Below are 286,400 nucleotides of genomic sequence, written 5' to 3'. Positions count from 1 at the left end.
GAGTGTTGGTAAGTATTAATGCTTTCTTGTCTCTGTTGTAAATACTCTGGTACCTTTAGGGTTGGTAGCCATTTCTGTGAGCTTGTTGACACATCCTACAAAACTTCTCTCTCCCTGATATTTTTCCTTCCTTTTACATTTATAACTGGTAAGCTTTGAGCAGGCAGGGATTAATCAGAGCTTCTGCCAGGTTTAAGCTTTGGTCCTTCATCTCTGGTTTCTGTATGCTCTTTGTACTTTTTACTACATCTTATGCTTCATACTGATTTGCAATTACAGATTTCCTGAGGACAGTTATATTAGTTTTTTGTCGAGATTGTTGATGGAAGTATTAGAAGGCAAATCTTGTGACCAGACTTCTTTAGGAATGCTACTAGAAACTCCCCTGTGGGCTTCGTTTCCTTTCAGTGTGTCACACAGCTTGTTTGTTTCCTTGTTTTTAGCTTATCATCAACTTGCTGCTTGTTTAATCACTCTCATCCTTGTCTGGACTAATAATTTCCCATGTGACACTTTTCTCTGCTGCGTTTGCTTTAAGTTTATTGGAGAAAAATAACAGAAGGCTGAAATATCACAGTTGTTAGTTTTTCTCTGAAGAAACAGTTTTGATTGTCGTGTGCTCTACAGACATAAGGTGCTGCTGCTCCCACCTTTGGCTGGTTGAGACATGTTGGCATCAGTTTGGTTTCTTGAGGATCAGATGAGAAATTCCAACACTCATTTCACTTTGGTTGAGGCTTTATGGTTTTAAGATCTTCCCATAAGTGAGACATCTTTATGAAACTGGTAGATAAACAAAAACTGCTGGCAGCTGTATTCAGTCACAGAGGTGGATGCATTGGGCTGAGCTCAGCGCCTGCCACCAAGCAGTCACAGCAGATGCAGGTTGGATTCTAGACTGAGACTGGCCTGCAGCTGTCACAGGACCTGTCCATAGTGTCCATCCTTCTGTGGTGTGTGGTAAACCTTTCCTAGGAGCTGAGTCATGGTTAGCTGCTTCTTACCATTCTTACTACCACCATCGCCTCTTAAAAACTCGTGATTTTTCCGTTTTAGCCAGGTTTATCAAGTCATTCTTTTTCTTTCTTAAGAGTATGTGACATGAACACATCAAGTATTTAAAGATTTCAAGTGTTTGTTTTGGGGGTATATAATACTCAGGGTGGTGAGACAGATTTGTAGGTAGTTTGAACACCTAAAGATCTGACTCTCTTTAAAAGAGATTCTTCTCGTGTTCAAACAAGTTCTCAGTGCTAAAGAAGACCTTCCTACAATCAAAAAGTAAGGTTGCACTTCAGTTGAAGCATAAACTGCACTAAATTTTCTAAGTCTTAAATGGGCTTCCCAAAGTAGCGTGAGAGGAGAGGTGAATTAAGGCTTTCTCTTTTGGGGCATCTGAGGTGAGTGTGCTTGTAGACAACTTTGTGGCTGAAACTTTTTTTATGATCTCAGGTACATTTTCTCTCATCTGTTCATTGTGCATCGGTTAGAGGCCCCAGGTACTGACAGTGTTCAGGAGGATGACTTCAGACTCCATGATCATTTCAGGTGTATAAAGGCCTTGTGATCCATTCAACTGTTGCATCTTAACAGCTTCAGAGGTAGACAGAACTATGTTTGAAGCTGTACAGTCCAGCTGTAGGGAGAAGGATTAGAATTGTTCATCAGTGTAAGTATGTGTGAGTTGTCAAAAGTTAAATAGGAATGCTGGAAAAGAGTTCTCTTAACTTGTGTTACTTACAGCTGTGTTCTACCTGGCACTGGGGGAGATTGATAGGTGAGAATACTGACGCCAGAACAGTTTCTCTCTCTAGACCCTTCCCTGTCCGTGTGAGAAATAATTTGTTTAGTGTAATATTAGTGTTTGTCGTCTTTTGGTCCATGCATTTGCAGAGGGGTTAATGGAAATGTTTTGGTTAGAGTTTGTGTACTCATTACGTCTTGGAGGTAGATCAAATCCAGTGTTCAAGTTGGCATTCTAGACATCCTTTCCACTTGATCAGCTTTTCAGAAAACTCTTCTGTTCTTTGCACTTTATACTCTGGTACATTTATTTCTTCAGTGACCTCTGTCAGTGAGTATTTTTAAAGGTGATTCGATAGGCCATCCTACAAAAACAGGTTGTACTCAAGGTTTAACAGAGTTAACAGTCAATTGATTAAGATCCTTTTCCCTCAGTCAAACTATTTTGAGCTCTTTTAAAAAGTTATTTCCCAGTTGTTGGGTATGACATTTTTCACTTGAGACTGAGACTATGCAGCTTCCAGGTTGCTCCCTGCTAGTGGTTTTCAGTCAAATAAATGGAAAGACTTCTTAAGTAGAGCAAGAGAAGATTGGTGGAAATGTATCTGGGTAATAAACCTTTCTAGCTTTGAGTATTTGCGCAGGGCAGTTTTGTTCTTCTCTCCATTCTTCCCCTTTTTTTCCCTCCTTTCCGTCCAGTCTGCAGATCACTTTTAAGTTATTTTTAGCTCAGTAAACTTCAGTCCTCATTCAAAGCAAACTATCCTTCAGAAATTGGTAGACCTTTAATAAAAAGTCCATCTTAATAATTCTTGCATTTAAGTATAATGTCAAAGGCTATTTCATAAATCTGATGCAAATAATTCTGGAAGTTTCTAGCTATAAGTAATATATTTTCCTGGATTTTCTTCTCAGCAACCCGATAGCAGAAGGGTCAACTCTTCTGTTGGATTTTCTGTTTTGCAGCATACAAGCAATGACCCTTATTGCTTTGTGGAATTTTATGAACACAGAGATGCAGCTGCTGCATTAGCTGCTATGAATGGGAGAAAAATTTTGGGAAAGGTAAGTTGCTCACATGGTAATCTTAGATTTAAAGAATACAGATTTGTGTGAAAATATTAATAAAACTTTTGAAGGTGTTTTACCAAGATTAAATATTGATAGAATAATCTTTTAAAAATATTGATACAAAAAAAGTAAGTCTTGTTTAGGAAATGTATTATTTGTGATGTTCTAGTTATGATGGTGTTTTATATTGAATGATGATTTGTAAACATTGACAGTTTTAACCCACCCTTGAATGAACTTATAAAATGTAAGAATTGTATGAATTTTTACTAAATCTTATACTTGTTTTCAGGAGGTCAAAGTAAACTGGGCAACAACACCAAGTAGCCAGAAAAAAGATACATCCAGTAAGTAATGTAAAGCCACAGTATCACTTGTACACAAATACTTCACAAAGTGGTAATAATTTATCATAAATGCATTTAAACATAACTTCTCTCCTTCCCATCTAGTGTTTAATAGAATTTTGCAAACTAATTCTTCTGTTTCTGCTTTACAACTGGGGAAACCGGAGTGGACAGATTAAATTGCTGCTGCTCTTCACATGGAATCCTGAGCGTTCCTGTTCCCAGTGCTGTGTGCAGAGCATCACTTTCTCAGGAGTTGAAACTTTAGATAGCAGTTAAATATTTGATTAGTAAATTATTTATTTTCAGATCACTTCCATGTGTTCGTTGGGGATTTAAGTCCAGAAATAACAACAGAAGACATCAAGTCAGCATTTGCTCCTTTTGGTAAAATATCGTAAGTATCATCATAAACATTTCCATTATCAGTTAGAAAATATGATAGTGAAGATGTGTTTTTAAGTTGAAATGTTATTTTCTATCTATTGAGATAATTTTTCTGCTGTTCATTTCCTTGTGGTGGGTGGGTGGGTAGTAAAGAGGGGTTGTATCTCAGTGTGTCTCATGGTGTAAATACAGTGATGTAATTGTGCTCTGGTTTGCTGAAAGCATTGTGCTTTAAACCTAATCTTTATGCTAATGTCCTTCATCTTTTTATTAAAATTTAATTACTGCTCTAAGTGTGACTTTTTGGTGTTGAGAATGTATACAGAGTAGTGACTTGACAACTGGTATATGTTGTATCCTGGGTGTGGTTTATGTGCATTTTTGCTGCATTTCATAGGCAGTATGGAAAACTGGGAAAATTGGAATATAATTCTATAAAGCAGCTAGTTAATAACTTGGGAATATTTTGAAAAAAGCCAATACTGATAAGAATGAAATCTGGTTTTTTGGATGATAATGGGATGAATTACAATTATAATATTGTAAATGAAAGAATAGTGGCTTTACATTATGTGCACATTTCTGCCAGTTAAGAGAATGTTTCTTTAAACTTCTCTTGGACAATTCAGGTGATAATAAATGACCTGGTGTTCTAATTGAACATATTTAACATTACAAAATCCTTGAGAGTGCTAAAGTATGCTAAAGTATATATGTCCTAAAGAGTACTGCTACAAAATAAGTCTGTTAATCTTCTATCAGTTTATCTTTATAAAAATCAAAGTTGCACATGAACATTTTTGTACTACTTTGCAGGAATATATTTCTAAGAACAAAATTCTTATTTTTCTCTTGTTCTGTACGCATAGTTTTAAATGAATCATAAATCTTATTTCTTACCTCTGCTGTTTTGTTTACTTTGCTTTTTGTCTCTTAATGTGGTAAGTAGTACTGTTTTAAAAATCAATTTAAAAAGAATAATTCAGGTTTCTGTTTCTCAATCTATATTTATACCTGAGACCTGCAGTTTTTCTAAAGTCCAAGTCACAATTAAAAGTAATAGCATTCTGGTTATTTTGCAGAATTGCTCATAAGAATGGACAGGATCTTGAAGGCTAACTGCAAGGAACTGTGCACACTGGAACTCAGTTGTAGATTTTTTCTCATTTCTATTTATTCTTATTATACATTATTTATATATACATATTTTAGTATTTACATTTTAACATTCTATATTCAGTGCAGTTCTATATTTCCAATCATTTTAACTTACTCACTAAAATTTCTGTGTAAATTTGTTGTTTTCGTACTGGTGTGCTTAGCATTGTTGTTAGTTTTATTCTCCTTTCTTAAATTTCTGAAAATGTCAATTTTTCAAAATTTACAGCTACCCAAACTCCAAAATGATGGTAGAGAATTGACCAAGAAAAATAAAGAAATCTGTTAACAGGCCATGTATGCCTTTTAATTCCTATTTTTTCCTCTTTTTCGATTTTTTTAATATTTCATATATTTTGTATCACTAGGCAGAAGACATTTAACTATTTAGAAAATGCATGGTAAATTAGATAGAATTGTTACAGTAATTTATAGAACAGTAAACCTTAGAGGACCCTAGCCAATAGAATATTAGAAAAGGAAACTTTGTTTCTCTTATACTTCAAATTTGAACATTCTAGTTATAGCCAGTATAGGTTATGTGCATAGGTTGCATGTTTATTACATGTTATTTTTTTTGTCCTACTGCTTTTTTCTAACAGGTAAAGGAGCAATAGGGAGAGTTCAGGAATGACTGTAGTTTTAGGGCTAACTGAATTTATAAGAAAAAATTATGCTCACAATACAGTGTGTGTGGTTCCTTTTAGTTTTTATTTTGCAGGTTATCAATACTACCCTCATATAGCTGTGCTTCTTTTCACAGGGATGCACGGGTAGTTAAAGATATGGCAACTGGAAAGTCAAAAGGCTATGGTTTTGTATCTTTTTATAACAAACTGGTGAGTAATCACAATGCAGGTTTAAAATAGTTCCTGTCTTCCATTTTTAGTTTTGCCTGTTTATGTCTTCGCTGTTTATTAGACTTCACCCAGGGAAACAAATTCACCTTTACAGGAGCTGTATGTGTGTTTAGGACAACGTGGGGGAACTGTCAATCATTTTCCTTAAGTATTTTGCATAGGGAAAACACACAGTTTCAGAATTTTAGGCATATAAAGCCTGTTTGTGTGGTCAGGAGTCCAACATGTCAGATCTCTTTTGGTCATCTGTAACAGTTACCTGGAGCTGTCATAATCAGAAAAAAGTTTTAATTTCTTTGGATTTGCCAATGCCATAAGATACTGCAATTGAATGCCTTGGTTTAGTGTATTTTTCCAGTTACACTTTGTAACTGCATTACAGCTGAAATGGGCAAGGAGTAGCTGTCTTATTTCCTTGTAATCCCTCTTCCCAGTCATGGAATGAAAGTTACTGGATTCTTTTCAGACTGAGCCATAAAAACTCCAGTTTGAAATTTGTATTCATTCTACAAAATCAATGGATGAATTCTAAACATAGTACTAAAAAGTACTCTCAATTTTAAGTCCTGATTGCTGTTCATTCTTACAGCAGCTGCACCTGTGGGGTTATGGCATGACTGTTCTGAGCTGGTATTTTAAGGCCTGTTTTTCAGAACATATCATTCTGCTAGGTTTGGGGCAGTGGGATATGCTCCCAGACTTCAGGTACTCCAGCCTGAGCTCCTAATGCATACCACAGTTAAGAGAAAATGGAACTCCTGCATTGGACTGGATCAGTTATGGCTTAGGCTCTGTTCCATTTTTGTCATAGCTATGATCCTCAAGCAGAATAGGAGCAAGATTCAGCAGAGAGTTTTTCCTTTCCTAATCAGTTCATTATGTTGTATTCACCACATTTTGGGAGCCAAGGGTGCTTGAATAAATTGGGGTGTTCTATTGTGTGGTGGTTTGGTTTTGTCTTTTAGGTTGGGTTTTTCTTTTCTTACTGGTCATCTTCCGTAATTTCATTTTTGTATTTATGTGTTTTCAAAATGAGTACTCAATGTAATTAAAACCTGGAATGATCAAGGTCCTGAGTTTGAGAAGAAAATTCCAGCTGGGAGCAGCTCACCTTTAACTTGTCCACATTTTCTTTGTCCCTTGCGCTTGGCAGGTTTTTTCTTAAGCTTTGTGCCCTTGGAAAAGCATTTCAAACATGTACTAACTATTTGCTTTGCCTGTCTTCTTCCAAAGCAGTTGGGAGACAAATTGCTCCTTGCAGCTGTTAGCAAACTTACCCTTGCTTACCAGATGTTTCTGCTTACAATGTGAACTCAAAGATTGTCTTCTGTTTCATGTTCAAGATAAAAATTACTCTGTGTGGGCCATGGACTCTCATGTGTGTTCATACAATGGCTTTAACACACAGAGCTTACAAAGCATCTGTTGCGTGTCTCCAGGGAGCAGAAGAAGCATTTAATGATAGTTGTTTTATTTCAGTAATTGGTCCTGGCATCTGTATGACTTTCTTGCTTTTTTGGGCAGCTTTTGAACATTCTAATGCAGATGCTTGTATAGTGTATATATATATATGGTATAAATATGTGTGTGTACATGTCTGCATATGGCATATATACAGGTAGTATATGTAGGATTGCAGTTGGCTTCTAGCCTGTGTAGAAAATGTGTGTGAGGAAGTTTTTACCAAATGACTTCTCTGTAACCAGTTGCCTTCATGTTAATTAATGTTTGCTTGCTATGATTATTTAGAATTTCATACTCTTAGTACTGTTACTGGTTTTCTCAATAAAATTAACTGATGACCAAGTCTTGGGAGTAGATTTGCACATGCTTCTTGTTTGGAAGTGCTACAATCTCTGTTTTAATCTCTTCAGGATGCAGAAAATGCTATTGTACACATGGGAGGCCAGTGGTTGGGAGGCCGCCAGATCAGAACTAACTGGGCAACAAGGAAACCACCAGCCCCCAAAAGTACACAAGAAAGTAAGAGCTTCATGTCCTGCTGTGTTGTGTTTGCTGTCTTGTCACTGTTCAATGGGGGAATAAAACATAAGCCAATCATGTCACTTAAATCACATATTAGCTTGCCTTCCAGATCTTGAATAGAGTTTTTGGTATGTTGTATCAACATAGTGGTGGCACTACTGGTCTGTCATAAAGTATTGAATGTGTTTGTTGAATGCAAAATTCATGCTTGTGTACGAGGTAAGTGTCTGGGTTACTGTCAGCCCACTGCTGAAAACCAGCCTTCTCTCTTTATAGATAATACAAAACAGTTGAGATTTGAAGACGTAGTAAATCAATCAAGTCCAAAAAATTGTACTGTGTACTGTGGAGGAATTGCCTCAGGGCTAACAGGTATGAAGTGTTCTATTGTTTTTTATTATTGAAACTTTTTGGACATCAGGATGATTATTAATTCAAAAACATCTTGTATTGTAGATCAACTTATGAGACAGACTTTTTCACCGTTTGGACAGATTATGGAAATAAGGGTGTTTCCAGAAAAAGGTTACTCATTTGTCAGGTATGGACAGAGAAAGCAAAATCTCTGGGTCTGTGCATGTAGTAATGCTTCATTTCTGTGTAATTTCTCTTGATTGAACTTGTCCTGATACAATGAAAGCTGTCACCATATATTCATAGAATCATTTGGAACTTGTAAAAAGGGCCACCAACATTTTTACCTGAGAAGATGAATGTTTGTGAAAGCAGATGTTTTTCTCTGGATTTCCTGTATGTATGGAGTCTGTTTTTTAGGTAATCAGGAGGAAGTACTGTAAAGCATAACATTAGTTTGTTTTTACATTCTTTAGGTTTTCAACCCATGAAAGTGCAGCACATGCTATTGTTTCAGTTAATGGAACCACAATTGAAGGACATGTTGTTAAATGTTATTGGGGTAAAGAATCCCCTGATATGACTAAAAACTTCCAACAGGTAACTGTACTTAACCTTTTCTTTGTATTACAAAAGCAATTGTGTTTATACCTGTAATGACTTCCCAGTTATAATGGCTAAATTTTGTGGTGGAGTTCTTATGAAATTCCATGTTCTGTCTCAGTTATGTTCCAGTTCATCAAATTGGGCTAGTGATTTTGATGGAATATCTGTTACTGTCTTCTGGATATGATCCAAAATAGGGAGAAACTTTGAGGTAATTCTAATTCTTGCTGTTTTGCTAACTGCAGATTAGGTGGCTGTCCAACCAAATAGTCTTTGGGGTTTCAAGCACACACAAATATATTTTTCAGTACAAGGACCTAGTTAAGTCAGAGTGACATCTTATTTTTCAGATCTTGTTATTGCTTGTTTTTGCTCTCTGATCGATATAGCCAAAACTTTGCCTTCAGCAGCACAAATGTAACATAAACCATCTCTAGAACCTGAAGTACAATGGATTATTCTCTCTGCAGGTGGATTACAGTCAGTGGGGGCAATGGAGCCAAGTATATGGAAATCCACAGCAGTATGGGCAATATATGGCTAACGGGTGGCAAGTACCATCATATGGAATGTATGGCCAAGCATGGAATCAACAGGGTTTTGGAGTAGAGTGAGTAATTCTATTTAATTTTTTTAGAATATTCCAAGAATGCTGTATCTTAAGTTTCAGGCTCATTTGGGTCAAGGATTGCACAAGGTTTAAAACCTTAGGGGAACTCCTGTGTGCTTAAAGCTTATGTTCAGTGCTTGCCATGGAGCTGATACTGGGGTGAGTTGCTCTGACTTGTACTCGATGGCACATTTCGTGTGTGGTGGAGGCACAAAGACCACCCAGTGTGGTAAAATTTTGGGTGGTGGTCGGTCTTGTCTGATATCTAAATATATTCTGGATTCTTACTTGAGGTGGTGAGTCTGAGACAGGAGCCTGGGTATTTGCCTACAGAGAGAGAAGGAACTACACACAGACACTTGAACTGGTGCAGTTTCAGAATTTGGGTGGGCTTTTAATTATGGATCTCTAGAAGACTGAAGTCTTCATGAGAACTCTTTGTTTTAACATAATTTTGAAATAACTTGTTTGCCTAGTTCTTCATTATCTGGTGCCAATTAAACGTATTGAGCCCTGTTAAACCTATCATTGGCATTCATGCCCATGAGGTATTGGGTGTATTTTGCCTTTCTGCATCACTGATGTTGAGTTCCAGCCACCTGTGTGTGTTCGTGCCTTTGGAGGCAGGTGCTGTATCCAACTGGTACCCAAGGTTTGTGGGGCTTTTTCTCCTTTGTTCTTAAAAAGCTCATGATATTTTCAGGAATCACACGTTGTAGTGCTTAACCTGAATTACTCATTAAAAAGAAGAATAAACTGTTCTATTTTGATACAAGTAGTTGAGTAGGAAGTATGTTTTTATGTTTTTGGGGTTTTTTTTTTAAGTTGCTTTTCCCTACTTTTTTTTAATCATCCTGTTTCTTTTTAAGCCAATCTCCATCTGCTGCCTGGATGGGTGGATTTGGTGCTCAACCTGCCCAGGGACAAGGTGCTCCTGTAATACCTAACCAAGCTGGATATGGTATGGCAAGCTACCAAACGCAGTGAGCTGGGACTCTGTTTAAAAGTGTGTATTTCATGATAGGCTGCAGTTTCCAGTGACATTCTGAAGACTGGAATGTAGACAATGAAAAAAAAAGAAAATATTTATTTTAAAAATGGAAATGTTTGGAACCTTTAGCACAGCTTTGCTTTGGTGAAGGACACAAATGTCTTCTAGTTCTGCCTTTTTAAGTTTTTGTTCATGATGGATATGAACATGTTTTTCTTTGTGTACAAAAATTAAAAATAAAGTCAATAAAGACAATTCTGACTACAAATTTTGATATAGTAGGAGAAATGGCTAATGAATTTGATATTTAGGTTACCATTCCATTTTTTTTTTTGGTTTGTCTTCAGTGTTTTATATCATTGTGCTTTTAAGAGAAATGACATTGAAAAACAGCGAGTTGCTTTTAGTTGAACACACATCCTGAAATAAACTGTGGACCAATCACCACAACCTGCGAGACAGTATTGAGTTTTCAAGAAACCTACGGACATAGCTCTAAGTATACGGAGGTCTTGGAATAATTTTTTTAAAAAATATTTAATTTTTCTACATGCTTACAGAAAACAGTTGATATGATGAATAGTTGAGTCTGAAATGAAAAACAGTACTGTCTGAGAAATTTCACATAACTTTTACTGTCCACATTCAGGCACACGTTGAAACTTTTCAGAGCTGGTTTGCTTGTTAAAGCTGTAGTGGTTTACATTTAATTTTGAGAAGTAAAAACGTTTTTACAAGTATGTTGTTTGTATTCAAATCAGACAGTCATACTTGGGCTTTTACATAAAGTTTGAAGGCTACACATTGTAAATATTTCATAATTACAGTGTTTCAAAAGCATGCTCAAACATAGAAGTAGCAATGTAATTATTCAAAGTAATACTTAATATACTCTACTGCTTTAAATGCAGTAGATTGACAAGAATGTGCAAGACTGACATTTCCAAAGTTGGCTATTATGTAAAGTTACATAAAGAACTATAACAAAGAGCCTTAATTTTAATTTCATAAATCTTTAATGCATCACCTTTTTGTCATTAGAAATACAAATTTTTTGCTTTACATTATTTGGTATGTAAATACCTTGGTTAACAACCTTGTAAACCTATTTCAAGGTTATTATAAGTTGTATAGTATCTTGAGTGTTTTGAAAAATCTTGATGTTTTTTAAGTCTAGAAATATTTTGCCCAAGAATTTTTTAACAAGATTGTTAAAAACATCTTATTTTAGAGAATATTCAATGTGCCATTTGGTAAATGGAGATGCAGTTGAAACAGTACACTGAGTTGTGACTTATTTTTAATTAAAGTTTTTGTCTTTATGGGTGGTTTGCATGTGATGAACCTGTACAGAGGCTGGGTTGTATGTGTACTGAGTGTGTAAATGGATAAATCATGAAGATGTTTAAATGGTATACTTGGGTTATTTCTGAATTATTTTATGGATACATTGATATAAACTGCCTCAATAAATTTGAAGTTGAAAATGAATGTAAGTTAGATATAAGTAATGTGTCCTCCCTGTGACAGCTAGAGGGTGCAAATGCCTCAGCTGTAATCTGGAATGCTGAGGCAGGCACGGTTGGAAGGGAAAGAGTAGGATTTGCAGTGGTAGTTCAGTGAAGCAAACTTGCATTTTAAAAGAAACAGAAAGTTTGATTTTTAGAGATGATAGTTCCAAGTGAGTGTCTGAGAAGCTGTATATTTTCTCTTTTCTGTTTCTGACCATGCAGGTGTTGCGAGGTAGAATAGTCTGTTTTGAAATGGAGATTTGCAGGTGTGTTAAACCCAGCCAGGTTGTGCAAATAACTACATTTATTGCTGTAGCGAATCACATGAGGGTTTTCTTTCTCCTCTTTTATTGATGTGTGGAGTAGTACCTTGACTTTCAGATTGGGCTGAAAGTGAGATGTAGTGGAAGAGCAGTTTAGTCAGTTGGCTCAGCTGCACCAGAGGTACCTGTGACTCTGGGCATCTAATGCATGCAATAATGACTGAAGGTAGTGTGGAACCACGAGTGCTCGTGATGGCAGAATTGGCCCTTTATCTCCATTTCTCCTTTATGGTATATGTAGTGTCTTTCCACTCAAGATAGGAATCTTGTCTACAGGACTCTTGTTTTTCTATAAATTTTGTACATATGTGTATATCTACGCGAGGATCGGCCTATACATTGTAGTTTGGAAAAACCTCACAAGTAAGTCTGTGTTTTTGGTACACTCAGCTGGTTTAAAAAGTCACGAATCAGTAGAGATACAAATTGTGAGTTCCTTTAGGATTTCTTAGGCTTCACTTGAAATCTGGGGTTTCTACATCCTTCTAGGTGTTTGCCGTACGGCTGTTCTGGGTGCATGCTGGTGTGGAGGCAGTTTGTTCTTTAGGCGCTACTGAAGATTTAGATGATGCAAGTACATTGCCACATAAATGCCCATATAAATGGGTGTGAGATTAAGGCAGTGATCTTTCAGGTCTCAATGTGTAGATCACTTTAAATCTGATTATTTAATATGCCTGCTGTAGAGCTGGGCCGTACCTGACCTGTATTTCAGGATGAAAGATAGGTTATACCTTCTGATTTAAGTCTTTTGTCATTGATTTTTATACAGCTTTTCTGTAATGGTGATATTTCTTCGCAGACTGCTCAAGGTGTGGGAGTCTCCAGTGTCCTTTAATGTTTCTCTAGCACTGCGAGGAAGAGTTGTAAATTAGATTGCTTTTTACTCAGTAGCATTCATAAATGCATCACTGACAATTTTTTGGCACCAAAGAGCCTCTTGCACCATACTGCTTTTATGAGTGACACTTACACTGTTGTAATTTCTCTAACTACAGAAATCGACCACTACCTAACCTTTACCACTAGGATTTGGATTTCAAAAATACTGATTTATTATGGCTTAAATTGATGCGTGCAACCTAAAGTAAGGTTGTAATCTGCATTTGCAGAAAATGTTCAATAAAAGTGAAACATGATAAAGGGCTTATCCTGTATTTGTCATCTGTCAAAGCATTGTCCCTCTTTGCTGTAAAACTGACAACAGGCAGACAAGGCTGAACTTGTAAACTATGCACTTGCAATCGTGTAAAAGATGTTTTATTTAAAAATTTTTCATACAAAATAATTTTGTATTTTGCAGAGTTGCAGTAGTAAGGCTGTAAATCTAAGGTAGCTTCTCATCAGTCCTGCCTCCTTGTGTATATTTGCTAACAGTTTTTAGACATACTCTTCCTGCAGAACCTTCTTCTTACTAAGATAACTTCATGAGAAGCGATTCACTGTACCAGAGCCATTGCCTTCATTTCACTCAAAAAAGTCTCACAGTGAATAAGGCTTAGTTTTGCAGAAAAATAGTGATTTGTTTTTCTTGTGTTTGTACACAAGGAAGCAGACTTAAACTGTATGGACATGATTAGTGTCTGATACTTCTTAATTATCTGACTGTTTTTGAACAAGGGCACAAGTGTTTGTTTTAATCACGTGAAACTGTTTCCTGGTCAGCAATAAAAGATTTTGTTGCACTGTTCTTACATTGCAAGATACAGGCAATCTTTTGTTCAGTATACTTCCAAAAAATGGATGGGGTTTGTGAAGAACTGCCTTGTTCCAGCTCAAATCTTCATATATAGATGTAATCTGGGATCTGGATTGCAGCTGTAATAGCAAAAGGAAGTTCTTTTCTTGAAAGTAAGTGAGAATTCATATGTTCTGATCACATGTGGTGTCTGTCCCACAGTGATAAATTTAAAGGTTTCACTATTAACGAAGTTTCTGTTCATATAAAGGCAACTGCAAGGCAGTAGCTTCTAGGAAGATCTTTGTCGTGTTTCATTTCAGCTGACTTCTATGAATCCAGTTGATTGTTTAAAAAAACCTCTAAAAGTTGTTGTGCTTTTCAGTATCACATGGATAAAATCCCACTCCACTGTACTATAATTTCAAATCAAAGAAAATCCTGAAGTGTTTACTGAATGTTCTACTTGAAAAAGGAACAGGACTTCATGTTGACAAGTGAACACTGATTGTGTTGTCCATCTGAGGCTGTGTGCTGATGTAGATCATGGATGTGTGAATGACATGCTCTGCCCACTGACATTTAAAGGGTAATGACTCAGAACGTTAATTTGACATCAGTAACGATTATTTGAATACAAGTTATTCTTGCTTAAATACACAGCTCCTTATGCTTTGATTAAAGCTGATCTGAATCTTAACTGGTTGTTAAAGTATTCTTGATATGCTGTGGAAGGATACGGGCTTTGCCTTCTGTCTTAGTGTTGAAGCTGTCAATAAGGCATCAGGGTTGCGCAGTGTTTTTTGTTTAGAAGAAAAACACCTAATGGAGTTGTGTCAGGGAATTCAGTGTAAACTGACTTTTCTGTACTGATGGGTGATGCTGTTTGAATGTTTCCCTTCTAAAACAAGGGCTCAGTCACCATTCCTTGCATGAACCTGGCTCTCGCAGATCCCAAATTCTCAGTAGCTGCCTTTCCCAGCTGCTGACATGGGAGGGAGGAGGAAGGGGAAAGATGGTGAGAAAAGGTGGTACAGCCCAGTGTGCCTGGTGCAGTAGCAGTAGTGCCAAGGCAGATTGTCAAACACGTTTAAGATCACAACAGGTTTACACAGATAATGCAGCAGTACCCTGAGGGTTGTGACCATTCAGACACAAACTTGCTTTATCTGCTTGCTTAAAATAATGTGGCTTTAAAATTACAGAAGTAGAAACCACATAACCTCTTTGCTTCCTCAGAAAATAGGTGCATATTAGATAGCCACGCCAGAACACTGGAGGTGACTAAACAAAGGAGCAAATTGCATTAAGCATCTGAATTTGTAGACTTCTGCTTAGTGTAGACCTCTTAGCTTGGCATTTTGTTGTGTGTCTATATTGACCTTTTTGTTTGTATAACTGAAGTAGTTTCAGATACGCAGAGCTGCTTGTTGAACGTCTTCCCGTTCTTGACAGCTTCTGGAACAGAGATGGATGAGAGTTGAATAAGAACTGTAGGTCTACCACATGAAACACTGGATAATGCTCACATTTCCTGGATTGAAACTGACTTACTAGAGCCAACTCTGTAGAAGTATAAATATCACAGGGGATGATGAAAAGCTGCTGTCCTCCATTTGAGTAGCTAGTTCTTTGACCTTAATAAATGGGGAATTATTACTGGGCTGCTGTTCCATGAAAAATGCTCTTCATGGGTTTTTTGTTCCTTTCAATGGGGCAGATCTTTTTCACTCCACAAATGATTTGTTTCCTTTAATGCTTCGTTGTCAAGTGTGGTGGGAAAGACCAATTGGTACAATTTATTGCTTGTTCAGAATCTTCCAAGTCAGGTACTGACTGGGGGGAAAATCACCCTCTTAGTTATTAAAAAGACTTTAATTTTGCAACAGACCTTTGTAGCACCATTTCTACTTGAGTTTTACTTGCACCTGAAAGCACAAGGAGTCTGCACAAATACACCTTGGACTCATCTGCTTCGAGCTGCTGTTCCATCCTACAGCTGCTGTACCAGATCCCTGTTGTACAGTCAAAGGCTGGAAACATTTATGCCTTCCTCCTTGCTTTGGTAAATTGCAAACCTTGTGTTCTGTACAGAATAAATCTGTTCTGTATATTTGCAAATGTTCAGGGAAAGCTGAGGTGAAATATTTTCTGAACTCTTGCTATCTTGGTGTGAATTGGGGCTTCTGTCATTTACAGGTACATGCTGTGGTTTTGTAGGAGGAGTTCGTGTTTGTGACATTATCTAGAAACGTGGCTGATTTCAGACTTAAGAAAAATAAAATGTGAATGTTTCTAGGATACTATTCCTAGGTGAATCTTGCCTCCTACTTGGGTTTATGTACTCTATGGAACAAGGGTACGAAGGTCCAGAAACATCTCTCTAATCACTTATAATGGACATTTTCATAAGGGAACAAATCAATATAAACTTGCAGTATGCATATAACAAGACCTTGTTCCAGAAATGTAACAGCTGCTCATGTGTATTGCTGATACATTTTGAAATGGTCAATACCCGAGGTCGGAGGATGAACAGATACTGCTGAACATATGCTGCATTTTGAAGACTTAAGGCTGATACACAAGGTGATGCTGTGTTCACGTTGACTTCCAAAACAGCTCCTTGCAGCACCTTTTTGTTCTGTGGGTTTTTATGGAAGAACACAGAAACTGTCCTACAAGATGTATGCGTAGAAATTTGCCAAGGTATGTGACATAATGCTTTGAATTCATGTTCCAAGGTCACAGTGTCTAATGCCAAGTGTCTGATAATCTGCATGACTGAGAAATTGATACTTCCTTGAAATGCTTCTACAGCAGTGTTACTGAAATGTATTTCTGGAGTCTCTCCTGTCTGTGACTTGTGAGTAGAGGAAGACAAGTTGCAAGATACTTGTTACAGGGATCCAGGTAAGTCTGAGTTTACTGAGGCTGTAGAAACAGGCATTCCTTCATAATTATTTTTACTGTAGAAAGTGCATATGGATGCTAGAATTGTGAGTTCTGATTCAGTTATTGTTAGGGCCGTGCATTGCTCATTTTCCATACCCCATTTTGCTGTGTTTCTCACTTTAATGATGTTTCTAGTCAACAGAGCTGTACTTGCTTTTCATGCACCAGGAGACAAGTCTATTGTATTTGTATCTGGTTCTTAGCAGAAACACACTGACCTCAGGTATCATTTTTAATATTCCCCTGTATTGCAAAAATCTTTGATTTCTGTTGTCTATACCTGTTTTAGTATTTACAGGTGGGTGTTGAAAGCATGTGTTAAGTATCTTTTTTTTTTTTTTTATCTTCAGGTTCATACCAGACTGAGCATTGCACAAAAGCTGCGTTTTCTTTACTGCACCCCCAGTCAGTCCAACCTATGTGTAGTCCAGAAGGGCTTAGAATGCTTTTAAGATTCTGGTGATGATTTCTTATTTCATTTCTAGCTGAATATATGAATATTTTACTCAGGATGTTTATTGCTGTGAAATTACTCGTTGAAAACCGTATTTCTTCACCTCAAGACTTAATTGATGGTACTGCTTTGTTTTCTGAAAGCTGGGTTTAAATCCTGTAGGTTAAAAAAAATGACATTTGCCTTTGAAATTTAAAGGCAGTATAAAAGGAAAAAAGTAACACTGGTTTAGCAGTAAGGTTATTATCAAACTTAAAATGCACGTTTAATACTAATCTAAAGAAACGTTTTCTTCCCTGTCAGATGCAAAGAGCATAGAACTGTAAAAAAATCACAATCACACTTAAAATTTCAAGTTTTGAAATACTTGGTCTTGTTTTTTTTTTTTCTGGGTGCAATTTATGAAGAGATATAGGTGTAAGTAATGTGAGGTAGGAGCACTACTGGAGTTACTCAGCCTGTAATTCAGTTTCTGCATGTTTAAGTTTACTGCCAGAGTTTTGCAGTCTGCCTTTTGGCACACATAAAGCTGCTGGAGTTGGAGGTACTGAGGAATGTTCCACAAGATCAGGGATAAAAGTTGACCCTGTGAACCTCCTTATACTAGAAAGTATTACAAAGGAGTGAGTCAGAGCTTTCTGTGAGTTCAAAGTGAGGAGCGCTGCACAAATTCCCCTGATTTATTTAGGCAAGCCTGAAATAGAATACAGTTTTCTACAAGAATTCTCTTCAAGGCTGTTTTATGCTATGTGTACCTTGCAGGAAGGTTGTGTTTAGATTTGCTCTGTTTGTATCTTATTAAAAGATTAAAACCTTGTTTTATTATCAGCTCTTTCACTCTGTATCTGTGAATCTTCAGTAACTGCATTTAGCTAAGACTTACAAACCTCGGTTTGAAACTAAAATTGCCTTGTTGGTTTAAGGTTAATTTAACTCAAAAGTGATTCTTGGCTTTGAACTGTGAAAAAACACCCCAGATCTTAACAGCATCCAGTCCCATTGCTTCCTGTGAAAGGACCAAGGTTAACCACGCTGTGGTGTGTTCTAGCAGCCGGTCACTCATTGCTTTGTAGTTAAACTGAAAATACCTGTGCTAAAGCTTTTAGGCAAAAACCCCATAAATCTGAGTCCCTGCAGGTTCATGATACTCTGTGCGTTGCAGCACTGGCTGATTTGGAAGGAAAAGCTTTGAAGCTGTGTTTGCCAGCCCATCACAAGCATTGAGATGTTAAGAAGAACATTGATGAAGTTTGAAACCTGCTTTTTTTGAACCTGTGATAGTCTGAACAGTCTTATGATTTTTGTTGAAAATGCCTCATTTTCTGGCCAGAATTTAGTTTGCAGTGCAATATCTAGTCTTATTTTCTGCTCTTAATAACCTTTTTAAGTCTAAAATCAGATTTTAAAGGGCTGGGATTTTTTGCAGAGAAACAAGAGTTTCTTACTTTGAAGGCCTACTTTCTTCATTGTTAACATTTCTGATTTTAAGTTCTTACAATCATGTAAATAAGTTCCACCTCTACTGAAATCAGTTGTGTTATGTTGGTGTAAATGAAATAAGGTTTAAATCATGAGTTGGGGTTCTCATAGTCTGTTGATTAATTTCCAGTCTTTCAACTGCAATTTGGCGTTGAACTGTGCATTTTACGAATTTTCTGTGGTGTTATTCATAGCTCAGCATGTTCCAGAATAGATTTTTGCAATGGCAACAGCTAAGCACAACTCCTTCCATTTCTTTTCAAATCCAGCTATTTAAATTTAAGTAAAATTACTCTTCAGAATACAAGTCAAATTTTAAAATAGTATCTTTGTCTGAAATCACATTATCAAGCGTGTGTCTGCCTTTTTGGGTGTCTTGCACATTCTCTTTCCCCCTACACACTCTCACACCTGTTCCTGCCAGTGCAAAATTTGCTGAACTTTATCCAAATTGTCAAAGCTGCCCTCGTTTGGGATGGTGAGCAGCCCAAGGCTTGCTGCCACGCCGTGTGCTAACAAGTCATGGATGTGCAGAATGGAGCAGGAGACGGGAAGCTCACAAAAGATTTCATGGTCACTTTTAAGGGCACTTGACTATTTGAACATAGATTTCAGTTTTACAGTACCCAGTTCTTCAGGTGTGAGTGCAGTGACGTGGTAAGTACTCACAGTACATCATCCTCTCTATATTGCCAAGCCTGCAGCCAGAGGTTATGAAACACATGGGTTCATTTTTAAGGGAAATTTTACTGTGTGAAATTAAGGACAAGCTGGTAAAAAAGTGATGCAAGGTCTAAAAATCAATGTAAAAATGTCAAGATACGGCATACGGACACTGGCACAGTTTGAATTAAGTTGTAATTGCTATATATTTGCTATATATGGGTATTGCAGCTTATTTGTGGAAAAAGATGAAAAAACCACCAGCAAATGAACCATGCCTGAAAATCTCCACTGAATTCACCTGGAAGGAAAATTTTCAGAAGTCGTTTTGTCTGATGGAGCACTGGGTCTTGAACATGAGAGCAGAACACACAGAGCGTCGTTGGGAACATGGCACTGACAGGGCAGGCACTGGTGTGCCCACCTGGGATTCTGCCTCTGCAGGAGTATTTTCAAGGAAAAGGGGCAGAAACAAATCTTGGAAACATTTGTATCAAGGGGAGTAACGGAACCGAAAATGTCTTGGCTTCGAGAGGTCAATTTGTGGCAGATCTGTAGGTTGGGTTTCCTGTTATATGAATGTACAAGAAGCTGGGCTCCGGGGGGTTTGGTGGAGACACCAGTGCAGGCACCATGAGTACAATCTGACCTCCAAACATTCTCACAGTTCTTATGTACTCCCTCATCCCCAAATCCTTGACATTAAGCCTTAAAACTAACCAGTAACCCATTGTCAGTACCCTGTCTCGAAGATGATGTGGTTGACCTAGGAGTATGAGTTCCTAAGACTTAAAATAGAAACTTTGGGCTTTGTGACCTGATTCTGAAAGAAAAATAAAATCTGGTGATGTCTGTACTGCTTCAGTGTTAATGTTCTGCCTGGAATACCTGGCAGTAGTGGATATGACTAAAAAAAGCTTTGGGAGTGCATGTCCAAGCTGTGTTCTCCCACCCTGCCCCTGCTCCTTCCACATGTGCTCTCCACGTGCTTTACCTCTCCCAGCTGTGCCACCTGGGCCCTGCTGCTGCCGGGGTGTTACCCCCTGCTCTTCTGATGCTTGCACGGCATTTCCAGTTGAGTTCCAAATGTTGTGCCTGTCTCACACATCTGCCTGGAAATGTCACGTGCAGCTGCTGAGCAGTTCCCTCAGCAAAGCAGCAAACTTTTATATTTTTTAATCCACCCCAAAAGCCAAGAAATCTTTACCAGCTAACACAGCTTTTGGCCACAGTGCCGAAGGCAGAGGTCCAGGGGGTGCAGGCCAAATCCCTTCAGCTGGAAGGTATTGTGCTGTTGTTTATTTTGGAAGCACAGATGCAATTGATTCTTGTGTTCAGTCTTCTGGTGTCACCAGTTCCCAGGAATGAGATCTTGGCCTTGTGCGTGTAAGTGGAAAATATCCATAATTTTCAGTGAGATGGGGAGCCCATCCAAGTTCCTTCTGCGAATGGAGCTTCTCAGCAATGTGTTACTGTGCATCCAGGATGGGATTTGGCTGAGGTGGAAATAAAACAACTGTTGACTTGTCTGCTAGCAGTGGTTTCTGTGACTTTTTGTGTATTGGTGATATTTCCAGTGGGATTTAAGCGCTCCCATTGCCTCCCACTACTGTTTTGCTGAGGTAATTGTCCGATGGCTTGCAGCTTTGTCAGAATTACACAAACTTCTCACATGCTGGATTTTTGAACAAATATATTGGTAAAAACATTATTTCTGAAAGTGAAAGTACCTTTGTTAAAATTGTAATCATGCTTTTCTGATCAGAAATAATTGTCCTTCGAAATGTTGGAAGAGCAAAGGAGTCACCCCAACACAAAAAGCTTGGCGTGTCTGTTTTGTTAAGACAGGACACAGTCTCATGAAGGTGATCGTCTTGGGGAAGTGTTTTTGCTTCTTGCACCTGCTCAAAGGTGGCTAAAGCAAAGCCAGGAGGGTGGCTGGTGGCTAATGCCGGGTGGGGATAGCTGCTGTCCCGTGTCCAAGAGCGCGATGACAGGAGCAGACTGAGGAGCAGGACGCTTGAGCTGGGAAGAGTTAGAAGAGGGATGGATGAGAAGGGTCTGGGCTCGCGGAGAGAACAGGGCTGTGAAAGCGGGGACGGCGTGGCTCAGGCTGAGGAGGGGAAGGGTGCGAGGGGGTGAAGCCCCGCCAGTGCCACGTTGCATGGGAGGTCCCTGCGCCCCAGGCTCGCGTGGGCTCTGCGCTGCCCGGGCGCGGCGGGGCCGGGCAGGTGCGGGGCTGGCGCTGCTCCCCCGGCGGGGCGGGGCGGGGCGGGGCGGGGCAGCGCGGCCGCCCTCGGGCTCGGCAGCGGGGCCGAGCGGCGCCCGGGATGTTCAACCGGGCCGTGAGCCGGCTCAGCAGGAAGCGGCCGCCCTCAGGTAACGGGGACGGGGGCGGCGACCCCCGGGCGAGCCCGCGGCTGCCCCCGCCGGGGAAGCGCCGGGCCGGGCTGCGCTGCGCTCCGGGCCGGGCTGCGCTGCCCGCGGCCCCGCCGGGGAAAGCGCGGAGCTCACGGCGGTCCCTGGGCCCCGCCGGCGCTCGGGGCCGGGGCCGAGGCTGCTCGGGGCCCCTCCGCCCCGCAGCGAGTCCGCGGGTTCGCGGGGGATGCGGCTCTGGGAGCGCCGGGGAAGGAGCGCGGCGCTTCCCGCTGAGCGCGGAAGAGGGAACTGGGTCCTGCTCGGGCTTGTGCCTCGGCAGCCAAGTTTCAGTCGGAGCTGCTGCTGGTACCAGCGGCGAGGCGATAGCCCAGGACATCAGAGCGTGGTTGTTCGAACTGCAAATTGACTTTGAGGAGTTTGCTTTTGGAGGGAGCCTTTTAGGCTGGAATGGGGGTTTCTAAGGAGTAATAATGTAGGACATCACGGTTCTCTCTGTAGACAGGCGGTGTGGCGTGGCTGTGTGTTTTGTATCCCCGATGCTGCCAGCCTGTCGGTTCCAAGGGGCTGATGTCTGATATCTGTCACTGCTGAGACATTTGGGGCAACAGTTGCAATCTCCAAATCCTAGAAAATAACACTGTGCAGGAAGAAGTTGCAGTCTTTCTAAGAAAAGCCAGATGAGATCTTTGTCTAGAGTTGTTTGGGTTTTCTGGGGTTTTTTTTGGGTTGGGGTTTTCGGGGGGGGGGGGGGGGGGGGAGGCGGGAAGGGGGTGTTTTAAAGGATATATGTCTGGTGAACGCTTCCAGAGATGCTACAAAAGAGGAACGTCCCTTCAGTTTCCTTCCTTATAGTTAAAAGTGGAATCCAGTAGCCATCTGTTGCTAGAGACGGTCGAAAGAGGATGTTGAACCTCATGCTCTGAACAACCAATGAGTGTGAAGGACAGCTCTGCTGCAGCAAAAAGGTCTAAAATTCAGCTGCTACTAGGAAAAAATTTGTGTGAGGATTCATCCGCTGATGCTTGGATACATGGAAAGTAAGGGAATTTTCCCTTTCCAGCTGCTTGCTTATGAAGTTTCCCACTGCTTCATACCTTGGATTTATTAATTCCAGACTGGTGATTGTTGCTGGGTAGGCATTCTGGTGACTGTAGGACAAGACAAGGTATTCAGAGTGCTTTTAAAGTAATAATAAAGGCTCATGGCTTGCAGCTTTATGATCTAGGTGGATAAGGGGAGGTGTGATCAGAAGTTCTTCAAAAAGAAATGGAAGCTGCTTTTCTTGTTGTACCTTAATGCTTAGCTACAGAATAAGGAATATGCTGTTTGCATGGTGCTTTTGTCATTGTGAGTGTTTGTGGGGCAGTTGTTGTTTTACAAGGGCTGTGCAGAAGGTGTGTGTGGGAAGGGGACGGGCAGAACAGGCGTTGAGGAAGGGATGTGTTCAGCGGGATTCTGCGAAGGGTGTGAGTCTGTGCTGCTTGATATGGTGCCACAAAGGCCACGGTATCAACAGCTGGAGAGTGGCAGCAGCTTGGGAAACCATTGCAATGTGCAGTGCTTCTGGAAGGCAGAGTGAGCAGCATGTCTAACTCAATTAGCTGCGTCTGAATCACTCAGTTTGATGGGTTCCCACAGGTTTTTGTTTTTCGTGCTTGTCAAAAACAAGGGCAAGGACTGTGAGTTCTGACCTGCAAAGTTGTATGTATTGAGGGTATCGACACTTCCTGGGATTTCAGTCCACGTTCCTGTGTGGGGGATGCAAATATTTGGCATTTTTGATAGCACTCTTCAGCTGATAATTACGGCGTTATTAGTGCTGCACTTACCGTTCTGCCGCGCACAAAGAGCCTTTATCCGCAGCCTGCTGCTGCAGTGCTATTGTGTGGTGGGAAAGCAGCTTCTGCGAGGTTTACCTCTAAAATAATGCTCCAGATAATGCAACTGCCTGTTTGCTGGCTTAGCGTGGAGTGCTCTGAAGAGTGGTGCAGTTAAAAGAAGCACTCAATCATTTGCTGCGTTGGTAGGAGCAGCTGGCTGCTCTCTGCACATCGTGCGAGCGGCTGCGTCTCTGAAGCAGATTTCCAACTCAGTGGAAAGTTTGCTTCAGCAGCAACTCTCACAACTGTGCTCTGTTGTGTGTGCCTTGCTGCCTTTCTCTGCCTCTCGGTTCCTAACCCGTGTAAAAGACGGCAAGCCCTGCTCTGAAATTTAATTAGTGTATCATAATGTAATAAATGTACTGTAGTGTAAGAAATGTAGTTAGCTCATTTATCATCTGATGCATATTTTGGGTGTTACTCTTACAGAAATACCAGTGGGAGAACTGCCATTTTGTAATGCCCTTTTTGATGCACAAAATTATCTCCCGTTTTTCAGTAACAGCAAATGTCTGCCTTCCTCATTTAAATGATCATACAAATGTATGTACATTTTGGTTGTTGTTAAACAATGGTATCAGGCTTGTTGTTTCCAAGGGTATGTTACCTAACTTTGTCAGTAGATTATTTTAACAGGAAAAAGTTATCTTTTTACAAATATCGGAGAGAAATAGGTGTCAGGAGGATCATTCATGTAACTACACTTACTTCTATATTGCCTCCTCAAATAAATTGTTTCAGACTCATTAATTTGCACTTCACTGAAAGTATCATTTTTACGGTAATTTAGTAATAGAGATGGATTTGGGAATCAGCTTCTGGAGTCATTTCTGGGGAAAGCCTCTTTCCTGTCTTTTAAACTCTTTTAAAAATTCTGGGAGTCACATATCAAATCTGCTATGTGAAACCAGCCTGTGGAGTGGGAAGTTATGATCCTGACTGGGGGGATATCGGGTCACTTTTGTGTTAGAATAAATGTTGGAGATGGCATTTTTAATGGGATATAATAAAAATACCCAGCAGTTTTAATATCCTCATAACATTTCAGGGTGTTTCCTACTGTCATGTGCAGCCTATTTATGTTTGTGCTGAGGGGAAATGTTGATGTTTCACGGTGGTTGCAGAGGAACACTGGACATGGGGATTAATGGTGCTCAGCCTGGTGTCCCCAGCCTTGGGTTGGGCAGTGCTGGGAGCTGTAGCCTGAGCTGAGCCGGGATTGCACCTTTGGAGGCACCTGAGACATCCCACAGCCCCTGCCCTGGGGACATCCTGGCTTGAATAAGTGGGGCAAGGGGTAAATGGAAGGACTGCAGTGGGCAGACAACCTTTGTCTCTGTACCACAGTATTTTTGGGGTTGTGGGGAGCTGGTTAAGTGAGGAAACAAACCATCCTGTACAAGGCTCAACAGAATGGACGCTAGGAAGAAGTTGTGTAGGTCCTCCCTTCAAAACCAAATTTTGTTCTATTAAGGCTGTAGGAGGAGAATGCAGGGAAAAGGGGAGCAGGGTCATAGGAGAGAGCAGGGTTTGGAGGCTGACAGGGAGGAGTGGAGGGAGAACATAAATGGAGGGGTAGATTTGGGCTGTGCTGGGTAGGCTGGAAGGGAGAGGAAGCTGGGGAAAATGATGAATCAGGGAGGATAGAGAATGGCCAGCAGTAAAATGGGAGATCAGTCAAAACAGCAGAAGAGAAGCAAATTGATGTATCCTGGGTTTGTGGAAGGAGTTATTCCATCCTTTGCTCACCAGAATTTTTTTTTAGGTTCTCAAGGGCCTGGGTCCGCATTGGCTCATTGAAACACATGCTTTTCAATTCAGATTTGGCTGGAGAAGAAACACTGGAAATCAAATGTTCCCCCCTTGTGTTGTGTGCTAACTCCTGTGTTCAGTGAGGGAATGGCCTGTTTCTGCAGGCCACGAGCAGCTGCACCCACAGAGCTGCCATTCCCCTCCAAGGCGAGCGGGATCGTAACAACGCATTCAAGCTCCTCGGGGGTTTTGGTGTTCTGCTGCAATATACTTGGCCATTCCCACTCCAGTCTCACGGATTTTGCTGAGATTAGATGCTCAAATACTTTGAGTCAGGTTTCTAAAATAAATTTTTTCATGTGCTAATCAAGAACCACATCCTTTTGCACAAAGGGGGGCAAACTGAGGCGGTGTTAACTCGCTGTGCTCGTGTCACATGTGAAGGCTGCAGTTGTGGTTTGGAGACAATCCTTGGGGTCTGGCTGCTGAGCTTTAAGCTAGCAGAGTGTTTTTCATACAAAACCCCCTCTCCTATCAAGGCAGCAGAGATGTTCATTCATTTAGAACAGTTGGTAAAACACACAGACTCCACGGGTCCCTACCAACCAAAGCTCAGGAGGCTTTGCTGTCATGCCAATATTCTGTAGGGCTTTAACCTTTGCATTATTTCCAGTTACCACCTGGAAAGGACATCTGGTAGTGTGTATTTGTATGTATAATATATATAGTATTTCTGCATAGTTTGTTTTTTGAGATACTTAGTGAGGATTAGTTTCATGGTGAAAGAAGAGTTTTTGAAAGCAGAGCTTAAGCAGAAGTTAGTCAGATCCAGATTTCCAGTAAGATGGTAGGGAGAAATTGAGGAGTTATAAATAGAAGCTCTGCTGGTTACAGTAAGAGTTCTGTGCATCTCTCCAGTGCGTAGTGACCTGAAGTGCAGCTCTTATCCTTCTGACTTCACTCCTCTCTTCCCAGGGCATTTTGTGAGAGGAGAGGAGGCTGAGCACTTTACATCTGTGCTAAGAGTTTTTCAGATGAGCAGTAGCATTCCTGGAGTTTTTCCAAGTAATAGGTTTTCTGAAGGGTAGCCAGCAAACAGGGCTTTTTTTGCCATCACCAGCCTCAAATGAAATGCACTTGTCCCTGGGATAGAGAAAATAGAAATTGTATTCCATCTTTCCTATCTGTGAGAAGGCTGGCTGGCAGATCAGATGTGGGCACAGTCCAGTACACCTTAAAAAGGAGAATTTCAGTGGACTTGGAAACAAACAGTGACATCACCCTCTTGCCCAAAACCAGGTTGACTGAGCTGGAGTGAGGCTCTTCTGCTGGGTGTCTTTCCTCCCATTAGACTGGGTTAACATCTTGGACTGATTCTCCTGCTGAACAAACCATTATTTTTCTTTCTCTCTCTGCTTTTACCCAACCTCCAGCCTCCAGTGAGGATTCTTTTCTTAAAAATAAATTTCACATGTGTGACTGACCAGGAGTTGCTTTAGAGCACCCAGTGTTGTTGACGGTGCCAGAACAAAATATGGACTGTGGTCGTTGTATTCCCCAGGCAGAAGGGGCTTGAACTGCTATAAAACAGTGTCAGTGCCTCCTTACATGCTCCTGAATTGTATGGCTGTAAGGAGTTTTTCCCTCCTTCCAGGCAAAGCAGGATTCAAGTGTCTGTGTGTGTGTGTGTTTATTTTCAGTTTCATGGTGTTTCCTTTAAAGAGAGCAGCTGAAATCAAGGGTGCAGGGGAAAATGGGGGAGACATCCGTGTGACTGATATTTGTAATTTCTAAAGAAGATGCTGGTGTTTTCAACTTTTTTTTTTTTCCCCAGAGATAAATGACATCGAGGGCCACCCAAGCAGCAGCCACCAAACCTTGAAAGGCACCTCGAAATGGGCCACGTCCCTGGAGAGCCTCCTCGAAGACCCGGAAGGAGTGAAACGGTTTAGGGTCACTATATTAAATATGGATATTTCCATAAAACAAAGTCAGGTGTTGAAGCAGAATGAGCCTCAGCACGAAGGGTGCAGCTGTGGCAGTGCTGTGAACAGAGGCACACATCCCTCTAGATGTGTGCCCTGAGCAGAGCTGGAGCTGTGCCGCTGGCTGAGCTGCTGAGGCAGCACCTCCTGCCCCCTGCCACTGCAGCCTGTGCTCCAAAGGCACGTGCAAGACTTTTGGCTGCATCTTTCTAATGGGACCTATCTGCTCTTGCAAGGATTAACAAGTTCCTGTTGGATAAACTGCAGTCCCTGAGCCACTGATCCCTCCCTGCCAAGCATTCTGTATCACTGAGATCCCGGGCTCTCGATTCTCACACCTTGTCCTTAAGCAATGAGTTACCAGGAGCAATCTGATGACTCTGTGGCTCTTGCTCTGTGTTTAGCAGCTCTACTGAAAATATTCCCTTTCAGTTTACTACAAAGTGTGGGCTGGTGCAGCTCAAAATGGCTTGAAGTTTAATTAGGTGAGGGTGGTGAGTTGGTGTTTGAAGGCCTTCTTGCCATTTAGGATGTAAGAATGGGAACTGCCTACTTGAAAGTGCTTTTGCCATACCATACTGATAAAATGCACTGGGATAAAATGGTTTCCTACCAGACTGGTTCGGAAAATGAGGTAAACAAGAATTACAAAACACTGATTTTGAATTCTTAAAAAAAAAAAAAAAGGAAAAGTAATCTTGGTGCTATTCAACTCCTGGCATTACTTAGTCTCTGTTTTCTAACACTTGAAAGAGAACACTGATGATCTCAGAGCTATAAAAGTTTCAGTCATTATATTTCATAAATAAATTTAATGTACATTTTTCCCCTTTTAAAGCATGCCTCACTTTTGGAGGAATGTGCTGTGTTTAAACACCATAGAGAACACAGCTACATCTTCTGCTTCAGTGGATTTATTGCCACTGATGATCACGTTTAGAAACACTTTCATTTGTAGAGATTTTACTCATTACAAAAGTCAGAAAGGTACTACATGAGAATCCCAAGTGATCTGTGACTCTCATTAAAATAGTTCATTTTACTCACCTGGTAATGAATGAATATATTTTTTGGATTTCCCTTTGAGCAGTGGCTGTAAAAGTGCTCGAGCTATTTAAGGGAGACTGAGGAGATCATTCCTGTGAGTTACTGATATGGTCTGAGATTAGATGTAGCTCATCATCCTCCTGGAATGTGCTTTCAAAGTGCAGAATATCAGAGTGTTCAGTATTAGTTGTGCAGATGCAGTGGTTCTGTTGCACTGGGTTGGGTAAACTCACGGTTAAGTTAATTTTAGGCAGCTCCTAGTTCTAATAGCTGTAGTAGGAAGAGGGAAAACCAACTGAGAAATTGCATCCTAATGTTTGTGTGTTTGTTTTTTGCTTTCCTAGGAGTTTTTAAAGAAAGAATTTAGTGAAGAAAACGTTTTGTTCTGGTTAGCATGTGAAGAATTTAAGAAAACACAGGGAAAAAAGCAGGTATGTTTCCTAAATAAATTCTGCTTGTCAACGAAGTTTACTTAGCAGAGCTGGAGCTAAAACATCTCTGTTGCATAATGTGCTTTGTGTGAATGCAGATAAATATATTTGAAGAAATTGCACTAAAATCATCCTGGTGGAATTGTTTGGAAACAAAGCCAGTTCTACTTCAAATCAAAACCAACTGCTGAAATTGTCAAGTTTCCCATGTTTTGAAAACTGAACTTTTTGTAGTTTCTAGGGAGTAGCAAAACTTTTGTTAATTCAGTGATGTTGCATCGTCTTGTTTGCAAATATAAAGATATTTCATTCAGAACTTTTTTAGAGCATAGCAGCTAATACATGGAAATTTACACCACTGTGATGTCTCAGTGGAACATAAAAATAACAAATGGCACAAACAAAAATATTTTACAGCACCAAAAGAAAATATTTTGCCTTATGAAATTACAAGTTACAAAACAAAAGGGGTCTGTTTAAACTTTTTTGCTTAAATATTTATCCAAATTGATGTATACCTGCAGAGCCTTTTCATTTTGATGACAACTCTCTCTTTCTAGTAGGAAATATTCTATTGGAAAATTTTTCAACCATCCACCTCCTGTAAGATTTTTTCGTTTGGTTTTTTTTCCACTATGTAGATCTTGTTTTACATTTAGATCCACCAGGAACAAAGGATCTACTTTCACATTTAGACCTTGAAGCCCACAGAGCCAGGCCTAAACTATGAACCATGTTTAGTCTGCTTGTTTCTGAAAAAGGTTTTGTGTGGTTTTTTTTGTTGTTTATTTCATTGTTTTCTTGAGAAAATTTAAATTTATCTGCTCTTTAAGAGAAAGATTCTGTGAGCTTGAAATTAAGTAGTTTCAAAACTCCAAGTGAGCATCACTGTCCTTGAGAGTCAGACTCCTAAAGCTTTTTTTTTTTTTTAAATCCCCCTTTTATGTTTTTTACCTTAGTGCACCTCTTGTTGCCATGGCACATTTTAGCACCATGAGGAGGTGAAAGTGGGGAAAATGCCCCTTAAACCTCTTCCAAGTGGGATTATATGTGCTTGGAGAAACATCAGAAATGCCAAGGAATAGGAATCAGGTGGGAGAGCTGGGTTAGGAGAGGTGTTATGAAGTGCAGGTGTAAGAGGTGTCCACACTGCAGGATTCCTCTCAGTCAAATATTGTCAGCTGAAACAGTTTCCCAGAACATTTTCAGCAATAGCAATTTCCCTGTTTTTCCAAACAATGTATTTTGGGGAGGGAGTCTACTTTTTGTAAATATCCTGTGTTTTGCACTGAAAAAAACGTTCCCCTCAAAACAGTGTGCTGGGTTTAGTTGTATTTTTTTGGTATTGATAAATCCATAAAAATACAACAATACTATTTTTTGCAAGAAGAGGGAAATGTTCCATTTGACTGTGAACCCTGTAGCATTTAGTAGTTTCAGCTTTGTGTATTCAGCTGCTTCCCTCCCTCATTAAGGTCCACGAATGCAGAAAGTCTTGAGGAAAGCACAACCAGTCAGTCGACTTTTCTGTAAAGTCCCACGCCTTCAGTGGGATAATAATCATATTTTCCCTTGCTAAATGATTTCCATATTTTCAGCTGATTTAGGATTGCTAATTTAGGATGCCAGTACAGAAAGTGGTGAAGTGATGTGCAGGGATAGGAGCTTAGTGAATCCTTCAATGAATTGCCAAATGAATGGACAGAGGCTTAACTAGGTTCTATTTAGGTTCATTATTCAGTACCAGTCATTCCACAGCATGGTCATCTTGGAGTCTGGTGCTGCCCAAATTATTATAACTTGCTGAATAAATGTGCTTTAGAATGACACAGACTTACAGTAAGTTTTTGTAGCTACTGCTTATGGGTGGCTTTGTTTAGATAATTTACAAAGCTAGGAAAAGCACTAAAAATAGAAATCTTTCCAGTGTTTATGGTAACATGAAGTGTGGATTTTTCTTCTGAAAGTGACTCTTGCAGAAATCCCTTTGCATCTCTCTATTGTGAGCACAGTAGTCTAAAACCAGTCTTTTACTTGTTTTGTAATTTGCTTCTCCTTAAAACTGGCTTCCCACACAGATTAGCTCATAGACCCAGAGACTCTTGGTCAGATGAAGCTGATATCAATTTAACCCAGATTGGAGCGAGTCCAGAGATGCTGCAAGGGCTGAAGCAGCTCTGCTCTGGAGCCAGGCTGGGAGAGCTGGGGGTGTTCAGCCTGGGGAAGAGAAAGCTCCAGAGAGACCTTCCAGGGCCTAAAGGGGCTCCAAGAGAGCTGGAGAGGGACTTTGGACACGGGATGGAGGGACAGGACAAAGGGGAATGGCTTCAAACTGACATTGGGCAAGTTTAGATTAGGTATAAAGAAGAAATTCTTTACTGTGGGGATGGTGACACACTGGAACAGGTTTCCCAGAGAGGTGGTCAATGTCCCATCCTTGAAAACATTCAAAGCTAGACTGGATGGGACTCTGAGCAATCTGATCTAGTCAAAGATGTCCCCTGTCCCTGCAGGGGGTTGGAAGTAGCTGACATTTAAAGTAATTTCAAACCCAAACCATTCCATGACTCTATGAATGGGATTCTTTTCCCCCAATTTTTAAAGGATGAGATAAACTTTTCATTACTTGATGTGAGAATGCTGGCATGGGGCTCTACTTGGTCAGTTTAAACTTGCCCAAAGGTCACCACATGAGCAGTGGGTTAAGCACCCATTGTGCCAGGGATATTTATTATTATCCTTCCTGTGTCAGCCTGGGGCAGTGTTTGGTTTTGCACAGGCTGCTGTTCCATCAGGGTGGATGATTCAGGGGAGCAGGGGAGATTTTTGGCAGCTGCAGAGCGAGGCAGCAGGCAGACTGCATTGCTGGTCTGGCCAGGTTTTAGATGAACTGGGTTCAGCCCATCTTCTTGCAGCAGGAAGGTACAGACTTTTCCCCTCAGCTCAAGACACATCTCTGTAGTTTAGAAACAACAACAACAAAAAGGATAATCCTTTAGAATTGTATTTAAAATAGAAATTTAACATTTAGTGAAGATTGAGAAAGCAATTAGGTGAAGTCCACTCGTAGCAGTGAGCTCTGCTGCCACCCACGTGGCCCTTGTGTTAGGGCACGTATTTAATTATTGAAATGGGAGTGGTGGGGATAAGGGAATAAAATTCAACTTTAAATATTTTGTTGGGGTTTGTCATGTGTTGTTGCATTTGTGACTGTTAATGAAATAAACAACATGTCAGTCATACTGCTTCCCAGGGTTTAAATGTTTCTCCTCTTGAAGCTGAGCTTCAAAAATAAATTACAGATTGTAATAAATGCTTACGGGAAATATTTTCAGCTATTGCTAAAACCCACCAGAATATCCATGTTGGAGTTTTGTAGTGAATGATTCCAGGACAAATTCAGGAGTTTCTTCTGTTGCTGCCCATGTGGAATGTAACAAGGGTTTAGCAGGGCTGGGTAATGCTGCACAGCTGCTGACTGCTGGGAGCCTGGTCTGATGAGCATCTGGGGCTCCCATTCACCTCATTTGGGAAAGACACATGCTTGGGAGCTGAGTTTGACCTTAGGAAAGGAAGTGGGAAAGAATCTTGTATCCACTTGAAACAGCGAGGGGGGTTGCTGCAGACAGAACTTTGTGCTCCAAATGGGAATCTGGCACGGACGCTGGGGCGAGCACACAGATGGAACTGAGGACTGCCAGAAATCCTTTAATAACCACCTGCGAACAAGATCCCAGTTTAGGAGCTCTTTTAGTTCCAGAGCAGAGTTCCCTGTGCTGAGGCTTTAGTTTCAGGCAGATGCAGAGCAGAGAATGCCACTGACTGAACAGGGACAATCTCTGCCTCCTCCACCTGAACCTGGCTCTGCCTGAGTGACACTTGGGGGGTGTATGAGCACACTGGCAGCTTTGACTGTTCTTTCTTTTTAAAGCAAATTATAAGCTGTAGTTAATCAGCTGCTGTACCACTGAAGCACAGACATGGCAGAGCAGTTCTATTTGCAGCAGAATCTGTAATGTTCAGCTGTGTATTTCCATATTTCCCCACTGCTATAAAGCCAGGTCCCCTGTGTCTCTCCAATGGCCTCCTCTCCCTACCACAGCTCTTTCACTTCCTTTCTTTGTTATTCTTCCTCACAAAATCCAAAGAGCCTCCGTGTTTCACCAGCCTCCCACACAGTCCTGTTGTTCCCCTCCATGCTCTTTAAAGTTCCTCACAGTTACTTCCAGTTTTGTATTTCCTCTCAAGCCTCCCTTTGCTCTTTCTCTGCAGTGCCCAGCTTGCTTCTGTGGCCTTGGGCAAGCAGCACCTTGTGCTGGGGCTGGTGAGGAGCTATTCCTGCCTTGACTAGCCAGCAGCAAAGGACACCCTGGCAGTTCAAGTAGAGCAGATAACTTTTGAGCATATACTGCAGCTTTTCCCTGGGTGCATGTGCTGCTTTTCCTCTCCCTTTCTTTTCTCCTGATGATTTTCCATTGACTCAGCAGGAGGGTAATTTTTTTTCTCGGTCCTTTGCCCCTCTCTCAAGTATGGTTGAAACTGGACAGCAGGTTCTAAAGTTGTTTAGGTGGGACTGGCAATGCAATTGCTCATGCAATAATAGCTAAAGGCCCCTTCCCTGTGCCTGCCTTAGGACATTAACTTTGCCACTTGTAGCAGTCACACCTCTGATCTCTTGGATTAATTGCTCATTTAGAACAGAAGGGGCTGACCCAGTCCTCCCTGAGAGGTGAAACAAGTTGGAAATTGTTAAAAACAGTTCATTTGTGGCCTAATGTACCTGGCACATAATGTTCTACCTACCAGATGAATAAGTTTTAAATAGGAATACTAGAGAATGGGTATCCCCTTCAGCAGTGAGAGTGAGCTCTTTAAGCCCCCTGAATGCTCAAACACATGCAGCTTTTCTTCTAATTATCCCCAAGTGTAAATGTACCTCAGCTGTAAAACATGGAAGTAATTCTGAGACTCCTTCATGGGCTGGGTTTAAATGCTTCCTTCTTCAAGCCCTATCCCCATCAAAGGCACAGCCCTTTACCTGGTGCTGGTCTGGAGCTGTGATTGCTCATTAGAGGTACCCAGGGATGACCCAGAGCAGCTGCTGCTGGGTTGCTTTCAGATTGCAGAATTCAGATTGCAGCAGCGGGGCTTGGATCTTGCCTGGCTTGTGGCTCTTTCTCCTCTCTGGCTTCCTCTTATCCAACTGTCTGGTTAAAGAGGTCTTTCACTGAATTTCAGGGAATTGTGGCCCCTCACTTTGAAGCTTAAAGATGCTGGTGGGGTCGAGATGTTATCACTGTTACTGGTTTGACAAGGGAAGAGCTCTGAAATCAGGGCAAATACCAACAAACAGCTTTATGCAGGTCACACCCTTATTTATCAATTCTCAGAGGCTATTGAGAGTCTTATCTTTACCAGTTAGCCAATCATGTAGTCGGTGTTGTAGGTGAGCTGCTCTGAGGTCATGGTTAAGACAAAGTGTGTGGTGTGACAAGGTTGCCTTACAGTGGTGTGAGTTAGACACTAACTTCACTTAGTTTTCCCTTGTAGTAAGCTCCCAGGTTTTTTTCCTCTGGGTTTCTTGCCCATACTGATGATCTGTTAGGAAAAAGAGTCTTCTCAGAACTGAACACAAGGTCTAGTTGATGATGCTGAGCAGTCTCACACTGGCTACTGAGATTCAGACATCACAACCTGCTGAACACTGGTAGCTTTTGCTAATATCAGTGTAGGCTTGGCCTGTAGAGGTGTTTCTCTTCCAGTACAAATGAATATACACAAGTAGGCTAATCTATATGTATTTGTTACTTTTTTTGAAATTCAGAATATATTTTGGGTTTAGGAGATGAACCTCAAGAAGTGACCTACAGAAGTGTCCAACAAAACGTTACCCAATCAGAGACCATTTCCACAGGAAATAATTCTTTTAATAAATTCCATTTTAAATAATTCTTTTAAATACATGTCCTTTTGCAGATGCAAGAAAAAGCTAAAGAAATTTACATGACTTTCCTGTCCAGTAAAGCTTCCTCCCAAGTCAATGTTGAAGGGCAGTCCCGTTTGAGTGAGACCATCCTGGAGACACCTCACCCTCTCATGTTTCAGAAGCTCCAGGACCAGGTAAAGTTATTTACTTCAATAACACAGTTTTGTCTGGTTATAATGAACTCTGCTTTCTAGCCACAGCATGGATTGAACAGGTAGGCATAGAACTGGGTTGATTCCATGTTGGGATATTAATGCAGCTGCTCTGAGGTATTCCAGGTTCTTGGCCCCATCTCACTACGACCAATTAATTAAGAGATTCATTACAATCATCCTAATTCCAGCTCAGGGCTTTCCTGGAAAACTGGATGGAGTTTTCTCCTGGGTTCCTGTGTGGGTGGCTTGAGAATCGCCCTGACTAACTCAGTGCCTTCATTTTCCTGTGTATTCACTTGTTCTGAGTCATTGCTGATGTTTGTTTTGTAGTTGCCACTGGTTTCCTTGAGAGCTTAAGGTTCTTTATTTTACTTTGCTTTGGTATTTATATTGATATGAATATAACACAATTTTCTGAAAACCCTCCTCTTCTGTAACATGCAAGACTTAGAGGAGTTGGTCTCTGCTTTGCCTTTTCCTAAAGAACTTGGGAGGTCTGGTAGAAATTAGAAATTTTGCAGGCATGTCTTTGGGTGGTAAATTTTCTTGATATTCAGCTGATTTCAAAGCATAAGTTATGAAGTGAGTCATTCTTATCTGCAGCTTTCCAGCACTTGCAGTACTATTTTTAATTCCTGTACCATCCTCAGGACTACCTGTATTTTCCATTTGGCTCTTTCCTTTTGTGGAGAAACAGCACAGCAATTTAAACAGTGTTTTCAGCCCATTTCAATCAGGTATTGAATACATTGTTTGGGCACTGGCTGGGTCAGTTGGAGGGGTCTGAGGGGCAAAGGCTCTGCTGTTTTTCAGGCAGATTCCAAGACATTAGCAGTGGAAATACCTGAAATCAAATTTCCATGTGAAGAAACAGAGTTTTTCATGGGAAAACTTCTGACTTGGGGGAAGGGAGAGAAATGTTCTGGTAGAGCTCAGCACTGCAGTTCAGGGTGAGTGACTGTAAGAGTGAAGCTGGAGAAAATACTGGAGTTAAAGTATTTGCTATTTCACAAATGACATGCACGTGGAGAGCCAAGGATTATTAATACCTGAACTGGAAACATACTGGACTAGTGGTAGAGGAATCCCACTAGTGTGGGAAGAAATTCTGTGAGCTTTTAAAAACAAATGCAGAGCATTTGTGGGTCATTGCAAGATTCCAGTGCTTGAAGCTACTGTTTATTGCTGTTAGATAATGGCTCAGAAGAGTTATGGTCTTCTCTAGTTTTCAATCCTTATAAAGTTATGAAGAGTGGTGTAATTTGCTCTGTGAAGAGCAGTGTTAACCACTGCTGGCTCAGTGGGTCTGGAGTAGAAAAAGGCAGAGCTGGAAAGCCACACTCTGCTCTACAGCAGTGCTGGTAACAACAGCTTCAGGTCTCCAGAGAGCTCCTGATTTAACTGGGGATCTGGTGGGGTGTGGGCTGGGGCCATGGGGTGGCCTTAACTGCCCCCAAGCCATTTGTTTGTGCTGAATGGAGTGGTGTTAGAGTAGTTCATATTTCGTGTGCTTCAAAATACTTGTGGGGTAAATGTTCCTGCTCCACAAAGGCAGTGAGAGGAGGGAGGGAGGGAGGGAGGGAGGGGGAAAGAGGGTTCTGCTTTGGCACGTGGTTATGAACTCTGCTCTCTCTGTATTTGGCTGACCAGACTGCAGAAGATCTTGGTCTTCAATGCTCTTTCTCTCTGGGAGATGCTTTAAGTGATACCAGGAGCAAGAGGGGTCTAAGTTCTTCACACAGATGTGACGTTTTAACAGCAAACATCTTCCTTACAATTTTTTTTTCCCCTGAGCTGGTTGGATGAATTTAATTGTGTTGTAGTTAGCCAGTGCCAGGAGGTAAAATTTGACTTTGCTTAACTCAGGAAGAGTTAAGATCCTGAAGATCAGAGTCTATACAGAGTGGGTATTTGGGGATTTTTTTTTTCATATTCCAAAATGTATCTTAAAAAATAATATTTCCACAGTTTTAGACATGAATTTAAATATTTAAATATGTAAAGAAATAGTGATTAGTAAAATCCACCATGTAATTTACTTATAAGGGAGCTACTTTAGCAAATGCACAGACAAGAACAGTCAAGTTTTGGGTGTTTGCCTGTATTTGTCCAGGTTCCTCAAGGATGTGAAATGAAAAAGCAGTTTGAGATTGTTTTTTTTTTTCCTCCTGCCAAACAGGTAATGGTTGTAGTGTCAGTTAGAAGTGAGGCCTGTAAAGGTAAAGATGAGTTATCCACACATGGAGTAGCCACATCTGCAGGTCAGAATTTAGAAATTTGTCTTGGAAATTCAGTTACTCTGAGTATCATAAAAAATGATCAGTCCTGAAACATGACTCAGAGAGGCTCCACCAGTGAAATAATAGACTGAGGGTGATGCTGGCTTTGGTTTTGCCTCAATTATAGTTTTGAAGTTTACTTTTTTCCTGTCCCCTCTGTTTCAAGACCAAGCAAAATATAGTCCTGACCTTGACACCTGAACAGATTCCAAGCTCCTCTCCCAGCCCCTTTGTTTTCAGAAAACTCAAAAAAAGAGTTGTAGCTTTTTTTTTGTCCACAGAGGGTATAAATAGAAGAGCAGCAGTCATGCTGAGGGATGAGCCTGAACTCAAGCCCTGGGAGAGAAAAGCTGTACTTGGGGCTGACTTCATGTTTCCATGCTGGCTGTGAGAAGCTCTTGGCCTAGTGAAAAGTGTATTTACACAAATTTAATCCACCAGCAATTTAAACCCACGTTTTAACTGGCAAAATACATCTGTATCAGGTCAGCTCTTTGTGGCAGGTTCCTGCAATTGGCCTGAGACCAGTCTTGCCATTTGGTCCAAAAAGAATGGGAAGATTGGCATAGGTTTAAGAAACATTGGCTAAACCAGTTGTTTCAGTATTTGTGTAAATTATTTAGAGGCTTTCCTTAGTTATCCAGTGCTCTGCTTGAGTTACTCTGCAATGTTCAGGAGTCACTGCAGTCAGCAAGGTGCATAAAAGGTGCCTCTCTTTCTTCAAAGCTCTGCTTTGTCCCTCAGAGGGATGTTCAGAGGGACAAACACGGGAGGATCTGGTCATCCCACTCAGTGACCATGGCCTGGGACCTTTCACCTTCAGTATTAGGTGTGCAAAGCTGGCTACTGTGAAAACTATAATCTGATTTTTAAACTAATGTGGACGTTATTGCCAGGAACCTACAGCATTGTTTGCTACATGCAGCCCCCATGGAGAGCTGGAAGTGTATTTTTTTTCTTCATGCCCTGCTCTGTAGTAATGCTCTAGTACAAACAGAAGGAAAGTACATTGGAATTAATGTGTCCTTCTCATTTAAAATCTCATTTCACTTAGGTACTTTGCTTTGTGTTCTTTTCCCCCCTCTTCCCAGATATTCAATCTCATGAAGTATGACAGCTACAGCCGCTTCCTGAAGTCAGACATATTCCTAAACCATAAGAAGAGCGAGGAGCAAGAGGAGAACTCACCAGAGGCTCAGACTGCAGCTAAAAGAGCATCAAGAATTTACAACACATGAGACACAATGGGTCTCTTCAGGAGAGGCAATACAATAAGGAAATTACACTCAGGAACAGTCTAGGTTTATAGCAGTTGCATTTAGGGCTTGGAAAGCTCAAAACCTTTTTAGGAGATACTTACCTTCTTAATTGCTTGAATGATTAATTGTTTTTGCATGATAGCTATTAACCAAGCACCCATGGAAGGACTGTTTCCCAGCTAAGAGGCTGAGGTATTCCTCCATAGCATGAGTTGCCTTTCATATTTCACAAGTTAAAATGCTTTCAATTCTTGTATTTTCTTTTGTGAGGCATCTTGGTGATGCAAAATGAGAGACTGCGTGGTTGGGTTTTTATTTTTGCCTTGTAATTTTTATTTGGGACTAGCTTTTACATCCTGATCTGCTAGGAGAAGCTGTTGAGGAGTACATTTCACATTAGTTTGTGGGTGAGTCATTCATAGCAAATTTAATCATAAAGGGACAGCATCTTTCAGGGTTAAGCTCTGTAGAATCCAATCCCTTCCTGTGTGACTTTGTTCTTTCAGGGTGATGTCTGTTTTGCTTTGCCTTTATTGCTGAATGAAAACACTTCCCTAGTCATGATTTTCATTTTTGTATCTCCTAAATTTCCCCCCACTTTCTTTTTTTTTTTTTTTTTTTTTTTTTTTTGCAGTAGACAATCACTTTCTTCAGAGGATGGGATAACCTCTGTTCCCTTGGGAACAAAAGCTCTAAAAGAGACAGGATCTCTGAAGAACTAACTGCCATTAGGAAATGTGACAGTAAATATCCCTCTCAGGGCACACTGATTCCAGCAAAGCTTGGCTGGGGCATGTCCCTCTTATCAGTGTGACATCAGATGCTGCTATCAGAAAGCATCTGGTCTCTCCCAGGTCTTCTGAACAATCCCTCTCTGTGCAGCAGCAGTGCTTTGGCAAAGGACCAGCAAACCAAATCTGGTTTCGTTTTACTCCATTTTTTCTGCTCAAATCACCCTGCCGAGTTTTGTTTGCCCCACAGAAGTATTTCAGGGTTTTCCTAATTGTGATTTTGGAGAGCTGCAGTGGAACAGGGAGTTGGCTTTGGGGTTCAGCCACTCTCACATGAAGCTTGAGAGCAAGGGGAATTTATTTCTGCCCTGTGCAATCCAAGGTTGGTAGAGGAAGACGCTCCCAATGAGCATTCCATGTTGTCCTGGGAATGTGTCAGCACTGCAAAGCACATTTTAGCATACAGTTTTTCATGTGTTCATTATACTTTTTGATTAATTCACTGCAGTGTTACTAAATTGCAGTTTAAGCTGGGAAAGTGTATTAGCTACTTGCTCTATTTACAAGCTTTGCAGCTGTAGTCTGGCTGTTTCCCACTCTCTCATTATTTACTCTTTCATATTTTGCACTGCTTGTCTTGAACTTTTGTTTATGTGCTGGCTAATCTAAAGGCACAGTTAGCTTTTGAACATTTTGTACTTATTTTTTTTTTGTCAGAAAGGCCAGATATGTTTCATACATTGCTGTCACTATCAATGTTTAAAATCTAAGTCTAGTTTGTCATTTTTGAGAATGCAAACTCACTAGGTAGACTTGATCATTTCTTTTAACTCTGAGCCACTCTTGCAGGTATTGTGTAAAGAAAATTGTTTCCATGGGCTTTTCCCTAGTTAGATGTAAAAGTGGGGATGGAAGTTCTGATTCTTCCCCTAGAGCTACATGCCCTGCTCATTTTTAGGAAATCAAAGAAGAGGTCAGTGCCTCTATATGCATGATGTAAGGTGTAATTCTTATGCACTGAGTTAATGTTCTTTTTATGCTCTCGAAAGATTTAATGGTGAAATCATATTACTTCAGGCACTTTCAGTGGTATTTGACCTCCTGCTTAAGCTGTATTTCAATGTTTTACTGAATGAGAATGAACTAAACATGTGCATGAATTTTTTTTTCTTTTTCTGATGGGGCCTAGGAAATGGGACCATCCAGTTCTGGACTTGCCAACTCTTTGTAATCTCAGGATTACCTCTTTTGAAAATCCACTGTAATAACAAACTCTTAATGCCTGCCACAGCAGAGGACAGAACTTCTGATAGCATTGAAGCCCTTGGGAGTGGGCAGCTTAACCAGTTTAGGACTTGGGATTTGTTTTTTTTCCCAGTGTTTGCTGCATTACTCTTAGTGATATTAAAAAATTCAGCATGGGGACATTCATGGGAAAAATGCAGAATGAGCTCTTACCACATTCATCACATGGATGCGCAGTAGATTCATTTTTAATCATATTGATTTTAAAAATGCATTAGCAAGGGAGAAAAGAGTCTTTGACTATCATGTTTTAAAATGGTAATAATAGGAGATGAAACCAGGAGCCGTATGAGCAAAGGTAGGGCGTTAAAGAGAGAAAATAAGTTTGTAGCTGCTTGTGAACACTTTCCTTGGCAATATGTTCCCTGTCAGGTACTGCCTTTGCTTGCTAAGAGCAAACACCCTACATGAGTAGACACAAAGGTGCTTTACACGACCACGAGGCAAAAGTTACTCAAAAGGAAATGTATTTTCTAGCAGCATCTCTGTGCCTATGTTTATTTCAATACCTGTTATGTTTTTAATCTAATGTAACTTGATCCACAGAATCCTTAATCTTTGAGTTGCTCTTTTACCTCAGAGGTAAAAAGTTGATTGGATCATTGTCTTTGTGCTGTCTGGGTTGGTTTGAGGGGGTTTTTTTAGAACACCAACAAGTAGACTTCAACGTGCAGAAAGCAAGGATGTTTTTCCTATTCATCAGATTATTGGTATTTTTCAGTAAAAGGGCAATCAGATTAAAACCATGCAAGCAGATGCCTGTAATTGCAATTTGTGTATATGTAGGGAAAGTTGGTGTTATTACAAACTTCTGGAAGTAGGTGACACTTGCTCCACGTGGCACAGAACAAATCACACAGACAGATGAAGAACTGTTTCCCTAGAAATAAATCCTGCATTCCAGGAACAACTGTAAACATTGCATCCAACCTCAGGCTGTAAGTGGGTGCTCAAAGTTGCTTTATGTAGAGATTAAAGATAGGATCTACTCCTCTTCATAGAACTTACACGGAAGTGATGAGCACACAAAACAAGCAAGAGAAGTTTCATGCCTGTTTGCATGCCTTAAACTCTACCCTATTTTGTGTTTCTCAGCTAAAAAATAAAAATATTCTACAAATACACCAAATCTGTGTGCTGACAGCTCTTTTATGAACACAGTTTGGGTTGAGATTGTTTCATGTCCCATAGTTAACCCCTTTCTGCTCTCAGTCCTTGCTAACACAGTTCACAGTCTGTCCTAGGATGCTGGGTTTTGCCTTGGAAGAAGGGATGGCACAGTGGGGCTCACTTCTGACTGGGCTGTGGTCTGAATGAATTGCAAATTCACTTAACAGGGGAAGATGCCCCTTGTACCTGCTCCATCTCCCATTTCTTTTGTTCCTGTTGCATTTCTTTCACTGCACTTGCCAGGCCATTGGCGTGGAGAAGGAGGGTTTGAAAAATCAGTGGGAGGGAGAGAAAAAGATTTTAATGTTTGTGTTTGAATAACAGTTTGGAATGTGCTGGTTTTTTACTGAAGATTCAGACATTTTAAGTGGGTAGCACCTGCATCTGGGCTAAAAACTAATTAGGTCAGAGAGGTCCCATACCATTCTGTGACTGGTTCAAAGCTGAAAAGTGGTATATTCTCCCTTTTATAAATTGTTTATAACTCTTTTCATCCTAAAACAGGGCAGCAAGCCTTATGCAGTCGCCCAGTTTTGCCAAATGTCTGCCCCTGACAAACCAGAAGCAATGTTTACATGACAGTGATCCTTTCCCTGTGCCAGAGGCAGTTCCTCTTGTTTTGTATCCAACACGGCTCATGTCCCAGGGCTTTTGGCAAAGCCACAGTTCAAAGCGAGCTGTGGGGCATCCTTTATCCCGAGGATCTGTGTGACTTTGCTGTGCTGCCATACAAGTGCTCAGCAGCTGCAGCCGGAATTCTGATCGCTCCAGTTCGGCAGCTTGGCTGTAATTAAGCGAAAGATGCTTCTCATCATCAGGGCTATTATATCCTGACTGATCAGTGTGCAAATCCATCGCAGCCAGGGGTTAAAAAGCGCCCCATTCCAAGGGGATGGCGGGGGAAGAAAGAGGGAAAGGCGGCATGTGGCTCCCCGCGGGAGGAAGGGGATGATGGCCAAATTTAGCAGCACCCTCTCCTGGCTCTCGGCTGAATAACGTGTAGGGATTTGGGGCTTGGAGGGAGACTCCGAGCAGGGAAAGGTCGCAGCTGCTGGTTCCTCAAACGCAACGCACTCGGCGACCTTTCTGTCAGCAAGAAGTGCTAAAATGCTGAGGCGGCTCTGTCTGTCAGTAAAGGCAGCTGATGTCGCTCTGATCAAAACTTGGGGGGATCCCCGGGCATAAGGAAGCTGGAATGGCTTTAAAGCTGGCATTACAGAGCAGATAACGCCCTGAGCTCCTGAACGTGCTGCGTGATCCGAAACTGCAGGACAGGGCCAGCATCTGTCCCTTCCCCCGCTGCTGTTCCTGCCTTGTGCCCATCTGAATCACCCAAAGACAGGGCATTTCCCACGGGAGGCAGTGCCCAGCATGCTGAATGCTGCAGCCTGGGGTCTGGGCACTCCTACCCGTGTTCCTGCCACACTGTCCTATTGCTCCAGCCTTTCCAGAGGTCGTGTGCCCAAAATTCAGCCCAGTGCCTGCCTGCACCTCCGTGTTACTCTTGGGCTCTTGTTTCACTTTGCACAGAGCTCTGCAAGCCAGCAGGAAAGGCTGGCTGAGAAAAGCAGGGCTGTGGGGTCAGGGCTGGGAAGGGGGGTTATCCACTGCTCCGTGCCTTGGGCGAGCACCAAAACTGCTGTCAGTGGGATGTCCTGACACGGGGGCTTTTTCTTTTGTTTGCCATATAAATTCCAAGCAGAATCTGTCGGTTTGTGCCCTTACTGGAGCATGGCAGCCCCTCAGTGCACATTTCCCCCAAGGAATCCCAGGGGGAATCGTGGTGGTCAGTGGGTCTTGGACAGGGTGATGTGCCAGGCTGCACTTCAGCTGGCAGGAGCTGAGCTCGAGCTGTATCAGCGTTAACAAATGTGGTTTTCATCAGGCCTATCTCAGCTGGTGAACCACTTGATTAGATTGATTTCAAGTGTTTTCCCATGTCGTGACTAAGACAAGGTAGGAAATTGAAATATTTGAACAAGTGATGCTAACAGTTGCAGCACTGAAACTCTCCCAGAGTTACCAAAAAATACATTGACTTGGAGGTAAATTGAAACCTTTCAGGTTCTTTTTCAAGCTGCAGTCCAGAGGAACAGCTGAACATATTTTTTTCTTAGTTCCTGTTCTGTGTTTTCTGTACTTATGATTTCATAATTTTTCCACAGTTTAAATACTAGGTTTAGACATTTTTTATGCATCTGCACTACACACAACCGAAACCTGTCCTTTTTGCATTCCTGAAGTGCCACAGAGGTGGATCTGACAGCAAAGAGCATAGAGGAGAAGCTCATGCCCCTCTTAGTCTGCAAAGAGATACCAAACAATATGAAACTCCAAAACATGAAGGACAAAAGGCAACCCTGCTACAGATTTCACTGAGACTGAGAACCCCTGGACCTCAGGGGCAGAGTTTTGGTGCAAGTCACTCCCTGAGTGAATGGGAAACCCATCTCTTACTTTTCTTGCAGTGTTTAATCAGCCACTGTTAAAAGTTGTTCTCAACATCCTGACCAGGCTGCTTGGAAAATCCCCAGGCCTAGGGAAGACCAGTGGGATTAAAATTACAATCTACCACATAATGAAGGTGATTTGGCTCACAGAACTCTGCCTCTGACTGCTGCTCACTCCACATCTTGGACACCATTTCTCATTAAGGAAGTATGAAATTACCAGGGGTTTTTTAGAGCAAATCTTTTATCCTGAAGCCAGGAGGGCATGAGCTGTGTGTTTCATCCTTTCATTCCTTTTCCCCACCCACTTCCTTTTCTACTGTAGAGAAATAAGTGAACTCGTTGTGATCTTTGCTTTCAGGAGGTTTCATCACCCAAGCTGCTCCGTGGATTATCAGTGACTTCCCAGCTAACAGATGGCTGGAAGTGACAGCAGTGCTGCAAGGAATTAAGGAAATTATTTCCATCTCGGGATTGGTCTCATTCACTCTGTTATGCAGCTTTTAAGCATTTTCCATCCACTCAGACCAATATTTGTGTATCATTTACGGAACGCGAACAAAATCTCTCTGAAGCAAAATTTCCAACCTCAAGGCGACTTGTTGTTTTTGGAGTCATTATCAGGCCTTGGGCAAAGGCTTGAGGGAAATCCTATCCTCTGTAGTCGGGCCAATAGCACTGTAAACTTCAAGATGATCTGTCTTTTTCTGAGCTCAAGATTAGGCAACGAACCAGCCTCTCACTGAGCCAGTAGCAGCAGTCAGAAAAACTATTGAGTGTGGCAATTTTTGGGGGGTAATTTTTTGTGTTTGTTATTTTGACTCTTTGCTCTGGTTGGCTAAAAATTCCCTTTCATGTGCAAGCGTGGAATATTCTTCTGTGAGAGGAGAGCTGCCAAAACCTGAATCAGTCTTTTTTTCTTCTTCTTTCATTTTTGCCCCATGCTTCAGAGGAGAGGCTGCAAGTTAGGAAAAGAGAACTGAGAGGTGCTGAGCCTTTTCAGGGCTCAGCATTTTCAAACAGGGATGCCCAAGGATGTGACTGACCCTCAGAGGGGTGGGAGTGGATGGAAAGGGAAAGCTGCAGGGCTGGGAGCTGCCAAAGGTAGACTCTGATCAAGATTACAGGGCTAAGGGTGAGCTGTCCTTGTGTACATAACTGATGTCCCAACAGAGCTCTGATACTGCATAGAGAAAGAAGGGGGAAAATCAGTTTGTATACCAAAAGGTCTTCATGGTGTGCTAAATAAAATTGTGAAAGGCATTGTCGTGACCATAATGACATAGACAAAGAAAAAGTCTGCATTCAGCCAAGTTCTGGTTTTGGTCCTGTGTGAAATGACTGATGGGACCGAGACTGGGAGAGCAAGGGAGCTGTGGCTGTACCCTGAAAACCATTATTTACCTCACTGTCGTTCCTGAATTTGCCTCTGAGTGAGTTCAGCTGGGAACTAAGATCTCCAGAATCATGATATGGGTATGTCCTGACAACTTTAATTTTATTTATGTGGCAGCAATCTTCTATCAAGCAGCATTTTGCCTCAAGACACATCTTGCCTCACGAGGATGGGAGATTTGTGAGCATCTGGACTACAGCAGAACGAAGCACCCACTTCCCAGAGGATGTGCAGACATTACACCCACCCTCTCTTTGCTCTTTGTGGTCTCCACCCTGCTCCTTCACCCTTCTATTTTGCACAGGCATAACCCACACCAGGATTATTACTTTTCCGCCCCCTTCATATTCTCCTTTAAAGCTTATAAATACAGGGGGCAGGGGTGGTTGTACCTCTGGACCACAAACCCTCCTAAACACCTTATAAAAACCACCAATTTTCAACAGGGGAAAAAAGACAGTGACAGGAAAGAGAAGTAATTTTTACTGAGCTGAAGAAAGGAAAATCACAGCTCACAGTGTGGTGAGCACCACTGTTTTCCATGTGACCTGTTCCATGATTATTTTTTCCCCCTAACACCGGGATGTATTACACAGTTCTGGTGCACCTCTGTGTTAAAAATAAAAAGAAGGGTTTTCTTGGGGGTATTTTTTGGTTTTATTTTTTGCCAACGAGCTAAGGTTTCTCTTTGCTGCTGTTGCAGCTGTGCTGATATAGATGGAGCTGTGGCAGAAGCACATCTGGCTGTACCTTGCACTGAATCCTTTCTGGGAGCCTGGAGATGCCACAGGTTGGCACTGCCCCAGATCGTTTGGCTAGGGAGGATTTGCAAACACGTGTTCCACCAAGGCTGCAACCCCATTTTTTATTTCTACAGATAACAGCACTAATTTAAACGTGATTTAATCAGGTGACAGCTTTTGCATCTGCTGCAGGTTCATTGAATTAGCACCATTAATAGATTTGCTTTTTGGGGACCTGTCTCAGGTGCCTGTTTGAACTGACAGAAGCCAGAGATACAACCTCCACCATTACATTAATGCTGGGATTTTCAGAGGCTCAAACAGCACCTAAAATTGCAGCTGGAGCCAGAGGCAGCATTTTGCTAAATGTCCTCCTTGCCCTGCTGCAGGATGGGGCTCTGGTGTCCTCAGCACAGGGTGGACACAGAGCTGGTGGTGTGGGGCCAGAGGAGGCTGAGAAGATGGTCAGGGGCTGGATCATCTCTGCTGTGGGGAAAGGCTGGGAGAATTGGGGGTGTTAGTCCAGAAGAGGAGACTCCAGGGGGACCTTAGAGCCTCTTTCAGCACCTAAAGGGGCTCCAGGAGAGCTGGAGAGGGACTTTGAACAAGGGATGGAGGGACAGAACAACGGCAAAAGGCTTCCCACTGCCAGAGGGCAGGAACAGATGGAATATTGGGAAGGAATTCTTCCCTGTGAAGGTGGGGAGGCTCCGCTGCCGGTGAGCTCCGTGCGAGGGGGACACGGCAGAGCTGGGCCCCCCAAATTCCCATGGCAGCCCCGGCATCCCCAAATTCCCATGTCAGCCCCGGGACCCCCAAATCCCCATAGCGACCCCGGGCCCCCAACCCCCCCTGGCAGCCCCGGGACCCCCAAATCCCCATGGCGACCCCGGGACCCCCAAATCCCCATGGCAGCCCCGGCATCCCCAAATTCCCATGGCAGCCCCGGGATCCCCAAACCCCCCTTGCAGCCCCGGGACCCCCAAATCCCCATGGCGACCCCGGACCCCCAAATCCCCATGGCAGCCCCGGGATCCCCAAATTCCCATGGCAGCCCCGGGACCCCCAAATCCCCATGGCGACCCCGGGACCCCCAAATCCCCATAGCGACCCCGGACCCCCAAATCCCCATGGCGACCCCGGGACCCCCAAATCCCCATGGCGACCCCGGGACCCCCAAATCCCCATAGCGACCCCGGACCCCCAAACCCCCCTGGCAGCCCCGGGACCCCCGGCCCGTACGGCCCCGAAGCACCGGCAGAGGGCGCGCTGGGGCCGCGCGGAGCGGCGGCCGTTTTTGGGGGCGTTATTTGGGGTTTGGGGGTGTCTGTGTGTTATTTGGGGTTTGGGGGTGCCTGTGTTTTATTTAGGGTTTAGGGGCGTCTATGTGTTATTTGGGGATTAGGGATCTCTATGTATTATTTGGGATTTAGGGCCCCTGTGTTTTATTTGGAGTTTAGGGACACCTTCCACTATCCGAGGTTGCTCCAAACACCGTGCAGCCTGGCCTTGGACACTTGTAGGGATAAGGCAGCCACAGCTTCCCTGGGCAACCTGTGCCAGAGCCTCATGACTCTCAGGGAAAGGAGACAAAACCCATTCCTTGCTTCCCCAGCACGAAGCAGTTGTGGTGGCACAGACCCAGACCGCCAAGGGGGTAGTCCCTGGGAAAATTACCTGGAGTTTCTAATCGTGCTCATGTCCCTCATTCTCTGCCTGTAACATTTTTTGGTAGCACTGAGAAGAGCTGATCTCATGGATGGGCCATGGGATGAAGGTAGATGAGGCACTTTTGTCTTCTGGAATAACCACATTGGCTTCATGTGTCTGAAACACCAGGCAGTGTCAGCACTATGATTAAATGTTCCCCTTTAGTTTCCAGAATTAAGAGGGAAGAGGCTGCTTTCGTACCTTACAGAGAACTTTTCTTGGAGATGTGCAATGTTGTAAAAGTGCCACAAAACTGCCACGGGGCTCAACAGGTCCAGCTGGATTTGTTCCTGACACAGCCCAGCTGCAAGCAGGGACGAGGACACCCCATGCTGAACACTGCTCTCCCAGAGGGAGCAGCGCGTTCCCTGCGCTTTCAGCCACCCCGCCGGGAAGCTCAGAAACCTGCACTCAAAAACAGGAAAAGAAACCAAGAAACAAAAGCCCCGGGAGCCGTACTCTTGGCAAAATCCACAACTTAACAGCTGCTTTGTTCTGTGACACGAAGGGTCACACCTGCCTGCTCCACTGCTCAGGGGGGATGTTTGCATGGAAGGACAGCAGAGTGTAAACCAGAGTGTTCATCACAAACACCCGCAGCATTGCTCCCAAGTCAGCTTCACACATCCTGAGAAATGTGGGTCCCCTCCTTCTGTAGCTCTGCCCTTTCCCTCCCAGGAGTGCAGCAGTTGCATTTTTTTATTCTTTTTCCATCTCTTCTTGAGCACCCACTTCCAATATTTTTCTTCCTGCACTCCGAGCATTTAATCCCTTTCCTGTATTCCAATCCACAAATGATTTAAAAGAGAATCAGAAGCAGTGAGTGACCCTAGTCAGTGAGTGTTTGCTTCACGTTTCAAGCTGGTGATTACGACTAAAATCTCACTATCTGGGCCACGAGCCTCTGGTGAAAATCCAATAGTAAACATGCCACGTGAGGCAAGCATTTGACATCTGCAAACGGGTGCCATCTGTTTCTTCCTTTAAGAGTATTACCCGTCTAAGAAAGGAAAAGAGACGCATGAAACTTGGTCTGAGGTCAAAAGAGTGTGAGTGAGATCAGGGGTTTTGATTGCAAAGTAAAGTGGGGGATAGATTCAGCCCTACCCACACACACACGCAGCTCTTCTTGGCAAGTGGAGGTGAGATAATTCCAAGTGATACGAAGTCACACCTCCAGGTTTGGGGGAATTTGGGATGCAGAGGCAATGCTATAGCCCAGACTTCTTCTTAGGGCCAGACCAAGGCCTTTTCTAAATGGGGAACTGAGTAACATCAGAAGACAAAATTTTGACTCAGCTTTTTGCAATTCTACTTCTGCTCCCACCCCCAACTCCTGGAACAGGGACCAGGGCCCTGTTCTGTGCCAGGAACAGCTCACTGCTTCTCTTTTCATGACACACTTTGCTCCTGTGGTCAGCAGCAATGGAGTTGGTGTGTTCACTCTCATCTTTTCCACTTCTGGGCATTGTTTCAGACACCTGGGCTGTCAGAGGAACTTCAGCTCTGCTTGGCTCCCCTGCAACCCCACATGGCTCTGGCTTATCAGGGATTTGGGACTGACTTCTCTGTCTCTGCTCTTATGTGTTACAAGCCAGCACTTATCCCAATTTCACAGAAACTCTTCATGGTTTAAAAGATTTATGGCACATTTGGTCCAGGATGGCTGGCTGGAGGAAAGCACCTACCTGCTTTGTAGGCACTAAGGCAGGTCAGAGAGGATTTCCTGAGCTCTGGGTGTTGTAGCAGGACTGTTGCTGGTCCCCTGGCAGACTCTGGACTGTTTCTAGTTCAGGACAGCATGCTGGAGCAGTGGCATCCCTTCAACAGCACTGAGGAAGAGATTTACTGTGCATTTCACTTTGCTCTTGTTTCCTTATGCTCTCAGTCTTACAGGCGAGCATCCTTCTGGGTTTTGATGCAGGTTGTGCACATCCTGAGCACCTGATCTGACACGAGGAGTGTGACTGTCCCCTGAAATATCCAAAAAATTATTTAAAAAATAATCTAAATGTTGGTAGATAAGGTGGATAACTACTGAAGCCTACACACTTCTGAAAGTCGTGTTTCTTTTCACGGGAGGATCAAAGGGTAATGCAAAGCTGTGTATTAAACAGGATGGAGAGTTTTGCTGAAGAGGGAACTGCCTTGGCCCCACTGTACGCAGTAATGACACGGCACAAGAAGGAACAGGAGGTTATAAAAGAGCAAACTCCATGAACTCCAGTTTCAGACGGCGGGAGTAGAATCAGAACCTGCCATTAAAGCAGGCAGGTGGGACTGTTTTTTCCCAGCTCCATGGAAGTCACCCATTGTGTGCAGCGCTCGCACATTCATTAAGCACAACGCGCAATTACAAGCGGAAAGCTGCTGGTGTCTCACTTGAACCAGGGAAACGATTTCAGGGGAGAACAGGGTTTTGATAATAACAGGTTTTAGGCTGCAGGTTTAGAAGGAAAGAGGGAACTCTTTACGTGTGGCCAGCCGTGTCAGCGGCAGCTGTCACACAGCTCTCATCTGTCTGAGCCGGGCGACAAGGGTGGGCTGCACCACGGGTACCTTGGTCTGAGAAACAATACAGCTCTCCCTCGCCAGTGAAATGAGTTGGGCTCCTGCTGTTGCTGTTTTCTCTCCCCCTTGGCAGGGTAAGGCACTTCTGCAATGCAGATTGCTCTGTCTCTACACGCCCGAAGGCATTTAGACCTGGAGGCAGTGACCTGGTCTGAAGACCCACAGACAAAACGACTTCCCGATCCAGGTTTGCTGGAACACATCCCCAAAACAACTGTGGCTCAGGGAGTGTCTGAAAAATCTTTGAAGGATGAGTAATAAAAAAAATTAATATTTTTTTTCCTGCCAAATGGGACAAGGAAAGCCTTTTAGGGGAAAACTCTTCGCCAGGAAATCTTTTTAGTGCTTTTTGAAATTTTTTTCTCAGGTACTCCTAGCAAGGCTACATTGGGTTTCTATATGAAGGCACCATTATGTATACAACAGCACTGCAAACAATCAGGGCTGCAGCAGGGATGACTCACAGTTCCATTACTTTGTGAGCATCGTGACATCTCTACATGCAAATTGTTACTGTCAGCCCCAAATCTGAATTTGTGTGTGGCTCATACAAAGCTGTGGGCACAGACCCTGACCCCTGAGGGCTGGTGGGGGTGTAGCTGCAGTAGCCACTCACACCGAGTTTTGTTCTCTGCCTGAGAATTGTTTTACCCTCAAATGAAAAAATGCTGGAGCTGATAAGGAAAGGAGTGTTGCACCTTTGCAGCTGGATAGAGAAGGACTGGGTGGAAGTGTTTCTGTGGGCTCCCATCTCACTCCTCTCTCACTCCTGACCTGCTGGTCCAGCAGCCAGGGGGGTGTTGCTGCTGAGGGTCCTGCCCTGAGCCATCTGCCAGACAGCCTAGAGCACTGACCTGCATCCAGCTGATGGTCTCATGGATCACATCCAAAGCTCTTTAGTGCACTGTCAGGGCTCTGAATATGTGCATGCAAATGTTTATGGTTGCCCTGGATTGAGAGGGATCTGTAGTTCATCCAGGACACCCACAAATATTTGCATGAATGTATTCAGAGTGGGCAAACATTTATGAATACCTCGAATAAGCTAGAAGCCCTGGAGGGCGAGGGGATTGTGAATCCCCTCTGTATTCCTTCCACAAGCACAGTGAGCACAGTGATGGCTCCACAGCATGTGATGGAGAAGAGTCAATTCATCCCTCAGGGCCAAAGCTCTGCATGCAAACTGGCCCCAGTGGGGCAGGGAAGGGAGGTGCTGCCCTCCCAGTGACAGGAGGTGTCCCCTGTCCCTGGGGACAGTAAGGAGCCCTGTGCTGCCAGAGCTCATGATATGCCAACTGTTGCAACTACACACATTTCTCTGTTTCCAGCAGATGATACCACCAATGTATCTCCAAACCAAAACTCTGAAGCTGCTTCCCTGGCTGCCCTTCCTCTGCACTACGTGGGTTGTAAGCTGTTCAGGGCAGCTATGGCTTCTTGCTGGGAACATTTGCTCATCTTTGGCTGAAAGGAGTCCTGCTGTTTTCATGGTCTCTTGCCAAACTTGCACTGGTGCTGGGCTGCTCGAAGGCAGAGCATCCCTCTCCTGACACAAACAACGAGGCAGTCTGGATCTCCTCAGATCTCCAGGGCTGTAGCCCATCTCCAACCACACGGAGGAAGACAAGTGGCATAGGACTTCTTGGGAGGAATTTTTTATTGCAGCTTCCTACACTGTCTTTCCTGAACTGTTGGTTCAGTGTGTTGACTTAATTCACCTTTCACCCCGCTGAGCTAAAGCCCTGAGTGTTTTGGTGTCAGGGATCCCTGGTCAGTCACAAGGGCAGTGATCTGCCTGCTCCAAATAGGCTGAGTGACGACTCCTGCGTGTGGTTGTTGATCTTCTCTAATTGCTGCCACGTCAGCAGCCACATCAGGCTGTCTGAGATGACGGTGGGAGACTCTGTAATCCCTGCAAATTCCCCCCTCACCTGAGCCCTTTGCGTTGTTGGTTCAGATTTGCTGGCCTTCTGTGAAGAGCTCTCAGAGGATAAAAGCAGCATTAATGGTTTGAGGGTTTCAGACCTCAGCAAAGGCATCCCCTGCTTGTGATTCTGCTGGGAGCTGTTTGTGCTGTGTCTGCTGGCACCGGGCACTGCAGGTTGTCGAGGGACTCCCTGGTACCAGATTATGCATTAGAGGAAAACTGGGAGAGAGAGTTATTCTGGAATACACACTGCTTCCGAACTCCTCTGGATCCTGCTGACATGGAAAGGCCTGCCTCAATGCTGTGCCTGAGAACTTGCTACATAAAACACTTCAAGCCACTCGGTGTTGCTGAAAATCCACCTGAGCTGGGGCAATCCCCTCTCTCCAGGAGCGGCCTTTGCTGTCCTAGGATGGTGAAACGAGAGTGGTCAAACACTGTCAGCAAGTGTGCCTTGCCCATCATCCCAGAATATCCAGGCTTCCAGGATGTTAAGGTTTGTGTGCCAAAACTCTCTTTGCAATATATGGTGACTGCTACCTATTATTCTGCAGGATGAATAATTCCCTTATGCTCTGGAAAGCTGATGTTTGATATGATAATAAAGTCTGAGCTGTGATTGGGTATAGAAAAATTTGTCTTGAAAGAGTTTTATTCTGCTACATTTTAAAGCTGATTATTATTTTTAGGTTGATTTTGTTTTTTAAACCATTTTTAAAAGTTTGAGTTAGGAAGAGTGCTTCAGTCAGGTTTTAGTGTTCTTCAATTACCTAACTTATTCCAAAAGTACAACCACTCTAGGCAGGGACATCACATTTGCTGGGTCCCTTCCAGAATGAAGTGTGATGGAATAGTGGGAGATCAAAAACTTGATTGCTTTTCAGTTTACATGGCATGTCCAACCCACTACTACTCATTTGAGCTCAATGTTTTTCATTCATTACGAGCAGGCAGCATGCCAGGGGCTGATGATGGAGTGCCCTACTGAGACACTGCCAGGCTCTCCAACCAGATTTGTGGCTGGACCCTGAGCAAGTATCTAGACTTAATTAGAGATTGTCAAAAACTGCATGAGTGATGGCTTTTTTTTTTAATACCAAAGGCATTGTCAGGCATAATAAATGATTGCAAAATGTTCCACGACCTCGCTGTGGCTGTCATCTACAAACAGTATAGTCTTTCTTTTTATTGATTAGAAACAGTAATATAATATAAAACAGTTCTTCTCTCAAGCCAAACTGCTAAAGTTTTCAGAGAAAAAGCCATGCTCTGCCTTAACTTGCTGTACAGAAAGCAGCTGTTGCTCCTGGTAGCTGAGACAGGCCAGGGTGTCTTGGAATACCTGTGAGAAAGGTGCAAATGGCAGAGCAGGGACTTTGAAAATCTAGGGGACATTAAACTCTGGAAAGGCAACCTTTTACGTGCTGAGTTTCTACCAAAATTTTATCTCCCAGTCAATAAAAGGACTCACAGCATGGATGTTCCCCTGAAATCAACCTAAAGACACCCAAGTGTATCAATGGGGGCTGGACCAGGTCTTCCTTTACTATTTAAATAACTTGAGTATTAATTTGGCTGGCTAGAAAGGAGAGAGGCATCCTGTAATGGGAAAGGAGGAGAAAAAATTATGTCTATCAATAATAATAATATCATCATCATCATCATCATCATCATCTTCACTGTTTTAAGATGTAGAAATATATTATATGTGAAAACTGCAATTCTTGTAAAAATACACTACAGTTCAGCAGTTACCTGGGATTAAAGAAAGGGGGAAAAAAAGAATCTCTTAGAAGTGGGATCAAGTTTTGCCTTGGGAAATAGCAGCTACAAGCTAATGGAATTTGAAAAGGATAAACCTAAAGTTCTGTTAAGACAGACAAGTGAGAAATTATTTCAAAAAGTTAGATTTTCACAGAGGCAACACAAAATTGTGGCAGTAAGTCACAGTCAGCTGGAGGTAAAAGTGCTCAGCATTAACCTCAACCCAATGGACTTCTGTTCCAGAGAGGGATTGTTTGGTCTTCAGGGAACTTGGATTAAGAATCTCAAACACTGTCTAACAGCTGTTTACTGTACGGAACCTTAATCCTTAGATCCTTTTTCTATTTAAGCCAGCATACTTTAATTCAGATTTCCTTCTTCCTTCTGCCCCCAATCCTGCCTCTCCCTCCCCCTCTATTTAAAACAGTTATCAAGAAATTATTCGGGAAATCCAGCCTCCAACCAAATTTTCCAGGATCTGGAAAGAGGGAAGAGCTCCTCACCACAACTCAATAATTTCCCAAGGAGAGCCTCGTTAGTCCATTGCCTGGGGAGCTCCTCAGGAGGCTGCTTGAAAGGCCACCAGACCACCAGCCCTGGCTTCCAGGACAAACCTTTGCAGGAATACTTCAACGAGAGGCTGATGGAGCTGGGGAACTACGAAAGCAAGAGGTCCAAAAGGAAAACAAAGGCAGATCAGAACCAGCCCCCGTTCCTGGCCCAGGGAGGGTTTCAGCGCAGGAGCAGCTGCAGCGCTCTGCTGGTGCTGGGCCATGGCAAGGAGGATGAGGAGTCCTGCAGCTCAGCAAACCAGCACAGCAAGGGAGTGACCGAGTGTCAGGATCAAAAGGAAACCCAGAACGTCCTAAAGCTCAACACAGGTGACTTCTTGGATCTTTTGACAATGCACATCAGTGCTCCTCTAGAAGCATTTGTACAAAAGAAGTGATACTGGAGCTGGTTACAGATTTTTGTGCAGTCCTAGAACCCAGGAAGGGTTGTTCCTGCTCAGCACCATTCTGATTCTAGCTCATGTATATCAGTCCCCTCTGATGCAGAAAGGTGCTTGTTATGGGATTGTTGTTGATTAACATTGCATATATTTGTTTTCAATTATTTTCTGCAAAGAATCAGCATGATTGAGCCATAGGTGCAGCTTATAGCAGTGTTCTAAATACATGCATGTATTACTAGAATGCTTAAGTTGCCTTCAAAAAAGGTGATTAGTGTCAGAGGAGCAGCTTGTTTCCTGCTGTGCAGTTTGTGTTAGTTAATCTGAAGAAAGAATGTTGTATTCTGCCTCGTTGTTTTGCTTGTTTTAAGCCTCTTGTTTTTATCATGTCACTGTGGCCCAACTCATTGATGTTCTTACTGTGACTTGTTGCTGACACAGAAATAGTTGATGAGAAATTACTGATTTTCACTCATTGCCACATCAGGTGGATCACTGCAAGGGTTTGATGCATGAAGAAGCAAACACAGACATAAGATCTACTTTTAAATATGATCAGCTATTATGGTTTCATTTGCAGACTCAAAAACCTTTGACTCAAAAACCACTGCAAGAGCAAAGAGGAAAAAATGCAAGATTTAAGTTAGTATGATGGAATTAAGTATGAAAGAAGGCTCCTTCCCTCTTTCCTACCGTAAATCCAAGAACCACATAGTGAATTCCTAATGTAATCTGAACTTCAAATTGTTTATTGTATTTTAATGTTTATCGTGGTCCTGTAAGTATAAAATGTCAGCTGCAGCTGGATCTTTTTACTATGGGAAATGTCAATGTTTAATTCCACAGTGAATATCAGACCCAAAATGAGGCAATGATTTTAAGCTTCCAGAAAGATCTATTACTGCCTGTGGTATCATCAGCAATAAATTCCTCATTACAGTTGTGGTTTGAATTGATGTTTCTCTCTTTGCTTTCAGACTTATTTTAATGTGAGTTAACAAGTAAGCCATGCCCCTGGCTACACATAATCCCTTCCAGTGCTGACTGGAATCCCTTCCATCACTTTTCCCTCCTTGTTCCTCTCATCTCTTCAGCCCTAGTGAAACCTGCCTCAAGGTGTGTCTCGTCCCTTCTGCAGTTCATATTTTCCTTCTTCCCAACACCTATTTGCACAGATATTTCTTCTGCTTTGCCTCCTCAGCTCTTGGGCCTCATATTTGTGTCTTTCAGACTCTGAAGATATGTGGAAATGGGAGGGCAGATTAAGGAATTTCTCACATCCCTCTGCCAGCTCTCTCAGGAAATAACCAGGAGTTTCCCCCCACCAAAAAAAGGGGAGGGAAACATATAAGACTCATTCCACAACCTCTTCCCCATCCTGGAATCAAGATAATCTAAGGGAACTGAGATGGGATACTGAGAGCTCTCAGTCCTTTGTGTGTGGGAGAAAGCACTAAATACTTAGGCCAAATGAATTTTTCAGAATTCCCAGTTGCCTTCCTGCTGCAAATGGAGGGAGCAGCCAATTAGGTGAGATTTTCCCTGCAGGAAAAAAAAAAGATAGATAGATGTATATAATTTTTTTTTTTTTTTAAGATTTAAAAGAAAGTCTGAAACCCATAATGCATTAGCAGATGCCATTGAAGGGATGCATCTGGTTTTCATTTTGAGTTTGCCAGAGGTTAGTTTCTCCTCTAGGAGTGAATGCATAATAGTAACATGGTATTATGTGAGGGCATAATAATAACAGTGCATGAGGGGAAAGGAACAGTATTAATGGGACACAGGCAACCTTAATTCTTTCATTTCTTAAAACATGTGGCTTTGCACACTTGAATGTGTCCTTTTGAAGTCTGGCTTTGCAAGTCATTTCCGATCTACAAGCTTTTCAGAAAAGGCAAACTGCCTGCCTTTTTGCTCCTGATATTTTAATGTCTGTCACACTGCAATAACTGCAGATTAGCAGGTCTGGAGCATCCTGAGCCTCTCTGCAGACCTCTGCCATTTAAGTTAACAGAGGTATGTGGAGAGGTGCACTATTAGGGTGTGACTGACATTTGCTGACAGCAAAGGACAACAAAGTTTCCTTAAGAAAAGAATTAGCAATAAAGTAAAGAAAAACCCAGAAAACCAGGTATTTTCTTCACTGAAAGAGTGGTCAGGCATTGGAACGGGTTGCCTAGGGAGGGTGGTGGAATCATCATCCCTGGAAGTGTTCCAGAAATGACTCAGTGCTATGGTTTAGTGGACAAGGTGGTGTTTGGTCAAAGGTTGGACCTGATGATCTTGGAAGTCTTTTCCAGCCTTCTATGGTTCTGTGATTTACTCAAGCATCTGTAAACGGGCTATTCAAGCTGTTCAGCCTCTGGGCAGTTCCTCTTCTCCACTCAAGACAATTCAGAGCACCATTTTTTAGCAGGCTGTATTTTATTTTTTACTTTTACTGAATACCAAATGTGAAACAGAATTTCAAAACCCCAAAAACTAGACTGACTTGGCAGAAACTTGTAGTGTTTCCTCCCCCAGAAGAACCCAATAGACCTGAAATTGCACAGTCAGGCCCATTTATGGTATTTTTCATCTGTAAAGCACCCTGAGGAATTAAAAAAAGTTGACATGGTTTTTAAATTGGATTTCCTTCAAAACAGTGTCACGACTTTCCTCTGAGAAGCTGCACATCCCATGTCAGAGACAGTGGAAAAGTCTTAAGAAGATTAGATCTCCCAAGGGGGAACATTATCTAGATGTTGCTGCATAGAAAAGACATGAAGTTACAGAGAGAAAAAAAAAACACCAAGAGCTGTTAAGAGAAGAAATAAAATTTCATCTCACAGCCTCTCAGATTGTTAAAACCTTGTGAAAAAATGGCTTGGGTTTGTTTGGAAAGTGATAATATGCATGACCTGAATTTATATAGTCTATTACTTTAGGTTTTACTGAGTTTAGCTGTTGGATGTAGCTGCTGCTTTCATGCAGATAATCTGTTTTCTCAGTGTTCTTTCATGAAACTTGATGCAGACACTGCTTGCCATTAGGAGTCTCATAAAAATATTCTTTATGCCTCTTCGAAAAATTCTTCTTTCTCCTCTTAAAGAAAAAGCAGTGCATCATCACTCTCCTGCTGGTGATTTTGCAGCCACTCTTTATCTCTGTGTTAGATCTTTCTGTATGGAACATGAACAGCACCCTTGGTAGGCTGTTGTTTTCCTTCTGTAAATACATTCTCTCTGTCTGACTGGAGCTTAGGCAAAGTCCTCTGTAGGGCCTCATAAATCAGGCAGTGCTCACTTCACTTAAAAGCACAGTCCAAGCCTTCTGAAGCCCGTGTCCCTGCTGTGATTTTGTCACCCTCTCCCTGACCTTACCTCTGAGGCTGCAAAAATTGTGTTGGCTGATGGTGCAGAGGGAGGCTGGGGAGGTGAGGGCGGGAGGCAGGGGAGGGAAATCTGCTTTCAGATGAGAACCTGAACCTGCACAAAGTGAGGTACAACCTCAGGCTGGTTTTTGGTTCCCTCAGCCTCTGTGAAGATGTGGTGGGACAGAAAATACAAAACACATGAAGCCACAAAAGCACCCAGGAAGAGATGGGCTGTACCCCACTCTCACTGTAACCCTCTTCAGGATCCCAAGGACCTGAGGAATCTCTGATTTTGTGCCTCATTAAAGCAAAACATAGAGTTTTCATTTATTTAAATTAAGGAATTTATTAAAAAAAAAAAAGCCAAAAAACCCAATCAAAACAGTGGTTTGATCTAAATACAGCAGCACTGTGACATTACTAGGACATTATGTACGAAGAATCCAAGCAGCCATAGAACACAGAAGCCTTTATCTTCAGTAACAATCTCAAAATGAAACTAGCTTCATCAAACAATGTTAAAGATCTCCCTGGAAAGAGAAACAAAACCAAACAGACCCTCCCCACCCCTAACCCTTTGGATATTAGAATGATTTTTTTTTTGTACAATACCAACAGCCACTAGCTCTTCTAATTGAGAACACTTGCTTTAATTTATTACAAAAATGATCTGTTGACTCAGTTATGAAAGACAACTTTTAACATTGCTTTAGAAGTGTCTGCTCCTCTTATAGACTACAGTATTAGAAGTGCTTAAAAACATTTACTCCTGGATATGCTCTTGAAATTCAATCAGAAGGATATTCTGTGTGTGTTTATATACCAAATATGATTTTCAGTTTTTAAAGCAGGTGAAAAGACTAACCCTAATATGAAATTGCAATTTTACAATTTAATTATTAGTCAGATATGGGCAACCACATGATCATGAAATCTTTAGGTCTATCTACATTTCTCAGAAACACAAAATAAAGTTTTTACAGCTTTCAGCTTCAAAAGGCTAAAATGTTCAGTCTTTTAGAAGAGTGTCCAGTGTTTAAAAGAAATGCAATTAAGGGAGACCGCATTCAATACACATGAAACAACTCGTTTGAGCTTGCTAATTAACTTATCTAACAGCTGCATGTGGGGTGATGAGAAAGGAAAACACATTTGCCATCCAGCCACTATCTGAGATGTTTCTTCTCCCGGAGTGAATCTTCTCTACAGGACCACTCCAGAAAACCTGGAGTTCCCCTTCAGAGCCCACTGACCCCAGGCATGTTGCCTCTTTTGTTTCCAGACCCAGTGTGCCACAGATCCATCTCTGGGACTTCACACAGCACCTCACTCAATTGGTACCTAGGGAATCCTTTGCAGGCTTGGCCAAAATTTTTGAACCAATGAATGTTATTTTGTTCCCTTCCTCATAATTATTTATCTGCAATCTAAAAACAGAGGAAGTGTTTTCATGTGAATGCCACAATTACTGGCCAGCTCTTCAGCAAGAAATGAATACTTAAGCATTTGCACTGTCACCTCTTTGTCTGCTGGAGATGTCTTACAGAAGTGCAGCACGTTCTGTTTCAGCATCTCCAAGGAACTAAGACAAAGCAATAACAAAACCAGTCCTAATTTAGGAGAGTCATCTCACTAGTCATGTAAATAAGAGCAGCTATACTAAGCCTATTTCATTTAAATAATAAAACAAAGAGTTGATATTGATCTGGTTTATGCACAGACTCCAAAGTCCTTCCCATTGACAGACAGAGAGCATCCCTCCATGTTTGAGAATGGGAAAACAAAATTGCACAGAGGTTTGCTCAGGGCAGTGAAGAAAACCAGTCAGAATAGGAATACAAACCATCACTCCTGGCTCCAGTAACACAAACCAAGGAGAATACATATGTGCCAGCAGTGATATTCATGTTAATGAATAGGCAGCAATCTGTTTATAATTGTTTCTTTCATAAAGCCCATTTGTCAGTACACCAGCTTAGCTGATCCAACTGCAGCAGATTGTATTCTTATTAGAGACATTTGGAGGAGGTCAGCATATAATACTGTAGCATATTGTTGGCTTTCACCTTCTTTGATGAAATTTTTTATTTTCCCTAAAAGAAATAATTTACAAATTCTTGGAACCAATGCCTTTATCTTTTCAGCTTTTGCATTTAAGGAGAGACCATTATTACCAGCCAGCACTCTGATATTATTTATCAACAAAGTGGGTCCTGCCCAGCACACAAAAGAGAAGAGTTGTTTTAAACTGATGCAGACTTTATCTTAACTTTATCATGAGGGTGTTAGCAATTATTCTCCGTACTCTAAATCATTAGTAGTATTTTAAGTTAAAGGTCATATTTGGGAAAGGCTTGATAGACAACTCTGGAATCTCCTGTTTTCCATGGAGCCACTGAACAGACTGATTCTTCCAAAATCCACTGCCAAATGTACCTGCCTGCAGCCTGAGACACACTGGGACCATCCTTGGGCAGGAGAGCCTTTAAGTATGGACTTCTACAGCTCCTGCAGGCTTCCATGTGATGGAGGACAGTCCACATGCCAAGAGACAGAAAGGATGTTCTTCCAAAGAAAATTCCAATCTTTCCAAAGATTGTACGGGAAATGCCTGACAAATGATCTCCTCTGCACTGAGCAACTTGAGTGAGTATTACAGATATGAACTGAACAAAATAATGATCACAACTAATTGTGGAGCAGAGGTGAAAACTCCCACATCTTTTCCACAACAGAGCCAGTTCCTGTTCCATGGATGTTGGTGAGCAGCAGCAGCTGTGCTGTAGGGATGTCCATTTATTGCTCTTTCAGAAAAGCCTTGGCAGGGAGCTCCTGACTGAGGCTGGGATACACAGACCTGGCTGATGCTGTCCATGCAGGCTGGGGGGATTCCTAATTGCTTCATCCAGCTGTTCCCTCTGACCCTCAGAGCGACAACGTTGTCTTTGAGCCATGTGTCAGACCCTCTGTGCAACATGGCCTTGTGTGTGCAGTTCTCAGGTCACTGAAGACACTCTGACCAACACAGGATGACCCAAGGAAGGACGTGCAGCAGTGTGGTACCACACACAAGGGTGCCACTGCACCCTTGCTGAAGATTCAGCGAAGTGGGACTTACACACAGTCCTCCAGAGCTCAGAGCTTGGGTGTCTTCCCCATCCTGCCCAGGGTTTTACCACTATTACAGGTCAGTTTCCTGTTGGTTTTTTTTAAGTTTGAGGCATGGCCACTGAAAAAGATCCAATGGATTTGAAACATGATCAAAGAACTCAGGCTGGATTCCGAGGTCTGGGTGAATGACCTTAAGAATCAGTGTCTTTACTGGGTCAGCCAAGTTTGATTCCTACTGCTGATGGCACTCTCAGCCATAGTTTCTGGGGTGACTGCAAATTGAGGTGGTATCAAGCTGTTTTTATAGAGAGCTGTTATGTCCCTGAACTGGCAGGAACGAGGAGTCCCTAATCAGCACGAACGCTGCGATATTGAATCCTGCAGCTCCCTAACACTCAGTTTGATCTCCAGTACCTGCTTAGTTTGATTATCTTCACACCTTTCTGAGCTTCACAAGCAGGTTTTTGTTCAGAAACAACATCTGAGTCACGGCCATTCTTGTGAAAAATCTCTTTTTAGATAATCCAGGTCAAGAGTGCACACCTAAGAGCTTGTTATTTTTTTCCTTCATTATTCCTTTGTTTAAAAAAAGCCTCTCACCCAACAGTGGGAAAAGTGAACTTTGAGACACTGTAGAAAATGAATAGCAAACACCTGACTCATGAAAGTCTGCAACTAATTAGTGTTCATCAGATTACACAACAAAGATTTAAAAATAAAAGACACGCTTGCATAATTCAGGATCAGATTGCAAAAGATTTCTGATTCTTAAAAAGAGCTAAGTTTGCTCATCTGCCTATTGAAAACAAGCAACCAGATCTGAGCATATACATTTTTTTGGAAAGAATTTGGATGGTAACTAATAGGGAGATAGAGAAAATGAATCAGTCTGGAAAGCTATTACAGAACTACTCCTTTCTACTCCTTTGTTATGTGCAAACCCATCTCAAAATTCACCTGGAATCAAAATACTAAAAATCTCATTGCACATGCTCTCCAAGGTTGTATGATGAAGCTGTTAAGTTTTTTCTCAGAGTTCCCAGTGGTTTTTAAATTTGACTCCACAGAGCCAATGGCCAAATGCCTGTGGAAGCCTGGCTGTGCAGGGCACTGCCTTGACAGGGCTTCAGACCCAAATTCTGGGCCCAAGTTGCACCTGGTCACACAATGGAAGTGTGAGAACTGTGCTCCTACTCCAGCTTTGAGTGCAAAGTAAGCTGAAAAAATTAAAAAAAAAAAAAAATCCCAACAGAAATAAGAAGCAATAAAAAAGAAATCTTGCAGGTTTTGTTGTTGTCGGCAAAATGTGACAAGAAGATCCCTAGGAATGTTCATTAGCACTTCTGATGGATTTTAAGTCTTCCAGGGCTGGGTGGTGAAAGGTTCTGCTGCCCCAGCATGGTAACACTGTTTGCAGTTTGTCAGACAGGACAGAGACACTCAAGGGATGTGGCATGAGATCTCCCTCAACTGGCGTCGTTTTCTGTCTCTCCCCTTCCTCTCTCACTGCTCCAAGGAGGTGGGATACAGAGGACTCCATCCCAGACTTGATGCTTTCAGGTGCATCCTTCTTCCAGGCCATCTCGAGGATTCAGGATATCCAACCCCAGCATAATGTCCTCCAGGCATCCAGAGGGAATGAATGCTCTCATCCTTCCTTTGGACTGTCCCTAAGTCCCAGTGCCAGAGTCCTAGAGCTGCTGAGCGAGGACTGGCCTGGCTGAAAGGAGAGCAGGACTACAAACTCATTCACTGCTGTTGCTAAAACCTCATCCACCATTAGCTAAGGCTGGTGGCATCTGAAAGGTACAAGGCCAGCTGCAATCAGTATGTGCAATTTGTCCACCACCTTTCAGTAAGGGGTTTGCTGTTATTTCTCAATACTGGGAGATGGTGAAGAATGAAAATTTTAGTCCTCACATGCCAAATTAGCAACATCTCTAAAATCTTGCATCTTCTATACAATCTGCAATGCCACCATCTAACATGGGAGACTGGCGGAAGCCTCATGTTCTTTCCCTGACTTTTCTCTGTCAGCTGCTCTATGTAAGTCCATGTTCTGTCTCTCTCTTATGACTTCAAGCTGCTTTACTGTGTCACTCCTGTGTGTTTCTCACTCAGGGATTTGCCACTACTAACCTCCATCTTTTTCCCCCCCAGCACCGGCCACATAGAACACACACCTGGCAGTCCAATGAATTTTGGCTATTAAGACTCCCACTGGAACGTCGCTTCCTTGGACCCTGGGATAGCTGCACTACTGTTTAACAGGATTTCTGACACACCAGGGTGGCCTTCAGATGTTCCTGATGACCCAAAGGTGTAAAATCCTCAGGACAGTCCAGCCAACATTGTAAAGAGCACAGGGATCCAACATGCTTTACAGAACACTTTGGGCTGTAGAGATCCTGCCTGCAGCTGGGGGTACAAAGGTTTTCCAATTCCTGTGGAAGGGAAGTAACCATATTTTTGATCTGGAGTTCTGAACAAAAATAGTGAAATACTTGAGAAGAGCACGATTTTGATGCCTGAGGTACTGCTACTGATCCTGCCTGATCCTGTTTATCCTAGTGCAGACAGAGTTTTTGTCAATGGCTAAAGGATCCTGGACAAAGAATGATGGAGCTGGAAGTGGGAGTTATTATTTCATACTGGCATTTTATTCAGTTGAGGATCTAATTGAGGGCATGTGTCAGGGGGTGTTTGCATGACACATGGAAGTATTTTAAGTGCAGCCACAGCCTGTAGGTTCTGCTACTGCCCAAAAGCAGCTCAGATCCCACTCTAAACCTCCACAGCTCAGCTCTACAAAGCTGTCACAAATCTCATGGTTGGCACAAGCCAGACTGCTGAACTTCTCTCCTGCTACCTCTCTGATATGGGCAGCTGTGGAAAGGCCTTGGGCTTTTGACTGCAGCATGGAGAACACTGAGTTTTGCTCTCATTTCAGCAGGTGCAGGTTTGAAGTCCTAGAAAAATAAATGGACATTTGCTTTCCTGGTCACCTCTCCCTCAGCTTTGTTCTATGTGTCGTTAGAAACAGCATAAAAACTAATGAAGGAAAAGAGCTTAAAACAGGGCTCCCTTTCTAACTAAAAAGCCTTTGATGGAATAACAACATAAGTAAGTGCAAATCTCAGCTGTGCTGGTCCCAAGTCATCACAAACCTTCAGCATAGCAAGTAGCATTCTTGAATGCATCAAAATGTTGTCTTTTAGCATTTAATGCGAGACATTACAAACTAATGCAGAGGAGAAATGTATGCAGTGTTGCTGTAAACCAAATATACAGATGTAAAATAATTAAGAATAAACTGTTCCATAAAAATGCATGTCAATAAACCCCCGTCTGATAAAGTGATTTATGAAGAATTTTCTAGAATTACTAAAAAGAATGATTTCTCGTTTGAGGCTCTGGAAGTCTTGAGTCACATTTTGTTTCTTTTAAAAAAATGTCTTAAAACACATGGCTTTACAGCTGCTGCTTGGAAAATATACACCTCCAAAGTCTGACTTTCATTTAAATACAAATGTACAAAATGTAAACTGAGACAATAGAGAAATTTACAAAACTTTTCTTTAAAAATAATAAAGACAAAATTCAGTTCTAGTATGATGCTATTTAAATACGTGCAAGTAGTCATGTTCATTGAATTTCTATTGCAATGTTCTAAAGAGACAAATTTGATTCACACAGTCTTGAGTGCCACCTCCAAAAACAGACCTGAGTGGAAATTTCTTCTTAAAATGTGAGGCTCCACTGGAAGGAATGGATAGAAAATCTCCATTTTGGGAGATCCATATTTTCATTTTTCACTCAACGGTGGAGGTTCTCTCATCCACAGAAGCTCCAGAGATTATAGTGGAAGGATGCAACATGTTGTTTCATAGGACTGAGTTGGAACTAGCTGCTTCCAGTGGAGTTTGAACTTACGTGATTTGAATTTATGTGGTGATTTAAACTGGCCTTTGAATTTGGAGAACTCTTTGAATTGTTCTGATGCTGTAGGAAGAGGAAGACAATGGCAATTAGATTTCCAAAATACGCCTTTTTTTTTTTTTTTATCCAACATTGTTCATTTTATGGTACTGACTGGACTGCAAGATTTTTTTTTAAGATCTTCAGATGCAAAATATTCTTCATTTTCTTACCTGAAGTCTCTCTAGGTCAGCAGAACCATGGCAGTTCTTGAGGAATGAAGCAAAGAAGACTCACTCGAGCTCCAGGAGCCAAATCAATTCACTGCAAAATGTCAGTATCTGCTAAATCTGACTAATACAGAGGATACCTGCCAATGCTCAGGCACACTTTTAACCCTACAGAAATAGACCAGTCTAAGAATGTTATTGACATTTGCAAGTGGTGCCACGGTGCCTCGTGAAAGCTGCACATCACATTTTATCTGGGCTGCTCTCTTCTCTAATGGCTTGGTTTCCTGCCATGACTTTCTCCCTCAAAATGTGAATTTTCTTTTTTTTTTAAACACATAAATCTAGGATTTCCACAACGAACTTCTCAAAACCATAGAACAGTTTCAAAAGGCATTTCAGCATACCACTGAAAAATAGGTCGGGTAAGAAGTTTTCAACTGCTGGAAATAAAAACTCATGAGCAACACTGGAACTGCTGGTAGCAAAAAAAAAAATCACACAAGGTAGATGAAAAACCTGGGATATGCAGGTAACTGTGAGAGCCAGCCCTCTCTAAGATGCACTGCCTTTCTTCTAGCAAAAATACCACCAGAATAGGGCTGTGAAACCAGGCATCTACAGGAGTTTCTTGGTCTTAGTCATAAAAGATCTCACCTGTCGCTTAAATATTCTCTGTAGCAATCCTTTCTTGGGTGGCTCTGGGGGGTAGCTTTTGTTTAGGTCTGGTGAAATAGTACCATTTGGTCCAAATACATTCAGCTCCTTGAAGCACTCTGTTTCTATCATCTAGTGGAACACAGTGAGAGAGGAAAAAAGGAATTATTCATCTGCACTAAATAAATTCCTGTAGTGCTAGGTTGTTCAAAGTCAGCAGTGTGTGAGGAGAGTTAACAGTTGGATTCCTGCTGGTCTCTGTAGAGGGCAAATAGAGTGTATGAAAAACAGAGGCTGAGTCTGCTCTGCGTGTTTGCACATCAGACTTGTCAGAAGCTGCCCCACAAAACTTTCTGTTCTTTACCATTGTGGAGAATATCAGGCAAAGACAGGCACACCTACAAAATCCCAGTTATCAGCACCCCTCTGCCCAAGCGGATCTGCTGTTTGATGCAGAGTTGGATTCTGAAATCCACTGTTGGCTGTGTTTTGATATCAAACAGAAATAAAGACCCAGATATGGAAATGCTGGAGGAGTTCAGGGTCCAGAGTTAACTGCTGCAGCTGTGGGTGAGAGCAGGGTCACCAGTGGAGAATCCTTCTGTTGGGATTTCCACCTGTACCACAGCAGGTCCTGAGAGCTGTCGAAACACCTCTGCAGAAACCCAGGAGGAGGAAGTACAGTAGGATCCTTGCCAACTTACACAAATACACAGAGCCAACAGATACAGTCACCTGAACCTGACATCTGTGGTACATTACAGATCTTGAAAGAGGCCATTTGTAACTCATGAAAGCATTAGAGTCTGGCAAGTTATCCAGTAGCTATATATTACTGGAAACATAAAACTCCTCTTAAACCATCTGTGTTATGGGGTTTATTGCAGTAATTTTGCTATGATACATCCTTACCTCATTTTGCCATGGAATAGACACTGATCCTGTGGAAAACTTGGAATAGAAATCGTCATCTGTTTGGTCCAGGTTAACTCCTTTCACTGTGGAGAACTGCTCGATGTCTAACACATCCTTGCAGTACACTGCTCTGGGCTATGTTAGTAGAAAAAAATGGAGAAATGACAAGAGGGAAAATATTTCTGAGTTGGACCATGTGCTTTCATTCACAGACTCGGTCAAGTGAGAATGTCTAACAAGTGTGTGTCTGCATCCTCCTTCTCCAAACTTGCTCTGCCCGCATGTTTATCATCAAAGGCTGACTTCACTTTAAGCACATTAAGCTGCCTATTCTGAAGTCCTTAAAACATCAGTCAAAGTGGGTTTTAGTCATCCCTGTACCATCTGGTTAAGAGGTGAGAGGAAAAGGACAGAAGAGCCAGAAAAGAAAAATGGAACCCTTCAGTAGTCTTTTCATTTAGAGAGGGGACAACAGAAAACCAGAATGTCAACAAGTGGCACACTGGAGAGAGCTCTGAAAAGAGGCCTCAGATAGAAGTGCCCTCCTGCCCAGACATCTATGGAGTTGGCTGCTTAAAAGTTTAGAGGAATGTATCCTAATTTCTAAAGAAAACAGAGAAGGCTTGGCATTTTTCCCGTTGTTTTTATTAATAGCTCAGCTGCTGGAAGCTGCCCAGAATTACCTCTATTAACTCTTTTAACTTGGCTGCATTTCTTCAAAGAAACAGTCAAATGGCTTTCCCTTTTTGAACTACTTAATTTTCTGAGATGACAGAGACAAAACTCTTTGCAGTGACGCAACTTTCAGCTCATATTCCGGCAGTCAGCCCCAGGGAAGAAGAAAGAGCCATCACTGGCTCCCTGTCACAGGCAGTGTGTGTGCCCAGAGACTTCCCATCAATGGCACAGCCACCTTTTGATGTGCAGGGATAATTGAGGGGTGGCTTGTGGGACCAGCCTGACCTGCTGAACCCCAGCATGTGTTGAATCCTACTGTCTCTACGTGGTACCAGGACTGCACAGCCCAGGGTCCAACTGTGCAGTACTTTGTCTAGTTCTGAGCACTGTGACCAAACAAATCGAGCTGACTCCTGACAGAAATCCTGCTTGCTGAAGGCTGTATCCCCCTCCATTCCTGACAGCTGCAATCCACAACGTTTTTATGGAGATGCAGTAACGTAGAAGAGGATGGAGGGACATGGTTTGGGTAACAACCTCTGCCATTGTCTATGTAGCTTTGGGTGATTCAGCTGACTTCAGTGAAGACTGGGAAATCTATGGATGAAGTGCCAAATAAATTAAATTAGGGGAGCTCTTGAGTTCCCAATAAATAGCCATAAAAATTTATGTGCCTTTGCTTTTGAAAATACATCTCTAAGAGATGCCTTCTAGGCCTTACGTGCCACAGTTTTTACACACTCTGGCAGATCCCAAATTTCAGCCCAGGATTTTATAATTTTCTACACCAGAAAGAAATAGTAGCTTGTCTCTTATTTTTTCCCACTAAAGCAGGTCGTAACACCACGGGCTAATTGGCAGGAATAACTAGGCCACACAGTAAAATGTAAAGCAAAACCAGAGCAACTAAAGTAAACTTTTGTAGCGTTCAAACCACTTTGGTTTGGTGGAGCTTGCAGCAACGGGAATGGGAGCTGCCAAGATGTTACTTTCCTTAATATGTTAAAATGGCAGTGTTTACTTAGAACCATATGGGGACTTTAAGGATAGAAGCTCCAGCCAGAAGGAGAGCCCTGCAGGAGGGAAATAATCAGATAGCTCTGTACACTGGGCTAGAAACTGATACCACAAAAGGGTGGAAAAAGTTTTGTTGTTGCCAATGCAACAAAGACTTTCAGTATGTGTAAGCCCAGTGTGTAAATCTGAGTAAGGACTCAGTGTTGGGTTCCGTGCCCCATGAACACAAAAAAGCTCCAAATGCTCTCTCAGGTCCAAGTCACCTTCTCTGCTTTAGGTGACACTTGATAGCTGAGCCTGGCTCAGACTCTATGTAACAAACTACTGCTCTCATGATGATCCATAGAGCTCTGGACTTTGTAACTCTGGTTTCACCTCTGTAAGCCTGTATGCACACGTATGGCCTTCACTGCTGATTGTTCCAAACACTACCTGGTCCTGAGAACACTGATTTTCACAGTAGTACCGTGGATAAGGGAATTCAAAGGCTCCCAGTGCCTCCAGTGTCATACAGGCAGGCTGTGGTAAAAGGAGTGGGAATCAATCAAGCCCCAGATTACCAGCCTGGATGGAGTTCCACCCACCCTGCATCCACATGCCCACAGAGCCCTCTCTCCTCTTCCTCCTAGCCTCCCCACTCCAGCCCTGTCAGTTATCACCCCTTCCTAGGGTAGCTACCCATGCAGGGAGCGATGACAGCCCTGAGAGAGAGGAGCTATTTTAGAAACAAACCTCTTGAAAGAGGCCACTGGGGGTTCTTGCTGTCGTACTTACATCAGGCACAAAGGGAGGATCCAGCATTCCTGCTTCTAACCGCTTGAAATTCATGCTCTTGAAGAAGGGGTGTCTCTTCACTTCTGCTGCACCTTCCCCTTGACATCCCAGCCGCTGCTTCACGTCTTTGGTGAGGAGCTGAAATGTGCCGAGAGGAATGGTGAGGGTGTTGGAAAAGCAAGAGCTCCACCAAGATATTTTTATCTCCACTTGTTTTTGCATGTGCCCAGAGGGAAGTACAGAGGGGAGTTGCAACTGCTGTTACTTAAAAGCTGAAGTTAAATGGATTAGGACTGCACTGTTCTACATGCTGGTGAAATCCTCTGAAAATCACCTGCTGTAAAGTAGTTACAGTCAAAATAGAGACCATTTCTTTGGCCTACTTTCAGTGAACACTTTCAAGGGGAGGTCTGACATACCCTAGTATAAAGATATACTATACCTTTAATATATATAAAGATGCACATTCATAAGTTCCATGTGCTTTGTCTCAGTTCTTTTGGTTTTGTTTGTTACACTGGTGAGAATAGTTTTCCCTCAGAAGAACAGGTGCTTAGGAAAAAACAAAAATACAAAAAATGTATTTCCTTCACCCACTGCACTACATTCTAGGGCATCACACGACACACTGAACCTCGTGGGCTTATTTCTGCTGAGCTCAAGGGGTGTTCCATCCACAGAGCCAGTGCCCAGTAACTATCCTCAGTTCTGCCTTGCTTGCTTTCAGAGAAGGGCATTGTACAACCTCTACCTGCTGCAGCAAGTCCTGCCTGTTTCCTGGGTACCAATGGACACCAACTGAACTCAGCATCTTTGGTCTGTCAGATAAGCAACTCAATGAACAGAAGCACTGTGATATTTATAGGGGAGACTCTGCGGCACCTTCCAGTGCAAGAGAGCTGGAGAGGGGCCTTGGATAAGGGCATGCCACAACGTGGGCAAGGGGGAATGGCTTTAAACTGGAGGAGGGCAGGTTTAGATTGGATATAAGGAAGAAATTCTTCCCTGTGAGGGTGATGAGGTCCTGGCACAGGTTGCCCAGAGAAACTGTGGCTGCCCCATCCCTGGAGGTGCCCATCTCCAGGCTTGGACAGGGCTTGGAGCAGCGTGGTCCGGTAGACCAGGCCCACGGCAGAGGGTTAGACCGGCTGGTGTTTAAGATCCCTTCAACACAAACCTTCCTGCGATTCCATCAGTGCTCCTGAGCCGCTCGGGCGGTGCCGCCGGGAGGCAGCAGAGGAAAGGGCAGCGCGGCGGGGCCGGGCGGCGATCGCTGCTCCGGGGAGCGGCCCCGGGGACTTTTCCCGGGGCACAGGGGACGGGAAAGCTCCCGTCGCTCCTCCGCCTCTGTCCCCGGCTTTGCTGCCCCGCAGTCGGGCCGAGAAGCAGCGCTCGCCCCTCGCCCCTGCCCATTACCGGGCTGTGCACGGGAATGGCACCGAAAGCATCAGCGAAGCCCCCGGGGGGCTCGGCACCAGGCGGGGCAGGGGCTGGGCTGGGTTCTCTGACCCCGGGCAGGCACCGAGCCCGCGGGAGCATCCCCGGGAGAGTTCCCGGGACCACCCCAGCTGCGGATGGCAGGATGCAAACACCTTTGGGAAGGCTGGGGACGAGTCCCGCGCTCCCGGCGCAGCCCTGCAGGAGCAGGACCGGGAGCCAGGCACGCTCCCCACTGGGGCAAGGCTGCCTGGAGATGCTGCTTGTGGGCTCAGCTCAGGGCTTGTGGGCTCAGCTCAGGGCTTGTGTGCCCCAGCAGCTTCTGCCTGGGCTGCTGCCTCAGCCACATCGTCTCACCGAGGGGGAACTCGGAAATAATTGTTTGTTGCTAATGTCATGTTGTGATCTTTCCTCTGGTGCCTGGCTAGAGCTGAGGTTTCTCGTCCTTATCAGGGGTTTACAGTGTCACAGATCTTCAGGCTTCTCTGAATGCTCTGCTGCCACTGGGCATGGCTACCAAGGGGGCATTTGTGATTTTCTTATCTGACTTCCAACAGCCACCTCAGTTCTGCTTCTGTGTTGCTGGGGGCCTCATTTCCAGCCTGAGATGGCAAATGGCTTTGGCAATCTGTGCGTCCCACGTGTTCAGAGGCCACCCTTCAGCCGGTCCTGAGCAAGCTGCAGTGGCAGCAGCCAAGCCAGAAATGGGGGTGAAGGGGTTTGTGGACAGAAGAGTTTTCTGCTCAGGTCTTTCTGCCTCAGCAGCAGCAGCAGCAGCAGCAGCAATAGCAGGAGACTGAACAGTCAGATGAACGAGTTTAAAGCCACTGGTGCTGGCTACAATAGCAACTTTCTGCTTCCAAATAGCAACATCCCTTTCTTCCCCACACTTTGCCTCTGATGCTGTTGTCTAGGTGGTGACATCTGGGCTGACAGATCACCACAAGTGGCTGATCCATAAATGTAAAAAGACTTGAGGAAACATCCCTGTGCCTTGCCATTCTCTGAGCACACAGATTCACATGATACTGTACCACATCCATCTGGCTCACTGCAAAAGATCTTTCTCAGAGCACTTTTCTCGACTTTGCTTTCCCTGGCTAGAAGAAAGAGGGATACTTTGCTTTCAAATAATTGCATTAGACTTTGAGTTCTCATGGTCCTGAGACTAGGATTTTTGCTGTGAGGGTTTTTTGGGTCTTATTAGTCCCAACATTTATATGCTCTAGCCTGTGTGAAGAAGGTCACTTTGGAATTCCCAGTCAGAATTGGGCTTGCTCTAGTCTGGTTGGGCAAAGAAATCAAAAGTTCTTTTAATATTTTATTCTCATGTCAATAGGACTTTCCTGACAGTTGGAAAGAAGAATCTGAAGGCAGAAAGGCCATTTTTAGTACCCATGGCTCTGATATGCTTTTGGAAATGATACCTTGGACCTCTCAGGAACAGCTGAGGAGCAAGTGGTGGTAGGAAGAGACAGATTTGGACTTGCCTAGAGAAGATACAGGAGACCTCTGCAGCATCTGCTCTCAAGTCAGCTCTGAAGGGATGAAAAGGGGGGTTACTTCCCATCTCTGCAATGTGGATTCTGGACTAGCTGGGGAGACCAAGCTGATCTGTGAATTTACCCTTGTCAGGCTGTCAGATGTTTGGAGTGGTCAGAGAAGAGGGTAGCTGAGGATAGAAAAAGGCTGCCTGGGGATTCCTGGGCTCCTCCATGACAAACAAGGGAGTATTCAGTAACTTCAGATGCAAGAAGGAAGTTTCTGGAGCATGAATGCAGTTGGTTGTGGGTGGCTGGCCACTGCTGGCTGAAAGACACAAAAGGGAATGGGCCACTGGGAATAGGCTGGGACTGAAAGACCACAGAAAGGAGAGGATTCTCCTGCAAAACCCCCCTGCAGGGGAGCAGCTGCCAGTCTCTTGAGAGTTCCAGAAGAGTCACAATGGAGAAAAATGTAATAAATGAATGGAATTTGAAAAGCTGTAGATGCAGCCAGCTCTAGAGATGGCAACAGGTGAAACCAGACATTCTTCCTGGCTTCTGTTGTGGGTATAAAGACATAGCATGGACTAGAATATTTTCCAGAAGAGAAAATCCTTCCTTTCTCCTAGGAATAATGAGTCTTTTACCTTTTCCTGCAGCCCCAGAAGCTTTCTGCAATAGTAAACCCGTGCAAGAGCCTGAAATATGCATCCCATTTGGGAATCTGACATGGAAAAGAAAATGGAGGTAACAACAGTATGTTTTGAGTCATCTCCACACTTTTGTTTAATTCAGCTTCAAAGGGTTTATTTAATATGAATAGAGAGCAGAACAAAAGCAACTCCATCAGGCTGATGACAAGTCCTCCTGGGACAGCAGTGCAAGGGACCCCATGGAACATAATTTAAACGTAATTCTACAGTAGAGCCTGCAGATAATTCAGAGAGTTTCAAATCTGGAGATGGCCTGGGCCACCCAATCATGCATGAAGTTGATGCCAAACAGCAGAGCTTTGTGTTCTGGTAACGATGGCTCCAGATGACACCGGACAGTTAGGGTTTAATCTACAGAGTTCATGGGCAGAGCATGACTAGAACAGGACTTTCAAAGAGAGAGTCTTGATCAGCAGCAGTGAAGTTACATCAAGAACTTGATATAAAGAGCTCTCTGATACTTTCATGTCACTCATTTGATCCCCCCTGGGGATTCAAACTGTGCAGTGTCTGAGACTTTTTTCCATTACTTTGTTTTGCTTCCTTTACTAAAAGAAACAACTGTTGTGAGGATTGCTAAAAAAAGCCCAAAGTCCCCAAAGCGCTACTTTATCTTCGTGTGATCTGTCAGTTCATATCCAGATCATACCATGTAATAAATAATTCCAAGTCCTAAGATGTTAGTCCTAAAATTATACGAGTAAGGGAAGCAAAAACTTGTTGCTCATGAAAGGAGACAAGGGGAATGCTAAAACCATTTCCATTGACCCAGCTGATCAAGCAGTTTAGGGAATCACCTAGATAAAGTTCAGCCCTGACACTGAAGTAAACATATTATTTAAAGCAATTTTTAGAGAGTGGAAAAGCAATATTATGGTCAATTCCTAAATGAGAGAAGAGATGAAAGAGCAGTTATCCTTGGGCACTGATAAACTGATAAACTCATAATGTTGATTTCCATGGGATGACAGCAGAAAGGAGGGATGGCAGCAGCAGGAGTAGCTGTATGATGACAGAATTCCTGATGGTGAGTGAGGAACAGGAAGAAATTGCTTTTAAGGAAAACAGAAACCATTATCTTTTAGTTGGTTGGGGATGCACTTTGAAAAGGGAATGGAGATGAGAAACATGGAACAGCTGAAGCTGGAAGCCACATTTGGACATTGTCTAGTCCAATCCCCCTGCTCAAAGCAGAGTCTCCTAGAGCAGATTGTTCCAGACCTTGTCCAGTTGGGCTTTGTGTATCTTGAAGTGTGGAGACTACACAGCCTTTCTAGGTAACCTGTTCCACTATTTGGCTACCTTCACCATGGAAAAAATGTTTCCCAGTGTTCAGAGGGAACTGAACACTCCTGTGTCTCTGTTTCCGTTGCTTCCTGTCCTGTTACAGGACACCAAACCAAGAGTTTGGCTCTGTCTTCTTTACACCCTCCCATCACAGATCCCTTGGGTAGAGTAAAATGGGAGCTTCAGGCATGAAAGGCATCAGGGAAGACAAATTTGTGGGAAATTCAGACAAGCAGGACACTGAGAGAGTGACAGAGCAGCACAGCAATGTGGGCCCATCCAACACTGCTGACTTGAATGCACTTCAAGTCACATCTTTGGATGCATGACTGCACTTGTCAGGGCAAACACACATGTACATCAGTGAAGGACAGGGCACAGCAACAACAAACATGGAGCATTTCCTAGAAAGACTGGATATTTTTCAGAGAAAAAACACACCAGGAACAGCTATGTTATATGGGAACTATGGGTTGGGGAGCTTCCCAGAAAGCCAGCTGCCCCTGTTCCTAATTATTTGTTATTCATCTCCATTTCAGTCCAAAAGGAGGTCTGATTTATGGGAAATTACTTACAAAATGAAATATGGATGGCTGATGATTAATGGGAGCTATGATATGTGCCTGCAAAAATGCAAAAGGACACAAACATCCAGGAGGGGAAGGTTGACGTGGGGTGACACTAGAGGGTTTGCATATGAGTAAATGAATAAAGACAATGTCTTTCCTGGTGGTGATGCTATTAGCTCATGGAGTAAGCTCTGAAGAGAAGAAGGTTGGGCAACATGGTGGGGAACATTTCCTCACTCCTGCTCTCAAGAGTCCACTATGGGAAAGCCTTTTGTGTTGGATCTTGGTGAAGGCTCAGGTTTCATTTATGTATTGCAACTTTTTTCTTCATTTTGCAGATATGATGGGTACTTTATTACTCTTTTGTTTCCTTGTTAAGATGCTGATGCAAAGCAACAAAAGTTATGGCTTTCAATATAAAAAAGCAAAAAGAATTGAAGAAAATATGTTTGAATAATGGATTTTTTAAAAGACATCACTTGATAAAATAAATTACTTTTGGATGGGAAACCACAAATGTCATCCCACTCAGCATCAGGACTAAGACTCTTCCTGTCTTAAGATATTAATGCTCAGAAAGGAAAAGGTTATCTTTGGATCTATTAATAGTTTGCACAAACCACCTCAATAAACATGCCACGTGGTTGGACAGGGAAGCAGCAGTGATCTAGTTTTGAGGAATAATTTATATATAGTCCATGCTTCCCTGAGGAAGAGAATTAACTAGATGATCTGCTGAGGTCCTGACTCCCTGAAACCATAGTCTCCATGGCTGGAAGATGAAAATGACCACTACAGTGTGATGACTGTCTGCTCCCCTGGGAGTGTGGTAGGTCAACTACAGTGCTATCCCATCAATACTACATTCAATTCTTCTCAGCTTTAAGTTCTCATGGTTATTTTCAAAGTATATATTCTTTCTGTTATGCAAGGGACATAAAGAATAAAAAGAAGGGTTTCTACAGGTATGTCAGCCAGAAAAGGGGGCTTGGACTAGGTGATCTTTAAAGGTCCCCAAACTATTCTGATTCTGTGCCTCAAGCAGCAAGATATAATTTTTGCCTCACATCTCCATTTCAGATTAACAGCAGGACCCACACAAATTCTCTGCCACTCCAGCAGATGCTGCTCCCCACCTGGTGGGAGCTGAGATGCTACCTGAGGAGAGAAGGCAGCCTGTTGGGGCACATGGGACGGTCTGTGAGAGCCCACGGCTGCCCCAGATCCTCCCATGCTGGCTTCACTGGGGGCTCTGCATCACCAATTAAGGGCAGCAAATGGTTTGGAGCATCTATCAACAGTGATGTCAGTTAATTACCACCCCGAGGATTTGGGAATGACTTGGTGCACTGTGAGTTAATGACTTCCAGGCATGATACTTGGCAGTGCTACCATTAATATTTTGCAAGGAGACTTCAGTGTCTCTTCATGCAGCCAGCCAACAAGAGTGCTGTGGATCTGCTCTTTGCTTGCCTGTTGCACAAGACATTGGTGAAACTCTCCCTACCTATTTGTTGACCTTTCCTCCCCTTCGTTCTCCCTCTACCAGCAAACACAGATATGTCATTGTGTCCAAAGGAGACTTCACCCGTTAGCAAACAGCATCCAGAAAAAGGCCACATCCTTTTCCAAATTACAATTCAGCCTTCTAAAGATGGATGTCAACAAGACATTGATGAATTCAGACACAGCTTTGAGATTTCTCAGAGGGATTGAGGATTTCCATTGTCAGACATGGCTATTGTGCTACAAAAATGACTACCAGCTGAAAGAGTGAGAAAACATCTTAAAGAACAGCTCAACAGTATTAAGAAAAGCTGGATACCCTGGCACCCCGGGGGAAAAGCTGCTAATAAAGTTAGTGAGATGGGCTGGGACAACATTTGAGTGTCACAATAATTTCATTGCATAATCTTTGTCCTGCTTACCCCCAGCTCTCACCAAAGACAATGGAAGCGTGGGGTTTGCAGTTCCTTGCAGGAGACAATCAGATTCTTGCATCATCAAGTCCTTTTTATTTTTTTCTACAAGGTTATAAAAGACAGAAATGCATTCTTGACTGCAAACTAACATTCAAAGTCTCCTGAGAATAGATACTGCTCCCTTGGCCATAAAACCTTGGAAAGGGCTCAGGATGACCATGATGAATCTCATGGAGAAGCAAGCCCAAATAAACACAGTTTGAAGGAATAGAGAATGCAGTCATCCCATCCACAGATGAGCTTGGTAGTCCTTGTTTCTGCAGCCTCTCTGTGGTACCCTGTTACTGCTCAGACTGTGTCAGACACAGCTCCCACACTGGGCCTTCCAGCACCTTACCATTTTACAGATGGACTTGGCCTCCTCGGAGAACTTATGGGAGTACACCTCTTCTGTCTCCAGCACTCTTCTGTCCACTTCTTCCCTCTTCACTTTCTCTTTCCTTCCACGGAATGGTGATTGCCCAGCAATCATTTCATAAATGAGACAGCCTAGCCCCCAGTAGTCAGGGCTCAGTGTGTATCTCTGGTTGTTCAACACCTCTGGAGCTGTGGAGGAGAGTGAGATGCCTTGTGGAAATGCTTGGTGTCTACACAGGCAAAACACTTAAATGCCTAGAAGTTTCATTTTGGTGACTGAATACACATGCACAGAGAATGGTGGGTAAAATACAAAAATACCTCCTGATTTCAGTTGATGGCATTACAGGAAATGCAGCATGCTACATGCTATGGTGTTCTCTCTACATGCTACATGCCTTGTGCATGCTGTCTTCTGACTTCTCTACTAACTCAGTCCAATTAAAAAAAAAAAAGTTGGATCTAAATATTAAGCAGAGACCTAATCTTAAGAGTTCCTCCAGATTTAGAGAAGAAATGAAATGCAACACATCCTGTAAACAGCCGTGACATTTCTTCAAAAGCAAATTCTGTCTCTTTGGTCACTTTATAGCTTTTCTTTTTCCCCTTTAAAGAAACCCCAATCCATTAATTTTGTGTTGCAACCCCACACAATGCTTTTGGGAAGATAGTCCCTGTCTTGCAGGCACCCTCACCTCCATGCATGGGTACAAACACACATCCGCACGTGCTCACAAGCACAGAGCCTTAGTGTGCACGCAAACTTACACTGAGATAACAAAATTTAGACATGACAACTGATTTGCTTGCTTTCATTAAAGTCTCCATATGGTGTAACAGTGGCTCACATCAGCTAGTTTCTATTCAGTCAAATAAGCATAAGCAATTTTTACTCCAAGAAATATGCCCACCCAGAGAATGCATGAAAATAATTACATTGAATTTCGAAAACAGATCTAGCTAAATAAGGGAGGGATTTTTTTTTTAAACCCATGTACAAATCTTTACTTGTCTTTTGTGCAGCCTCCCCTGCACACAGAGGAAAACTCAAGATGACCCTGGTCAAGATGACCAAAGGTGTGGATTTACCCATTTTATCATAACCATACAAATACATTCTAACTCTTACACAAAGCAGCAACTAGAAAGAAACCTTTATTTTGGCACATAACCCTCCTAAGATAAATCTACACTAAAATCACTAGAATCCCAGTTGTCTCCCCTTTTAACTTTCTTTGCTGATTTAAGATTATAGACCAGCCTCACTGAGAGCTGTAGAGGTCCATCTTTTCACCCTCTTCTGATTTCCACTATCAGGATTTCTGTGGGAGTTGCTGCATGGAACTGGACACAGCTGAATGTGAATGTTTTTTATTCTTTTTCTTAAGCTTACTTGGCAGAAATATCTCTAAAACTCAAGTAATCTCACCAAATTTTTAAAAAGATGAGCTGTGGAAGACTTACCCATATACCCTACTGTTCCTACTCTTCCACGGATTGATTCACCCTCGGGGATTTTAACAGCTAGACCCAAATCAGATATTCTAATATGGCCTGGAAGGGAAAAAGAAACAAAACAACACAAAGCAGATATAAAACCTGACCCAAATTAGTCCAAAACCCACAACTGTGGTCATTGCTAAAATACTCCTGCAATTTACTGCTTGGGCATTTTAAGAAAAGAGTGTTCTGAATCACTGAATTGGAGCAGTTTCATTGATATGGAAAAGAGGAATCATTAAGGGCACTACAACGCAGTGAAATAAATGTTAACAGTGAGGCTGTGGACTGGAGTGGATTGTATTAGGTATTTTAAAACCAATGAAAAAAGGCAGAGAGAAGCATGCTGTGGGGAAGTATCTTGAACTGATCACAGTGGATGGATGGGCTGACACAATTCTGTAACTCTGTGATGGCTGAAGAGGCTACATCTGGTCTGCAAGGCAGCACCAGATTTGATTATTGCTGCCTTCAGCAATGAATGGGTACCTGGGTTTGCATAAAACCCGACTTGGCTCAGCAGAGGATGAAAGTACTTTCAAAAACAGAGAGGGAAGCACAGATTTAGAAATTAGAACTCCCTTTGTGTTGCATCAGCCGTGCAACAAGGATGGAAAAACAACGACGAAAGGCAGAGAGCCCCAGCAATGCTGAGCTCTCAGGAACAGCCCCTGCTGAGGGCACGGCTGCTTCCTTCCATCTGTGCACCGAGCTCCAGCAGCTCTCCCACCCCAAGACAGGAATATTAGTGTATGCTGAGCCTCTTAATCACTTCAGAGCATTATTTGTCTTTGTGCAATATATATTCTAAAACTAACGTAATCTACTTTACTGTGAAAGCATCTCTGTAAACCTCCGAGACTTACCATAATCATCCAGCAGGATATTTTCTGGCTTCAGATCTCTGAAAATGAAAGATAGCAGTTATGGGTATGAAGCTGGTTTTGATAACACAACCCTACAACTGTGTGAGTGCATTTATTACTCGTAATAAACCAATTGAGTGTCAACTCAAACAGCAAGGAACTCCTGAAACCAATACAACCTTTTACAACTCACTTCATAGATAGACTGAAGCCATATGTCTTTTTCTAAACTGGAGTTACAATTTTTCACTAAGCCAAGCTTTTAGTTCCTAATCTACCCTATAATGGACTCATCCATCTAGTCCTGTAAGCCCTGTAAATGAACCCCTATAGTCCTGTATGTTGCTAGATCTCTGTAACATTTTTTGTTATAAAATCTTACCTAAAAAAAAAATATTTTAGGCTTTAAAATACTTATTTACATGTGAAAATGGATATAGTGACCTGTTCGGCTCAAATTTTCTATGTCTGGCATCTGACTCAGACCAAGTACGTGAATGTGTGCCCATGCACTTGAACACATGTGCAATAATTTTGTTGAGTTTGGAAAATGTGGGGCAGAGGGGGGAATGCTGGGCCCAGATTAAGATTCTTCTTACAAACATTTGTGAAACTCTAGTGCTTATGTGGTTTGGAGCAATGCCATGAAAATCGGCAAGGTGGTCAATCTGATGTCAAAGATGTGCCTTTTACTGTTCCTGAAAAAAAAAAAGAAGAAAAAGTCCCAAATCTGGGAGAGGTATAAACTTCTGAAGTAAATAATCTCAGTTTTCATATATTTAGCAGAGCCTTGGCAGATCCTTCTTCTGAAAGGTTTGTCTGCACAAAACCTGCTCCACCAGCTGCTGCTTTGAGGTGCTGCCCAGGCCAGCCATGCTGTCCCCTCCTTGACCAAGGCTGTTTTCCAAACCTTTCCAAAGCCCAGCAGCACAACTTTGCAGCTGCTGCTATTCTTGGGCTGCTCTTGAGGTGGGAGCCTGAAGGGCTCCTTCCCATCCTGCTCGTGCAGAGTGGGAATGAAACCAGCATGGGAGACAGGAACAGAGGTGTCAGAGGGGATATAGGGACATGCTGGGCAGGGAGTGTCCCAGAAGGGCCATGCCCCAGGACTGGGCTGTGCTGGCTCAGGAGCCTGAATGAGGCACCAGTGGCTGGGTGAGGCAGGGAAAACAGGATTGCTTCAGTTCACCACATGATACCCTGGCTTTTATCTTAAGACAGTGTTCAGCCTGGTGCAAATCCAAGCAGTGCTTGGCTCTTCTTTTTGTAAGACCTCCTTGTATCTGTGAACCAGCTTGGTGCTGTTAACTTCCCAGCAAGAGGAACTGCTGTGCACAGAGCAAAGAGAGGGCGTGGACTCTTTCACCAGGGAACAGGGCAGAGCACAGAGCCTGGGCAGGAGCCCACCCCACCTCCCAAGCTGTACCATTCCAGCATCAGGAATTTTCCTGTGAATGGAGAGGGGAATTTTATGGTTTTAACAATGCCAAGCTTGGAACTTTGAAACTTGCCCTGTTTATATTTATTATTTCAAGCAAGAACACAGAGCACTGTGAGTAATCGCCTCTTCTTGCTTGCTTCAGACCTTCCTGACCTCCAAGACAAACCTCACTCAGTGCCCAGTGGTACCAAGCCTACTTTTCAAATAAACAATGCTGAAATATGTGAAGGGCAGCTGAATGCTGAGGAGAAGCTGTGATTTTGTTTAACATACCACTGTGGGCTTTCCCTGCCTATCAGCAGAAGGTTTCCAATGCTGGACCAGCATGGTCACGGGCATCTCCTATTTATTTTTATAAATAAATTTAAAAAATAAAAATATATTCCAAATCCTGTAAGAACTATTTCCTTGAAGAACTCCTTGAAGCCTTCATCAGTTACTTCCTCATCAGCTCAGCAGTTATTAGTCCCACCTAAAACTGTAACTGGGGGCCAATGACAAGAACCTTGTGTGCACACTGGGAAATGTTGTCTTTGAATGAGGAAAAGTCCATGAGGACTCTGAGAACACCAGTTCAGTCGTTACAGTCTTCTGCAATTTAGGGCAATTAGAGGAAGCCTTCCTCCCCTCCTAGACGTAAGCTGTTGTTCCTGTTTTCAGACTTCTGGTTCCTCAGGATCAAGGCTGGCTTCCTTTGCAAGGCCAGCACTTCCAAGGGTTCATGACTGAAATGTCCAGGAGGAATAAAACTGCCTGGTGGACACACAGACACGTAAGGCGACTTCCCAAAGGCCCAGCTTCCCATTTGTAAAGCAGCCTTGCCCAAACATACTGAAACATAAACTGCTGGCACTGTGCCCATGCTCAAAAGGCAGTTGTTTGGCTGTGCAGGACAGCCTAAACAACTCAATTAATCACTGTGGACAAGGCTTTACCATGTATTTGCACAATGCCTGGGACAATGTGGACTTGATGCTGACTGGAGCTTCCAGGCATGGCTATAGAATAAATTTAAAAACATTACATATATAAAAAATATTCAAATAACCAAATAGAAAGAAAAAAAATGTTACATTATATACATTATATACATTATATATATATATATACACATATATATGTATTTCATTTATATAAAATATGAAACAAACATATAAATACATATTATAAATAATATAACAGAAATATATATATATATATATATATATATAAATAATTTGAGAAGAACCAGCAGCTTTTTACATTTGCTTTCCATAAACAACCAACCCGTTGACCTTTACTAACATGATGCAGTTGAGAAATGTAACAGGAGTGCCATGTTTGACAAGGGAATTCTGAATGAGATAAATCTGACTCTGAGCCTGGTTGTTCTCCCGGGTCACGTCTGCAGCGTGCGTCAGCAGCGGCCCAGGAGATGGGGATGCATTTTCCAACGCTGTGATTTACTCAGGAGCATTTTGTTTAGAGAAAATGAAATTAAGTCTGAGGAATAAGTGTTTTGTGATGAATTATTCGCCTTGAGAAAGTGGTAGCATTTAGCTGCTATATTTTATTGACCTATATAGCACTTCTCACAGGTCCCACAACACGCTGTGCTATTACAAATGAGGGGTCTCTGCAGATGCTCCTGAAATACTGCTAGAAAATGTCACCTACAAGGATCTAGTATCATTCATCACCAAAATGAATGTGCCATCTGAGGTGTAAAGTAGCAGCTCTTTTAAGAGTAGCATGAAAACTACTGCTTAAGGAAGTAGGTGCCATTTCTCTCAGAGCCATGCACTAGTTTAGGTGGCCAGATCTGATTTGCTCTGTTAGAAAATGGCATTAGCATGGCATTTTACCAGCCATGTTACGAATGCACCAGTCTTTTATTTTCTTTCAATAAAATGTGATTGTGAAACACTGTATTACCTCCTAAAACGTTTTAAAATGTGGTAGGCAGTTTTTTAAAGGAAAAGGAAGCCAGACATTTCACTCATGATTTGATTTTTCAATTGACATTAAACACTTAGTACCATTTTGCTCCTTGGGGAAAGAAAAAACCTCCTCCTTGGGCGAGCACCAGCTAAATCAGCATGTTATCTGTCTGCCCTCTGTGTGCCAGCTAGCAAGATCTAAGGCAACCAAGTGGCAGTTTGTTAGAGATCTCCTCCAAGGAACAACAATATTGCAATTTCTATGCATACAAGCATACGCATCATACATATTACACACAGGCACACCAAATGATTTAAAGCATGGTTTGGCTTTTAAAAATAGCATCTTATTGTCTATTAATCATTGTCCTTGTAAGTTCTTTCATCAATTCACAGGCCCTCTTCGGCTGTGAATGCCAGCAACGATGATTTCACAAGCTGGGATGATGAAGACAAACATTAACTGTTGTTTACAACTACAGTGGCTGTTGATTAAAGAAAAAAACTCCTCGAGGAGTCACAAGAACTCTGTCTGCAATCTGCCTGCTTATCCAGCCTGCCCTGGAAAAGTGCTTGTATAGAGCTGTAAGCCAAACTGGAATCTGAGAACTTGGGATCTGCCCTCCTGGAAGCGGCAGCGGCGGCGCCGGGCAGTGCTGTGCCCGCTGGCTGCACCCATGGATGGTGGGATGCTGCCAGCAGGATGCCTCTGTTGTGTGGCTGGGAATGGGCCCCCTTCCATGGCTGGCACGCCAGGATCACCATGATCCCATCTAGCTAATCACACTAGTGTAAATCCATGCCCTGTGTCTCAGACACCCTCTTGGGATTGCACTCCCTCTGCAACAGAAGTTTTGCCACATCTGACGTGCTACAGCCCCTCATGCAATATAATCTAACTAATTAAAATAGAGGCTTGGATGGAATGATCTCCATTTCATCCCAACTCAGAAATAGATTCCTTAATGAAATCCCTTTAAAGGAACTTCCATCACTTTCTTATGTTGCCCAGTGCATGCTGAGGTAGGGTTTGGAGAGCTTTGTGCTTGTTCTGTACCATTTAGACAGGATGTATTTAGGGAAGCAACTGCTTCCTTCCATGATTACTGTATCATGCTGTATTTATACCGGGCTCTGCGAAATTTCAGCCAAAGCACTCAGGCATCTCAGATGTACAGCACCACAGTGAGAAGGGAGGATGCAGACAATTCTTTCCTACCCAGAAAAGACATCCTAAGACTCTAGAGAGTGCTTACCTGTACACAGTATTTTCTCTGTGTAGGTCTTCCAAGCCACAAAGAATCTCTGCTGCATAAAACAAAGCTCTTTCCTCCTCGAAGCCTGGGTTTCCCATGTTGTAGATATGAAACTTCAGGTCACCTCCGTTCATTATGGTCAGAACTAAACACAGTGCGTCCTTTGTTTCATAGGCATAGGCTAAATTGACCTAGAAGAACATTTGTAGCACAGTCGTGACAGTTCAGATGGCTGCTAAGAAGGAAGTGCTAGCGTTGCATTAAAGATTTTCTCCAGAAAATGAAAAAATTACATTGACTGAATTTGGTCAATGGGCTTCCTTACAACAGCAAATATGCATTAAAAAAGTACAGAAAAATCAGATGTTAGGATTTTACAGATTGATTTGTGGAATCCAGCCTATTTATCACCAGAAGCCCTCAAGGCTCAGATGGCTTCAGAGACTGGACAAACATACTAATTCCAGGCATATTTTCCCATATACAAGAAATCTTAGTAATCAAGGGAATCTACACCTCCTGCTGCATCATTTTGCATCTCAGTGAATTCCCTGGAAGGTCAGATATCCCAGTCCTGGGGTGATCAAATGGACCACCACGGAGACATGAAGGTCATCATCAGCCCTGAGAGGCTCTGGTGGGCACCCAAGGAAAAATCAGACCGGCCAAAATATACCCATCACTTTTAAGTATGTGCTATCCTCTTGGCTTCTGCCAGAGGTAAGTAAACATCTTGCATCTGTTTTATACACAGAAATAAGTATAAAGAATATGACACATGCTGAGATAACACCTCTCTCTTTTTATTATTTTTTTTAATCTAAGGCAAGTTTTAAAGGAGGCATAAGAGCTGGTGTGACTCAGGAGAGTCCTGCATCAGGGAGACCAGCTCCACTTCACTGCTTAGATGCTTCTACAAGCCAATCTCATCTGATCTATTTGGGTTGAATCTCCTTCAGTCTCCTCCAAGCACCTCTCTCCCAGACCCTGGGAATACAGGTAATCACGCTGGATAAGAATAGCTCAGCCTGGTGCAGCTGTGATGCAAGCCAAGGCTGCAAAACACATCGTGTTCCCATGGCAGGCACAGGCCCCTTGACTGCTGCATTTCTCATGGACCAGAGACTAAAATGAGACTTGGCAAAGGCACATGGAGCAGGCCTAAGGTGCAGAGCAAAGGCATTCAGCTTCCAGCACCTTTCCAGGAGCAGGAGATGGAGGAGGCACTGGATTCAAACCAGAACAGTGCTCAGCAGGTGAGCAGGGAGCCGAGCGCCACGGAGCTCAATACTCACTACAAACTGACTATTGACTTTTTCTAAAATCTGCTTCTCATTGAGTGCCATGGATTCGCCTTTCCTCTTCTTTATCCTCTTCTTCTCTAATCTCTTGCAGGCGTACATCTTCCCCGTGGCTCGCACTTGGCAGGCGCAGACCTGCGAATTGAGCAGAACAATTGCCGGGTAATTCGAAGCAAACGCTGTGTCTGGGCTGCACTTTACTCCTCACCATCTCCTCTGATTTAGTCCTTTTAAGGCGAGAGACGGCGGCTTAGCGAGCCAGGCCTAGGCGGGGGCAGCTGGGGGACTGACTACTGTTTCCAAACCTGCTGTGGAATATTGGTTTAATTATTTCACTTTCCTCCGCCTGCTTCCTCTCCCACCTCCCTTTGTCTGGGCAGATTGTAATCTCTCAGTCTGCACCTCCTCTGCTGCCACCTCCAGACACCAGGAAAATACAAATAAGGGTGCGACCCTAAATCCACTGTGAATGCAACAGATGAACACAAAGTGACTCTCAAAAGTGTCCTTTTGAGATTACAGTGTCATGAGGGGTTAAGTAGAACTGTCAGCAATTAATGAAACATCACAGGCTCCTGTACCTGCAGCGCCTAAAAAGTAAGAAACACTCTGAACAGAAAGTTTCAGAATTACTCACCTCCCCAAAGCCGCCTTTCCCCAGTACCCTGTACTGCCGAAATGTGTTTTTCGTTACTGGTTGCCTGGAGGAAAATAAAATAAATAAATACCCCCCCCACCACCACGCTATGTTTAATTCACTCTCTGTGATTTATTTATTTCAGAGCATACTTTTGAAAAGCAAAATAGATAAATATTATATAATCCCATTATTTCAAGGTAATCGTATTATATAATATAATATATAATTACGTAATTACATTACTTCAATACTATGTATGGCTTGAACTTTTCAATTCCAACATATTAAGCTGTAATAAAATACAACACATTAGTGAGTCATCAGTATAATTTCTGCTAGCATCTTAGGACCAAGGAGGGTTCTGAATCTCCATTATACAGCCTTGGCCTTTGTTAAGCAAAGAGGAAGCTTGAGATCTTCCAGTAAGATATTAATACCCATGACATATATAGGATGGGCTAACACATTGCTTTGCTTGGCCTGCAAGATGAGAAAAAGTGATCCGAAATTCAATCCACCAGAAAATACTTCTGGCATCTTAAACAAAACATGGAACTTATAGGAGTCAAAGGCAGAAACAATGCTGGGAGCAGGAGAGGTGGATTTATGTGTCATTTGCAGGCTGGGAGAGCGGGAAGACAAGGTCCAAGCCAGTCCATTCCCTCTGGTCTACTTGCTTCCTGGGGGAGCATCACAGGCAAGAAGGCCGTGATGGCAAGAGCCAAATTAAGGTTAAATAAGTCTGTCCCTGAGGACAGAGCGCTCCACAAAAATCACTTGACATGATCCCTATACAATCTCCCAGGCTTCCCACAAAATCTGCTCTTCCAGAATGGCTCCAACTCTACAGCCAGCTTTTACTTTGCTACTGTAAAAGTTTTATAACATGACAGAAGAAGAATTCTAGATTCAGCGAGCTCCCATTTTGTATCCACCACTCCATCACCAAGGTTTTACAAGGATCCTAGCAGTGGATATGAATATTCCTGTCATCCTTGTTCCCCTCTGGCAGGCAGCCAGCCGGCAGAGGGAGCACAGTAACGTGGCTGTTCCCACCACAGGGATGATGAGGTTGATGACAATGAGGAATAAATGCCAAAGTGAATCCTTTCATTAATGCCCATTATTGTTTTCCTAAGTGGGGGAAGAATAGTATGCAGAAACTCAAAACTAGAAGAGGAGAAGATGTTATTTTCAGTTTTCCATGAGGCTGCTGCAAATGCTTTTGGGGTTAAAAGCAACAATTAGTCGTGATAACTACATGTTCAGCAATGTCCCTGGAATAAATGGACTGTGTCACTGCTTGTCTGGAGCCAGCAGGCTGTCAGGAGGTGCTGATCACTCCATGCTACTAACATCCCTTTGCTAATCCTAAAAACAATTCTCCCAGCTTCTTAAGCCAGGCATATCCAATAGCTTGTCACACATGTTGCGGGAATGGAAAAAAAAAATCCTCAAAGCGTTTCAGAAAATTCCTTATCCCGAATGTGAAAATAGATAGGAAATAGCCTGGCTAGGGATGAATCACCCAATGTTTTTTTAATTGAAATGGAAGAGTAAATGCTGGGCTCAGGAAAGATGGCATGTGGAGCATGTCTTGGCATGAAATGGCTCTTCCCTCTGCCCACCCCTCTTGAGCAGCAGCTTTGTAGCTTTCCAGGGAGAGGAACTGGCAGCTCCTTTGATCTGGAGGCGTCCTGCTGACACTCACCGCTCATGGATCCGGCCCTAACTCATCCGCCGTAATTAATTCCATTTGTGGAAAATGGGGCTTCTCTCAGCTCAAGGTCACTGTCACCCAGCAGTGACCGTCTGCTACAGCACTCCCTGACAAGGGAAAGGCACAAGCCCCTTTCCTTGCAAATTAATACCCACTAAGGCTGCCTGCTTATTGAATGTGCTCAGGAATGTCCAGCCAATAAACACAGTGAGAGGACCTATCTGCCACATTTTTCTCTGTTTAGAGTGATTTAATAACAGTGACAACTGGTCCAGACAAAATGTCACCACGTTCAGAGGGTAGCTAAACAGAAAGACAGCTGAAGTTGCTGAATGCACATTAATCATACCTAATATGTTTAATGTACCTAAGACCATTAAATGGTCGAACACTGGAGCTGTAGAAGCAAACATTATCTCAACTGTCAGAATTCGAGCATATTCTACAGACTTTTCATGGAAAGTAAAAATTAACTTTTTATTTATTTTTATTTTTAAAAAAAACCTCGTGACACTTACCTTTCCAACCACTTCCACTGGAGAAACCTGTCGAAGTACATGCTGTTCAGGTACTCTTGGAATGGCTCCCCACTGAGGTGGTCAAGGACAGATCTATCTCAGATGAAAAGGATATATAAGCATTTTATAATCCTGAACTTGGAGCAAAAGAGAAACAAGAGGAAAAAAATCCAGACTTCTTGTATGGTAGGATTACGTTAATTTTACTTTATTTTGTACTTTATTTTACTCACTGTTTCAATCTAGAAACAAAGTGATGTGCTTGATGCATTTCATAACAGGAGGCCTCATACAAGCTGAATACTGGTGATGCTTGCTGAAAATTAATAGGGCAACTCCCACTGGCTTTAATGGACTTTTACAGAGGTTGTTAGCCACCAGACACCGAATGTCTTTGCTTCTATGTGTAAATTGAAACAACACCCTCAGGAACTGAGCTCCTAAACTTTGAGGAACATTTACATCTGGATAGAAAATTTCTGGCTGAAGCCCATTTCTGTCAAAGAGGGACAATCAGAGGCATCATTTTGAGTAAAAAGATCAATTTCAATTCCTGCTGTAGAGAAGCATTAGTACTTGTGACTAAAGTCAAAGGGGATCTCCTAACAGCTATGTGCTTCATAGGAAAAAAAAGAGGAAAGAAAAGTCTGAACAGGAATGTGGATTTGCTTCTGGATCGAGAAAAGAATTTTGGGGCTCACGCAGTGGATGTACTGTTTTGCATAATGGAAGGAACAAATGAATTAAAAGGTCAGTCTGCAAATGTGAGAACTAAGTCTGTTGCTCGTGACAGGCAGCAAAGAGCCAGAGAGCATCAGGCACCCCATCAGAAAGGCCAGAGGTTTGGAACTAAGAAAACATGGGCTGAGCTGGGTGTTGCCTAAAATGAAGGTGGTTGTGTTGTTTAACAACTGCTGGTGTTGGTTCCTGCCTTGCTTACTGGGGCTCCTGCATCCACCTCTACTGGCAGCCCTGGCAGGACAGAAGCTGGGTTTGGATAAAAAATGCTCAAAGAAATGAGCATCTCTGTCTGGGTGTATACAGACACATTTGTGTCAGTGTCTAAGGGCATACAGACTCATTTCCAGATCTTGCTGGAAGGAGGAAATCCTCTCTGAACAACTACTCTTGTTTGGGAATGGATAGTCTATGCCTTACCCTGGGGCAGTTCTCTGAGCAAACAAGTCACCATGAGTAATGTGTCTCCTCAGTTTAGTTCCTCCCTGTTCATGAGCTAGTATTTTCGGAATTTCTCAGCTGTTGCAATATTTTTTTTTTTTTTTAATTCTTGCACCATCAATTTGGAGAAGGCAGGTGCACATGTTCAGTATGCACAAGTCAAATTGTTGCTGTCTTCATTAGCTTGGACTGGACATAGATCATAACAGTTTCCCCTCATGGATTAAAGATTACAAAATAAAATAAAAAGTAAGTCTTAATCTGCCTTAACAAATGTCCAAATTCAACATCAGAATTCTAGGTGAAGTTGGAGGAGGGCAGGAGCAGACAGTCAAAATATTAAGTGTAGAAGCAGAAGTTGTTATACACACATTTTTTTTGCAGACTGATTTTTATCTGTGAAGATGTGAATGAAACTCATCCCATCCCTGCTCCTACAGGACAGCAGGGTTCATATTTGTATGTATGCCTCCCTTTTCTGGTCTGACTGTGAGACCTTCCAAAATTAACATCATTCACTACCAGTAAACACCAACAGCAAGTTTTAAAAACTTCCTTTTGACCTCATTTTAGTCCGTGTGAAATGATCAGCATATTTATTAACAAGGTCCCAAATCTGGCTCATTCCTGTGCTTCAGCTGGGATGAAGGAAGGAGCCTGCATTAAGTGGTGTCCAATGCTTGCCCCTTTCCATTCAGTTAATTAAAAGCTGCACGTATTTTAAAAGAACAATAGCCGCCTTTCAGCAGTTGTTTGCTTTTTAGCTCCCCTCTTTGGCAACAACAAAGTGCATTTTAGAGGGAACTGTCAGCTTTCAAACCGATTGGAGAACTGGAAACAGGCACCGGGGGCTTTGTGTTGAGCACAGCTCTGCCTTTGTCGCTGGGACTGGCACCCACAAGTGGTGAGAGCTACAGAGCATCTCTACAGGACACCAGGCCAGTGCAAGGAGACTGCCTGTGCTATAAGGGAAGGCCAGAAATAACCCACAGCTCCTACCAACGCAGAGAATAACTGAAACCAGAAAAGGTCAATGAAATGAGTCAAAACAATGAATGACAGCGGAGCAAATTTTACAAATCCCCATTACATCACCCAGGGAAAACAAACCGCGCTCAGCCAGAAACCACATGGGCCCGCGTGCGATGATCCCTCCTTTTCATATTTTTATTGGTTTATGATCTCCTGGCGTGGACGCGCTCGGGGCAGGGTTTGCAAATGCAGATTGCATACCTGGAGCTTTAGCACATAATGGTACAAATCGCTGCAGAAACTGATAAGCCTTTTCCCAGACAAAGGGTGAAATAATGCACGTTCGTTTGAACGCCACAGACAGACAGAAAGCATTAAAAAAGCCCCGTTCTCCTGGTGAAGATTTTCTGGAAAAGCCATGCGGAGCAAGTTTGCACATTCCTCTGTCTAAATGGACTGTATAGCCACTTAATTTTTATTCACTTTGAAACAGAGATGTTTTCTTTGGATACATTATCTTTGTAGCTCTTTTCACACAGCATGAAACCCACGGCTGGTTTACTTGGCTAGAACACTCTGTCAAATACCTGAAACAGTAAGTGCCTGTGTGTAGTGTATATAATGGCATGGAAATATTTATTAGATTTTGTTCAGATGAAATGACTTCACCGCTTGTCAGCTCTGCCTCTAGGATTGTGAGCAGGAGCCAAGGATACCTGCCTCAGGTTCAGACTGAAATGTCTCTGTCTGACACATTCCTTACAAGCTGCTGGCTGCAACCCTGTGATGTTGGGGTGTCGTGTTATACTTACTTTGTACAGGGAGAGAACAGCTCTTTGCAGGGGCTGTTTTCGAGCTTCTCCTCTGTCTGTTGGATAAGTTCTCGACTGACTTCGGGCACATAGGCTGGAGACTGGGGAGAAAAGAGAGGGGCACATTAACTCTGCGACGAGGTGCAGATTCTCCTCTCTTAACATGTGAGAGGCACATTCATTATTTATGCCCCGAGCTGCTGCCATTCAATTCCAGCGGTTGTGTAAAAGCAAAGGAGCTTTACGTAAAAGAGCAGTAAAATAGGATACCGTGGCAACTCGCTCCACATTCCACTCTATCCTCACATTGCTTTTCTGCCTTCTCCTGTACCTTCACCTCCTTGCCCAGCCTCATGAATATGCAGGACCCACTCCTTGCCAATTCTTTGAACTGCTCCCTTGCATCCCATGAAAAATGTGCTGGCCTGAACTGTGTACAGGCCATTCTATTAAACAAAAGAGAATTTGCCCAGTGTTTTCACTTCATGGGTGATTCATTGCGCAGTCTGAAAAATCCATCTTTCTTTTTTTTTTTTTTTTTTTTTTTTGTTAACCAGCAAAGCAAAACAAGAGCAGAGCATTGGTACTTACTGATATAGATCTACATCTATCATAATACAAAACATAAAAAGATGTTCACAAAAGTATCTGGACACTTTAGTTCATCCTTAGAATGACAAAAATAATTCAGCAGCTTCAAAATAATAATTTCAAAAAGAAACTTTGCCAAGCAAGCATATAAACTCTTTTCATCCTCTCCTCCCTTTGGAGAGAATGTATATTCAGCCCTTCAAAAGGCCCTTACCAAAGAGAGGTCTCTTGCAATATGCCTTGATGGTTAACCAGTTTAGGACTTTTGGGACTAATTATCTAAAAAGACAGTTTTTTAGGCAGTCCACATTTTTACACATCGCCTGTATACTGTAATTATATTACAAAGTGTATATTTGTGTGTGTGTGCACCTATTTATAGGCATTTCTCCCAAGTACATGAAAGTCCCTTTATATAACCAATTGGATTTGGGTATTTTCAATAAACCCAGCCATAGATGATAAAATCCTCTTTCCTTGCAGAAGCTTTAATGCTCTGTAAGGTCCCCCATCCATGCCCACAACCACCAGATGTGCTGAGTGGGTGGGTCACAGAGCATCATCCCTCATTCCTGGCCAGATGTTCTCATTAACTCACCCCTAGTTAGAGATGTCTTGGCAAGCACTGAAATGCATTGCAGGCAGAGTTCAAAAACACTGGGAATGAGGACAGAGGAAGGGGCAGAGGTGGAGCCAGAGAAAATCTCCAGCATGTTGAAAACTGAATTAAGTCTTTTATCTTTTCCTTCCCACTGCTGAAATGTGAATATGATCCTGGTTGTGACATGAAAAAGTAAGTTTGTTCCACTTGAATGTTTTTAAATAGGAACATGGTTTACAGAACTGTCTGTGCATGCTGTGTAATGCACTCTCACTGCTCAGCCTTGACAGACAATCTGCAGAAGGTGCTATGGATACCTCTGACCTTGCTGAAACGTTTCTTCACTTCCTCAATATATTCCTCCATTTCCTCAGCAAAACATATCTAGGGGACACCCACTTTTTATCACAGGCAGAGTAGATTACTAATAATTAAAAAGTCTCATGGTTTCTTGAGAGGTAGGTAAGCCCTTCACGTTATCATCTAAAAGATAGAGAGACTAAGACAAAGCCAGATTTTCTCAGCTTGCTTGACCACTGAGGTAAATATACATGCCCACAATGAAATTAAGTCCCTGTTTTAGTTCAAGAAAGTAACTAGAAGCAAGAGGAAAGCAATGAAAGAACTAGGAAAAAACCTCAAAAGTCCTGTTTTCCAGTCCTACAGCACTGAAACTACTGGGGGAAAAGACAGGGAAACAGATTAAAACAAAGGCTTTAAAGGAATATTCAGATATGAACAAAAGCCTAATGATTAGCAGTATTTCAGTTGATTTTGGCTAGAAACCAGATGAATGAATACCTGTACAATTTATGTACTCAGTGGATACACATTTGCACACAAATGCTCACTGGTAGCCCAGAGCTGGTACGTGGCTGTATGAATCCACTGGTCTGAGCCCCAGTCCAAGATGATCATCTCTCTGACTTACAGGGTACAGAAACACCCATGAACTCCACAGTCTTGGTACTGCTGTGGACCAGGAGTGTCTTCTGATGTGAATGGAGCAGCACTTCTGTAAAATCCATACCGGGGCCTCCAACTGAAGTTACTATTGATTACATCTGGAACTTGTTGTACATTTAGAGGTCAAAACTAGAATCCAAAAGCTAAGTACTAAACTGCATAATTAGTCATTTAGACTAGTGACCTGATTCTTACTCATGCCAGGAGACTCCCATTTCCCACTGGAAATTAATTTCCCAGTGGAAGGTAAGCTGCCTTGAGGTTAGTGTTGAGGATCATGCCTATGACACACTACTAGGGTGCTAGTTCCATCAAACTTTGTCTGAGATCAAAGGACATTTAAAAAAAATTATAAGCATCAGCTAACTCTTATTCATAAAGAGGAAATTAAATTCTTGTAGTGAAAGGGGGGTAGAATGAGCAAAAGAAATGGTGAGACAATGTGGGAAGTATTTAAAAATGACACAGACTGTGATTCCTCTTTCCAAGTTTGTGGGAGAGACAGTCACCACTTGGGTTTTCAAAACCACTCATTGCTGACCTCTGAGTCTTTAGCTCCTCTGAACAAACTGGGAGCAAGGTAACAATATCAAGGTAGGCAAAGACATGAACACACTGAAATCCTGTGCCTGGACTAAAGCCTTACAGAGCAGTGCAAACACTTCCCTAGACCACTCCATTTTCTATTACAAGAAAAAGAGCTGGTTTTTTTTTCCACAGGCTGATAATTTCCAAAGCTTCTGTAGGCTCAGCAAAGCATTTTGTGTCGTTCTACAGTCCCTCACAGAGTTCAGGGCACCTTATGCCTGGGAGAAACAAACCCAACCCTTTCCAACTCTGCCTACAGTTCTAGGGAGCCTTTGTACAATCCTTCCTGAGATTTTCCTTGAGACTTCACAGTTCCCACTGCTCCCATTAAATAGCCACGGCTGCCATTTTCCGTGTGTGAATACAGGGCATACCCACAGCCTTCAGAAGTTCAAACAAAGCCAGAAACAATTACAAACCAAAACCCAACCCACCAACCTACTTTTGCTCCCCTGGAGAACAATTAGGTAGCACAGGTTATGCGTGCAAGGAAGCATTTGGATCCCAAGAGTGAAATCTTCCAAAGGTAACACTTTGGCCATTTACAGATGAAAAAGTTGCTTCTTCCCTGGAGGGGTGCAGAAGATTTCTGCAGCCACAATGAAATGGTTATTAACACCATTCTCCTGCTGCATTATGGGCAATGGCTGTAAAAGCAAATTTGGCTTTTACAAGGGAACAGAGACACCTTTTCCAACATATTAAATGTCCTGTGGCAGCTAGGAGAGCCATACACTATGATTAAAACCATTACATCTGAGCTTGTGACAAAGAATATTCTGCTAACTCTTCAAAAACACCTGCAGAAACCAGTTACACCTTCTTGCATTCAAAACAAAACTCTGGGGAGCTATAACAAGTATAGTCCCATATTTCCCCTAATGGCTATTCTGTTTCCTGAAGGCAAAGAAAGTCATCGTTGATCTCGTGTACGATAATGTAAATCAGAAATTATGCCAGGCAAATCAAGTGATTAACACTAGGGTAAAGCTGATGGAACTGAAACCAGATTCATGGCAGCACAAGATGTGCTTAAATTGATCCTACAACAAAATTTTCTCTCATCACATTATCCTTTTTGACCAGACATTTTAATAATAGTCCAAAAGTTCACACTACTTTTACCAGGTTTTAACCAAAATCTCCTACCTCCTATACCTTCTCCTTTATGGCCAGAAACTGAAAACCTTTGTACAAATATTTTGCTGGCAAAGCAATATCTCAGTTTTATGATACTCTCCCATTTAATTTTTAAGAAAAGAATGCCACTAGGAATCATGTTAGTGGTTATTTGAGAAACAAGAAATGGATATTCAGTTACTTCTGAGTGCCATTAGCGCACCCTGAGAAAAATCTCCACTTCTAAATTTTATTTTTTCTGTATTTATAAGACAAAAGAGTTCCTCTCAGCTGCTCTTCCCTTTCTGTAAATGTCATGAGAACAGCTGATATGTCTCACACATGCTCAGGGTTAGTTGTGTTCATGCCTACAAAAAGTCTGGATGCCAGCAGAGTCCTGTCCAGCAGCAGTGCCTGGTGCTGCCCATGTCCTGGCACCCCAGTGAAGTACTGAAAAGTAGAAAAATCTGATTCAGATCAGATGAAAGCTTCCAGGCTGTGTGACTTCCCATTATCTGTTACTTTGAATGTCATGCTCCATCGCTACACTTCAAAACGTGGCCTCTCCTTTTCTGACAGCTCTGTAACTTTTGCTACAGGCTATTTCTCTCAGACCTCCAAGACCCAGCCCTTGCTGAGTTCACTGAACAGGACAGCCAGCAAATAAACCTTCTCCTAAAGTCATCTCTGTGTGTTTGCCATGGGACTCACAACATCTCTCAGACAGTGTTTCCCCTGTGACTGTGTGGGGGACATCCGACCTTCTGCTGATCTATCAGCAAATCAAATTCTTTATCAAACAAGCTGAAGTGCTGGCAGTACCAGGGGAGGCATTCAGAAGACCTTCTCTCTTACTTTTTAATGAAAATCTGTTATTTGTTCTACCTTTTCTCATGAGAGAACTTCCAAATGTTTACAGCGCAAGGTGTGGTGCGCTACAGGTGTTGCCTCCAAGACTGTGGAGGTGAAAGCAGGCAGCCAGCAAGCAGAGATTGGCACTTTCAAGGAGCAGAAGCATTTTCCTGGCAGCCCAGAAGCCGGGGTTCACAATTCTGGAATGGGGGTGAGGTGAGAAGCAGGTGTCCCCAGGTATTCCCTGGAACTGCACAGAGCCCAGAATAGATGAACGCACAACACGAACCTGCACGGGCCGAGCTGGCTCACTGTGTTTAACACTGCTGTTTCCACAGGAAAAGTGCCCAAGTGACAAAGTGGACTGAGAGGGATGTGTTGAGACTCCAGCTAAAGACATATCCAGCTGGGGTCACCACCATTTGAGAAACCTATAGAGCACCAAGTGCCTGGAGAGTTAAGAAACATGCCTAGGAAAAAGAGCCCAGAGGAAAGCACCGAGGAACTAGATCTGTTTAGTCTGGAAAAGCAAGGGTGAAACTTGATAAAGGTCTTATAATATAGAAATGTTTTTAATAAAGAGGGCAGGGATCAATTATTCTGCTCTGCACTGGGGGAATGATGTGAAGAAATCTACTTAATTGGATATGAAGGCTTCTTATTCTAATTTTTCACACAGGGAAGCAGAAGAACAGGCCTATGAATATTGTGGAATCTGTTCTCAGAGGTCTGAAAGACCTCCAAGGGCACTCAGACATCTGTTGATCATCTAAGTGCATTTGATCTCTGTTCAATGCAAGAGGCTCTTGAGCCCTTTCCCAGTCCTTTGTACCAACGATTTTGCAAAACACTGGGCTTCATAAAACACAGGCACATGGCATGGCCCTGAGAACAGATGAGGAAGGGAGTTTGTATGCTGAGTGCTCACCAAAGGAAACCTGTAGCTCTGAGTAAAGGAATAAGAATCCTCTTTGCAAATGAACAGTCCCGCTTCAAAGACCTGTCTCAATCATCACTGTCTCCCAAAAAAATAAATGACATGGATTGCAGAACCCTGAACTTCAGACCAGAAAAAGGGAGAGCATTGAGTTTGGCCAGACTGACTTCTCAAGAAACAGAGCAGGTCCATAGCTCAGAGGTAATTCTTCATCCTTACACAGTGACTTCCATCTAAGGACCTCAAAATATTAAAGCTTCATTGCAGGAATAAATCTTTACGAGCTAGGTGGCAATCTCACAATATTTTACAGAACAGTGAGCAGAAGGTTAAGAGATGTGTTTTGCAGAAGATCTGATCATCACCTGTGACTGAAATCAAAGAAGTCTCACTGAGATAAACGAAAGCTAGATATGCTCAGATTCCTCAAATCAGTCTAATTGTAGCTTGCAATTAGTGAATAAAGAATAGAAACCTAGAAGTACAGGCTTTCATTTCATAGCAGCTCCTGCCAGTGAATGTGAGTCATCAGGGTGCCTTAAAGCATGACTGTTCATCACTACAGAAACTATATGAACCAGAAAGATGCCACACTCTTTAGATTGAATAGACCTCATGCAAACTTCTGTCACAAACACAATTGCTTTCCTGGCAAGTTTCAGGCATGCAGCTGATACTGAAACATAATGAGTTATTTTAAAAGTCACTTGCGTAAAATAAATAACGTGCAGCATATGTTATGTTTCAGGTTATGAAAACATTCCACAACAAACTAGCTTAAAACAATTAAAAACGTTTCAGTCAATGGACAAAAGTTCAAGCTGTAACTTTCCTTGAGCTGTCTCTGCTTCCAAGCATTTGTCTTCATGATATGTGTATTTTCAGATGTTGACAGCAATGTTCCACATATAATCTGTTTGAAAATCTCCACACAGATTTGCTACTAGTAGAGACCTCAAAACGATGACAGAAACAGGCTAAAATGAACTTTTTGTGTGAGATGATGCATGATGGGACGAGAAGAGTTCATACACAAAAACCTGGAAATTCTGGCTTTATCCAGTAGTCCAAGCTACAGCTGGGGAAGTTCCGACCATGCAGCCAGGGACTGACTGCAGGAAAGTGTGAAGGCACTGACAGGGAGAATCCAAAATCCTTGAGGTTGGGAAAGACCTTTAAGATCACTGAGTCCTATCATGAAATTCAGAGGAGAGCAGCAGATGAGGAGATGGAATGTCTGGGCTGTATTTTGATTTTGGGAAATCAAAGTTGGGCATTCCCTTGGTGAGGGAAAGGATCCCAGCACCGTCACAGCACACGCAGTCTCCTGACGCCCTTTGGTGCTACGCACAAAAATGTTGGAACATTCTTTTGCCTTTCCCTGTGTCTGATCTTATCTGTTCAGTTTTAGCTGTAAGTGTAGTAAACAGCCAATTCTACATCAGGAGCAGCTTTAACTAATCAACTTCTCCATTTTCTTTTTTACTATTTTTTTTTCCCTGCCACAGTCATTTGGGTCTGTATGAGGCGAACCAGTGAAGCAAAAGGCTTCATAATTCCAGGATATTTGCTTTGAGATGACAGATGTAGGAATTGGCAGTGAGGTGGATGGGGAGTATGGAAGGCCCCGTGTTATTAGTAGCAATTTATCTATTACAACAGTGTGCAGACATGACACCTAAGGATGGGGGCCCGTAGTGCCAGGCCCTACAGACACGTCATGAGAGCCAGAGCTTCCAAAGCAAACCAATCTCATCAGCCCTGGGAGTGGGAGCAGGGGCCAAAGATATGAAATACCTCATCCAAGATTACAGAGAGGGTCAACAGCAGAGAAAATATTGAGCCTGATCCTCTTCCCTGGCCAAATGGCATTTTCAGTACTGAGGGCAGGATCACTCGCTGGTATCTGAGGGAAGCAAATCAGCAGCGCCTGTCAGCTGTGGGGTTTGTTTTGTAGCTGCAAGCTGAGCTGGTGGAGTCATGACAAATCTGTTTTCCCTCATATGCTACTAAGCTATCAAAACACATGTTGACACACAGAAAAATACAATGACTGGAGACAACAGAGCCCTCAGCAAGCAGCTGAGCATGCTCTTGCCTGGAGGGGTTGTACCAGTGCTAAACAAAGGGTCATGCTACCACCTCAGTTCTTGCAGTGGATCTGATGTAGCTTCAGGCTCTCTCACTTGCCCTGGACTCCTTGCCTCAGCAAGCCCAGCAGCAGAAAAAGGACAAGTTTCCTCCCTGGGTTTCCAGCATTCTTCCTCTTTGGTGCTGGGATACAAGCTGTAGTCTAGAACTATGCCCTTCCTTGGAAAAACACCAGCCTCTGAGGTTTCCTTTCTGACAAGTGCATAGGAAGTATATGAATTATTTTTTGGCTCTCCTGTTAGTCACCAACAGGGCCTGCTATCTGGCTATACCTTGTTTTTCCTCTTGTCAGTAGACATTTTTGTAGCCACTCCTTTCTAGAAACCACATTTCGGCTCCCGATAGTGGCAAACAAGCAACTGCCATGCGCATGGTGTGAGTCAACGTGTTTCCTACATAAAGCTCTTCAGTCCAAAGTGTGGTTTCCTTGGAATGTTGGCTTATTTGATTCAGAGAAATTTGGGGGCATAACCACAACATGAGTTTTGGAGCAACAAAGGAAGAGAAAAGGCTGCCTAGGCTCAAGAAGGAGAAAACTCTTCCTGGCTCCTATAGGTGACCAGAGGTTAAACAGCCAAAGCCTCATAGAAAGTAATTTTGAAATAACAAATTGTCCCATGAGACAAAATTTAGTTGCTTCATCATCTTCTTTTGCAAGTCCAGTGAATCAGCTGCAGACTTTATACTCTTCAATTAAACAGAAACACTCACCGCAATTCCAACCAGCTATGGGGTTTTTGGTACAGCTTATTTTAAGGATCTAAACTGGTCAGCACAGAAGATATGCTTTTGACTTCAATTAGTGAGAAATTTGGCCTCATAAGAAGTGCTTGGCAGGGTATTTTTCTGGATCTTCAAACCCTAGTCCTTTCCTACCCATACTTTTAAAATAATTCTTTAGAAGCATGCTCATAGAGGTTTCTTCACCAAAGAAACACATTTTTCCTCCTTTCTGCAGACAATAGGTTTATTGGTGGAGGGGTGCTCATAAACCAGCCAGCTGAAATTGTTTTAAATAAACTCGCTTTAAAGCAGGGGAAGGGAAAGTTTTGGTTTACTTGCTGTTGCTCTTTTTCTGCCTTAAAAGCATTTTGCACCCAGATTAAAGGATGAAAAGAGATTAAACAACCTGTACCTGTTTTCAGGATGAGGGGGGCAGCTTAAGGAACAGAGTAGAAGAGAAGGTGGACATCAAGCAGGATATTCTATCCACCCCACAGCGAGGCTGCTCAAAATCCTTTGGAGAGTCACAGAACCACTTTTGTAAGCAACCCAATGGATCCATGGCTACAGAGAACTGCTACGAGCAGCCAGATGTTTGATAAAGCTTTTTGGGAGAAGAATGGTATTTCCACTATTACTAGCAGAAAACATGACAGGACAATTCTGAAAGCTTCTCTTCTCAAGAAGTTTTTTTTCTCTTGTCACATGTACTTAATAGGTTTGGATAACATCCAGTGTCCAGCCTTTTATCAGGACCTTCCTACCTTTCAACATTCCCCTGCACTGATGGATGGCCTAAACATTAGCAAGCAACCTTATGTTGCAATAGTCATAGCTTGGCTTCCTCTGGTAAACCAAATGTCATTTGTTCCATAAAAAAAAAAATAAAATTTTCCTAAACATATAAACACTCATTTACAACCTCAACGTTACTGAATGGCTTTCTTGCAGGAAAAAACAGATCCCTGCTTGAATTCACTCCTGAGACACAAGGCTGTAAACAGCAGTAACCCTTCCCTTGCAAGCCGAAGCCTGATCCCCCCCTGAGCTCCACTCCATGGCTGCTTTGCCATCACTTTCCAGGGGGGATTCTATGGAATTTGCCTTCATCTTTTTCCATTAGCAGGTCAAAATCCTGAGGAAACAGTTGAATGAAGAAATGAAAATCCAAAAGAGAGTCCAGGAAGGTCTTGAAAAGAATTAGGAAAGGAATTAAACAACCATCAGGCAGGAACCACTCACAGAAAGACTGGAAACACCCAGGAAGGCAAACAAAATCACTGCTAGCACTGCTGGAAACAGGGCATTCCCATATCACCTGGATCACACGATCCATTAGCAGTCATATGGGAGCAGCCATCTGCAAAGAACAGAAAGGGAAGACATTTATTGTAGGGAATGACATGCTGTTTGCAGTGGCATATTCCACTCTTCCTCACTTTGGCTAGTTGGACAAACAACATCACTGCGAGGATAATAAACTTGCTATATGCTTGATTTTGGACTCAGGTCAGAGTCTGACTTGGTTAAAAAATAATAAATTAGCATACTAGCTGAGGCTTGGCAAGCAGGTTAAGTGACTTTTTAAAGTGCTGTTGCATTATTGGGAAAAAATATTAAACACGAATAGCTTGAAGTGTCACATATCCACAACTTAAATATGCCGATGATTTCTAAATCAATTTGTAAAAAAAAGACTTTTTAAATAAATCTCACTTTTTACACTTATCTAGCAATATTTTAAGGAAATGAAATATATTTTTTTTCTGTGAAATTTAAAACCCTCCTTATGGTAATCCTGTGATTCCTGGTTCCAAGTTAAAATAGCACAATCTAACTTTATCAGCTTACTGATTCTTCTAGTTGTGTCATCCCAGACAAAGGTGTCAGCCTCAGGCATCTCATCTGAATTTGCCCTGGCCCATTCTTGTGAGGCTACTCACAAGATGCTGAAGTCTCCAGATGTTTTTCCAGAATCCTAACTTCCTATTACAAGGCAATCAGTTGAGAAATAAGGTATGATTAATTTCCATTATCACCATGTGCCTCTTCATTCTCTTCTTTGTTGGGATTAAACATAGGGTTGCCTGTTACTGCTTCTGAGTTTAGCACAAGGAATCCTGAGCTCAGGGAGACATTATTTGACCCATTATGCTTTTAGCTTCAGAAATCTGAAACTGAACCAATCAGTAGAGTTGCAGCAAGTGAGGGGATGGAAGGGCTGTGGAGGTCAGGTCTTCAAAGGACTCCTGAACTATTGAGAAATTGTGCAGAGAAACCTGTGTGGATATGCCATGGAAGGTAATTTAATGTATTCTGCATTACACCTAGCAAGGAATTCACCTCATCAATCTTTAAACATCTAAAAGCTGAGACACTCAGGGTCTCCCCGGGCTCCCCGTAGCCAGTGGGAAGAAAGAGCCATCTCATCTCTCCAATCCAGATGCCTCCAAGGCTGAGTGCTGGGAATGCAAGAGGCTGGACTCACCGGAGGTCTATTTTAATGTCATTCTGTGCAAACACACAAAAGCCATCTCCTGCAGATTTCTGGAAGTTTTGCAAGTCAGTGTTCCAGACAGCTGGAAAAGGCTGATTCCTTTTTTCCCATGTGGGCAAAATTTTCAGGCAGAAGAGGCTGTTTCTGGGAAAGCTGAATGGACCTGAAAGCTTTTTAGAATTAACTTCCCTGGCCACTGGATAATCCAAACCGAATATAAGTCATGAGGGGCATGCAGAGAGGATAGGGAAAAGATGACCCTTGAAACAGAGAGGAGGAAACTATAATTAGCATATTCATTAGCCAAGGGCAGGCAAGTACAGCCTTCCCGTTGCCAGATAACCCAGAGCAGATCTGCTCTTTGTTTGCAGAGTCCTCTCGGATGGTCTGGCTGCTCTCCGGGAGGAGCTGGAGCAGGCTGGGGGGCCTGCCCTGCCTCACAGACAGATGTAAGCCAGGTTTATATGTGTGGCTGACATCCATTAGTGGAAACGAGTTTCCATTTTCTAAAGGGTCAAGTCAGAGTAATTCCAGCAAACACAGGGAAGCCAGAAGGCTTTTGCCCAATGACCACGGCATCCCAATGCTTTTCCTGACCACAAATGACAAACAGTTACGAGGCATGTACACTAGGGAGTGTAACCTCTCCAGAACAGGGAAGGACAAACAGAGCTTCAATAGCACTGATTAGCACAAAACCAGTGGATGACTCCAGCCCAGACCTTCTACCACCGTGAGCAAAGGCATTGCAAATGCAGCCCCCTCCCTAAGTCTAAAGGACAGGACACGGGACCACCCAAGGACCTAATCTGGGACAGCAGCATCAGGACAGGGCAGGCTCCATGTTGTTTCCATAGACTCTCCTGCAGTCTGGCACCACTGCAAGAGACAGAAGCCCTCAGTAAGTGTTTAGTTAACTAACATTTGTACTATAAACAGTGGGTAAAGCATGAGGAAATAGGACTCGAGCAAACCGTGAGAAAAAAGCCTTTTTGCCTGAGACCACAGCAAAGGGACTCCTAATCAAGGCAACACTGTGATTTTTCAGCTTCCCCACCACACTACATTACGGCCCGGCCCCAGTGACAGACAAATGCTTATTAAAATAAATTCTGACTAGAAAGCATTAATTTGAGTAACACGGTTGCCGTTCTGCCTCTCAGATATTTTCCCAGAACTGAACTTTGGAAAGATGAGCTTTTTCAGAATGCCCACTGAGAAGGTACTTTCCTGGACTCAGACAGTGATCAGCAGAGATATTGATTGTGCTGTCTCTGAAACAACAACAGGAGTTATACATTGATTTCTCTGGGGACTGGATTATGTATCGATTAAGCGAGCTGCAAAGCAGAGCCCTAAGTAATGCTATCATGTCTGGCTAAAATGGTACTCGTAGAGTAGTGAAGTCAATAGAAAGGGGAGATGAGAAATCCATTGAGGCAAAGGGCAAAGTCCCAGGGTAATTAATTAAATAGCAAAATTCTCCTGGCTCAAGCGATGCCAGGATTTCTACTTAAGCATTTAGCATCCTGAAAAGTCTCCTAATAGGAACCCAAAGGATGCAGTGAATAAGGCTTTGAGCAAGTAAATAATTCTAGCCCATCCCGAGTCCATGTAACACCCTGTGGATAGACAGGCACCTCATTCATTGCTTACTTCAACTGGGTCATTAATGAAATGCATAGGGTTTAGAAAAATTTGAAAACTAGCTGTAGAGATAAGTCTTGGACCAAGTCTTAAGGGGCCATCCACTGCAGCCAGTGAAAAGAGATACTGTGCTGGCCTTTTATCAGCAAGATAATAAGCTTACAGGGGGACAGTGATGACTTGCTGGATATAAGTGATATAAGCTGAATTTGTAGGAGAAAGATAACAATGTAGAAAACAGTCCCTGAAGGCTCACCTTTCAAAACACAGAGCCTCTGTCTCGCATTAAACTCTGCAGATTGCTTTACAGAAGCCTAATGTTTCTATCTTCTACTGCTTCCCTTAGAGTGGCATTCAGTTTTTGTTTTGGCCATCCCAAAAACTAATTATAACATGTTCCCCAGGAGGCATGTAGTAAAACTAAACACTTAGAGAAAGAGGTCTCAGGACTTGAATCCAATTCTTGGTGTGGTGTGACCTGCAGGATTCAGCCAGAATCATCAAGAAGTGATAGATGAAACTTCCCTTCTGGGAGATGGAAGGGCTTCACTGATCAGCAAAGATGACTCACTCAGAAGCACAAGTGCTGAAGTTTGCATTTATTTTGGTGGTGAAAATAAGAAGGAGGGAAGAAGTCTCAAGGAGAGAGGCCAAGATCCTTGTTTTCAGGATTAAAGCAATGGCCAAAAGGAAACTACTTTGATGGTGCACAGAGCTGGGAGAGGTGTCTGTGAGCAGGAGCCTGACTCAGCTGCATGGCCTGGCCCAGCAGAAGGGGTCATGTGTCATTTTAATTTCATCTAACCCATCTTACAGAGAAGTTTTCTTCTCCATAAACAACTGATTTGAGAGAAGGGCACATTTTAGCCAGTAGACAAGTGGAAGGTCAGGCATTGCTGATCAGCCAGAGCCCCTTTCAAGGGACTTTTCCCTCCCTTCCTTATCCTATAATTGTTCATAAAAACAAAGACATCGTTTTGTTTACCAAAATCCCCACTGCTAGCCGTAGACTGGAGTAAGGAGGTTATTGCTGTGCCCAGCTAACCTCTTGCAGCAAAGAAAGTGCAAACATGGCCTTTATTCTGTTCATTTCCTGGAGGAAAGGAGACTGGACAGGAATTCAGATAAGAAAATTAATGCTGTTGCCGTTCTTCATATTCTGTGAAGTATTTTAATGGGGATAACAATACACATTAGACATCCTGTTCAGTAACATTTTTAGTACCCAGCTGAGTCCAAATATAAACTATAATGGCATATGGAGACTGTCTTAAGAGCCATTTCAAATCAATTTAGTTTTATATAGCGTCTCTCAAGGTGATTTACAGTGAAAAAGCAAATAGTGGGATAGTGATTTAGTAGAGTAAGGCATGGCAGCTGTCAGGCAGGAAGGCAAAAATGCTGCATGGAGATGTAAAACTCCAATTGAAAAGCAGTACAAAGGTAAATATATCTCTTTCCTCTTCCAGTACAAGAAGCAGTCAGGTAATGAAGCCAGGTTGGGTTCCATTTAACTCAACAGTTCAATGGAGCCATTTACAGACGGAACTGGACCTAAAACTGAACCTTTTCCACTTGACTGCTGAGATTAGGAAAAAAAACAGGGAAGAAATATTTGTGACCAATTCATTTTAGCAGTTTTACCATCATATTTCACAACCTCAGAAATTTTAGACTTCCTGTGGGTTGGACTTTTGCCCTAGGGGCTTATGAAGTCAAGCAGGCAGCTTTAACTGCCTTTTTCATGGAAATTGTTAAAGCCTTTTTTAAAGAAGCAAGATTCTAGTTAAGAAACCTGGGCCTGGCTGGTGTGACAACCATTGTGCTGCTCCTGTGCAGGGAGAAGGAATAATTCTTCAGAGAATGTTTCCCTCAGCTACAGGACACCTCTCTTGTGGGTTTTCACCCTCCTGCTCACCCCTCAAGTGAAGCTACTACAGAAGCCATGAAAACACTCATATTTTGGCATTCTTAGTGTGAAGATCACATGTGCTCCTTACATTTCCCTCCCACCAAACAGTTCAGAATGGGCTGCTGGATGTGGCTGTTTCAGTGAACTTGAGGCAAGAGAGAGGGAATACTAATGTCTTCCTAGGACCTGAGTACACAGAATCCTGGAACAGCTCAGTGTGGAAGGGACCTTTGAAGACCATCTGGTCCAGCCTTTCATGGGAAAGGGAGCCTAGATGAGATGATCTAGTGCCCAACAGCACCTTGAAAACCTCCAGTGATGAGGATTCCATCACATCCTTAGGGAGGTTGTTCCTATGTATGCCTTCTTTGAGAGGCCTTAACCACTCATGTTCCCCTCCAGGTGCCGGTGTTTGTCTGTATTTGCCACTGCTGTCACCTGTAGGTCAGGGAGACGGCGGAAGCCTGAGCTGCTTGTCCACCAGGCCAAAGGTTTCAATTCCCCAACAAGCACATAGGGGCAGTTCAGGATGGCAAAGCTGTGGAGAGCCTGAATTGTGATCACTTGCAAAAGCACCTCCCTGCTCTACCATCCTGGCGAGTGCTGGGTTGGTTTAGTGGCCTCGGGGCGGATGCTGAGCGCTCTCACACGGAGCTCTCCCAGCGGGAATGCGCTGCTCCCACACGTGGAGCCCGGCACCTGCACGGTGGCACCGTCTCGCCAGCCGTGGCTGCGTGAGTCACACGGGGCTGGGAGTCCTGCTGTGATGTCTGTTCATCTGGGAAAGTGCCTCCTCTTCCTTTCTGCTGCGCAAGAAGTGTATGTTTTATTGAATAAAGTGCATGTTCCCTATGCAAATGAACGCCCTTTGGAATGGTGATATACTGACACGCTGTATGTTAAATATGTATGCCCTTTAAAAACCTAAGCAAGAACTAAAAATCATTTATAAATATTAAAGAGCACAAAGTCTACTTTTTGTTTTCACTGTGCTTCTGATCCTGCACTCTGGGAAAAATACTCCTCACATTATAAGACTGAATTATCTGTCCAAGAACTAAACCTATAATTTTATTCTATCAGTCAAGCTGTATGTCACACTATTTTTGTATCAAGACAATCAGGTTCTTTGAAGCACAGACACACACCTACTTAAAAGAAGCTTTCAGCTGAAAGCAGAAGACTCCAGAATCAGCAGCAATTTGTACCTTTCAAGGGACTGATAATTAAATGGAGAAATGCAGATTCCAATGAAAAGAAAGTTTCTTTGCAGGCCAGGGTGGTGTTCCATTAGGACATCTGGGTCCAGAGTCATCTGTTTGGACTGCAGACATCTAACCTGGCTTTGAATCATTGACTTCTGATGGCTTTTATTGTGTCCTTTGGAGATACTTATTTCTCTTTCTTGACAAGAAAGGACAGTAGGGCCATCTGCTCTCCTAATCTGACTAGCTTAGTTAGGCATCTGAAAAGAAATTAAATCAATCCAGGCCTTGCTCTATTTTTTTAAGTATTTGTTGTATGGGACACCTATTAGAAAATCCAGTATTTGACCCATTGTTACAGCACAGTCAGCCTCACCTCTAGGAAGTATTTTCTGCTACACAGGGTTTCCACATCCCTCTGGGAAGAAGCAGAAGCTTCTCATTAAGGAAAAAAGTGCAACAAGACCAATGCAGACATTAAAGCACCAGCACCAGGGAGTCAGGTTTAGATTACAACTGAAGGAGAACATCTCTGTGTTTCACAGGATCACGAAATGGGTGATGTTAGAAGGGACCACTGGAGGTCATCCAGTTTCCTTGTGCTCAGAGTTGTTAAATTAACTTGCAAATACCAGAAAAGTCTCAGGACAGACTGTAAATATGCTGTGCCAGTTTTACATTCTGAGAAACCAGGTACACAGGTCAAATAAGAAGCATGAGGCACAGCAGAGAATGGAAACTCCAGCTCTGGAGTCCCAGTATTTTTCCTTCCTGTAACACCACCATTCTTTGTTGATCAAGAAGCAGTGGTTTTCAGCTTGGTCTTCACTGCACATTCACTAAATTATTCCATGTGCTTCTGGCTGCACTATGGATGGCAGGAGAGCCAATGGACAGCAGTGAAGGGCTTTTGGAAACCTGCAGCAAGACTGGTTGAAGTGAAGCAATGCTATCCTTCCCTCACTTTACTAGCTCTGCTATCAGCAAAATGCCTTTTTGCATTTCCAGATGGGAACTGGAGCAGTGGGAAGTATTTTCCCCCAGTGTTGGTCGCTTGTTCCTCTGTTGACAGGAATTTTAAGACAAAAGGTCATTTTGGTGGATTTAAAAAGCAATGGAACTTCATGCCCCTAATGAATGGGCAGCAGGAACTCATACTGGCAGTGCTCAATGGCTGCACATGAAACTAGCCAGGCTCAGTAAATGAAACCAGATCCCAAAATGCAGCCTGAGATAACTGAAAGTATGCATCAAAGTTTATTGTAGGAAAATGACTGACTGGAAAAAGAGTGGTCTGCTCTGCCCCTGCACCTCCAAAACATATTGTACCATTTAAACCCTCCAGAAAGACATCTGCCAAAAATGTGATTAATTCTCCTGAAGGTCAAATGTATTTCTCTTGTAAAACAGTTGAAGCAGCAATTGTACGTCTTTGATTACTCTTACGAAAGCAACTTAGGAAAAATCCTAGGATTGCTCTTGTGTTTCAAGTTGGATGTTTACTGCTTACTGGCAGTGACTTCTGTAGCAAAGGTGAAATGTGGTCAGGAAATGATTGTAACCCCCCCCCAAAAGGGTTAGTCCCAGAGCAGCCTGTCCCAAATTCCAGCAGCACATCCGTGTCTCTGTTTGGAGTGCCACCCTGTGGACACGGCGGCTCCCACGAGCTCCTCTCCTTCCCACAGCCCCGAGAGGCAACTCTCAGGACCCACCGTGGTGGACACAAGCACGGGTGACAGCACCTCTGAGCTCCAAACCCCACTGTCCCCTGTCAGTCCTGAGTGTCCCTGCCCACCCTGGGGAAAACGGTGCTGGGGGAGGAGTGGGGATTTCTGTACCAAAATGCAGTGTCTGTTATGAAAGGCCATTCTTGCCCGTGCTTTCTGCACAACAGAATATGAAATGGCACCACCACTTCTGAGCTGCATAGGAAATAATTGGGGTATCTGGTGGTAACAGCTGAGGTCTCTTGCATTACACCCCCAATGCACAGCTTTGCACACTGAGAAGAGACCAGAGAAGCTCTCTCCTCACTCACAGATGAATTAAGCCCCTGGTAAGTCAAGTTCATCCTTAGAAGTCAATTTCTGGATTGCATTATAATTTTTTTTCTGTCTGTTTGTGTAAGACTTGCAGGTTTATTCACTGGAGAGTGCCACCATAAATTTTAGGAGTCTGGCTTACAAAGCCTGTAACAACCTTGTTTAGTAAAGGTGTGCCTTGCAGAATTCCTTCAGTAATGCCACTTTGGCTGCCCCTTACCTCTGGGGTGAGGTATTTCATCATGATTTCTTTTCCTTTCTCTCCCAGCTTTTCATCTGGAGCAATTTCATATTCTGCCTGGAACAGACATATAAACAATAAAAGTCAATATTTGCACTCATATTTCACCATTATAACTTCATTTTGGATGTGGCCTTAACAGAACACTCTGTATGAAAAATCCAAAGGACAAATATCATTTTCTGGTGGAAGTTAAAACCTGTACACACAATCTCATTAAAAACCTTCCACTATATTTTGACCAGACCCTAGTGATGCATCTTCTGGGGCTCTGTCTCTTAATTAACACCAATACAATTTAATTAAATTATATTTTATAACCTTGCCAAGCCAGCTTTCAGAAAGCATTCAGTGACAAGAGACGTCAGCTTCATTTGGTTTTGCTCAAAAGGAAGGTGGACACAGAAGGTAAAATCATTTCTCTGAATAGTAGAGAAAGTGAATGTTTGTTAACTCCTGCCACAGTGGTATTTCAAGTACCAGGTGAAAATAAGTATATATTCTTCAATATGTTGTCTTTTTTTGTTTAATGTGTCTTTTCTATGTATTTATGCCTTGACCTTGGTCTAACAATACCTGTGCAAAGCAGAGAGACCTGCCCATCACTTTTAGTGATCCTTGGCTCAGTCCCCCCAGAAGGCTGATTTCTTAGGCAGATTTCTTAGGACCAAGAAGAGACAAGACAGGGAAGGAACAGACACTATAAGCAAAATTCTCTTTGGCTTCCCTAGTGCATTAAAAAGGGGAGCACCCCATCCTCACACACAAAGTCTACCTACATTTTAAAATTCTGACTGTGCTAGGTATTCAAGCATTACTGACTTTTGATGAGCTTCAGGAAAATGTTTCCATTAGAAACAAAAGCAGCATTACATGTGTACCACGAAGATATTAATCGCTTCAGTTCAAGTTTTGGATCCATGGCAGGCATTCGAGGGAAACACATGCTGCAGGGGACCCCAGTGGCTAAATGACAACAAGTTCTTAGAGACATTCCTGCTTGGCACTGCCTGGGATATGAAGCTTTAGCCTTCGGATCAAAATATTTTCCAGAAGAAGAAGAAAAAAAAAAAGAAGACAGCCTAACAGCTTTCATGACTGTATTAAAGAAAAGATCCCAGAAAATCCTGCCAAACCAATTAAATAACCTGGTCCAATACAAGCTGTCTGTGATGATAAATGAGGAGGAAGCAAAAAAAAAAAAAAAGAAGAGAAGGTAAATCAGACTGAACTGGCAAACACTTGGAAGAACAAATTTCAGAACTACTGCCCACTGGAAGATGTATGTACTGCTCCAGGCTGGATGCAATAAATCTGCAGGCTGGCTGTAATGGATACCCCTGCTAAGCAAGCCTAGGAATGACATGGAAACCACAATGTAGTAATAATGCTATTCCCCTTCTATCTGGCCAGTGCTCATTTAGCTATTGCAGCTCAAGTCTGAAGCTGCATATTTACACACAGGCATAGCAGGTTGCTCGAACAATCTGGAATTATGATCTGATTTGGTTTGGGAAATGATAATGGCACAAATAAAAGTGATGGAAAAAAACACCAAAAACTAAAATCCACAAGTGCAGTACTTCTTTTTGAGTGAACATTTCGGGGATGAAACTGATTATGCTCTCATAAAACTTAATACAAGGGTTTAAAAAAATCTTTTATCCAATTTCCCGTCCTTTTAGATGGTATCTAAATTTCAGCTCTTAAAGTACAGGACCTCTGAAATGCTTACAGCATCTTAGCAGCCTTTTTCTCCATGATTTCTCTCTCCTTCATTTGCTTTCAAACTCTGATAATACACTGACTCCCTAGCAAATAAAACCTGATTATAAGCCATCATCTGCTATTTGAAGTGCACCAGGGAACTGTCAAAAAATTTGATGTCCTTTTTGCCACAAATAACCTATAACATTTACATCCCATCAGAACTGTACAACAGGACAGACCACAAGACAGAAATTCAACAAGAACTGGATGTCTTGAAACCCAATTCCTGATGGGATCCAACATATGCAGAGGTAAATGCACACCTATACAGATACAGAGTATCTCATTCTGTCTCAAGACAGACAGCAAAGAATAAAAGGAAAGTATAATTATACTTGCATTTGACATTCCCAGGAAATGTGACATGGTGGTGGCGAAGGTGGGAAGTGACAGACAAGTGAGGATGTGAGAAGGAACCATAAGCTCCAACTGTGCACAGTGTTGATTTCACTGTGGATCTGCACTAGAAGCCTGTTCCATTTTGTTCCCAAGTTCATTATTATTTCTCCCTTCAGTGCCATTTTTGAGCTATTCAGCAACAGACCCTGGTACATTTTCAGCTGTGACCTGTTATTACAGGAGATAGACAGGGATGTCCCCATGCTCCCTCTGCCACCTGCCTGGGAAGCCATCAAGGTCCTCAACTCCTGGTCTTATGCTTAAATCACAAGATATCTCCCCTTCTTTCCCAATACTCAAAAGCATGCCTACATTAGGGATGCAAATCCCTAATTGCTAGAAATAACATCACTACTTAAAATCCATGTGGAACAAAATATTTTCCATTATTCCTTTGATGAATCCAGGCATGTGTTTCAAGGCTCCTGCTCTGAAGTCTAATAGCTTCTCCATGCCCTAGTTAGGTCAGACAGGGCCCTATTCATAGCCCATAAATGAGGGGAGGATTTATGATCACCCTGACTCCATGGGACAAGCTGCAGGGAAGGCTCTTTCTGTGGGCAGGCACAGATCCTTCAGTCCAAATGGCGAGAGGATGTGGGCTGGCCACTGCTTGCTGCTAACTTTTCTTCTGGCTGCTGTTTTGGAGGTAGTAGTTACTTTGGTGGCTCCTTCTTCCATAGAAGGAGTCCTGGCTGGATGGAGGAATGGGGGGGCCAAGCATCCTTCCCTTTGGAGCAGCTGCCCTCAGGATGGGCTGAGAGAGATCAGATGGAAAAATGCTCTTCAGCTGGGAAAGGGAGCAACATCTAGCCTGTGACTGGCTGTGGGATGGGGCCACGGGCTCAGGGACAGCTCAGGTTTGGGGGCTGGAAGCTGCCTGTGATGGATGGAGAACTACCAGGGCAATGACACAGAGACCCCATAGCAGGCTCACATTAATTCTGACACACCAATGTATCTAGTATTTGATTTTCATCTTAAATATTATTTGAGCTTCTGAAACTGCATGGCTTAAAAATATGTGCAAATGGAAAAACACATCCAAGGAGATCTCTCTGCAGATCTGGGAGGACGCTCTCCCACAGCAGGTAGCTGATGGTTGCCTGTGGCAGCGCGGCATGGCCACAGGAATCATCATCCCTTGTACCCACCAGGAGATGGAGATGGGAACAGACACTCCCACCAGAGCAGTTTGGGCTTCTTGGTAAAAGTCAGGAACAGTGGAATCACCTTTTGAGCATCTGCAGGAGGTTATTGGCATTTCAGTCCCAATTTTACACCTCCACTTTCTCAGCTCCATCCTCTGTTATCCCCAGAATCTCTCTCTGCTCACTCCTTTCTCAGACTCCAGGCTCTGCCCTGGTATTGCTCTGTCCTCAGTGGCTGTCCCTGCACTTGCCTCTGCTGGAGATTTAAAATCTGTGACTGAAAATTGGAAGGCAAACCCCAAACAGCTGGGATTCATAATAACTCACATTTCTAAATGAAAAGTGAACTTGAAACCACATTTTTCATACTTAAAAGCAGGGCAAAAGGAGTCCTTTTGACTGTTTAAAAACACATTTTGAGTTAATGAGTTTGTTGATATCAACAAACTGGCATTTCTGATGGAAAAAGCCTGAACAGCTTTAAGACACACATACACAGATGGTTTATATACCACAAAAGGGACTTAACCAAACGAAATCTCCCTAACAGCAAGACAGGGTTTTTACAAATGGCATTAAATGGATGCTCACTCATCCTTTCACCCCAGATAAGTGCAATGTCTAGTGAGGCGTTCAGCTGAAAAGTCCACCCAAGGAGATTGTGCCTCTCACCCCAGCCCCTGAGCCCAGATATCACAAGCAGAAAGAGGCAAAAGAGGCAGCAAGGCTATTTTCCACCAGAGGATGTATTTTTGTGGGACTTCAGTGCAAAAAAAGGTAACATTGTTCACATTAGAGAGAAAATAATGACCAAAATTGTCCACATTCTCCTCCAGTCAACCTAAATCTGGTCCACGTTAAAATGCTAAAAGTTCTCCCCTGGAAAAAAAACCATTATGAATGTGAGTAGATGAAGCAGGAAGGGGAGTCCTGAATTTGAAGTCTTCATTATAATGGCATATAAAATCACAGGAGAGGAGAAGGAAACGTCAGGAGCTGGCACCCTGGGAATGTGCTGCTGAGAAGGGGAGAGGAGCAAGAGGTCCCTGCTGAACTGAATTGCCACCTTCTTGTGCTGGAGGCACTGGCTCTGGAGAAGGAAACACCTCTTGCTAGCACCTTCCCTGCTCACTGATCTGCCTTTCAGCACAGGAAACACAGCCCGTCACACTTCATTTTAATGGCTGTCTTTCAACAGCTCCAAAGTTGAATGATGTTGCTAAAATATTTGTAAGCAGAGCAAAGTGTGCTTCAGGGCTGTGCGTGATTCCTTGGGTAAGGGCTTCTAGAGGAGCTGATTTAATCATAAACCATCTCCATCTAACGATAATAGTTTATGTTCACATAGTTCCTCCATCTGAATGGCTACATCAGGGTTTGGTGAGCTATTCAAGGGAGATCTCTGTGGTTCCATGCACCCAGATAAGCACGCGATGCCTTCAGAGCCACATGGGTGCTGGGTGGATATTTTATCTCGGCAATCAGGACCTCTGTCATGAGTTTTTTGCACAATATCCGCAGCAAGAGATGGCTGTCTGTCCTTACAGCCCTTTGTGCCAGCTGGGAGAAGGGGCTGCTGTTGCTCCATTTCCCAGACAGACAGACAGACACACTGACAAGCACTCACTGGTCCCACAGCAGCAGTGGGAACCAAACAGCCACAGCTCCACCAGTGCTGTGATGCAAAGCTCTGCATCTCTTTGTTCCCATTGCTGTTATCATCTAATGTTGGGGCCTACTGCTTACAAACCACATGCCGGTGTTAGTCTGGCCTACAACTGATTGTGACTAATTACCCAAACACTGCTCTCAGAAAACATGTAAAGACTTTATGCCTCTGAGCACTTTCATCTCAATTACTGGTTGAAATTGGCCAAAGTATTCACAGGTTTCAGAGGGAGCTGACAGCTACACACCTACATGCATGCAGAATTTAGTGATACAAATCCTTTTCCTTCAGAAAGCAGCTTAACAACTGTTTAACAGACAAAAATCCCCAAATCCTGCCATAATCAGATTTGCAGAAGACTACATCAGACCAGGTTAGTTATTTCACACAACAGCTGACATAAATGTCCAGTCAAGAGGGGATTTTTTAGTCTCTTTACATATTCTGGTCTGCAAGGTCTGGATGATTCTACCAGCCTTTGGAAGCAAAGGTGTGAGAGAGCTTAGTCTCTCACAAGGATGTTGGTAGGTTGTTTAATGTCTGACTCAGCTTCTGGTTTTCACCCAGAAGCCCCCATCACTTCTTTCCTTGCAGACAGTGGAGTGTGTGAGTTAAAAAACTGTATAAAAAATTGAGAGGCATCAAGGACTGGCTCCTGCCAGTGACTCTGTGACCTGGTAAAGTCACTTAGATGGGCTCTGAAAAAGAGAGGTGGTCCTCCCTTTCATTGTGCAGAAAGCTCTGTGAGTCTCTCATGAACTAAATACTACCCCTTTTATCTTTTCCCTTTATTTGACATAACACAAAAGCTAATTTTTGCATTTCATATTAGAAAAATAACTAAGACAAAAGAAAATGAAGGCTCTTGGCTTTTCCTGCTTGTTACAGCAGGTGGTCTTGAAAAGGTTTCACATTCCTGGTGGTCTCAGATTGGGGCTGTAAAGTCAGACTCCTGGTCTCATTATAGGGCTTTTTTTGCCTAACATAGGGCTTGGCTTGAATCCCACTACTCACTAAACAAGAGTGTGACCCCGCTGGGCAAATTTCAGTAGCAATCATCCAATTTAATGGCTACGGGCTGTGTTGCTTGACCTTAATATTGCCTAATCCAGGGATTTTCAAGGGCTGGGAGCAAGTTTATACAGAATTTGAAATCAATAGACAAAGGAGACTGCTGTTAATTAGTGTTAAAAAGAAGAGAGAAAGATAAGGATTCAAACCTCCACCCAGCCAGGCATTTTTTTTATCAAATCCTCATAGTGCCAGTCTGAGCCTAACTGGGAACAGACCACTGGCCCAGTAAAGGTACACAGGGCAGCTCCAGTCTGCAAAAGCAACTTGGGGTGGGTGCAAAGCACACCTTTGCAAAAGGATTTGGGAATATCAGTTCGGGACTGCTCGGAGACAGACCTTTAAAACAAACCCAGTGCCAATACAAGCTTTTGCAGGAGGAGTGCAGCCTGTGCTGCACGGATGAGAGGAGGACACTGAGTCCCAGTGCTTGTCACGGCTGCACAGGGCTTGGGAGGATGAAATGACACAGTGCCCTCAATTCCCAGAGCCGGAGGCGGGCCGGGCAGCCGGCGTGACGGAGAGGCTCTGGCAGCACGGCAGCCAAGGCTGTCACACAGTGCCCTGGGGCCGGTGGCACTGGGGGAAACAGATGTTTTCCTTGTGCCCAGATGTTGTTCCCACTGTCACTGGCATGCCCTGAGTGCATGCAGGGCTTGCACAGTGGGGGCTTCTCCTCCACAGCCCCTGGGCACTGCTGGAACCAGCCTGCAGCTGCGGGGAGGCAAAAGAATGGAGCAGAGCCCCGCTAACCCCCTCCAAACTGAGCATGGCTCTGCCACTTCTGCCTGAATTTAAAACCACTTCCAAGCAGTCTTTTGTGGCTGTATTCCAAGGGATTTCTGCAGGTGCCATTGCCCATCTCCTTGGGGCTGCAGGTGGTACAGCTGATGAGGAATTTCTGCGGGGATGCCTCCCCCCAGATGGGTGTGTGGTGTTTCATCAGTGGCGTCTGCAAAGGTGTGAGAGAGCTTAGTCTCTCAAAAGGATGTTGGTAGGTTGTTACTAGATTGTCTCACTAGAGAATGCTGGTTCAGTGCAGGACAAACACATTCAGGGTACCCAAAGTGTCCTGCTGCCTGCTGGCCTTGAGCACAGCTGCACAGAGTGTTTGCCACATGTTTTGTGTTCCTTGATGGCTACACATTTCACCAGAGAAAATCCCAAGCCGTGCTGGGAACAACAGGTGGAAGTCATGACCAGCTTCATGATTCAAATAGGACTTTGTCCAACACTTTCTGTGATGCTGTAGATTTGCTGTAGTTACTGCAGGAGTAACATAAACCTTAAAGAGACCACATGTCCTCTCCAGACTGTTACTTCTACAGCTTCAGTGCAATCCTCACATTTCCCTGTACTTCAGAATAGCTTCACCATGGTGCAAACAAAACAATTTTATTCCTGTTGGTGTGCATTGTTTTGCTTCTGACTGTCAGTGTTAGCCAGGGAGTGAGACCCCATGGGCACTCACAAGGGACAAGTTCACCTTCCTCTCTGGTACCATTTCACCTACTGGCTGATCAATACCCTCCACTTCCAAAGGTTCCCAGCAAAAAAAGTCACGAGAGACTTTTCCACTGTGAACAGCTGGCAGTACACATGGCCAAGTGCTGCCAGACTGGGAAATGGTGTCAGGTCCCCCAGGGCTTGGGGGTGATGCTCAGTGGCTGGGTTAAATGATGGCTCACTGGGGTGAAAAATGGAGCAGATTTGTTTCTCAGTGACCTCAATCAAATTATTTCTGTACCTTGTGCCTCTGTCCTCCTATTTGAAAAAATAGGGTGATTATCAGGATATCCTTTGTAAATCATCCTGAACTCTAGGGATGAAAAGGCTTGGTAAGAGATATTGGGGTTATTACACTCCGCATCCTCTCTTGTCAGTCCGTTCTCAACTTTCCCCTTCCTCCCAGTGCCTCCCAGAACTGCAGGCTTCACCCCCATCAGAAGACATTACTCACAGCAGCTCAAGTGCTTGGGTGCTGACATGAAGGGAGGCCACAGCAGCACTGTGGGGGGTGACTGTCCTACCCCTCTCTGGTGGCTCCCGTCCCGCAAGGCTGGCACCATCCCCGTGTGTCCCTGTACCGCCAGTGGTGCCAGGCTGCTGCTAGGGCCAGCCCTCTCCACTGCCTGCTCCAGCACTTTAGACACAAAATCCCATGAAACAGTGATTTCTCGGGATCAGAGGAGTCTGCTCTGTCAGGGGAACACTGCAAAGCACCCCAAAATACCACAAGAATTGACTTACCACCGAGTCGAGGAACCTAATGCAGCACTCGAGCTCTGGCCGAGTTTCACAGAACTGCCGAAAGAGAAGCCTTCCGATGGGCTGCTTTTCACATATGCTGTAGTAATCTCTCTCTGGAGACAATAAAGAGAAGAAGAGAAGCATGAATATGAGAAGAGGTCTGCCTTCTGGGTTGCTCATGAGTTTAAAGCATTGCAAGTGAGTGCAGGACTACAACCCCAGAACAAAACAAACTCCTTCTCCCTGCCACCACGTTTCAGGTATCCAAATACAAATGTAATTAATGGCTTTAAGACTCAATTAGGAGAGGTTCAATTTAGTAGGGCTGATGTTGGTAAAGGTCAAGCAAAAGCCACTCAGCTATTATGAAAAAATAATTTCATATTTTTCTGTGGTGGAAATGTATGCAAAGGTACAGCTCAGGCTGGTGGCATTGGTGGGAATGTGGGGAGCAAATTACAAGTCCTTAAAATATGAGTCATGCATTAAAGGGTAGAAAAAGCTGGAATTTGTGGAGACTTTCCTGGATGCTTCCTAGATATGCACTGAAGTGCCCCATATCTCTGGAAGTGCTTAGCCCGCTTTCTATTAAACAATTATAGTAAACTATGCATTTTCAAAGGTTTCAAAATTTCTGCTATTTAATTGCTGGGCATTAAGGAATGGATGGAGCATATGGCATCTGGCTCATTTCAGTTTCACACAGCACTCCTTACAGAACTGTATTTCCCCTTAAAAGCCATGTTTAAATGCCACTCCCCTGTGCTGGTGCATCCAGAACCATCACTCACAGCAAAGCAAAAGGTTCTTTGCCCATCACAAGGACTATCAGCAGGAGAATATGGATGAAGGGCAGGTGTCATTAACTGGCATTGCACCAGCACAAATGCCAAGGGCTTTGGATATTTTTCTGGTGAGAGCAGAAAATCCCCCAGCCTGCTTGGAGCAGCAATACTTGCTTGAGACACGTTATTCCTCTACAAGCACACACATGTCAAACAACATACTGTGTTTCCTTAGGCATTCTTCTCACCACCCTCCTCGCTGCCATATGGCACTTGCTGTTATTATGGAAACAACCAGCTTCTAAACACATAACACAGCACTACAAACAGACATACGAAACCCACACAAGTTGCCAGTGCCTTGGTTACTTCTCTCTTGGGCCTGGAGTCTCTCCTGCAACGTCTTTGAGTCCCCCTTTGCTCTGGCCCCCTCACGTCCTTCAGCTCCTCCCACTCCGTGGATGCAGGCACACGTCTGTGATGGAGCTCACCTTTGCCATGAAGGCACCCAGCTCATCTCAGCTTGTGCCCTGGGGACCATGTTCTGCAAAACCTGGACTTCACAGAATCATCATAGAATCACAGGATGGTTTGGGTTGGAAGGGATCCTAAAGATCACCTAATCACACACCCCCTGCCATGGACAGAGGCACCTTCCACTATCCCAGGGTGCTCCAAGCCTCATCCAACCTGGTCCTGAACACTTTCAGGGATGAGGAATCCACAGCTTCTCTGGGAAACCTGTGCCAGAGCCTCACCACCCTGTGGGTACATTTGTCCTGAACAGAAAATGCTCTATGAGGTGTTGGACTGCTGCCCTGTAGCTGGGTGACATGGGTGACAGTGGGCAGGAGCACCCAAGGCTGCCTTTTATAAGGGGAAAGAGGGAGCCTGCCCACTGCTGCACCTGGCTGTACTGCAGGAACTGATTCCTGAAGCACTTCCAGGGTGGTCACTGGAGACACAGGTTGGAGATAGCCAAAATGTGCTTTTAATTCAGTGTGGTCCTGCTTGGGTCTGGTCTTCTGAAGCAGCTGGGAACAATGTACCAGCAGCATTTTTTGCTGGCATTGCCATTCCATTTTGGATCAGGGTATCACTCAATCTATCGAGAAGACTGCAATGTTTTGATACTCTCTCACAAGTAAAACTGGATCAAAATCACTGTGTAAATCCTATCTTGACCTCCAGTCTATCTAATTATCAGCAGCCTTCCCCCGGCACTGGTTTGTTTGCCTGAGCTGAAGCCTTCAGCACAGAACATCACGGCACTGATACGTGTGGTGGGAAAACCAGTGGGATCACTGGGACACAGAGCAGCCTTGGGGTCTCCTTGTGGGGGGTACCAGCTTGTGCTGCTTGACCAAGTGGCATTTTTAGGGAGTAACTGCTGAAGGGATGTGCAGACACATACAGCGCTAAGGGAAGTGAAGGAGTCAGGAGAGTGGATCAAAACAGCCACTCACAACATCTCAGAGGCTGGCATGAAGCCAGAGGCTCAGCAGCTCAGGTGAGCTCTCCTGGGAGGTGTGAAGGTTTAACTACATCTACCTGATGCTGTTTTCTGCTGCCTTGAGGCAGAGGCACATACTAACTCTTGTGAGGGTATGCATAAAATGTACACCCCGAATACCAGTGGCACACAGCCTGCCTGGTGGCAGGACTCAATCCCCAAAGAAGCCCAGACCCACAGCAAGCTTCCCCATACCAAACCAGCCCTGCAAAAAATGAGACTGTCTGCATTCATAACAGAGTAAAACAGAATGGAACAAACACAATAATCAGCTGGTTTGGCCCCTATTTTCTCTTGTACAGCACTATTTGATGCACAGTGACAATGCTGGCTGTACAAAATGCAGTTTATCAAAGTTGTTATGATGTGGTGACACCCAAGGTAGCAGAGGATGATCTTCTACTCAAAGGGCCAGTGATACCAGCTAAATTCGTGTGCAAATTGCACATCCATACCTGTACTTCATAGCACAGCAGGGAAAGAAAACAAGCAGCTAAATACCATGACATACATGGATAAGCACAACATAAAAAAGAGATGAGCACAGGCTTCCTCCTACTCTACAGAACTTGGCCAACACGTGAGAAGGGTGGCCCATTCATAACGAGGAAAAAGGAAATACCACAAATGAAATACCACTCTGAAAACACAACAGGCAGAGCAGTGCCCTGGAGCCACCCACTCCTCTGTCATGTGCATTTAACTGCTGGATGTACCAACATGGACAATAAGCACATGATGAAAATGCTTTCATTCCTTGTAGGTGACACAAACTATTTTCTTAGGACCTGATCTCGCCGCTGGCCTCACTAAGTCAGCTAAAGGAGTCTGCACTCAACTAATTCCTGGGATGCATGGGCCCGGAATGGACTAAGAAAGAAAAACACGTCTCTCAGCTAAAGCTGAAAAAGGAGTGGATGGTTTTATTACAGCAAGGAAGGCAGAAGTGTTTTAACAGAGTGCTGCACCCCAGAGACGCGGCTGGAGCACCCCGAGCCGTGCTGAGGAGCTGCTGCAGGAGGGAAGGGACGGCGAGGCAGGCGGGGACTGCAGCCAGGGGCTCTCCTGGGCTGGGGCTGAGCCTTGTGTCGCTCTCGCTCTGCCTGCCAGCAAAAATATCCATCCAGTTTCAAAAGTTTAAAAAATAGAAGGAATGATTTCCTGAGGAAATGGAAATGTTAAACACTTGGAAGTGAAACCATATGCTTATGATGATGAAGTGTAACTAAAACAGCTCTAAGAGTGATATCTTTGGTAGTCAAACCCTCCTGCCTCAGCGCCATCCTGTTTAACACCTGCAAAGTCACCCAAAATGGGGGTGAAAAGCTGGGTGGGTCAAAGTCCTGGGAAAGCAGACACTTCTCACTGACGCCAAACTCTTTATTTAGAAAATATCGCTGGCAAACAACGCACACATGCAAGTGAATTCTCCATCTTCCTAACAGAGCAACAACACAGATTAATATAGAAAAGGTATTATATAAAACGCCATAATTAACATTCATAAGATAAATAAAGATAAATGATGTTTATTCATAATTTGACTGACTCATTTTTCCCTTTACTTCATAGCTTATGTATTGAAATACCAATTTCAAGAGCACCCACCACAAGGAACACACCAAAATAGTTGCACCTGCACATATAATGCTGTCACCATTCAAAGTCTATGGCCAAATTTGTTCCCTAACAGATATTCTGGTAAGGTTCTGAAAAATATCTGAGCCCATGCCGAAGAAAAAGAGTCCTATTAACAAAATTTCATACCAGTCAAAACATACCATCGATGAAGTGAAAAACTCAACACAAGGTAATAGAGTTGCTGATGTTGAAATCCCCAACTTTCAATTAAAAGGGGGGAAAAATCTAATATTTTAATTAGACAAAATCCTCCCTGTACCTTCTGAAGATTTTTGTCTTCATTTTTCACTGAAATACCTTGCATTTTTTTGGCTGGCTAAAATATCACCTCAGCCATGTTGGAGAGAAAACACAGAGACCAGATCCCCCCTCCTCTGTCACATTTGCAATATGCCTGTGGGTTTTGATGGGTTAGTGCTGAACTACAAAACTGGGTGAAAACCCTTGATATTCAGTGTAACATGCAGGTGTCTAAGTGAGACTGCTATAAAAGTTGCACTTCTGCAACTTGTTCTGAAGAGCTGCAAATCCAAATCCAACCCCTGCTATCAGCTGATGAGGCTTCCTCCTGTAGATGTCTGTGGGGAGGGATAAGCTCAGTTTAATTCTCACTTTTAAAGTCTACAAAAGCCAGGAACATCTTTTCAGCTTTTTGACCATTTATTGGTGTGGCCAAGGACTGTATTTATGTACTATCTATTAAGTACATAATACAATGTTTTATTTTCCAGCATACGGAATCCCAAGAGCAGATTTTCCAAAGAAATGCATGGAGAATCGCCAAGAAGACATGCACCACGCTGCTGCATGGGAACATTTGGACTTGACCTCTGGATCCCTGCTATCCTTGGCATTAAATCAGATGAAAACTGAGTAAGATCCAAATGCAAAGTAATTATGCTGCCTTAAAAAGCCCACACGAAACAACAATAACAACAGAACCCCACAAACAAACAAACCAACCAATCAACACCTGGAACCCCCAAAGAGGATGCAGGAAGACTTAATCGTTCATTTCCTGCTCATGCTCAATGATTTAAGATTAGAATTCATCTTCCCTTCCTTATTTTTTTTCTTTAAGGTGATCCAAAAGCATTCAGATGTTCCAAGTCTATTACTTGCCTGCTGCTCTCTTCCTCTCACGTGCTTTGTTCCAGAACAACAAAAAGCACCCCAAATTAATGGAAGAAAGCATTTGAATGCCTCAGTCCCTACATTCCAGCTGGGCAATAGGAGCAGCATTGGAGCCCAAGGGAGTAGCAGTCAGCTCCGAAGACTGTTGGCACACCAAAAGTAAAACTTTATTTTTCCAAAGGGTTGAGGCCTGTCAAAGTGATGCCCAACATCCCTGAGATCGATGGAAATTTCAGCTAGAGAAGTCCCAAAATTGCACACCTCCCTCCTCAATCAAACTCAGAGAGATGTTGCTAAAAGAAATCCTACCCAGAGCAGCCCAAATCTAAAACCACTTCTGTTTTTTTCGCCTGTCTTTGCTTTCTTCATGTAAGTTTCCTTACAGAGACACAATGAAAAGGAGGACAAAGGCAGGAACTAAGAGCAAGATTAAAAAATATGCAGCACAACTGAACTAAACAGACTTTCACAGCTCATCATACACTGTGCACTTGCAGCAATTTCCTTCTTTTTGTCAAAAAAAAAAGACCAAAGCCTTTAAGGTCTACAGAATTATTTTGTGTCCATTCAGAGTACTAATGGAAAACAAATTGCATCTTTAAGCACTGAATAACCCCATTTAGAGCTATATTAATATAAATACATTTTTCATTTAAAACCAGCAAGTCTAACACTGGTGCTTATAAAGATGTCTTATAATTTACTGCTGCTCTTCTCCAGCCAAAAGTGGAATTACCACTGTCTATGTATAAACTTAATAAACAGCACACACTAAACTGCCTAGTCTTTCAGGCTGATGAAAGTTGCTTCTTATCAAAGGACCCTTTGTGGATGCTTTAAAAGGATTTAAATTGCTTTGATTGCATTATTAACAGTGTCTGTGTTGCTCTTGTATTTCAGAATAATCTGGAAAGCTGGAACATTAGCTCTTGCATTCTACAAAAGACGGTTTTCTATCTCTAATAAAAATGCTTCAATACAAAAGATAATCCTTCTGTTCAAAAGCAAAACCCCAAGATGGGCCATGTTAACACATCTGAAGACCCTCTTATTACCTTCTTATTCTTACTCTTATTTTTTAATGGTCTTTAGTCCGGGAGATGTCATGGCCAGTCAGGACTTTGTGAACTTTGCTGGGAACTCAGGTACTTGCAGCGCAAAACATATCAGGTTTCTCTCTTTGAGAAGCTGAAAATAGGGGACCATTTCAGATGAAGAAACAGGGATATTGCTGTTTAAATTGCAGAGCCTGACCAAAAAACTACAGTAATGTAGACAGGGATCTCTTCTTCGTGGTGCCTACTCGGGAATGTTGCAGGAATGGGAGGAAGCAAGAGCAGGGAAGTTCCTTGTCCTTCCTGTCTGTTTTTTCTGGGGTTTGGGGTTTGTTTGGTTGGGGGTTTTTTTGGTTGTTTGGGGGGTGAGGGGGGCTGCTTTACAATGGAAACCTGTGGTTAAGATGCTGAGGACTCTCCATTCACCCTGTCTCCAGCACTGCATTTAAAAAGTGAGGCAAGCCAGATGGTTAGAGAGCACAAGACAGGAATAAAAATGTCACGTTTCAGTTCATTCAAAAATTCCTATAAACTGTGGCAGTAAGTCATGTTATAAAAGCCTAATACAAGCATCCAGGCTCCTGTGGGAATTCAGTTACCAGCACAACTAATATTCTGTGCCCTGCAGACCTCAGTGGCATGCTGTATTTATAAAACAGGGCTACTGGCACTGCCTCCCTCCGAGCAGCGTGGCCAGAAGTCCATTAAAGTGTGGGAGCCCCGAGTGCTGCTGATGGCCCTGTGGCTCCTGGCTATTTTTTTGCTTGCAACGCAAACTCCCGGAGCGGAAATTTAGTCCAGGAGAGCACAGCAGAGTCTTTTTATACATTAACCACTACACTGCTCCAGAACTTCACCTGGCACTTCACAGAGATTAAAAACGACGACGCAGCCTCTGTCTTGGAGAGTGTTTATCTTGGCAGGTCTGGAGCTGTGCAGGTGCCGGACAGGAATTCTGAAGCCAAAGGCTGTGATGAAGTTCTCTTGCTGGTGGCAAAAGCACACTCTCTCTAACCATAAATATTTCATCTGCTTTCTTTATTTTTTAGTAAAATATGGAAATATGTACGACTTATGACGAGATAATGGCTTGATAGATTCCTTATTCTGAACAGCAGCTCATCCCGGTCTGCAGTTCAAACCAGTCCTTCATTGCTGAGGAAAGCTCTAGACCTAACATATGAAGTACTGGGGGAGAACACATTTTTTGGCCTTGGTTTATTTTTTTTTCCATTTGAATTTAGGATTTTCTACAAAAGACTTGGAGACCCTCATCTATGCTGTTACAGCAAGAGTTGTTCTGGCACTGACTATCTAAGTTTAATTAATTAAAAATAGGAATGCAATCAAGCTTACTTGAGACAATGGAATTATCCCAAACTGCTTTTAAGTCTTGCCAACTTAATTTTCTTCTTAATTTTCTTTGCTTTTCAGCTGTCTTTTTTAAAACAAACAAAATTTAATCTCCTGATCATCCAACATCTAATGTGAGTATTCAGATGCAGACAGTGTTTGCTTTGTATAACTTCCCTTATTTCCACTCTTTTCATGGTATTAGGCTACAGGGATAAACTCCACACATCACAGCAGCATTACACTGGAGATGGAAACAGTCCAGTTGGACCGATATGGAAAATATGCTTGGAGAATACTGGAACAAACTCTCAGTTAAATACACTTCAGTGATACATATGGATCTTCTCATTTGTTTTTTGAAGGCAGCTGTATTGAAGCTTTTGCTCATGGAATTCTATTTGAAAGTCAAATCCTACAAGCAGTTGCATAAATATGTTTGCACGAGTACTTGAACCAGAACGTGTTTGTGGCTTTGTTGATTTTGGACAAAGATTTTGACAGGAGGGATAACAACCCACCCACCCTTTTTGTAGCAGCAGCAGGAGGAGAATCAAACAAGATCCTGTGAGCTCAATATAATCACTGCACAGGAAAACATAAGTGGGGTCCAGAGCCTGGGGAGGGACCCTCAGCTCTCACAGGGGAGACATTTGGTCATCCAGCTTTGTGCCAGGAGCACAGTCAGATGGCAAAGAGAAAATGCTCTGCCCTGAGACCAGGCTGTTTGCCAGTGGAAGACAAAATCTCATCCAGACAAAATCTCATCCTAACAAAATCTGAGCTACTCTGCTGAGTTATTCCAGCCCTCCCCCAACACTTCTGGTATCTTCTAAAAGTTACTTGCTCAGGCAACTGCATCCCTTCCGTATGGGTCACTGACCAAGCCCCGTGTCCAAAAGCAGAAACTGTGGGGTCAAGGTTCAGCTGGAGAAGATGGAGCTTGCCATTAAGAGGCTTGAGCCTCTCAGACAGAGAAGCAAAAATACTGTTGGATGAAATATGGGGTGTGGGGAAAGACAACAAATAATTGTTGCCAGTAATGAAGACATTCATTAAACCTGCTGCAATCACAGAATCACAGAATATTCTGAGTTGGAAGGAACCCAACCATTGAGTCCAGCTCTCAAGTGAATGGACCATATGGGGACTGAACCCCCAGCCTTGGTGTTATCAGCACCATGTGCTGACCAACTCAGACAGAAGGAAAGATTCCCATCAATTCCAGTGGCTCTTTGATCAAGCCCACCTTAGTTTTCCCACCTCTGCCAAGCACAGTTTACATGAATAAACCACTCACTCTGTCTCTCAGTTCCACAGTCAACACCAGCACGACAGTGGAAATGCGTGCACCAGGATTAATCGCCAGGAAATCTGGATTGTGAATGTGCAGTGGGAATATTTTAAAGTTTTTTTTTTTTAAACTTAAATTATTAGGTACCATGTTCTTAAACATATCCTTTCTTTTACATTTGGCTGCCAGTTAAAATAACAGCGCATAGAAAGGGAACAAAAAGCAAAAAAGAGCAGGGAGACAGACTGACTGGCTGACTGACAGATGGGCAGGTGTGTTACACTTCTAGTCAAAAAATTACCATTACTAGTAGTAAGCTGCTTTCCATTCCCATAAATTACACTTGAAAAGCACATGGCCCTGGATCAATGCCTTTGGTGAGGTTTCCCAAGCACAGTGTTTGAACAGTTGCCTCTGTGGCCAGTCACAAAGGTATTCAGGGCATGGTGGGCTTCCAAACTACTTCACACTGATCACAAAAGATACCCCACCACTATTTCCCCACACTTTCATGTGGTACTTGTGCAGCCCCAGGGGAAGGGCTGCCCACACCATAACCCTGACCATCACCCTGGCTAGAAAAGGAGTTTGCCTTTATCTTCTTAAATGACTTTCAACAATGTCTCTGTGGCCAGGCCAGAGGACTGGAAAAAAAATCCCTCAAAGAAATATGAAAACTCACCTCAGAAACGCCCTGGGAAATTCGGGGAACAAACACTTAGTTGTTCTCATTTTGTTCTGCCTCAGATGGGAATGACAGAACTGGATGATTTGTTCTCAAAGACCGTAGCTACTGAGATTTTTTTTTATTTGGGACTTTTACGTCCAGTCTGAAAGTTTTTAACTGAAATACCAAACTTATTTTCTGTCTAGTGCTGTTATTTAGACTCCTGCCTGGTGACATTCTGGGTAACACATGCTGAAAGAAAATTTCAGTAGAAGTTGCAATTTGAATGTTTAATGTTATGAAATCTACAGAACTGTTGCTGTTGTACATAGCACAAAATAAACATCTCGATTCCAGGAAACTAATGGAGACATCTTGTGAATCACTTTCTTAAGACGAAAAGACTTCTGCAAAACTACTTTTTGATTTCTAAACCAGCCCAGGTAGAGAGCAAAGCAGCTTTCCTTTTTCAAGACTAAACTTCTACCAGGTCAGTAAGCAGCAGAGTGCACAGAGCCACCAGCACAGTCACTCTGCGAGCGCATATTTAGGCAGCACACGTTACTGACAGGCACATAATAAAGCCATTCACAGAGATTACTTACTCTGCATGCTGTTCAATAGTCACTGCAAGTCCTAAGCATCCCAGCCATTTTAGTAGTGAATCCTTTAACAGAATAGCAGATGCTATTACTTGTTATTACCTCATTGCTAAATTTTCTTAGGTATTTTTCTTTCTGTTTTTTCTCCTGATGTTTTGAAACCCCAAGCTTCAAGTACAACAAAACTCCACACTGGTGAAACTCCACTTATTTTAGATGTGTTTGTCAATCCCAGCCTTTAACAAAAATTGCACAATAAGCTCTACCACCAACATAAGCAATCAGAGACAATAATACATTGAAAAACATAATCAATCCTCAACAACTTTAAGGGGTACCACTGACCTGTGACAACACTGCTAAATTACCACTTAACTGGATCTTTTGCTCAACTACAAGTGGCTTATTTGTAATAATACAGACACTGACTTTGCCTTGGTTTATATTGACAGGCTGATTTGACTGCCTGCTGAGTGACAGCCCCCTCTGAGTGGGTGTGAAGGAGCTGATCTGCTGAGTAAAATTGATATGTGGAGTGGCAAAGAGATTTTAAAGTCATTTAGAAACTCCAAATGCACTGAAAGTAACTTGTGCAAGAGGGGGATTGTCAGTAGCAAGTATTTTTTTCTCCTTTTTGACAGAAGTCTGCAGTACCAAGTATCCCTTCATACAAAATTACTGGGATGGATGCAGAGGGTGGGGCAGCTTGTGTCCAGACACAAAAAATCATGAACAGTCTTAGGTCTACAAAAACAACAACAAAAAAGGGCAATTTTAGAGAGAACTTCCACTTCATTCCTATGAAAACTGGGTTGTCATAGGGAAAATATGTGAAAACTTTTGCAGTTTTAAAAGTTATTCTAGTATTTGAATTTTTTCAGTTTATCTCTTTTTTTTCCCCGCTCATTTCTTGGTTTATTTTCACACTGTGATACAAAAAACATCTTACCCTTATGAAGTGTTTTTTCCTATTTTGTTTCCTAAATTGCAACATACAGCCAGACAATAATTTCAATAATTATTTCATAATAAATTAACATTTCATAATAATAAAATTATCTCAATAATAAATGTCAATATCCAGCAACACAAAATAATGGTGTTCAGATCTGCAGAACAAGAAGCCCAGACTATCAGCTCCAAAGCTGCTGAAATCATTTCAGTGAACAGAAGGCAAAATTAACAGGAACTTCAAGTAGGGTTGCCTGCCTCATAAGCAGTGATAGGGCATTTAGATGCCGAAAACATATTTAGACATTTTAGTTCTCACTTGGAAGAGGATTATTCAAGCTGTTGGATCTGAAGAAATAAATGAGTAACTGAGATCCTAATGCTTGCCTGAAGCCCTCTCCAGCACCCTTCCAGCCAGGTGCTGACCCACTAAGACATTGCTTTGCTCAAATATATCAGCTGGATACACTGAAATCTAATCCGGTTATCACATAAACTTTAATACCAGACTGACACACGGCAAGGAGTAACTCTGGTGTGGTAAAGCAGCCTCACAACTACATGAGAAACCATTCCCAAGTTATTCTGTCAAGAACATACGAGGAGGTGAGGTGGATGAGGCCAGAAATAAGAACAGTGCAACAGCTCACGCTGCCTTTTCTCAGTTGGGTGACACCACCTTCCCTCTGGGTGAAGCCCCTGCTCTGAGGCCATAAATGTGAAGGGATGCTCAGACATGGGGAAAAGGATCACTTATGGGGCAGCCACTTAGATTTGGGTTGCCCCTTCAATTCTATCAAGCAGAGTAGCCTCTAGTGCTTGTACTTTCATGCTGACCTCCAGAACGGGTAGGACAGATGCTGTACTTGGCTTTTTGGGGCACAGATGTTTGGAGCAAGCTGTGGCTTCACCAGCAATATTCTGTGTCCATGTGCATGGATAGACAGCTCCTGTCACCTCATCAGTCAGTGCAACAGTTGCTGGGAGTTCTCAAAATACAGAATTCAGCATTGCTGTGTGTAATTATCACTTTAGAGATGGGTAGCTTCTCCTGTAAGAGTGAGATATGGGAACACTAAGCACAGTGCACAAGGCTGGAAGAGAACCATCAGCTAAGGGTTAACAGCTCCATTCCCAGGACTGAGGTACACTGTCTTCTGGGTCCTCAGCCCAGGAACTCTACAGAAGCCAGGGATTTCCTCTTCAGCAGACACATAAAATGTACTTCTCTGAAAGGGAAAGGGGGAAAGGGATGGAAACGAAGAGCCACATGGCTGATCTGAAAGGAAAGCATGCTTGCAACGACACTGAAACATTAGAGACATTGTTTGAGTGCCGTTCATCCTTGCAAAAATATTATCCTCGTCTCGATGCCAAGGTCGGTGAAAGTATGGGCTACTTGCCATGGAAGTGCTGGGTATTTAGGCTAGACCTGTCATGGGGCTTATTTACTCTCTGCACCCAACGTTTCAGACACACTCAAGTGTAGTGTTCGTGTCTTGGCAGGAACTTCTCATTCATGCATTTTCTCCTGGTCCCCTTTGAGGAGTCTTCCTCCTCCGACATTGCAGTGGTTGAAATTTCATTGCTTGCTGAGAAAACCAACACTGATTAATTTCATCCTACTTGCATGGAAGAGGTAAAGTATGCAGGTCTCCAGCCAGGGACAAGGAAATCCCTGCTGCTTACATGCCACATTGAATAAGCAGCCCATGGTTGAGGCCATTGGACTTCAACAGTCTTCATTCCACCCGCAGGAAAGAAGCAATTATCCATAGCAGCATGGGGAGCAAACAGGAAGTAATGCAACACATTCACTTTTGATTACTGAATTTTTTTTTTTGTAAGACATAATATTCCACAAGGAAGAATTCAGCTGCAGTGTTACGTCGACGCACCCCAAATTATTAAAGGAACGTGATTGAGGTTGCAAAGCTAAGCCTCAAAACCTAGGAAAAACCTAAATTAAAGTTGTTGGGGCAGCCTGAATGCCACTGCTCAATGTGTGTGCATTCTGGTACAGTCTTTAATTACATCACTGCAAACTGCTTTTCCCACAGGGCCTTTGCCTCATTCAGCGCACAGGACGGACAGTGCTTAATAATGAGCAGCTATTCAGTGTTTGGTCCTCTCCTCTGGTTCAGTGTGTGGCCCTGGACTGTATTTACTGCACACCAGTCAGGCCTGCTCTGAAGACACAGTGATTCATTTCCCCATGGACCTTTCTGTGACATTCTCCAATGCAGCCTTTGAATACCTCAAGTGTATTCATGGATCCATTTGCACCCCACCTCTGGGGGACAGAGAGCCCAATTTTGCAGATGGGGAGCTAAAACATATGAAGATTAAGGTAAAAAGTACCCACTGATTGGTGCTACTTGATTTTCTGTGTATTTAACTTTATATGCTGTTCTCTGTGTCCAAAGCCAATCTTCCATTTGCTTCAGTTGGACACATTGGTAATCGAGACTCAAAAATCTCAAGGCAACTACTCAGAAAATGGAAAAAGCACAATTAGAGGCCAACTGTGAAAAACTAATTTTAAGTGACTTGCCTGTCATCACAGAAGATCTATCCCTGTCCAGTTCCTTAGTATGCTTTTCAATTGCTTTGGCTCCAAGACCATTTCCTTTGATGCTGCAAATCCCCATTTAAATTTATCACACACCTTTTTACCTCATGCAATAAATGAGTCAGCCATTCTAGGTTCCTTTATTAGAAAACCCAGTTCCACCCCCAGACTAACTCAGGCTCTTGAACCAACTGCATTAGGGCTCCTGGGGAAGACAATTAATTATTTGACATATACTGAAAGATGAATTTAAGCTGCATAGGCAGCCTTAATTCAAAATCTATTTTAGGTGCTCATTGTTTTAACACATATTTTTGCTTGCTTCATTTCCTAAGCTTTTAAGGAACTGAAAAACTGAAGAAAAAAAAACAAACTCCTGTGGACCAATGGAGAAAGTCTTGCCCATTTGGAAGAGCTTACACAAAAGGCTGGGAACTTTCGACTTGGCAACCTGAAGAATGTTCTTTTAACACAGCTTTTCTTGAGCTCTTTCCTACGCTTTCTTTGAAACAGAAACTCCATCACGCTGCCACTCACAGTGATACCCATACCAGCAGCGCTGACACAGGGGTGTCAGTGTATCTGCTGGTGCTGCTGGGAGCTGGGAAAGAAGCTGTAAATTGTGTTAGCTGATCATCCTCAGTTCTACGGACTCTGTGGACTGTGATTCCCCTATTTCTTCTTTCACCTTCTCTTCCTAACTTTTGCCATCTTCTCCAGCAGTACTTCTCCTCCATTCTACTTCCTCCAAGATGAGCAAGTTTTCTCCACTTCTACAGTCAATTTCAATCTCTCTAGACTGTGGGTCCCAAATCCATCTGATCCCAGCACTTGTCCCATGCTTACAAGTGTGCAGCAGTAGAAGTGGGATATGGATTTACTGCACAATGGCAACTCTGCAACAGCTCTCCAAGTGGACACCCTTTGGGAGACACCTGCAAGACTCTGAGACTCAGTTTGAAGTGGCTGCTCTCTTCCACTGGACAGAAAAGTATGGAGAGATCCGCAAGATGGGGTCCTTCCCTGAAATGTACACTAAATGGCCTCTTCCATTTTTGACTGAGAGGATGAACAGGCAGAGGAGTTGCAGCAAAATACTGTTAAACTTTCTCAACTCCCTCAGCAATGTGCAATGAAGCTAACATCCTCTGAAACTGCAACAGATCTCATACTTAGCCTGGATATTTAAGGAATAGCTACTTCTTTGTCTTTCTGATCAATCTTGGCTTCTGCCTTCAGACTGTTAGTTTTAATAAAAAAAAATTAAAAAGAAAAAGAAAGAAGAAGAAAAAATGTAGCACAGAAAACATCCAGCATGGGAAATGTCAGTCTACATAACCCTGGCAAGGTCTTAATCTTATAATGTGCAATACTGGACAAATTCAATAATGGATGGTGCTACCCAGCCCACCAGTAACAGCATCCTTTACTCAGAAGGTTTGGCTTTGGGAGAAGTGTTGTTATTATTTATCATGTGTTACAGGGCCAGTTCCACCCTGCCTGCTGGTGTTTGGGGACCTTGACTCGGGAGCCTCACTGGATGCTGACTGGAAAACTCTCAGAGGATGCTATCTTTGAGGGTCATATGGGAACCAAAACACAAGCAGCTTCTTTTTCCAGAGTTTCAGCCTAAATAGATAAACATAAAAAAGCAGAAGATGAGGAAAAATAAGAGTGACTGCATAAGACTCATGCAATGTTTTATATAATTTTATGATTTGTAATAACTAATTAAGCATCTCTATCATCTTATCAAGGACTAATATTACCTTACTTTCCTTGAATTCCAGTCAGTTCTTACATTATACATATTCCACATGAGTGCTCTCTTCTTCCAATGCTTCTGGCACAAATCTGAGCCTCCCTGGTAAGAACTCATAAGGTTATGAATGTCTGGACAGCCTGAGTAATGAAAGGCCATTTGGGGCCGAACCATTGACCACAGCTTTAACTTGCCAGGAAGCATAAAACATAAAATGTAAATTAGGTACTAATAACCCATTTTTCTTCTAAATCCTTGGTACAGATGCGCAGCATGAAGTACAGATTATGTTTTGAGAGAGATTTTGGAATAATTTGCAGTTAAAAATATTGCATGGGACCTTGTGTTGTGGCCTCAGAAGAGACTGAATTGTGAGTTGTTACTGCTGCCCTCGAACCCACTTCAGTCAATGGAAAGTTTCATTGGCACCTGGATTTGTTGCTTTGGGTAGCTGCCTAGCTACCAGCAAAACCCATCACATAATACTGTCATCAGGGAAAGAGGAATGTGCAGTCCAGCAAGCAAGACATGCATGGAAAAGTACATTTCTCCCAGCATGTTTTGCAATCTCCATGCTATTCCCTCCCCATCTTCCTTTCCACTGATCTCATCTGTGGAGATGAAGTCAAGAAGAAAACCTAGGAAGTAGCACTTGCAGGGCAAGATCATTTTACTGTCTGGGCATGACCAGCATCATCCCTAACACAGCTTTGACCCTCTGGATGGGGCCAACCCCATGTGAAAAAACAGATGTACGGCTGCAGTGTTCCTCAGTCAAGGGAACTGAAGGCAGCTTGAGGTTGGTTGGGCATGTTTAGTTCCCATGTGAATTTGCCATTAGAGCTGTGGTCTTGGATTCTGCCAGCAACGGTGTGCATGAAACTGTTGGGAAATGGAGCTACACGTTATGCAAGTCACAGCACAACATTTCTGTCGTGCTGCTTTCAGAACATACACAAAGACATGTCCTGCATGTGTGAATTCCAGCCTCCAGCTGCTTCATGGAAGAAGGCTGGAGCCACCATCCCCCCCTCAGAAACTATTGTTCTTGTCCTGTTCATTGCAACCCAGCTATGAGGAAATGACCAGGTTTTCTCTTTTTCATCTTGGCTCAGGAGTATCTAAAAATATAACCTGTGGAACTCGCTTCTTGAATTAATTATGCTTCAGGTAAAAAGAAAATAAATGTACTTGGCCTTAATGAGATCTGCAACTGATTCTCCATCTCAGGGCACAAATCCTTTTTAGGCAAAACCTGGATTCTTGCTATGTTTCAACGAGTCAGTACACCTGACACGGCTGAGTCAAACCACTGCTCTGCAGCTCAACAATTTCTACCATTCTTTGCACCTAGAAAATAAGATAATTAAATCAATACTTTAAAAAAATAAATAAATACCTGGGTTTTGGCATGCAAAGAGGGGAAACTTGTGGCTATGCCTCTGATACAAGACTTAAAGAGAAGACAGGAGTAGATCTCTACTGTATCTCTGCAGAACTGCCTTGCTGGAATAGATACCTTCTCCCAAAGAAGCAATGCATGGGAAAGCAAAGTCATATCTCATTCACTCTTATTAATTTGTAGCATTATTACTAATAAAGATTATTTTACTGTGCTAATGGGTAATCATGGCACAGGACCAAGAATATATGGAGTGGAGCATGGTGCTAGGCACTGAATAAACACAGAAAAACAGGGCAGTCCTACCCTGATGAGTGGAAAGGTTTAGAGAATATGAATAAATACTCATTGCTTTTGGATGCTTGTCAAAGACACCTTCCAAGTCTTCTCAGGTTCGACCACTACTACTGATGTAGCAAAAGAGAATCATGACTTAAAACAGGGAAAGGAGGAGACTCCTAAAAACACACGTCCTGGCAAAACAGAAACAGACTAAACAAGCCTCTTGAAGAAATATGCATTTGAGAAACTACCCTGATTTAAAAGATCTGGCTTGTTATCCTTCCCCCACTGAGTGGACCTGTGGTACAGCAGCACACTGGAGATACATCATGTGATAACTCAGGGACACTAACACTGTAGGAAAAGCAATGATAGTGCAAGAGCAAGAAAATAAACCTTGAGATTACAAAGTAAAAAACAAGAAAAAGAATCCACAAGGTCTGGTCTAGTGCACACTATCATTATTGATGTGAATCATGACTTTGTGATCCTCAGAGGAGGGTTGATGGGCCTCTCCATAAATCAGGTCTTAAGGGTATATACATTACTAGCAAAGGACAAGCACCGCAGTTTGCTTTCACTTAATGATCCAGCAATGGCATTTAATTGAGCAGAATATAAACACCCAGGCTGGAATCTGGCCAGGACACTACATTTAACATCCTACTCTAAATAAGAAATGTCATATAGGCTGCAGTTTCCAAGCAGAGCAGAGACAAGCTAAAGTAAAAGATCTCCTCTGATAATCCCTCTCACAACAAACTTCACAGACCAGAATTTACAGTCCTGGGCAACATCAAGAGTTGAGTCGACCCTGGCTGCAACTGCCAAATGTGGTGGAGCACTTGGAGAACATTTGCTGTGGATGAGAGCAAGTGCCTTTTGTCTTGGAGTGTCCCAGCTAAGTCCCCTGGGGGAAAAACCAACCAACCATCTGCATGAGGTCTCTCTTCCACCCTGTCCTGTTGGCCAGATTCCCTTGAGTGATCATCATGCTCTCAAATGAACTCACTCATAAATGTGACGACAGCCTCCCCATTTTTTGGATGTTGGGCTTTGAGTGAAAGGAAATCAGGGTGTTTGGAAAGTATTCACCTTATCCTCAGCCAAGGACCAGAAGAATTTTCTTTCTTCATTTTTTAGGAGTGGCCAAACCACTTTTGAATCACACAGTCGACATGGCGAGCATGGCTGACTTGCCTTACTTTCCCCAGAATCAATCCACACTGTTCAACGACAACAGCTTGTGCAAATACTGGCAGGAAGTCAGCAAAAATGTGACAGAAGGAAGATGTAAAATTTCTAGCACAATTAAGAAAACTGGTTTCGGTTACTCTCGTCAGTTGAGACTGATTAGATCAGTAAGAGTGGCCAGACCTGGCTCTAGTGTGGAATAATTTGCTTGAGTCTCTCACAAATGATATTTCCACTGAACAGACCCAAGACAACGCTTCCTTTGCCTTAGGTGTCTGTGTTGATCAGTCTGATTTCATCCATCCTGTCACCTGGTGCTGGCCTTGGCACAGCCTCACTGAAAAGTACTGTAGTACATTACTCAGATAATTCCCCTCTTCATCCATCATTGTGAAAAGTTTTACAAATGTTGCAAAATACTCCAGGAATTCACATGAAGTCCCTTGATTTCAGTGGGAACTGTTGTACTGTGGAGTTCTCCAAATCAGATAATTCATGTAATTGAAATGGTCTGCTTCTTTTTTTTTCCCAATTCAGCATTCTTGTGAGACAACATTTTAATTTGTTATCTTCCTAAGTTTTTTATCAGATTTTTCCTGTATTCTTCACTCCAACCTTCCCATAATTCTCTGATTAAATAACTGAAAACACCTGGAACAGACCATGTCTTTCAGCATGTACTCAGAGGAGGCCAATGACTTTGAAAAGCTCAGTAAGCAAGGCCAGAGCTCTAAAATTTCCATGTAGGTATCCACATTTCAGTTGGAATATACTTGGGTTCATAAAAAAAAAAAAAAAAAAAAAAAAGGAAGGTAAGAAATCACTGATTAACAAACTCTGTTACTGCCCACAGTTAGGGCAGAGACCACCTTTTACTTGTGTTTGGGATCAGATCATATCTCACAGCTCTACATCAGTCCAGCTATACGGCACTGACTTCATTTCTGGATCCCACAAGTCTCACTGTCCATGAGCAGTTGGCAGCTGAGTCCTGGGTAAGAGCAGAGGTTTCAAAGAGCTACAGTAGGTCATTAATAATAGGAATAAATGCTTGAGACAATGCCTTAAAACAACCTTTCTCTAAAATTAATAGGGGCGTAAATTTTGCTTGCTGCAAATTAGAGACTAGGAGGTCCAAGCACGATCCATTTTCTAAGCATTCTATTTTAAAGTAGCAAAGATCAACACCATGAAATGACAGTGCATGCACACTTCGAAGTAACAGATGCCTGCCAGGCTATGCCAGCTGCAACGGGCACCAGCATGAAACACCCTGGCACGTTCCTCTGCAGGTTGGGGGAAGCCTTCCAGAATCATCAGCTGCTCCTGCTACTTCTTCACAAGCCTGTGCTGCCACTCTTTTCAGGCTGCTCCCATGCCCACTGCATTAACCACATGCAACGACACCTGGAAATCACAGGCTGCTGGGCAAGGGCCCTGGGCAAAGAGCTTCTGTGAACTCAGTCAAGAGATCATGAGAACTTCCACCAGTCCAAAACCAGAGCGTCTGTTGTGGTGCTGGTTTTGCATTTGACCTTGCCTTTTGATGATGGGTTTTTATGGTGGCGTTAATGTTCTCCTACTCATTTCATGATGCCTGGGAGATTAGTTTTTATATTCACTTTCCCTTGCCTTGAATTAGAGCAGATCTTTTACCATGGCCATGTTCTCAGACTCTTTAACCCTGATCTGTTTGATTCCAGGGCTGAATACGACCCAGAGTCCACATTCCTTGTGCTGACTGATAACTTTTTCCAGGCCACAGATAACTATTTGCCCACAGCAGTTCTCTCACATAGGTCAGCTATATTTATTACAGGACACTGACCACATGGCCTTCCCCTTCTTCAGCAACAGAAGCTGCAGAGCAATGCCAAGCTCTGATTCTCTGACCTCAAGGACTTACTTCCATGGGAGATCCGCACCATTCCTAGCTTTATTTCACATGCAGAGCTCTGACAGGACATCACATCTGGATAGCACTGGATACAGTCTAGGACTTCTGACTGACAGGCCAATCCAACAGCACTCAGAGAGATAACTGGAGCTTTTAAGCCTGAGGTGGGGAATAAAACTGATTTACTTAAACACCCTGAAAAAGTCAGCATTTATGAGAAGCCAGATTGAAGGAGGCTGTTCTGTCACTCAGGTTCAGGGCTGGGTTGGATTTGCCAAGTGCTTTTCTCCTTATGGCTGATGAGAAAACTGTGAGCTTGACATCTGACTATGGGCCTCTCTGCAGTGACTCCTGCCTCTGCCAGCTTCCGGCGTGCCGTCTCCCCTTTCGGATGGCCGAGAGCAGCAGGATGCTTTGCAATGGATTTTCCTGCCAGGTGCCCTGCTCGGCTGTGCACTGCACAGGGTTCCCATGGCTGTCATTAGCTGGGAGCTGAGCTCCAGCTCAAGTGGAAAACACCACACCATAACAGCCTAAATATCAGACATCTGCTGTCCCCGTGCCCCGGGCCATGCCACTGCAGTCGCTTGGAGAGCTTGGGATCAGCTTGGCAGTGTGGGTTGGAGCTCTGCAAACACTCCTGGTGCAAGGGTTGCCTCCTCTGGAATGCACTGCCCCACTTCAGCTCTAACAGCCTGGACTCCATAACCCTCCCCCAGGTCAGCCTGTAGGGTCCATCTGCTTTCCCAGGCTCTGAAGAGGGAGGAGAAATTTGGGGAATTGTAAGGCTGCTGTAGAAAAGGCTTAGTTGTAATGCAGCAGGAAGAGCTTGTGCCTAGACACATTGGCTCAGTGGGTAGAAATTGCAGTGATATTGAGTAAATCTGCCCAGAAAGCAGAATGGGGAACTGTTACTGAGCTGAAGAAGCAAACACTTATTGACTTACTGGGACAGAAAATAAAGGATTTTTACAACCTGATAAGTAAAACTGTTCTGATTAAGGCTTAAAGTCTATAAATGGAAGAAAACTAGCAGGAAACATAAAACTTACAGTGCTAAGAGGAGGGAGGGATGGGGAAGTCTGTTACGGGATTGTTCCAAGAGCCTACTTAAAATATTCAATGCTGATCCCTCCGCCTTCTAGCTCCTTAAAAGAAATCACCTCTTACATCATGCCATTCAAAATGAATTATGCTTTCAATTTTCCTTGTTTCCTGCTATATTCATATTAAACTATTACATTGTATGCAGGAAAGAATCCAGCAAAAGCAACTCATCTTGCTGCATGCTAGGAATGGTTTTCTTCAGATGGCTTTAATGCTGAAGACAAAGGTCAGCAATTTACCCCAAACAAAGCACTGGAATTTAATCTTTCCTCTGCTTGGGAGCAGCATGATTCCACAGCCTTCACTGTATTCTTCAAATACATTCCTACTGGAAAGCAGGGCTTTAAAAAACCTTTTATAAAGCTGTTTTTTTTTTTCCCTGAGAGACTTGAAGCCATGAATACTGTATTAGGGAGCTGCCAAATTATCTGCAGAGGACCTCTACCACTTTACCTCTTCCAGAGATTCTTGTTTAATTAACGCATTCCACAAGCTGTAGGACTCCTCACAGCTGAAGATTTCTTCTGATCCATGCTGGAGGATGAGGGCATGGACAGTTCACATCAAATCCTGCAGCCCCCTGACCAGCTTTGCCTTGCATGCCAACTGCACAGCCTGGAAAGGCATCCCAGAGCAACGCATGAAACCAGCAAACTGCACTCTGGAATTGGGAAGGAAGGGGAAGACAGCTGGAAATGTGCATTATTTAAAATGCTGTAGGATGAGAAACAGATGCTGGCATGGCATTTGTGGAGTTGAAAGTCACCCAGCTCACGCTGCCAGTTGGCAAGCCAGCCTGGTATCAAACCCACAGCTATGCAGAACCCACCACCACAACTGGCACCCAGGCTGGCAGAGCTGGCCAAGGGCGAGCAATCACGGTCACTGGAATATTCCCTCTCTTGCCATTGTACCTCCACCCTGCACCAGAGCACAGAGAGGGGAGTCAGACTGCACCTGCCTGGGAGGTACACACGACATCTCCCTTTCAAGGGCTATCTATGCATTACCTGTCACCAGGACTTAAATTTGCTTAAATGAAGGGTAAAAAAGGCAGGAAGAAAAGCAAAAGGGTGTGTTTGCTCTCTAATTTGTCTTGATGACCCACATCTCACAGGCAGAGCCTCCAGCTGAACTTCCAGTGCCTTCTCTCTCTGAGGCAGTCAAAGGAAAGGCTTTCTGATCCTTTCCCAATGCATGCTGTAAGTGGGTGAGTTGGCAGCAAGATGAGATTCCCTTCCTTATTGCTGCCTACCAAAAAGGGAAACCCTGGAAAACTGCCAGATCTGAGGACTTGTTAGGGAAATACGAGTTTGTTGATGGGAGGCAAAAAACAGATGAGGCAGAATTCCACATAATTCTGCCAGCTAAAGCATTGTTTTGACTTGCCTCAGTAGAAGGAAGCTATCAGCTAATTTACACGAAGCATAAAGGCTTTTGGGGAGATGTCATTTAGCATCATCAGCCTCCAGCAACGAGTGAGACAGAAGGCTAAAATCACAGAATCATAGAATAGTTTGGGTTGGAAGGGATCTTTAAAGGTCATCTAGTCCAACCCCCTGCAGTGAACACTGGGGTTTAGGAAAAAACTATAATCTGTCCTTGGGGATGGAGAAGGACAAGTTTTCTCACAGGATATGAACAAAGAGAAAATAAAGGAATATCCTACCTATGCTATGAGTCACAGTGAGCACTAATAGAGCACTCCATAGATTTCAGAGTCTATAGGTGCTTTACCAGGAACTGGTTGTGGGTGATGGTTACTTTCCACGTACTTCAAGGGTGCTATTGAGAGAAAATCCTACCCCTCTTTTTGAACAGGGATGGCAGGTCTCCATCAGAGCTCCTTCAGGATTTGGAACAGAGGCCAGTGAGTGCCAGAAAACTTGCGAAAACCACATGGCTACAGGGTGGATCCATGTCTTCCCTGTCTCTGTGCTGGCCCTGTTGTAATCCCAGTCTGTGCTAGTGCACAGAGCCCTTTGCAGAGCACAGTGGGAGTAACCACAACCTTGTGTGACCTTTGCGTTGGCAGCTCCTCTGCTGAGTTTGAAACTTTGCATTGCCTCCTTTCACTCCTTAAGATCTCACCTAAACAAGCTGATTTTTAACTCGTAAGAAAGGCCCCTGGCCCATGAGGAGACTTTGAAGTAGATTCTAAAAAAGACATGAGTCCCAGTCATAGGACTTGGGGCTGTCCATGGCAAAGAACAGGGAGAAAAGGCTGTAATTCTCCCTCGCAGCTCTGACCACTGATTCATAGTCACACTGGCATAGACAATACTGACACAGACAGTATTTTTAGAAGTTGGTTGAGCTTCTTTTTCCACAAAAGATAATGAGGTTATGGCGCCCCATGGACACCCACAGTCTCCTGGGCAGGGATGAAAGCCATCTTAGAAGGAAAGAGTTTCTACCTTGGAGGAAGAAAGTCTCCATGGAGCTAAGGACAATCATGAGGTCCACTCCCAGCACTGAGGCTGCTTAACAGCTGCTCTTTTCATGCTGGCTCTTCTCCTCCCACAAGCAGAACAAGCCTTGGGAATACTCCCACTGACGATACAAAGGGGATGTATCTTTATTTACCTACAGCTTTTCCCCCCAGCTCACCCACTCGCCTGTCCTCCATTCCCCGTCCTCCTCAGGCACAGACTTGGGCACACAGAGGCCTCCAGGAGCCAACAGTGCTGTTGTTCCCACTCCAAGGACAGGTTTGTTCCCTCCCATGAGGGGCCCAGCCTGTCACCAGCACAGAGGTCTTCCCAAAGACTTCCCACCTAGTTACTCATGGTCAGGCTTAGCAGGTTCAGCTGAAGAGATCTGAAAAGGAAATCTGAAAAGGATCTTGCTTGAAGAGGCAGGGCTGCCAGTTGGCTTTGGCTGCTGGAGAGCTGATCAGCATAAACATGTCATACTTTGCTACATTAAATCAAATATTCCATGGTATTCAGTAAGCTCCCCACCACACTTTTCTCTCTTTTGCATTATAGAGTCAGTATTGGACCTTTGAGGGTGTCCCTACTTCCCTTTTGGACCTCTCTTGAAGCTCAGTGTGCTGAAGTCACTGCTCATGAAACAAACGATACCCACAACAAATGGTCAAATGTGACGAACCTGGTGGTGCTCAAGTGCTGAACGTTGTTTGTTTGGACTGATCAGAATAGTTCTGAAGTGACTTACACCAAATTCTTCCTGTGCTTCATGTTTCTCCATAAGCCATGTTTACAAATGCCAAAAATATTTTGAACCAGGAGTTATGAAAGCCTGAAAGCACTTACTTATAGAGAGCTGTTTCAACATTGCAAATACTTGTATGTAGTGGAGCCAGGTCCTGTTGCTCATGAGAACAGCCTTCACCAATCTGTCAACACTGACCTAACTTGTCCAAGAGAGAGCTCAGAAAATCAGTGTGACGTGGAGAGACCTTCAAAGCGCCACTGTACAAACAGAAAGCTGGTGCAGGGCTGGAGGATGGTGAAATCTGGCAGGTACAAAGAAGTTTACAACCATCTGCAAAGATTACATTTTTGTGTGTCATTTAATACCACAGAGACTTCCCATCTTTTGAAATTAATCAGTAATTCTTCTGGAAAGGTAAAACCCTTCACACTTTTCTTAATATACTGTATTGAATTGTAAATTAAATGTCTTGGTCCATAACATATTTTTTAAGGATTATAAGAGTTCAGACTATTTGTTGAACTGGCACTGGCTTTACCAATGCCAGGACAACAGGGAGTTCTTAAACAAAATCAAGTATCAGTCTACCATCCTGCCCAAACTTGGGAGATATTTTCATAGTTTGCATTATACTATCCTGCTCTATAATTTTGTTTCCCTTCCCTGCATTGGACTTTCGCTCATCCTTTCCATTAGTCCAGCTACAAGACAGTAGTAGGGCAGAGAATATTTTATTTTACTTGTCTTAGAATTCCCTGGCATTAGTTTAGCATGGTAAAAATGTGATTAAGAAGTAAATAACACCGCTGGCACAACCAGGGGCTCTGTTCACAAATGGCCTCAGAGCTCCTGCTTTGATCCTGCCGAGTGTGGCTTCTATTTTAATAGCAATATTTAGCAGAATTCATGGCCATGTCCTGATTTCTGACCTACAGAGTACAGAGAAATATTTCAAATTATCACCTCCAAGTGTTTTCAAAGCAGCACAGAGTGATCACCTGAAAAATAAATGGAATCTCTCAGCAACTTCAGGGATTTAGCCAAACCACTGAAAAATGAGGCTTGTAACATTCCACATGTGAATTCCCTCATGCTGTCTTGAAATCAGAATTAAAAGATAGGTGTGGGATTATCTTAAAAACACTCAATCTCTCTTTTCCTGGAAAGCCAGAAACCATGAGCACAAGGACAACAACGGGCCATATTTCCACTAGGGCACTTTCCCTGGTGCATGACTGTTCCCAGGAAAACCTAAAACAAAGCCCAGCCACAATCCCAGAGGCCTCTGGAGCAACCAGCAGAAGCCAAGTCAAAATAACACCTCCTCTACCAGCTACTCCAAGTGAGTTCCTTTCCTCAAGAAGCATTAACTTTGTGTAATCCCATCCCTCCCTAAAAGTCTGAGTGTGTCCCCAAAGGTGAGGATTTCAGGCTGTTCACTTCACAGCATCCCTATAAAGTAGGTCTGGTAGATCTTTTCTTCCCCCTTCTCCCCCCTGCAGTTCCCCCCTTCCACTTTAACAGGGCTCCTGTACAGTTTAATTTAAGGGAAACTTTCTCACTGACTCCAGCAGAGCAGAGCAGAGCCAACCAAGCTTTGTCCTGCCACCACCTTCCCATCACTACCAGGAGCAAAGCTACAAGTGAGTCTGGCAGGGAGAAGAGCAAGGTTTTACCATAAATGTAGCCCTACCTCTCATTCCCCATACCCAGCAAATACTGAATTGGTTTTAAAATAAATTTCCTTAACAAGCAAGTACTACTATTTAACAGGACCCGTGAGCACTTCTGTAGCATCTTACAAATCACTGCGTAAGTATTAATTAGCCTTAATGACTCATATTACCTAATGAGATAATGAAAAACCCTGCAGCTCACAATACCTACTTCTATTTTCAGCAAAAGATGAAATGGATCTTGTAAAAGGATATATTCTCTTCTAATTCCCTTCCTGCATATCCCTGTAAAAACGTTGGAAAGTAATTCAAAGTGTGCAAGTCGTGGCAATTTTTTCCTTCTCAATTTGCAAAGGCTAATGCAGTCTTTGCCACAAAACACAAATACAGACATGTAGTGATAATATTTGTTCCTTAGGAGGCTTTCTATTGAAGGATGACTGGTGTGGGCTCACTTTTTGTTAAGGAAACGTGGATTTGCTGTCCGATCTTTATGGAGAATAGCAACGTCTTTCTTGCCTTCTTTCTGGGTTGCCCCTGCCAAGGTAATACTTAATGGATTAAGTCTTGTGAAATAAATTCTGTAAATAGAACGTGGACTGAGATCATTTCAACTCATTTCCCCTGCGTCCCCTTCCCGTCCTGGAAGCTGTCAAGCACAAGCAGCCTGGAAGCAGCCTGTTCTCCCAGTGTTAGTCTTGAGTCTCAGTAGATGCATAAAACAGCTTGTTTTTCACATACTTTCTGTGATGGCATTAAAAGAAAATTGCAAGGAAAAGAAAAAAAAAAACCCAACCCTTCTCAATTCCACCCATAGCTATAAACTGGATACAGCTAATCTTGCAAGGGCACCAAACATTGCTCTGTTTGTCCACATTTGAGCACTAGAAACCTATGTTTATGATGGAATTACAGTTGAATCTGAAGGATTTTAAAGAAAGGAACTGAACCAACTGCGGGTTTGTAAACAAACAATATGGTTTTGACGTCAGCCATATCATTTCATGTGCTGGAACTGTTTCTATCATGTGGCCAGTTCCTGCCCCTGAAGAGTTTCTAATTTAATTTAGATGTATTCACGATACAGGACAGGACGTCAAGTCCAAGAAACTACAGGGTAACTCTGCAGGAAGGTCTGTGCTGGAAAGATTGCATAAGCTGTACTTCGAAGGAGCAACAGAGACCATTTGGCTCGAGGAAGAGAGGGGAAAGTTGTGTCCACTGCAGAAGAAGGAAAAAAGAAAGTGAGGGGAAGTGAAGTGTATGGCGTGGGCACTGTCAAGGGGAAGGACTTTCTTTCTCCTTTAGAAATGAATCAGTTCAAGGTATTTTTCTGCATTAATGCAATCCAAAAAAATCTGCATAACTTTTTCCAGAGTAATAAATCCTATCCACAGCTTTCAGCAGTCCTTCCAACTTTGTTTTCAGTTCTTCTTGGGTTCCTCTCTCTGTTCTTTCTGTACTGGCCTTGCAGACAACCACCACAGAAGATAATTCATCCCAGGAGATTTTCTGTTGGGTACCACTCCAGCCTCCATGGGATCACTTACAACAAGCCCTCAGGTCCCGGTGACCCTGGGGGTGATGCAAAAGCCCTGCAGCAGCCCCACTCCCTGCCCTGAGCACCTGGGCTGCAAACAAACACCCAGGTGAGGGGCTGGCACTTGGGTGATGGGAGACAACAGCAAGACATCCCTTCTCTGCTGCTGATAGTGACTGAAATGTGTCTTATGTTGCAGGTATCTAAGGGCACCAATGTGGGGTAACTGCTTTTCACACAGGCCATGATTCTGACTGCTAAAAAACTCCCTAACCTGGCATCAATCGATTTTAAAGGGACGCCCTGTGTGGTTAAAAAATCATTTTGGAACCTACATGTTTACCAGCTTGGGCCTTAAATGATACGAATTTCTCTAGAAATATATTCCAATTAACAGTATAACAACGATACAGTATGTTGTCATATTTATTTATTTAAATATTTTTACTAGACAGCATTTTCTACTCTACCAATTCCAGTTCCCCAGGTTTCCAGAAAACCCAGCTCCTCCCAGAAGTGGTGTAGAGCTCTGTGCTGGGTACTCAGCTCTGGCTGTACATACACACCCCCCACAAGCATCTTCCCAACACAGCTACCCTGATCCCTACACATCTGGAAGGAAAAGAGGAGTCAGTTCCCCTTGTGGTTGTTTCATGCCATGGAATCCTGACTGCTTGTTGAAAAACTACTTCCATTGAAAATTTAAGGGCTTTTTCCAAGGAAAGCGAATGCTTTCTACCAAAAAAAAATTTCTTAAAAACTTAAGCTCTGGTTTTAGCCAAAAACATGAGACCAGCCTTAGGTGTAGGATTCAGACCAATACTACAAGACAATCACAGAAGTTATAACCAGCTGAGCTTGGTTATTTACAGTGGAAGGCAAGCTGCAATTCCTTCCTTTGATCTATTTGTTGGCTTCAGGATTACATTTCCCAACCATGCTTTTTAATCACTGTAAACATCAGAGGTGAAGAATTTGGTGGAGAGAAAATTGGCTGCTTCTTTGTGTTTTTGATCAGGCCAGGCTTTGATGCCTTCTCTTTCCCAGTTCCAGTGCCTGAGCTTCACATACGACACCACCACGTGGTCTCAGGCTCTGGGATCTGCACAGGGAGTGTATTTCCTTGCCTCCATCTCCATCCCCTGAGGGGATACAGCCCCAGGGGTGATGCCATTCTCAGTGAAGAGGGGCACGGTGCCACACAGTTATCCCACAATGGACACTGACAGGCCACGTTGTCAGTCTCTCAGGGACAGCATCCCTCCTGAGCAAGCCTGGAAACTCACACTTTGCTTTTGCAAGACCCCTCACCCATGAGTTTCTCTCTGCAGTGCTGGAAAACCTCTGGAGTCAAGAAACCCGAGAAACAATCGCCGGTGGGAAGTCATGAAAGATGTGCCAGCACTGTGCAGCAGAGCAGGGATGTCCAAGCTACCTCTGAATGAGATAGCAAGGGTACAGCAGGAGGCTTTCTGCCACAGGATGGAGCTCAGTGCAGGCTGCAAAGCATTTCTAGGAAGATCCACAAATATTCAAGTGTCTGAATCCCATTGCACAGCCTGCACCACCAATTGTGCCTCCAGGCAGATAAACTGCAAAGTGACTGAAAAAAAATCATGTAGGTGAAGGCCTTGATCATGTCTGAGAAAGTGCAATACCCAAGAGACTGAGTGGGGGAGAAAAGAGCCAGCTTTTGTAAAAAGTGAGCATGTGAACTCTGTGGCTTCAATTTTGTCCCACTTACTCCGTTCACCAGCTCTACAAAGTGTTTCTCACACAGAAGCGTAATTTTAACAATACTGAAAAGAATGTGCCAGGATTGGAAGCTCAAGCTGCTTTTACCCTGGGTAAATGGGATGCAAATGCCATGTAAGAGGTTAAATGGCATAGGAAGGATTATTTTTATTTCTAAACCAAGAATGGCCAAATTGGTGCTAACAGCGTTGATCTTTCTGACTGTGAAATGTCACAGAACAAAAATATTAAGAAGAGAAATCTTCAGAGTTCTCTTCTACCTGAGCATCATGCACAACCAGAAACTGCTTTACCACAGGAGTTAAAAGTTTTCTGCAATAATGCAACAAATCACTCTATGCAACAAACACAGACATATTCTGTGGCAGCTTCCCCACAAGGTTCAATCTATGGGGGGGGGGGGGGGGAATCTTGATTTATTATATAGCATTTTGACAGTTGCAAATGAAAATTTGCCAAAGATCAGAATAATCAACTCTTTCACCCAGGCAGTTTTTTCATGCAAGAAAAAAGCACAGAATGGGTCTGAGCAAAATAAATAAAAATTCCACACTTTTAACCAAATGGAACCTTTTGCGTCATTCAGAAATATTTGCAGACATCCAGAATCTTTTATCATCAAAGACACTCTGGCCTTTAAAATTACAACCTTTTCTTTACTGATTTTTGTTTACTGATGGCCTTTAAACTGGTGGATATCTCTAACTTGTGGCATCTCTTCATGTTGAGTCAAATGCAGGAACTTTCAAAGCTGCTCCTTGCTATTTTTTTCTCTTCCCTTGAAACATCTCTCTTTTGCTAAGCTGTCATCTGTGAGTTTTAAAGATAGCAGAACCCCATCTACAGCAGCATCCATCACATGAGTCATGGTAAGTATGCCTCAAACACCAGTTTTTATCGATTGACTGGGCCTCTGGTGCCAATATGGAAATCTTCCAACCTGGAAAGGGCCGGCTGTTTTAATACGATTAAATACAGCCAGGAAGAGGGCTGCAAATGGAAACATGCATTAGCCATTCATAGCATACAAGCCTCTCTCAGAGCCCAGTAAAGTGCAGCATCCCTGCTTCCCTTGCTTATTTAATTAGCACACAATGAAGGCCACTGAATTTCCCTGCAAAAGGTGTTGCGTACTTTGGACAAAAAAGAAAGGAGAAAAGAAGTTGCTTTTAAGTCCAGTCCAACAAAATAGCTCCTTGGCTAAATGGCACTTTTAATAAAGATGTTTCCAGTGTTTGTTTATTTATCAAAAAGCAGTGTTTCTCTCAGGTGTTTTGATTTTTATTTCTGTGCACAAGAAGGAGGGGAAAAAAGGGCTTTACTAAGCAAGTCTTTCAGTGAGACACCAGATGATGGATAGTCAAACACAGAGTCTCCTGTAAACACAGAGGTAACCAAAAGGTATGAACTGACTCATAATTGTGTCAACACAGGTCGCAGCCCCTTGGTTTATTTCAGCCTTCCTGTTTTTCACAGATTTCTTTTCACACTACACTATTTTTTTTAAGACACAGACTCTTTTCAGTACATCTTAGCGGGGTGCAAAAGCACACACGTTTTTACACCAAAATGTGGGCATCTATACACACATGTAGGCTGTGCTGCCACAATTACAACAGCAGCATTTTCCATCCATAGCTTATGGCTGCATTAAACCAAGCTGTGCAGTCCAGGACTGCTCTAAATCAAAAAGTCCATCCCATTCCTGCCTCCAGCCTTTCCCCAGAGGCTCTTGAGAAGCATCCAGAAAAGAGGAATACAACAAAACCTCAACAGCCGAGTGCTCCAGTTCATCCAACCCTCTAAGACTCACGGCGATTTTTTTTTAACCCAAGTGGCAAGACTCTGTCTGATGGAAAATGCTGGGAGGAGGACAGGCAGCAGAGAGGTCTGTGATGAGCAGAACCTGCCTGTAGTTGTCTTGCTCTCTAAACAAATTGAATTATGCTGTAGCCTTTTCCTTGTATAAAGTTTAGAACCATGGTTTGGGTTGGAAGGTTGGAAAGGCCATCCAGTTCCAATCCCCCTGCCATGGGCAGGGACCTTCCACTAAAAGCCCCATCCAACCTGGCCTTGGAGGAAAAAGCCTTCCTGGGCTCTCTAATTCATTACTAGCACTGACTAGAAGGTTAAGAAATTGTTAGGGGAGGGATTGATGTGCAGACACTGCAAGACGTTGAATCACCTGCAAGTCCCAGAGCAGCTGAAGGGCCAAGAAAGATGTTTCAGTACAATCCCTGTACCTGTGGAGACATTTGTTCTCTGAAATCCTGAGATCCTTTTAAAGGACTTGCAGAAAATAACAAATGAAGAAGGGTTAAAGCCAGGGAAGTTGTTGTGCCTCAGCAGAGGCAGTAAAAGAAGCAATTTAAGGCCAGACTGCAGTGATCAGTACTTGTTCCTGGGTGTCCATGGAGCACAGAGCCCAGTGCAAGGGATCTGCAGTGGATCTGTCCTGAGCACCTTGGATCAACCATACACATGAAAATGATTTAATGGTACAGACCCACCCATCCAAGATGTGTCAGACACCCTGTATGAGCAAGGAGACATTTGGACAACTGTTTGTCTGGGATGTTTCAGCTTCAGGTATTTACTGAAAATGGTAGAGCCAGCAAGGACAGGAGACCTTACTCGGGCTGAGCAGTGCCTCATTCCTTGTGTAATCACATCCAGCTCAGTGGGAAAGTGACAAAAATCAGAGTCACAGAACCAGAATTTGGACCTTATTTCCCACTGTGGAAAAGGCAGTTGCTAAAATTCCCAGTTAACAGGTAATCACTGTACTGACTGAAACCAAATCCACCCAGAGATCCCACAATGGCCCTTGCCTGGTTACATCACCAAATCATTCACCAAAAAAAAAGAGAAACAAATTACATTAGGATGAAGCTGACACACACGCACACACAAAAAGCCAGAAATAGCATTTCAGAAGCAGAAATAATTGGCAGAAAATATTTTAAGACTACTCATTTTAGGACAGCACACCTTTGTAAAGAGAGAGCATTTAATCTGGAGCCATTTTCCACTACCAAGGCTGACAGAACAATGGGGAGAATTCCCTTCACAAATTACAATATATTAAGTCAGATTTGCTTCCAGCAGGTTCTGTACCTTCAGAAATTGGTCAGGCTTTGTATGTTTGTCAACTGGGGAAAACCTATGCTCTGTTCTCCTGCCTTCCCTCTTTTCTTTACCACCTTTTAGCTCTACAACAGAAGGTGAGAGAAGAAAATTTTACTGAAGGAGACCATGAAAAAAGTTACAAAACATTCCACATATTTTCTCTGCATAAACATGCTGTGGATTTCTAATGTAAATAGTTCCAGGGCACTGTCACTCAGACCTCAGGAGTTCACCCCAGTTAGACAAATTATGCTGCCTGTTATCTCAGTTGTTACAGATTCTTGCCTTTCATTCATTCCTTGCCAGTGGCTGGATTTTATGTGTAGAAGAGAAAAGGAGCCTCAAATGCTGAAGTTAACCTCTTGCGGTGAGACCAGTAATCCTGGGCTTTCCAGTGAAGAATGCAGAAGGAGATAGCTGCTAGCCCTGTCTGCCAAGGCAGCAGTCAAAAGAATGCTGAAATTTGGCACATATGAGCAGGAGAAATGCAGTGCTACGGAAATGGACATTGCAAGCTCCCTTCCAAATCTGCAGCATTTGGCCCACATGAACAAAACAAACTAAGTTAAGATTTTTTTTTTACATGTCCTGTAAAAAACCTCCATAAAGCAGTGTTGTGGCTGTGAAAAGAGGATGTTGCTGCTGAGCAAACCTGCCTGGCAGAAGCAGTGGCTGCTGCTTCAAACATCATATCCAGACTATAATTAATACTAACCTTCAACTACAGTCAGCAAGTCTCATTTCCTCCCAGATAAGGTGATACTTATTAGAAGGGAATACAGGATGTGATGAGGGGATTCATTTCTGAACATGTTTTTACAGCCAGGACCAGTGTGGCTGGTGAGACTGAGTGAAAGCCCCTGTCCTACATGCCAGGTATTGCCCAGATGTGAAACCCCTTTGGGTCCTGAAGCCTGTGTATGGAAAACAAAGGGCCTGGATGCTGCCAGCCCCAAGCCCTGCCTTGCAAGTGCATCATTCCAGTCTCTCCTTCCTGGTCCACAGCCCCTTTTAGGAACAGAAAACGCTGAGTTTGCCTGGCAGCACCATGGGAGGAATGTGCATTGCATGCCCACCTGTAAACTGATTCCCTGTAATGATGAGTGCCTTTAAGGCTGTTCTAATGAGCCAGTTCTGATGGAATGTTTTATTTGTGCAGTACTTCCAAAGAAGGGAAAAGCTCTTACCTATTGTTCTTCGGAGATCTTCACACTGGCTAATGTGAGGGAATTTCAGGATTTCCTTCCACTTTTTGCTTTTGCCTTTGCGTTTCCCTCCACCCCCTGCAGAGAGAGAAATACCAGGATTAGATTGCTTTGGGGGCATAGTACCACAGTTCCATCTAGAGTTTACCTGCCCAGTCACAGTTCTTATGGATACCATTAATAATTAAAGCTGATATGTTGTGGGTTGATGCACAGGCAGATCCCTGGAAGTGCTCAAGGAAAGCCTGGATGGGGCCCTGAGCAACCTGGTCTAGCAAAAGATATCCCTGCCCATGGCAGGGGGGTTGCAACTAGATGACCTTTAAGGTCCCTTCTAAGCCAAACCATTTTATGACTATATGATACCGATCAAATCTGAGCTTGTTTGGGCTTAGAACAGACCAAGGAGGTGGCATCTGGCAGAAGATCAGCTCACTAAAAGTTGGGAGTCCAGGCTTGTGGCCCACCAGGTCCAGTTTAGGTGACAGCATCGCCTCTGCCCCAACCAAGAGTCATTTCACACAAATCAAATAATCTTGTAAAATTACAGCTCACACCTTTTCAACACAGATATCCACCCCCATTCTGGTTTTGGGACAAGCCCTGATTCTATCCCAAAAGAAGTGCTGAAAACTAAAGATCAAAATCCAGTTCCTGCCATCCCCTCCCACCCCTTGCATTAGGGATCCTGCCGACGCGGCGCTACTGCTGCTGTTACACACTCTGGTCACTGCTGCTTCCACAGGAGAACTGTGGGAGAAAAAGAACAGCTTCATGAGGAAAAAATCTCTTATTGGTTCTTTCTTCTGTTCTGCTTGGAGAGGCTGTGCAGTCAGCGGAGGAGGAGTATCCCTCTGGACATGACAGCCCAGATGCAGACTGGGATTCTCCGAGTTGCTGTATTTATTGCAATTCAGTCTCTGCACACAAAATCTGATTCACTTGAGTCTATTTTACATGCACTGGCACACTGAGTGACTAATTCAGAGCTGAATTAATTCTGTAGAGAGGTTGGTAGAGTCACAGTTGCAGACTGAGAGTGTGTTGGGTCCTTCATGACAGTGCAGGCTAAATTAGGAGAGCACTGACTCAAAAGGTAGCAGACCACCAGAGAGAAAACAGGAGCCTTGGAAAAAAATTACAAGTATTGCTCTCTGTGGGGCATTTCTGATCACACAGTGTCACCTTTGGCACAGGAGTGCTTCTTTAGCATCTCATCTTTTATTCCTTTGCTTTTGGTGGCCAATGGTTTTGCCATCACAGAGTCTTGAATTATTTTAAACTTCTTACTGACAGGAACTGATTGTATTTCTACAGTATGCAATGTAGAGCAGAGATATCTGCACTGGCCATACAGGAACTACCTTGTTTGGACTATCAGGAGTACAGCCCTGCTATCCTTTCCAGGAATTAGACTGCAGGAAAGCATGGAGAGCTGTGACTGCCTCCCCATCACACAGTATTATGCAACACAGACATACCCCTTGGGTCTGTAATGAGTTCTGCTTCAACCTCTTGTCTTCAGTGCATCCCAACCACTGCTGCTGAAGTCATTTCCTTTCCCATCCCTCTGCCCATAGCATCAGAGAGCCTGTCTTGCTCTCTTGGTCTTGCATGCTGAGGGCCATAAGTAGGCTGCAAAGTGCTGGGAAGCATTTTGTGGGCTGGTGAGAGCACTGTGATCATCTGTTCACCAACTCCTGGAGCACATCTGTTCACAGATGGCTCTGCTCTGGCTGCCAGTGGCCACAGAAGTTGGGTTCAGCAGCCCTAAGGGTCTTCACTGGCTTTTATGTCCCCAAAAGCCCAGTCCTGCAATCCTGCACAGTGGCTCCTGCATGCCAGGCTGCCACTTCCACTTGCTTCTCTTTTCCTTCTCTTCCAGGGGCATTTTCCTTCATGCTCCTGCCCTTATGCCTCATCACACTGTACTACACTTCTCTCCCTGCACCCTCCCTTCGCATACTCCTCTGGGAAAATGATCCTTCCACCAGGAATTCCTGCTTCCTTCTCTCTTCCAATCATCCTCTACAGCTGCATTTTCTTCTCTGAACCATTTCTTCCCTGAACTTTTCTTCTCTGTATGTTTTCCCTCACACTCATTTATCTTAGAATCACAGAATCCTACAATATGCTGAGCTGGAAAGGACCCATCAAGATCATCCAGGAGTCCAACTCCTGGCCCTGCACAGGACACCCCAAGAAACATACCCGTGCTGGAGAGTGCTGTCCAAATGCTTTTTGAACTCAAGACACATTTGGTGCTGTGACCCCTTCCCTTGGGAGGCTGTTCCAGTGCTCAGCCACCCTCTGGGTGAAAAACCTTTTCCTGATACCCAACATAAACCTCCATGTGCCCCTCATTTCTGGCTGCTGCCACTGCAGAGACCCACTCTGTGCTTACCAAGGGTCAGACAGAGGTACTGCTTGGGGCAGGCAGGAGCTCTCTGTTCAAGGGGTGTGCAGCTGCCTGGGCAGCAGTGCCTGCTCCAACAGTATTTCCAAACACTTCTGGACAGAGGATGCAGCAGGGGTAAGCCAGATGAAACCATCCTTTAGGCTGCATCTTCTCAACACTGGTACATCTTCACCCACTGAAGGTCTACCCTCTAGGCACAAGCACTAGTGATTCCAGAGCACACATGCTTCTCCAGCCATCTTTACAGAAGTCCTCCCAAAAAGGCTGCATCTTTAGCAGCGTCAAGCAGTGCAGAATGTTGCAAAATAGCCCTTTGTGGTAAGTGACAGCTCTGAGATTTGTGCAGAGGTGATATGATTCTGCTAAGCTAGGCCAGAACATTTTTAAAATCCATTCAGTGTAAAATATATATTGATGTATTTACATGGGATGATGTATTTCTGACATTAAATTTCCATCAAAACTGGGGAAGGGCTCTGCAGCCCCCCGTTAAAGCCGTGATCAATACAGCCAGCATATTCTCTCCTCTTTTGTGGCTATCCTCCAAAAATAAGCAGCCTTGTCTGATGAATCATTTGCTCTTAGCTGAGCGTGAAGTAGCGTTACTGCTTTGCTTGTGACGTCTTTATGTTAAAGATTCTGATCAAGTGCTTTAATCGACCTGACCTTTCCACTCTCAGCTTTTCTTGTGGAGCCAGCAGTGTTTGCTGGCTCCAAACGTTAATTCTGGGGGGGTTTGAAGGACATAATGCAGTGAGACAGCTGAGGCAGAGTAAATTGTCTAGCAGAGCTAAAAGCTAAAAGGGGAGGTTTCTCTGAATAGGTCATGGTGCAGGTTGCAGAGAGAAGCTTTTCACACGTTGCTGTGATTGCTGCCTTTGCACCGTCTACTCCGTGCAGGAGGATTTGCGTTCTTCAAGGCAGCTTCTCAGGGCAGGACTTGACAGGTGTGCCATGTTTTAAATGTAAATTCCATCATGTGGAGTCGGAGGGTCTGACTGCTTTAAAATTTTGCTTTGCTGCTGACGACAAAAGGTGAGCTGCCAGAACAGCACGAAGCTCAGCCCCGCTTCCTTGCGTGCACTCAGCAACTCAGCATTTGCAAACTGAGGGTTGGAGCTAATTCTCTAACACGTCAACCAGTCCTGCAGGAAACAAAAGGCATTTGCTGTACATCTTACCTACTGAAAAATACATGGCATTTATCACATCATCTTGTGATGCCACATGGCAAATCTAGCTCTGATCTCTGCCTGCAAGGAGAGAGACATAACCAGAGGCACACGTGTAAAACATCTGCCAGCAGGAGCTACCCTTAGCCTAAAGTGCCCACCTTTTTTTTCCTTCCATTATTCAGCATATAGTTACTCTCCTAACATCAAGAAGAGACAGGAAAATATTATTAAGCCAGTGAGATATTAAGTGGCTTGTCCAAAATTACATGAGAAATCAGAGGACAGAGCTGAAGATGAAGCTGAAGAAGCCAAGGCTTTGAGCCTGTTAATTCTGCTAAAGACAGCATTGTGAGGAATGAGACAACTCTTTGTAGAAATTAAAACAATTTATTAAAACAGAAAAAGATTGAAAAATTGCAAAAACTAACAAAATATAAAAATTTGGGATCCAGGTGGCTCAAAAGGTATGCCCCAGGAGCGCAGGGATTCAGGAACTTTAGGCTTAAGACAGCTCTGAACCTCAGGTAGAGAAAAAAATAAACTTGTAGTTTAGGCTGGTCAAAAAGAAATCTATTTCTAAAAGCCCCTAGAAAGGGGTAGGCTTCTCCAGCACTGCCTCAGCAAGCTGGAGAGGAAGGGAGAATGAGAGTGGGCGTGTCTTTTTCTTCCTTTTATAGCTTTTGCTCCGCCCACAGTCCGCCCACAGTCCGCCCACAGCCCACCCCCCTGGTTTAAGGCGATTGGTGTTTTTCCCTTGACAGACCATCTCTGTCCACCAATGGCTCTTCCTGGTCAGAGGGATGATATTAGTTGAGATAAGGGTCATGTGCTTATGGCGGCTGGGCTGTTTGTTGCAACTGGGGTTTTTAAAATCTGCCTTGAAACCAAAATACAAGTAAAACAAAAAAATACATCCAACACATCTTAAAACACTTGTAAAGGTATACAGTAAACACAGGAAGACCATAAAAACTTGATTAGTGTACCTGGACTGATGGATTGATTTTAACATTCAATTTAAAAATATTAAGCTCAAATTAATTAAGGCACTTAATATGCAAAGACCAAGCACAAATAGGGATTTCATGTATGACAGCATCAAGCCATGCTCCTGCTCAGATGATCAAAGATTATTCACAACACAGAGTAAAACATATTTCTGGATGAATTTATTCCAGCACCATGCCTGTAGCATATTCCATTTGTGCCTCATGACACTGTGCAAGGTGGATTTTAAGGATGGATAAGCTGGATTCCTACTGCTGCTCTGTTCTTGCCCAAATTGATAAACCAGCAGCACACCCCATGCTGCCAGGCCTGGCTAATCCAAGACAGCCAAATATTCCATTCAGCTGTATTAACTGCAATCTGGTTAATCCACAGATCACTGGAGGATGATTACAGCTTCTATTTTCCATTTCACAACAGTACCTGGGTTGTCACCCAAGGCCTTCCCAACAAGAGCACAGAGCTCTGTACCCTCAGAATGCAAGGCCTGGATTACACAGTGAAAGCAGTGAAACAAACTCCAAAAATATTAAAAGTCAAAAAAAACATGGTTAGTGTCCTATTTCCACTCAAAATATGTTTATGTTTCTTCTCCTCTTCCTCTTGCCACCCCTTCTTTACTCTACCCCACGGAAATGTTTAAGCTCTGTGTTATATATGGAATTGCCATATTAGAGTAAGGTCTAGCCAGTACAGGATGGACTGCAGACAGCTTCAGAGGAAGATCTTGGAAAGCTGTTTCTGAAGTATTTGGAAAACATTAAATTTGTTCCAAATTCTGTTAATTGGATATGGCTACCAAAACATGAAGGTGTATGGCTTCCAAGCAATTTCTTTTTCTTTTTTAGCATCTATGCAACTTAGATGCAGGCTGTTCTTATGATCCTGGTAAACACCCTGAACTGTTGAATGCCCTCATGTCTCATGTGGGTGTGAATACCAACGATTAACTGTGTATTTGTGAAGGAAAAGAATACTAATTTTAATCTTGTTCTCCTAGAGTGCCTCGTCCTAATGAGACAGCATGAACAAAACTTACCAGCCCATCATTTTCCCCTAGGATTTTTCATGTCTAATACATCCAGCCTCTAAGGCAAACAGTTTCACCCTTATTAGACCTGATTCATGTAGAAGTTCTCCCAGGTTCACTATTCTTCTTTCACATTAGTCCCACCTACACTCAGCTGCACTAGCAAATAAAACTGGCTTGTTTTCAGAGAATGAAAGATGCTGCTGGCTCTCCACCCTTCATCCTGCCCTTCTTCTCTGGGAAAGCAGAAAAAAACCCCCAGTTTCATTCCTTAAAGATCTTAGATGATACTCCTGATTAACCTGTGCTTAAAACAAGCACTTACAAGACCGTTGGGAACCTCTATGAATCCCTTCTGTCAGCCCACTGAAAGTGCAAGGAACATGAGGGCTGGATTTCCAAAGGCCTGTGTGTGTCCACCATCCACTGGGGTGCAGTGCTTCTGCAGACGGGTCTCTAGAGGCTCTCTTTTATCAGATACAATAAAAAGTCCACTGCAAGCCCTCAGAAGAGAATCACGTTACACAGCTCCTCTTATCGACGCTAATCTGTCTTTATCTCCTGCAGCCCTTTCTGATGAGCGTGGCTCGACGAGTCACAGACCATGATAAGGGTTTTGTGCCCATCTCCCCTGCTGTCACAGCACGTTTGCTCATAATGGTGCTACAAATACCTAAGCCTGACAACCACTGTGCAAAACACCTCGCTGCCTTTTGGAAATGAAGAGCAGATGTATTTCATGTTTAAGCCTCCAGAACCACACTGATGGGAATTTCACAAGCACAAGCTTCTTCCCAGCAGAGCCAGGCTGGCTTTGCAATCTGGTTACCAGAGGGCAAAATATTTTGTATGCAACTGGCATCTGAAGTCCTATTAATGGTGGCTTACAGAAGTCAGTGTTGATAAACACTTACTGCAGGAATATCAACCTATGATTCAAAGAGGAGGTCAGGTAGTACTGTAAATACTGATGAGAGGGTGAAACATGACTTTAACAACACGTTTTTTATGTTAATAATAATGTTAATAATATGCTTTAGTAACATCCACTGCCCTGAAGGGATAGACAAAGCTAAGGGATTCGTCTTTGAAGAGTGATCCTCAGGGCTTAACTATCATATGTCAAGGCCACTTTGTTACTACTCTAGGAATATAAAGGAGTCTTTACACAAGCTACCTTTATGCCTGTCAGAGCACATTGAAAGGACTTAACTAAACTTAGAAAACAGGCCTTTAATTTCCTCTGTTAGTCTCAAGCAGGCATCCCAATTTCTGGCATTGTCCACACAACTCTGCCTACATCCTCCACTGGATATTTTTAATGCATATTTGAGATTATTTGAACACGTTTTCTTTGGGTTATGTGGGTCAGTTCACATATACTGGGTTTACATTTCACTGCTATGCTAACAGAGACTTGTTTGGTCACAAATTTCCCTGGATGCAGTTTAATTTCCTCCTATATAAACACCTATACTTTGTCTATTACGGTGTCTCCCTCTTTTATACCTTGTATTTAACTGCATTGTGTTTATATGCAGCTGATAAATGAGCAAAAAGAGATTGTTGGCTTTGATGCCACAAACAAAAATAATCCAAAAGATACAAAGTCTACTGCAGATTTACAATCTATTAAAAAACAAACAAACAGTAAATCTTACAAAAATAAAGCCAGCTATAATCTAAACCAGTAAAATTAAGAAGAGCCCGAAATTTTAATTTCCTATTCTTGACCTCAAAGTAAACAAGGCTACTGGCACAAACCCAGGCAGTTTTGCTGGGTTTAGAATGCACTGCCATGTACTGGGTGGTTCAACACGTCTGGGGGACTGTCTGGGGGCTTTTGAGGTATTTTCTCCATCAACAGTGTGGATAACAGAAAAAAAATTGTAGCACTTCAGTATCAATGATTACCATGGGAGACCAAGCTTTTGAAAAGAGTTGTTGAGATTTAAGGTTATCACCCTGCTGAAAATATTAAATCTCTCAGTGAACCTTTCCTCCAAACTGGAGCTGAGACCGTATTTCAAAGTTCTACAAAATTCTGATTTAAAGACATTAAACCATCTCACTGTGATAACATTTGAGTCATCTCAGTTCTCTAACGTCAAAACATTATCATAGAACATATCAAATAGAGTACTAAGATATTATATCACTGGAACAAAATGGGTATGGCAAATTGACATTCTTTACTTCATTAAAATGATGTTTCTGTATTGTCAATAAGAAGGTAGAAAAAGCAAATCATCTTTTCTTTTGAACAGACACTTTCCTGCAAACCCTTTAATTTTTGACAAAACTTCATTCTCCGAAAGGAAGATTCTTTTGTCAGAAATGTTCTTAACTGTCACATGCTTTGAAGAATTAAACAAGGAACGTGGTCTCCCCATAGCTGGATGTTTGAGTGACTCTAAATTCCCGCATTTCTTACCAATTCCCTTGAGTTAACTTGCACTGCTGTGAGTTACACTGACTGTAAGAGATCTGCTTCCCATTCTTCCAAAGCAAGAATGCAAATCCCTGCTCCAGAAATCCTACTTGAATAGGGCTTGATAACATCTTTCCAGGAAGGAACTCCTCTTTAAGCAATGGCTTTTAAACTTATGACCTGTTCTATATATTTATTACCCTGTTTAGCAACAAGCATGCAAGCTACCAACCAATGCCTCCAAACCCAAACCTGCAAATGCAACTTGGGGTGGTCCTGTGCATGGTTAGGATGATGATCTTCGTGGGTTCCTTCTAATTCAGGATATTCTATGAGTCTATGAACCCATCACCCACATACAGACCATGTACTGCCCACACAGACTGCCCAGAAGGATGTGTAGTGCTCCTGGATAGAGCTGTGTGCCTCAAACAGCCCAAATGTTCTTAGGGCTGGCCCCTAAATCCAAAATACCTTACAGGGACTCCAGGGTCCTAGTTAGACACTGAGATAAATGACTAGAAATCTAAAAAGCTCTGCTGATTTGCTGATCCATAAGGTGCAGTTCTGATGTTTAGCAACACGAGACAGGCAGAAGGACTGCAGGGAAACCTGGCCCTGGTACAGACAACTACATGGGGTTCAGCTCTCCTGAAAAATACGATGCCAGTTCCAGAGGGAGAACATGAAAAAACCCAGCCCTGAGCAGGAAACGATGTGGGTTCTGTCTGTCCCTGTCAAAGAGCTGTGTGGGCTTTTTCTCCTGCAAATAGTTCTGCAGTATCTAAAAAAAATAACTTAGCCTCTGTGTTCCTGACATTTGAGTCTTACAAGGAGTATTTCTGAACTGTGGGGAGGAGATCCAGCTGGAGGGGAGGTGAGAATTCAAGTGTTCCTATCAGCAGTCTGTAGCCAAGCTCTGAGAATTATGTTCTATTCTGGTTTTTTACCCTCACCTAAATAAACTTACCAACAAGACTAAAGAAAAGATTTTTGGTAAATGTCATGAAAAATTATTGGCTTGAGACAGGCTGTTTTATTAGGCCTGGCTGACTTATTAGTTCCACCAAATTGGTAGAATTGGTAAAGCTTTGAGATGTTCTGACAAGAACCCAGAAATCCACATGTTAAAAATGGTGAAGATTAGGCTGGGAACCTCCTTAGTATATGTGTATGGGCTATACTGCCAGAGCTGTTTTAGGGGAACTTCCCTTTTGTGACACTTCAGTCCTTTTGTTTCCAGAGTCAGCCAGGAAGAAAAGCACAGCATCACGACATCTCAGACTGGGTCACTTTCTGTTTGGGATGAGGACCAGACACATCTTTCTTCCCCATAAAAGCAGGTAAGTACCATCTTCCTTGCTCTCTGTGGTCAAATAACACACCAATTTCTCAGACACATGCATAAAGCATAAATTAAACCCTAGACAGAGGAGGAGCCTTCAAACATGCCATAGGGACAATGTGGAGAGGGGGTGAAACCCCCCTGAAATGCCTGGCTACAGTAAGCACTTGCCAGTTGCAGTGGCCACCTGGCAGAGGGGAAAAGGTGTGGGCACAGACATTGATTTGGAGGAAGGAGATTCTTTGTGGATACCAGGGAAAAGGTGTAAGGGGGTGCACAGGACTGATGCAAAGGAAATGGCCAGCTTTAGGGGAGACTTCCCCCTTACTTAGCTACAAAGCCTGTCTTCGGCCCCATCTTGTCCAGCAACAAGGTACCTACAGCTGCTTTCTGGGGATCTTGCTGGCACAGCCTGCTAGATCACCCCTGAAACCACAGAAAACATCCTCTTTAAAAATCATTGACAGCCCAAGACGTGATGGTAACAGTAGTGCATGCGTCAGCTTTTGGGATCATTATTGTAAAAGGTTACAGAAGGGATTTGGGTTAATGGAGGTAATCTGTGATTATCTGATGCAACAGATTGCTCTGCCAGTGACTCATTCGTTCTGCCACAATATACTGTGGGCTGCAGCTGCAAATAGCGAGCGGGATGGAGCTGGCTCCCAAGCTAAGACTGTCCCTGCTGTTTGGAGAAACCCCTGAAAGAGGGGGTGCCAAGCCATTGCAGGTGTGTGACAGCCTGGCACAGCTTTCCTGAGGGGAGTGGGCTGTAGAAGTGTACTACAGTCACTCATTCATGGGTGTTACTATAGCTACCAGTTGAAGGACTCAACACAAAAAGCAGAACTAAAAAAAAAAAAAAGGAAAAAAGAAAAAAAAAGAAGAAAAAAAAGAAGAAAAAAAAGAAAATTAGAAGGTAGAAGACAAAAAACAAGGAAACTTGTAGAGCAAAGGCAGAGGGTTCCTCTGATTAGCTAATGAAGTGCTTCAAAAGCACTGACTGAAAAATGAGGCTTGAAGGTTGCACGGTGTAAGCGTCAGATGATGCAAGCAGCTGGCCCAGCTCGGCTGCCTCTCCCACCCACCCACCCACCCGGCCATCTTAATAAACACAAAACAGAGCTCTGTGCCAGGGATGGATTAACTATTTCCTCCTCCTTCACACAGTCCTGCACTTCCACTGGCTCTCACTGCAGCCCTGGGGCCAGAATTAAAACATGGTATTGATTTGGGCCACCAGCCCCCCGAGAGCAGTGTGGCAGCAATGATCCTACCGCCAGGGACTCCAGGAGAGAGCAAAAGCTACGTACTGTCATAGCCTGGAAGACGAAGGAAGAAGAATAAACAGCACCATGCAGCAATCCCACACCACCCACACCTCCAGTGGAAAGCCCCTGCCTCTGGTCTGGATGTCCAAGGTAGCCCAAAGCACCAAAAGCAGCTGCAGCCAGGGATGGACACTTCTAATATGTACATAAATCTAAATAAATGTATGATTCCCACTCACATGCCTTCCTGACAGCCAGCTGTTCCCTTTGCTTGCTGTTATCGTCACTCAGAGATTAATGCCACTGCCTGGGACAGCTTATTAGCAATTTTTATTACAAAGCATATACATTTGGCTGGTGGTGGGCAAGAGCTAAGCCTTTGAGTAAATAAAATACTAGGACAGCTCGCAGGGAATGACAGAGAACAGATATCTGTGGGGTCTTTACCCTGGCTCTGAAAGCCAATAATGGCAGGAGGTCAGAGATCAGTGGCTTAATTGTCCAGTGAATTAATGGTGACGAACGTCTGTTTCCCCTCTTGTTAAAACTGACACCAGATATTTCAGAGAAAGCAGAAGGACAGTTGGCTACAAAGGAATGTTTTGATGGCTGAGGCTGAGATTGTTGCCAGCCCCAGCCTGTCAGAGCAGTGCAGGTCAAACGAAGTCACTGTAGGAAACTGCTGCTGACTCCAGCACAAACCAGAACCTTCTGGGCCCAGTGGAGCAGACACAGATTACCCTGCTCACTTTGGAAAGAAAGATCGTTTGCTTGCATTTAATAAAAAAATTCAGATCGAGATCTTTGAATATACAAGCATTAAAAAAAAAAAAATTGGAGGAGTGTGAATTGCACCATAAAAATCAGCCTGTGCTTGTTTCCTCTCATTTTGAAGAAAAATAGACAGCAACAGGAAAAAAAAAATACACCAGAACGTATTACAAAAAGCAAAAAATTCTCTACATTTTCCCCCTCCAAAAATGTCCCTCTTTCATTGTCCTGCACAACCCTGGTTAAATAATGCATCTCTTAGTGGAAATTGTCATCATGGGAGGAGTAAGGAAACTGGGAAGTACAAGGGGACCACTTTCACCCAGTTAGTGACATTTTCTGAAGCTGGCTAATACTCTTCTATTGAAACAACTTCCACAGGGAAGAATGAGGTCTACTTACTTATTTTCTCCCTGTTGCTCAATCTCCTTTCAATTCAGGTTTTCATGTGTAGCTGTAGGAACAAGGATGAAAGCTTCCCTTTGTTTTAAGGTGGTTATGTTAGTTTTGAGCTGTTGTGATAGAGACTGTAGGGCACTTCTTTCCCCTTCATCTCAATATCCGTGAACCCCTCTGGTGTTTAATTTAAGCTTCATAAACAAGGAACAAGCACTTTCTGAATATTAAAAACCACAGTGTCAACCTACCAGTCAGTTTTTGAGAACTGGAACGTGACTTCTTAGGGTAAATCAGTCCCCTCATTATGGGACATGCTGATACCTTTAATTAACAGTGGTAACATGTAGCACTGTTAACAAGGATGTGTAACACTGAATTAGGTGACTGAAGACTTAAGTATTCTTTCAGCAGTGTTTTCTGCAGAGGTCATGACGACCGCGGAACAGCCACGCTGGTTTTCAAGTCAATCTCTGTGCTCAGTCTCTGGCTGAGCTAATTATAATGGTGCCTTTAGCATCGCTGTCTTTAAGTGTCTGCCAGCATGTCCCTAACAAACCACCAGGTCCACCTTTTTCTAGCCCAGACAGAAGACTCTGATTATCAGGTTAGAGTTAATTCATCTCCAATGCCAGGCTTCCATCCCGCATGATTCCAGCTTGCTGAACTTCAATTGCCAATGGAGAAGATCATGACAAGACATCACTGAACAGTGTATTTGTCTGCTCCTTGCTTCTGCCCTGAATCAGTACCCAGGGGAGAAAGGCTGCTGGGTCCTCAAAGGCTAAAAAGACTTAATATGGTCCTCAAGGGCGAAGGGAGGCATGTGGCTCAGCACTTCCAGTGTGAGGATGGTCTGACCATCACAGGGGGACCAGACAGACAACTGTCCCTGCAGGGCCCATGGCCCATGTCCTACCCACTGAGCAAAACTAATAGAAGGGCTTTTGAAGCAAAGGCCTGTGAGCTGCAGGTTTGGAAAGGGCAGTGGTCAGGGTGCAGCCCACACAATCTGTAGCAGTGCTGGAGGTACAGGGCAAAGCACTGCAATGCCAGGGGCATCACTGGGTATAAAGTCAGTGGCATGGAGTGTGATTCCGATAAACGAGGTCTGTGTGCTGCTTGTGCAGCACTTGGAGTCACTCTAGAGCTGAACAGATCTACAAGGAAATCACAATCTCTGCAGCAAGAAACATTTTCTGTTCACGTGTTTTATAAAATCCATTTTTTAGGCTTGCTATTATCATTCCTTGTCGGGTGTCAGGACAGAAAAAAGAAATTCAGCTATGCTTTAGATAATATTCTGATTTTCAAACTCATGAGAGAAAAACCCCAAGCAACTACCGAGAAAATCCAAGCCTCCTTATCTCATCTGACTGCCCCAGTGATGCAACACGCTCCGCACTGTGCTGAGCAACACAGCAGCAAACACTGATCTTCGTGTCTGAGCATCTAAGCCCAAGTGGCACATATGCTATTTTAGCACCTCCTGGGACCATTCTGGGAGATAATGTAATTAATATTATCTTGGTGACGGCTATTTACCACATCCCACCGGGAAACTGCAATCTGTGCTCATGGAACTTGAATCCAATTAATACCCACTTCCTACCAGTTTCAGGTGTCTCCTAATTTAAAGATACATTTACAGACAAAACAGGTCAGTAACTCTTCCCAGTGAGCGAAACAGCATCTTAATTACTCGTGTTTAATAGGAAACAAATGACTGAGCACTGATAAAGTTCACCATTATGCTTTTGAGGAAAAGAAAAGTGCCTACAGAACAATCTGATAACGGGAGAATTTGCTTCCTGTGTAACTCGATATTTATAAACCCTCTCAGTAAGGGGGCAAAAAGGAAATAATTTCAGCTGGCTGAAGTTAACATTCCAAAATACATTCTAAAATGATAACACAAACAGGACCCCAGCTGAAAACATGCATAAAACATGCATAAACAAGAGGAGGCAGGGAGGCCGGGGCTCTGGCAGCTCCTTGGCACAGGCTCTCTGTGTGCCTGTGGATATTCCTGCACCTCACACAGCACAGACCCACCCTCAGCCTCTCAACAGGGGACACAGGGTGTCGGGGTAGCAGGTGGAAGCAGGATTGTCCTGGCTGTGCTTTCCACCTTTGATGGAATGACTGGATTTAACAACCTCCCTCTGTCTCCAGCAAACATTCAAGTGCCTCCATAGGCATGAAGACACAGGATTTTTTTCCAAGGTGAAGGCTAGACTTTCAGTCTTACTAGGATCTCCAGTTATTTTCTATGCTTTTCTATAGTTAATCCTCTTGAAATGCAGGAGAGATTTCCCTAAAGCCTGGCTAGTGTCTCAAGAGCAGAACTAGCTCTCAACCACAACAGTCTCAAGTCCAGCACCTACAACTCCAGCTGATTTTATCGGGAACTGCCAACGGCAGCAAGTCCCTTCCACAAGTCCCTTGAGAGTGGGAGAGGTAAGGACCCTAACTGAGGAGTCCCCTCTGCACCAAATTATAAGTGCAGAGTATTTCTGGAGTAAGTACTGTTTTCCAAGGCTTCCTGGTATGGAAGTTTTTCATGGGAGTATAACGTGGGAGATGTGGAAGAGTGCTTACAGTGATAGTAAAAATAAAAATAATTAGTATTTTATACCTAAAAAGGAAATGTTCTAAATTATTAAAAAAGAAATGTTTGTCTCCCAGAAACAGAGAAACAAAGATTGGGGGGTGGGGGAGGGGGGTGTGGAACCAGAAGGTGCATCTATTCTGTTTCACATTTTCCACGTTAGTAGATGACAAAGCTGTTTGCGCTTTGCTGCCTTGGCTTCAGAAATCAAGTAAAATATTTCTGAGTTGCTTTTAAAACATATTAATAAAAATAATAAAACCAACACAACCCTTGGCTTTTCAGCAGTGCCCTCTACTTAAAGACATAAAAGCATTTTGCAAACAAAAATAGCGAAAGCTTTTCCAGCTTAAAGATTAATTTTGTCCTCACATAAATTAGCATGACTTTTACAGTGCTGTTGAGACGCTCCACATGTGCAACTGGGAAAAGAAATTATCACAGGCAGTTTAAATGCCCAGTTTTAATTAGGAAAAAAAGCCAAACCAAAACCAGACCCATTCTTCTTGAGAAGTTTTCCAGTTGATATTGTCAGAGGACGTAAGAAAACTAGGGCTGCTAGATGCTAGCAGGAAAAGCATTCTTATGTTTGTTTTAAGCTGCTCAGCTCTCGAGAGAGAACACACACAGGTGTGGATCCCCTCCACCAACTCCAAATGGCTGGTCACTTGTCCAGGGGGTTGCACATCATCTTCCTACTGCTGAGAGAACAAGCAGCTGGAGAGAGCAGCAACATCTGCTGAGAAAAGCCTGACACTTGTCCTTTACTGGACACCTGAGGATCCAATGGCACCAATGTTTAACTACTTCCACTGCTTGCAGGACAACTTAGCTTTTGCTTTTCTGCAGCGCCTGGAGGCCAAGAAATTCAGGACCTCTTTGTACAAGGCAACACATGAACACAGATCCCATCCCCAAAGAGTTTCCAGCTCAGTACAGCAGCCAAAAGCACTCCTCGTGACATCCTGAACCCATTGCCGGGGTTGCTGCCTTTGCCTTCAGCAAGGGTTAGGATTTCATCCCCTGTGGCTTCAGGGGGTCACAGTTTTCCCACTCATCAACACAACTGCTATCTGAGGAAGGCCCATTTTTCAAAATGGGGTGGTATTACTGAAAAAACATTAAAAGTTGCCAGGAACAATCAAGGACTGTAAATGCACTGTTGTCCAGAGCTGACTGCATTTCAAACAGACTCAATAAAAACATGGCAATGGAAAGAACAACGAAAAATTAAGAGCAAGTCAGACCAGGTGTTTTCCCTCACTTTCACCCTGACATCTCTTGTCTTTCTGTCTTCTGCCCATCTCTAGCATTTCCAGCATTAACTACTTATTTTATTTTATTCTCCAGTTTTGTCCTCTTTTCACCTCTTGTTGACTACCAGCCTCTGACAACACCTTCTGTCTCTGACCTGTTGCACACTGAACTGCCACCCCTCCACATCCTTCCTACTCCTGAAAGCAACCCTAGGAATAGGGGCTTGGAGCCTCTTGTTCTTCTCTTCCCTCCTTTCAGGGAAATGCCTCTAGGAATGGACTGCAACAGGCATGCATAAAACACAAGGGATTTTCCATTTGAAATCACTGGCCACAGGCCTGTTCATCCTCTTCAAGAGCTGACACATAAAGACAACTGAATAGAAGGAATTTATGGCAGTTTGCTCACACACAACAAAAAAAAAAGCCAAGAATAGGACTTTGGTCTTGCCCTGAAATCCAAGAGAGATACAACAGCAGATGTCTTTCATCTATATGACCTTTTCCACTAAGACAAAAGAAAGACAGGATATTAAATCACAGTTTAAGATTTTTATGACTCTTGGCAAGCATTTATTTATTATGGGTTTGTTTGTTTTGGGACTTTGTTTTTAGGCAAAGTGTTATTTTTTGTACTTTTCGTGGAACTCCAACTGAAATACCATAAAAACGTCTGAGGCAAATTTCTTTTGGGTGATTTGCACATTTTCAAAGTCACAGGCTGACTCCCCTTCCAACTCACATTGCTCAAACCAGTGTGTTTAAACCAGAACAACCATATGACACAAAGATTGCAATTATTTTTTTCATGAAGTCATGGGAAACCTTGATGGGATGCGCCATCATCATGTGAGGGGACAGCAAATCCTTTAACCAGCAGATCTAGTCAGGAAACATGCTCAAAAGCTGTACCATGTCCAACGAAAATCCCTCAGTGACTACAGTGGAGAACACATGGTGACAGCAGGACACAGCACAAGGAATGTGGGAGAAAGCACAGATTAATTGCAGTTGTCTTCTTAATTTGCTTACACCCTTGGCTGGAGAGGAGCTCTCCCTACCATGCTCAGCTTACCTTATAGATGACTAAGCAGATGGGAGGATAGGGATGGTACCAGGAAAGACAATCCAGGGGAAAGGACATTAACCTCAGACCCAGAAAGGATTAGTTTTAAGTCCTTCTAGCACAGATTTCTCACATTATTTTAGGCAAAGAGTTAGGCTGTGTAAACACCTTGTGAAAGTAAGGGCTCTGTGATCACAGATGGACTTGGAGATGGCAGATACAGCTCTGCTCACCCAGTCCCTCTGCCAGAGACTATTACCCTGGGAGAACAGCAGGTTTAATGGGCTGTGCTCCTAATTCACAGCTGCTGAAACTCCCATTATCCCAACGGGCTCTGATCCATGCCTGCAGGTTCATCCCACCTAAAGCTCCACAGCATCTCAACTCTGAGCCCTTCATCTTGCCCTCAATCAGTTTCCAGCACATAACATGAACCAAGAGCATTTCCTAAGCCTCCCTTTGATATTGATGGGTGTAAATACATTAAAGCCTGAGAAACCCTAAAGCCAGCTAGAAATTTTCAGTGAAACATTTTTCCCTCAGAAAATACCGATCAGCCAAAAGTAAATGTTTCACAGATGTGTCGCTTCTGATAACACTTTATTTTTAAATGAAGGAAATTTAAAAGGTCTCTAGTAAGATTAAAATAGTGTTTCAACTTCTGATTCCAAACTATTTTTACCCCTTTTAAAATACTACATTATATCATAAGGAATAAAATAAAGTTGTTGTTACCATTCATTCCCAAATAAAACATATAGGCTGAGTTCAAACTTTTTTTTTTTCATCAGATTTATCTTTCACAGCACATTAGAAATGTTTGTATTCCCTTTGTCTTAGAATAGAAATGTTTTCTTGAAATTTGGGAAGGAAAACAAACAAACAAGCAAAAGCCCAAAACAGGACAACAGCAAAACCTTTGGCCCTCAAAACCTCCCCAGGGCCCTCAGCTCTTGCAGTCGTGAGGGCAGGTAAGGACAGGCTGGAACTCTGCGTGTTCTTTCTGAGTGACTAAAACACGACATGGGCCAAATGCAACCACATGATACTTCCAAAACGAGAACACATATGGCTGAGCATTTCTGAAAAGTCAAAATCTGCTCACACCGAAATCAATGGGCGTTTTACTCTTGACTTCTTGGAAGCAGGGTTAAGTCAACACCGGGTAAGACGGGAAAATCCCAATCAGAGATCAAGCACAGCGTTCCCCCTAAAGATTATTCATAAAGTGTGTGCAGACGTCACGAGAAAACAGAAGGTGCTACAGTGCTGTTATTTTTAAGCTGAGGGTGAGAAAATAGGCAGTGAAGCGTAGAGCAGAACTTCGTACGTTGCTTTGTCACCAGTCTTGTTAAGGAGCTTGGGGAATTTATTTTAAGGAGAAAAAATTCATAGTTATTTCTGCTTCTTCCATTCAGGATCGACTTAATTTTACATGAAGTTTTATGGGTTTTTTGAATACTTCTGTACTTTCTGAAGGTATTTCTTTTTGAATGCTGTTTTTCTATGACCCACCCCACTTTCAGAACCACTAAAAATGTCCAAAAATACTTCTTTAAACTACCTAGAAGACATCAGAAGTTATATTCAGAATTTAAATCAGGCCCTAGCTGCCTGCAAAGCTTTTGCAGAATTGTGTCTTCCTTCTTTTGCAAAGAGCAATCAATCTGGAGAAGCCAAGGCAGACACTGAAGTGGATCACAGGGAGCATCTGTGCACAAAAGAGGGAGACCAGTTCTAATCATCAGCATTGCAGGACTGTAATGCTTGAACCCAGGCATGAGCAATTATCAGTGTGAGAGCATAATTTATTCCTTGTAGTCAGACACAAGATGGATATCCCATCGGGCACCAGTTAGATTGTTATACTCATTTTAGGAAGCTTAGCAATACCACTTATCATGTATGAAACAGCACTAATGGCAGGCAGCCCGAGCCATCAGAGGAGTTTAATAAAGGGCTTCACTAAGTTAGCACTGCTCTCATCATGCAGGGGGAAAAAAGGGACATGTAAAAGCAAGTACAGTAGCTTCTTGGACTTCCATACTGAAATCTTCCTATGCTTGAAATCTCTCAACCAACATACGCACCCTCATGCATGCAAACCTTTAGAGTATGCTACTTAATTCACCACAAGAAAGGAAATATAAGAGGAGTATAGGATTGCAACACCAGGACCTTAGATTCCTATCTAATGTAACTGATGCCACACAGGAGTAGCCGTGTCTCCATTATGATTAATAACACTCACAGCCCACCTGTGTGATAATTAACAAGGAAAAAACCCAGAAACTTCTCTCTGTATCTCACACTGAAGGATTACAGCCCCCATTTCAATAAATGCCCTGGCACTTCACAGTCTGTAAGCAACAGAGCCTGATCCAACAGCTGGGACCTTCCCTTGCCATCCGCTCGGGATGACGTTCCCCAAGAGCCATCCCTTCCTTCCCCGTAGCTGCTTTTCCCATCCCAGCACTGCCCAGCCTCAGCCACCCCGTTTATGAAGCTGGACAAAAGCAGCCACTCAGTGTGGCTTGGCCGAGGTGTAAAATATATCAGACAGGAATTTGGGTTTGCTCAGCCCGGCAGTCCCAGGCGCAACTGCGACACCCGCAATTAGGGCTTGCGGAGAACACACATCGTTACAGCTGCACCCTTGGGCATTCACCAAAAGAGAGATTTGCTTTTCTAATTGGCTCAATATTTTGAGAAGGTAAATGGTGAATAATAACAGCCTCGGCAGGAACATGAGACGGGATGAAAGCAACACAAACTCCCCGTTTACGCTCCCGGATTCATGGCCTGAGCCACATGTTGATTGACTTCCAGCATTGGGAGGAAACCGTCCTGCAGAAGACATCCCTCCTCCCTCCCAGGATGACGGGGAGCGCCCAGGGACACCTCTCCAGGCTTTGGTCACCTCAGCTGGCTTTTGGCCTCGGCGAACTATGCTGTACTTCTGTGCAGCTACAAACCTCATTTGCAGAGCGATAAGCTCCCCGCAGAGTTAGGAACTCGCTTCCCTTATTGCAGAGAAGAAATAAACAGTTCTTTGAGGGGAATGGCAGTGTTTAATTTGCATGGGCTGGATACTATTCCAAAGTTTAAGCTAGGTAAAATGTTAATTTCTGCAAAGCACTTCCTCAACAAAAGCAGCTTTATAAATGGAATTTGATAATAAGAATAAATCTAATATTTTGTCCAGAGATTCTTAAACCCACATGCTCAGTCCTCTCAAATACAAGGAAAAACATCAAAATAGCAACATCCATCATGAGGTTAACTACAACTGGTCACACTTAACCTCTGATGATTTAACCATGAGGAGTACCTTTTGCTCATAAAAGCTGCAGCAAATGTAATGCAATCTATAAATATCACTGAGGCCACCAGTGGCTGAGCTCTGGAGTTTAACCTCTGGGTTGCTGATTTAAATGTGCTGGGCTATGAGCACAGCGTGTTGCAGCCACTGACTGCTGCCCAGGCTGACAGATGTCCCTTCCCAGAGCTGGAGAGAGGGATGAATGAATGAAAATCCTCCACACCATTCATGGCTGCCAAACTGCACATTTTTAAATGCAGCCGAGAGTCACATCCTTCCACCGCCTGCTGATACAGCTCCAAATGCTTCTCCTGCATTCCGTCTACCTTCTTATTTTTCTATGCATGCCATTGTTTCAAGCCTTTTTTTGCTTTTGTGCAAAAGCCTAGAGCCTTCTCGCCTCAATGCCAGGGACATAATTCTCCTGTTTGCAGGGCGGAGCGTGACCTCAGTCTTCTGCTCTCCCCGAAAGAGCGAATCTTCCATTGACGTCAAGGGCTCTGCACACAGAGGGAGGGAGATAAGCACAGTGGAGGCAGGATCTGCTTCGTGAATGAGAATTTTGCTGTAGGAATTTACAAGCCTCTTGCAGTCTCTTCTCTTGATTAAAGCCGGCGGGATTATTTCACAAATTCAGCTGCTGAGCCCTGGCTATCGGAAATCTGTCTCACACAGGGCTCTCTGCTGTTAACCCATCCCGGCTGCTTGGGCACACCAAAAACCATGATCCGAAAAAAGCATGTTGGACACAGAAAGGGTCGTGTCAGAGGGGAGTTGCTGACGCCTCTCTGTATGGCATCTCACACCTGTGAGCTCTGAGGAGCTCTTAGAAAACCTGCGTCCTGCTTGTGGTGCAGATTTTAAGCAACATGGACCTGTGGGTTAAATTAGGGGGGGTTATAGCCAGCCTTATGCATTTCTTTCCTGAGGGAAAAGATGGGGCTGTCCATGGGGCTCAGCACAAGGCTGCAGATGAGCTCTCTGTGAGTCAGTAGCCAGGGCAGGTGGGGCAGCATGGGCAGAGCAGGCACACTGGGAAGGCTCCCCAGGAACAGGGCTGCACCAGCTGAGAGCCCCTGCCAGTCAGCCTGGGCACAACGCTACCCCAGCGTGGCACTGCTGTTCACATGTCTGCAGCAAACCTGGACTCTGGGGTCAGGGACTTTTGGATCATGCTCTGCTCCATGTGCAGATGTGCCCGGGGTCAGCAAAGGGCCGACAGCCTCGTCTGCCACCACCTCCCCCTCTGCAGTGGAGCTTCCCAGCTTCACGTGGCTCCCGGGTCCTCTGGGACACCAGAACTGGGAAGCAACCTTGAGTTGGCCCATTTAGACACATCCCAGCACCCTCAGAAACACCCCCAGAGAGGACAGCACTCTGCACGAACACCAGGCTTTTGAGCAAAGCTGCTTATTGCAAAAACCATTACAACAACACAAACCAACAGCACAATCTGATTACACCACGGTGTACATTTAACCAGGATTATCTGATCCTACATTTGTGTGCAAGCTTTCCCCTACTCTCACGCACAAGGCTGTTTCACATGTAACTTTATGCTGTTTTTCAGTGTATTGGTTGGTTATGCTTTACCTTCCTTTACCATGTGCCACCTTTGCAGGTGTTGCAGCCATAAAGTGATAATGGCTGCACATCAAGAGCAAGTTTTGGTCAACAGCAAGAGAAAACAGAGGTTTGAAAAGATGCATGCATAATAGCTAAATGCCAGCTTTCTGCAGCAAAATCTGAAGGGAAAGGAATGCTGTCAGTATGGCAGCAATACAGCCAGTGATCTTCATGGCTGCACTGGTGGAACATTGTAATAGGGACTTCTGTACACGAGCTCTGGGTAGGACACCTGAAGAAAGTGATGCCCCTCTGTGCAGATGGCATATCACATTACAGAATTTAAGAAATATTATTGACGGTACACTTAAAGCCTGAGTGAATCCTCTGTGTGACCTCTCAGGCTTTCTGCTGTTACACCCCAGCACAGCTCACCCTGCCCATGCTGTCAAAGGCTGGAAGGACTGGGGAGGGGAGCTGGTTTATGGGCTTATGGGTGAATCATATTCCACAAGGCAAAAAGAAAAGCCAACAAAACCCCCTTGTTTAAACAAAAGGTAAACAATGTGAATGAAACATGAATGGACAGAAAATTATGAATTTCCTTACCAGCTCAGCCTACTTCAGGGTCAAAGCTCATTCACAAACGTTCTGGCATCACAAAGGAAGAACAAGACACCCATTTACAGCCAAGACCCTCCTCCTTTCCTGTTTTCCTGCAGCCTCAACAGAGCAGTGCAGGTATGTTAGAACAATATAGGAAATGATCAGCTTTGATATACATAAGACAATGCTGATGTGGTTTGCAGATAACTCACACATGCAGCTGCAAGTTACGGGTTAAGGTTTCCCAGCCTCAATCACAGCATTCGGTCATTGTTTCTGCTTGATACTTCACACAGCAATGTTTGAAAATGCCTACTGAAATGTTTAATATGAAGCTGGGGAAGAGACAAAGGATAGATCATACCCTGACGTACAAGATCTCATTTTCTTTTTCTTACTCTTCCTACGCAAAGCCACAAACTTCATAACCGTGATACACCAGGGTTTTTCAAAGGCTTACTACAAGAAATGGGACTCTGCCAAAAAGCTGCAGCAGTGAGTTCCCCTCATGCCCATTTTTTCCCCATTATGCCCCTGACTGCCCTTACGCCCATTTTTTTTTTTTTTCAGTCACTAGGTATCATTTTATACCTTTCCAGCATACTAGAATATAATTAGAAGTCCCAAAACAACAATGAAAAAATATGCTAAAGCTTCAGTATGATTTTCCACAGTATTTTTTCTATTCTCTAGTTATCTCTTTTTTAAAAAAATAGGGCACATGTGAACTTTCAAAATATTCCGATCAATTAAATTAAGGCATTTCCTCCAGTTCTCCTTCTTTTTGCTCTCCCCTTAGGATTTCAAATAAATTGCTGGTTGTTTAAATGCCAGGGGAAATCAAGAATTAAAATACAGAGCCATTCAAAACATCCTCAAGACCGTAGTCTGACACTGTGGTTTCTGCCAGCGACCACACTTTCATCTTATTGAGATGCCCTTGAAAAAAACTCCTGCTGTCGGAAGCAAAACCTGTGCCCAATTCATGGAATACATGAATGCAGTATAAACCCTCAGAGGCCAAGAAATTCCAGAGACACCGCAAGGATTAGCTGTGATAACATCTTTTCCCATAATATTGAACGGCAACAGAAATAAAAGACAAATGTTTTTAACATTTAAAAACCTGCAGCCAGCCCCTGAAGCAGGGCAGTGTGTGTGTGCCACTGCATGGGAAGAAGCTGCCCAAAAGCTGGCATGTCTCAGAGTGGAAAAACCTACCTGATGTATGGAGATCTCAGGAGGGCACAGAGCCTTCACAGCAGCACAGCATCGTGGCTTTGACACTTGCCCTTCCTGCACCCCAGCCACCAGACCTGTGCTTCAGGCACACCTTGGCACAGCAGCCCTTGGGACGCTTAGCTCCTTAGGAAAGGGATCAGCACAATGCAGATCCAGGGAGGCGAGGCTTTGAATCCATGTTGTAATCACCTCCACATTTTCTTTCTGCTTTAAAAACCCCTCAGTCACAGGTGAGACCCTGTTTCCCAAAGAACACGGCAGAGGCAGATGGTGACAGCTGGAGGGACAGGATGTCAAAGGGGTTCCTCGTTGATTTAAAGAAATCCCTTAAGTAGCTTGATTGTTACACTTTTTGTATTCCAACTGCAACTCTTGGCAGGGTTTCCCTCAGCTTCTCTGCTGACATGTTGGCCATGAGATGTGCCCGCTGAAGGAGGAGTGAAGGCCATGTCTGAACAGTCACTACACAAAAGATAAAGCTTCAGAGGGCAGAGCTGCCCCCCAGCCCTGGTCAGGGACTAGCAGGTACTGATCATGAAAACCCTCTCTGTGAATCACATGAGTTTCTCAAGCCTCCAAGAGCCAGATGTTGAAAGTCAGGCTCATTCTCTCCTGTTGCCATAAACCAAAGCACTGTGCAACCAAGAAATAAGTGCCTCAGGAAACAGGACTTAAAGCACTTCAGGATGGGCCTGTGTACAGAATCAAATATGCCTTTATTGGGTACTTCCAAGGATTCTCTTAACACACCTTGACTAGGACACCCTGAGAAGCACAACCCTTCAAATGCCACCAAGAAGCTGGGATGCAGACACTGGGATGGACTCCAAAGCAGCAGCATGTCTGGGAGTGTGATGGTCAGAAGAAGAAAATAATATATCTGAGGTGGTGACTTGTCTAGCAAGCACAGCTCAAAGCTGATGGTCAATCACTTGCCCCTTGCCCAAGAGCTTGTGTTCCAGATGGCACTGCCCCTTCCACATCCTTCCTGGGCTTGCTCCAGCAGCAATTCCTGAGGGACCAGTGAAGAGGTGTACATCCAAAAACCCTCATCTGAGATACCCTAGTCACACCAGAATGCTGCTCATAGCATCTCTATGTGAAACCCAGCAGGGCAACGTAACTGCACTCCTGTGACTTTTCTGTTCATCCTTTATTAGCCAGTATCTTGTGTCCTGTAGAGAGCTCTTGGTATCCTGCAGGCAGGATGTAGGTCAGCGAAGTGAGGGAGCTTCCAGGCCCTCATAACCTGTCCCTGGCTGACATTCTCCTGGATGCCCTGACACAAACCCAAGGAGGGCTATTTCGAGAACTTTTGTGGTCTTATTTGTTATTGAACGTGGAGATGACACTATGCACCATATCCATCTCTGGTGCTGCTCCAGCCTCGGCCAAGTGACGGTCAGAGTGGATTCATCCCCAGCCTGTCCTCTGGGACCTGGCACCACACACAGACAAGAGAAAAGCTGGAAGCTCTGTGGGGCTCCAGTCACACATTATGTTAAGCAGTGGTGTACCATCCCCTCCCAGAAGCTCTCAGTAGTTTTCCACACTCTGTTGATCTCCATACCACACTCACTGCAGCCAGATACAAGGGAGACTTCCCACAGCAAGCTCAAAGAGCCCAGTGAAGAACTTAAGACAGTTTTGCCCTGCAGCCCAGATAAAACAGGAGGGAGAAGAAGCGACTGGCACAGGCACTGCTGGACAGCAGCGAGTTCAGACAGACATGTGATGGGCCCCAGCCATGAAAGACTGGGAAGGAGAGCTGTGTTTCTAGCCCCAGGTGTGAGCTCCTTCCCCAGAAAACAGATTTCACAGTCCTCAGTGGTTTTTTGGCAGCCTGTGCTGAGGCCTGCTCTCAAGAACGGCGAGGTGCCTTCTCAGGAGCTGGCTCCAGGCCTTTTCCTGGCCAGGCATGCCAAGACTGCTCCTCTCAGACAGCTCCTCATCCACAGCACAGCACGGCAATGGCCCTTCCTCCACACACGTGCAACAAACACGTGTCACCCCAAGGTAGGAGACGCGTCTTCAGACCTCCCAGGCAATAGGTGGTTTTCAAATATGGAACCTAAAAAAACAACTCCTCAACAGCCATCTTGGGCAAGGAGCATCACTTCTGCCAGTCTGGTAAGCCTAAGGAACAGAGCAGTGCTCCCACATGAAAAGTTCACGTGTGACAAGCTGCTCCTGGTGCCCCAGCTCCCTCCAGCTCTATTTCCATCCCTGGGACTGAGGGGAAAACAAGAGCCAGCTCAACCTCTGCTGATGGATTCAGCACTCCAAGGAGATAGTTTCTCCTCATTTTGCTGTATGGCAGCAGCAACAGGACCCAGACAAAGGCTGGGTGACTCCAACACCTGCTGAGATCCCAGCATCACATTCCTGCACAGAAGGCACACGTTTTAGGAGAGCCCTCATACCACAACAAACACGAAGTCATGGGAAAGGGCAACGAGCACTCCACACACCTCACATGTGGAATAGTCACTGTGTGTGGTGGCTCTGGCACTTTGAAGTTCAAACCTCGGTGACAAGGAGGGGATGTGGGATCCCTGCCTACAGAAGCACTTTGAAAATGTTGCCCAAAGCCTCAAAGTTTATTCTCAAGAGGACTGGATGAGTCAGGGCCATCTGTGCTGACACACAACATCTTCACCAGTATAAAGCCAGCTCAGAATGGCAAACCACCATTTTATCACTGAGTCTCCTGCTATTGCCTAAAGTGTAATTTAGAAAACCCTGGTGCCAACTTCAGCATTCATAACAGTCTCATTTGATGGCCAAAGATGTTATTTTGAAATAAATAGAAGACATCTTGAAGAATTCTACACAAAAAGCACCTTAAACAGGCTTTAAGAATAGGATCACGTATTGGAAGGGGTTAGATGGTACTTGTGGTGCTCCTGCTCTGTCACTCTTGGCCCTGCCCTGGTCCCACCAGGAGCCCACTCATGAAGTAGAATGGTGGAGGTGAGGTTTTACCATTAAGCACCTAGTGAAGATTTACAAACAATGCCTGAAATAAAGAGAAAATTCACACTCACCAACTGATAAAGCACTAAAAAGCAATAAAAGCATCACCACTGTGATGCAGCAGTGGTAGGAATTAAGGGTGGCTGAAGAAAAAGAAAACATCTAAAAGGCAGGGAACAGTGCTAGGGGAAGGAGACAGATCCTCTACAAAGACAGTGGCAGGCAAATCAGAGAAAGAACACAGAGGCGGATGTTAGAAAAATATAATGTTCCTGTGGGTGTATCACTTATCAGCCATTCTTGCACATAAAACACATTTTTTCAACATTTAGAAAAGAAAAAGAATGACTGATCTGTAATTAGCAGAAATAAAGGCCTGGCCCAGATCCTAGGATAGAGTAACATTATTGCAAAAGTGAATTTTGCTGAAATATTGGTATTAGACAGGGCAGGGCTGCTGCATGAAGAGGGCAAATCCAGAATAATTGGAACAGTCTGCCCACTAAGAGCCACCCGGCTGGGGACCCCATTTAATAAGCTATTTAAATCCTATTTAACAATCCATTTAACAACAATATGACCCCACTGAAGGGAAATCCCGGGGGAACAATTTTGCATATTTGATACAGGCACCTTTTGCACATCCTGCTGGCAAAGTTTCCCTCTACCTCCTCCTTGCTGGAGCTCACTAAGGAAAGAAATCCCATGGCACAGCTGCATGGTTTGGAGTTTAAATGCAAACTGCCTTGACAATCTCTCGTGTCCTCCTCTCTCAGTGGCACAAACCCACACTCCATAGGCAGAAGATGTCTAATTTTATAGTTCCTCTGCCTCTCTCAGCAGCCTGAAGCCTCACAGGCCTGTTTTGATGGTCACCAGCTTATGTCAAGCCATGAAAGTGTCTTCCCTACCACCAATCCTGCCCAAATCCCCCCTAACACTCACAGCTCTGGAAAACAGCATCAGTGGAGCAGCACCCTGTCCACAGCATGTCTTCAGTAACTGTTCCAACTTCACCTCTGCTACATGGCCTGCAACCTCCTCCTCCTGTCTCAGTCACCTGTTTTCCTCCCCAACCTGTGCCAGCTGATGGAAAGCCAGGAATGAGGGCAAAGCTACCACCCCCTTGAGTGGGTTGATTCTTCAAAGCAGCTAGAACAACAAAGGGCAGCAATTTGTCAGGAAAATATCAGCTGTCAAGAAAAGCAAATGCAAATAATTTCTCTGCTGACTGTTCTTTTCACGACTGCCACACAATTGTCTTGTTGATTCCCACAGCTGGATGCTGTAGCTTTCTCCTTGGCATATGTAATTGAAAGTGATGCTAGAACAACTTGAGTAAATTGAAATTGATTTCATCAACTCTGTATGTGCGTGTCAATGACATGTGTCTTTTTTTCCTCCCCTCCCATTGTCCACTAGCATGTTCTCCAGCCCAGCAGCTGTTGACATTTTGTTTAATGGCACATTTTCCCACTGGGAAATGATGCTTCCATTAAACTCAAGTGTTCCATGAGAAGATACACAATTTGTCAACATTTTCACTAAAAATGGTAATTCAGACTTGACTGGTCTGGAATACTACCATTTGATAAGGTCAAAATGCATCATCTTAGCTTCACGATTTAGATTTCTACATTATTACAGAATCATATAACTCGACACCAGCTGATACAAGTGGAAAGCTAAATATTTCGGTCTCAGTGAAGTATTTCACTGAAATACTAATACGTGAGAGAGGAGAAACCTTTTCTAAAAGGAAATTGCACATGGGAGATTTCACAGCTTTCTGTACTTGTCCTAATTGGAATCTCATTTGGTTCAACACTGCCCATGGAATAAGATTTCCACGTTCCAGGCAGCTGACAGCAGCCTGTAGTCCTGAGTGTGGGATTACCAGCCAGGGACGTTTGCAGAATGGATTGATGAAGAAACTTCTCTCTTGTTGCCCTCACAAACAAACATAAATCTCCATTGCCTCAAGGCTAAAGAAGAATTGACAGACTCTTATCAGTGGCTCTGGGCTTTGCTGCAGCCAACTCTCCTGGTGCCTGCTCTCATCCTTCTTTTGCCTCCTAACCCATCTCCTCCTCCATCCTTCCCTTTCCTGACCTAGAAGCATCTCTGTAGCTGTGGGGCTCTCAAATGGCAGTGTCCAGAGTCTAATTACCTGGGAGGTCCTCCCAGAAATTTGTCAGGTATGAAAATTTTCCTTACAACTGATGTTTTACAGGTAATAGCTGTATTTAAAACAGCGAGTAAACAAAACACCAGTTGCTTTGGTGCATCTGAGCAAACAACTGAAGTGTAACCTAGATCAAAATTTTTTAATTACAGTATTAAAAAAAGGCATTATCAACTAAATACAGGAACTGGAGAAATTACGCATGAATATGCAAATTACCTGACAAAACCTTTCTGTGAAGGCTTCAGTAATTTTCAGAGATAAACCTTGAACCAGCTGCCTCTTTTATCTGCAGTTTTATTTGTCGATAAATATCCAATGCCCTCTGCCGTATTTTGAGGAAATATTTTTAATGCAGTCATCATTTAAAAGCACTTCTGGTAGATAAAAAGCATTAAATGTACCTGAGGTTCTCTTCCTGCATTACAGGACATTTTAAAGCCTGAAGTACAAGAATTTTTATTTCCTTTTAACATTCAACACAGTAAGTGAACAAAATTCACTGTGGACCTCAATGTCTGGCAGTGCATAATGTAGCAAAAGTCCAAAAACCAAACATAAAATCAAACATCAACATTTTATGGCCATCTAGGACAAGACTTGAGCCAAGCAAAGACCTCAGGGAATTTTAAGAAGCTGCACTGATGTTGTTCCATAGACAACAGGAGGAGTTTCACTCTTCTGCTCAGCTGGAAGCATGGGAGAAGTGGAGGACAGGGAATATCCACTGTCCAAGGTTTGTTTGAGTGCTTTGCTCCGGCACTTCAGATTGCCCTGGAGGAGAGCATCAGGCTGCCCTCAGTGAGGAGGCCTGCTCTGAATTGTGTATTGAGGCCAAAGGGAACCCTTCACTTACTCTGGAAGGAGATTGGTTCCTACCTGACCTGTGCTCCCAGAGAATCCCAGTGCCATGGCCAGTGCCATCTGCCCTATCCTGCTACCTAAGGGGATGCAGATAGTCTCCCCAAGCTCAGATGTATGAGATGCCATCTCCACCTCTCACCCACAACTGTAATCATCTCCACTACCAACACAAGACTCATTAGAGAATTATGAAGGTGACCAATTCATTCGTGTTCCAAAGCGAGCTGGCTCTGCAGTCACTCTCTGTGCCTGAAGAAGGCCCTGAGCAGATCCCCACCTGCCAGCAGCATGGAAACCCAGCACTGCTGGAGGAGAACCACTTCTTGCCTCTCAGCCTGTGCCACTTTCTGCTTAGCTGTGGGAGATTTGGTGGGAAAGCGAGAACAGCCAGAGTCTGACACAGGCAGCAGTCACAGGCAGCAAGGACGGATGGATCCCCATTCCCAGTACGTTTTGCATGGCTCTGCGTGTTCCCACAGCACTGGCCGAGCTCCCTCTCCTCCTGTGCTGCCTGCCCTTGTGAAAACTAGCCCTTAGGGTGGGGAATATTTAACCCATCTGGTATGAAAGCACAAGCAGATTGCCTAGCTCTCACCCACCAGCAGAACAAACTGGGGTTTATTCTGATCACTCTAAGCAGAGAAACTAACACATCATCCAGATCTCACGTGGGGAAAAGGAGCCTCAGGAGACTTGGTTTGCCTTAGCACAGAGACTTCCCTAGCGTGGTCCCAGGGCCTCCTTGGGACCACAAAAGAGCCACTCAAGGCTCTTTTGTTTTCACACTTCCCCCCTGCACCCGAGCAGCCGTCACACACGTAATTATCCCAGCCTGAGACCCAACATGTGCATTCACGTCCAAGGGTCCTGAGGGCAGCCAAGGCCAGCCTGAAGGGCATGTGAATAATTTAGGTGGGATGTGTGTGACACTAAACTGTGGACCTTTATCATCTCTAAACCGTAATCCAACAGCCCAAGCCTTCTTTTGAAAGGTGATGCACATGATTAATTATTTTGTTACATTTAAAATCTTGTTTTATCAGTAAAGAGGAAGCACACTATAGATATAAATGTATGTGGATATATTCATATGTATACAAAGGACCAAGTATTTATTGCTAGAATAAGTGAAGTCTTAAGACCCTAATCAGTATTAGTCAAGATTTGTTTTTTCGATTTTATTTTACTCACAGAAAAAGAATGAATTAATATTCCTGCTAAGCATAGTATGAACTGCTATATACAGATTTCATTTCTTTGCTGGTGCTATCCTCTCCCTTTCCCTGTCTCTGGATCCCAAGGCCACAGGTTTTATTCTAACATTTGGAGGTGTTTCAGTGAATTCCCATCACCCACATCCCTCTCCCAGCAGGAATATAGTGTTCATGTTGATTTTTTCTTCTTCCTTGCATTCAGATCCCCTTGAGGTCATTTTTATATGTTTGTTGACGTGCTTTTACACCTTTGCTCTTTCTTCACTGGCCTGCAGCTCCACGTTACATCTGCTTTTGCCATGTATTATGGCTTTTATATGTGCTAGATACCATTTCTTTGTTTCCCATAAAAGCAGTTCTGAACATCCCCAGCTCTACCTTTAAACTTACCACAGGGGACCTGTTTTCATGGGGTTGGGCTGCTGTGGACTTGAGCTACATAGGAAAGGATCCCAGGTCAATCACCCTGATTTTTGGAAACCTGTGTCTTCCTTAGGTGTGTTTCTATATGCAACTATTGTGCATATCAGAAACTTCAAACATGTTTGTTCAAGCTGCTCTTTTACAGCTTGACCACAGCCTCGCCCTTTACAAGAGGAAGCGAAGCTTTAGGAGGTGGCAATTAGCTCTGCAGCCCCCAGACACACGTGGGTTTGTTAATTTTGTGGGAGCAATCCAGGATCTGCAAGTGCCTGCAGCCTGTTTCAGGGGGATGCAATTCAATCCTCTGTTTGGGGGGTAGGGAGTAAGAAATTCTGGTCTAAAACAAGAATGCTAAGGAGTGCTTTGGGACTTGAAAAGAGGACAATGCCACACCTTGCTCTGCCATGGTTTCAAGCCATTGGATGCTGAGAACATTTAAAAAAAAATGAGGTAAAAAAAGATATTTTCAATGCCTCTGTTCCTTCTCTGTGCAAACAAAGCATGTCCATATGCACATAAAGCACATATGGATCCCATCGCTCTCTTCTACCTGTTCTTTTTTTGTTGTCTCAGACTTCAAACTATTTGGCCATCAACAGTTTATTCCTGTGTTGCCACAGCAGAAGGATGGCAAGGTTCCAGTTTTGTTTGGGTTTTGGAGTTACAGCTCTGATGAACACATTACACAAAAAAAAAAACACCAAAAAAACCCTCCGTAATTTACTACCACAGCACTTATGTAAACACACATGAGAGATCTGGAGGAGACTCGGGCAGAGCCTGTGGTACTCCTGTCACTGGAAACCAGGAATACCCCGACCATGGGTTGTTTCTCCAGGAAAGAACATGTGTGTGATTGTCATGCTGCCCTGTAGAGTTATTTGCTCCTTCTCCATCTTTGCAGCAGGATGTGCATTTCCCACCATACAGAGATGGAAAAAAACCCCAGTGACTTTCTTTTCCTGCTCTGACTGCCAGGCGACTGTCAAATCAAGGGATTAAGATACATTTTCCTCAAAATCCAGCCAATCTCATCTGGCTTTGCACACAGTTATTTGTAATTACTTTTCTTTTCCCCTAAAGCCAACATAATTTTCCCCTGGACTTAAGAGTCAGTTGTACTTTTTAATGTAGAAAGTAAATGCTTTTTAACATACAGTTCATTCTGCTCTTAAAAGTAATTAATTTTTATCACTGAAGAGAGGAAATTACTTCATATCAGAGCAATACCATAACAAAAAGGACTACAGCACTGAGGCAAAGATCCTGAGCAACAACTAAAATAGGAGTTGATTTTTTTTCATTCAATTTTAATATTTAGCATCTTGAGGCAGCACTTGGTATGCACATTTTAAGAGGTGTGTTAAACTGAACAGGACTTAAATATCTGGCTGTAAGTGGCACGTGCATGAAGCAGAATATCCTGAGCACTCTCTGTCTCCCAGGGAAGAGAAATGACTTTTTAGCCATCTTTCCAGTAAAGCCATCCCAGCCTGGCCCACACACGTGACTTTCTATCAGTGCAGTGAGTATGTGACAGCTGAAATGCAGAGATATTGATGGGTAATTTCGTGAGTGCTCCTGCCAACAGATGCCTCTGTGATGTACTTGAGGGAGTGCTGAGCAATGCTGTGACACCCCCTCCATTTACTGGGATGAAAAAGCACTCAGGACCTCTCAGGACGTGTGCTCACTGACAAAGAGTGAAATGTCCTTTCCAGTGTGCTGGGAGGAGGAATAATAAAAGGCCAAAGCCACACCTGAAACAGAGTGAGGTTCAGAGAACAGCTGTAAGACTGTGCAGTTAAAAGTCATCGTTAGTAGACAAGTCCTTGGCATTCACCAGCTCTGACTCCCTCTGACTGGAGACAGTGTTGTCACTTACTCGTGACTCATTACCTAATAGGGAAAAATAAATAACATCGGAATCCCCAAACACCTATTTTCAGCCCTCTGATTAAACTGAGCATGTGGAAGAAGAAGTATCTCCTCTCTTGAAATATAACAACAAAGGAATGAAATGCTCAAATATCTAATACAGATTAAAAAAAAAAAAAAAAAAAAGGGAAAGCTGAACATTAAAGAGGTCCAGTTGGCCCTGTCCCAAGCATGGGACATATCCAAGCATATCCAGACTAGCATGAAGATCTGTATCTGCAAGCAGAGGATTATTCTTTCTACAGCTTTCCTAAAAAAACCAAAACCACTCCTGGATGGAAAGGAAACTGTAAGTGCTACTGATGTTATTGTGCCTGTGGGGATGGAGGGGGAAAATATCAACAGAGAGCGAAACTGAGGGTCTGAATACACCAGTCTGTAGAAGGGGTGTCCACCCCAGTGACTGCACCGTAGTTCTGCCACAAAGGAACAGATAACACCTCACGAGGCAGCTAATGCTGATGTGGGAAATGGCAGATCTCTTCCTACACAAACGCCCCAGTTTTGGGGGACACAAGGAGGGGAGGTGTTGGGAAGACGTAGGGTAAGTTTCTTCATAGACTTGGCAAATGGAGATTATTCAAGCAACATTTGGATTCTGATTCTGAGCACTGCATCTCAGCACTAACCTAAATGAAAGGCACCCAAGCCTTTAAATTCACCTATTGCTGGACACAACATTGCCTCCAGGTCTTTTAAGAAAGGTACTACCACAAAGCAGGAAAATGGAAAACACTTTAAAAAAAAAAAAAAAGTAATAATAAAAAGTCTGCAGATGTTCTAAATTACTCATTCCCAACACCCACAACCCTCCCCACTCAATCTGTGGGCACCATAATTTTCATCCTACTGCTCCCCTCGGGTTATGTAACGTTCCGCGTATTTACTTTCGCTGAAGTCTGGTGGCAATAGAATTAACCCTGGCCCAGACAACCTTTACATAACGTGGGGCTGGTGGTGGCCAAGCCACTCACACCCAGCAGCTAAACCACAGCAGAGCCACAGCAGAGCCACGCCGTGCCCGTCCCTCGAGCCGCTGCACAGAGGCGGTGCCGCTACAAAACGCCGAGCTCTCCTCCACCCTCACATTCTCATTTTCCAGTGCTAACGCACAAGAAAGCACAAATAAGCATTTAAAACTGTCAGTGCAGCCTCGCTGCAAAACTTGAGTATTTTACTCCCACTCCTTCTTTTTTTAATAATACTGAAATGTCCCTACCAGCCACAGCTGGAAGGGCGAGTTCATAAAGCACCAAACCCTCACCCAGTGCAGCAACAGAAACCAGGCAAGGGGCTCAAAAAGCAGGAGTTGGGAATTTTGCTTCCAATCTGAAGAAAGAATATGAGCCTGGATTGCCAGGCAGCTTTGTGTAAGGGAGCTCTGGATACTGAGTTCTGGGCAGAGACACAGGGACATGGAAAAGCAGTGATGAGCCTCGGTTCTTAAAATGTACAGATGCATAAAGCACTTCTGTAGGTACAGCCTGGATCCCACTGGCAATGCTGGCCACAGAATAAACATGACAACGAGGACGTGACATTACACACAAGCAGACATTTCTACTGTCATAAAGCAGTATCAGAGAGCAGCGTGCTGGGCTCAATCAGGACATACCACAAAGTACATACACACACCATGCACTCCCTGGGTACAGCACAGCCTGCACCTCAAACAGGCAGCATTCAGCTGAAAGGAGGGTTTCGAGGGGCTGCAGGTAATGAGAGAGGAGTTTAAGGGGACAGATGCTAATTTGGGTCTCTGAATAGCTGTAAGTGATGAGATACCCCCTTGGATGCCAGTGGGGATCAGCTGGAGAACACAGGGATGGGAACACAGCCTCATGTGAAGGATCAGGATAGGTCCCTGGAAAAGCATCCCATGACCATCGACAGAGTGAGTGGAGCAGCAGAGGAGCTGGTGGCTGGGAAGGTGAGATGGCAGGAAGGGGACTCCTGCAAGCAAGGTGAGTCAACAGCTTTAAAATGCCAAGCCCTCCATCAAGGAGTGGCAAGGAGGGAGGATTTACTGCAGCTGGCATTTTCTAGAGGAAAATAATTTACCTTAGCCTTTTAATGTATGATAAATGCATACAGATCTTGCTAGGAAAAAAACCACCCCAAAATGACATGAAATATCACGGTATTATCTGTAGGAGAAGATTAGTTGAGTAAGCCTTCGCTGTTTTGCTCAGGCTGCAAGGTCTGGATGATGCATTAGGAAGCACACTTTTACAATAATTTTCTCCTCAGGCATGACATATAAATGTATGTCTAGAATGTATATCTATGGATGTCTACCACGCTCACATTATCAACACAATGTACCAAACTCCACGTTCAGCTTATTTTTCCTTTTTTTCTTTTTTATTTCAGTGCTGATAATGTCAAGAAGTTGGGAGCACTTGGATTCAGCATTACAAGAAGCACTAACCACGCTCTTCTTGAGCTGATCCGGCTTCCTCCTGACAGCCCTCTGAAGTTAATACAAATACAAACCTCACAAACACTGAAATAAAGAATATGGAGAGGCTCCTAAGCCCCAGATTGAGCTATGGAACCCCTCCACGCTCTGGAATGTTTTGTGTTCCTTCCAGTTACCCAGGCCAGGTCTTCAGCTGCTGCAAATAAGCAGCAGTGGGGCTGCTGTGCCCGAGCTCCCGTTCCCCATCCTCTCCAAGGAACAGGCACAGAGCCAGGCCCCGCTGCGGGTCAGGTCCAACCCACAGGCCGCCAGCTGCAGCCCCGCGGTCTCTGCCAGCCACAAAGCATCCACAAGACTCTCTGCTCAGCAGAGGGAAGAGGAACCACGAGCAGACCCAGCAGGAGAAAGGAGAATCAACTCTCCATTCATTTCTTTGTTGTGCCAGCCTCGCACGTCCCTGAGGTGTGCAAGCACAGACCACCTCCCCATCGGGCAGATCCAGTCGCTGAGCTCCTCAAAGTATTTAAACACCAACTTCCCAGGGAGGTCTCCTTAATCTTTTTTTATAAAGGGAGTAAACAGAAAGGTTAAGAGAAATGCCTGTGATCTGACTTTTCGGGAAGGCAGAAGTGAGTTGCTGAGAGGAGCGCTGAAAATGCTCGTGCTCTTCCCGAAAATTGTCAGGAAAATCAGACTGTCATCTGTCAAGTAACAAGCCAGTGTCAAAACAAAAAATTTCAGCCCAGGATCCTCAAGTCCTTCTCTAGAGATCTGGTAGCATTCAAAGCTTTCCCTAAGCATTGCACATAATCCAAGGATTTCTCTGTAACATTCAAAGTTTGGCACGCAGTGGAGTTTGTGTATCAAAGATTCAATAGCACACAAGTCTCCAAAGGGAAGGCATTAGATGGACACAGAGAAAGCATCAGATAATTAAGATGTTTAACTTCAGATGTCAGACCAATTTCAAGTTAAAACCGTATCACCAGTATATTTTCCAAGCATGGCATATAAAAGTGCACATCTGTCTGCGCAGCATCAAAAAAAGGCTTGAAGCCTATAGACATCAAGGCTACCATTGTGTTAATTTTTCCTCTCACTACAGAGATGAAAATATAGGCAAAAATCAAGGGGAAAATAATATTAGAAGTCTATGAAAATAATCCACAAATATGAAAGGATTTGGGGGGGAAAAAAAACTGTAGAGAAACCTGACTTGCATTTGCAAAGTCTTAAGAAACACTTCAAACAACAGAGATCAAACTCTTTCAAAAGAAAGTAAGGCTTCTGACTCTAAAGGAGTTTTAATCCTAGGCATGTGTGGTTTCATTTCATTCAGAGTTTGTGCCAAGCCACAAAATTTGGGTCTGACCATGTCCCGAAGTTTAGAGCATTTAGAATCCAAAGATTTTGGTTTGGACCCACCACTAATGCCGTTACTGTATGGGTCAAATATCTTATTATAATGATAGTAAACAGCAAGGGAAAGCTCTCAGGCCAGCCAGGGCTCCCTCTGCCAGCTAATCACCGAAAATGTTCACAACACTGGAATGAGGGATGATGCTGTGGATACCAGAACTGGCCACAAATACTGCAGCACTCATACAGCAGATCAGGGGAGTAATCTCTCCACCCTAGGTTATGCAAATTCAAAGGCTGGAGCAAAAATGCCTACTAACTATTGTTATTGAGGTGTCACAAAGAACCTTCAAGCTATCCTTGTGCTCAAACCTGCTCCTGACCCTGTCACTTTTGGCCACCTGCTTTCAGAAGTTTCCATTCATAATCTATGCAGATGAAGGCATCTTCCATTCATCTCCCGCTGCCTTACCAATACGGCGTGGAAGGGAGCAAAGATCATGCACAATTGAACTGAATTTGAATTAAACTGCATATAAGCTCCTGGGTGAAGGGAATAACTATCAAATGTGGAATGGCCTGTTTCCTGCAAGGACATAAAGAGGAGAAACAGCTACGAGCAGGGATTGCTAGAAAAAGCGTAAGAGAGGTAGACAAAGCTGAAGAATGTATCACAGCAACAACCACATACAGAAGTAAATACATTTTATTCCTCTGTAGAATAAAGCAAGCCTATGAAGATCTTAAAGTACTTCTTAAATGACTGATGATGCATTCACCCTGGTGAGAAACTGGGTTCACTGTCATTTATCAACAGAAACAGTGGCCAAGGTGACAAGAGGCTTTGCTACAGGCTCAGCAGGACACTGATGGAGTTTGGGAATGAAACAGAAGCAAGCCTGTCCCCAGCCCCTTCCCTACACACCAATATTACTGCCCTAGATGAGACCTCACCATAACAAAAGTAAACGCAGAACTGCCTCTTGCCTGAAAACTTCTCATCAATAAGCACAAACTGTGACTTGTACAGCCTAATCACTTGGCATTAAATTTCATTTCTGTGCATTAGCAGGAGTGCAGTTTTTAAACTTTGCTTTAACTTGGGAAGCTCCCCCTGCAATAAGCTGATTCAGTGCAGGGTCTCTGCCCTCATGCAAGCAAAGAGCTTGACCTGGCAAGTACAAATGAGTACCAGGCTTTGTGTGCAGGAACAAGTTGTTATGGCTCATTTTAAAACCCTGAAGGAGGCACAGGATGTCTAAGGAAAACATACTGTAGGGCTGAATGAATGGGACATCAATTTCCTTGACAGAGATGTCCTGCCTGGCTGCTTTGCTCTTCTTGTATTTTTGATACACAGTTTGGTGCCTTCATTCTCTGATAGTGGGACCTCTGCCAGGTGTTGCTACAGGCATTCATAGTGAATGGCTTCAAGTGTGAAATCAACCCAGTTTTCTCTCTGTAAAGAGTAGGGAACTCTCTTTGTGATCCAAATAAACCTTGAAGAAGGCTTCAAGCCAACTTCGTCACTGTTTGCTCTTACGTAACTGGACTAGGAACACTCAGTACCCAGAGGTAACAACAATTCTCCTATACACCTAAAAAACTACATTTACTTTGAACTTATCAGCAGCAAAAGCCTGTCATCTTTGGACATCATCCACTAGAACTGCCCAAGACAACTTATCTGTTATTTTTGGGTGCCAACAACAATGGACTTGGTATTGTCTGCATTTATCAAAACGGATTTGTAACCCAAGATGCAGATAATAAAAAACAATTCCTTGCCTCATGGGTCCAAATATTTTTCTTCTGAACTGAAGTGACGTTTTATATTATATTCACACATGAAATTCATGGCTTTAGGAATTCAAAGCAATTTGTTCTTCAGGGCACAGATGAGCACAGCTGGAACCTGTCCACAGGGATCAGCTTCCACCTCTGCTTATGGTTAGAGCAAAGAATTCAGAAGGCACAGTCCCTCTTGTCTCCACACTGATGTTCTCTCAGAGGGCACCAAAAGCTAAATAGCTGTTTCAGGCTTGGCACCGGAATCCCAACCATGTGGCAGCAGGAGCACCTGAAGATTTCCAGCTCAAGCGCTGAGGGATTTAGGTCCTGCAGGAGCAGACCCTGCCAGGGTCAGCCCCAGCCCAGATAGTGCTGAGGGACTCCCAGAGCCAAATCCTCTCCTGTGCCCACCACAGTCATCCTGACCACTACAGCCTTAGCCTAAGTCCTGCCTGGCATTTACTGCTAAAAAATACAGGAGATCACTGCTAAAAAACACAGGAGAAAAAGGATTCCCAGCCATGTTGTGGAGCTATCACTGAAGAGTTCTCTCCCCAGAGAAGCAGGAGAGCAGAGGAGGCTCTGACACCCAGACAGAGGAAAGTGGGCAGAAATGGGCTCAGGCACCTCAGGCTTCCTGATTTAAGCATCTGACTTTGGGGTCTTTGGAAACACACATAGCAAACAAGATTCCCCATCAGGGAGTTCTGGTCCAGGACCAGCAGTGTGGGGTGGGTGCCTGCAGACCGTGCTCCAAAGCACCTCACAGGATGCCTGGCAGAGCCTGTGGCAGACTGAATGCCCTGCAGAGAAGCAGCCCTGATTTCAGACAACAGCGAGCAGTTGCATTTGCCAGGTATTGCGATTGCTCTTAAATTGCTGGTTTGTTTCTCATCCTTAGTGGCTTACAACGATCTGATGGGCATCTGTAAGCAGCTGCCAGCCTGAGCCAGCACAGGCACTGCAGGGAGACCCCCAAGGCCAGGCTGCTTCTGGGCAAGCTGTGCAGCCAGGCTCTGCTGCTGGAGCTGCTAACAAACTCCTAACTGCTCCAAGCAGGCACAGAGGGAGGACTGTAACACGTACTCACCGCCGGGTTACGCACACCCAGCCCGAACTGCTGGGTGACAGTCAAGCACAAGTCCCAGAATGTTTAACCTGCATAAAGGGCTTTAAGTTTAAAATGAAATGAAATAAAAACAGCATTTAACTGCGCGTACAGCTTGCTACCACCTCTGGTGGCCAAGCCAAAAGTATTAGGTAGAGTTAACTTTGGCTGACACCGCAGCATTTACTGTTTAATTTCCTGATACTTAAAAAATAATTTTTTAAAAATATCTGTATCTTGAATATATCTGTGTTGGTGGGAACAGCTTCTCATTTTCTTTAACAACAGCTGTGTTTTTGAGTTCACATTTCACAGATTTTTCTCCTCCTAAACTCAACTCCATTCAGCAGCACCCACAGCATCTTGGCACAGGCCTCCCTCCCTTGGACAAATATGTCACCAGACATTTCTGGCAGACTGTCCTCTTACAGATAACCAGCATGCCAAGCTAAGAATAGGATTAGCTGCTTCTCTAGCTACTTTGTCCAGGTGCCTGCAGAAGATCACTTGGTGTGGCTGTTCAGCTTCTCAGAGGGGTAATGCAGGACTGGGCTGTATCTCCAGCAAATTATTAGGAAGCCTGTGGAAGCATGTGTGGGTGTTTGGGTCAAACACATCAAAAATCAGTGCTAAGCATCAGATTTCAGCTGTCCAGTGATCCCTGGCTAGTAACAAAAAAAGCCTTTCCCAAATATTTTATCATGGGACAGTCAAAGCATTACACCTTCCCCAGTCATCTGGCTTTAGTTACTGTCACTAGAAAAAAATCCAGATTTCAGAGACCAGTAGTACAGTCCAAGATGTGACTCTGGTTTAGGCAAAATTGCCTACAATTCTTAAGTGCCTAATATAATATACAAACGGTCCAAATTATGTATGTTATTAAAAAGTAAAAGAACTCAGGCAAACAAGTTTAGCCTTCACTGGAGAGCCAGATGTAGTGCAGGTGTGCTCAAAGGATTGCTGAGCAGTATTTACCATAAAATAGTTACAAGAGGTCCTAAAGCTTTCTGGCCTTTTGTAGCATTCTGCAAGACATCACTTCTTTTTTTTTTAAATTGTGAATGTATCAAGCGGCAGAAGATAAAAGATAATAAACCCTGAAGAGACTCCTGTGGGGAAATAAAGAAAGAGGGGTTTTGTATGGGAATTGAGTGTTATAAATGGCACAAAACAAGGCAAGTGGTTATGTACATGTCAGACTGTACCATGAGGCAAACATGGGGTGATGGCACTGGCAGAAGAGCTTGTGGACCTCAAGATAAAAATGTAAGAACCAGAGTTTATCACCGCAAGGCCAGCTGTGAGTCCCAAGAAATGCCGCAGCAAAGGGAGAGGAATCACAGCCAGGAAGAAACTGTTGGCATCTCCTGCACAAATTCTGAGTGGTTTCTGCCATTAGTGCAAAGGACTAATTCTCTGCAGCTGTCACTCAGCTGACTGCATGTTCCTGTGTCTGTATGTAACAACAACATGTGTCATACAAAGACAGGATGGAAATGCAGCTATTCAGTGATTACCCATTTTGATCCTTTTCTGTAACTTCACTTCCTCTGGCTGCTCTTTCAGAGCAGCCTCTTTGCCACTGCGCAGTGGCGAAACTGGAGAAAATAACTCCAGTTAAAACATCCACTTTGTCAAGTGGAGGCTTCCTCCCTCTGTGTGCGTGCGAGGACGTAGTTCCCCTCCCATTGTGTCCCGGGGACACCGATTGTCCCCCCGAACAGTGCCTGGCCACTCTCTGATTAGGCTCAGCCACCTTATCAGCCTGCCAAGCACGCACAATTCAGATCTCATCACCAGCCTACGTCCTCTTCTTATCCCCGCTCCAGCATTTCCCTGATGTTTTTTCTTACGTGACCGCCCGCTGCATTTGAGGGCCGCAGTTTTGGTGGGGACAGGAGCCCTGTGAGGAGGGAAAACAAAGTGAGAGCCCCGTGCAGCCTGGCCCAGGTCCTGGCCAGATAAGGCTCCCCGAGCCATGGGGGGACCAACGCACCCACGACTGCCCCTGCGGTGCCACAATCTGCTGTGGCCAGCGAGGCTCCCCTGGCTGCTGCTGGGCTGCTCATGGACTCACGATAAAGATGTGGCAACAGCTGTTTCCACACACAAAGGAGCCAAGGGCCGTGATAAGAGACTGAAACTCTCCTCACCAAAAGGGAGGCGCAGGCAGAAAAGCTTGAGGGGGCACCACTTCAGATGGCCAAACACACACAGTTAAATAACTCTTTTCAGCAGGTAGGAGGAAGGGATAGAAAAGTGACCTTTCCCATTAAGAGTTACATATTTGTTTTGTTTCCCTACAAGCCGACTTTTCTGGCATCGTGACATGTAAAACATTTTGAACTTTCTAAGGAAACTGTTATTAAAGTACTGAACATTACTGCGAGGGTGCGTTTGAAAAACAGAACAATTAGGCATTTCAAAGTTTATCTAACTTAGTCACTGGTACCTTTCAAATCTGTCACCATGAAGCACAAACAGTTGGGGGGGAGTTAAATTATTCCTGTATATGCCACCTCTGCCTATGGGAAGAAGAAACCCCTCAAAAATTTATCTTTGTCTATAAGCTATCCTCCACCTTCCTGCTGCAGTTTACTAGTGCACATACTGCAAAAGGAAGGTTTTCTGAGACAAAGGTGGGAGGGTTTAAGCCTCAAGAGCCCTTAGGGACTGACTGAGAGCAGTTCTGTGGAGCTGAGGGTCCAACAGCCCCAGGTCTGCACACAGAGCCACAAGGCTGGCAAAGTGAGAGCAGAACCTGAGTCTCTTGGGGAATTACGTGATGTTATGGTCTTTACTTTCGTTTTGAGTCACCATTCCAGCTCAGCTTCTACCAAGCTCCCCAGAAAAATTTTGCAGAGCCACTGCCAGTGTTTAAGGCTTTCCAAAAATTCAGGCAGACAGAAGAGGAAATTCCATGCAATGTGCAGAAAGTCTGAATGAGGGGTTTCTGCTAGATAACAGGAAAGCTGGGGCTGAACTTGGGCTAGCACCTCCCTAACCAATTGCATGAACTTTTCAGAGGCATTCAAAGAGAAGGTTTAAGGTGTTCAGAGGAGGTTTTCTATTGATGTCAAGGGACTGCCTGAACAGAAAAGTAATTGTTAAAAAAGCACAGATTTCAAAAGGAAATGTGTTTCACTAAAGAAGAAAACTATCTACTTCTGAGGTGCTCTCTAAGAACAGTAATGAGGAATTCATTAGCTTGTTTCTACTGGGAAGGTTTTGAAGGGTAGGATCTTGCCATGTTTCATGAAGTCTGTGTAAGTGAATCCAACGTGTCTTATCTGAAGCCAGATCACCTCTTCCCCTTTTAAAATAAAATGCAGATCTCTTTGAATTTTATTCAATGTCCTGAAGAGCACAGAGTACCATGGTGCAGACCCTACTATTCCTGGAACATGAGGCATCTCTGACCAGAAATGTTAGGGCGGCCTAGAAATAAATGCCATGACTTCATTACATTGCTGCTGAGCTTCTCAAAACAATAATCTTGAGAGGAGCTGTAGGTGAAGAAAGGACAGAGGACATGATGGCATTTTGCTCAGAGAAGCAGGAGAGGACAGACCAGACGTGACAGCCAGTGGCTGAGACCTGGTGTACAGCCAGGTCTGCAAGTGGGGCTATTTTAGCTTGAGAAAGAGCAAGGTGCAGGGGGCACAGCACAGTGTGAACAGCACTCCTCAGAGCTACCAACACTCTTGCTCAACACTGCTTTTAGGAACTGAGGCAGAAAGCTAAAATGGGGGCAGATAACAGCAAAAGAAGCTGCGACCTGGCTGTTGTTTTAGGGGTGAATGTCATTAAACACGTCTGGAGGCTCCATGGCTGTCGGGAGGAAGAGGAGCTTTGATTCTGGAAGAAGGGTCATTGCTGGAAGCAGCAAATAATGCGGCTACAGAAATCCAGAAAAAGGATCTCATCTCCCAACAGGTCTAAGCAAACACATAAAGCAAAAAAAAGAAACCTCAAGAAACTCAGGAAGACTTCGTACCATGTATGGAACCACAGAGGGCTTTAGAGCCTAACACTCAAAGTGGGAACCCAAATAACTAGGATTTCCAAAGAATCCCATTGCTTTCATTCCCTTTCAATGCTAAAAGTCTTTTCCATACAGGAAAAGGATCTATTTATGTTTCATTAGTGCCAGTTTTGTGTACACCAATAGACTGTGTGTATATAGGAGAGAGGGGAGTGTGCTATGCAGCTGTGAGCTTTCTTGGCTAATTACTTGTTTTCTCTTTCCCAGCAAAATAAATACAACAACACAATTCAACAGGGCATACCAGCACATCTATTAAGGCTGTGCATTTCCCATCAGATTCCACTGCTATTTGTCTTAGGCTGAGGAACCCAGTCTATGGTACCATTCATAAACAGGGGCTGCACAGACACATTTCCTAAACCAAATAAAGTAATACCCTGACTTGACATGGAGCAATGTAAGGCAGTGATGCCAAAATTCCAGTTACACTGATTTGAAGTATTTAAGAAAGAATTGCCTCTGCAGCATCAGCAGCATCAAAACATCTTGTCCTAAGCCTGGGAGCCTGTTACTTACATATACATGCCATCCCCCAAGTTGAAAGGTTTTATAGGACACCACAGACTGAGCTGGGTTACTCACTTTTTGAAAAAAAAATACTTTATTTCTGCATCAGTTCTGGTAATGAGAAACGTTCCATGTTCTGAGAATGCTTTTGGAGTTCGAAACTCCTAAAATGCATTAAAACTGTGATTTTAAAACAGAAACATTGCAACACTTAATACCCTCAAGCTTAACAATACCCTGGGCAGCAGCTGAATTACAAAGTTTTACAAGATGAAACAAAAGAAAGTTTTCATAAATGATTTGCAAACACCAGCCTTCTAAATCACAGTCTGTAGCATGGTGTACTTGCACTAAGTAGTAACAGATATTTCAGGTCCCAGGCTGCCAACTGGCAAAACCTACTGGTGTTCATATACTTTGGAAACAGGTCCCAGACTAGACCTTGAAGCAGACTGACTTGGGGATGATTGCCTAATGATACAAAGATTTAAGAAGAATTTTTGAAATTCTTACAGGTTTTGCTTCTAAGTCACCTTTCAGAGGTGGACCCTGAAGCCAGATGTGTTCTACTTTGAAGCAAGTGAACTATTCACATGTATACATTTCCCCACACACAAGGGTTTGGGGAATAAAGTCATATTCCAAGGTGAAAATCAAATATCTTTAATAACCTGTCCATACACCAGTTATTTTCCTTTGCAGGAAAGAACATTGTCTCTAAGTGTTTAAGTTATAAATCAGAAAACAGAAATGAAAATATTTTCCATATGCTTAATTTTACAGTGTAATTATTCATTAACAAAGTCTACAGCTACATGTTGTTACACTTAGGGGAGTTCAAACACTACTCTTACTATTTAAAATATGTTATTCAGTTTGCTGCTAACTGCAGACATTTATTAGCTCCATATTTCACTGGCAGCAATTATTGCTGGGAGCTATTCACTCACAGCCTCTGCAGATCACAGGGAGGCACCTGTGTGAATGTAAAGCTTAGCCAAGCCCTAACTCCGCTGAACTGCCTGAAAACCTTCACTCCCACTGAAAAGAGCAGGTTGCAAATAAAACTTGCTATCACCACTATTTTTTTGATGCATGCTGGTATTTGACACCGCCTCAGGGAAGCAGTGAGACACAAGTCGCACCAAGCTGCAGATGATTTAGCCAGAGGGAGCCCCACTCACTGCTCGGAGCACTGGCACAATCCACCTGACACTGCTGAACCTTCCCGACAGGGAACACGTGGAGTCTTGAGTTTATCATTTAGGAACAAAGGCCCCAGGATTTTCTCTTCCTTCTTTCTACTCCTTCCCCTGAGAAGCTGTGGGTTCCCACATAACAGTTATTTCTTCAGTGCTTTCCAGAGCAGTTCTTTAGTTTTTGTTGTCAACAACTGTGTTGATGCAAACCAAGATTTGAATCCCACTGCTGTCAGATGGGGTGGGCAGCACGTTCTGTCTCAATTCCCTTGTGAGTTCAGTAGGTAGCCCCAGTATAGCAGGAGCTCTTGTTTTCCACTGTATTTTATTGCAGTTGTACTTTGGAAAACCTCAGATCTTAATCTGCTTGGGTAAGTTGTTTGGAGGAAACCAGCAGCCCTACAACCGACACACTTCTGCTCCTCGCGGCAGCTATGGCAAAATGCTGTCCCAGCCACAGAACTATTTGCAATTTCAAATTCTTAGAATTCAAGAATTTGAAGCTGCATGAGAGGACACCTTTCTCCACTGGTTATAGCCAAGAGGTAAAATAACATGAATTAACCTCACGGGCTGCAAATGGCTGCTACAGTGGGGAAGCTGAGATTTGTGAGTGCCGTGATCAACAGTCTCCAGGGACCTCCTCCTTCTGCTTTCTCTGTGCTCTGTAGGACCACAGGCAAGGGCCTGCTCCTCACCCTGCACTTTGCCCACCTGGGCCCATGGATTAGTTAAGCTTTATGCTGCTCAGACAAGAGGCTGCCTCATCTTTCCTTGTGCTTGTCAGTACTGAGCAGCACTGAAGGATTCTGCATCTGCAGTGCTACTATCATCAGAGGTAAACACTGAATATTTTTAAAGTTCATAAGGAGGACAGGAAACACTAATGGTCACTTCTGTGAAATTACTGAGCTGTCGACATAGCCTCTAGCAGCCAACTTTGTGAGGAAAGGTTAAGTGCCAACATAAGGCTTTCCATACCTATAAGCTTTTAACTGCTGCTGAATTCAATATATGAGAGCTTATTGTAAGCTTATAAGGTATGTGCATACTCCCTTTCACGTGTCAGCACAGAGCTGCCCAAAACTGAGAAAGCAAACCAGGATTTTCTAAAGCTTTCAGAAAACTTCCAAGAATTTCATTAAGCCATTCCTATAAAGAAAAATTACAAATTTTGGTGGTCCAATATGGATGGATACTTAAGAAAATGTGAGTTATGCTTGGTTTCAGTGTCTCAAAAAGAACATGATATGCAGTCATCTACAAAAAATGTCATAAAGAACCAGAAAGAATTCACCTGGTTTAACTAATTTTGAGAAGAACGACCAACCTGGGCATAGTCCTGAGGTTTTCAACCAGCCAAAGTCTACAGTGACTTCAAAGGGAAAGTTCCCTGGGTGTCAGCTGTAGGAATGTTCCTTGATCTGCCTGGACGTCAGTGTGGCATTAATCATGACTCCTCTATAAGATAATTAATGATGACATGCATTTTTTAAAATTTGCTTACATGGCACAGCTAACCGAGGAACCAGGCTGAAAAATGAGTCCTAACAATTGAACAGGGGATCATTTCTGAACAATTAGTGTAAGTTCCTGTAGAATACACTGATCCATGTATTACAAATTACTACAAAACAAATAAAATATGCTGATTTATACACAGAAAATAAAAACCACATGCTGCTCCACAGCAGAAGGGAACGTCATTGCATACTCTGTTTTCCATGTAACAGAGACACCTGCATTAATATTCCTTTATTAGATCCTTACATTCAGCTGCTTTACAGAACACAGGTCAGTTGCAGAAGAGATTTTGACCACGAAAGATGAAACAGTTGACTCAGATGCACAACGTTAACTGGGGGTAGAGACCATTCTCCTGATCTCCAGCCTCATCTATCACAACTTAAAAGGCAGAAAAAACCCATCTTCTATGCCAGTGCTGGGATACACAACTGTGAATGGTGCTTGGTGGCCTGCTCCACTCCAGTTTCAGTCTCCTGAGTCCTTTCCTCTTTCCAGCTGCAGGATTTACTCACAGTTAGAAAAACTGCTCACTTTCTAACTAGTCCCAGACCCCTCTTAAGCAGCTGTGAGCCCCTGATATGTCTCCTAGGCCTGGAAGTTTCTTGCTCCCAGGTGCTGGATGAAGAGGCCATACCCTGAGCCCTCTCACTTGGCCCCATCCCAGGCTGGCAAGGAGGGGCCATGAGCCCCATGGCACTGCACAGCTGGGATGCAGCAGAGGGAAAGTAATTCCCACCACTCAAAAGGCCAGCTACAGCATCCTCTAAGGGGGCTTTATTCAAAAAGTACTATGATGTCTTCACGAAAAACGTGTACAGCAAGACCACAGGCAGGCATAGCCACAGACAGGAACATTTATAAATGACAGCCTGTTCACCATCACAGGTCACGTCTCATCACTTCTCACTACATTGTAGTGGTTGGTATGTGGGTTACCCTGGCCAGAAAAGGAGCTGCTTGTCAAATAACACTCCTTCACTGCTAAAAACAAGGTGGAGTCAGAGCACAAATTACCCTGAGGTCTGTGCCAGTTGTTACAGATCAACATGAAAGCCTAAGCATTTGATTAAGTTTTAAATATCCAGATACCAGTCTGGTCATCTGGACTGATTCTTCATATAGGCAGGTTACTGCACGGAGATTAATTAATGGAGTGTGGTTTTTAGTCTGAAAATAGAGGTTCAGGACCCTGCAAGAATGGTAAAAACAGTAAATTGCAAAGGCAAGGAGAAAATTTTAAAAAACCCTACAAAATTCACATTTTTAGTCTGAAAATAGAGGTTCAGGACCCTGCAAGAATGGTAAAAACAGTAAATTGCAAAGGCAAGGAGAAAATTTTAAAAAACCGAACAAAATTCACAGAGTTCAGTAAATCGTATTTGTGATCTCTGTGCTCACCCCACTGACATAAAGTGATTACTAATATTCCTGCATAAGCAGTAAGCTGAGCCTCTGGCTTACTTCTCAAAAGTTAAAGGAACTGGCACCCAAATATGCTTTCTTGTGCTTTTCAGCTTAGAAGAAAAAAAAAAAAAAAAAAAAAAAGGCACTCATGGCCAGTGGGGTCAATGGAAAATGATGGTGACTTTGCCATGTTCCATTAAATAAAAAATTAATACCACTGAGCTTGAATTGTGCCTTTCACTCCTGCCCAAATTTTGAGGCTTCCTTCTTTTGAAAGAAAACAAATGTACACTTCATGTAGAAGATCAAGACAGTGGCATAAGACAGGAGCTGTTGGAAAGATCAACACGAAGCTGTGTCAAGCTAAAGAAAGCTTCTCTCTCATACTGAAAAAATGAATAAAAATTTAAAGACCTGAGGTTATGGAAGAAAAGGGGGAAGAGATTCCTCTTCCCTCAAATCAAACGCGAACTACAGCATCAAACTAAGCATTAAGCACAATCAAAAATGGGGGGGGGACTTAGTGCCTCACACCAAGGAGTACTTTTTAGACTGCTAAATCCTGAAGTAAATAGGTAGAAAAGTAGGGGCATGTCAGTTGTGGCTCCTTTTGTATTGTTCTTAGTGTCTGCAGCAAGTGTATCAAGCAGGATTTGTGGTGTGGGTGATGGCTTAAGAGGGAAGAGATTAATATTTTACACAGTAGAAGTATCATGAAGCTGTTCCAAAGTATGGACAAAGCATGCAAACAAAAATGCAACTGTGGCCACTTTCAAAATCTACTTAAAAATCTATTTAAGAGCTGAATTTGTACCCAATGAGCAGTGTCAGGAAATGCAGTGGCATTATTCTCAGACTAAGACAAAGAGTATAAGATTCTAGTTGTAAAATTAATAGCTGTGTTTACAAGGTCTTTAAGATGCTGCCTATTTTTACCCAGTGAATTATTGCCCTTCTTTACAAAGTATATTTCATTAATCTTAGCAATGCACTCAAATCTCAGTGGAGTTGCTCTGCTTACATACCAAATCTGACGTTCTAAGTCTAAACTATTTGTCACAGTATTCAACTTTAATAAAATCTGTATTTATTGGAAGATACCATTTCCTCACATTCTCCTAAAGCAAAACAACTGATTCCTGTCAAGCTCTTTCTCTCCCTCTTCCCCCTCCCTAGAGGAAAACAGTAAGATTCATAAAAAGCAAAATTCACTCCTGTGCAAAACTTTGCAATCCTAAAACTTAGCTTTATCCTCCAGCTGAACATCATCTACTAAGATCAAATGAAACTTCATCTGCAGTGAGATATTAGAGGAGTTAATACATCACTTGTTTGTGTTTTTTTCAACACAGTCATGGATTTGCAATCAGTCCAGATGAAAAGGTAACAGAAATAGTGCATATCTATGTTAGCGAAGCACCTGCAAATCTCATCACCTTTTTAATGAAACAAGCAAAACCTCCTTAAAAAGAAGTCTTCCCACAATTATCTGCTGGAATTAGGCATCAGGCCCTGTAACTAACTTATACAAAATGGGATTTTTTTTTTACACAAGAAGGCAAGAGAAAGGAATGTGAAGCATTTACTTTCACTGATGAGCAACTGCTCAAATTGCCTCTACCAACAAAATGTTCACCTTTTGGGACTATTCATGTCTGAAACTTATTACCTGCTTCAGTGTTTATCCAATGGCATCTTCAGCTGGCACCTGCACTGGCAGATTCACACAGGCAGCATTGCTACACTCCCCCTTTCAAGATGTGATGCTGCAACCCAAGATCCGAGCGATAACCAGAGCAGAGATGAACAAAGGGCAGAGATCAAAGCTCTGCTGTCTGCCCTCCTTGGTATCTGGCCCTAGAAACATGCCAGACTTCCAGCATTTACCTCTTCCCTGCACAGAATGCACATTTTAACAGAGTTTAATATCCAGTATTTAATTCCCTGTTTTAATTTCTTCTCAGCTCGTATCTAAAGCTGAAATATATTTTCTTTGAAAATCACTAAGTATTTTTTAAAATTTAGGCCAGGGACTCTGAACAAAAGCATGCTCTGTCCTCACCTTGTAAAATATTTCTGGGCTTTTAAACAAGCTTCATGCTTTCACACAGCTGGTAAACGTTTGCTTAAAAATATATTCCAACAATCCCTTTGAAAAAGATTTGTATCATATAGACTTGAGCTTCATCTTGGAAGCATCATTTACACAGCACACCCATAAGTTTTAAAAAGCTGCCTTCTACTTATTTCACTCTGCAATTACCAGTTTGTTTATATCAACCACCACACGAAGGTCTCGGAGAGGTCACTCAATAAATAATAAATTTCCCTATCTGCTTTCCCAACTATGCTCAGGGAGCCAGAGTTTACTTCCTTCACTTGCCTCCATGAACAATCCCAGTGTCGTGGTATTACTGAAGCCATAAGCTGCTACTAAGCAAGGATAAATTATTAGCAACCTGAAATGCTGCCAAGGTTAAACATTAACTTGTTGTGCAGTCAGATTACAGCACTACTTTTAGGCAAGCTCTGTGCAGTGCAGGCTCCTACCTGTGCCACATCCACAGCCCTTCGTGGCCTCTGGTATTTATGATACACAGAAAGAGATATGTGTTCCCCATGAGAGCTGAAGGCAAACAGCATCCCAAAAAAGGAAGAGAAAACAATATGCTGAATCCATCAAAGATTGTTACTTCATAGACTTTTCACAGCCAAATAAACATTCTGCAGCTGGAGGTCTGCATGAGCCAGAATAACAAATGTCCCGAGACCTGCTAGAGATTTTGGATTAGGCTGTCTGATGAAAGAGGTTGATCCTGTGCATGCATGCATGGACAGAGGCAAGTATTTAGTGTACAGGTCCTGAAGAATAATTACCTGAAAGCACCTTTCTTTTTTTTCTTTCTTTTTTTTTTTTCTTTTTTTTTGGTTCCCATGATTGGCAGATTTGGGGACAGGGGGAGATTTGGGTTGGGTTTATTTTTCAGTGTGTTGTGGCCAGCGGCCCACTGGCAGGTATCACATTCCTCTGGGGCATTTGGAGTGACCACTGACCTTACAACAGCCTCAGAGATTTGATGGGTACATTTTACAGTGCCCACTTCAAGAGTGTTCACCTGGGACCTTGTTCCTCAGCCCTTGGTGCAACCCTGATTTCTTTGCCAATCTTCAGTTGTCTCAGGAATGGCTCCTTCGAACACTGCCATCAGCTGGCAAATTCCTACATTTCTCGTTCCCTTTTCCTCCCCACCTCTGGAAGAAGTTGGCTGTACGCACAGCTGCCTGGGCAGGTGGATTTTGACACTTTTGAACAGTGATTTTCTCGACAGTGACCTTCCCCAACTATTCTTAAGAAACTAAACTGTTTCTGGAGAGGGGGCCCTGATGTGAGTCAGTAGCAGTTGACAAGATGGAAAATCAGGGATAAGAATTTGACAGTGGAGCAGGGCTGCTCACAGGGTGCCACAGAGACCTGCAACAGGACTTGGGCTATTCAGTGTATCTATAAATGGTCTGGAAAAGAGATAAATAACAAGCTGGCATCTGCTGCCAAGATTAATTTCTTCAGGACAGTTGTAACAAAAACAGTCTGCGAAGAGTTGCAGGAGTATTTTGCAGTTCTAAATCACTTAAAAATTAGGAAGGAAAAAAAAAAAGCTATATTCTGTGTCAGACAGCACAGTATTGCACATGAAGGAAAACAACTCTTGCTATATCCACCAAAAAATGGGCTCCAAATTAAATACTGCAGCTCGGGAGACAAATGTCTGAGGTCACCAGCATTAGGCCTAGTAGTGAATACTTGTGACAGTGGGGAAAAAACACACAAAACCATCAAGTTAAAATGGTGACAAGAAGAAAGTATGATGTGGTCAGCATTACTGTGTCACTGCCCACAGTGCACACCAGTGTCAGGTAGTTTTGGCCACCCAATTCAAAAAGGACACAGAATTAGAAGATGCAAAGGGACAGAGATGACAGACTTGGACGTTTCTGTCTGGAGATACAGTATTTATTAGAGCACATGATAAAAGGTTATAAAATCTAATAGGAATTGCAAAAGAAATGAAATCAACATGTTAAAAAAAACATAAAAACCAAACCAACACAGCAAAAACCCAGAAATATTTGATTGATTTGTGGATAATTCCCTTTTTTCCCCCCTCCAAGACAGTTCCACGTCTTCACAATGACTGCTTTCTGAGGCTGCCAAAACATAAGTCATACATTGACCAAGTCCCTCATGAAGAACACGTGGAGAAGCTTGCATGCTTTTGTTACAGGATGGAACCCATTGCCACAGAAAGCTGCTCAAGCCAAAAGCAGAAATGTGATCCAAAAACTGGATTAAATACATTTATAAAGGATAGATCCCTCTATTAAGTTCCACAGGGTAAAGCCACCTTCTGCTCACGACGTCCCTCGAGGTGGGAGGCTGAAAAGATCAGCCTGAGGAAGGATTGTGCTATCCATGCCTTTCCACAGGCACCTGCTGCTCTTCAGTGCCCATCAATGACATGTGGCAAGGAGATCGACTTCAAATGATTTTCTCTTCTATCACCAGCTCTCCAAACCAGAGTGCTAAAGTTTTGTGGTTTTCTTTTCATTCCTGAGCCATTCCTGTCTCTCATCCAGCAAAAAGTGAAAGGAGATGCACTAAACACACAAGGCTTCCAGGACAGGTGTATGGTAACCCTGAGAGAACCTTGCATCATATGTAAATCATCTGGATAGTTCTTCCTGAAACTCTGCTGCTGCTGAAATAAACAAAGCACAAACTTTCCCAGATGTGTGCTTCATGAGGAATTCCCAGTCAACGTATGATTTATAATTTGGCATCCTCAGAAAACACAAAACCATGATTCAAAGATGGAATGTAGATGTGGAATTGCTAAGGAGGGAGATAGAAAGGGTTTATTCATAGATTAGTCCAAACTCCTGTATTTGTAAGCTTTTTCACAGCTTCCAAATGCTGCACTGGCAACTAGCCTTCCTCTCATAGGAAGATTAAGAATGAGTGTCTAGATTCCCTTAATTTTCCATAACTGATAGCCAAGTAAAATTTCCTCTGCAAAACTTGGAGGGTGAGCAGCTGCATTTTTGTGCAACAAAAGAAGAAAAGTAGGTTGTTCCACTGATTTCTGCTGAAGAAAGGTTTGCTGTGCAAGTACCAAGATCATCTCTACAAAAAGCAACCCTATTGATTTCCAGAGTGCTTGTCACTAGAACCTCTTCTCCTTCATAGAGAGCCAGAACACTGGGAAAATAAAGAAACCAAGTCTGTAAAAACCAAAGCTGAAGAAGATGGAAGAGAGAACACTGGCTGAAAAAGATTACCAATATAAACTTCATTCCCAGGAAGAAACAAAATCTAACCTAAGAGGGAAGAGGAAGATGCAATCAGCAGAAAGCTAAGGACAAGCATTAAACAACACCAGTATGAATGAATCTGTATCTACATATATTCATCTTCCACAGATATTTTGGCAACCTTGGGTAAATGATGATTTAGCCTGGCATCCATTCTTTCCAACTCATCTGGTTGTTAAAGGTGTCAGTTCCCTTGCACTGCCTACAGGAATATTTTGACAGAAGTGTCACGGAGGACTCACTGGTGCTGTTTTCACTTGGCATCATTGACATCTTCCCTTTGTTTCTGAATCTCCTCTTCTTCCACCTGCATTTCTCTCCTTTTTTAACCTTTTCTTTTTTTCCCCACAAGATGAGATCCTCCATCAGTGCCTTCTGCAGATGCAGCCAAGTGAACACTGCTGTAACGTTACAGAATTTCTCCATTCTCCTGGCAGGTAGGCCCTTTCCTGAGACACACAAGATAAAATTGAGGGAGCACTCTGAAGCAGGCAGAGTCTAAAGCTTTCACTGTAAATAAAGATTTTCTATAGAGCCATGAAGGTCTCCCATAACACATGCATGGAGAGGAAAAAAAGAACAGCTTCAGTAATTTTAGACAGGAGCCTTGTCACACAGACTAAACACTGACCAAAGAGCAACCAAGGATAATAGGAGAGTGTAAATACATAAAGCCTTACATGTGGCCAGGAAACTGACATTTAATCCAAACTAATTAAATGTGTTTTAAACAGTACATCAAAGACTCCTCGAATTCAAAGGTGGTGTCAGAAACAGAAGACAGAGAAAATAAACTAGACAGAGAAGTGGGAAGAACAAAATATGGGAATTTTGGTCTAGAAAAGTTTAGACTAGTCCAACAGGGAGAGGAAATAAAATCATCTAAATTTATTCACTGGGAGAACGATGCTAGGAAAAAGGGATGGGTTCAGGAGCATTGGGAACTAGTAAACAGCATCCAAGAAGTCGTCATTCTCCCCATCCACACAAGGTAAAGATTGGCTCTTTGAGTAGTGAAGCAAGAGAGGAATTGTATGAAAAATATGGTAACTTCTAGAACTTGCAACATAACCTCAGCCTAGCAGGAAAAGCCAAGCTCACAGTGAAATCATGCATTCAATGGGACCCAAGAGAATACTCAACCAAGGCAAAAAATAGCTGCTCCAGCTTATTAACTGCCCCTCCAGCATCCTGGGGACAACAGGGAGCTCCACCAGCAACCTCAGAGGGTGAAACTGCTCACAAATACCCTGATGAAATACCCAGTGTGGTTCTGCCCCTTCCCCAGGGTCCATCCCCACCACAGAAGCTGTTTTGGCTGGTTTTGAGGTGGGGTAGGGCGAGGAGCAGGTTCAGCCTCCCTGCATGGCCAATCTGTCCCTCAGCACAAGGAACCCACGGCTCGGAGGGAACTCCAACTGAGGACTGAATGCACAGAATTCTGAGCTGGGCCATCCAAGCTGACAGGCTGGAAGGAGGAAAGAACAAAACCTGTTAAACTTGGCAAGACCTTAACTGGTGAGGAACAGAAAGTACCTGGAAAAATGAAAACTGTACAAAAGGGATTACATGAGTAAAGGAGATGGGAGTAAGGGAAATTCAACCAGAAAAAAAAAAAAAATCAAGATTTCTTGGGCTAATTAAAAAAAAAAATCTAGAGAGACAGACCCATAAATGGAGTCATTTTTATACCAAAATGTTTCATACCTTAAAAAGTACATGGCAGACCAGGGACAAGATGATGTAGCAGGCCTACCCCAAAGGCTTCCAGTAGTTTCCCTTTAGCTCTATCCATGTGGTTTTACTGCCTGGAACAGCTCTGCTGCTGTGAGAACTGGCTGATCCCTGAGCACAAACAAGCTGCATTTCCAACCAGCAAGCAGTGCCCCTGTGAAGTCCATGGGACTACTCATGCATAGCAAACACATCCCTAGGTGTTGGAAATGATGGATATAGAAATTTTTCAGCCTTGGCTGCACCACCAAAAAGTTAGCTGTGAACTATTCTCATCCTGGAGCACAGACAACAGGCCTTCCTTCACTGTTTGCATTATTTGCTTCCAGGTCTGGATTGAAGTTCGAGTACCTGTAATTCTGCTCCTTTCAGCCTGCTCTTCTTCCCTGAATAACTGCTTCTGACAGTTTCTTAGACCTATATCTGAAAGGACATTATATGAGCTAGAAGCAGCTGAGCCAGCTGAACAGCCTCATCCATCTTCCTCCTCACCTGTGTTTTGTTCCATCCTTTCATTTTTAGCAGGCAACTCTGTGCATTTTTTTAAAATTCAGTAATATACCCATCATCTTTGCAATATTTTCTTTAGATTGTTTACTTTAATTTTGGTTTCCCTGCTTAATCTTTTTCACAAAGCCGTATGCATTTTTAAATCTTCCAAGGAAAATAATTACAAAGATAATCCAGCTGAGTGTAATCAAACTGCAGGGTTCTTTATTTTCCTGGCCTTTTAATTTAATTTCACATCCTGTGGTCTTAAAGAAATATTAGGATTATATCATCTTGTTATTGTTTAGATTACATGACAGTAAAAATAAGGGGCAACCGATTCTCTTCTTCCCCACTGCCACACAGAAAACTCATACAGCACACAGAATATTTTCAAAATAAAGATCCAGGGCAAGATCTCAGATGAGCATGAGTTAGATCCCTAACTCCCATTTTTCTGTCCAGAACCTGGGTTTATTTGGTTGGATTTGACTAATATTACACAAGCACAGTAACTGCTTTGTTCAAACAATCTGCTTTTAAACTTTTTCAGTGCAACAATATGGATCCAGATGTGATATTGTAGCTTTCCCTGGATCAATACAAACCAGAAGTCATTCACAGAGTAACACTGGCAGAAAACCAGTGTGGGAGAAGAATCAGTCAACCAAACAACAAAAACACAACTTCTGTCTCTACCCATGCAGGTACCATGAGGTTTGTGGGGATCAGAACACATCTGCAGTAAGCCTGACAACACAACTGGGGCTTCAGACCCTTCACTGCAAGCATCAAAGTCCTCAGCACACAGGTCTTCATCCTCTGAGCTGGGAAGAGATCATTAGCAGCTCTCAGCTAGCACAGCAGTTACCTGGATAGGGAGCTCATTTTCCAAGAAGTCAGACAGGATACAAGTGTGGGGTCTTTGTTGTGTTTTTTTTTCCAGGAGTGACACATTGTGCTGTCCACAGGTATACAAGACAAAGGAAGCAATATGAGCCACCAAACAGGTGTAACATACCCCCAGGCCCTAAAAGCAGCAAAGTCAGAGCTGCTGAATTCCTCTTAAGCTGTTTCTCCTTCAAAATGGGACAGCACAGGCCCATCCAAAACTCACTGGGGACAAAGGCATGGACAGCTAGGGCTCATCTTGGGGCACAACTGTGTTTGAGACTTTAATTCTGGAGCTGTTTATCACAAAGACACGTGGGTTAGTCTGGTCCACATGCTGCTGCTCTGGCAACACTCAGCAGAGCATCACTAAAACCACCTCTTTCCAGTAATTTTGACTAAGTTCTCAGAGTATTCTTAACTAATTAAAAAAAAAAAAAAAGTCATAAAGGTATGTCAATGTCTTGTATAAGTACTGAAATTTCTTTTCCGAGTGGATAATTTCAGCAACACTAAGTTAAAGCCTTCTCAGAAAAAGAACATACTGATAACAGAGACAGGCAGTCTCTTCCTAGATTTATTATTTTGCACTTGAGGAAAGCAATCCCATGAGATTAATGGAGCAGATGTAAGTAGTTCTACTCAAACTTCCACGGTTAACATTTGTACTAAAAGTTTTACTACATAATAGGTTCTCTGTGTTAATAACCTGGCTCAGTACTAAATATTTTTTAGATGCCTACAAACGCAACAAGGCAGATACCAATCAGGCCATAACAGCTCCACACAACCACACAGGAAGGAGCATGGCCCTGTCTCCAGTGAAAAAGATTGGATGGAAAAGCTCTTGATTTCTCCAGCATTGCCACATCCCAAGCTCTGCTGCCCATGACTGCAGACTGAGGTGACTGGCCACGGGGAGAACTCCAGAGTGCCCACCAAGGGCACAGCTACAGCTCTACCTTGCTCTCCATCAGCCCTGCTATGCAAAAATACAAAAAAAGGACACAGGAAAGGTATTTCGAGCCAGTTCTACACACACACATTTGCCCTAAGCCAGGTGTGGCTAGAGAACCAGTTCCCATCTCCAAAAAGAAATTGTGAAGTGATTCGGACTTAAACATTCTTTTCACAAAGGCCTGAAAAAATCCTGTTTCTGAATTACCTTAGTTAAAATATAATGAAATAGTCTTGACTCTTCTGGATAATTTTTTTCCCCAGAAAGAAATGGTTCCAGGCTTCAAAAGGAATCCAATTTTTTTGAACTACTGCTTAAAAGCACCCTGTTGCATCTGAAGCGATGGCTGATTCCATTCTTGAAATACTTTTTTTGAAAGCTATTACAATGGTGAGCTTCTCTTGAACTCTAGAAAGAAAACTAAACTGAGACACCACATGGAAGCTTCCTCTGCTTACAGAGCCAGCATTTTCCATACAAAGTATTTCGGGTTTATGTCAAGGGATGGAGGACAGGGTCTTAGATTCTGCATTCAATGCACTGGTTAATGAAGTTGCAATAACCATATTCTCCATGGAGTTTTGGCTGCCACTATAGCCACCTTCTTTCCTTCAAAATATGCTTTTCATTGTTCTACTGCCCTTTTTCCAACTGCTCTGCAGCCAAGTTCTTGGAAAGCAGTCACGCTTCATGTTTAGGATTTATTGCTAGTCTTTTGCCAATAAGGACACATACAAATCTCTCCTGTGATCATCCTGCAAAAAGCAAGCTAAAATTACAGCAATTTATGAACAGGCACATTTTGCATGTTATATGGCATCAGTGTGCACTCATCAAAAAATTCTGAGAGTATATAAAAGGTCACCCCTTTTGTCTAGGCCAAAAGAAGGCTCTGCTTGGGTGCCATAAATAAGCTTATTTTAGAATTCCAGTCTACCTAAAAAGGGAAAAAAGCATTTGCATTGTGTTTCAGTGGTTTGCATTGCGTTTGCAGTGTGTTTCAGTGGTTTCAGTTGAAGGTTTAGGTTTTTTTTCCTTTTATATGGTAAACTTTGCACTTTAGAGACTCTGGGTTTGACAAAAAAACATAGTTCATCTTACAAAGTGGTTGCTTTAAAACTAATTACTAAATTATACATCACAATTGTCATTAAAACTTCAAAGTGGTGAGAATTGTCTGTATGTTTGTACAAATTTGTAGAGGATTTTGCAATTTCAGAGTCAAGTTGTATTTGTGTTTTGAAATGTGTTTCAGGTTGTCTGAGGAAGCTCATGCCCACAGAAGCAGCAGGAAACATCAGGGAAGGTTGATCTTACAGCTAGGAAGGAATGGCTCATGAGAAAGAGTATTCAGGTAATCACCATGCCTTGGTCATGCTTTTCTGACCATACTGTTTACTGTTCATACAAACACTGCAGTTTAATCATCAATCTCTTTGAAAAACTTGTCTTTTATCAGCTTATTGTTTTTGACAGGCAAGAGCAGATTCAAGACTGTGGATATGATTAAAGCTTCCGTGGATTAGGGCTGATAAAGTTCCTCTGAGACTCAGTTCTTGGTCTCTCCTGGCTCCTTGCTTCTGATGATGCCCTGTGGTCAAACAGCCACAAACTGGGAAAGTGAACTGGGACTCACTGCCCAACTTGGACTTGCTGCTGACAGCGTGGTGGATCTCCAGTACTCATGGCTGGGTGCTTCTGTGGCTCAGACACCATTGCTGAGGCTCAGGAACAAGAAGGCTGACGAAAAGAAAGGTCAATGAAATGGCTTTAAACTGGCAGAGGGTTAGATTAGATATTAGGAAGGAATTCTTCCCTGTGAGGGTGGTGAGGTCCTGGCACAGGTTGCCCAGAGAAGCTGTGGCTGCCCCATCCCTGGAAGAGCTCAAGGCCAGGTTGGATGGGGTTTGGAGCAACCTGGGATAATGGAAGGTGTCCCTGCCCCATGGCAGGGGGTGGAATGGGATGGGCTTTAAGGTCCTCTCCAACCCAAACCATTCTGTGATTCCATGAAGATCCAGATAAATGTTTTACCACCATACAGTGTGGGGTTCTTACTCAACCCAAAATGACTGCAATTGTTACTGTTTTGATTTTCTTTTTATGACTCTCATCTTTCTTGTCTTCCCTTCTGATCTTATTCTTCTCCCCAGGCAATACTAGATAGTTCCCAAATACCTATTTGGTTTCTATAATTAAACCAGATGTATTTTCTACTCAGTCTGAAAAGGGATTAGTGATTTGTGAAATGGGACTTTGCACTCAAGAAATGAGAAATTATAGTTGAGGAAACAGAATAAATTTGCTCCTAATAAATAATGAATGGACTTTCAAATGCAGTAAATCTCCATTCTTACATGTTCAGACTGGCAGACTTCTGAGTATAACAAGTACCTTATGTGTAATTTTGTGTCAAAACCTTCATATTCTGCAAAAATATTAAAATTTCCTGAAATTTATTCTCTGCTTGAAATTATTCACTGAAATGCATTTTTGTATGTGAACCACATTTACTCTTTTTGTTGCTCTAATAAGATTACTCATGTATCACATGGCATCAGTTAATTCTGGGTGTGCTTCTCATTGTGATCATAAGGATTTAAGTGCAAGTATTTGTGTAGCAGTTATAAAACTTGCCCCCTGGTATTTCAGCTCAAAAGCTCACTTTACATCAGGGGTGAAGGAACTTAGACAAGGGACCACAGGAAAAAAAAAAAATCTACCAAGGTCAGAGCAGAAGAGTTGCAAAATTTAAATCAATATTTGCTATAAAACATTTGTGGTGGCCACTCAGCCCTACTTCTGACTCCCTCGAATGTCCTCACTGCTGGATTTCACACTGCAGCTCTACCTAAACCTCTCTTTGAAATTCTCTTAGCTACTGAGAGTAGGTTTGTGTTCCCCTTGCAAATCTGACAAAACTTCTGCCTTTACTAACATTTGCAGAGTGGATCCCATCATTTTTCTTCTCCTAACATTAAGAACCCCATTGCAGGCACCAACCAGCATGTGACTGAGCTAATACAGCTTTAATTTTGACTTCACAAGTGGAAACACACAGGCACGTACTTGGCTTAGGCTACATGTCCACCCAGCTAAATCTATTGATGGAGTCTACAGGACCAGGAACAAACTTAATTTTAGATACCAGAATCTTCAATATATTAACTTGCTTTTACTCTTGGTCTTCCATAGGCTGTCTTCTTCATCTGCAACAAAAGCCACTTACATTACTCACTGCAAATTTTAAAACAACTTTACTCACAGCAGCTTGCAATGATAACCAAAGTGTGGCAACCTATCTAATCCAGCAATAATACTTGTGGCTCTGATGTCAGGTACATCATTTGCCCTTGGTTCTTCATTTAAAAAAAATTCACATCCTCTCAAAAAACCAAAAAAAACCCCAAAAAAAAAACCAAAAAAAACACCAACAAACAACTTTCAAAATAAATTAGCACCAGGCCTCCAAAAAATGTTGTTGGAGGTTCATACATGGTTTAAAGAATAGTTGGTATGGAGTTTGAAGGAAACCTTGATAAATTTCTGCCATTTGGATTATAGCTGACAGCTTCTTTAATATAACTCTAACACAATAAAGCACCATGACTGTAACCATCTTCCTGAGAATGGTAGAAAAGGACCATAAAACTGAGCGGCAGATTTGAAATTACTTGCAAAGTATCAGCTCTCTGTAAACAACACACAATAACTGTAATAAATACTAGTCCTTTAAAGTACTCTTAAAGCCTACTGAAATCTAAACCGGCATTGTATAACTGGTAGCAACAACTGCATCCTAAACAACATTAAGAATGACAACTGAAAAGAAAAGATCTCCATCAGAAGTCAAAACGTTATAATTCACTGATCTGCTGAATGGGATAACACCTTTGCCCTTGTTATTTGTAGAGCTTTTTTGAGAGGATCTCAGGACTTTACTCTTTAGCTAAGCCTCAAAAGTTCAACAGCCTGTGAGTTATATAAACACTATTTTACAATTTATTTTCCCAGCGAAAGGATCGCTCCACGGAAGGACTATTTGAATGATCTCTCTTACAGAATGAACGCTGCTTTACTCGTACTTCCACAGCTTCAGAGGGACCGAAGCTGAAGCCCACCCAAGCGGTGACCAGCCCCGCTCGCAGGCAGCTCCAGCGCTTCGGAAGACAGTGGAAAACAGGCTGCAGGTTGTACCGCACCTAAAAGCGCCTGGTCCAGCAAGTGTTTTCAGGGAAGAAACTCTGAGCAAGGGCTTGGAAAAATGCCTTATTTTAAGCAGCAAGCAAGTAAATAAACACAAACATAAAAATGAGTTGGGGCAGACAGAAGGCGATCGCGTCTTGGCAGCGATGCCGCAACCATAAGACGTGTTGCTTATGCGTGGCGCTCCCGCTCCAGCCGGAGGGATGCTCTGGGCGGACGGGGCTCCGCGGGGAGCCCCGAGCCCCCGGCCCCGCCGTGCCCAGCGCCCGGCCCCGCGCTCCGCAACCGCGGGAGGATTTCCGCCCGCGCGGAGAGAGGAAACCGCGTCCGCTCCCGACGGGGGGAAAGAAAGCCCCGGGAGCCCGATCCGCCGGTGGCTGTTCGGCTCTGCGAGTGCTCGGGGTCGGGACGGGGATGTTGCCGGGAGCCCCCCGCCGCAGCCAGCAGCCCAGCGTGTTTGCAGGCGCCCCGCGCCGAGCAGCGGCGGCTCCGCGCCGGCGGCTCCGGCATCGCCCGGAGCATCCCCGCTGCCCGAGCGCGGCGGCGGCCGCGGGGGACAGCCCCCGCTCGGAGACCCCCGCGCCACCCGCGGGCTGGGGGCTGGACCCCCAGCCCCTCTGTCCGGCTCTGGCTGGGGACAAACACGCTCTCAACAATGGGCATGTTTGCAGCAACATGATCTCACCTAATAACGCCGAATAAGGCAATGACTGTACGGGGAAGCGATACGATCCTGCCGGTCTCACCACACGGCGCGGAAAGCTATTTGCAGATTTGCTAAGCCCTTTTGAATGAATGCATCTGCAGCTGACCTTTAACAATAGACGCTGAAATAGCACAATCTGTGGGACCAGATTTGAGGGGGGGAGGCGGGAAGAGGGAAGGAAGAGATGGGTGAATATTGTAATCTCTGCAATCTCATTCACTTCCTTTCCCAAACCCCCGCGCACAGGGAAAAACAGAGGTATTTTCCTTTTCACCGGGGCTGTGTCTCAAACAAGCCGTTTCCAACGCCGGCACAGCCACATGGCACCCCGACAGCCGCCGCCGGCGGGACCGGCGCGCATCCCCACCGGTGCCCACCCGCATCCCGCGGGCATCGCTCCGCGGAGGGGCGACTGCGACAAGGATGCTCCAGCCCCCTCTCCCCTCCCGCCGCTCTCTCACCTTCCCTGGCTTTCAGCAAAACGGTGTTGGCAACGATGTTTTCCAGCTCCATTGACGAGCTCGGGCAGCGCAGGCAGCGGCACTGCAGCAGGACGTCACTCCGAGGTGCGGAGTCTCCGGGCGACCACCCGCCTCCTGCCCCTAGCGCGTTGTCCCCCCGCGCATCATCTCCGCGCTCCCCGGGCGGAGGCGGCGCTCCCCGCACTGCCTGCTCCGCCGCGCCCCGCTACTCCATCCTCCGCCCCGCCGGCTCCCCCGGTGGTTTGAGGGCTCGGGCGCTCCTGCCTCCCTCCCCCGGGGGTGTGGCACCGCGGAGCGGCCCCGCAGCCCCGCGCAGGCGCCGGCCCCGCCGGGCTGGGCACGCCGGGACCTGTAGTCCTGGAGTGGCCTCGCCTCACCTGGCGCCGGCTCCACAGCCGCGCAGGGTCCCCAGGGAGGAGCGGTCACTGTCCGCCTCGGGGAGGGGGAGAGCACGGGCAGGGGCAGGGGCAGGGGCCGGCCAGAGCGTCCCGGGCGGCGGGGGTGGGTGTTCGGTGCCGGCGATGCGCGGGGCTCCCGCGGTCCCGGCCCCGGCACAGCCCTGGTGCCGCGCTCCACCCCGCGGCGGCGGCCCGGGGCTCCCCTTGTCCTGCCCGCGGTGCCCAGCGCTCCCCGGCCCCGCTCTTCGTGCTCGTCACCGCCCCGCAGGTGCCCACACCCGTGGGAAGGGGTCGCCGATAACCGGCAGACTTCTTCCCCCCCCCAGCCCTTCTCCTCGGGCCGGAGCTTCTCGCGTTTCTCGGGATCTCAAAAGCCCCCTACGGAAGAACCTGAGGGAATCCCATCTCTTCTGGCACACTATTGTTTTCACCCTTGGAAGGAGCTGTGTGAGGCATCGGGCACTTGTGGAAAGTTTGTGAATTTTAAGCGCTAGATTACAACATAAACTCTCCTGTCTACATAGGACAGATGCTCATGTCAGCATGATTCTGATTTTCCTAGCAACGGGGTAGATCGATTCAGCAGGTCAAGCAATGAAAGAGGAATAAAAACGACCCATTACTCCCACTGACACTCTTCCCCCATCTGTATTTGCATTGATTAAATCCACACGAAGCAAATCAAATTAACATGCACCTTCTTGTAAGTGGAGCACAGACACTACTTTTTTCTTCTTTTTATTATTGTACCAATTTATTTCTTTGCACAGCCACACAGAAATGACCTGCAACAGCAGAGCTTGCAGACTGCCTAGAACACATTTTCTGAGCATAGGAAATAGATGAGAAATGCATTTAATGAATAATACCTTGGGGGTAAAATTGCTACAATAAATGCCTTTTGTACCTGATTAAGTGTCAAAGGTTTGACCTTTGAAAGTTATTGTGCATAGCAGGTGGCACTGCTATGTACAATCTTCCACAGCCTCTCTCCTGTAGCTTCAGAAAAACATTCAGAGCCGTTCCATGTTGTGGTTACTTTCTTTGTAATACAAGTTCTATACAGCAGCAGTTGTGTCTGTAAGTACCGGAAGATTTTTCCCTGATTAAATAATTCTTGAGGGAGAAATTGCTTCCTGGAAACCAGAGCCTTAGCACAGAGACGAGGCTCCTAAGGAGCATCTGCCCTGCTTGTTGTTTGAACTCTTCTGTGCAAGCACTGATGTAAACAGAGCAGATTATGCTCAGTTCTAAGTGCATTTCACATCCCTGCCCAGCCTCCCACTAATGGTCATCATAAGGACAATGCAAACATCACAACATGGCTGATGGTGGAAGACAGAACTTTTATTATACGGAATGTTTTTAATGCTACAAGCAACTCCTCTCTCCAAAGAACAAATGAAGGCATGTGTCTAAGTGTCCATTTTGTAAAGCACCACTCACTGCAGCAGCAGTGGGATTACTGCTCTCTGCTGCACCTCAGGATGAGGATGTCCAGTGGAGAGGGATTTACCTTCAAGGGAGACTCCACAGGGAGCACTGACTGTGTTTGGTGAGTTATTTTTTATAGAGATGCCTGAATGAAGAGGGCAAATCTTGACAAGCTCAAGTATCAGTTGCACTGGAAAAAAGCATGTGCACCAAAGAGCTCTTCTGCTCCTCTTTTATCTAATATCTATTTGTACCTCTAGATATGTGGAGGTATCCACAGTGTTGCCCTGTGGGACAAAAGTATGACTCCAGCATGCTGATGTTGTCCTGTATACTTTCAAATATTTAATTCTTGAAAGGGCAAACATATTTATCAAAAGAGTTACGACAGATCTGTCTGGAGTTTGGAAATCCCATGGAGCTACCTAGTGTTCATGTGCGGCGCAGCTCCGGCGCGCTCCACGATCCTGGCAGCCAGAGGCACACTTACCCAGCTCCCACAGGAGCAGGGACAGCCAAGCAGCAGCGTGTGTGCTGCTGCCACAGGGGTTATCCCAGCTCAGCTGCATGGCTTTGCATTGAAGTGGACCAGAGGCAGCCACGTAACTTAAATGTGGCTGAGCGCAGGGAGTGGAGAGATCTGAGCTCTGCTATCAGAGGTATCTGAGCTTAGGGTCTGCAATAATACGTGTGTCTTAGTTACACATCTACATGGAGAGCAGCAATTTTGACTCCAGGGTTATTGGGAAGAGCAACGGAGAGGGTTTTTTTCATTATTCTTACGTTAACTAACAAACCCCCCTTTGTTTCTAATAAATCTAACTCACTGTGGTGCACTAGGACACGGAAGGAGATGTGTTCACTAGCACTCACTAGTGCTACTTTGAAAAACAAAATCAAGATGATTAGTCCTCACTGCATCTCTCCTTCCTACTGCATTTTTAAGCCTGATTATACCCTTGATGTATGACACAGGCCTGAGATGGATGGCCCCTTTCGTGGACGGGGCTTCCCATGTGTAGCCAGAGCAAGTACCACCGCACAGGAAGTTCATCACTTGGCTGTTGCAAAACCCACTGCAGCATTTGGACTCTTACCTCATGACTGCTTCACATCTGTCAGTATCTTAATTCTCCTGTCACCTGGAACAACTGGTTCACAAAACCAACAAAAAAAAAAAATTAGGAAGAAGTAGATTTATTTATATCCATTTTCTCTTGTGGTGACACAGTCCTTTAATTTCAAGCTATGTCCACACCTGATTTAATGGAACAGTCAGGTTCTCTGTGAATGAGGGAGAAGGAATCAGGAGACCTGTAAATGTGTTCCACTGCTTATCTGACTCTATTCACTCTTGTAAAATGGTGCTGAAATACGTGGACTCAAAGACAGGGTGGTAGGGAAAGAACACAGGCCTCTTTTGCTGGCCTAAAGATCCTGATTCAACCCTTGCTTTGAGAAAAAGGAAAATTTAGTCTGAATCATATGCAGAACCAGCCAATATTGGAAAGAAAAACAAAAGGACAGGCTACCAACAAAACATTGATATTCTGAAAAATGTGCTTTCTAAGGTGCTTAATGTTTAATCGTTCTGCTTTAAGATTTCCATCTGAAGTCATTCAGGAGAGGCTCCTAAAAACCTAAAAGTGCTGAACATCAGGGTAAAGCAGGGCTGGCAGCCATCTTTCCTTTATGGGAAAAGCGAGGTTTGTAAATGAAACGCCAACACCAAGCGAGACCCAAATGCATCAGTGTAATAGGAACAGGGAAGCAGCAAGGCACAGTGTGATATTCTGAGCCACTCAAGGATGAGTCATCGGCAGGGTGGGCTCGCACAGCTCCAGCCAGAAACACAACGGCAACACACCCAGTTTATCCTGCCACCAGAGAAAAACCACTTGGCCTCAGCACGGCCGCCTCGAAATGGCAGGGTAAGACCCCTGCTGAACCAGATGTCAGAAAGGCTTTTGCCTATACTTATCAATTGGAAACACACCCCAACAGCAGCTATCTCCTAAATCCATGTTATAACATTCAATTAATGCAGTAAAGCCCGTTCATGATTAGCTCTAGGCTGGTTGTGCTTGGAATTGCTTCTGAAAGTTATTACTACGAATGGGCAAATTCTTTCTCCTCCTGCTGAGCTTGGGTATCAGCAGGTGGGAGCACACAGGCCTGTGAGAGCATTTGCAGGCAGCTGGAATATTTTCCAGCGCCCCTGTGTGCAAGGACAGAGGCTGCCATCTACCAACAGTCACGGGGTGATGCATCGTGTTGCCTAAGCCAAACTTTTTGCTTTGGTTTAAATAAAAATGTTTATGCCTCTGTTGTTTTTTTCCATTTCCCAGCCTCTTTTTCACTTACCTGTTTCCTCAAGGTCGAGGACAAATGATTGTTACAGTATTTGAGCACATGGAATAAAATAACCTTCTAGAAGATGAGCAGATTTTCTTTTTAAGCAAGCAGCCATAGGTATCCCATACTCTGCACAGAATTTGCCACTCAGTGATCCACAGCAGCAGTTCTGATGTGCGATTTGCTTATCCCTTTCATCAAGTTTAGAGAGAAACAGCTACTTTTTCCCTAAAATTTTGTTGTGTGAATGATGATCTTTCAAAGAGCTCTTTAAAATCTAACACTTACAAAACAATAATGGAAATGTCACACAAGCATTATCTAGTATTTTTTATCAACCAGTGTTGTAGTTTTTCACCAGAAAGACATAGTTAATTATTCCCAGACAGGAAAAGAGAGGCACAAAATGGGGGCAGGCAGATAAGTATCCTAACCAAAAAGAACATTCACATCTCCCATTATCTATTCAAGTGCCTTATGGACTACTCTGCACCTTGTATACCAACTTCTGCTTAAAGCCTGCAGAAACCCCTAGAGAGCCTTTCACCAACTTTACATCTCAATTTGAATCAGGCTTAAAGAGAGCAAAGGAGACAACAAAAAGCTTTGGAAAAAGATGTGCATGTGGTATCACTTGGTAGATTGATTTTGAGCTTTGGATGTCAATAAGAACCAGGTTTAGCAGCTGCTCTAACCCGTGCAAGAGCCAGAGCTGAGGAAAAAGGAACTTTTATCAAGTGCTCTTTGGTAGTGACAAGGTCCATCTTCAGATTGCAGGGATGCTCAGTAAAAACCAAAATGGAAAATACCCCCTGCTAAATGGCAGTAGTTCAAGCTTTTGCACAGAGGTCTGAGCTGAATTACGCTGCCTCCTAACAAAGCATGAGCAATATTTCCCCACCTGCAAGCCAAGAGTTTAAACAAAGAGTTTTAAACAAATACAACTTTCCGGGGAGGGGGGAAGGACATCGGTTTAGAATACATCAGCGTAGAAGTTGTGAATAATCATCTGTGGATGAGACAGCCATCCTCAGGAAATCCGAGCAACAGCCCTTTTCTGGCTGCCACAATGCAGCTCCCACAGCTGAGGGAAAGGAGCCTGGCCACCCCTGGGCACAGAGTTTGCTGCCCAGTCCCAGGGCACTCATCTGGGCGAGCACGTCTCTGTGTCCAAGGGCATGTGCCCGGTTTCAGACACAAATGCAGTCATGCCATCCTGCACTGCTCTGAAAGGAATCAGCCCAGGTAATGGCTGATGGTTTGCTGCTCTCCACCTACAGCCACTGCTCCACAGGTGTCCCAGGCTCACCCTCACTGCACACTGCTCTGCTGGCAGCAGGCACAAAGACCTTCTACACCTCTATGCTGGTCACAATCTCCACAATCACTCCTTCCCTCTCCAAATCCAAGGCTGCAGACTAGGGCACAGCTCACTTACACTCTACCTGACATACTTTCTAATGTACAAATAGTTTACTGGCTTCCACTTTCATATTTGAGGGATTTTAAAGAAAAAATGCCCCAAAATTTTAGGCAACATGCAAATAATCTGAGTAGCTCTGCCAGACAACACCTGTTGCTCAGCCAGTGACTTTCCCAGCAGAGTCCCCATCCAGCTGGCACTTTCCAGCAGCCCTGGTTCATCAGCAAGACTCAAAACTGAACTTCTCTCTCACACACCCTCAGGCGTCCCTTAATGAAGCACTAATGAGAAGCAAGGGTTTGGTGAAGTTCCTTAACTCAGATCCTGGTAGTTCCCTGACCCCATGCTGTGCTTGTGCACTCAGAGCTTGTTAGCAGATGTTGAGCCTGAAGGGAACAGCCTCAAAATCCAAAGCACCAGTGATGCCTATTTGAATGAAAGGAAATCAGTGCATGGAGGAAGCAGTTACACTACTATGCAGGTGCACCCCATACTGGGATATCTGTGTCCTGTAGTGTCCACATTTTCTTGCCTCTCACCTCACCCTGACTGTAAGAACATCTCATCTCTCATACCCTTCTGCAGAACACCTCCATCTTCATCATCCCCTTTTGAGCACCTCCATCTTCATCACAAGCCCACGCAGTTATCTCTGTGCATGTATGAGTAGATAACATTATTCTGGGTGCTCTACTGGGAACTACTTTTTTTTTTTGAGAAGATTATCAGAACCACATTTCCAGCTGTCATTGTCTACACCTGGATTAATAAATTCAGGAGTGTCCCAGAAAGGTGCCAGCGACTGAAACTGGCCATGATGTTAAATGCCCGGGAAGGTCTCAGCACACTTTTGGACAACATCAACTAAAGCTGCCCCAAACAGTTCCTGGGCATACTAGAGAGTTAATACCAGCTAGTTATCAACCCTGACAGGCAGGTTGAACACAACCCTCCCTCTTTTGAAGGCTCAGAAGGTTCACTGTTACAGAGGTGATTGGACCATGCAGACAGATCAGTAGCAGAAATAAGTTCAGAAGTATGGATTTAGCATTTATTAAGTTCATCCTAGGGGTAGCTGACATTGCTCTGGCTGCCTTTGGCTTTGGCCCCATGGCTGAGCTTATCCTGCTAGCAGAGCCAGACTTTTCTCTAGTTCACAAGGTCCACCCTTTCTAAAATGTTGTGGATATTAATAAATATATGAAACCAGAAATTACTAAAACCCAGAAGAGAAACTGGGTTCAACTTGGTTTAACTGTTTAGATGAAGGAACAGAAAGAAAGAAGCTAGGAGCTCTGAAGATAGTGAAGGGCCTTGAGGGGAAGCCGTATGAAGAGTGGCTGAGGGCACTTGGTCTGTTCAGCCTGGAAGAGACTGAGAGGAGACCTCATCACAGTTTACAACTTCCTCATGAGGAGAAGAGGAGGAGCAGACATTGATCTCTGCCCTGTGGTGACCGGTTACAGGACCCAAGGGAATGGCCTGAAGTTGAGTCAGGGGAGGTTTAGGTTGGATATTAGAAAAGCCACCAGGTTTTAAAAAAAAACAGAGGGTGGTTGGGTGCTGGAATGGGTTTCCCAGGGAAGTGGGCTCAGCACCAAGCCTGACAGAGTTCAAGAAGTGTTTGGACAACTCTCTCAGGCACATGCTGTTACTCTTGGGGTGTCCTGTGCAGGGCCAGGAGCTGGACTTTGATGACCCTTGTGGATCCCTTCCAGCTTAGAATATTCTGTGATTGTGTAACTATAATCCGAGTGAGTTCAACAAAGTCAGAGCCAATTGCACACGTGTATCTGGAAGGTTTCTGAGCACAATCTGGGCTGTATCAGCACACAGCAAAGACCACCCAGCCCTGCGCGGCCGGGGCCGGCGGGCTCAGCCCGGGCACAGCGCCGGGGACATGGCACTGGTGAGGCCACACCTTGAGTGCTGTGTCCAGTTCTGGGCCCCTCAGTTCTGGAGGGACACTGAGGTGCTGGAGCAGGTCCAGAGAAGGGCAATAGACCTGAGGAAGGGTCTGGAGCACAAGTCCTATGAGGGACGGCTGAGGGAGCTGGGGGTGTTTATCCTGGAGGAGACTCAGGGGGGACCTTATCACTCTCCACAACTCCCTGACAGAACGGGTGGGATCGGGCTCTGCTCCCAGGTAAGAAATGACAAGAGGACATGGCCTCAAGCTGCGCCAGGGGAGGTTTAGGTTGGACACTAGGAAGAACTGCTTCACGGAAAAGGTGATCAGACATTGGAATGGGCTGCCAGGGAGGTGCTGGAGTCACCGTCCCTGGAGGTGCTCAAGGAAAGACTCGGTGCCCATGGTCTGGTTGACCCGGTGGTGGTCGGCCACAGGCTGGAGTCGATGGTCCCAGAAACCCTTCCCAACCCCATCGATTCTGTGATTCTGTGCCTGTGCGTCCCTCAGCGCCCCTCCCCGGTTCCCGCCCCCGGCGCTCCGCCCGCTCCGCCCGCCGCTCGACATGGCCGCCGCGCTGGGGAGGCTGCTGCGCGCCGCGGTGAGTGAGGGCCCGCCCGCGGCCCGGCCCGGCCCCGCGCCGCCCTGACCCTCCCTGTCCCCGCAGGTGCCCGTGGCTGCCGCCGCCGGGAGGAGAGGGACGGCACGGCCCCCGCTCTGCGCCCGCCGTCCCTTCAGCCTCGGTAAGTGCGGGAGGGCGGGCGGGGGACGCGCCCCGGGAGCGCCCCCGGGCCCGGCCCGCAGCTCTGCTTTTTCCCCTCCGCAGGCGCCTCACGGTTCGCCGCGGCCGTGACCCAGCACGCCCCGTCCTTCAAGGGAACGGCCGTGGTTAACGGAGAGTTCAAGGAGCTGAGCCTGGATGATTTCAAGGGGAAATACCTGGTTCTCTTCTTCTACCCCCTGGACTTGTGAGTGCGGGTTTCTCCCCTTCCCGACGGGCCACCTGCCTTGCTGAAGGTCATCACAAGCGCTGCAGGTCGTTCCTGGTTTTGCCCGGTTTGGGCCGGTCTTGCAAGGCAGATGTGCCTGTTTCTAGAGCGTGAGTGATAAGATTGGGGGCACATGGCCATTGTGTGTTAAAGCAGTGGATAGGGTGTCTGGAGAGCATCTTCTAGCTGCAGGGGCTGCATCAGGAGCTGGCTGATGTTCCTGTCACAGTCAGATCCCAGGGGTGAGGGCATTGCCTTGCAGTTAGGGGCTGCCTTGGAGACTCTGTCCTTGAAGCAGCAGGGCCAGCAGAACTGCAGCTACACAGCTTCAAGGAAAAACATGACAAGATGGGGGTCAGTCTGTCCAGAAGACTTGAATTGCCAAGAGCATCCTGGTGCGTGTGGGCACATGGAGACGGGTTTAACCTGCAGTCCTTTCTACTGTAGTTTCCAAAAACTCTGTCCCTAGCAGGGACAGTTTGTCCATGTTGTAAAGAATCTGCCTAGAACTGGCAGATGGTAACTGGTGTGCCATCTGAGTGTCAATGACTGTTGGTTTGAGACTGAAACTAATCTTGAGCAGGAAATGCCTAAAATTATCAGTCTAAAGAAAATGCTCTTCTGCATTAGTGCCTAGAAACAGACATGAGAGTCTTCTCAAGAGAAGATGACAGAATTATTACAGCCTGATCTCTCTTCCCACCAGCACCTTTGTCTGCCCCACGGAAATTGTGGCTTTCAGTAACAAAGCAAATGAATTCCGTGACGTGAACTGTGAGGTGGTGGCAGTTTCGGTGGACTCTCATTTTAGTCATCTGGCCTGGATAAATACACCACGAAAGGTATGAATCAAGTATTTTTGGGGGGCTTTCTCTGTTGGTTTGGTTTCTTTTCACAAGAGCTCCAGAGAAGAAGAGTTGAATAAACAATTGTGCCGACGCTGATTTTTAAAAGATTTCCTAAAGTGGTATGTGATCAACTTCTACATTTGATGACATAATTCTGACCTCTGTCTTTTGTTTTCTTTCTCTTTTTCTTAATTATTTGGTTTGGGTTTTTAACTTGTTTTGCTGTGATGATAGTCTTGTTGATTACATTGTATCCTTTGAGCATTTATCTCAAAAGACAAATGCTCAGTTTACATGTCACTGTCCCAAAGTGCCTGTGACAGCTGATAATGCACAAAAACTATCACAGGAAAGGAGCAGCAGCTGTGTGGTCATTGCTGTTAACAAATACCGAACAGTGGTGGCTTCAGGATGGAAGCAGAAGAACCACCAGTTTATTGGAGAACTTGTATCATTGACTCTTACTTGCTGAAGGGGTTCCACTCTTGCAGTACAAATGCAGGTTTTTGGCTTTCTTTAGGGGAGGAAAGGGAGAAAGACAGCCTTTTACTGGAGAGGAGCCTTTTTCAGATGTATATAAAAATACATGCTTTAGATGACAGAAAACATCTGTCTAGTTTAGGTAGTTTCAGAGACCCACAAGTGTCCCAGGAAGGTGCAGAAGCGCCTGTGCCATCAGTCCCGGCCTGTGTGGACAGCAGTGTGCAGTAGTCCTGCAGGCTGGATGCCTTCTGGCACCACTGGAACATGCAGGAGAGGGAGGAGAGTCTGCTGGATTTAATACACCTTGGCCGAGCCTGTCAAGAGTATTTCTTTTCTGCATGCTTTGTTCAAAGCTCAGCAATGTGACGGTGGCCTGACTTCACAGGTGTTCAGGGTATGTCAGTTGTGCACATAATATTTTACAGATGCACAGACTATTCTGAGTTGGAAGGGGCCCACAAGGATCATCGAGTCCAACTCAAAGCACCCTGCAAAGGGTGGAAAGAATTCCATGGTGGCACAGGCAGGAAACTGACACCCAGAGAAGCTGAAACCTTGGTTCCTGTGACATCTGTGCTCAAAGCTCTGTAGGGAACTCTGTTGCAGACAAGTGTTTGCAGGATCAGTGTCTGAGTGGCTGAGATTACACAGTAATTCACTGATGATGCCAGGAATAGCAAAGCTAACAAACTCCAGCCTTGTTTCAAGGTTAGAGAGCTTATCTCTCTTGCAGTCTCAGTATGTGGCAAAACTGAAAGAAATCTTGTTTGACTCTTCAAATAATATTTAAATTGATTTCTGGGAGGCAAAACCAAAAAACGTGCACTGAATAGAGCAGCAGAACTTTGACATACTTAGTGTGCTGGTAGGAGCATTGCTTTTGAGATTGTAGAATTTTTAAGGTTGGAAAAGACCTCTAAGACCACTAAGTCCAACTCACCACCACCACCATGTTCACCACTAACTGTGTCCTCAAGTGCCACATCCACATGTTTTTTCCCGTGCCCTGGGAAGCCTGTTCCAATGCCTGACAATCCTTTCTGTGAAGATTTTCTCCTGCCATCTGATGTAAACCTCCCCATGTGCAATTTGAGGCCATTTCCTCTTGTCGTGTCCCTTGTTACCTGGGAGAAAAGGTTCACCCCTACCTGGATACACCCACCCACTTTTAGGCAGTTATAGAGAGTGATAAGGTCACCCCTGAGCCTCCTTTTCTCCAGGCCAAATGCCCTCAGCTCCCTCAGTTGTTCCTCATTAGACATGTGCTCCAAAGTTTCTTTGTTCACAGGTTTGTTTCCCTTCCTTCCCCCTCATGTTCATCCTAAAATACGCAGTACTGCATCATGTTCATCACTTAAATATGCAATAGAAATTTTTCTATTCAAAGCTCCTGAATAGGGTACAAAGGAAGTTTTTCTGGAAATTTATGGCTGTTGCCATTGGTAGCCTTTTACCACCAAAATAAGCAATTTTAAAATGCTCAATGTGAAAGAAGTTTTCACTTTCCAAAGAAACAAAATGTCCCTGACTACTTTAAAACAAGCAAAGAAAGCAGACCCAAGCAACACCACACACACTTGGTTCCTTTCGTGGAGCAGAATGCCATGAATGGTTGTGTTTTGTTGTTACTGTACCCCCAAGAGCATGGAATCCAGCAGCCCAGGAAGGAGGATCCTATGGAGCATTTTGTAACCAAGTGGAACCTTACTCTGTTCCCTAGAGCGGCGGTTTGGGCAAAATGAATATTCCAGTTCTGTCAGACCTCACAAAACAGATCTCCCGTGATTATGGGGTGCTGCTGGAAGGACCTGGCATAGCACTGAGGTAAGGCTCGGCTGCTGGTAGCTCTGGTGTGATGTGACCCAACCCAGTCTAACCAACATAAGCCACACTATCCCCTCCTGCAGGGAAATGGCATCGTGTGAGGACTCTGAGATGTCACTTCTGCTGCAGGATGGCTGGATCCCACCCGAGGAAAAGGACACCTGGCCATTATGGCTGGGAATGGCTCCAGGCCTCTCTGACAATGTGTGCAGGGAAAAGCCAGCCCTTCTGCTCTGAGAGAGGGGGAGAGCTCCATGTCACTAAGGAAAAAGAGCAGCATAGAAGGGCAATTTCTGATATTTTTTTCCATAGTAGTCCCTGAGAAACAGTGGATTGGGCAGGAGTCTTCTGGAGACCTTCAGTTCCTGATCTCTTTGGATCAGGAACTTTTGACTTTAATTTACTGACAGATTAAGTTAATTAGTATGGTAAGATTGTGACTTTGGTTTTCACAAATATTTGTATGCAACAGGATTTAATTTAGTAGCATAATGCACAAGCAGCTCTTCACTCAGTACCTACAGATTTGATCAAAAAGACATGGGCAGGATGCCAGCTTTCAATTTGGAAGTACAGGTGGACCTTTGAGTTCTCCCTTTGCCCTGCCTGGATCGAAGTGTCTCCATGTGTACTTCGTCATTTCACAGTACTATAGCAGTTGGTCACTTTGCTAGCAAACAAGATACCAAATGCTGTAGTTCTGCTCCTAACTGATACGTGCATCTAGGACTAACTACCTTGCTGAAACGGTGCATCCAGTTCCTTTGGCCTTGAAATGTGATTTGCCTTCCCTAAATTCCTGCTCCATTCCAGAGGGCTGTTCATCATTGATCCAAACGGGATCATCAAGCACCTGAGCGTCAATGACCTGCCCGTGGGGCGCAGCGTGGAGGAGACGCTGCGCCTGGTGAAGGCCTTCCAGTTCGTGGAGACACACGGAGAGGTGTGCCCAGCTAACTGGACTCCAGACTCCCCAACGGTGAGTGCCTGCTGAATGCTAAATAGAATCCTCCTAAATATAATCCTCACGCTATTTGTGCTTGTCTGAAGGGCTGGGATCCACTCGAATGTGAGCTGCTTGACTGAATCCCTGCCAGTTGTCTAAACGTGAAGCTTTTATTGGCTGGGCCAATTTGGTCTGTCTGTCTGATAGTTAATGTTGGATTTCTGTGAAGAAAGTTCACTGGTTTCCTTTTAGGATATGCAAATTGTGTTTAGAACTCCAAATTTGCCATGTACTCTCCATTATCTGAGTTCAGGTTTTTTTACTTATTTAATTAAATTAAATTGTAATTTAACAGGAAAAATGTGTTATATACTTGAAATTTTCAAGTAGGAGTTGTACATGATCTAGACTTCTGTCTTTCAACCAAGTGCAGAAACAGATTACTCTTTTTATAAAGTATGCATGGATTTTCTTGGATAGTGTCAAATCTGTCACTTTTTTATCTTACCTGTACCAAGTAATAACTAAACTTTCTTTTCTTGACAGATCAAACCAAGCCCAGAAGGTTCCAAAGAATATTTTGAAAAAGTGCACAAATAAACACTCAAATACATGGACAAAACCCTTAGTTACCATACACTGAAGACATTAGGAAAACAGCTGTGATTGTAAAAATTTATAATAAAAATAAAAGCTCTCGTCTTCTCATGTTTGAGGAGAAATTAAATGCTAAAATATTTACTGACTCCCTTGTCTTGCTTTAAAAAAGGGTAAAACTAAGGCTTTCCCCCTATCTTCTGCAGCTTCAGTTTCATGGATTTCTGTGACCATTAATCATCTTCCTGAATGTGATGAGTACACAAGTCACAGTTGCCTTCCACTGGCTTTTCCCTCTTTCCTCTACTAGTTTAGGACCAGAAAATGTCCTGCATTTCCTTTTCTCACACAACATTCAAATCTGTTAAAAGTTTGAAACAATACAAGGATAGAATTTTGATACATGGTTTGTTTTTAATGAACTTTGCAGAGGAAGAGATGAATGTAACAAGTAAAAATAATTTAAAAATCATTGGTTTTGTGTGTAAATGCACTAAAACATGAAATGAATGTAAATATGTGCCATTAAAAAAAAGGTGCAGCTACTCAGGAGCACTGACAAGCATGAACTGTAATTCTGTCTGGGAGATGGTAAAACTTGGCCCCCCATAGTGCACTTACTGGAGCTTTATGGCGAGTTTACTGTCACTTGAATTTGCTTGACTCTTGTGCTGCTTGAAACTGATGTAGCATCTCTCTAGCTATAATAAAATAATCTTAACATGGACTAGCAGCTGGTGTGGTGCTTTGCTTTTCGTTCACTTTCCCCCAAGAGTCCTGTTTCTCGGTTTTGAGGAAGTTGGATGTGTCGCATTGCCTCGGGAGCTCCGTCCTGCGCCTTTGTTCGCAGCGGTTCACAGCTGCCCCGGCCGTGCGGAGCAGCCCATGGACACCAGCTCCATGCTGGAGGCTGCACAGATCAATACAACACTCGGGGGTTCTGTTCTTCATCTTCTGTCCCTTGGAGCAGAGAAGCACAAGGGAACCGCCTTGGCAACGCGGTTGGTGTGTCCTGGGTTAGCTCTAGAACGGGGAGCAATGCTCCAAGGTAACAAATGATAAAAAAATGAGACTGATGTGGCGCCGTGCCTGCTGATGCTCCAGGTTCCAGTACTTGCAAGTCTTCTCAGTCCCGCTGTTTGGCTGTTTTGTGAAATGTAACCATAGAATTTTTCCAATAAACCTGAAATTTGCCACACCTCGAGAGACCGGTTTGTGCCTGCGGGGCCCCGACCCCCTGACCTTCACCTGGCCTGGCCTTCTCTCCCCCCGCCATCCCGCGGAGGACGCGGGGGTTTCTCCGCAGTCTCCTCGGCTCTGCCTTCCCGGGGAAGCCGCTGGAAAGGGAAAAGGCCACGGGGCCTGTCCCCGCCGCGATGCGCTGCCGGCAGCGCGGGCCGTGGCGCGGCGGCTCCGCGCCCGGGCGGAGCGTGCGGCAGCCGGACCGGGCCCCCGGCGCCTTCCGGTGCCGCGGCTCCATGGACGCCAACCTGCGCTTCTGGAGGGCGGAGGGGCAGGTCGGGAGTGGGGATGGACGGGAGGGGACGTGGGGACGGAGCGGGGTTAGGGCAGGTCCGCAATAATGCCTCGTCTCTATTAAACGTGTCTTCCTCAGTCTTTCTTCCAGAGGTTTCTTCTCTGGGCGGACGCGTTGGATCCGCTGCTGCTCCTGAAGTCTTCCGTGAGTAGCGCAGGGAGGGTCGAGATGAGCGAGCGACCTCAGGGATTGTGGCTTTGCCGGGCTGTGAAATGGGGCCACTGCGAGGCTGCTGAGGAAAATGAAATACATGAGAAATGTAGCAGTGAATGTAATGCTCTGGTGCCTAAAGGGGCTGCAAGAGAGCTGGACAAGGGCACGGAGTGATGGGACAAGGGGGAACGGCTTTAAACTGACGGAGGACTGTATTAGATTGGATATTAGGATGAAATTCCTCCCTGGGAGGGTGGGCAGGCCCTGGCACAGGTTGCCCAGAGCAGCTGTGGCTGCCCCTGGATCCCTGGCAGTGCCCAAGGCCAGGCTGGACACTGGGGCTGGGAGCACCTGGCACAGTGGGAGGTGTCCCTGCCCATGGCAGGAGTGGCACTGGAGGGGCTTTCAGGTCCCTCCCAACCCGAAGCATTCCACAACTCTACGATAAACAGAAATACTCGTGTATGCACTTCTGTATGGGATTACATCAACCAAGGGACATTTCTAGGCACAACCATTTCAGGAGCCCTGCTCAGCCCATGGCTGCTGTGCCAGCAGTTGAATTATCCCAATAATTTTAAAGTTTCTATGATTGTCAGTTTGTTGTGTCTAGGTGTGTTCTTGCTTTCACTGGTCAGGTGAGGAACAGGTGCATCATTAGCTTCTAGGTTTGTATTTAGAGTGTTTTATAACTTATATATTGCACTCAGAATATTGAAATCTGAGGGGTTTTTGTTTTATTTCAAATACAGAATGAAATAAAAAGTGCCAGGTTATTAATACAAACCAATGAGAAGACCCTAAGTGAGCCCATACAGAATAATCAGGTATTTTGGACTGCACTTAAAATCTTAACATAAGTCTTTAGCCATATTCAATTGTTGTTTTATGTTTTAAAATGCCTACTAGTTTTAACTTTTTTAGATTAACCTTCTGTTCTGCCCTAGTGTGTGCTCTGGTGCTGTTACACAGCCCATGGGATGTGAATGCTTTATATTCAACAGGGAGTATATGGAGAGAAATTTTATGGGAAAATATAATTAAAGGGATATATAAATATATATACTTTGTATAAAGGGAAGTTATTAGAAAAAGACATAAAATAAATTTAAAAGGAATATTTTTCCCAGTCTCTTCTGAAATTTAATTACTAACCTAATTTTCCAACTGTTGTAGATCAAACAAGCCTTCGTGCTAAGTCTGGTAAGTTTACAAAATATTTAGAATTCTTTTTCCTTATTCAAGTATGGCAAGGATGTTCTAATTTTTTCTTCTTTTTATTTAAGTCCAGTGTACATCCTGATACAGACAAGATAATTCCTGTTTTGTTCAGACCTCCAGGTAGGTTCCTGTAATTGAAATTCTGTGTGTGTGACTGAAGCATCAAGGGGGAATAGCTCATGGGAAATAGCTGCTGTGATACCACAGTGACACTCTTCTCCATGTAGAAAATCAGGTAGACTGTTCTGTTAGTTGCATTGATATATGTGTTGAGGATTTATTTATTTATTCCTATGGTCCTGTTGAGGAATTTTTCCTAAGGATAATCTGCTTATCTAGATGGAAACACTGATCAGTCTCTGTTTCTTGTCACTGCAGAATGAGTTCCCAAATTCCTCCACATTTGTCTACTATAATTTAAAGTTTTCCCTTGATGGCTGTGGCTGCTGGATGAATTTACTTTCTGATGACAAATAGAGCATGCTTGGGGTGTTGTTTAGGGAGCCAAGGCAGCACAGGTTGTTCATCAGACATAACCATACTGAGCCTATTTACTCACAACTGTGAGTTTTTGTTACTGCCTCACTTTTCGAATAGAGAGCTGAACTTGTGTTCAGTTATTTGGTTTCCAAGCAGCCCTGGTGAGTGGAGTTCAGGAGGGCTCTTTTTGTCTGTGAACTGTGAGCAGGGATTGTGGCTTCTTGAGTGAGGAGTGAGAGACAAAGCTTAGGGTTGAAGTTAATGGTGATGCTGGGGTTTGTGGGCAGTGTTTTACTTGGAGATGGAACCAGAGGGGGAAGTTAGGGGAATTTTCTGCTCAAGACCATCCATCTGCACTCACAGACGTTATTTTTACTGAAATAAAGTTTTCTTTCTTTATAGCTTTCATGCCCATAACTCTTCCCTTGGTGAGTAATCATAACAGATGCCAGTGTGCAACCAGCAAGGCTTACATTTTCCATGGCCAGGGGTTGGAGGGAGGGAATAGAAGTTTTGGGGCTTTATTGTAGCTTCAGTACAAGCTGTTTGAAAGGTATCTGTTTCATGGGAAGTGCTGAGTAACCTGGAAATTGAGCCCTTAAAGAACCTCCCTGGAAGTCCAAAGCTGTTAGCTACCCTTCTCCAGCAGCATTCCAAGAGATTGTTCATGTGTGAAGGACAGCTTTCTGATGCAAGGTGAACTCACTCAGCACTGAGAGCAAAGCCTCAAAAATCAACCTCAAAAATCTGGAACTGCAGAGGGAAGGAGTTGGAGCCTTGTGTTCTGTTTCAGACCCAGAATATCAGTTTTTTCTTATGTAGATAATTGGTGCATTTGCAAGTAGGAAATGGTGTTGTCAATAAATTACCAAAGATATAAAAATAAACTCTCGTTACTGTGCTCAAAAATTGCACCATTTTGTTTCATAAAATTTGTAACTAATTATGTGCATGTTTATTGCATTATTCATTTAGATTCTTTGGGTTTGGCCTATGAGTGTACATCCTGAGATATGTCATTCCATACAGACATTACAGAATGAGTTTACATGGCACTGCTAGAAACTATAATGAAAGCCTTGATGGCTGTTAAATTCATTAAGAGCACTAATAGAATTAATAGAAATACTTCTTCTTTATATTTACACTTTAATGTGCTCTCATAGATGTGGTTAGAGTCAGTGCTGGCATTAATAATAAAGATGGTTGATCAATGAAAATTGAATTAATTACTGATCCTTCTCTGAGGCTTTGGAGATTCTTAGCCTTCATCTTATTTGATATTTTGTATTCTTATCTTGATTGACTCTGTTTTTTGAAAGTGTTACACACCTTGAGCTTGGGAGATCAGGCCTCAAGAAAAGCTGTGGTTTATTAAAGCTGAAGTTCTTACTCTCTGAATTTGAGAAGGAGCTGGGAATTAACTCCTAAAATCCTTGATCTTAGATCAGTTAGATCTAGTTTTCCTATCCGCAGCAAAACCAATCTGACCCTTTCTCAATCATTTCTTTAATTAGCCTTTTGTTACCTTAGTTATTTTATTTGCATCTATTTAAGCTTCATGGCACAAATGCATTTTTCTTTTGGGTAAGAAAGCATCTTGCTGCAATATTCTTGCACAGGTTTTGCCACCATGTGTCTGTGGTTTATATATGTCTGTGTGCTTTCTGTTGAATAGAAAAATGAGCATGTCAGCTCTGTAACAAGAGAATGTGCTAGCCTAGAACCAAGGCTGGTGGCTTTGGGCACTGACTGGAGCCTTTGACACTGCTGCCAGTGGTACCTCAGCAGTTCTCCTGGTGCTCCTGCACCAAAAACTTCTACACTCATCAAACCTCATTTCCTTGTGTGTTTTTCCTCTTAGGTCATCATTTCATCTGTTCAGCGTGAGGCAAAGCCTTCTTTTTTTTGGCAGGTAATTGCTTCTTTCTTTCTGCTTTCACAGGTCTTCTAGTCTCCATCCTGAATTCATGTTTTCTTACAATCTCTTGTTTCTGCAGTTCGTGTTTCACACATACACCGCAGCGTTCTCCCTGATAAATGGAAATGGCACCCCAAAGGCTGAGGTATGTGTTGATTTTTATTTCTGTAATCATCTGAATTGTACAATACCATTTTGAACTTCATTTACAAGTGTTTTACAATGTACTTATGCAGTGTTGTTTTTCTGTCCTCCTTAGGAATACTCACTTCAACAAAAGCAGATCTTTCTTGGCTTGGGAGCTGTTTCCTATTCAGCCTGTGTTGGTGTAAGTATTTGCTCAATGATTGCCTTCCTGACAAGCTCTCCTGAGAAGGAGTAGGAACTGAGGTAACCACAGTGCCAGATACCCTTCAGGACTCTGCTCTGGTGCTCCACTCTGATGTCTTGCCACAGAACTGTTCAGAATAAGAATTCTTTCTGATCCTTTGTCAGCCATTAGCTTGCTTGGCTTCCTCTGATGCTGCCTCTTGTGTCATTTTCTTTATTATTCTGCAAGCTTAGAAAATGGGTAGTGAGAGGAACTGGCCAGTGTGAGCCACTGGGGTGTTGTAGTTGATTTTTGATGTGGTGCCATGGAAGAGATCCAACTCCAAACAAGTGGTGAAATCTGCAGGCATCAGTGCTGGACAGTGTTTGCCCAAATCCCAGGAACAGCATAGCCATGAAAATACTGCACTGGATGCAGGGAAATTAGCCTTCCAGGAGGGAGCTGACACTGTGTCCTCTGCTGGAATAGGAATTTGTGATTTCTGGAGTTACATCAGGATGAACTCAGGTATCCTCATGACACTCATCACAAGTGTAAATGGCTCTGTAATGCCTCTCCTCACTCTCCACATGAAACAGTGATTTTCATAAGCTTCTGGCAGAAAAAATGTGATTGTCCCTGCTTCTGTTAGAGGGACTTTCACCTCTACCCATTGGGCAAAACAGCTGGCCAGGATTGCTCAGGGCTTACAGAGGTCTGGGGAGGCAGCCATGCCCACAGGTCACTGTGGGAGTGCTTCCCTTTGCCCTCCAGGGGAGACTCTAAGGGCCAGGTGGTGTCCTGGCCATTTATTCCTAAATGAAACATCCTGCAAGTGTATTATGGGAACGTAGAATTGGGCTGAAACTGCAGGGAATCAGGAAAAATACAGAAGTAAACCAGACATCCTGTTTGGGGGAGAGAGTAGTGTGTGACATGATGCAGTTGGATGAATGTCCAAGGACTATTAGAGGTAATTCTTTTCTTTTTTCTGTCTTTGTATTCACACTGCTGCTGTTCTCTACGTAATAATGTTGAATGCTTTTTTTATCATAATGTTTTCTTATCTAAAAGAATGATTGCAGCACCTTCGTTAACTAGAGAAGGCGTATATTTTGTTGGAATGTTAAACCAAGGCATTTGTTTGTTTTCATAGATGGTAACTATGTACTAAGTCACAGATTTATTTTCCTAACCTGTTACACTGAAATGCTGCACGTTTTTTCAATGTAAGGTGCCTTTTTCATCTCCATGCCTTAGGCTTTGCCTCTTATCTCCGTGAATCGTTACATGTTGAAGAGCCCATTAATGCAACTTGTTGTCAGAAAACTGCTACCTGCTCCTCTGTTTGGTGAGTAGAAACAAACTGTGCATCGTGCAGCTGGTCTGAGGGCCATTTGCCTGTCTGACTGTAGAGTTTTCTTGCTCTTGCACAGGTGTGGTCTCACTGTTTCTTCTCTGGCTGCCTTTGCTGGCCCTCTCCTTTCTGTGGGAGACATCTCTGACTGTGCAGTGACCACAACCTCATTGGATTCTTGCTGGTTTTAGTCTCAGAGCTGCAGAGCACTCTTGTGACCTTTGTACACATACCTGAAAGCACCAGGACACATCAGGAGGGCAGTAGCAGTGGCACTGACATGACCTGGTGTGGCACATCCGTGACACCAGAGTGCGACATCGCTCTGGGAGTGCAGAAAGTGAGCTGTGTTCCAGCAGGATATTATTAATCTTGCAAGGAAAGTGGGACTCAGTTCATTACCACAACAGCTCTACTGCCATGGTGAAGTTGCACTAGGACAAGTTTAAGTATTTAATGTCATTAGTTGTGTTTCTGTTGCCATTATAGAAATTTAGGCCTTTCTTAAGGGAAAATTGATAAAATTAAAACACGTCATCTCCTTTGTTTCAAGTTATGTGAGATGCCTACTCAGATCTTTCTGAGGACATACATACGTTAGAGGTTTCTGACTTGTTTCCTATGAAGCAGGTGTTAAATGTGCTTCCATTTTCTCAAATGTAGAGAGAACTCTGAGGGTAATTGACTAATGCTAGTCCAGCATTTGCAAAGTGTCCTTTGGTACACTGATGTCTTTATTGAACAGCCCTACCAAAAACTCATAAAAAGAGAAATCTATTCTTTCAGGCAAGGTCAGTTTGCCAGTCTGTGCCCTTCCTTTCAATGCAGGGATGCAGCCTTTACTGAAACCCTATTCCCTTCAGGGTCTTGTCTTCTGTGCTGAGCAGGGCAAAACCTAACCACAACAAAAATCCCTCTACTTTCTCTTAAGAACAAAGTTCTCATGGTTTGAGCTGGATGGAAATGATTTTATAGCTCTGAAACTGTAATGACAAAGCACCTTTTAGGACTGAAGCCTTACAGTTTCAATCAAGCTTCTGAAACAAAGATTCACATCCCAAGTAGATTTTTATGGGGCAGTCTCTTTTGAAGCTGTCAGGTTATTCAGTTGTGAACTGTTGAACTGGAAATGTAAAATGCACATCATGATGAATGTTACTATTGAGATCTTTTTGGATCTAATAAGCACAATCCCCTTTAACCCTGCAGGTTTGACGAGTGCATTTACTGTGGCAATGGTGAGAAGCCCAGAATTTGATAATGGGATAGAAGTGATGGACAGGAATGGCAAGGTTGTAGGAGTGTCTAAGAAGGCTGGTGAGAAGGTAGGTGAGGGGGTGGAGAACCTTTGATGTGACTTTCATTCCCTGCTAAGAGCAGAATGTGATGCTGAGTGCAGATAGGGTTAGATACATGGAATAAGGAATCCCACATCAGGTGCTGAATCTTTGGGCAGGCTTGGATTAGGTTTCTGGAACCAAGTTCCACAACCTTTGTGTCTTCAAGGGTTGGCTGCCTCCCCAGACCAATGTAGTGAGTACCAGAGACACTGGCACAGGCATTTCTGCTTTCCCATGTCACCTCCAGAAGGAGATAAGACTCTTGGGTCTTTTGATGAGACACCTCAGAGAAAAGCCCTGTATTGTGGAAACAAGTGGATGAGCATAAGGATTTGGGGACACCTGGAGAGAGAACTTCTGATTTAACACAGGCTAGTTAGGATACCCAGAAGGTATAACCAATTGTATGAAGTTCAGCACAACTTCAAAAAAGCAAGTCTCAGCAAAATTACTATCATGGCAGGAAAACCCATCAGTAGTTTCACCACCCTTTTAAGGAACTTCTCAGTAATAAACAGAGTATTTGTCTCTTAGTTTCCATGTAAGAAAGAATTCCTCTAATAGATGTTTTTATCCCTCATTAACCTGTTGCTTTAAACTCCAGAGTGCTCGACAGAAAAGCACTCAGGGAAGCAGGCAGTGCTTGAAGCTGCCCAGAGCACTGCTTTGACACCACTTGTTTGCTCTCTCCCTGAAGGCTGTTATGGAAACGGCGTTGTCCAGAGCAGTCTTGTTTGGGACAACGTTCCTCCTGCCAGAAGTGCTCATGTACTGTGTGCAGAGGTGAGAGGCACTGCAGAGGGCTGGGGCTGCCTGGCCAGTGGTGCTCTGGTTTTCGGTCTGGCTGTTAGCATTTGCCATTTGTTGGTTTGCAGTATTGCTTGCCTTGGTAGCAGAGATGATGTGGGAAGTTGCTGTTCTGCTGCTGTGATTCTTTTAGATCATTAAGTGAATCTGGTTATGTCTGAACCCATGCTTCAAGGGTTTGCAGGAGTGAGGTTTTCCTCTCTGCTCCCACACAGGAACCATTTGTTCTCTCCTGACAAGCTGTTTTCCAGCACCTACCTACCTCTGGTTCTCTAACCTTGAGTTCCAATGTGTGTATCAAGGTTGTTCACAGCACTTAGCTTAGGTTTGTATTTTTAAAAGAGGTAATGTGGCACTTGAATTTGCAACTGAAGCTAGATCTCAACTTCCAAATTTTCCATGTATTGTAAACCATGTTCTTGCTTTTGCAACATTTTAAACCCCTGTATCATAGGAATAATACATTGTATGCTTTACGAGAGGATTCTTAGCCCCTCCTGAGCTTTTGATCATGATCTTTGTCATGTAAATAGTACAGGTAGGGATCATCTCTGTCAGTTAATTTGGTATTGCCTAAGTTGATTCCCTATCAGCTTAAGGGACTCCTGTTACCAGAAGACAAATGCAGATGTAAAATAAAATTTTAAATATCTATGTCAAGTAATACATTTTTGCACAAGGCAAAGCAGGACTGTCCACAGGAACTAAATGTGTAAGGAAAGAGGGTAATGCAAGAAAAATCTTAATCAAAGAACTGAGACACTTTAAAGCACTAATGTACTTTCTCTGCTTTCGTCACTTGGATCTTGCTGGTTGTTTTCCTAATCTTGACTGTCTGGGCTTGGAAAATGCTGCAGGCAAGCACAAAACAAAGGGAAAGCACGGGGAGTTAAGAGTAAGAACATAAGAAATGGAGTAAGGAAACATCTTTAGGAACCATAAACCTAGATTATGACTAATTTCAGTGTAATTTCAACCAGTAAAATAATAGCTAATGCTCTTTGTGTCACTGTCAGGTTCTTTTTCAATATACTCACATACTTTTTTCAATGTCTTGGACAGAGCAAGATTTGTTAAAAATCCTCGTGCTTTGGGTCCAGTGAGAATGTTTGTGGTTATGTCAGTCCTAGCAGGGATGCTGCCAGTCTCATTTAGTATGTTCCCGCAGTGTGGGGAGGTAAGTCCTTTCACAGGAATTGATTTAGGTTTATTGTGACATTAAATCAGCCTTTCAGAACTATGGCCAGCAGTCTAAATATAAAAAAATCAACAGGATTATCCACATATAAAAAAATCAACAGGATTAACGTGGTGCATCTAAAATGGGGCAGCAGCAGAGAGGCTGCTTGTGAAGGCCCATGTACCAGGCAGAGGCTCACAAGACTTTCAAGGTCTGAGTTGCATTCTGTGTTATTTACATTTTTCAATGTAGATTTATGAGACATTCACAACAGTCTGAAGCAAGCAAGGTCAGGAGAACTATCTTTAAGTGCTCTTGCAGCACTGTGGTCAGTCCTGCAGGAGAAAGGGAAGATGTAGATGAGAATTTTTTCTTTCACACAAAGTCAGCATGGGCTCTCTGGAGAGATAGACCTGCTCACATGGGACATCTCTTCACCGTGCCTTGCTGAACTGGGAAGTGTAATCTGTTTCCTAGGAAAGAAGGCCTTCCTGGCAGGTTTTAAATGGAGGATGTAGCCCCTGAACCTTGGGCTTTGGAGAAGGCCAGATGAGAGAGGAGCCTTTCTGCATTTGTTTCCTCTCCCTTATCAGCACCCTGTGAATATTCTTAGCAAATCACAGACTGGGCTCTTGCAATTTTCAGTGGTTTCTTTTATTTGCCTAAACTTTCTGGCATTTTAATTTTGGGGGTTTTTTGATTTCTTGATCTCTTATGACAACAAAGCAAACTAAACATAAATGAGGGACTTTTGAGGAATTATGTACTGAGAGTAGGGCTGGTTTGTTCCCTTTCCTTCTCAATGGCTCACTCAGCCCACAGCAGAAGTTCTCCTGGGTGTCACCCAAATATATTTACAGCTGGATTTGGTGATCTTAAAGGTCTTTTCACACCTAAATGATTCTGTCATTCTGTAGTGAATGGAGATAATGTCACTATTCTTAAATAATAAATATTGCTTCCCATATGTGTGCACATGTAGAAAATGTTGGAGGAGCAAAAAAACAAAGCCCCAAAACAACAAAAAATCCCTCAAATCCCCAAATAAACAAAGAGCTCTAAGTCCCAAATACTGATTGCAGTACTTGAATTTGTGCAAAGTGCAGTGCAGTAACAAGGACTTAACATTCACTTACCAGGCTGTGGTGGTGCTGATTCCCTTTTTTGCTCCATTGCAGATAAAGCGAGCAGACCTTGAACCAGAAATTTTGTCATCTACAGAAGAAACAGAGTTCTTCTACAACAGAGGAATTTAGAGCCTGGAATTTATATACATGTGATCCAAGTGAATTCTGAATGCACCACTGGCATTTGTGACTGAATTGTGATTCCGTGGTGGCAGACATGCCAGATCCAGTGTATGATGGTGTGGCCTGTCAAGAGGCAGAACTTGGCAACATGGCTTTGCCAGCCCCAGCCTGGAGCAGATAAACACACCCCACCTGATGCTGAAAAGTCCTAGAAAAGCACTGTAACACAGCCTTTGTCACAACCTGTGTTCTCTGCTTCCTCAGGTGATTGATTTCTTAATTAAACGACTGTTGAGTACCTACGTTTTGTTCTGCTGCTGCAACTTCTGACACACTGCTTTCTAGGAACCCAGCTGGTGAAGGCTTTGACATCAGTACTCCTGTGGGTGAAGTCCAGCTGGTTCTTCTCAGAACACTTTGTGTATTTCAGTGATCTGAAAACGCCCATTTTGAGGATGAGATGTGAGTGAGGCAGCCCCTGAAGCGATACTAGACAAAGCACCCCTGATGGCAATAGAATATTGGTTTAATTTAGTTTTTTAAAAAGTGCTCAGGAAATTAGTGTCAAACTTAATTACCAGTTGATTCCTGGCTTTCTGAAAATCCTTGAAGGAGTTGTGAGGCCTGATGCCCCTTGAGCTTTAGAACCTGGTTTTTTACACTGAAGCCATGAGGAGATCCCATGTCTTTCTGACCTTGTGATGGACAATGAGGAATTCCCACTTTTGCAGGTTGGCAGTATTTATCCAGAGTAAGAAAGCTCTTTTGCTATGTGGCATCATTTTGGTATGTTGGTCAGCGAGGTGATACATTTTGCTGATCCTATGAAATTCTTCAGGGACCCTCAGCTATCTGTGAAGAGCTGCAGAAAGAGCTTACAGGAGACCCTGTGATTATGACAACATCTTCAGTGATTTTTTGGAGCCATCTCTCCTACAGCCCCTGCCTATAGTTACGTGAAGTGCTGCTAAGGCTGTGTGACAAGGACAGAAATGCACTAAATAATGTAAAATTATTTATGTGAAAGTGATTATCCTAAGTGCAGCCTCCAAAGCCTGCCGTAATTTAACTTCCTTGGGGCACAATACACAGGTCACTGCTGTCCTGTTGCTGAAGGATTAGATTTCTTTTTGCAGTGTGAGGAAACCAATGGTTTCCCAATCCATCATACAGGAAGATAGCAGCATAGAGCAAAGTAAGGAAAATAGCAGGCCTGGGCTCTTGCAGGAAGAGATTCCTGCTGTGCTTTTGGCACTGAACAAAAGCAGGAAGTTGGGGGTTGAGTTTAATTTCTTGTTTGAATTCTGCCTTTTTTGAGCCTTCCTCTAACAACTTACTGGAGGGAAAGGTCAGATGAGGGAAGAGGAGAGAGGAGCAGCAGCACATATTAAGGACCTGGAACTGGAGGGGAACATGCTGTAAGGCTGTTCCAGGATTACCATATGGATACTGTCTGTAAGCTGGCAGAGTTTGCACTGCTCCACTGGAGGACTACAGTGAATTTTTAAAGGTAAAGGATTGTTTGCACCTACTGAACTCTGCAGGCCCACTGAGCCTCTGTGGGTGATGGTCTTCAGTACATGGTAAAATCTCATCAGGGTCAACAAGATAATTGTATTGTGTCAGACCAAAGGGTCTGCTGAGCCAAACGTCATCTGCTCATGGCAAGAGGTTAGAATTAGATGGTCTATAGGGTCACTTCCAACCCAAGCCATTCCATGATTCTACCACAGGGTCAGGTGGAATAGGCTTAAGGCTCAGCCTGCCTCTCTGAGTCAAGTGTTTGTCTCCTTCCAAACCTTTAATAGCAGAGGCACAGATAACATCCTACAGTTAAATTATCTAAACCCATGTTTCTCTATTAATCCTATTTCAGTCACATACCAAAGGCAAATGCAGAAGGGGTCTGATTCCACTCTCAGTAAACATGAACTGGCACTACAGTGAAGACCTGCACTCCCCACTCCTTTTTAAAACCTAATTTAAGAATGGCTAAAGTAAATGCTAGTTACATGAACCACAGTGGGAACAAGGAAAGAAACCCAAAACCTAAGAGTAGACCAAGGCCAACAGAAGAGAATATATTGGTGAACTTTGGATTGTCATGGTAACTAGACAAGCTATAAATTCACTGGCACCACACTTGGATGTTTTAAGCAAACTGATGTCATTACAACTCCATGAGTAAGGCTTCTGGAATAGGTCTGGTAATAGTGTCTGTTATTACAGCTGCCCCTTCTCAAACTCCACCAGCTTCTTACTGAATACTTGAGTTGAAATTTGCCATATTAAACTCAGCTCCCTCAGGATTATTAAATACCCCTTTCCCCCATTCTCATAAATGCTTCTATTGCCCTAACCAGAATTTTCCAGAAGAGGAGGGCAGGTGCCTGCCATTTAAATTGTCAGCCTGGCTGATTCAGCTGCTTCCCAAATCAGGGCAGGGAAAATGCATTGCTGAAAAGGCCCTGGCATCCTCAGCCTTGAACTAGTCCCTGAGATGAGAACTGCCAGGACCAGACACCTGATAGGCCAGAGGTACAAGTCAGGGAACAAGACTGGCACAAGCAGCAAAGCATCATGGTTGAGGGACCTGGGAAGAGTCAGCAACTACAGGAAATCTTCCCCTTTCTAATGTGGAATACATTAACAACACACCAGCCCAAGGCAGGTCTGTCTCCTGCCTTAGCTAGCCCTTGTGTTAAGAGACTGCATTAGTGGTGGAACCAGTTTAAGTTGTGGTGAATGACAACAGATGGAAGCTTTCAGCTTCAAGGAAAACAGAAGTCTTAGTACAGCACAAGATGCTGTGCCTCACCCACTCAGCTTGTCATCTTGACATGTAGGAAAATCCAATGAGGCTTTCAGGCCCCTTTAATGTAGCTTAAAAAAAAATCAGCCACTCCCATGTTAAGAAATATTGAGATCAAAGCCTTTCTCAGCTGGAGCTGTGTCCCTGCTTTACCCCCAGGCCTGTAACACAGCCATGCTGCTTTTCCCTTTTCCCCACATGCTGGGGGTGGAGGAAGGAAGGATGAAGGCACTGCAGTGCACTGCAGCTCCTTCCCACTCAGACAGCAAACACCACGTGCTGCACAGTGTCACTCAGGAACGAGCTGCTGCCCAGTCTTTGGAGTCTCCTCCTGAGTCCCACATCACGCAGCAGCTCCAAGGAATGACTTCACCTGACCAGAGATGCTCTGACTCAGACTTCAGCCAGACAGCTGCCTAGGGAAGGGTGTAAAGCACTATGAGGCAGCTGGGAACTCCCTACACTGAGCTTTACAGCTTGTTTTTAATCTAGAAATCGAGCTGCTTCAATTAGCAAACCCCCAGTAGCCATTTCAGGAGCAGTCAGAGGCTAAAAGCAGAAGGACGTTTAAGATGGACTCTGTCAGATGTTCTGTGTCAAGTTTTTCCAGGTTACAAAGCATTACACTGCTCTCCATTGAACATTATCCCCCTCACATATTTGCCTGCAGGGGAAAGAGGGCAGCTCATACCAGGAACTAAAACCACAGGGATGAAAGCAGTAAAGCAAGTAACCCAATTTAGTCAGCAAAATCTCAACTGCAGGGACTGAGTGTTGATCCTGCTCCCCTTTGCAGGCCTCTGCCCTGCTCACTCTTTACCTTCCCAATTTCTGCAAATGTAGTGGAGATGTTATGGCACTGGAACCATTCACCATTTTGTATTTCTCCAAGAACAGAAAGGCAGTAAGATGAAAAGGTATCAATAAAAATTCCATTTTAAACAGTCTTTGCTTCTAGGAGGAACAAAGAATGTCATCTGACTGCAAAAGAGCAACTGCACCCACAGTCTGCTTTGTGTGCATCCTGGGGAAAGGGAAGCGAGAAATAAGTAGAAATCTTTTCCTGTTCTGACCTTGCAGATTTTTCTGGTTTATTTTAAACCTTTTTGAGAAGAAACAGTGTCAAAAGTCATTAGGAAAATGCAAGAACATTAAGACAATCCTTTGAATGCACTGAAGCTGAGGGAGGCCAATAAATCTTGTACAGTGCTGATGATAAAATCAGCAATGACAGAAGTGTCTGAACATTTCCAACCTAAATACCAAACCATAGCTCAATCCCAGTATTGCAAAACTAAAAGCTAAGGCCTGTGACTCCATGGTCACAACTATTCAAGAATAAATTTACATAAATTAAAGGATAGACTGTTCAGGATTTTTTAATAGGCATAAGCATGCTATGAGTCCAGTTCCTTAAGTGCAAAATTGTATTTCATCTGTGTTGCACAAACATCAGAAGATCTAATACAACACTGAGATTTTCAACTGGAACATTTCCAAAACAGAAATCAAAACAGGCATTCAAGGTTTAGTTTGCACTTGAGCTTCTCTGCTTTGTGTGGTTGTCTCTAGATATGCCTTAAGGCAGTTTGTTAATAAGAAACAATGGGAATTTCTTCTCAGTTGCACTGTGGTGCTAAGACAGCTCGCTGAAGCAGATTCAGGTTTCCCTTGGTGAAAGAATTCCATTTCAGTGGACTTTAAAGTAGGTCCTGAATAGAATTTTCAGCATAGTTTTGCAGTTCTTCTATTGTGACTGTTTTATAGGTCCCAAAACAGAAGCAGCAATATTAAAGAACCATTAACAAAAACCATTAATTGGCAAAAGGGGAAAAAAAGCTGTAGAGCACTTACAGGTAAACAAAGGCAGTTGCAATATTTTTCTCAGAAGTTTAAAAAAATTTACATGCTACTGTGTTCAGAATTTAAACTTCAGACTAAGTGTTTAAAGTAGAATTTTACACCCCTGAAAATAGGAGATTGTTCTGAAGCACTTTCATTTCCTGACTGTAATAACCACCCATTTTATACACAGATGCCACATTCCTTAATCACATTCTAAAATAGATTTCCTTAAGGTATCATACATAGCAAAAGGACAACTCTTTTTCCAATATTGCCTGCACATAGTTATTGATGAGCTCTACCAGTTTTAGAATAGCAAACATCCAATTATTTAACAATATAAATACTGGTTACTAAAGTTTTAATCATAAGTATAAAATCTCTATGTAAAACCACATGCTACAGCCTATCTGTACAAAGGCCAGGAAAAAGGTTATTTTTTTCTTATAACAAAGTGCTACTGGCAGAAGACTGATTTGTTGTGGACATTTCTGAACAAATACAGATTGTTTGGCTCAGAGCATTTCCCTACAAAGACTCTAAATTTTTCTCAGAAGATTGTAAAGCAGTTAGTTTCAGGCTGTTCAGTAAAAAAGGAAAAAAAAAGAAAAAAAAATCTCTTGACTTATGGCTGTGCAACCAAACAAGTAGGCAAATCTTAATTTTCTCTAAACTCTTTCCCAGTTTTCACTATGACTTCAAAAGTTTCCATCTAGATTTAGTTTACACAGAGCACCATCAGACAGTACCTGTGTTTCAGCCCCAGTCATTCAAGAAGCTGATGCTCTACCTGTGCTACCTGGCCATTTGAGCATTCCTGGCCCATAAGGCTTTGACTCATCTTTCTCTCATGTGGATCAGGAATGAGTGGCCAGGTCTCTTCTCAGCTGAGAACCCCAACAACTTCTTAAATGACTCCAGCTGTATGGCAGCACTTGTCCATGACCCCCCTAGGAAGCCCCACTTCAAGCACAGTAATCGTGTATCTTATCCCTCCAATCAAAGGCATGGGACGGAGTGAAAGGGGGAAAACCTCTAAGGCAGGAGTCCAAAAGAGGTGCTCACCTCACACCTGAGCTTCAAAATATCCCTTCCTTTTCATACTAAGGCTACCACATCAGATATTCCCAGACATCCTTTATTCACACCTAGATACTTTCAAGTAGAAAGAGAGAACTTGTCCATTTATTTGGGATTTCCAAGTATCAGGCAGTCCAGAGCAAGAGCAGCATCTGACAGGCTGACATCCCTGGAAGCCCAGAAGGAGCACTCAGACCAGCTGCGTGTTCAGGGTACCCCTGTGCAGAGATCAGCACATCCCAGCTGTGCTGGTTTCACAGCACGTGTGCTGCAGCCCTGTTCCAGGCCCCAGGCAGGCAAGTCAGAGCTGCCCAGCCTCTGGAATGTAGATGACAAACAACCACTACACTGAAGTCTGCCACAGCCTGGACACACTGGCCTGTGCTGCTTGCATATCCACTCACTCTGTGGTGTGAAATACAGGAGCCATAGATACATAGTTAGAGTTGGGGAGAGATAATGACACCAGGAATGTTCCCAAATACATCTCCGTATGTTCCCAGTCAAGCTCCAATATTCTGCATTATATCATGGTAACTATGACATTCACTCATACCTTTAGTTTTTCAGATAAAATACCAGGTATACCTATCTGGATGGCAGAGACAGCTTTTCTGAATTGATCCATAACACTGCAGTGCATCACAATCAGATTTTGAGCATTTGTTCAGCAGCTGCTAAATGAAAAAGGAAGTTTTCTGTGGCTGGTGGAAATCGCTTTTGTTTCAGGGCCTCGGCGTTAAGGGTTGGCTTTTCATTGCCATCAGAAACTTCAGTAAGTGAGGCTAAAGTAGCCAAGATTTCTTTTGTCTTCAGAGAAATGTCCTTAAGGAGCAGAAAAACAAGCAACCATGAATATAGTATTAGATACGATAATGTTTTCATGTACATTGATAAAAAACAATCAATACAGAACAAAACAGGAAATAAATAATGATTAAAAAATAGCTCATTAAAATAAAGACCAAATCTGTTTTAAGGAAAACTTGCAACAGTTCTTCAGCCTGCTCTTGTGCCATACTGGATAAAGGGAGCACAGCCACTCCTCTCCTGGCCTTACTGAGCTCTGTGACTAAGTCACTCAGTTGTGAAATGTCCAATATTAGATAGGGGAGGAAGTGAAAAAATGCCATCATCATAAAAGTCAGGTTTTATAGCTAAGAAGCCATATTTAGCAGGACCTTTTCAAGGTATTGCCAATACTATTGCCAAAGCACTGAGGAAAATCCATGCCTTGTGGAATAAAGCTGAGAAACCAGTCTTATAATCAATAGAATTTCCGAACTTTCTTCAGCAATGTAGTTACCCAAGAGATAATGTAAACTAAGTAAGTTATCCTTAAAAACCTGCATGATGAATAAAATGCTCATTTGTAATAAGGCAGAAGGTAGAAGAGACTGACTGATTCTCAGGACACTCTTCCTCCTACTCCCTCCTTCTGCCAAGATTTAGCAATAGAAGATAATTAGATTTAAAAATAAAATATTAACCTTAATGACTTGGCTGTCTGATTTATCTGGATCTTCTGCCGATTGAACAATTAGTTGTCCGATTTCTTTGTGAAGTTTTCCCATTGTCATTGCCTCTGTGTAAGAAAAAAAACCAAATACCACACATAAAATCACCTTTTTTGTGATACCTAGAAATGCATACGAATAACACACCAAACTGAGGAATCTTTTCATGACTGCCATTTGAAATCTGCTGGTAAAAGCAATAACCTTGTATCAAAAGCCAGTACCTCTGAAGTGGCCCTAAGCAGATGATGATAAGGAATATAGAAGCTTTTCTTTCAAGTAGTCCCCAGTCTTCAAGTATTTAGTGCCATGTTTTTCCAAAGACTCATGTGATATCTCTCCATTCAGCTGAAAGTCTCTTCCATGTCTAACATGGATGTTACAAAATCTCCATTGTGCATTTTGGAAGACAAAGCACATCTTTCCAAATTCCAACTTTACCCAGTCTTCCAGGGTGGCAATAAAATTAAGACAGAAGATTACATACTGACTTTTCAAAAGCCAGATGGAAGAAGGATCAAGATTGACCTACAACAAGGCTGAGCAATTACTGTCAGCTCTGGAATAAACTGCCTCTAAATCCAAAATATAAACAGTGACCAACCTTTCACTACAGGGGAAACAGTAATCTCACTGTCTGCCAAATTCACATAAACATCATAGAGGTCTGATCTACTGCTCACTTCAGAGTCTGTAAATCCAGCGATGTAACCTAGAGCACAGAATTCAGCAAGATTAGGATCTTCATAAATAAAACAAAAACCCACAGTCCTACAGTCTGTTCTAAGAGTATTTGACACTACTCATTGGACCCAGGAGGTTGCTCTCTTGATATTATCATTCAAAAAGTGTTCAGGAGATGCTTCATTTCCAAGGAGCTGAAATAATCAACTTCTAAAATTGCCTTGCACATGGATGAACTGCTAACACTACATCAATATCACCAAGTTATCAATCTGAAATTTTAAACTCTTCCTACCTTCCTACTAAAATTACTCATTTGCAACTTTCTCATTACAAAAATCTCTACCCTGGAGCCTCTTGTCACGAAGTCAGTATTAGACTGGAACAGAGGAATAAACCCAACAGATTTTCTTATTTATAGCATGTCAGATGAGCAAACTTGGAGCAGTTTTTCTCCATTGAAGATGCTTAGTGAGCTGTAAAAATGTTGAAGATGAGTAGTCTCCGTGCTCATGTTCTATATAAAGAAGCCTCTTAATGGCCACATGATGTGTCATAGTAACCTCTGCATAAAGCAAGGGCCTCTTCCTGGATCATGCATTAAGCACTGTGCACACACAGCAGTGTGTCACACAGACCTAACTCCTACAGGTAAAGTCTACCTGTGCTTAGGAGACACAGACTTCATTGACATCAAATAGAAGTCTGGGACTTCAGAGTTAGGAATTCAAAAAAAAGATTGTTACTATTGATGTGCAGAAGTTGGGAAAAAAATGAACCTTATCAAAGTGAGCTATTTCTGTACAACAGGAAGACTTTCAATGCCTCCGATCAAAGCATCAAAAAAGTCTCAAGGCTGCTTCGCATCTGAGATTAGGGATAGACTGATGTGGATCCACCCACAGCCACCAGATGAACCATAATTATCTTCCCACAAAGTTGTTCAGTTGATTTGCCCTTTCCAAAGCAAATTATGTTTAACTTTGATCAACAGCATTAATAGCAAAATAACCTTTTTTTCCCTCCAAAGTGCAAGACCTTGCAGCAACAGAAACTGAAATTAAATTTTAATTTTTGATTAATAAATTATCACTACCTGTGCAGGCTTTTAAGGCTTCCAGTTCCTCCTCATTTAGATGCACATATGAATGAAGAATTGACCAGTCTTGTCGATGCCACACTAAAGCAGGCAAAGTCCTAAGGGAGATTAGAGTGCAATTTGAGACGTGGTAGAACTTTACTTACACTAACTAAAGCTTCACAGTAAAAATTGCATGCCATGAAAAAGAACAATTATGACTAGGTCTCATTTGGGGTGTATATATGTATGTATGAACTACAGAGATTTCTATTTATCAGTGCAAGCAGTTTATCATTCATTCTACCATTAAATTTCTCTGAGTTGAGCAACATACAGCTAAAGAATTAAGAGGGATTTAGCAGAATTTCAATGAATAGGTTTAAGATAGATTTCTTTTTTTCCCTAAAATATGGGCTTTTCTCTCAATGAAGGTTCAAAATTTGTTGGGCTTCTAGGGGGGTGGGGGGTGGGTGAGTGGGAAGGAAGGAATTGATGAAGTACCTGGTAAATTCCTGGACAGCTTCTATTCTAGGATGGTACACTACAATTCTCTTCTTTAACATCAGTGCTGTATATAAAATAACTGTTTCCATTTCAAACTGAGATACTATATCTAGAAAAGATGGGAAATAGTTTTATAGAAGATATACAGGCTGATATTACGATGTTTTTGAAGAAGCTTAACAATAATAGCACAGGTAAGAGTGTTAGCAGTGTTTACTTGAAGCATACATGAAAACAAGATTGTATTTTATGCTGTAAGAAAGGAATCAGAATAGAGACTCTGGCAGTGATTAACCTTTGATGGAGCCAGCAAGGTAAGCCTTCCGAGCATCGAAGTCCTTGCTGAGGAAGGATCCATTTTCTTCACTTTGGCAGATGCCCTTTGTAAGGACTGCAATGTAACTCTCCATCATTTTAACTGGACTTCCATGCTTCAAGTAGATTCTGTGTGAAAAGGAGAGAGTCTGGTATTTTAACTGCAATCAGTGCACCAATGTATATATGAAAAATAAAAAATTAAAAATCTTGCCAATAATACTGCTATCATAAATAGCAATATTATTGGCAAGAATTTTTATTTTGGACACCTCATTGAGGTTTTAAATACTAAACTAGAAGTCTTCCAACGTACACAAACACGTCTGTCTTCTAGAATATAAAATAACCCTGTACTCCTCTTTCAGCTTTCTATTTTATGAACAAACCAACATGGACTAAGATAGAAACACACCCCAAAGGTGTAGGCAGGTGTCCAGACAAAGGATTCTTTGCAGACTTGGAAGGTGCCTGCTTTATAAAAAAGCAACTACCACAGTAACTCCTGTTATTACACACAGACTATGACTAGGTAGTTTTTAATTATTCATCCAAGTATCATTTGCCATTCTTCTGTACTCTGTTAAATGATGAAAGAAAGATATGTCCTTGACACTCATTAAGAACCCAAAATGACACAGAAGAACCACACACCAAGAGAACCCATGCACTGTCAGCTGTCTTCCAGGAAGCAGAGAGACACTGTAACCTATTTTACAGGTTAGGATATTTCAGGAATAGCACTGAAGCTGTCAACTACACATTTTCCATGTTAGCTATAGCACAAAGCTACATCACATTTGAAACTCAATTATTATCATGCTTGGAAGAATCCACCCAGGATTTGAAATGAAGTATTAGTTGATAAGTCAGCAACAACATGATCTACAGTGAATCTGAGTATTTCACGTATCACCAAAAAAGAACAAATCTCAGTTTTTCTGTACCCTGCAGAACTGGCAAGCCTCAGGGCATTCCCAAGTCTACATTATATATAGTAAGTCCCAAGAGCATAATAACCTCACAATTGCATCCAATTAGCTGCAAAATCTCAAGGAATACTCTTGGTATCAAGAACTGGGACCAAACTAATTTGGAAACGGAAGGAAAAGCAAAATAACAAGCAGAGAGAGCATTAGAATGAGAACATGAAGGGAAGTGAGTAAACAGGACAAGGAAATTAGAAGAGGTCTTTTGGTTGGAAGAAGGCTCTCACTTCCCTAGAGGAAAAGCAAAAAGATCCCTGGGTGCTGTGCTTAGCTCAGAGGAGCTGCAAGCAGCATCTAAAAAGATCTTGTGGAGGGATGCACGTCATTCACCATACACATGGTGACCTTTAAGTCCAGCACTGACATCTTCCCAAACATTTACACTTTTTAAACATGTCTTCTCAGAGAAAATGAGTGTGAGGGTGGTGGTGTGTGTCTGGAGAAGACACACATTAAAACCCAACACACATCTGACATTCATCCAACACTTACTGCATGAACTCATGACAAGCTCAAATCAAGGATTTTTATCATCTGATTCTGTTTGTAGGACTGAGTTTCCAGCAGGTTGTTTGAACAAACAGAGCACAATGAATTTAACCTTTTGCTTTGGCAAGATCTAAGCATGCACACGGCAGTACCTCAGGCCAGCTGTTATACAGACCTACAGAGGATCCTGGTGAAGGCTGCGTACTTCTCTGGGTTGAAGTCTTTGGCTGTCAGGACAATGGAGAAGTGGGTCACCTGCACATGACACAGGCACAGAAACACACAGAGCTCAGTTAATGACCCCACATGAACAGTCTTGGTCACTTTACTGTCAAGGCTCCAAGTTCCTAAGTGCAGCAATGGCCTGGATAGCAGATTTCTGATGTGACTCAGCTCCTGTCCAGGCTATCTTTTGCTTAACCTACACTACAAGAGTTACTTTCCTCTAATCTCATGAAGTTATTAAAAAACAGAAAGGTATTTTTCTTCCCCGTAGCAGAGAGGAAACTTCCAGAATTTGTTGCCAAAGAGGCTGTGGAGGCAGACAGCATCAACACATTTAGAAGGAGACTGGAAAAAAAGACACAGATAGCAGGCCCACAAACAGAACTACTCTAACTTCCTCAATCAAATGATTGTGGGCTGGGAGAGTACAAGACTGAAGGTTTGCAGACAATGACCAGGCTCACGTGTCCTCCTGAAATAGCATCTCCCACTGTAACTGTTGGAGGCAGACACTTTAATTTTATTTTACTTTATTTCATAGGAAATGTAAACTTGGAGTGAGGAAAGGCAAGCGACATTCTGCTGTGGGCATGCAAAATTACCACATTATCTTTCTACTTAACAACATTGCATAAAACACGAAAATTGAACAGACTTAACAGACAGTTTAATAATTTTCATAACAAGGAAAAGATAGAAGATACAACTATATTTGCTGTCTTTCAGTAATCAACGCAGTGGAAAAGAAAGTACCTACATAACTTGATCCTTTGGGAAAAAAAGGCATCAAGTTCTATTGGAACAAGATTCTGGACACTATGAACCAAACTTCGTAGAGAGAAAAAATGCTGAACTTGAAATGCAAATTAACTAGAAATAGCAGCATGAAATAGCATTTGTATATTAACATGAGGAATCTAAATCGGGTAATGAATATCTCAATCATTCCGCAATTCCATGTCTTGGTGCCAAATGAAAAGTAGACTGGTTGGACACCTGGACAGAGCTGCATCTGTGAGCACACAAGACCCTGAATCCCTTCTTTTCCTCACATTTCCCTCCATGGGAAAACACTGCTTAACCCACAGAGGAAGCTTTGCAAAAGTCCTCCCTGAATTTTCCTGAAAAACTCCACCAAGTCCTACCTTTTTCAAGGCTGGAGAATCTTGAACTTCTACTGTTGTGATGTAGAACCAAGACCTTTTATACTGGCCAAATACAAACGTATGAAGCAGTTTGTTTTCATCTGTAAGGCAGCACTTTCTCAGCAACAGAGTCCTCAGGTCAGCTGTTACGGATGGATAACACCAAACCCACAAAGCATCTCCGTTGGTGTCTTTTTCTATGGTGGAAAGATGTTCACTGTGAGAATGCCAAACAGCAGCAAGGAAGTAAATTGATGGGTTAATCAGGTTTGTTTCCTGGAATCAGATTAAAATTCCACCTTACCCTGACCCTAGACATCCAGTTCTGCCACTACGGTTTAAGCCTTAAGGCAGGAATTCTGATACGGTTTTTATTTTTTAAATATTAATAAATCTCCATTCTTGACCTGCTTCACGAGGTCAAAGAAGCACCAAGTTTGAATGCACATTCAACATGAGCACGGTACTGAGGAAAAAGCACCCGGACCAGCTTATTTATGATTTTCCCTATTTCTGATTTCGCAACACAAACCTCGGAAGCCGCGAATTTCAGACACTTCGGCCGAGTTGTGCACGGCTTAGCTCTGCAACAGGCAAAGCCGGCACCCCCAGCACCGCCCGAGCCCGCGGCCTCAGCGCAGCGGGCCCCGGTACCGCAGCGGGCCCCGGCACCGCCCCGGGCCGCGGCACCGCCCCCGGCCCGGCCCGGCTCCCCGGGCCCTCACCGATCAGCCCCACGGCCCGCAGCAGCTGCGCCTCCGCCTCTGCCATCTTCGCTCCGCCGCCTTCCGCCCGCCCGGCCCCGCTCCGCCCTCACGGCCCCGCTCCGCCCGCCCGGCCGGGCCCGCCTCCCCGCCATTTACTGAGCGCTGCTCGCCCGCCCGCTCCCCGCGGCTTCCTGCTCTGGGACCCGCCCGCCTGCTTTCTGGCGGTAACGGGGGGAAAAAAGGGCCTGGGAAAAATAGAAGTCTTTTTTGTTGTCTGCGTCACAGAATCCAAGGATGGTTCAAGTTGAAAGGGGCCACGGAGCTCAGCCGGTGCCACGGCCCTGCCCAAGCAGGTCCCCAGAGCCCTGCACTCAGGAGTGTGTCCACACGGCTTTTGGACATCTCCAGTGGGCGAGACTCCCCACTCTCCGTGGGCGGTCTGTCCCAATGCGTGGTCACTGCACAATACAAGTTCTTCCTTGTATTCAGGTGGAATTCCCCGTGTTCCAGTTCCTCCCCATTGCCTCTTGTCGTATTGCTGGGCACCACGGAGCAGAGCCTGGTCCATCCTCTGACACCTCCCTTCAGACACTGATGGACATGGATGCTTAGTTGTCTCTTCTCCAGGCTGAACAGGCCCAGCTCCCTCAGCCTTTCCCCAAGTGAGGAGCTCCAGTGCCGTCATCATCTCCGCAGCCCTCTGCTACCTCACTTTGTAAGTCATGGGGCACGGTTCATGTGAAATGTTACACAAAAGGAGGTGGCACTGCTGGCAACCACCTCCTGGAGTCACGGCCAGGAGTTGTACCCCTGAGCAACCCAGAACAGACATCCCTGTGCTTCCACACAGGCTGGCTTGTGCCCAAGTGGGGACTGAGTGTGAGGAGCACTCACGGAAGCGGAACAACCATTCCTGAGTAACTCCATGCATCAGGAAGCTTATTGAGAATGTAAAGATCTTATTTGCAAGTCTGAATGATCAGTGGTACCTGAACATTGGATTCCATGATCTTAAGGGTCTTTTCCAACCTAAATGATTCTAGGAATACCATGACACTGATTAGAAGAAACTTCCAAAATAACTGGGATAACCAGAGAAGCATCAGAAGCTGCTGAAGAAAACGTGCAGTTCTGGGAGAGGCCAGGCCTGTCCCTGCCTGGCTAGGGAACACACTAAAGGGCAGCCTGCCATGTGATTTTCAGGAAGTCATGAAACACACACATTTAATATATTCAACTGCCACGTAAGTAGAGATATGATGAGACAGACTATAAAAGCTGCTCCTGACACAAAATCATCTTGATCCCAGCCTGGAGGGCTTTCAGGAACTTCAGAGAGGTCCAAAAACACGGAGTGGGCTGCCCAATAGCGAATCCTGCTCTAACCCAGCAATAAATACCGGGCAGCACACCTGCAGTCCCCATCAGAGCACAGCTGTCCCTCTGAGAAGGCTGCAAGGACTTAGGACAGGCACTGGCTCCAGCTACTTGGGGACAGCTGCCACCCAGCTGTCTGTTAAATTAATTCTATGAACACAAGAAAAGGACTCGCTCGGCCCTATAAATAGCTGAGTGATGACTACTTCATGCAGACTATGCTAAAATACAGGTCTGTCATGGTTTAGGAATGGAATTCCCCAGTTTAGTATCCCCAGTGAAACACCCCAGACCACACACCGCTCGCTCACGTCCCCCCCACCTCCTTCTGAGATAGGATGGAGAGTTGGAGGTACAAAAAGGTAAAGATCACGCGTTGGGCTAAGAACAATTTACTAGAAGCAGCAGTGGAATAAGAAAACGAACAGTAAGAACAGTGCTAATAACAAGAGTGTGCGAGACAGGCGAATGACTCACTCGGGGCCCGGCGCCACCCGACCGCCCCCCCGGCAAACCCCCCTGTGCCCCCGGTATCGTTTAAGGCTCACTCAAAGGGCTTTGTGGAGCTCGCCCCGCGATCGCCTCCCGATCCCGATCCCCCTCACGGTCCGGATCTCCCCACGACCTTATCTCACGATCCCATCAGGGTCCCGGTCCCAATCCCCCTCCCGCTCCCGCTTCTTCCCGGTCCCGATCCCGATCCCGGTCCCTCCTGGCGGTTCGTGCGCGCGCCGGGCGGAGCTTCCGCTTCCGCCGCCGTCAGGGCGCGCGCGGGCCCCTTTCCCTCCCCTTCCCTCGCCGCTCCCTCCCTTTCCGGCCGCGCGCGCCGCCTGGCTGGAGCTCGGAGCCGCCGCCGCCCCGTGAGGAGCCGCCGCCGCCGCCATCATGCCGGTGTACTTCCAGCGGCCCGAGAACGCCCTGAAGCGGGCGAACGGTCAGTGCGGGCCGCGCCCACACACACACAGCGCTGGGTCGCCTCCCGCGCCGCTCCCCGGCTCCCGGCCGCGCCCGCCCCGGGACCCCTCGGCCGGGCCGGCCCGGGAGAGCCCACCCGGAATTCCCCGGCGGTGAGCGGAGTCCGCCCGGGAGCGCCCGCCCGGGAGGGAGCGGGCGGCGCGGCGCCGGCGCGGGGAAAGGGCCGGGCCGGGCCGGCGTGGCCGCGCCGCATGGCGGAGGCGAGGGAGGCCCGGCGGGCGTGAGGAGCGGGCCCGGCCCCGCCTCCCGCTCCCCTGGGCCCCACGGCCGCCTCCGGGCGAAGGGGGAGCCGCCGTGGCCGGCTCTGGCACGGCCTCAGCCCGCGCGTCTGGGCCCGCTGGCGGGCAGGGGCGACCGGGGCTGGGCGTGAGCGGGTCGGGCCGCGCTGCCCTGCCGGGGTGATCTCAAACCCGGGCTGATCCCGCGCCCTTGTGTGTCCTGTGGGCTTTGTATGTTGTATGCTGTCCTTCACGTGACTGTGGTGAGAACGCAAATGGTAAAACTCCTTCGCTGCTGCACAGGCTGATAACACTGGTTTGGTTTTGGTACACCAACCAAGGGAGACAATCCAGCGCTGTAGCCGTCGCTTGCTGACTGCCACATAAAAGCTGGCCTGGTTATATTTATCAGCTGGCTCGTTTCGGGCCAAACATATGGCTTTGACGCTTCTGTTTTTTATAGTATCCTATTTTAAGCCCTTAGCAAGACCATTTAGACCCTTCATTGTCGCAGGGTTTATCTCAAGATGACACTTACAGACATCCACAACTTACAGATGATGTATGGGTCTTAAAATGACAGCAGAAGAGGCTGTGTGGTCTGGGGACTCTTCATTATTCAAGTACTTAGTATATTAATAAGAAAATGTGAGAGTACTGCACGTCCTCAAGATTTTTAATCAAAAATTCATTGTAAAAGTCTTTCCCACAAAGATAAAAAGATGAAAGATGAAATCAGCTTCAGTCAGCATTCAGGGGTGAAGATGTGTTGCATCAGTCCTTTCACTGGAAAAGATGCACATACCATAATATATAAACTTTAATTATACTTAAGAATTCTTGGGTAGAGTAAGTGGTAGCTGGTGTGCAAGTTGCATTTCTGGAATATTGACCTTAAACTGCTTATTATTATTATTGATGCTTTCTTGGTATTTAAATTCACGTTTCTTATACTGCTGCAAGTCTACTAAATTATGTGAAGTGAAGGAGTCGAGTTGAACTGAAGGAGGTGTTCTCCAGACAGATGCTGGAAATCCTGAATTTCAGTGGACTGAATGGAAAACATGACAAGCAGTGTCAAGTCTTACAAACTGCAGGGGTTCAGTCTTACCACAGCCAAGCATAATAAAGGGTGGAAAGTCGTACCTAAGGCAGATTGTGTGTTGCAGGAAGCAGTTTAATGTTAAACTGACGTTTCAAATGGGACCACTCAGTGCAGTTTCCAGAGTTTCAGTGTGTGTGTTTTATATTTAAGGCTCAAGTGAGCATTAGAAGCACTATATGCTTCATGTTCTCAGTGACTTCAACATACAGAGGTGATGTTTGGAAATAGGAAGAGCTTGAAGGATTTTAAGTATATACAGATATATAAGAAAAGCTGTTTTTTCTTTGTAACTGATGAATGTAGGTCAAGGCCAACCCTCAGCTGTTGTTAATATTTGGCATTGCTTTGTACTGAGGATGTAATGCAACTTTAAGGAGTGTTTTATTGTTGCAGATACTGAGCTTGCTCAGTGTTAGAGATACTATAAAGCACATGGCATCTTTGTCACCTCTTGTAATGACATGTTTCCTCAGATTGAAAACTGAGCTTAATTCAGGGTTTTGGTCTAGCAGTAGGTGAGTTGTTGATGTGTATCATCTGTTCTTGGCCACTCAGCTTCAGCTGTTAGCATTTTAAGTAGTATGAAAGAAAAAAGACCAGTAGAAGGTAACTCTTACAGCTATTTATGGGCTGAGCTTTACAGTTTGTATGTTACAGGTCTGAGTTTCCATAACTTACAGTTCCTGCTGCAAAGCATGGTGTTGTGTGCTGTATTTCAATATTCAGGTTCATTTTGTGCTTTTACTGAAGTGTCTCTTAAATGAGCCTTAATTATTTGAATTACTTGTAAGAACCTGCTTGGCCAGAGTTAATTAAAAGTTTCAAAACAATATGAATTAATTTTGTGCTTTGTCCAGTTGGTTATCGACCACTGAGAGCTGTGGTTGGAGTGCCCTGGCATTGTTGCAGTATTAAACTTGCCTTTCAAGTTAATTTTCATAAATGAAATGTAAAGCTAAGCAGTAATTGTCTCAAAAGCAGCTCTGAGACAGAACAGGAGTGTAAATTATGGGATGGAGGGTAGCTTTCTTAAAATTCCCTTGGTGAGTAAAAAAGTACTGCTGGATACTGTCACACCGTAACCTTGATTCTCTTCAGTTGTATCAGGGTACTTTCTCTAGAAAGGAGCTAGCTCATCTTCTGCCAGCTCATTATTTACATAAACTGAATCCTGATTATGAGCTGTTGTGGTCCTTAAATTAAAACCCTCTGCTGCTTTCAGTCTACATCTTTTGCCATGTTTAACTTCAAGATTCCAAAACTTGGAAGCTCTGTCTGATGTCTGATCTCCTTGAGCAGGCCCCTACTCTAGTAGTTTTTTGCCATTATTTCTTTAGGAATGGAGTGCTTTCCAGAGTGCTTCATGGGAAGTACTAACTACCCCTCAGCCTTTAAGAACAGGCATGTTTCCCACTAGCTGTACTTGACCTATCTTATCTATTAAACCTGTTTGCTTCCCATTCGGTGTGTTCATTTCTCCTGCTGTTCTGCAGTGCAGAGTACATTCAGAGCAGGGTCTGTGTGTATGTGGGTCGCTGCTTCAGTGGTTGCTCATGGGTGGTTTGCTGTGTTTTGTGTGAAGCAGAATGTGCGGGGTATCAGAGGTGGGAGTTGCTGTGATCCTGAGAGCTCCTGTTAATAACAGCAGCTGCTTAGGGATGAATAAATGGGGCACTGGTTTCAGCAGCAAGGCTGATTTAAAAAGTGCCCAACCCTTCAGCTGAACTGCAGCAGCTTTTGATATAACTTCTGTAAACTGAAGTGCTAAACTACTTAGGAGTTAAAAAAACCAACAAAGGAACAACTTTGCTGAGTGAAGATTTTTTCCTTCCTCCCTGTCTCACCTGAGAGCAGGACTTTCAGTCACATTCATTGTATTTTTTGCACCTTATTAAATGCCCTTGGTAGGTGCTGTACCCACCAGCCTCCTGGTAGGTATTCCTTGTCCTTGATGGAACCAGCTTTAAAACTGGATGTGTCCATTTTATTCACATGTATGAAGTGCTCAGTCATGCCTGGATGGACGGAGAGACATCTCTGCTATCCTGAAATTCCCATGTAAATTTACTGGTCAGCATTTGTTTACCAGTTATGTCACTGAACGACTAACACTGAGTTGCCAACGTTTTTGATATGGCCAGCTAAATCAAGCCATCAATGCACTTTGGGTAGAGTTGATTAAATTCTGGATGTTTCCTGTATTAAGCATAACACATGCATCTTCTGGTGTGCAAGTCTTTTGCTAACTGGGATTTTACTTTCAGAATTTCTTGAGGTTGGCAAAAAGCAGCCTGCCCTTGATGTTCTCTATGATGTTATGAAAAGTAAGAAACACCGAACATGGCAGAAAATCCACGAGCCAATTATGCTGAAGTACCTGGAACTCTGCGTGGATCTCCGCAAGAGTCACCTGGCCAAAGAAGGATTGTACCAGTACAAGAATATTTGCCAGCAGGTATGGCTTTGGATTTTTTATTGTATTTATTTATAGCAAGCGTGGTATCTGTCAGCTGATATAATCTAAAAGTAGCTGATTTGTCGTGAATTAGGATTAATTTGCCTTCTAGATGTTCTTGGGTTTATAGCACTTACATTTTAAACGTTTATTGCCTATTGTGGGTGGAAACATCTTCACCTTTTTTTGCCTTTGCTGTAGGTTAACATCAAATCTTTGGAGGATGTTGTTCGAGCCTATTTAAAATTAGCTGAAGAAAAAACAGAAGCAGCTAAGGAAGAATCCCAGCAGATGGTACTGGACATAGAAGACTTGGATAACATTCAGACTCCAGAAAGGTGTGCACCCTGTCTTTAAAATGTAGCAATTTACAGAAAGTATCCTTAATTTTATTCACAATGCTGAGATATAAAAGTGATAGACTTGAAATGTAATACTAGTGGTGTTCTAGAGGTTTTAAAGGAAGGGAAAAAAAGCAGGAATTTTACATTGAACAAAATCTCAAGTCTGAGTAAAGAAAAGTAAAGAAAGCAAGCAGTAAAGAATACAAAATGTATGTGCAGTGGTTCTGGGAGTTGGGTCACTGCTTTCCAGTGTCTGCTCGGATTTGCATCTGTAGTGGTATTGGAGAGTTTATTGTGGTAAGCTCCTCATTAATGGTTGATGTAGAAATGCTGTTAGTTATATTAGGCCAATGTAATTCCTGTATGGGATAACCTCCATTTCTTCTGACCACATTGTGCATATACAAACAAAAGGAAATGTTACTTTATACTTGCTTGGTTAACTGATGAGATAATAGAAGAAAGGGCATGAAAAGTATGTTCAAGAGAGTTAGAATTAATAGGGTGGGTAATGAGAACATAGAATGATGATAGAAATAATAGAAAATGGAAAAAATTACTGAAGTAGAAGATATTTGTGTTGTGTAGGAATAGAGCTGTAGTAGTCAAATAATACTTACAAAGACGTGGAGTAGAAGGCTCTGTATTTACATGTTAACAGCAAAACTCTCTAGTAGAAGTTGGTTGCAAAAAAGAAAAGGTGACATGGAGACCCCAACAGTGACAGACGTTTATTCAATAGGAGGACACTGCTATTCATGCTATTTCTAGTGCCAGAAATTGTTACAGAGGAATCCACTAACAGTTAAACAGTGAAGATGACTGACCTCTCTTTTCCTTGTTCTCCTTTCTATAACAGAGGACTAGAGAATAGATCTTTTCAGTCACACTTCTCATCTAAACAAGCAGAGTTCCTTTAATGTTTTTTAAGTCCTGTTCTAGACTTCTCATACTTTTTTTGCTGGATTCACTTCATGATCTGTTGGAGAAGGCACTGGTGACATGTTGTGTTTAATAGTGTATGTAGTACCCAAGGAAGCAAATCAGAACTGGAAATGGTGTAGAAGAAAAGAGTTAAAAGAGTTGAGACTTTAGATTAGAAACAGTTCAGAAAGAGTTTTAAAAATTAAGGCTTAGGGAAGATGGTTCTCTGTGAGTTTAACACATTGAATGGATTGTTCAGCAGAAAGGGATCATGTGGGACATAGCACTGAATTGGTCTCAGTGTCTTGGGAATGCTTCCCCCAGTCTTATATTTCTGTGATGAGGGAATGAAGTTCTATATGAAAGATTAACTTACCTTACCTCTGACATATTTAAGCATCTTTTTCATGTCAGAATTTGTAAAGGATTTGAAATGTTAATGTGAGTAGTCTGGTTTCTGATGTGTGCGGATCACAACACAGCGCTTGTGTCACATGTCAGCACAAAGTGAACTCTAGCAGCAGTGCTGGTGACTAAAAGGGAAGTGTCAGCAAGTACTAAAGTGTCTGCATTGGCAGTGATACTTGACTAGCAGAGGTACAGGACACAGCTCCCTGCTAGGAAAGGGAAGGTGAAAATCCTGGAGTTAGTTTCCTTTGGCTTACTTGTGAAGGATACAAGTTTCTGATGTCTTACCTCTGGAGCTTGAACATATCAGTCGTATGTGCAGTGGCCAAAGTTTGAAACTTCAAAGTTTGAAATAATTGTCTACATCCTTTAAGGGAAAAGGGAGCTGTCTGAGGGACCACTTTGAACATAAGCAATAGACTATTCAGCAGCAAAGTAGCTGTTCAGATTTGTCCAGTCTCATCTTAGAACCTGGTAAGAAAAATTGATGAGAATTGTAGGGAATAAACCACTTCTCTTTTTTCTTTTTCCTTACCCCTCTGCCCTGGCTAAAGTGTTCTTTTGAGTGCTGTAAGTGGAGAAGACACTCAGGATCGTACTGACCGCCTGCTTTTGACACCTTGGGTTAAATTTCTATGGGAATCCTATAGACAGTGTTTGGATCTTCTCCGAAATAATTCTCGAGTAGAACGCCTGTACCATGACATTGCACAGCAAGGTAGGTCCAAAAGATGGAAACTTGAACTATAAAGATGTGGGGTGTGTCCCCCGTTAAGGGGAAGGGAACATCCAAGATTTGTAGATGCTTGTGGTCGAAAGGAACAACAAGAATCAGAGGGTCCTCAACAGCTTACAGAGTTTTAGTAGTAAATGACGCATTTGGCATGGAAGTCCCTGACCTCCCAGCCTAAGCACGTGGCAGTGGGTTTTGGATAAAGGAATAGAGTGGAAGAAGAGAAGGTTGAATTAAAGAGAGGGTTAGAGAGAAAGAATGGCAGGGAAAAGGAGAGAAATCACTAGTCCTTACTCCAGTGTTGATCCAGCTGAGGGAGTGTCCAGAGTCCTGGGGTGCACATGCATCTGGGCTTTGTCAGGGGACCTTTTTATAGATAAGTTTCTCACTTGTTACGCAAATCAGTTCTCATGCTCAGTCTGTTCTTGACCTTTCTGGAAGTGGGTTGGAGGGCTTCAAAGGTTTTGGGTGGTCTTGATCCCCCCTCTACAGTCCATCCCCTCTTCTTGACCTCTTTCCTGCACTTGTGCTGTGTTGTGCATATCTCCAGAAGCCAGAGCAAGGATTGGTTTTTGAGAGGAACTGTGGGATTAGTGATGGGGTTCTTGTCTGTGTCATTTCCAGTCATTTGAAGGTTTCATTTGACTTTACCATATTTAAATGAAGTGAGAATTTTTTTCCCACATTTTACAAAGCCAAAACCTGAATTCATGCCATTCATAGGATTTTGTTTCCTCTTAGTTCAAACTAAAAGCTGGAATCACTGCATAAATTAGAACATTTTTAAAGAGACTTAAAGTATTCCCTTTGCTCTTTAAGCTTAATTATGTAGAAACATCTTCATCTTTTGAGGTCAAGATGAAAATGCTCTGCATTGTCACTTATTATGTGTGACAGATTGTATCATGTTTGAGATGTCTTTTGACTGCAAATGGAGCTTCTTTAAGTGTACTGATTTACATATTTGAATCCCATTTAGAACTACCATGAAGTCACCATTAGTGAACATTTTGAATTTACATTATTCATTTTTGCAGCTTTCAAGTTCTGCCTGCAGTACACGCGGAAAGCGGAGTTCCGCAAACTCTGCGATAACCTGCGAATGCACCTGGGCCAGATCCAGCGGCACCACAACCAAAGCACAGCCATCAACCTCAACAATCCTGACAGCCAGTCCATGCACCTGGAGACCAGGCTGGTGCAGCTGGACAGTGCTATCAGCATGGAGCTGTGGCAGGTATGCAGCAGGGCTCCCCATCACACTTGGTCTGCAGCCTTTCTGTAATCTGCTCCATGCAGTTCATGTTTCATGGCACATGCACCAAGATGAGGAAAGGATAAGAGCTAAAGAATAAAGTTTTAATATCTAGAATATTCAATGCTTAGTCTGGTGTTTCTGCACAGCATTTCAAACCAAGCTTTGCTGGTAGAACTTTTGGTATTTTTTTGTTTGTTTTTTCTTTTTTCTCCTCTTGGTTTGTAGCTTGAAAATCCAGATGAAACAAGTTTTTCAGAAATACCAGATTCTAAGCAGATAGTTAATGGAGTATGTCCAAATAATTTATTAGGAAAGAAGTATTTGTTTTCATGTAGCTGACAAAACTGAGGATCACAGCTTTCATAAGTATTAAATACTTTATAGCCTTATAACCTTTATGAATGAATTCATATTTTTCCTTTTTTGGGGTGTTGCAAAAAACTTCCTAACAGTAGTGTATTTGGTTGTTTTGGGTTTTTTTTAGGAAGCTTTCAAAGCAGTGGAAGATATTCATGGACTGTTTGCACTGTCTAAGAAACCACCCAAACCACAGCTGATGGCAAATTACTATCACAAAGTTTCAACTGTCTTCTGGAAATCAGGAAATGCTCTTTTTCATGCATCCACCCTTCACCGCCTTTATCACTTATCAAGAGAAATGCGAAAGAATCTCACACAAGAGGAGATGCAGAGGTGGGGAAAGATACTTGCTGTGATCTTAGAATCTATTTTTAACCCCCTAGGTTCAAAAATAAACTAAATTGTACCCCAAAAGAAGCAGATGACATGTATGGCTGTGAGCAGCTCTGCCTAAATTGGCCAGTACTAATTGCCTCAAAAGAAATCTAGAGCAAGGAGGATGTTTTACAAAGCTACAGTGTAAGTATTGTGAACATTAGCATCACTTTAGTTTAAGCTTCCTTCTCTTTACTGACTGAGAAGATAAGCAAGTCAATAAATATCTGGGGTTTTGTTTCCTTTTTCTCTTCTGAGTGGTGGTATTTTCTTCACAAGACTTCAAAATTTCCTCTCATGTTGCAGTTGGTGTCTCCTCTGTTATTTCTGGTGTTTTTACACAGCTTTGCATCCTGGATGCTCCTCGTTCCTGTCTTGAATTGGCACATTTATGAACAGGAATTAGTAAGTGTTCTCTAGCAGTTCATCTCTTGTGCTTCTGCTCTGTCACCAGGATGTCCACTCGAGTCCTTTTGGCCACCTTGTCCATTCCCATAACTCCAGAGAGAACTGACATTGCTCGTCTCCTGGATATGGATGGAATCATCGTGGAGAAACAGCGGCGCCTGGCCACGCTGCTGGGGCTGCAGGCCCCCCCTACACGGGCCAGCCTCATCAATGACATGGTAGGTACTGGGGCTCAGGTGAGCAGCTTCCTAACACTGACTCCTGTTCTAGAGCACTGTGCTTAGCTGTGGGTCAGCAATTTTAAAGCTAAAACGGCTGTATGGTTAATTGGGACTTAATTGCAGATTCACAAGGACTGTTTGGAAATGGCAGTGGCAATGGATGCTCGTGTGCACTAAAGAGCCAGATTCAATATTGTCTTTATGTCACCCAAGCAACAAATACTGATTTGAAACCCTGAGGTGTCTGAAACATGTGATCTAGAACTTTAGGGTTTTTTGGGGGTAATTAACTGAATCAAGTGCTTATTTTTCTGTTTTAAATGTGTTTTGGATAAGCACAGGTCAGATGTCAAATGTTGGAAAATATGGATCTAAGTGATCATGAAAACTTCATGTGTTTAATTTGAAGGGATGTTAGATTTATCTATCCTCAGACCTCCTGTGATGCTCATAAACAAATTAGATATTAAGTAATGGGTAGTTTCAGAGAATGTTTGAATTTCTTAGAGTCATTTGCACTCATATCTGAAACTTAGGTTCAAAGCTCATTTAACAATATGAATTAATTCTTCTCGCAGCACCTCTCAGTTTGCCTCCAACCCACAATTTAAGGCTTCAGAAATTTAATCATGAACAGAGATGTTAGATTGGATGTGGGCCTACATTTGTGTAGTAAGCCTTGTGTCTTAGAAATGGCTGAGGATGGTACTCTAGTCTGTTTACCTTGCTTATGTTTTCTACTTTTCCATTTTTAAGTAAGTGATGTAGTGTAGAGTTACTGTCACTGCAGTTAAGAATGTAATGAAAAATATGTAGTCTCCTGTATTGAAAAGCACATCTGTTGCCTGTTTAACTTGTTGAATATGAAATTCTTAAAGCATAACTATTGGTTAATATTGTATTTATGTTGAGATCTTTGGATTTTTTTTGTTGACTGTAGGTCAGGTTCAATGTAGTGCAATATGTTGTCCCAGAAGTGAAAGAACTTTACAATTGGCTTGAAGTAGACTTTCACCCGCTCAAGTTGAGTGCTCGTGTCAGCAAGGTAAGTTTTTTCTGGCTCTGTGTGTATTGGTCTTGACTAATAGTCTGTTATTTGAATATTGATTTGTGGTAAATATCAACTAGCTTTTTCTATTGCCAGATTTTTCAGTAGTAGCCTTGATTTGGTGAAGTTCCATTACCGTGACATGTACATGACATCTGATAGAGTAAGCCAGGTTATTGAAATAGAATGAAAATTCACTCAGGTCTTTTGGGTGCTATTCAGAGGGCTCCATAAAGGTGCAGAGTTTTGGGAATGTATCAGAAGGTTTTGTTGGTGGAGATGATACTGAGTTAATTTGTGTAAAGGTGCAAAATGAGAAGACTGTGTGCACACATGGGCATAAGCTGGCAAGTGGCTTGTGTGCTGAGTGGAAAGATAAACCAATGACTGGTTTTACTATTAAAAGGTAGAGTGTTTGGAGGTAGAATAATATGAGAGCTGTTGATTAGGTAGTGTAAATTCTGCAGTTGATGAAGCACATCATGTTCTTTTTCTTTGATAGTGGGAACAAAGATATTTGAGGTGCTAAAAAGAACTTGAAGGTAAATTAGCAGTGTGGTAAATGTTGCCAGTACTGTCAGTCGCCTTCATACAAAAACTGTCAGCTCTGCTTTGTAACTGTAAGTGTTCTGATCTAAGGATGCACGTCAGTAAAACAGGGCAGTATCTGGACAGAAGTGCTCGTTTCAAGAGCTATAAACAGAAATGTTACTTTAATGGTGAAGTTTGTACAGGTCAATGCAGATAGAGTAACTTTTCAGACTTTTGATAGGTTCTGAACTGGGTGAAGGACCAAGCTGAAAAGGAACCTGAATTACAGCTGTACATTCCTCACCTGCAAAACAACACCATCCTTCGCCTTCTGCAGCAGGTATGAGTAAAGAAAATGTATGTTCTTAAGTATACATAAGTTAGAATATGCTTTGGATGAAGATTAAGTTGGAAACTTTAATGATGAAATAGTTTTTCTTTCCATCAAATAGAAGACTGATTTTGAAATACATTTTTCTAGTGTATAACCCATATCTTCAGTTTTGTGCATCATTTAAGTACAGATGTAGTATCTATACTTGATAGTGGGGTACAGTAGTGTAGTCTCTTCTCTGGATTTTCTTCATTACTTACCAAGTTTCTTAAAACTTCTCTTTGGAGTAAGGTCTTGGGTATTTTGCTTTGGGTTTTGGTTTTAATGTAATTTTATTATAAAATGCACATTTCATTGACCTGCTTTCGTTACCAGTGATGAGCAGTGTTATTTCTGGTGTGCTAAAGAAATAGTTGAAGGCTAATTAGCAGCATAGCTGGATGTAGTTACTGCTGCCAGTCTCCTTCATACAAAGCAGCTATTCAGGAACAGGGTTTAATCTAAATACAGTACAGAAATAAAATCCTGCAAGAGTATTTACAATTACATGAATATGTATACATTCATTTGTTGACAATTTAGCAAGTTAACTTTAAGGCTTGTACAACAACTTCTGTTGCTGATTTCTTTTCATTGAGGAAAAGTACCTATTGTTCCTGTTCCCATTCAGGTGGCCCAGATCTATCAAAGCATTGAGTTTGCTCGTCTGTGTACCTTGGTTCCTTTTGTGGATGCTTTCCAGCTGGAGCGCTGTATCGTGGATGCAGCCAGGCATTGTGACTTACAAGTGAGTGCTGTAGAAAGACTTGTGTGAAATGATGTCTGGGTTCACGTGTATTGCAGGAGATGGAAAGGAACTGGTTGCCAGTGTGGAGCAAGAGGCAAGAGTGATCTGTCTTTCAGTGCTCATTTCATTGAATCTTTGAAAGTTCAGCCTCTTCCCTTGATTTTGTTGTTGTTTGGGTTTGTTTTTTTCCTAAACCATAGAAATAAACCTTCATTCAAAGTGCTGTTTTTCTCCTACTAATTTGGCATTTCTCATAGAATGGCATGGCAAAGTTTTTTTCAAGTAATTTCTTCTTGGAGCTTCTGTTGACTCATGGTGGTCATAGGCAGAGCAACAGAGAAATTGTTCAATAAACAGTACTGTCCTTTTTCTTCCTTTTTTTCTATCTTTGCAAAGGTTCGCCTTGATCACACGACCCGGACACTGAGTTTTGGTTCAGATTTGAATTACTGTACTAGAGAGGATGCTCCACTGGGCCCTCAGCTGCAGAGCATGCCTTCTGAGCAGATCAGAAACCAGCTGACTGCAATGTCCTCAGCTCTGGCTAAGGCTCTTGCAGTCATTAAGCCTCCTCACTTAATGGTAAGTCATTTAAAGTTTTATGAAAATGTTGTCAAGGCTTGTATTTTAATGAATGTGTTTTCTCAGATTAGATGTACGTTTTACTTTCTTTTTTTTTCAGCTTAGTGGTAGTCAGGTTTTTGTGCTTGTAAAGAAGTCATTCTTAAAAGCACTCAGCTAGTTAGTGTTTGGTCATAACTAAAATCATGGCAAAATATACACAAGAGGCCTGAGCTTAAAGTTTCCGGTCTTGAAAATACTAGGCTTAGGATATAGCAAATAATAACTCTATACATGAGCCTACAGAACTAGGATTTGTTTAAAATTTTGCATGTGTCTTTAAAAATCCAAGAGCCTGCTTCATTTATTCTTCCTGGAGAAACTGCTGTTGTGAAAAACCTGGAATATAGCTTTATAGAACAAAACATCCCACAGCTCAAAAACTGACCTGTCTTTGTCACTTCCTTTCTTCCTCCCTGGGGCTTTTGGCTCCAAGGTCAGACTCACATTTCAGGTTTTCCAGAGTTCTGTAGCAGCAAGGTATAAATCAGTCTCAGATTTCCAGCATGCTTTGGTTGTGGCAAGTTAAACCTTCACTTCTTACTAGAGCAGTGGTAAATTTTCATTTCTTTGATGTTTATGAAAGATTTCGTAGCAAAGGTAGCACATATTTTTTCCATGTGGAAAAAAGGCTGATAGCAAGATGTCCATGTTAGATTCTTTCTACATGTTGAAATACTAAGTAATATTCTTTAGATATAAAAGCAAAAAATAGAACTCTATCATGACACCTAATGCTCACTTCCTTGTGTTGAACATGTATTGGTGATTTTATAGTGTTTAAGATAAAAATATTTCGATGTAGATTTTCCCTTCAAAAAAATTCGATTAGTGAATTGTATTAGATTGTCATTTTGAAAGAAAAAATATGCTTTAACTGTGCATTCATGGATAGAAATGGCAATTAGTCTTGCACTTGACATGTTAGTACAGTTAATAGCTGAACAAGATGTAAATCCTTCTCATTTAACTCAGTAATGGTCATTACACTTGTAAAACTGGAGAACAGTATCAAGGTTATTAGAAAAGCTACAGAACAAGTTCATACCCTTTTTTCCTTCACTATTGAGGTCAAAACTTTCTGCTTTTATCTGGTGCTTAAAAGCTTTTAATTTGTCATATTCGTTATAATTCACAAAATCATTAAATTCATCTAAAGCTTTTTACTTTTGTGTTTCTGGTACCTCTATTTATCTTTAAATGTGTGCAGATCTTCAACAAAGTGTGGATGTTTCAGTGTTTTTATTGAATGCCCTAGAAGTGAGAGGTTACTAAAAATATCCCTGAGGGTGCTCACATTTCAGGAGCAGCATGGCTGGGGGAGTGTGGGGAGCTGATTGGGGAGCTGCAGTGTTTGGCTGGACTCATGGAAATGGGCAGCTCCCTGAGCTGGCACAGTGACACCTCCTCAAGTGTACAGCATGAATGTCCATAAAGAACTGTGGGGGTGCTCTGGGGAGTGCTGGGGGGTGGGAAGGCTGCTTAAAGAACAGTCTGTGTTCTAATGTGTAGAAGCCTAGTGCTTTTTGTAAGGTAATGAAAATGGTTTTAAAGACAGTGTTTAAATTGTTGACTTACTTTTTTTATCATCTCACAGATAGTGCTTTGTGTCAATTAGGGTACTTTTCCTTTTTATTAGTGTATTTGGAAAATAACAAAGCTTTAAAAGAACAAAACAGCTTAGGTGAAATACAGTACATGTGGTGATACGCTTTCAGACAAATACAGAGAAAAACAACCTACGCACCCATTGCAGTTACAGATTTCAATATCAATAACAGCTGGGTGTGCAATATTTTTGGACAGAAAAATGTCAAACTGTCGTACCTAAGCCATGTTGCAGAATGCTGTCTTTTACAGACAACTTTCTCCATGTGCACGTGATTCTAGGCAGTTGGTGCTACCTCGGGTGCCACTTGGGTGAGTGATTAGATTTGCCATCACAGTTGTAATTCCACTCAGCTGGCAAGTTTGCAGAATAGAATTAACTTTGCCTTTTCCTTGAAAAGCATTTGCTTTGCTTTCTTCCTTTTTAAAGAGGAGCTGTTTACATCGTTGTCTTATTCTTAATTTAAATCCAGCAAGAGAAGGAAGAACAACATCAGCTGGCAGTCACTGCCTTCCTGAAAAATTCCAGGAAGGAGCATCAGCGTATCCTTGCGCGCCGTCAAACCATAGAGGAGAGAAAGGAGCGCCTGGAAAGTCTGAACATCCAACGTGAAAAGGAAGAGCTGGAACAACGGGAAGCAGAACTGCAGAAAGTCCGGAAAGCTGAGGAAGAGAGGCTGCGCCAGGAGGCAAAGGAGAGGGAGAAGGAGCGGATCCTGCAGGAGCATGAGCAGATCAAAAAGAAAACTGTTCGGGAGCGCTTGGAGCAGATTAAGAAGACTGAACTGGGAGCCAAAGCGTTTAAAGATATTGATATTGAGGTAGGTGATTTATTGTTGCAGTGGGAAGTTATTTTGTTATGCTTTCAGTGTTACATTGCTGGGCTACCCGAATTTCATGGGTCTTGAAAAACATGACTGTCTTACGAACAGTGTCTTAAAAATGAGACTGTGTAAGTGAACTTCAGTTCTGGGTTTGGATGGGACCTTTTTGACCTGGGGGAATAAAGACTACCTTTTGTGGGACTTTCTTCTCCCTTTTATATTGATAACTTTACTTGGTTGTAGGATCTCGAGGAATTGGATCCTGACTTTATTATGGCTAAACAAGTGGAACAGCTGGAAAAAGAAAAGAAGGAACTTCAGGAACGACTGAAGAATCAGGAGAAAAAGGTACAAAGTAGGAAGGGTACAAATGTCAGTATAGTTTTTTAGTGAACGTGATCTCCTGTGTTGATATGTATATGTGCATGCACACATATATATAATGTTGGAAATGTTATTGTTTGATACTAAAGAAAGGTAAATGTGTTATATACCAATTGGGTTTCTGGTTTTGGTGCAAAAATCGTTCTAATTAATGGAGTTGATTTGAAAAAGGACCCTTAAGCTGGATGTGAACTGAGTCGTAGTTGGGAAGACTTGTAATTAAAAAATTTTCAGAATAGGTTAAATGTTTAGATGTGAGACCATTACAGAGATGCTAAATTAATTTGTTAGTCCTCACTGAAACAGAGGAAACTCCACTGCTAGAGCCCTCCTAGATGGCAGAAAAGGATCTGTCTGAAACGGGTAGCTATAAAAGTGTGAGAAATGTGACATAATAAATAGAAACACATGACCTGGGCAAGGTGAAACTCACCCAGGACTTCCTGCTGTATTCAGGAATGAAACGGGTTTTATGGTACAGTTGGTGACTTGGGTCACTTAAAACTCATTTGAAGAAAAATGGCAAGTAGAAAGTCACAAGTTAGTTAAAAGGGTTCCAGTGAGAATCTTTGACACTGTGGGCCTGTAAAGCTGTTGCTTATACTGGACAGAGGAGCAGAAAATACATTAAACAGTAGAATTAGTAGTCACCTGAGTAAATATGATCTACCTGGAAAAGTCAGTGCAGCTTCTATAAAAGGAATGTTAGCAAGGGCTTCCTCTTGGAGTTCTCTGAAGCTGTCAAAGCAAACATATTTGTAAGGCTGATCTGATGGATGTAACTAAGTTGGAATTCCAAAAAAGCTTTTTACAAAGTTCTTCACAAAAAACCCCAACTTAGTAGTGTGACAAAAGACGGCCTTTGAATTATGTCCTGGTTAGATAGATTTAAAAACTTTATATAGGGAAGGCAGGGAAAAGAATCTCCTAGTCTTTGGCTTTGCATATTAAATGATGGGCTCCAAACTTAACATTCTTTGCCAGCAGAAGAACTTGGTTCTTCTACATTTTGAGCATTGTCTGCAGCTCTGGTTTTTTATGTCTAAAAGGATGCAGCTGAGCTGGAAGTTTGACAGGAGGCCAACAAGAATTGTCAATGATGTGGATTGGCTTCCGTGGGAGAAATGTCTTTGTAAAGTAGTACCCCTCTGTCTGACAGATTTCTAGAGAGAGGATGTGGTACCAAGTCTGTAAGAGTGTACCTGTTGTAAGAGCTGATGGTGGGAGCAGTTGTTCTTGCACTGCCTGCAATGGGTAGTGGAGTGAGAAGCATCAAATGAAGCCAGCAGGAGCTGTGTTCAGAACTGTTTGTAGGTAGAAGTTGGATCTTCATGCTGTGAGCCACAGACATGCAGGAGTTCTTTCCAAAGTACATTGTTGTATATGAAAAGCTTTGAGTTCAGAAGGACAAGAGAGAAAATCCACTGATGTTTAAAATATAAAAATACTTCCAACACAGAAAATGCTGGGAGCTGAAAATGGGTGATGCTGAAGAGAGTATTGTGATGTGCCTGTCTCTATTCCTGCATCCGTGCCTGGGAGTGCACTTAGTTGCCAGTGGTAGAGGCAGGTTCTTGGCTGGGTTGACCTTTGATGGTCCAGTGTGGTTGTTGTATATATTGCAGGATTCTCCAGAAAGCAGGGGTTTATGTGCATTATGTCATTCTAAAAGATGTTATCTTTACTCAGATTGACTATTTTGAAAGAGCAAAACGCTTGGAAGAAATTCCTCTGATAAAGACTGCCTATGAGGAGCAAAGAGTGCATGATATGGAGCTATGGGAGCAACAGGAAGAAGAAAGGGTAAGAATTCTTTGTTCAGCTGATAAAGTGCATTAGCAATGCATGAAAAATAGTGTGTTTTGCACGGTTTGGTTTTTTTCCCCAGCTCTTTCCAAAAAAGAAAGGAAGATTGAAATGTTAGCTTTGTGATTTCATTGTTCTAGTGGACAGCAATTTCTTCTGTCTTTGCTCTGAAAGAGGAAGAGAGAATTCCTCTTTCTAGTGGCTGGGGTAGATTGAATCCAAAGGTATAGTAAAGTTATACTTTTATATTTTCTATTTTCAGATCACCACCCTGCAGCTGGAGCGTGAGAAAGCCCTTGAGCACAAGAGCAGACTCTCCAGGATGTTGGAGGATAGAGATTTATTTGAAGCCAGGCTCAAAGCATCACGGCGAACAGTTTATGAGGTACATGAGACAAGGCATTGTTAACAAAGTACACCCCTAAAGTGAGGAACTAAAACTGAGACCCAGGGATTCTTCATTAAACTGGAAACAAACTAGTATTTAAAATGGTTCAGAAGTGTGGAATTGCTTATTTTCTGCTTTGACTTTTAAATTAAATTTCTTGCACCCATTCCTAGGGTATTGTCACTTCAAATTTTTGACAGTTTCTGGACTGGCTTATATGAAAAATAAAGGAGGGGTAAATTGTTGATTTCAATACTCTTGGTAAGGGATCACTGGGTGTCATAGGCAGGCAGCTGTGTCTGCAGAAGTACTTGAACTTACTGTGGTGGTGGAGTAATACTGACAATCATACTGGAGGTACAAAATAGGTGGAAATACTTGTCTCTTTTTTATTATCGTTATGTTTGAATCTGGAAATTATTTTGACCGTTCAAGTATTTGTTTGTTCAAGCTGTGTTTTGTGTTTCCAAAATTTAAAAATGAATCAGACCACAAGCTCAGGGAAAGAACCATGCTTTTGTTTCTTGCTGTACATTTTAAAATTTTTCATTTCCTGAGACCGTTTATAGCTTTGACTGTTTGCAGTAAAAACTGGCTTTACCTACCAAAAAAAAGGCAGAAGAGGTGTTATGTTAATATAAATTAGTAACTGCATATGATTCTTTGCAATAATAGGGATAATTTTGGGTAATGTATTTTAGGTACAGATAAATTATTAGTTAGGCAATCCCTTTTCCAAAAAAGCAGATAAAAGGCTAATATTGGGCATGATGATTTGTCTTTCTTCTGAATTGGAGGGTATTGTCTAACACAAAATTAATTGCAGAAGAGATGGAAATGGTGAACAGGTTGTTTTTCAGTGGAGCAAAATTAATATGTTGCAGTTGTTTTGAGTTTCTGTGTAGCTTTATTTAACAATTTGTGTAACTGCTCAGCTCATAGACATTACAGCTGTGGTGTTCTGAGCTGTCTTGTTGGTATTTCAGGATAAACTCAAGCAGTTCCAGGAGCGGTTGGCAGAGGAGAGGCGGAACCGTCTGGAGGAACGCAAGAAGCAGCGCAAAGAGGAGAGACGCATCACTTACTACAGGGAGAAGGAGGAAGAGGAGCAAAGGCTACGGGAGGAGCAGCTGCTCAAAGGTGAGACTGAGAATGTGACTCTTTTATCCTTTGCATCCTCGAGCCATTCCATTTGTGTAACACAGCTAATGTCTGGTTTCCCTGCTTCATGAGTTTGGAGGAAGTCTTTTCAACTTCCAGTTGTCGCACCTTCCTTGCTTGCCTGTGCAGTATAGACAGGAAGGTAAAGCTTTGTAGCGCCTAGACATGGGTGAAGAAGGAGATGAAGTAAGGGAGGCTAATGAAAAATTGAGTCTTTGATTTTAGCCTTTAGTTTTGAGTTCTGGCCACTTGTTTGTGCACATCTTAAAGAGAAAAGAAAGGGAACAGTGGTGTCAGAATCAAGAACTCTGGAATTGTAAACGACTCACACACCTTTCTTTGTGAATTTCTTTGCCTGGTAGCCCTAATAGCCTGTTTCAGGGCTTTAGAAGAGAAGAGGTGGTTGGCATCCTGTAGGAGGAATTTCTGCCCTATTTGTCAATTGGAGGATGAAGATTTTATGTCTGAGAGTTCATAATAATGCAGTATTTAACAAACAAACAAAAACTGAAGCAGTCATGAATATCAAAATTTCTGACACTGTTAGCTGATTTTTTTGTTTGGCCTTTCCTGAGGAAGGGACCCTCTACCATGATTGAGGTAGTTATGGTGTGTACATTGAATTAACATACAGGTATTGGACCTTTTTCTTTCTTGCTAACTGTTCAAGATGTCTCATTAATGGATGTATCAGGGTTCCTTTATTGCTTTTGATTTAGGAGACTTCCAGAAAACAGGATCTGTGGTTAGCTAAACACATCATATGAAATGCTTGTATTTTTTTTGTGTTTACTTTTTATAGAGTCAAAGGGGAGAGATTGTATTGTGTAATCCTTGTGTGGATACAGCAAAGCAATGGAATTTGTGTTGGTAATAAGTTCTCTGTGTGTTTCCAACTGTGCAGAGCGTGAGGAGAAAGAGCGCATCGAGCGTGAGAAACGCGAGCAGGAGCAGCGAGAGTACCAGGAGCGAGTCAAAAAGCTGGAGGAGCTGGAGAAGAAAAAACGTCAAAGAGAAATGGAGATAGAGGAAAGAGAGCGCCGTCGAGAAGAAGAAAGGAGAGGTCTGGATGACCCATTTTCAAGGAAGGTGGGTAATACCTGCAGATTTGTTTCTTTCTGACTGCTCCTTCTTCTGTAGATTTGGAAGAAGGTGTTAGCATTGCAAAATCGTAGGTTTATTTATTTTTTGTGATGCTGTAGTGTGAGTGGCTAATTTAATAGTTAAATTACTGTCACTTAGTTTCAGCTCACTATCAGGATCTGGAATCTCTAGTTTAGCAATAGAGTAAAGTAAAGAAACTACTAGGATCTCCAAGCTGTTTAAAAACTAAATTAATAAAGACTAAAATGAATATTGGACAAAATTTTCTTTAACATAGAAAACTATTGGAAGCAAGTGCAGTGACTCGTGCAAAAGTCAGGAATTCAAGTAGATATTCAAGGAAAATCCCCCCCAGATTAAACATAAAAGTGCAGTTTTATATTTTATAAGAAATACGCAATAACATAAAACCAAGAGGTGTGTGCAACTTTCTGTTAACAAATATAACTTGGATTGGGAGAATTCGTTATTCCAGTCCAATAGGAAACAAAACAAAAGTTACTTGGAAATGTTTAATTGTTTAAAAGAGTGTAAGTAAGTACCATAACTCCCACTTTTTCAGAACTTGCCATTCAAGAGAACTACTTTTAAATTTCATCCCCCCCAGCTTTTCTCTTTGTTTAATACATATTTCATTGAGTAACGCCATGAAGATAAGTTACCAGCTTGTATAAATTGTTTTGATAGTCTGTCAGGTAAGTAATCATGATGGGTATTTTTCACAGAAGAGGTCTCCTATCTGTGGGCACTTGATTATATGGAAAAGCTGGCTCAGGTTCTGAGAGAGATACCTGCACCACTCCAGAAATTCCATTTGCAGTTTTGGGGTTCTTTTCTCACCATTGTTATTTGAGGTCATTTCAAAAGCATTTAAGGAGACAGAGCAGTGGATATGCAAGATCTTGGTTAACCCATATTGACAAATAAAAACACTTTTCAAAGAGGGGTTTAAAACTGGAATACCCTTCTTATGAAGAGGTTGTGCGATTATGTGAATCAGGTGTTTTAGATGGTTTAGCTAGCTAGTTTCTTGTGGTGGAATTAAGGCATAAAAATTTGTCTGTCAATGGAGAGAGACATTTTAACATCATTTTAAAAGAATGCAGATTGATTATTGCTTTGCCCTGCAACCGCTGTGAATCACTAATACCTCACCTCTTCTGGGTATTGAGAACAAAACTGTCCTTGCCACAGAGAGCTTTCAGTGTATTCAGTTACATTTCCTGAGGAGATTAGAAAGCACAAAAGCAAATAATTCCTTAAGTTCATTCCTGTTCTCATCAAATCCCAGGAAAAGTGAAACCGTTAGAACATCTCCATTGTGTCAACAGGTAGTGGCTATGGCTGACTGTAGCTATTGTTCAATTGTTCATACACTTGTTCATAATTTTTAGTGTATTTGCATATATCCTACCCTACTGGTAAAGTATGTGGCACAAGGGGAACCGTATTATTGTTTCAACTCTTCCAGAAACAATAAAGTCAGTTAAAACCACACTTTCGTTACTCAAACTCCTGATAGTTCAGTGTTCTACAGTGGGAGAAGTGAGTTTTTAGTGGCATAACATGCTCAAAAGTAAAGTATATGTTGAATATCTTCATTTTACAGTACTCAGAGAGAATGTTCCTAATATCTTTTGACATGCAGGAATCTCGTTGGGGTGACAGGGAGTCTGAAAGCTCCTGGAGAAGAGGTGGTGAGCCGGAATCTGAATGGCGTCGAGCACCAGTGGAGAGGTAATGAGGGGTTACTAAGCCCCGGTTATATTGGGATCAAAGTATGGAGACTCCCATTTTGTTGCTGCTGCTAAAGCTGCCCTAACTGAGTAATTATCTCATGCCTTTACATCTCTGAAAATTACCTTCTATTAAAAAGTTGCTTTGTAAGGATCTTGGAATGAGAGAGAGGTTTTATCTTGGAACCATGCTCAGATAACATTCCTGTTTTATTTGGCTTAGATATGTGAAGGCAAGCAAACACCTTCTGTGTGTGATAAACAACTTGCTTACTTGGATTCCTTTTTAAATTAACAATTTCTCTCCCACTCAAACATTGGTGTCAGTGCTATAAATACAGAATGGGGAAGGATGACAAGCAAATGCAGGTATCCTGGATGATGAAATTCTGAGATTTTCCATCTAGAAAACTTGACAGTAACTATGCAAGTCCCAGAGTGAATCACAGAGCAGAAAACATGCCATATATTAAACTAAGTTCTGAAGAACTGTGTTGAACAGATTTCTGAAGGAAGAATATTCTGAAGCTACTTGGGATTTAAAAATAAGAAGAAATTCACACTTGTTTACATCTATTTTGGATATGTTTATTAATGAAAACTGTTCATACAGTTGTAGAAAACAAGATTTTTAACATTTGTCCATTTTTTTGCTCCACATCAGGATGAGCTGTAGCTAAAAATATTTTGCGTGGTGCACATCTAGTTGTTCTTAAAAGCCTGTGCTGATGGAGATAACACTGCTGGTTCCAATTGGCAGTATGTTTTATTGCTTAATTAGCCTTGCAGGTATATAGATTTTTATAAGTGTCTAAGCCTAATTTCCAGTAAGCAATTTAAATCTATTACTGCTCACTCTGACTCCAGTGGAAGCAAAGTAATTGACTCTTTCTCTCTATAGTAATTTCTTACAATGTTTTAGAAGGGTGTGATCTCTCGATAAACAAAATAGAATTCCATCTTTCCTTAAAAGCTGTGTTGCCATTCCTGGTAGTGATCCACTTATCTCGTGAACTGCAGAATGTAACAATTGGATGAAACTCCTGGGTGAAGCCTTTCACTACTCACATATTGCCTTAGGTTGTGGCTGCCCCATCCCTGGAAGTGTTCCAGGCCAGGTTGGATGTGTCTTGGAGCAACCTGGGATAGTGGAAGTGTCCCTGCCTGTGGCAGGGGGTGGAATGAGATGATCTTCAAGGTCTCTTCCAACCCAAACCATTCTGTGATTTTGTGAAGTGTTTAATGCACTTATTTGTATGTGTCAATGGATTTTTTTTCCACACAGAGCGATACAGCTTGTCTTACTCATTTCTCATTCAGCTTTTCTAGAAATGGATTAGAGTAGTGGTAGTTTAAAAGTAATAGTTTAAATAGATTTAAAAATCTTAAGACCCTGAAATGGTATCTGAATGAATTAAATACTTGTTCATCTGATAAACATTATAACCATTCTTCCACATGTCTTTTATGGCAAAATAATCAGATTTTTCAAAGGGGAAGATTATCCAGTTTGACTCTAAATGGAAATTAACAATCTTGGTGGCTTGGTTTTTACCTCACAGATCAATGATAATTGCATTCTCCCTTATTCTTCCAAACCCAGGAAATGCACTGCTCACAATTCCTCAAAATTCTTGAGACTCTGAATTGTCACAAACTGTTATCTCTTTGTTCTCACCTCTTCAAGTCCTACATCTGTTGTTTTGTAGCAAGTCATTGCTGGGTTTTGTTTACATTTTAGTAGCATAGTGGATCTCTAAACCTTGGGGTGTTCTTTTTGTTATGTTTTGGGGTTTTTTTTAAATCCATGAGACTCAACCCCAGTGCAGCTTCTCTTCTTGTGCCAAGAAGCAGGTACCCATACATTTCTGTGATGTTCTATTCCTTGTTTCTTTTTTATTATTGCTGAGGAAGGTTAATTTCCTGAAATAAAGAAATTAATCTGGTGACAAAAACAGGGTTTATGGTCTAAATGTATGTGTAAAATCCTGTAGACAGTAGACTAAATGGTGTGTAAAGGGTGGCATGTGCTTGGAGAAGGGGCCTACTTAACTGATGGTTGTGGCGTTATTTAATACTGATTCTTTCAGACTTCACTCAAGTTTGTCACCTGGTGTAGAAGCCAACCCTCTTCTCTGTTGTGTTGCAGCAGATAACCAACAGGGGACTGTCCAAACTGTAATTTTGAAGGAGATGATGAACTGCTTAGTCTTTACTGAAGCTGTAGGGACAGTGACCTACTGCTTTCCCATAGCAATGAAGAGCATTAGAAGGCGTATTGTGAAACTGCACACTGTGTTTGGAACCACTCACCAAGTGGGTGCAGTCAGAAATGGCTTTGAGGGGTTTGATACTGTTGATGTAAAGCTTTCCTGGATGTCAGCTTCCACTTCTCACTCGTTCCCTGTGGTTTTATAGAGACTGGCGTCGAGGAGATCCCAGAGATGATGAAAGACCTTTCCGACGAGGGGACGATCTGCCTCGGCGAGGGGACGATCTGCCCCGGCGGGGTCCTGCAGATGAAAAGGAGCGTCCTCTGGAATCAGCAGAGGACAGGCCACCTAGACGGGAAGGGGATGAGGACAGGCCTCCAAGGCGAGAAGGGGAAGAGGACAGGCCCCCCAGACGTGGATTGGATGAGGACAGGCCGCCCCGGCGTGGTTTGGATGATGACAGAGGGAGCTGGCGAGCTGCAGATGACGACAGGCCCCCCAGACGCGCCCTGGATGATGACAGACCCCCCAGACGCGCCCTGGATGATGACAGACCCCCCAGACGTGCCCTGGATGACGACAGACCCCCCAGACGTGCCCTGGATGATGACAGGCCCCCCCGGCGCGGCTTGGACGATGACAGAGGCAGCTGGCGCGCGGCAGATGACGACAGAGGGCCCCGGCGTGGGCTGGATGATGACCGGCCACCCCGCCGGGCTCTGGATGAGGACAGGCCCCCCAGGCGTGGGCTGGATGATGACAGGGGCAGCTGGCGGGCTGCAGATGACGACAGGGGGCCTCGGCGTGGGCTGGATGATGACAGAGGGCCTCGGCGTGGGCTGGATGACGACAGGATGGCCCGGCGGGATGACGACAGGGGACCCTGGCGGAATGCGGACGATGACAGGCTCTCCAGAAGAGATGATGACAGAGGCCCGTGGCGTGGGGGTGAAGACTCAAGGCCAGGTCCTTGGAGACCATTTGGTAAACCAGGTAAAATACAGTAATAGAATAACCTTCCCTCCAAAGTGTGTGTTCACCTAGTAGATAATGGATGTAATGTACTTGATGCCAGAGATGGGAGAATGAGCTCTGAAAACATCTAGATTAATTTGGCTAATGTGGACACTCCTCTACTTAGTATAATTAAACCTTTTAATTTGGTTAAATTACAAAAAATTGCTTGTCTGGAAGATGCCTAAAGGTCACACACTAACACTGGTCACTTCCCTGTGTGCCAAACCAAAATATACAAGTTGAATGCTCTGCTGGGAGAGAAACATTCTCACTAGATTAGCACACCTTGGACTCACTCCTTCCCTACCCATTCTGTGTGTCTGAAGTTAATCTCCTTCTAAAGGAGGATTTTGATACCTCATTCAAGTGGGTCTGGTTTTGATAAGCCCTTTCTATGTGTACAGAGATAATGTTATTAACATTCCCTTTTTGTTTTTAACTCTTCCTGAAAGTCCTGCTTAGAGCAGAGTTTGGATTAGATGACCTGAGGTCTCTTAAAAACTGAATTATACTATTCTTGTATTCTTAAGTGTCATTGATGGTGTCTAGAGCTGTTTCTGATTCTTTTCAGAACTTCTGATGATGTTTAAATGTTAGATATGATTTTGATTTCCTGGCTCTTTACACTTACGTATTGGCAGGCACCACACCAACTTTCATAGACACTAATTCTGTAATCCAAACCTTTAGAAAACTTACCATAAATATCAAAACTTGCGCTCCAATTTTCCTATTTAAAGCCAAAGCAGGCTGCATAATAAAGAACTCCCATTCATAAATAACTGAGCAGTATTTCAGGGTGCACTGAGTTAAGGGGATGGTAGCAACACTCATATGTTAAAGTAGTGCTTTAAAAAGCAGTAACTTCTTTAAAAATCTGCTTGCTTATAATCTCCTCACTTGTAGATTTTCACAAAGGAATCTACTGTGTAAGCTACACCCTTTGCTTCTTCTTGCACTTGTTTTGCACCAGACCCTTGTGGCTTCTGGCTGAAAACTGCTGGGTGCAACCAACTCTGCTGGACTGTTCCAGGCAGCCCTGACAGGAGCTGTGCATTACTGGCTTTACGTTTAGCAGCTTGCACAGTGTCTTCTCTGTGGCTCCCACTCGATGTGCAAACTTCTTACAGACATCTTGAGTTGGATCCTCGGGTCAAAACTTGAAGAACCAGTTTCTGTGACAGAAGCAAAGGGTTCTTTGTCTACAGGAGGGATAAGAGGTCAGTCACAAATTCCTTTGACTTCGTTTCTTTCTTCCAGGGGGGTGGAGAGAACGAGAGAAGGCTCGTGAGGACAGCTGGGGCCCTCCCCGAGACTCCAGACCTTCAGGAGATCGTGAATGGGATCGAGACAAAGATCGGGATGAAAATGAGAAGGAGCGGGAATTTGACAGGGAGAGAGATTTTGATCGAGATGATCGTTTCAGGCGTCCCAGGTCTGACTTCTCTGTTTAAGTACTTCTAGAATGTATCTGCAAAAAAAAAAAAAAAAAGGGCCCTGCTGATACAGAAATAATGTGGAATTGCTGAGTGAAAGGAACAAGGGTTGGTTTGTGTGAAACTAAGCACTTTAGGGCAGCAAATGGATTAAGGGCATTTTGGGGCCTTTTTGGTTTGTTATTTTTAGGATGATGTTATCTGTTTCTCTGTACAGGAGGAATTTCAAAATGCTTAAAATGCTTTTAAATTTTTATTTTTATCCTGTTTTCAAGAGAATTCCATATTAGGCACCAGAAAAACAAAACCAATTTTGGAAGTATGTTAAATAGACACCCACTGGCTCTGTAAATATCTGTGTTGGGATATATTACTGCTCCTTTCCATAGCAAAGGTAAAAACCTTAACATTTCGTTTTATGTTTTGCATGGCCAAAGGGATGACGGCGGTTGGAGGAGAGGGCCAGCTGAGGAAACTTCCAGCTGGAGGGATTCAAGTCGTCGTGAGGAGTGGGACAGAGGTGGTCGTGACATGAGAGACCGACGTGGCGATGACAGGGAGCCGCCCCTCAGGAGAGGGCCCCCGCTCCGATCCGAGCGGGAAGAGCGTACGTTCATTTCAGTGTCCCTAAAGTCCTACATCCACCATAGAGCCTCCCTCTTCCTGACAGTGCTGGGAGGGGGTCACATGGGAATAGGTTATATTTTCAGCCATTTAAACTGCCTTTCCATAAACAAAATAATAAAAAGCACCTTTGGCGTAATTGAGAATTCTTCAGTGAATCTTAACTATTCGTAGTTGTGTTCTTTTCCATCTTAGTAGCATTTCACATCTACAGTAGGTGGATAACATTTCAAGTATGCATTTCTCATAGGATTATGTTCTGGGTGTATGAAGTCTTTGTGTTTAGATTATCAGGACAGACATCCCAGAGAAGTAATTTCTGGCCCTTTCCTTAAAACCATTAAAATGTGAGGGAAATACTTCCAAATGAGGCCTTAGGGGTTTCACACTATTAATGGTATTAATTTTGATTAATAACCTGTTTTGATTACAGACCTGTGTTAATTTTGTGTATTTATTAATCCTTTGCTATGTTCTAAAAATACAGTAACAGGAAATCCATTTAGCCTGGAGGGACCACCACATCTTCCAATTCTGGATTCTTACGTTCCAAATCTCATTTTGTCTCTTCCCCAAATGTGGGTGTCCCTGCACTTGGGAGCAGCTTGGAACAGAACATGGGATCATAGGAGGGACTGCTGCTGACAGAAAAGCAGACTATTCTCAGTGTGGAGATTTTTTTTTTTTTTAATGAATCAAGAAGTTTTGGTATTTGGCTTCTTGGCATCTGCCACAGCTTTGTTCACACAGAGGTGGGATGGAACTCTTAACATCCTTTTTGGTGGAATTGAACAGTTTTTCATACAGTAAAGGGTGGTAGATGCTGTTACCAGTGGAGTCATGTAATTCAGTACCATTTTACCTCTTGATTCCAGCAGACTGAAGAGCAATTTCCTAATAACAGCAAACACCTAAACATTTTCCACAAGTGTTCTTAAGTAAGGATTTTTCTGTTTTCAGAGTTCAGTCATTTCTAAAGGGACACTTTTGTGTTTTAATTCTGCTAATAATAGTATGTATTTTTGACAATGACAACATCCTAAAACTGTGTACATCTGTAGAACATTCTTACTGCACTTAATGTGTTCTAAAGATGTCACTGGGCTTGCTCACCACAATCCCAAATCTGAGAAGAGGTTTGAGTAGTTCTGCTGTTCTTCCCTGTAAAATTAAAACGTGTGATTGGCTGTTGTCATCGTATTCCCTGTTGGCAGGGCTGAGGATCACTAACTCCCACTGCCAGGGTTGGGGCTGTTTGTTTGAACTCTTGCAGGCTGCTGGTGGAGCACGACTGAGTTGTTTTTCTTTCTTCCTGTGCCGTAGCGAGCTCGTGGCGACGTGCTGACGACAGGAGGGAAGAGCGCGGGGAGGAACGGGAACCGGTGCGGCGGTCAGCCCCTGCTCCTGCTGCTCCTCCAGCTTCTGCTCCCCCAGCAGCATCCAAAGAGCGGGAAAGGGATGGGGAGAAGGAGAAAGGATCCTGGAAAACAGAGAAGGAGCGTGAGCCCGTACGCCGCACTAAAAACGAGACAGATGAGGAAGGGTGGACCACTGTACGGCGTTAAGTGGGAATTGCAGAGTTTAACCAATGTTTTAGCTTTGATTTGATCGAATCCACAGATTATATTTGTGCTTATAAACATTCTGAATTGGAATTCTTTAACCAATGTTTTGAGGTAACATGAAAGCATGAATTACTTACTCATATAGATTGATCATGCACAAAACTCACAGCAGAAGGTTGGAAATTGAATGCCAGTTTCTGAAATTTCAAATGATGCTTATTTCATGGGTCATTTGTTGCTAAAATAAAAAGAAGCAAGCCCAACAGCTGTCTTCAGTACAGCTTCTCTCTTGCACCAAAACAGGCTGCCCTTTTTATTTTTAGTCTTTCTTAGTTTGGAATGGGGTACTATTGTCACAGGACATGAATTTGAAAACGCCTCTGTTCACACAGTGGAATTATTGAAAAAGCAGAGCTAAAAGAATTTGCATAATTAGCCAAAAAAATAGAAAAGCCCTCTTTTACATAGGTATCTTGGAGGGCAAGCGGTTTCTGAGATACTTTATCACTCTCTAAATTCAGTAAGTTATTTAAATTTGAATTGAATACAATAAACATTGTGAATTAGCTACACTGGGATATTTTCTGTAGATTTACTTGAATCCATAATGCCTCTGAGGCCACTTTGCAGTCATTGTTCCAGTAATGTACACACTGCTGCAGTGTACAAATCAAACTTGCAGCTTTTACAATTTCAGTGTTTTGGTAAGCATATGGCTATGTACTTTCTGTTGCCAACATCACAACTGCTTTTTCCATTACTGGATAATTCATGCCTTTCAAGGATTTATAAATATTGTCATATTTAAAATGTGTGGTTTTGGAGAAATTGTTCTATTTCCCCCTCCAATTCTTTGTCTTCAGGGTCAATTCTTTCCCTTTCCAAAAAAGTGATCTGTAGTAATGGCTGTGTTGACTTCAAAGCTGGGATGCAGTAACAACGAGGAATGATCTGGTCACACTGAAGCCAACACAGAACTTGCTGCTGTGTGTTTCTTCAATGATAAATAAACAACTTAAGGAATTAGCTGCTGCAGTGTCTTGACTTTTTAGTGAGTCCTGCACCATGTGTTCATGAAGAACAGCTGTTGAACAACCCTTTTCTGTTCTCAGACCTATTCTGTACCAGCTGAAGGAGAAAGTGAGAACACCTTGGGATAGTTTCTCCCTGAGAAACCTGGTGTGTGAACAGAAGTAATACTCCTCTTGTCCTTTTCCTGCCCTCTTCTGGGTTATCCAGGGCCAGTAGTTTTCTTGGGAAAAACTTGTTCTCAGAGCCATCTTCTGAGGGCTTGATTTTTGTGTCTTTGGATCCTTTCATTTCATTGCTGGTTGAGTCACGGGACTCCTTCAGAGCAATAGTGTTTTCCAAGCATTAAAAAAAAATAACTGTGTTTTTTGTTGTTTATACAGTCCCATAAAGTCTGGAACTAGAGAACATCCAGTAATGGTGCTGACTGGATCTGGAGCAGTGGGTGCTGCTGTTCTTCAGCCACCTCCTGCTGTCTTTGCATTCTGTGTCTCAGATCAGTGCTGTCAAAAGGGACCCAGGCGTTCGCTTCACTGCTGGCTGTGAAATTCCTGTGGCACTTAGAACCATGTTTCTCCGGTGTGATTTTGAAGACCTCCAAGATTGTGGACTGCACAATTTTTCTGGGAAGCCTCTTCCAATGTTTGACTGGCTCCAGACTGGAAAATCAGTCACAGAATGGTTTGGGTTGAAGGGGACCTCAAAGGTCATCCAGTCCAAACATCAAGTGCAATGAGCAGGGACATCTTCAACTTGATCACGTTGCTCAGAGCTTGAATGTTTCCAGGGATGGGGCATCCACCCTTTCCATGGACAATCTCTGCCAGTGTTTTCTACCCTCACTGGTAAAAAACCTCTTGTATCGAATCTAAATCAAACATCCTTAGTTTAAAACCAACATCTGACTGGTTTTAAAAAAATAAATTTGCCAGAAAATCTTCCCATGCTTCTTCCAGGCCCCAAGGATTACAAGGCCACAATTAGGGCTCTATGACACTTTCTGTTCTCCAGGCTGAATAACCCCAGGTTCTCAGCCTTTCCTTACTGGGAGGTGCTTTAGCTGTCTGGTCATTGTTGTGGTTCTCAGAAAGTTTAAACCTCTCTTGGCTTCTACCGTGTGTCTCTCTGCTCTCTCTGCACTGCTGTGGAAAGCTGGAATTTTCCAGGTAGCTTCCTAGTAGAAAATGGCTGGCTGCTGTGAGGTCTCCCCCAAACCCCTTCCTTCTTTCAGGCTGAACAAGCCCTGTCCCCCTCAGCCTTTTTTCCCAGGCGTGTGCTCCAGCCCCTGAACACTGTGTTGGCCCTCTGCTGCACTCAATCAGCTTTGGCAATGTCCTTGTATGGGGGGATGGAACCCCAAACAGCATACAGGAAAGGTGAGGTGAGCTGAAGGGGATACTCCTCCCTTCTACAGGCTGGGATCCAGGCCCAAACAGTTCAGTGTCCAGCTCAAACAGCCTGGGATCTGCTGGCTCGTGCTCACCTTTTCCCCTGCCAGGGCCCAGAGGCATTTAAGCCCCCAGTGTGTCACTGCAAGGGCTCCTTCCTTGGCTGGGCAGTCCCTGCCCTGCTCCCTGTTGAATTCACCAGGCTCCTGTCCATCCCTCTGGGCAGCAGCCCTGTCCCAGGGGTGTGGGCTGGAACTCCAACTTCAGTGTCAATCTGTGGCTGCCTCCAGGGCCTGGAGGATGGTTCCAGCCCAGCCCATTGACCACGGTGCTGAGCCTGGACATCCAGCCAGTTTTTCTGCCCCCTTTGTTATGTGGGCTGTAGCATCCTGAGTTGGGTGCAAGAATATTGTGTGAGACAGTG

General features: G+C 43.4%; 8 protein-coding genes, 1 long non-coding RNA gene and 1 other non-coding gene across 16 annotated transcripts in view; 7 read left to right on the top strand and 3 right to left on the bottom strand.

The window, feature by feature from the left end:
* TIAL1 (TIA1 cytotoxic granule associated RNA binding protein like 1) overlaps positions 1-10,381 on the top strand; it is a 17,871-nt gene extending 7,490 nt beyond the window's left edge. The window contains exons 3-12 of one of the 3 annotated variants that reach the window (XM_069020144.1): positions 2,659-2,808; positions 3,107-3,161; positions 3,471-3,558; positions 5,470-5,545; positions 7,441-7,549; positions 7,829-7,924; positions 8,009-8,093; positions 8,383-8,506; positions 8,983-9,122; positions 9,992-10,381. In XM_069020144.1, the coding sequence (XP_068876245.1) occupies positions 2,659-2,808; positions 3,107-3,161; positions 3,471-3,558; positions 5,470-5,545; positions 7,441-7,549; positions 7,829-7,924; positions 8,009-8,093; positions 8,383-8,506; positions 8,983-9,122; positions 9,992-10,109 (1,041 nt within the window). In that variant the 3' untranslated portion in view covers positions 10,110-10,381. Of the gene's footprint in view, positions 1-2,658; positions 2,809-3,106; positions 3,162-3,470; positions 3,559-4,688; positions 5,004-5,469; positions 5,546-7,440; positions 7,550-7,828; positions 7,925-8,008; positions 8,094-8,382; positions 8,507-8,982; positions 9,123-9,991 lie in introns of those variants that run through there. The other 2 variants (XM_069020145.1, XM_069020146.1) reach the window with 2 other exon arrangements.
* Positions 10,382-21,477: 11,096 nt separating this feature from the next.
* On the top strand, positions 21,478-41,494 carry RGS10 (regulator of G protein signaling 10). Of its 2 annotated transcripts, none has more exons than XM_069020142.1 (5): positions 21,478-21,555; positions 27,022-27,140; positions 28,564-28,650; positions 34,627-34,770; positions 38,162-41,494. In XM_069020142.1, the coding sequence occupies exons 1-5, from the start codon at positions 21,507-21,509 to the stop codon at positions 38,306-38,308; spliced, it is 546 nt and encodes a 181-aa protein (XP_068876243.1). In that variant the 5' UTR covers positions 21,478-21,506; the 3' UTR covers positions 38,309-41,494. The 2 variants fall into 2 exon arrangements, with proteins under 2 accessions (XP_068876243.1, XP_068876244.1); XM_069020143.1 differs by lacking the exon at positions 21,478-21,555 and adding an exon at positions 22,515-22,592.
* On the bottom strand, positions 31,175-33,527 carry LOC138112679 (uncharacterized). Its single transcript, XR_011151802.1, has 3 exons — positions 33,454-33,527; positions 32,003-32,369; positions 31,175-31,606 (listed from the first exon to the last, which is right to left on the bottom strand). It is a non-coding gene; the product is annotated as an uncharacterized lncRNA (long non-coding RNA).
* Positions 41,495-52,323: 10,829 nt separating the features above from the next.
* On the top strand, positions 52,324-55,966 carry LOC138112878 (uncharacterized). Its single transcript, XM_069020464.1, has 2 exons — positions 52,324-52,828; positions 54,524-55,966. Exons 1-2 carry the CDS (start codon positions 52,613-52,615, stop codon positions 55,043-55,045), a joined length of 738 nt encoding a protein of 245 aa, XP_068876565.1. The 5' UTR covers positions 52,324-52,612; the 3' UTR covers positions 55,046-55,966.
* Positions 55,967-64,722: 8,756 nt separating this feature from the next.
* On the bottom strand, positions 64,723-215,277 carry GRK5 (G protein-coupled receptor kinase 5). Of its 3 annotated transcripts, XR_011151801.1 has the most exons (17): positions 215,036-215,277; positions 151,720-151,815; positions 118,042-118,154; positions 109,711-109,788; positions 91,660-91,760; positions 88,697-88,789; positions 86,456-86,519; positions 85,813-85,953; positions 84,518-84,708; positions 79,902-79,939; positions 79,000-79,089; positions 77,516-77,724; positions 69,707-69,844; positions 67,235-67,372; positions 66,323-66,454; positions 65,669-65,759; positions 65,439-65,519 (listed from the first exon to the last, which is right to left on the bottom strand). XR_011151801.1 is itself a non-coding variant. In XM_069020139.1 (16 exons), the coding sequence occupies exons 1-16, from the start codon at positions 215,085-215,087 to the stop codon at positions 65,421-65,423; spliced, it is 1,773 nt and encodes a 590-aa protein (XP_068876240.1). In that variant the 5' UTR covers positions 215,088-215,277; the 3' UTR covers positions 64,723-65,420. The 3 variants fall into 3 exon arrangements, 2 of the variants coding, with proteins under 2 accessions (XP_068876240.1, XP_068876242.1); XM_069020139.1 differs by lacking the exon at positions 65,669-65,759 and having other exon boundaries at positions 64,723-65,519; XM_069020141.1 differs by lacking the exons at positions 65,669-65,759; positions 118,042-118,154; positions 151,720-151,815; positions 215,036-215,277 and having other exon boundaries at positions 64,723-65,519; positions 88,697-88,793.
* Positions 215,278-223,105: 7,828 nt separating this feature from the next.
* PRDX3 (peroxiredoxin 3) lies at positions 223,106-228,989 on the top strand. Its single transcript, XM_069020138.1, has 7 exons — positions 223,106-223,176; positions 223,243-223,318; positions 223,402-223,543; positions 224,271-224,406; positions 226,616-226,719; positions 227,533-227,698; positions 228,212-228,989. Exons 1-7 carry the CDS (start codon positions 223,141-223,143, stop codon positions 228,263-228,265), a joined length of 714 nt encoding a protein of 237 aa, XP_068876239.1. The 5' UTR covers positions 223,106-223,140; the 3' UTR covers positions 228,266-228,989.
* Positions 228,990-229,706: 717 nt separating this feature from the next.
* Positions 229,707-240,120, top strand: SFXN4 (sideroflexin 4). 2 transcript variants are annotated; one of them, XM_069020136.1, is made up of 14 exons: positions 229,707-229,779; positions 229,878-229,943; positions 230,705-230,779; positions 231,129-231,155; positions 231,239-231,293; positions 232,056-232,081; positions 233,518-233,568; positions 233,654-233,719; positions 233,834-233,902; positions 235,145-235,235; positions 236,451-236,566; positions 237,279-237,364; positions 238,451-238,565; positions 239,747-240,120. In XM_069020136.1, exons 1-14 carry the CDS (start codon positions 229,741-229,743, stop codon positions 239,822-239,824), a joined length of 960 nt encoding a protein of 319 aa, XP_068876237.1. In that variant the 5' UTR covers positions 229,707-229,740; the 3' UTR covers positions 239,825-240,120. The 2 variants fall into 2 exon arrangements, with proteins under 2 accessions (XP_068876237.1, XP_068876238.1); XM_069020137.1 differs by lacking the exon at positions 230,705-230,779.
* A 3,873-nt stretch (positions 240,121-243,993) lies between these two features.
* DENND10 (DENN domain containing 10) lies at positions 243,994-253,292 on the bottom strand. The gene is made up of 9 exons (XM_069020135.1): positions 253,230-253,292; positions 252,505-252,701; positions 251,310-251,389; positions 249,637-249,785; positions 249,339-249,450; positions 248,853-248,953; positions 247,677-247,784; positions 247,046-247,140; positions 243,994-246,380 (listed from the first exon to the last, which is right to left on the bottom strand). The coding sequence occupies exons 1-9, from the start codon at positions 253,273-253,275 to the stop codon at positions 246,204-246,206; spliced, it is 1,065 nt and encodes a 354-aa protein (XP_068876236.1). The 5' UTR covers positions 253,276-253,292; the 3' UTR covers positions 243,994-246,203.
* A 2,101-nt stretch (positions 253,293-255,393) lies between these two features.
* EIF3A (eukaryotic translation initiation factor 3 subunit A) lies at positions 255,394-284,585 on the top strand. The gene is made up of 22 exons (XM_069020133.1): positions 255,394-255,522; positions 259,151-259,341; positions 259,543-259,679; positions 261,572-261,735; positions 262,788-262,987; positions 263,493-263,701; positions 264,198-264,369; positions 265,313-265,417; positions 266,193-266,291; positions 266,956-267,072; positions 267,469-267,654; positions 269,775-270,122; positions 270,369-270,473; positions 272,199-272,312; positions 272,578-272,700; positions 273,690-273,843; positions 274,769-274,953; positions 276,617-276,705; positions 279,123-279,910; positions 281,195-281,369; positions 281,808-281,977; positions 283,318-284,585. The coding sequence occupies exons 1-22, from the start codon at positions 255,474-255,476 to the stop codon at positions 283,557-283,559; spliced, it is 4,122 nt and encodes a 1,373-aa protein (XP_068876234.1). The 5' UTR covers positions 255,394-255,473; the 3' UTR covers positions 283,560-284,585.
* Positions 266,628-266,760, top strand: LOC138112906 (small nucleolar RNA SNORA19). Its single transcript, XR_011151908.1, has one exon. It is a non-coding gene; the product is annotated as a small nucleolar RNA SNORA19 (small nucleolar RNA).
* Positions 284,586-286,400: the final 1,815 nt, after the last annotated feature.

Source organism: Aphelocoma coerulescens, chromosome 6 (assembly GCF_041296385.1).
Source record: "Aphelocoma coerulescens isolate FSJ_1873_10779 chromosome 6, UR_Acoe_1.0, whole genome shotgun sequence".
Lineage (NCBI taxonomy): Eukaryota > Metazoa > Chordata > Aves > Passeriformes > Corvidae > Aphelocoma > Aphelocoma coerulescens.
The sequence above is the reverse complement of the archived record's forward strand: the minus strand, read 5'-3'. Positions and strand labels throughout refer to the sequence as shown.

Coding starts and splice junctions, on each gene's coding strand:
- GRK5 (XM_069020139.1), bottom strand. CDS start 215,087: ATGGAGCTGGAAAACATCGTTGCCAACACCGTTTTGCTGAAAGCCAGG. Junction 85,954..86,455: donor GGAAAGGCGGCTTTGGGGAG/GTGAGTAATTCT, acceptor CTCAATTCGCAG/GTCTGCGCCTGCCAAGTGCG. Junction 77,725..78,999: donor AGGAACAGTAGGGTATATGG/GTAAGTCTTCCA, acceptor TCTCCTCCACAG/CTCCAGAGGTGTTGAACAAC.
- DENND10 (XM_069020135.1), bottom strand. CDS start 253,275: ATGGCAGAGGCGGAGGCGCAGCTGCTGCGGGCCGTGGGGCTGATCG. Junction 249,786..251,309: donor TTCACCAGGATCCTCTGTAG/GTCTGTATAACA, acceptor CTTTTCACACAG/AATCTACTTGAAGCATGGAA. Junction 247,141..247,676: donor TGTTTCCCCTGTAGTGAAAG/GTTGGTCACTGT, acceptor TTTCTTACACAG/AGGCAATGACAATGGGAAAA.
- RGS10 (XM_069020142.1), top strand. CDS start 21,507: ATGTTCAACCGGGCCGTGAGCCGGCTCAGCAGGAAGCGGCCGCCCTCA. Junction 21,556..27,021: donor CAGGAAGCGGCCGCCCTCAG/GTAACGGGGACG, acceptor TTTTTTCCCCAG/AGATAAATGACATCGAGGGC. Junction 27,141..28,563: donor AAGGAGTGAAACGGTTTAGG/GTCACTATATTA, acceptor TTGCTTTCCTAG/GAGTTTTTAAAGAAAGAATT.
- EIF3A (XM_069020133.1), top strand. CDS start 255,474: ATGCCGGTGTACTTCCAGCGGCCCGAGAACGCCCTGAAGCGGGCGAAC. Junction 255,523..259,150: donor CGCCCTGAAGCGGGCGAACG/GTCAGTGCGGGC, acceptor TTTTACTTTCAG/AATTTCTTGAGGTTGGCAAA. Junction 264,370..265,312: donor CCAGCCTCATCAATGACATG/GTAGGTACTGGG, acceptor TGTTGACTGTAG/GTCAGGTTCAATGTAGTGCA.
- LOC138112878 (XM_069020464.1), top strand. CDS start 52,613: ATGGAAAGGCCTGCCTCAATGCTGTGCCTGAGAACTTGCTACATAAAA. Junction 52,829..54,523: donor CAGGCTTCCAGGATGTTAAG/GTTTGTGTGCCA, acceptor TATTTAAAACAG/TTATCAAGAAATTATTCGGG.
- SFXN4 (XM_069020136.1), top strand. CDS start 229,741: ATGGACGCCAACCTGCGCTTCTGGAGGGCGGAGGGGCAG. Junction 236,567..237,278: donor CTAAGAAGGCTGGTGAGAAG/GTAGGTGAGGGG, acceptor CTCTCCCTGAAG/GCTGTTATGGAAACGGCGTT. Junction 238,566..239,746: donor TGTTCCCGCAGTGTGGGGAG/GTAAGTCCTTTC, acceptor GCTCCATTGCAG/ATAAAGCGAGCAGACCTTGA.
- PRDX3 (XM_069020138.1), top strand. CDS start 223,141: ATGGCCGCCGCGCTGGGGAGGCTGCTGCGCGCCGCG. Junction 223,544..224,270: donor TTCTTCTACCCCCTGGACTT/GTGAGTGCGGGT, acceptor TCTTCCCACCAG/CACCTTTGTCTGCCCCACGG. Junction 227,699..228,211: donor GGACTCCAGACTCCCCAACG/GTGAGTGCCTGC, acceptor TTTTCTTGACAG/ATCAAACCAAGCCCAGAAGG.